Consider the following 231,808-nt stretch of genomic DNA (forward strand, 5'->3'; position numbering starts at 1 on the left):
ACAGAGAACAGACTGGCTGAACTGAGGGGACAGACACGTGGGCAAGGGTTTGGGGTAAGGGTTGACGGGCTCCGCAGCACTGAAAGAAAGGAGCAAGGAGTGAATCTGAGGAATATTTGGTCTGAGGTCATGCCCCTCCCTTGGGTCAGCCATACTCAAAGTCTGGTTGATTGAGCAGGGGCAGGGGCAGCAGAAAGGCCCACTCCCTTGGTCAAGGTGGGACATCTCTGATAGCTCCAGGGCTCCCTGGGGGATGACCAAGATCTTAAAACAGAGGTATAAATGCATAATTTCCCATTCTCATGGAGAGGAGGTTTGAAGCCAGGATCTGCCCAGGGTTCCAGAGACGTGTGGGTGGGTCGGTGGGTCCCTGGTCTTACCAATGCATGGGAGGATCTTGATTTTCCCTGGGCAGGGGTCCTGGCCCTCAAAACACATTCCTCTCCTCTCACATCCCTCTCATCTCCAGAATGGTGGTGAGCCACGGGGATGAGGGAACTCTTGACCTTGGAATGCTGGTTCAGGCTTTCCCACTTATCTGCTCTGTGACCTTGGCCAAATCCCTTTCCTTCTCTGGGTCCATTGCTTCATTGATAAGACAGGAAGTTGGAGTAATCAGTGACTCAGACTTTGAGGGTTTGTTGAAAGCTATGGTCATGATGCATGTGATTTCTGGCAGCTTCAGGGGTTCCTGAAGTCCTGGGGTGGGGCAAGGAGGGGACTTAATTGGACCGAAGTTAAGAATCCTTACATACACACACTACTATATATAAAACAATCAATAAGGACCTACTGTATAGCACAAAGACTTCTCCTCAATATTCTGTAACAACCTATATGGGGAAAGAATCTGAAAAAAAATAGATATATCAATAGTATAACTGAATCACCTTGCTGTTCACCTGAAACTAACACAACACTGTAAGTCAATTATACTCTAATATAAAATAAAACTTAAATTAAAAAAAGAATCCTTGCATGGAAGCAACCGAAGAGTCACAGGTGAAAGGATCAAGGTGTGGTACAGACTCACATACATGAACATCACTCAGTCACAAAGAAGAATCTTACCATTTGTGACAACATAGGTGAACATAAAGGTTATTATGTAAGAGAAATAAGGCAGAGAAAGGCAAATACCGTATGATTTTACTTACGTGCTGAATCTAAAAAACAAAGGAACAACACTAGAAACAGACTCATAGATAGAACAAGCTTGTGGTTGTGGGTGGGGGTGAGGGGGAGGGAGATTAAGAAGGACGAACTTCTAGCTATAAGATAAATAAGTAACAGGGCTGTAATGAACAGCACAGGGAATACAGTCAATAATACAGCTGATAATATTGTAATCACTTTGGTGGTGACAGATGGTAACTAGAGCTATCGTGGTGATCATTTCATAATGCATTGAGTCATTATGTTATACACCTGAAGCTAATGTAATACTGCAAGTCAATCATACTTCAATTAAAAAAAAAACAAGAGTTCTTGGTGAGACAGTAACAAGCTCCATTTCTGATGACCTGCTGGGAGGACCAGTTTAATACCCCATCCTGATCCTCCCCACAGTCTTTTAAGGCAAGCATTACTTTTTCAACCCAGAGATCAGAGGCAAAACTTAAGTGACTTGTCCAAGCTGGGAGGAACTGAACTAGGACCCCCCTCAAGCCAGGTCTTTCTGAAGCCAGAGACTGTTCTTCCCAGTACAATGAGCAGCATTGCTCCTTCTATCCCCACTCTGCACCAGACCCTCCCATAACACCACAAATTCTAGGTCTCAGAGCTGGGCCTTAGAGAATAAGCTCCAGTCTGGTCACCCGTAACAACTTGGTTCTTCTAGTTCTCCCTGCCTCTATTGAAGCCACCCCCAATTCTCAGGCCTGTCAACCTCATCCTTATTTTCCAAGGTCAGCTTAAATGTCTTCCCTGAAAATCTGAGACCCTTTCCACCCCACCCCACCCCACCCCATTCATTTTTCCTGCCGTGGCCTGGGGAGTGATGCCCACTTTGCCCAAACTCTGTGAAGGTAGGATGCTCCCCTAGGGCCCTACAGGGGAACCAAGGGTGCTAGCCACCCTGATGCTTGAGCTTCTAGTTTCTCCCCTCCTTGCCTCCCCGTTGGAGGGAACCCAGAGAGTGTCTAGTGGTTAACCTCCTTAAGCCTGAGAAGGCCCCTGGGTGTTTATGTCCCCAACCCCAGGGGCCCCCATCCTGGGCCAGGGTCTGTCTCCTCCGGGGAAGACAGATGATCTCATCGAGTGTCTGCATCTGCCGCGCCAACACCCCCTACCCCCGCCCCCCGCTCATCCCGCGCCCTCTGCTGCAGTTGGGGCTGAATACTGCTCAGGGTAGAGATGCTTTTGATGAATGAAATTCAAGTGGCTCGATCACTCCTAAAGGACAGGCAGAAAGTGCCCACACCGCGACTCCTCTCGTCCCTTTAAAAAGTAAAAGCACTCGGCAAGGATCGCCCTAAATCCAGCCCTGCTGCCTCCGTCCCCCAAGCTCCACCGCTGAGCCTTTCACACAAACACGCACCAAAGAACCAGACCCGGGGCGGAAGGCGCGGCGCCTTTAAGAGGCAGCGGGCAGTGCCGCCCCCTGGCGGCCGGCGCGCTCGCGCTTCCTCCGCCCCGGCGGGGTCCCGCGGGCCGGCCGGCCGGGTCAGCGCGGCGGTGGCGACGGCGGCGGGCCGCGCGCCGGGCCGAGGACCGGGACAGGCAGGAAGCGGCGGCGGGTGAGGACGGCGCGGGGCGCGGGCGGCCGCGAGCGCCCTGCCGGGGTCCGAGCGCGTCGGGAAGGGCGCGCGCCCGGCTCGGATCGGCCGAACGCGCCGCCGGGGGCTCGGAGGGGAGGGCCCCCCGCGATCGCCAGCCGGGAGGAGGGACTCGGGGGCGGCGCGCAGCCCGAGCGCGGGGCCGATCGCCGGCGGCCGCCGCTGGAGGGCGTGCGGCGCGGTTCCGAGCGCCGGGAGGGCGGCGCCGGCGGGGGCGGGCCTGCCTCCTCTCCTCCCCGGCCCGGCCCGGCGCTCGCGAACTGGCGCGCCCGGAGCCCCGCGGGCGGCGGGGGCGGGGGCGGCGGCGGCGGGGCGGCCCCCGGCGCGGCGGCAGCCAGTGGAAGGCCGCGCTGAGCGCCGCTCCCTCCGCCCGGGCGCCCGCCCCGCCCCGGCCCGCCCCTCCCGGCAGGACTGCGCGCCCGGAGCCGCGTTCCGCGTCCCCGCCGCCGGGAGGAGGTGCCCGCACGCTCGCGGCGCGCGCCGGGCCGCCAGACTCGGCCTGTGGGCGATTTCCTCCGGACCCGAGCTCCCCGCCCGAAGAGGAAGATGCAGACCTTTCTGAAAGGGAAGAGAGTTGGCTACTGGCTGAGCGAGAAGAAAATCAAGAAGCTGAATTTCCAGGCCTTCGCCGAGCTGTGCAGGTAAGGGGGGACGGGGCTCCGGCCCCCCCCACCCCCGGGGACCCCCGGCCTGAGCCCCCGGTTCAGCCTCGGGGGCCGGGGGGCTGTTTCCGGAGGTTCGAGCGAAACGGGAAGAAACGGTGCGCGGGGACACTGAGTCCGAGTAGCCAGGTGGCTGTGGTGGCCGCTGGCTGTGCTCGAGGGGAGCGGTGGGCAGTACGAGCGGCGAGGCACGGACCAGGGCTCCCCCGGGCGTGATGGGAGCGCTGCTGAAGGTGGCAGCGGGACCTGGGAAATGGGCGGAATCCACGCCGTCTGCCTGTGACTGGAGGTTACTTTTGGACTGGAGTGGTCCTCTTCCTTCGTCCCCCTTCTCTTCGTGGAGGAGGGCACCCATGTTTGTGTGTTTGCGGACCACCTACTAGGTGCCCCGCCGGCGCAGCTCTCTTTGCAAGAATCTGTCATTGCATGTCAGTGGATTAAGCCTCTTTGAAGCGAGTAGCAATACTTGGCGTGTAGGTGATTTGCTGTCTCATTAGAGCCTCGCACCAGCCTTGAGAATTGGCTGGGTTGGTGATCCTGGGCCACGTGTCTGAGAGGGGGGAATCCATCCGCAGAGAGGTGGGGTACCTGGCCCGGGGTCCCACAGCCAGGGAGTGGCTGGTGCAGAATGTAAACGTCTGTGTAGAATGGCCTTCTTCCCTCGAGGTCCCCACCCCCCACCCCATGCAGTTCCTTAGTGGTGGCGACTCCAGGTGTTTTAATAAGATGGGATAACATTCTTAGTCCATTACAGATGCATCCAATCTTGGGTCGGCTTTGCCTCACCTTGTTCCCCTATGGTGGCTTTGCCTCTGAGAAGCCCTTAGTTAAATCCGGTTCTGAGTGAAAGCCTAAGAGAATCTGGCTCCCCAAGCCTTTTGCAAACTCCAGGTGGAAAACCTTTTGTTATGCCGTGTCTCCACTTGGTAGATTTGATTCTCACAAATGGGCCCCCCTTGCATTTTTGTCCCTGTTGGGTCACCAAACATAATGATGTATTGAACAATTGAGTTTCCTTATCTCCTGACATGCGGAGCGAGTGGCTGGTCTGAGCTGGCCTGTGCAGGCTGGCACAGCACCTCTGTGCCCCTCTCATGCCAGTCCCCAGGGCCTGCTGCTCCTTGGCCTGTTCCAGCCCTGCAGGCGCTCTGCTCCCTGCAGCCAGAGGGGTGCACCTTGTCTAAAACAGCTCCTGGTTGCGCATCCCTCGGTCTGGGGATGGAGTTGGCTGCCTCCTCTCCTGCTGGCTTCCCTGGGAGAAAGCACACTTTTCATTTTCAGGAGGGCATGCCAAATGACCGGGGAATTCACAAGGAAACGGGGAGGAACTTGCAGCCAGAGCCTTGGAAGTGTGAGGACTTGTACAGCGTTAGAAAGGGGCGCTTGAACACACACATGTGGATGATGTGCCCTCGATACTGAAGACATGTGCAGAAACCCCTTTGACGTGCTCTTGAAACTGGTTCTGGTGCTGGGTGCCCGAGCTCCCCCTGCAGTCATCTGAGACTTGGGAAATCCCCACTGATACCTTGCACCCTTTTTCCTGAGGTCTTTCTCTATTTGTGTAGTCCTGTGCCTGCAGCTGAAGCACGAGGCTTGTCATCTGGTTGGTATGTTTTGCTTGGTAATTAGGAGGCTCTCGCAACACAGTTCCAACCGAGACTGAGACTCGTGGCTGGGTCCTCAGGCAGGACTTGCAGACTGCCTTTCCCTCCCCAGAGACCCTCCTGCCCTTAAACACTGGGGGGTTCAGGGCAAGCTGTGATGTCAGCCGTTCTGGGGAAGCTCCACCATGGAGTGTTCATTTCTCTGAAAGAGTGGTTGCGTTCAAAGTCTAGTTGCCTTCTTCTGGCCAAAATATTGACTTCAAAGAGAGGAAGGGAAATATCTGGGTCATTCTAGAACCTCAGGAAACCCACTTTGTGTTTTCATCAGGGGAGCTTTACCTATTTTGCCGCTTAAGCTTAGGAAGGAATGGAAAACACCGAAAAGAATTTTTCTGTTTCTTCTCTCCTTTATTATGGATACTTTCAGGGCAGCGCCCCCTGGTGGCCGCTTCTGTACTGGGTGCAAAGTACTCCCACCCTCTAGAGTGGCCAGAGTCCCTTGCCCGCTGGTGGGTGTGACGTGAATGCTGATGCAGTTTCAGTGGCTGAGAGGGGCTGTGGATGGACATTGTCACGTGGGGTTCCCATTTGGATGGGTGATGAATCATCCTCGAGTTCCATAGTGAAAAAGTCCAGAGATGTTTGAAAATAGCTTGAGGCCCTGCTGCGAATGTTTGGGGCAGTATCAGCGGAGGAGTGGATGACCTGAACGCAGCGGGATGAGTTGTTTAGCCAAATGTCAAACCTTGTAAAAAAAAAAAAAAAAAATCTTAGGACCGGAAGGGAGATCTTGTCTACCCAGCCCTTTTGTTTCACAGGCACGAGACAGGGCAGGCTCCATACTTCTGTTCTTTTTGTTCAGCTACTAGAATGGCTTCACCCCGGGCACCTCGAGACCCACACGGAAAGCAAGCCCTTTCTCTGTGGGCACCTCTAACAGTTGGGCGGACCCCCTTGTCATCGTCATGGGGGTGCTGACGTTTTGTCTCGGAGATTCTTCCTTGCAGTCCTGAGCTGTGGCCTCAGCAAGCGTCTTGTCTGCTCTCTGAGGAGCATTGCCCCCTGCAGGTGTCCGTGGACCGTGAACCTTAGCAGGCGGGAGGGCCGCCCCTTCACACCCTGGTCCTGCCCTGTTTGTTAAGTTTGTTGCATTAGGCCAGGGCTCTGGGAGGCTCCAGGAGGAGGGAGCTGAGTGTTTCTTGTTAACAGTAACTTGGCCTCTAGGGTGGCCCATACTTTCAGGGCCTACATTCCTTTATTTTAATTTTAAAAATTCTATACTTTTTGACTGCGCTGCAAGACATGTGGGATGTCAGTTGCCTGACCAGGGGATCGAACCTGCGCCCCCTGCAGTGGAAGCGCGGTCTTAAGGAACGTCCCTCTGGCTCCTTGACAGATGGGCCTTGACTTCACTTGTTTCTTGTGGGATTGTTCGTTCCCGACATTCACCGGTGAGTCTCCCCCTCTCCACAGGGATGGCTCTGCTTGTGTCCTCTCAGCCTGCCGCCTGCCTGCCCCTTCCCCTCACCCTGGAGCAGCCTCAAGGCTTTCTCACACGCAGAAGGGGCTTCAGAGGGGAAGCCGAGAAGTAAAGCTGTTAGTTGAAAACGTCGGGTGGTTTTGTTTTTGAATGCTCTCAGTTCTCCACGGTGGCCCGTGTGGATGTGATGGCTGACCCGGTTCGCTGTGTCCACAGTTTCTGTGTCAGCCTTCCAGCAACTCGCCTCCCCATTCCTCTTTCCTGTGGCTGAACTTGCGGTGCAGGCGGTGGTGGAAAGACACTCGACGTCGCACAGCATTTTGGTGTAAAATGTGTCCTCTGCCATCTTTCCCGTCACGTCAGCTGACCCGAATGCTTTCCCTCCTGGAACCTCATCTCACGTCATCCTCCCAGCGGCCCAGGGTGGCGGAATGGGGAAATTGAGGCTCAGGCAATATGAAGGACTTGGATTCGAGGGGAAGGGCTTCCCTGAGCCCAGTCCCCAGACCTTTACACCTGAGGATGTGGCTGCCTTGTTTATTAATAAGTTCTTTGCCCAGGTTAGGCTGGGGCTCTGGGAGGTTGCAGGAGGAGGGAGCTGGGAGTTTGCTGTTAACAAGAACCTGGCCTCTCAGGTGGCCCATACCCTCAGGGCCTACATACCTTTATTTTTATTTTTTTAATGTTTAAAATGTTTTGATTTCTGGCCATGCCGCGAGGCATGCGGGATGTTAGTTCCCTAACCAGGGATCGAACCTGTGCCCCCTGTGGTGGAAGCGCAGCGTCTTATCCATTGGACTGCCAGGGAAGTCCCCATTCCTTTCTTTAAATGAAGGACTCTAGGAGGTTTGGATGTTTTTGCTGGGAGGATCTAGCATGGTTCTCTACTGGGATTCTTTTGGGAGATTCATAGCGGGGAGGAAGGAGAATCATTTCCAGGGTTAAGTGATGCCAGTCTGTGAGTGGGTTGTTTTTTTTTTTCCCCTGTTGCTCTTAGTGTTTGGATCTGGCACCATTTTGGGGGCATGGGGGTGGGAGGAGGTACTGACTTAACCTTTGCAGCTGCACACTGGGAGTGTCCATACTCAGCCTTTCAAATAAACATGTTCCACCAGCCTCCGGTGGGGGTGAACTGGGCTTCCCGTGGGAGAGGATGGACCGTCAGGGCTGCTGCTGTCTGTTGATGAGCCTACCTGGGTGCCAGGCCTGCTTCGACAGTGGGCTACCTACGTGACCTCGGCCCGTGCCTTAGTGTCCTCACTTGTAAAGTGAGGCTGATGACAGTATTCGCTCAGGGTTTATGGGGGACCCGGACCGTGCCTGGAACTCTGTGGGTGGTGGTTGCTGCTGTTACTTTTTAGTTGATCCTTGGGGAGTGGGTGAGTGGGCGTCTGCCCGCAAATGTCTGTCTATTCCTGGATCTTGAGCATTTGCAGATTGAGTGTTCCTGGTTGGGGCAATTTTAGAGCAACCCTGAAGTCTGGGAGGGAGGCTGACTGCTCATCCTGTCTGGGTGTGGGTCTGGGGCAAGGCTGGGGGTGCGGGGTAGGGGGGCCTACCCTGCCTGCTGCCCTGCCAGCATCTCCCTACACTCCCAGCCCGTGGGGATCTTACAGCCTCTTGGAAGCTGGGGCTGCTGTCTTCACCTGTTTTATGGATGCGGAGCCTGAAGAAATTATGTTAACGCAAGATGATACTTTTGTTTTTTCAAGTTTGGAGATTCAAGAGGATTTTGTACTGGGTTTCCTGAAAATGCCAAGAGTCTACATGCCAATCATGCTACTGTTATTATTAGCTCACATTTATTGTTTTATCTTTTTGAATATTTAATACATGCCTATGGTAAGACCTAGAGGACTCAAAATACACAATGAAAAGTCAGTCCATCTCCTTCTTGTTCTTGAGTTCCGGTCACTCAGGGACACGCGCGGTCAGCAGCCTCTTTCTCTTGGGGTGTTGTTTTTTTTTTTTTAAACTTTAAAAAAATAATTGAATGGTTCTTGAAATTCTCTGGTGCTTTACAGTTTTCAAAAGTTTCACACATGTGATTTTGTACGTGTGTGACAGTCGCTAGGTCATGTCCGACTCTTGTGCCCCCATGGACTGTAGCCCTCCAGGCTCCTCTGTCCTTGGAGATTCTTCAGGCAAGAATACTGGAGTGGGTTGCCATGCCCTCCTCCAGGGGATCTTCCTAACCCAGGACTAGAACCTGGGTCTTCTGCATTGCAGGCAGATTCTTTACCATCTGAGCCACCAGGGAAGCTCCATATTGTATAATCATATAATAACCTTTAAAAAAAAATCCCCTATTCCTATATCCCCCTGCCCTGAGGGTTTTGTGCAAAACACAGGGCATGCATGTATGGCTCTCTTCCACATGTATTGTTCTGTCCTTGGCTCCTTTCATGAAACACTGTGTCTTAGAGAAACTGCCCGTCACTGCTTCTCTGGGGACACTTCTTCTATATCACTTACCTCCTTTCTTTAACGGCTGTGGGTTCCAGGTGTTAAAACAAAGGACCCTGTTTCTTGCCCTGTGCTTGGCGTCTGCTGGTGTAGATGGTAGGCAGGGCGTGCTCCACCCCCTGATCTGGGTGCTCATTGCTAGATGAATGAGCCCTGGGTCAAAGGGTACAGGCGTTTGAGTTTTTCGGGGCAGTTCTGAAACCACTCACCAGAACAGGGCGCTGCTCACCAGTGACAGCGAGCGGAAGGACCTGTCACCCACTCCCTCTCCGGCACAGTGCGGGGACATTTTTGATCTCGGCCACACACATGGTTGAGAAATGATGCTATTGGTTTCCATTTCTCTTATGATGGGAGGACTGAGTTCCTGTCAGCAGGGGTGGCCGTGCTTGCTCGGGCAGAGCTCAGCTCACTTGTGCATCAGGCTGGGGCCTCCTTCCCAACCCCTGGCCCTTCTGCCTCCACTCCACGGGTTATTTCTCCTCGAGGTTTAGCAGGCTTGGGGCATTCAGCAAAGGCCCACTTAGCGAAGTGCCGCATGAAAGCGGTTCCTGAACAGTTGGCTGTTAAAGAGGGTTTCTGTTCCTCGTTGTGTTTTGAGTTCAGTTGGTAAGCCGGTTTTTTGCGGGAATATTTTGGTACCTTCTTTTTAGAAAGCCAGATTCATTTAGAAAGCACATGGTCATCCAGGAGCTGAGCACCTACCTGCTCCTCGTCTGGCAGAGCCACTGTGTGGGTGTGGGAATCCGGTCCACGCGGCCGTTCCCTCCCTGCTGGCCAGCTTGGGTGTGTGCGGCCTTGCTGGGAGGGGAGCCCAGGCAGGGTGGGGTGGCTGGTCCCAGGTCACACTGTGGGATGTGGGGGGGCGGGGGTCGTCTCACTCCTAGACCAGAGCCCTCTCCCCACCGCCTGCCTTCAAACAGCGCTTCCTCCGGAGCTGTGAATGAGGCCATTCCCACTGGGCTGTTTGAATTCTGCCTGCTGCTTTGTCTTGCCGGCTCCCAGCCACCCTGAAAAGGCAGCTGCCCCTGCGGCCCAGGGCCTCTCCCTCCAGCCGGGCCCATCGTGGTGGCGGGGCAGAGGATCGTGACAGCCTGCCTTGCACCCCCACCCCCCATCTTGAGGGCTCGGGGGAGTGGATCTGATGCTGGCTGTGTGGATTTGAGAACCACTCCCATGAAGGATCCCCCAACTCCTGCCCCTTCCCTCCCAGGCCCGTGGGTGTGGGCTGCCCACCCTGTTAGCCGCCTGTGGTGGTCCCCACTGGCAGCGCCCACTGGGTCCACCCTGCACAGCCACCAGCCGCCCCGGGGGAACAGCGGGACACACGGGCCAAAGTCCTCCCAAGGATGACCTCTGAGAGATGCTTGGTTTTCTTTTCCCTTCACTGAGGATCTCGAGCCCTTAGTGCCTCCTGGCTGCCCTCGCTGTTTCTCTCCGCTCCTTGACTCTCTCTCGTTTGGCAGGCAGGTTCCGCACAGGTTGAGACTTGAGCAGTTCTGTTCCCTGGTGAAGCCCCCCAGTGCTTGTGCCAGCGCACACAGTAGGGACTCAGAGAGGGCATCGGTTAGTGGATGAAGGAACTGAGCGGCAGGTGTTGAAGCCTTTTCCAGTGACTCAGCCAGAGTTTCCAGTGACTCTGGAGTGCCCTGGGCCAGGAGGGAGACCCCAGGGCTCTGGGGGCTGGACAGGAGGACGGATGCTCCCCTCTGACCTGGTTCAACCCAGCATTTGTGTTCGGCAATGAGCTCTTCTGGGCCTTGAAGGTGGTGGGTCCCAGGTCAGGTCATCGGCTTTATTCCTTCATTTTTTTTTTTTCTTTCTTTTTTTTTTTTATTGAAGGATAATAGCTTTACAGAATTTTGTTTTCTGTCAAACCTCAACATGAATCAGTCATAGGTATACATATATCTCCGCCCTTTTGAACCTCCCTCCCATCCCCCGCCCCATCCCACCCTTCTAGGTTGATACAGAACCCCTGTTTGAGTTTCCTGAGCCATACAGCAAATTCCCGTTGGCTATTTTACATATGGTATTCCTTCATTAAAAAAAATAATAATTTTATTTATTTACTTGGCTGTGCTGGGTCTTCTTTGCGCCATGGGCTTTCCTCTAGTTGCAGCGAGCGGGGGCTACTGTCTATTGACGGGGTGCAGGAGGCCTCTTATTGCAGTGGCTTCTCCTGAGCATGGGCTCTAGCCCTCGAGGGCTTCAATACTTGCTGTACGTGGGCTCAGTAGTTCAGGCTTTAGAGCACAGGCTCAATAACTGTGGCACATGGGCTTAGTCGTTCTGTGGCATGTGGGATCTTCCTGGATCAGGGATCAAGTCCGTCTCTCACATTGGCAGGTGGATTCTTTACCACTGAGCCGCCAGGCACACCTTATTCCGTCATTCTTTCATTCACTCAGCAAGTCCTGAGCCTCCACCCTGGCCCGCCCTGTGCTAGTGCTGGTCCCTGCCCTCCTGTGCCTAGAGGCTTGGTAAGGAGATGAAGGGAAACCAGACACATTTAAAGTGCTGCAAGGTGGAGCTAGAGCCAGGAAGCCTGCAGATGGGAGAGCCACGGCAGGAGCAGCTGCAGCCACTTCAGCACTATGTGGCCAGAGAAGGCCTCTCTGAGGAGGTGACATTTAGTAAGAGCAAGTGCCCATTCCTCTGGGGGGTAAAGAGCTACAGGGCGGGTGGGGTCTGCTGCCTGGAGGTCACTTGCCTGGCCTGCCTCTGCTGTGGCTCTGGGTGCCCTGAGGACCAAGGGCAGCCATCTGGGTAAGGGCAGGTCAGTTTCCACATTGGACAGGTGGTGGTCAGAGGAGGCAGCGGTGTTTCCTCCAGTGGCCTTGTTCCCTGACAGAGTCAAAAGGGACCAGGTGGGTGGCCTTGGGACCTTCTTCTACCTGAGGCTGTGCTCTGGGGGCTGGACAGGAGGATGGATGTTCCCCTCTGGCCTGGTTCAGTCCAGCATTTGTGTTTGGGAATGAGCTCTTCTGGGCCTTGAGGGTGGGCTGGGGTGAGGGATCCTGGGGGACCCTTGGGGGACCCGGGTAAGCCCTAGGCCAGCTGAGCTTTCCTGAAAGTCTTCTTAGGCCTTGGGTCCCCAGGGAGCAGGGGTGGGGTGGGGTGGGGGAGGTGGGGAAGGATGCTTATTTTCTTTTACACTCATTTACCTTCCTCTAGGGGTTTCCCTGATGGCTCAGGGGGTAAAGAATCTCCCTGCAGTGCCGGAGACATAAGAGACACGGGTTCGATCCCACAGTCAGGAAGATCCCCTGGAGGAGGGCATGGCAACTCACTCCAGTGTTCTTGCCTGGAGAATTCCATGGACAGAGGAGCCCAGTGGGCTCCAGTCCATAGTGTTGCACGGAGTCGGACACAGGACTGAGTGACTGATCACAGCATCTCCCTCCAGGCCAGTGTTTGCTGACCTTGCCCAACAGAAGAAGCACTTTGGGCGCCAGTGAAGAACATATCCTTGAGTCCACCTGTCCCCCCCTTAAAAGCCTCCAGGGAAAGGTCTGGGAGCCTCCTCTTAACAAGTGCCCTGAAGATTCTTCTGGGAAACAGACACTGTCACTTCCCGAAGGGTGTTACTGGGCCTCACCCTAAAACCATCAGGCATGTTTGGCACTGAGTTGAACAGGCTAGAGCAGCCTCTTTGCTGTGGGGCTTCTCTGGGAAAGGGGCCTTCAAGAGGGTGTCTTGAATGTAAAGGTTCTTGGGCTGGTTTGTCCCCAGAACCCCTATGTGGGACTCGTGTTCCCTGGAGCCCACCTGAGTAGCTCTGGTGTGGCACCTGCCATCCACTGCCTTGTTTGATCCTCATCAGGTGGGAGGAGGGAGGGGTGGTGGCACCAGGTTGCCCGCCTGCTACCCTACCTGCTGGTTGCTACCTTGTGGGCAGTGCTCTCTCCCTCCTGATGCTGGGAAAGATTGAGGGCAGGAGGAGAAGGGGACGACAGAGGATGAGATGGCTGGATGGCATCGACTCAATGGACATGAGTTTGAGTGAGCTCCGGGAGTTGGTGATGGACAGGGAGGCCTGGCGTGCTGCAGTCCGTGGGGTCACAAAGAGTTGGACACAGTTTGAGCGACTGAACAACAACAACTCTCCCCTTTTAAAAATGTTTTGCCTCCGGTGCCTGTTTTGCACGGAAATTCCTTAGAGGCGGATCCCGGGCCTGGGGAGGAGCTGCTATGGTCTTTGCTCAGGAGACATTCCTGGGGACTGGCTCAGCCAGGTGCGCGCTGATTATCAGGCAGGGGGCTGGGAGCAGAGGCGGGGGGGGCGCAGCCCCTGGTCTGCAGAGCCCCTTGCTCTGCAGTGTTGTCTGCAAACCCACCGGCTCCCCGTCAGCCTTCTGCCTGCTCAGGTCTTGGAGCCTGAGACATGAAACCAGAACTGGCGGCTCATCCAGGAGGCCCCAATGCTGCAGGAGGGCTGTGTTCCATGCCCCCTCCTCCCTCCAGTGACTCAACCAATTTCCGAACAGAGGTGAAGCCTTCTACAGGCCGGGCACTATTGAAGATGGGGCATCTCCTCTCCACGACGGGTAGTGTGTCTCCATATGCTGGATGAGAACACAGAGGCATAGGGAGAGGCAAGATGGCCTGCTGGTTCACCCGGCTGTGAGTGGCAGGGCTCGGGGCCCACTGACTCCTGAAACCATGCTGTTTCCACCCTGCCAGTTGGCCTTCATCTCATCTGGGTACCACTGGCTTGAAACCCAGTTTCAGAAGAAAATCGAGGCGTTCTTTTCTGTGCATCCTCTGAGTGTAGTGGTTGGGCCCCGAGGCGTGGCGGTTGGTGGGATGACTGTCCCGTCGGAGCAACAAGACTCGCCCGGTTGGCTGTGGATGACTGGCAAGTCATTCCACCTCCCTGAGCCACTGTGCTTCCCTCTGTAAAGGGGGGCATTCGTACACCCACCTCCAGGGCTACTGAGCATGGAGCGCTTCCTATGTGCTGGGACTCGCCCTCCCCATGGGCCCCGCTACCCACCCAGGCCAGGGTCTGGGGCCTCTGACACATGTCTGGCCGGAGCCCCCAGCCCAGGGCAGACAAGGTAGCCCCCCTGCCCCCTCCTCCCTCCTTTTCTGGTGTGGGGGTCCTCCAGCACCCGTGACCAGAACACAGCCTCTCAGCTGTCTGCTTCCTGGGCGGGGCTGGGAGTGGTAGGTGGGTGCTGAGTGGAGGCCACAATGGGAGTTTCGCTTTCATTTCTACCTTGCACCCTTATCCATCCAACAGTCGAGGGCCGGGGTGTGGAAAACCCTCGGGCCCCTCCCTGGGGCACCTGTCCCAGTGCAGTTTCCTTGGTGCCCTCTTCCCAGAGGGTGAGTCTGGGTTGCCCCGGGCATATACTCTTTGCAGAGCACCCCATTCATTCCTTTGTGCAATCACATGGTATGTATTTATTGAGTGCCTGCTGAATGCTGGACACTCTTAGGTGCTAGGATCCATGCAGCAGTGAGCTCCCCAGGGCGGCCTGGGGCCATGGAAGGCTCTTCCTGGCTGGGTCTGCGGGAGGGAGGTGTGGTAGGGAGGGGTGTGCAGGTTGTGTGGGGCTTTCTTCCATTCTCCCAGAGGGGATTGGGGACCCTTGGAGAGAATGGGGGCATATTGGCATGTGTGGGGGTATTTGTGAGTCCCCAGGGGCTTTTGGATTGGCTCTCATCCTCCCAGGGCCCTGGGCATCTTTCTGAGGACTGTTCAGTGCTGTGGGCCTCTTGGGTTCTCTCTGCATGGAGTTTCCTCTTTGCACCCCAGCCCAGATTATGAAGGCCCAGAAAGATGCAGAGTGAGCCCTGAGTTTTAGACCCAGTAGATGGGGCAGCTTGAATTTGAACCTTGCCTTGCTGACACTAAAGCATATCTTCTTTAAGATTTTATCCTAAAAGTCCTAGCACTCAAGCCCTTTTCAAGGGCTCCTTGAACAGAAAAGGAATGCTGGCCATTTCATCAGAGATCTGTTCCTGCCTCTGCATGGGCAGGTCTGGGCAGGGACGCCAGGATCCTATCAGGAGAGAGTTCTGCTTCTTTCGAAATCAGCCCCCAAGCCCCCCACCCTCACCTTGACCTGTGTGCAGGCACGTTGCGGCCTGTGTTCACGGGGTTGTGGGTGCTCAGACCTTTGCCGCCTGACCCTCTGGGCCTCAGAGCCCCTGCTGGTGAGAAATGTACTTATTTTTCTTATTCCCTTGGTGTTGCTGCTGTGTCTGTCCTGCTGGGGAGGGGACAGTGGGTGCCTTTGCGTGAGGCCGTGGGCATCATGGCATTGTTTCCGGTGTTTTGAGAATAGCTAAACCCTGGGAATAACAGTAGCTCCCCATCCTGGAGCTCCAGTCACCAGCCTGATCCTGTGCTTCCACAATCTCAGAGAGAGTAACTGACCTCCCCAGCATTTCATAGCTAGTCCCTCCTAGGAGTGTGAGTTGAATAGCACTTCCTGTGAATCCAGAGCCCTGACTCTTGACCATTAGCGTTTCTTTGTAAGTAAAGGCAGAGGATGAGAGGATGGCTTTTCTTTTTTCTGAGCTCTTTCCTAATGACCTGTCCTTAGCACCCTCAGTTTTTAACTTTTCTCTTTTTCATTTTCAGTTTCATTTGGATGCCTGGCTTGCCTGGAATCAGGACATTTAGGTGCCGGGTCAGGTGATGTTCACTCAGGCTGGGCATCAGCTGAGATACCTTTCAGCAGCATTGTCATCTGTCTGTGGATGTTGAGTTTGGGTCTCCCAGTATGTGATTTGCTCTGTCCAGACAGCATCACTCAGATTCCCAGGATCCCCTCATTCCTGCCTCTCAGACTCCTTCCTTGAAATGCTCTGAGCCCATGTGGATGAGGCCCCATGGCCTTGTTATTGTTCAGTTGCTAAATCATGTCTGACTCTCTGTGACCCCATACAGCACGCGAGGCTTCTGTGTCCTTTACCATCTCTCACACTTACTCAAACTCATGTCCGTTGAGTCAAGGATGCCATCCAACCAACTCATCCTCTGTCACCCTCTTCTCTTCCTGCCCTCAATCTTTCCCAGCATCAGGGTCTTTTCCAGTGAGTTGACTCTTCTCATCAGGTGGCCAAAGTATTGGAGCTTCAGCTTCAGCATCAGTCCTTCCAATGAGTATTCAGCACTGATTTTCTTTAGGATGGACTGGTTTGATCTCCTTGCTGTCCAAGGGACTCTGCAGAGTCTTCTCCAACACCACAGTCTGAAAGCATCAGTTCTTAGGCGCTCAACCTTCTTAATGGTCCACCTCTCACATCTGTACATGACTACTGGAAAAACCATAGCTTTGACTAGACGGACCTTTGTCAGCAAAATGACTTATACTTCTGTTTAAGTTGCCATGTGTGTCCCTTTCTGGGGTCACCTTGGGGAACCTTGGTGCTTTTTTTTCACTGAAGCTCAAGGGTTTCAGAAGCACCTTGGAAAGATCCCCAAAGCCCTGGAAGGCTCTTGGGAACATTCTTGTTGGAGCCAATCCTTGGCTTCAGAAATGGGAAATTCTTGTGAAGGAGCTTCAAGAACTTGGAGGCAGAGGTGCTGTCTCTGTGACTTTGGGCCAAACCACTTAACCTCTCTGAGCCTTTCATTTCTATACCTGAAATGGGAATTTTAGTACCAGCCTGCAGCAGAATACTTTAACAGATTGGGTGAGCTGAGGCAGCTTGAGTCCTTTTTAGCACAGAGCCTGGCCCCTGGTGGGCAAATGGTAAATACTGTTATTCATATTAGAGTCAGTCGTTAAAGGTTGATGGACCTTATGTTTGAGCTTCTGTGTGAGCAGCCCTCATATCTGGGAAGAAGATGGGCAAGCCGAGTTCCAGAAGCCTTTTAGGTGGGGCTGTGCTAGATTGCTTATGATGTCCCAGGGACAGCGTGTGTCTTGGTCAGTGATGAAATGTGAATGCTGACACCGCCTTTTACTGCCTGGGTGGTCCCTCCTTGGTTTCTTAAAGGAAATCAACACTGACTATTCATTGGAAGAACAGATGCTGAAGCTGAAGCTGAAGCTCCAACACTTTCACCACCTGATGCGAAGAGCTGACTTGTTGGAAGAGACCCCGATGCTGTGAAAGATTGAGGGCAGAAGGAGAAGGGGGTGACAGGATGAGCTGGTTGGATAGCATCATTGACTCAAGGGACATGAGTTTGAGCAAACTCTGGAAGATAGTGGAGCACAGGTTAGCATGGCGCCCTGCAGTCCATGGGGTCGAAAAGAGTCGGACATGGCTTAGTGATTGAATAACAGCAACAACTGGGCCTTAATTTCCTCCTTGATAGGAGTCAGCCTGGTGCCTGTACACAGGAGGGGCTCAGCACACGAGCCTCTCCTTTCTTGTTTGGGCCAGAGACCATCCCTGACAGAAGCAGGGAGGGCTGCCTTTCACTCCCCTGACCTGTAGTCAGGCCGTCTGTGTCACCCGGTGATGGAGAGAAAGCCCTCCCTTGCTGCTGAGATGCAGAGGTTCACCATCGTAAAGCAGCAGTTTCCCCGCGCCTCAGATCCAGAAGGGGCCCTTGCAGGTGAGGATTTGCAGCTCAGAGCGCCAGGCCCTGCAGGTTCGAGCACACAGTGAGTCAGTCCAACGTGCTGGGCCCTCGTCCTGGAGTCCAAGAGCGAACTTCCTTTGGCCTCCAGGAAACTGCAGATCGAATGCGAGGCCAGAGTGTGTTCTCTTCTGTTCTGGGTCATGGTTGGTAGATTCTGCTTGACCAGGATGAATTCTTTGGTCCACAGGTCCAGGTGGTTGGCGTCCCTCTGCCACCATCCTGGTGGTCTTTCCTCCAGCCTTGCCAGGAATGCCAAAGGGGCAAGCTCTCTGAAGTGCTCCACTGGGAAGGGTGGGAGGGTGGCCGTGTGGGACACGGACAGTTCTGAGGGGAGGGGGAAGGATGGGGACTCCCCTGGGGGTGAGCCCAGAGGCCTGGTCAGGTACCTGCAAGTCTGTCTGCATCAGTGGAGGATATCACAGGGCGGCCGCATCCCCCAGGCTCTTCTTTCTCCATCAGCCGACAGACGTGGAGAGTTATTGGGGTGAAGTTAATGACCTGAGCGGAATAACAGCTCTCTGACCGATTCCTACGAGTCGCAGCAGTGTCTGGGTTTCAGTAGAAACCTCAGGCCCGACCAGGTTCAGTTGTAAAGCGGCTCCTGTAAGTGTTAACACCGTGCAGAGGCGGCTTCAGGTCCAGGTGGATCCAGGGGCTCTCATGGCATCTGCAGGGCCTGGTCTTTCTCCTCCCTGGTCTCCCTCGTGTGGTTTCATTCCGAGGCCCAAGTGATGCAAGATGAGTCTTCACAGCTGACCTTTATTCTGAGTGCCGAGGTCCTCGTGTGGTATCACCTTTGATCTACATTACACCCCTTGGGGGTGTGGGCTTGGAGTGCCCCTGTTTCCTAATAGAAGGAGTGGAGGCCCCGAGGGGTTAAGGAACTAGCTCAGGGTCACAGCTAGTGGGTGGTGGGGCTGGGGTGCAAACCCAGGCTGGGGGCTTTGGGGCCCCCCTCCACCTCGGAAGGATCAGCCTGGGCCACACCCTCGTCCCTGAACCAGTTGTGGGGGCCGGGGAGTGCCCGGTTTCTCACCCCATGGTCCGCGTGTGGGCAGGGTGGACCCCACATAGGAAGCTTGGGACTTCCCTGAAGACAGCGGGCTGGCCACTAGGCAGCCAGGGTAGGTGGGGGTGCTCCCCAGTTCTGGGCTCCAGGGCCGGCTAGTGAGAGGGTAGGGTCTTTCTGCCTGCCTGAGAGTTTGCACCCAGACTCCAGGGTCAGGGCGCCATTCCCAAGAGCGGGGTGACGAGTATCCCTGCAAGTGGGCCCCTGGCTTCCGCTTTCCCCTCAAATAAACCTGAGCCTGGTTTATCTCCACAGTCGGTCTGACCCAGGCAGATTCTGAGGGCACTGGGCCCAGGGTTACACCAGGGCGTCCTGGAGGAAGGGCTTATGTAACCCTTCCTTGAGGGATGGAGTTTGGGGTGTGGGGCAGAGCTGCCTGGAGTCCAGGGCGAGGGCTGGTGTCTTCCCTGTTCCGCCCATTGGGAGGAACTGTGGGGTTTTGACACTGAGTATTTGGGGTGAAACAGTCTTGTGTTATGTAAACACGCCATTGCCCTGTGGCTGTTTGGCCCTGTCCCACGCTCACCAGGGAGCGTTGAGGTGTCTTTCCCCCGGGGAGCCTGCTGGATTTTGCCTTTGTGAATTAGTGGGTGGGTGGGGGGTCAGTCCTCCTGCAGAGGGGCGCATCAGTGCAGGACGCGGGACCCCCCTGCCGGCCCCATCATGTCCCAGCAGGCCTGGCGGGAGGAGTTCCACCAGGAAGGAGAGGGGGTGACTGGTTGGTAGTCCCACACCCAGGCCCTTCAGTCCCGAGGGCCCCCAGGGAAGGGGCTGGGCTAGAGACCGGGAGACGGCTCAGGCTCTGGGGCAGGGGCTCTGGTTAGGGTCTGGTTTTGGCTCCACATGGTTCCTTTCTGGAAGGACCCTTGAGAAGCCAGCAGCCGCCCTGCTCAGAGCCCTTGTCCTGCCCCCGGGCCCTCTTCTGGGCTGTTGCGAATTCTCGTGGGTCGGTGGTTCTTTTTTCGGGGCGTAGCCTTTGGTGGCAGGCAGATAGCGGTGATGCGGGTGGGAAAACAGTGGAAAGAGGGCTGTCCCGGACCCTCCCCTTTGTCCTGGCCACAGTGGGCTGCAGGCCTGGCCTGACCTCTGTCAGCAGGTCTTTCCGAGACTGCGAGGAGGGAGCGGGGTCTGGAAGCTCATTCATTCTCACTGTGAGCTGTGCGGCCTTCACCAGAGTCCCCTTCTGCGGGCCCCCAGCTCAGAGGCCCCGGTGAGCGAATTTGTGGCCCGAAGTGTCCGGTTTAGCTGGCGGGACTACCGGCCCGAGCTGACAGCTCGGCAGGTTTGTTCCGTGAGGCGGCGAGGAGGGGTCATTTCAGTTTATCAGCTGATAAAGGCAGCGCTTGAAAACAAAGGGAGCTCGAGAAGGCCGGTCCTCTGCATGAGATGCTGCAGTCTCTCTTGGGCAGGTTTGCATTTGATTCGTGACTACCACTAAAACACTCTTATTACGAAGGAATAACGAACCTGATCAAAATTTAAACCACGCCAAAGAGCGTGCCGTGGAAAGCTGATCTCCCTTAGACTTCACCCCAAGCCCTCGAGGCAGCCATGTTGCCTTGTTCTCGCCTCTCCTGCGAGCCGTGTGTTGTGTGTCTATACACACACACACGCACAGCCCCCATTTTTGTTTCTGAAACAGAGATGATCCGTTATCCATGCTTTCCTAAGCTTAATGTGACTGGAGTGGGGAGGGGAGGAGAGAGCTGGTAGAGCTGAAGGGTCGTCAGCAGGAGGAGACGGAGGAGAAGCTGCAGTTTTGCTCACACCCGACGCTGATGGAGCACGTTTGCGTCTTTGAAGGTTTGCAACTTGAAAGTTCGTATGTCGGGACTTACTGTTCCCTCACGTTGGGGGTTAGGGCTTTGATGTGAATTTTGTGGGGAGCACAAACACTGAGCCAGTAGCACCCCTCCTGGGAGCGGTTGTACAGGGGTACATCCACCTGAGGCTGGGGTCCTGCCCCGTCTGCATATATGTGGCCCTTAGTGCAGATGCTGCGGGGGAAGGAAGCAGACAGGTGTGCTGGGCCAAGCCCACCAGCTGGCTTCTGAGCTCGGTCCCAGTGCCCAGGGCATGACTGACCTGGGCAGGTGACGGGCCTCCCTTTCCTCATCTGTAAAATGGGTGAGCGTCTAATTGGGCAGTTTGGAGGATCAGAGGTGGTGACAGATGAATTGATGGAGGTGGTCTTTGACACATAATGGGGGGTCTGATTATAAATAATTTCTTCTCTTCTCCAAATAATTTTTTTTTCCTGCTGGTAGATAAATAGCTGGAAATCATCTCTGACTTCAAAACTGGTCAAACAAAGGGATATCTGGTGTGGTCCCTTGAACTGGGAAGGACCTCTCTTGGGTGATAAACTCCCGGCCCAGCACTCTTGCTGGGGCACGTTGAGAGCAGGTGAGGGTCCTCTCGACAGCCCGGCCGAGTCTGGGTTTCCTCCTGTGCCTTTCCGCAGGGCCCTCCCCGTTCCCATCCCCAAGTGCTTCTGGGAAGGGCCCCCCACCAGCCAGCCCCTCAGTCATGCTGAGCCCCAGCTGAAGGAAATGCAAGCATGTCATCTCTTTTTTTGGAAGTTTTGGTCTCCTGTAAAGGCCATGTAACATCATGAAAGCAAAATTTGAAGAGACCAGTCATTACTCCTGACCCAGCCACCTCTTGTTCCTTTTTGTATCTAAAGTTGCAGAGTTGAAAACGCTGTATGGGTCGCATTTTGATTTTTGCTTTCTGCTCGCAGCCTTATAGCGTAAACAAATCCCATGTTGCTACAGTCTTCAGAGTGATCTTTTAAAAAAATTTGTGAACTTTTATTATGAACATTTCCAACATGTATAAAAGAATAATAAAATGACCCCCCCCAATAGCAAGTATTAACCTTAAGTTAAGACTTCTCTTGTTTTATTTATTATTATTTAGGAGAAAAATCTCAGGCATATTTCTTATGTAAATAATTCAGTATGATCTTTAAAAGTGAAGGACTTACATAATCCATATGATAATATATTTATAGTTTCATTTTCCTTTTCATACATCAAATATCTTAAAAGATGATAAAAATGTCAGGTTACCACCATCCACTCTACCCCACCCCTGCAAAAAAAAAAGATAGGGACTTAAAACATAATCCCGGTGATGCTATCACAGCTGAAAGTAAACTTCAATAGAGGGTGATCCTTTTTCATTGCTCCGTGATAGCTCTGTTGGGCGTCTGTGCTGTGATATATTGGGCCGTAATCTTATGACTGACTATTTAGGTTATTTCCAGTTTTCTTGCTGCTATGGATGTCATTGTGAATATAATTGCCTTCCTACTTCGTATGTGTAGTTAAGATTTTTATCAATTCCATTACGTGTAGGAGTCTTATCAGTTATCACTGAATAACAGAACGTCCCCGAGTAACCACTGTGAGCTCACTGCGTGGTGGGCTGGCGGTTTGGGCCAGGCTCCCTCGTGTGTCTGTGGTCAGCGGCCGGTCAGTCAGGGTCTCTGCTCCTGGGGCTTGGCCTCTGGTCAGCCAGGGCAGTGGGGATGACCTGGCCACGTGTGTCTGTTCCCCTAGCAGGCTGCCTGGTGTGCTCTGGGGGGCAGGGGTCCAAGACAGTGGGCGCTTCCTAGGCCCCTGGAGGCGTGGTCTCTCCACCAGAGTCTGTTGACCAAAACAAGGCTCAAGGCCCACCCAGGTTCAAGGGGTGAGAAAGTGAACTTCACCTCTTTCTTTTTTGATTGAGGCTGTCACATAAACCTGTTTCTGTGAAACAGTTGCTTCTTAACTTTTGCTGGCAGTTGTGCAGACCTTTGAGGTCCTGATGAAAGCTGTAGAGCCTGTTGTGAAGAAACAACTCTGCCCTATGCGCGAATATAGATCCACTGAAATTCAGAGAAGGCTGCAGGTTGTCCGAAGCAAAGGTCCTGTGGATCCCAGGTGAAAGCTCCTTGTTCCACACCTGTGGCCTGGGTTTTCAGGGGAGATGGCATGTAGGTATCCTTTAGAACATGGTTTCCACAAGCTAATCCTCCAGGGAGCAATTCCATGGTCACATGAATTTGGGAAGCAGTGAATACCTGGAGATTTAAAATACACAGAAACGTATGAAAAATCCTAAGACGTCTTGCCAGAAAGAAACCTTTTGTCTTCGTTTGACTTAGCACTTTGCCCTCGATTGACTTAGCACTTTGCCCTCGACATCAGAGACGACATTTGACATAGAGCTTAATGGTGTGACCCTTGGTTTTCTCATCTGTGAAATGGGGACAGTGATATGAATGCCAGTCCATTGGCCTGGTCAGAGCAGCAGAATCCTTGCAAAGGATGAGAGTACCGGGAGGGGTCGTGGACTGGGAACCTTTGTGTGGATGAGTGTATGATCTGGCCTTAGCATCAACCAGGCAGGTCATGGACCCTTCTTTAGGACCCAGGAGGTCCCAGCTGTGCTGTGCTAGGCTGGGTGAGGGGTGGCAGAGTCACGCCCTAGCTTGGGGGCCCTCAGGGTGCTCAGTCTGGAGTAGACTCTGAGGAATGAAAGTCTATCCTTCATCCAGCCTTTATGAGTGCCCAGCTCAAGCCAGGCATTCTGAGGCCTGGTCCTCTGGGAGCACAACGTCCGTATAAGGAGAGGAGACTGGTGTGACTGGCTGACCTGGGGAGCCCTACAGGCAGGACTGCAGGGTGTGGGTGGGGGCTTCTGGGCCCCTTTCGGAGACCTGGTGTTACCTGTGGCAGCCCCGCCCCCCACCTGATGAGCTTCTTTTCTCAGCTGGAAGAAAACAAGTTTTGAACCTTGTTCAAAGCAAGGTTCTTGAAGGTTCCACCCGGGAGCGCCCTCGGGATGTCCCAAGGGGAAACTGGAGTGAATCAGGCCTCAGGTCTTGCCACCCCACCCCTGCCCCGCGCTGTTGGGGGTCAATCATTTCCGGAGTGCTTCCAGGCCACTTTTCCTGTTGTCGGTCTGCTTCTGTGTATCTTCACCAGGACAGCTCCTGTGGTCCCCCCTGCCCCGCCCCCAAGTCACGTGTTTGTTCACAAACATCCCGGGCCTCGTGAGAGACCACGAGTGTGCGAATCTGTCTGTGGCCAGGGTGGACAGGACCCCGTCCTTTGAGCTCTGGTCTATGCGGGGAGGGCTGTGTGGGTAACAGACATATCAACCAATGAGTTAAAGGGGTCAGTCTGGGGGTGAACAGGAAATGAAGTGAGAGCAGTGATGCGAAGGGGTCCGGGGACTGTCCCCAGAGTGGTCAGAGAGGGCCTTTCTAAAAGAGAGACTCCTCCTATGACGTGACTGATCAGAGAGGAGTTATAATAACTGCAGAGAGGCCGGAGCATCTCAGGCTGGGGGAGAAGCAAGCACAAAGGCCCTGGGGTGCCCCAGGGCAGTGGGGAGGAGGGCTGGTCAGAGCTAGGTTTGTGACGTGTGAGGGAGGGAGCGATAGGGAGGGAGGTGGGGGCCACATTCCTCAGGGCTGCCCAGGCCATGCATGGGGTGCAGTTTGACTTTTATTTATGTGAGAGGGAAGGCACCCATCAAATCACCCCACAAAATAGTCCTTCAGTTCAGTTCAGTCGCTCAGTCGTGTCCGACTCTTTGCGACCCCATGAATCACAGCACCCCAGGCCTCCCTGTCCGTCACCAACTCCAGACCAAGGTGTTGAGACTGTCTAATGTCAGCTGCAAAGCATCGCTTGCAGCGGCCCTGGGGCTGTGCTCAGTCCTCAAGTGGGTGATGGCCAGCGTGTGTGACTGTGTCCTGGAGCAGGCTGTCCTCCTGGCTGGGTGGTCACAGGGACCCCTCAGTGTGCTTGGGGGCAGCCTGGGCTCCTCTCCCTCCAACTGTATAACAAAATATCCAGAGTCGGCTTTGGGAAGGAGGGACCTCAATTTCAAGCTGCTTCTCGTACTGTCCAGCTCCATGATTTGGGGCAAGTTGTTGAGCTTCTCCGAGCCTCAGTTTCTATATCTGTCGGATAAACAGAGCACTTTTTAACCTTCACGGTTGGTGTGTCAGTTGAAGTAATGGATGTAAAGCCCCGCCATTCACTGCCGGGCACATTTATTTATTTATAAATATCAGCAATACCCCATCACAGGTCCTTAACAAATGGGCAGTAGATGGTGTTATTATCGTGGGGGTGGGCTTAACAGGTCACAGGGGAGGGAGCACGCTGATTCTCCTCTCTCTGTGGCAGGTATGTATGGCAGTGCAGGGGTACAGGTTGGAGCCTGGAGGTGCCCCCTCACCCGCGGAGCCTGGCTGCCCCTCCAGGAGGTCACTGCACATCTCTGAGCTTCACTTGGGGTTGCTGAGAGCCCCCCACTTGCAGGCCAGTGGGGGGATGAGAGGTTCGTGGATGGTCCTTAGCACACGGCAGGCTCTTGATGATGAAACGGTGACTTTTAAATGGAGTCCTTGAAGCCGAGCCTGTCTGACAGCCTCTTGTTGGTTTAGGGGAGGGGTGGTGCGCGGGGTGGAGGGCCGTCCCTCTCAGCCTCCTGAGCTGATACAGCCCTGCTGCTTGTTTCCTTTCTTCCTTTTCTCAAGCGGCTGCAGGGCAGCTCCCTGCCTCTGTCTGCCTCAGTCCCTTGCCTGGCAGCCCCCCATCCCCGACCCCCACCCCACCAGGCAGTGGAGGGAGGAGGGACCCCGCCAGGCCCTCAGACCTGAAACAGGGAGGCCCTCGCCAAGGTTAAGTGACCTCTGCTCCAATGTGAGAGCTGGGTGACCCCCAGAGCCACCCCTGGGAGGGATGGAGCAAGGTCGTGGAGGCTGGAGGGGGCATCCTAGGAACCCAGTGCAGTCCAGTCCATCTGGACCTTGGAATTTGGGGGTGGGCTTGAGTTGAGACCAGGTGGCTCAGGACCCGATGAGCCCCCCTGTGGCAGTTTGGGCTTGTCCTGAAGACTGTCAGAGTCCTAGCAGGCGTGTGAGCTGGGCAGGTGGAGCCCAGCTCGCCTGGAGGACATGCAGGGAAGTGTCATTTTTTTTATCTTCAGAGAATATAAATGTACTGAAATAGACAGTATAGTCACAATTCAAATCAAGAGGCAAGCAAAAAGGTCGGTCCTAGCCGTGCCCTTTCAGCCCTATCTTCTCTCTTGGAATTGTTCTAGTTTTTGTTTCCAGGATATTTCAGCAAATGCAAGCAAACACGTATCCATACGTATATCCATATTTACATTTGTGTACTTGGACTGCAAGGAGATCAAACCAGTCAATCCTAAAGGAAATCAGCCCTGAGTATTCATCGGAAGGACTGATGCAGAAGCTGAATCTCCAGTATGTTGGCCACCTGATGTGAAGAGCCGACTCATTGGAAAAGACCCTGGGAGAGATTGAGGGCAAAAGGAGAAGAGGGTGGCAGAGGATGAGATGGTTGGATGGCTTCACTGACTCAATAGACAAGAGCTTGAGCAAACTGGGAGATAGCGGAGGACAGGAAAGCCTGGTGTGCTGCAGTCCAGGGGGTTGCAAAGAGTTGGATACGACTTAGCAACTGAAATTTGCTATACATATTTATTTATTTGAAAGTCTTGTTGTTTTGACCCAACCCATGTCTAGGCAGATCCAAATCCTTGTTCTCAGATTTCTAGAGCTCAGGGTTCCTCAGCCTTGGCCTGGTTAACATTTCGGGCCGGATCCTTCTGCTAGGGGCTTCCCTTCTGATCCCCTTCTGTTAGGGGCTGTCCAGTGTGTCATGGGTTGTAGTGATGTTCTTGACCTCCACCCACTGAGTGCTACCCCCTCCCCCATTGTGACAACCAAAGATGTCTCCAGGCATGGGCACATTTCCCCTGGGGGCAAAATCGCTTCCAGTGAGAAGCGCTGTTAGGCTGGCTTTCAGGCCACCCAGCCACCAGGTGTGGGTCTGGCCTGCCCTGGTGGCCCCTCTGGGGGCTCCCTGTCCTCACACACACAGTCGAGGCCCACGTGGCAGTGTGCTTGTGGGCACTTCACATGGCTGGTTCTCTGGCCTGGGGGTCATGGCTCTCTTGTTCTCCTGATGGCGACCCTGAACCTGTCCTTTTATGCTTCTGCAGACCTCGATTTTCTCGTCTTTGAAATGGGGCTGACGCAGCCTTTCCCTTCCTCGGGTGCCGGTGCAGACTGGGGAGGCCGGACTGTGACGCCCCTACCCCCCAGCACCGGGCTCATCCTGGGTGAGACCTCCGTGTGACCTCAAGTCCCTCTCAGTTCCGGGCCTAGGTTCTCGTGTATAAAATGGGAGGTCCCTCAGAGACAGAGGGCCCAGGGCTAGAAGGCACCCACTGAGGGGAGAGGGGAATAGTGGGGGGTCAGCCCTTCAGTCAGAGCCTGCGGTATTTTAAAACCCTGAGTCGCTGAGAGGGTCGGGGGCTGAGGATGGAGAGGGCCGGGCTGCAGGCTGAGACCACGGTGCACACAGGCCTGGCAACTGTGCCAGGAGGGGCACACTGAGAATCTCTGAGTGGCCCCTTCTCCTCCACAGCCTCCCAAGCCGGCTAAGCTACCCCAGGGGGCCAAGAGTGTGGAGTTCGGACCCAGGCCAGCTGGGTTTGCGTCCCTGCTCCTCTCCCACTAGCCGAAGGGCTCGTGTAGCCTTTCTGAGGTCAGGTTCCACGTCTGTAGAGCCAGCAGTGCTGTTCTGAGGCTTCATGGGAGGCAGATACCTGTTGACTGGCGGCCCGGTCGTCACTCAGTCTCCAGCACGCTGTGGGTTACACTCTTATCATCATGCCCGATGTACAGATGGGAAAACTGAGGCACGGAGCACAGCCCCTGGCTGTAGGAGGCATACAGAGACCGAAGCCGCCCTTGTTACTATGAACCGGCTCATCCTGGGATCTGAGTCTGAACTTCAAAGACTCTAAAGACAGAGAAAGACTAAAGATGTGCCTCTGGCTTTCTTGGGAAAGGCCCTGAGCCAGCTGTGGAGGGGAGCCAGGCTGGTTCTGGGCTGGGTTTCCTGGGCTGGTGCTTCCCCTGGGCAGCTGCAGGCCCTTCTCGGGTAGCTGCCTGGCCCTGGTGCCCTGGTTGGCTTCGTTATTTTTTGCCTGCAGGGGCCTGCATGATCTGTGCCAGCAATAAAACATTCCTCGGTTGACGCTGTAATCACACTGCAAGGGACACTTGAAATTACATTCGCATTTGGGAAGCTAATTTTAAAGAGCGTTTTTCCTTCATAATTATATGCAATCAGCCAGCCAGTGTTGATGGGGGTTCTCTTTTTCCCTCAGCCAAGAGACCATCTGCGTTTCTCTTCCTGCCCCTCCTTCTATCACGCAATCGCCTGCCTCCGTGGGAGGGGGAACCCCAGCCCTTGGCTGCCTGGAGACCCAAGTGAAACCTTTCTTTGGTGACTGATAGGAGAGAAGTGGAGGGTGCTGTGGGCTCTGGGTTGGGTAGCTGGATGGGTGGGAGTGTTTGCTTCCAAGATTGAGGCCCAGGTTGTCGGAGAAGGTGATAGAATATGATGCTTTGGTTTGGATGTTGTAGGAGTCAGGATTCTTGTGGATGCAAGTGACAGGAAAACCCAATTGCGATGAGCTTAAGCAAAGCGAAGATTTCTTGGACCAGGGAAACAAATGGCACAGAAGCAGGCCCTCAGGCCCCAGACATGCCTCTTGCCCTTCTCGCTGCTCACCGATGATCAGCCTCCATGATCTTTGCTGAGTTCTTTAGCTGCTCTAAATTCCTTCCTACCCCAGGACCTTTGCATATGCTATGCCTGCTGCCTCACAGGCTTCCTACCCCCACCGTCTGGCTGCTCCTCGGCCTTTTGACCTCGGCATAGTCCCCCTTCTCTGTCAGTCCCTCGAGCCTTCCTTTCAGAACATGTCATACCTTGTACTTAATTCTGTGGTTTGCTTGTTCACCTTCTCCTCTGTGCTGGAAGCTCCTTGAAGACAGGAGCCATTTCTGTTGTCCTCACTGTGATCTGTCCACCATGGTGGGCACACAGGCAGCCTTGGATGGAAAGGTGGTTCTTGAGAAAGCAAGCCATCGGGAGGAATTTAGTTTAAGAAAAATCTTGGCTAAGAAAAGGCTTCATCTCCCCACATCCTGCAGCTTGGACCCATTCTTCTCCATCTTGAGTTCTTACCCTGCAAATTAAGGTCATCCCTGGAGAATTGTCCAGCAGGTTAACATCCTGAGTCAGGGAAGTGGGGCCCCCCTACCCCAAGCCACCCTGCCAGGGTTGGAACAGGATGGGTTGTGCGCATGGCCCTTAGTTCTGGGGGCACCCAGGTCAGGAGAAGGCACTGTTTACCGGCCCTTCCAGTTAGACTTTGACTCCTCAGGCTCCTCAGCTGCCTTCCTCGTGGGCTGCCCTCGGAAAGGGGCTGTGTGAGGCAAGAGGCTTCCGCTGCTGTGGATGGTGGGCAAGGGGTGGGGTGTCTGCTCGAGGGGGCTGACAGCAAGGGCAGGTGGTGGGGAGGGCACAGAGCCAGCTGTGCTAGGAGCGGATGGGGTGGGCGAGGAGTGGGCACCTGCTGGGGGGCAGGGATGAGTCACAGCCTAGAAGTAGAGGGTCACAGGCCAGACCCCTGGGCGGTGGGCAGGGTCGGCGGGTCCGCGGCCGGGGGTCCTGGCGGCCCTCAGGACCGAGGCCTGTGTCTGGGGTGGGGAGGCTGCCCTTTGCCGACCCAGAAGCGTTCCTCCCCCCTGGCCGGATGGGGCTTCCTCCTTTTGGTGTTTCTCACTTCTGCCCGGGGCCCCGGCTCCCTTTAGCCTCGGGTTGGCCGCTGCCGTGACACTCTGCGTGGGGCTGACTGAGGGATTTCTCGGGCTGTTTGGGGCCTGTTGCTATGGCTGCCAGCTGCAACGCCTGGCTGGGTGGGAGGCCGGGCAGGAAGGAGGTGTGATGCGTGCCTGCCATCTGGGAGGAGGCTCTGGGGCTTCAGCTTTTGGTGCTGGGGTCCTCTAAGGCCCCAGGCTCGTCCTCTCCTCCCTGGGAGGCCCAGAGGACCGATTGCTTCTTCTCACTGAGGGTCAGAAACACTTAGAGATGGGGAAGACCTCCTGAGATGTTAGCCCGTCCCCTCCCGCATGTACCTGTCTCCCTTCCATGACCCTGGCATCCTGCCTCTGCTTGAATCCCTCCCACCCCTGGGCAGTCACCACCTACCTACCTGCCTGGAGGGCCTTCCTTGGGGGGCTGGCCGCCCCTTCTACAGCTGAGCCTAAACCGGCTCCCTGCAGCTTGGAAAATGTGGCTTTGGGCTGACCTTGTGGTCAGAAGGAGGCGTCAGCCCCTTGGAGAGGGGAAGGCAGGCCTCCCCTTGCTCCTGGAGCCTCGGGGGACCCAAGCGTGTTGGTCCCCACTGCGCAGAGGTCGCAGGGTTCCTGCTGCCAGCCATGGCTCCCCAGGAAGCCCCTTCTGGGCTCTTGACCTGCGGGCCTCTCAGGGGAGATGGCACCCCCTCCGCCAGCCTCTTGGGGGTCAGGGGTCTGAGGAGGGAGTGCCAGACTTGGGGCGGTGGCTGGGCAGTGGGTGGGGCGCAGGTGAGAGACAGGTCTGTCCAGAACAACTCCTCCCCCCACAAATCCCAGAAGCTTCAACCCTGACAGACCTGGCTGGACCCCACCCTCACAGGTCACTGGACGGGTATGGTCTTTGCTGACAGACCAGACTTGAGACTGTGCTTCCGCTGTGGCTGATTTGCTATGGGTCTTTGGGTGAGTTCCTTTTCTTTTTTCTTTCTTTCCTTTTAACACATAATGAATTTTTTTCATCTCTATTGAGGTATAGTTGACAAATAAAATTGTAATATATTTTTAAAAAGGCGATATGCCCTGAAAAAAAAAAAAACAAAAACCAGAGTAGAAATTGTGGTGTATTTAAAGTCTCTGGTGCGATGATTCAGCTGTGCGCACATCGTGGAAGGATTGATCGGGTCTGTTCCCTCACGTATTTATTTACTACCCCCTTCCTTTCCAGTTCCACTCTTAGCAGGTTTCAGCATATAGTACAGTGTTGTCAGCTGCCGTCACCATGTTATTCATTAGATCCTCAGACCGTTTTCTTTGAACTGATGATGCTTTGTCTCTTTTTCCAGCCTCGCCCCATTTGCCTCATCCCGCCAGCCCCTGGCGACCATCGTTCTCTTCTCTGTTTCCTTGAGTTTGACTTTTTTTTTCCCCAAGTTTCCACTTAGAAGTGATACTATGCAGTATTTGTCTCTCTCTCTGACTTTTTTCACTTAGCGTAATGTTTTGGGTGAGTTTCTTGACCTCTTTAAATGTCTGTGCTTGAAGAAACAGGACAGTCATAGCTCCTCGTGCAGCCTTTGAAAGTTAAGTTCAGTGGCCATTGTTGGGCATCTTTCAAGCCCCACCTGGCCCCCAGCTCTTCCCCTGCCTCTCCCCGCACCGCCGCTTTCCCCCTGAGTGGGGAGTGAGGGGCTCAGGAGTTACTCGTGTTGCCAGTCCTTTGTTTGAGTTGTGTCCAACCCCTTGGAGCCTTCCGTGAAATTTGAGGGTCTTGGAGGCCCCAGATGAAGCCCCTACCTGTTTCTAGGGTTGGGTGCTCAGGGCATCTGAGGGGGCCAAGGGGCAGGGCCTGGTATCCCCGGGGCCTGTAAATGGGCGCTGGGTCGGCCCCTGCTGGCCCCGGTGTGCCTAGGTGCTAGGCTCCGGTTTCAGCTTCTGTCTGCTGAGTCTTTTCTTGGCAGCTTGGAGCTGCGGCCTTCAGTGCAGCCAGGTGGCCTCAGAGTTGGGGGTAGGAAAGCCTCGGTGATTTGATCTCCTCTCTTAGGTCTAGAGTTGGACCCCAGGGTCAGGAATGTCATCCCTTCCCCCAGTTTGTACAGCGAAGACTTCCAGGCCTGGGGCTTCAGGTCTCTGACACCCAGGGCCTGGGCCTTCTTTCCCATCAGGAACCCCTGTGTCAGTGTTTGGTTATCCCAGTGCCCCCTTTAGAAGTCCCATGGGCAGCATAGGGGCTGAGCTCCACTTTCCCCCTTGATGACTGTCGAGGCCCTCAGTGAACCTCTAGACAAATCTCAATTTGCCACAGCCCACACATGGACACTTTGAGGGGGTGTCTGGGATGCAGGGGATGGCAGAGCTGCAAGAGCCTTGATGTTGGGATAGACAGAATAATGTCCGGCTACCCCCAGGTGTCCTTAGAACCTGTGAATATGGTCCCTTATATTGCAGAGGGACTTTGAGATGGGAGAGAATCCTGGATTATCTGGGAGGGCCCAGTGTAATCTCATGGGTCCTTATAAGAGGAGGGTCAGAGGGAGATGTGACAATGGAAGCAGAGGTCAGAATGATGTGGCCACAAGCCAAGGAATGCAGACAGCCTCTAGAACTGGAAACAGCAAAGGCGTGATTTCTCCCCAAGCCTCAGGAAGGAACATGGCTCAGCTGCTGACCCATTTTAGAGCCTGACCTCCAGAGCTGCAGGAGAACACACTTGGGTTGTTTTCAGCCCTACTTTGTTGTAATTTGTTACAACAGTAATGGGAAATGAATGCAGTGTTCCAATGCACTGCCTTTTCCAGAACCTTCTGCTGGGAGGGACTGGGTGAAGGTCAGAGCCAGGCTCTGACTCCTTACCCTTAGTCACAGACCCATGGATAAGGTTGGTATTTGACTCCCAGGGCCTGCATTCCCACTCCCCATCCTGCAAGTAGATAGGGGTTGGGAAAATATTTGATTCAGGTGCTGTGGTTTAAGTTTTCAGTGATTGGGGGTGGGGCCAACCTCACCTTTGCTTTGATGTGATAGCAGCCTTGGTGCTTGAGGCAGAGGGGCCCAGGGAACCCCAGTGCCCAGAGGCCCTGATGTTGCCCTAGCTGGTGCTTTGCAGCCGCCCTCCTGGCTGCGCCTGGAGCTCAGCTCAAGCGGCAGTCTTCAGAAACCTTCCCCTGTCATTGCCATCCCCCAGAGGCTTGCTCTGTTCAAGGGCCCTATGGCTCCCAGCATCTCTAGGCAGGGCTTGTGGCTTGCGGGGGGGCCTCTCTTCCCAGGCCAGCCCAGAGCTGGGTGGAGAAGGTCAGCAAATGTTTAATGACAGGGAACTCTGTGCTCCTGTGCTTGAAGGCTCAGGACAGCACAGGGCACAGATACCTCCCTGTCCTCCCCCCCACCCCTGGACCCCCTGCTCCAGCCACAGAAGGTGGCTCAAAGAACCCTTCTTTTGGTCTTGGACTCCAGCCCTCAGGCCTGGAGGGAGCTTTCAGTGGTAAGGGAATACTAGCAGCAGGATCTGGGTAGATGGAGATACTTAATCTGCTGTGGAATGCAGCCTTTAAGCGTGTCGGCATCCCAGAAGCAGGTCTGGCACAAGCTTGCGCAGTTATTTTGAGCGTGTGTGGTACCTTGAGGAGTTGCTGGAAACAATCCAGACCTTGGGCAGGCTTCTCCCTCCCCCAGTGGGTCCAAAGGACAGAAATGTGACGCAGGGATTCCTGCCTTCCTTCCTGCTGGAGCTTACCTTGATCATTGGGCTGATGTTAAAATGACTTTGCATTCTTGGAAATAAGAAACTGCTCAGAAGAGAATCGACTGAGTCATTATTAGCCCCAAGGCAAGTGACTGACGGCCCAGAGCTGGGGGTGGCGGAAGGCACTGGAACCAACCCTTCCTGATGCCCCTGTGGGTCTCCTGTTCCTGGTAACACCCTCCTGCCTGCAATTTAGGGCCCCTCCCTGATTATGAAAAGGAAAAATTATACCACCTGTGTGCAAAGGGGTAGTCAAAGATCTGAAAAGAATTTCAAGTAGAGGATTTTTATACTGAAAAGTGGAGGTGTGTCAAGCGCCATTAAGGGAATTTCAACATTTGTTTTCAGATGAAAAGTCAGGGCCGTTTCCCATCTGAAGCGATGATGGTTTGGAGGCAGCGGGGCACATTCTTGGGTCGTCTCCACCCCTGCCTCAATTTCCCCACCCTGTAAATTGAGGAGTAGGCTTTTAGAGCGTCTTGGCCCCATACTGTCGTGTGTCTCTGTAGCAAAGACCTTTGGGCCCGGGTGGTTCTGCTTTCTTCCTGGAAGTGAGGGAAATTGAGTCACTAAGCCTGCCTCTCGCCCACATCCTGGTTCATGAGGAAAAGCCACTTCTGGGGATCCCGTGGGCTTGTTCTAGGTCTGAAGGAGCATGCTGACTCATGCAAGGACCCTCTGGCCCGCCTGCCTTCTCCAGGTGGGGCACCTCGTATGGGGGACGGGCTTCAGTTACCAGAGTAGGTGACTGTCCAGTCTTGAGAAGGGTTTTACACTCCCCCTTACCACTCCCCGCCCCCTGCTCCACTGCCCCCCAAGTAAAAAGACGTATGCTAGCTTTCAGTTTATCTGGTTCTTTCTTGGAGCTGTCCAAACAATTCCAGTGTTTGTCCTGGCTGTAAAATTCTCTTCGTATGTTGCCTTTGTATTGGGCTGTATCAGTTTCTGGCGCTTCTGAGAGAAGGGAAATCCAAATTATGAAACCATCGGTGAGTGAACCAGGCTGCAGCTATGGAAGCAGACAGGCAGGGGTGCTCAGAGATGGAGTGGAGGCTGGTACCCTCATTTGGGAGGTGCTTGTGAGCACCTGCCGGGTGTGTGGGAGAGGGGTCAGTGGTGGGCAGGGGCAGCTGGAATAAAGAGCAGGCTCTCAGATCTCAGGGGCTCATGGCCCCAGACTGAGCACAGAGCGGCCTTGAGTATCCAAGGCCTTGTGGCCAAAGGCCATCATTTCTGCCCAGGGAAGGGGCCGGGAACAGCCTCTCAGCATGTATGATGTTTGAGCTGCCCCTGATGGACAAGCAGGAATTTGCCTGAGGAAGGGCGTTTCAGCAGTGGGACCAGCTTGTGCAGACTTGGAGTTAGGTCAGGCCTGGGTGTTTTTACAGCACAGGGTCTCTCTTGGGAGAGTTTGATGAAAGGAGGGGCTTGTGCTACTCCCCCAAGCCTTGTGTACGGCACCTCCAAATGCCTGTGCTAGGAATCTGGGGTGCAGATAGAGGACACAAGCCCTATTTCCTCAAGGAGTATTTGTCCGTCAGGATAGGCCTGGTTAGGCTGCAGTAACAAGCCTCCGGAGAGGTTGGTGACAGCAGGTTTATTTCTAACTCATTCAGAGTCCACTGTGGGCCCGGATGACTCTCCAGGGCTGGGGGCCTCCCTGGGGTGTGGCCTCCCTGGGGGTGCTCAGCGCTGGTCCTCTGCATCTCGGCATCTCTCATATTCTCAGCACCATGGCCAGATGGCTCTTTGTTTCAGGAACTGTTCTATACATTGTAGGACCTCTGCCTTCCACATGCCAGGCGCACTTGCCCCAGGTGTGACAATCAAAAATGCCTTCAAGTGTTGCTAAATGTCCCCTGGAGGGCAAAATTGCCCTGGTTGAGAACCACTCCTAAGCTGAAAGTCTTCTTAATAAAAAGCCTTCTTTTTTTTTTTTTTTTTCATGGTTCCCAGCCTCTCTTCACAGCCACCCAGCCAGGTTTCTCTCCAGGAGAGGATCTGGGATGGCTTCGGGGGCCATCTGTGCCCCATGCTCCCACAGTTTCTGAGCAATAGGAGGACAGGCTAGAGAGCCGACCACCAGCCATCGAATGGTCCTATTTGGGAGTGACATGGGTCACTTCGGTGCACATTTGCTTGGCCAAAGTAAGCCACGTGGCTGTGCCTAACCTGGTGAGTGTGTGTGTGTGTGTCCAAGGGAGGGAGTGCCCAGGAGGAGAACTGTCATATGGGTGGACACCATTCATGTCCACCTTACTAGCTCTTAGCCTAGTAGGGACCGGCGGCCCAGAGCCAGGCAGCCTCCATGCCCGTGCACCGTGCTGGGGAGTGGGGGCTCTGAGGAGGGTGGGAGCCCAGGAGGGACCCTCAGGAGCTGACCTGGGCTGTGGGTTAGATGGTGATGCTCGTGTGGCATTTGGGGCCGTGGGACCAGAGTGTCCCTCCGTGTGAGAGAGGAGGCCCAGCCGCCCATTCGGGGAGCCCTGAGACTTCAGGAGACATTTCGAGGACCCTGCCTTCTGCTGGCCGGGGAGAGATGGGGCTGTGGGGGGTTTGCCTGCCAGCCTCATAGTGCTAAATGGTGTGTTATTCGGGGCTGGTAATTACCGAGCTGGCTGGGATGCAAGCGATGCCTGGCTTCCTACTTACATAATTACACACTTCCGGTCTCCAAGTGGTTTTTAGCTCTGGGGCAGGTGCAGCTCCTTTCTCCATGCCCACTGGGGGTGGGGGGGAAGCCCCTGTTTCCGGGTCGACCCTCTGCTGTGAGATCGCTGCCAGGTGGCCTGGCCGGCCTCCCTCCACAGCGGGGTTCTCCAGCCTCCGCCATGCCTTGCAGGGAGGCCGGTGGCCGTGGCCACGCCCATTGTGAGAAAGCGTTTCTTGATGAACCCGAGGGGCCCCCTTTTTGGCAAACTTCGATCTTCGGCCGCTGCTTTGTTCTCTCGGAGCTTCTGGAATTCTCCCAGCTATCACAGGACTTTTCTTTCCTTGTTGGGCAGAGGGCACCTCTGATGGGGCATCATCCCCTCTCCCCTGCTGATTTTTCTCCCTTGCTTGTCGTTCTCTTGTCTGCAGCCCTGAGTCTCATACCTGCCCTGGAAAGGTCTGGAAGGATTTGAAATTCCCCAAGGGTATGCTCTTCTTGGATGGAGGTCCCTTTTGCAAAGTAGATTCTCCCTTCATTGGATAGCCAGCTTCTGGAAAAGCAAGCTTATGAGTGGTGAGGTAGGCCTCTGTCCAAAACTTATGAATCCAATATTTATCAAGGAAATGACAGTTTTAGAGCTGGGATTTTCTCGAAGTACAGATTTTAGGTAAAATTCTTTTATTGTTTAACTTTTATTGTTACTTTTTTCTACAACTTTAGAAGTATTCATAGTATCTATGCTCCTTGTTGAAAACTTAGAAACTACCAGAAAATAAAAAGAAGCGCATGTCACTTTACTGCTGTGTGTGTGCATGCTAAGTCGCTTTGGTTGTGTCTGACTTTTTGCGACCCTGTGGACTGTAGTCCGCCAGGCTTCTCTGTCTGTGGGATTCTCCAGACAAGAATACTGGAGTGGGTTCCCATGCCCCCCTCCAGGGGATCTTCCCCACCCAGGGATCGAACTCATGTTTCTTATATTTCCTGCTTTGGCAGGCTGGTTCTTTATAGCTAGTGCCCCCTTAACATTGCAGTTCCCTCCATATCTGTTTCTCAGATATCCAAGTAGTTAAGTGGGCTTAGACATCCAGTTAACTGGATGCTCTGATGCCTGACAGGCCCTGGAGAGGGTGACATGGCAGCTCCCCTTTGAGCAGCACTGGGAAGCTTTTCTAGATAAATCCTGAGCTCCTCTATTCCACTTCATCAACTGGGTGATTGACCCGTGTCTACATCAGGCATCTTTATGCCAGGCCTCGGAATGCTGGCAACTGTTTTGTTTTGTTTTTTAATTGAAAAAGTACAGTTCTCTCGTTTGGGGGCATGCCTTAGAGGCACATGGCACAAAAAAGAAATGCATGAGGCTGCACAGTGAGAAGAAGGTCTCCTTCCCCTTACCGCTCAGACACCTTTGTCCTTGCTGTTGACCAGAGGCCGGGCCACAGCTGTTTTCTGGTTGTTCTTTCAGATTCGTTCTGCATGGACACAAGCATGCCTTTTGATCCAGGATGTTGTTCTGAACCCAGGTAACCACGTGCAGCCCTCAGGGTTTGCATCTTACTTTCTGATAGCAGTATCTTGGAGAGAAGGCAGGTCTTATGGGGCCTGGAGCACTTCCTCGTTCTTTTAAACTGCTGCATAGTATTCCTTTGACCACATGCCATTGGTTAGTGTCCCATCTTGGGGGGTTTAGTGCTGCGGACTTTTGCTCTCTCGGGCAGTGTGGCAGTTAACATTTACAGCCCCAAATGCTTTGCTTGTCCAGGTGTGTCTGTGGGGCGGGGTCGTGGAGCTGGAGTTTTCAGGAGGAGCAGTTTACTCAGCTGATGGCACGTTTGCTTTGTCTTCCCCTCTCTCACTCCCATCTCCCTCCCTCCGTCGCCCCCTCCTCCCACTTCTCCTTTGGTGTCACAATTTAATTTCTGAACTTTCTGGTTAGGACCAGATTTCTGGAGCCTCCTGCTTGGGAAACTGGGCTTTTGACACCTTTGTTCTGCAGAAATTCCAGGTGCAGAAGTCTGAACCCCAGCAGGCTTAAACCTTGTTCTCCCGAGTGTGAGGCATCCCACCACTGTAGGGACATGGTTTTCCGCTCGCCTCCTTAGGCCCCCCACCCTGTTACACCGAGGCCCTGGGGCACGGAGACAAGACTTGCCCTCTTGGTGCCTCTGAACCAGCTGCGCCGTGACCGTGTGGTGTGGGGAGCCTGGCTGCTCTCTAGAGCTTGCTGGTCAGAGTAATGGGCGATCACTGTGGAAGGCGCTGTGATCGCTCAGTGGGCCTCCGCTTCTCACACCGTGAGCGTGTCTGGTGTACGTGTGGCTGGATGCGCATGGAAAGGGGAGCTGAGGCCCCTCTTTTCTGCCAGAAGCCCCATTTGTCCTGTTTCTGACGCTTTGAGCTGCAGAGAAATGGTGCCGGCTCCTGGGAGCTCAGCCCCACTTTGAGTTTTTCAGTCTGACCTCAAGACCTCTTGCTTTTGGTTGTTTGTTTCTTTTATTTTATGTGTTCCATCTGTTTTCAAAGTTGGAGTCCTGTTTGTTTCTTAGGATGGGGGAGGAGGGTGGGAACTGTCTGGGCTGTGTGATGTGGACGGATAGGAAGTGACCGCAGCAGCTGGCTTCCGAAGGACGTGCGAGCCGCATGCCGGGGTAATCTGGATGCGGAGAGAATTCTCTTGGAGGGAGAAGCCAGGCTGGGCCGGCGCCTGGCAGAAACCCTTTCCACCTGGCGCGGGTCACGTGCACAGGGGCCCTTCCCCTCCAGGCCGTCCGTCTGTCCGTCTGTCTGGAGTCGCGTCACCCGAGGCTTCTTTCTCCCTCAGCTGTTGGAGGTTTCCATCCAGGCTGGGGGCAGGGGCTGAGCCAGGCCCAGGAGACACGGAGCCTAACCTGGCCAGTTACAGTCCTGTGGCAAGTTACCGTTCCTGGTGCTTCTGGGGGGCCAGGACCGTCGGGGATGGAGGCAGGGGTGCTGGGGCTCAGAAGGGACCGGCGCGGGTAGCGAGCCGACGCCTGGAGACGGCGCAGGTTCTGAGTGACGCCGTCCGTCCCCCTCCCATGGGCCTGGTGGCCCAGGGTGGTGCTGCTGTGTCCTGCCTGACCCCTCGTGAAATCAGGGAGACAGATGGACTTCGGCTGCCGTTCCTTTCAGCACTGCAGGGCAGCTGACAGTGGGGACCCCGAAAGCATCAGCTGCTGTGGTTTTCAGCTGGGGTTCCTCAGGGCCCCGGGCCCTGGGAATTGTTGAGGGTGGAGGGGTGGGCGGCAGGCGTGTCCCGCCGTGTGACTCGGTCACCCCTCTGCTGCGTCTTACCGTCTCACATGGTGGCCTCCTTGTGTGTTTACGCTCGGTGCCTGGTGTTTGGAAGGTGCTGGGCAACGCTTGTGGGAGCCGTTAAATGACAGATACCAGGATCGGCAGGTGTCACCTCCGCTGTGCTGTGTGAGGCGATGGGTCTGCTCACCGTGGCCCAGAGGTATCCCCCGGGCTTTGTGCCTCCCTCAGGCAGTGAGCCCCTTGGCGACCCGAGCCATGGCTGTTTCATTTGTGTTGTCCCCTGCGGGCCAGGCCGGGCACAGGAACCGAGCTCATGGGTTGAAGTTCAGGGGACGTCTGGAGGCCGGGCAGGTGCAGTTAGTGAACTTGACCCTGACCCTGCTCCGAGGAGGCAGTGTGGGCGAGGGAACCCCAGATCCTGACCTTGCCTGGTCGCAGCCTCCTCTGAGCATCAGGGGGGTGTGGGGTGGGGGGCCCCCAGCCTCTCTTCTCAGGAAAGTGCACGCAGCCTGGCTGTGGTGGTGTCTGTGGTCCACGTGGGCTCTGCCCCCCAGGTGACAACCCGCTGCTGGTCCATAACCACGGACTGGGAAGGAAGGGCGCCCCAAGTTCACCCTGTGTGCATGGGTGGGGAGAGGGCGTCGTGAGCCAGGGAAGGCTTCTCGGGAGCATGTCTGTCGGAACTGAGTCCGAAGGGCTGGGTTGGAGAGTGAGGCCTGAGGCTTAGAGATGCCAGCTGATCCTGTGCGGCCCGAACCGCTTGCAGTAAGGTGTGCGGGTGGGCAAGTCAGCAGGGAGCCTTTGTGTGCTTCTGTGGGGATCCGGACCCCAACCCCGGCTCTATGGGGTGGGGTAAATCAGGGCACGCGGTCCTGGATTGTGGGGGAGATGTCAGGGGCAGGGGGACAAGGTCCAGGCCTGGGAGGATACAGGTGAGGACGGTTGTGGTTGAACCAGGGTCAGAGGGTGGGCGGGGTGTCAGGGGGGCTGAGATGGCCAGCGATGGGTTAGCAGCCGGGCAGGACTGGAGGGCCTGGAGGCCTGGTCCTTGGGGGAGGGTGGGTGGGCTGGAGTGGGACGGGCTGAGGCAGACCTGCGGGTGCCCGGGTGGGAGTGGGGGTGGGTGGTTGGCTTAAGGCCATCGGTGGGCGGGGGGTCTGGTTGGGGTAGTTCAGGCTGGAGCTGTGCCCATGAAGCCCGGGCCCCGGGATTGGAGTGGGGGGGGACAGCTGGCTGTGGGCCAGATGGGCAGATGCCAGCCAGCCTCCTCTGGGCACCCAGCCCTCTCTCTCAGCCAGGAGGTGGCTCCGAGGACTGGCTGGGGGTTCATAAGCGTCCCCCTCGAGAGTGAGGTCATCCCGGGGACCACGGCCTGGGAGGGGCAGCCACTGCCCTGCCTCCAGCTGGCTGTGGTGGAGGCGCTGGGAGAGTAACCTATGTTTTCTTTGTTTCTCTCCACAGGAAGCGAGGCATAGAAGTCGTGCAGGTGAGTACAGACCGTGCCCTCGCCGCTGTGCGGGTGGAAGAGCCTGCAGCACTTGCCTTTCCCGCTCTCGGAGGCGTCTGGGCGCTTGGCCTCTCTCCACCTGCTCTTGTTTGAACTTTTCTTTCTGTGGAATCGACGTGATCGCTGCCCAGGGTGGACAGGAGTTGGGGCTGGCAGTCTGGTGGGGTTGAGGAATTGCTGTGCTTTGTCGGTGAGGGAGCGGTGGGACCCTGGGTCTGAGTGGGCAGCGGGAGGGGGCATAGCCCCACATCCTGGTCCTGGGTGCTGTTGTGGCCCGTCTGTGCCATCCTCAGGGGAACTCCAGCCCCTGGGTGTCTGCCTCAGCTGTTAGCCCTCTGGGGACGAGCCTTCTCCTACCCGGGCCACTCTTGTATCACGACCCGAGTGGTGTCGTCTCCATAGACCTCTCTTCTCCCCGCCCCAGGGTGTGTCCTCTCCCCCTTATCAGCCCTTCTCTGCTCTCAGTGGCTGCATCTGATCTTCGAGATGTTCCCCTGGCCCCTGGGGCATGAGCTGAGTCAGCAGAGACTCCTGACCCGCTGTGTTGCTTCACTTTGGGTTGGACTTGGATCACGAGCTCACTGGGGCTTCCCTGATGGCTCTGCGGCAAAGAACCTGCCTGCAGCGCAGGATGCGCAGGAGAGGCCGGTTCGATTCTTGGGTCAGGAAGATCTTCTGGAGGAGGAAGTGGCAACCTACTCCAGTATTTTTGCCTGGAGAACCCCATGGACAGAGGAGCCTGGCGAGCTACAATCCCTGGCATTGCAAAGAGTTAGACATGACTGAGCACACACATACACACACGCAAGATGAGCTCATTAGCTGGAGAAGGAAGGGTAGTTGGAGAGAGCAGCTCTCCTGGGGTGTGGAGCTTGCCCTGTGAGCCCCAAATGGATGACAAGCTCAGACCGCAGCAGTGATGCCAGGAGGCTGGGTCTGTCTGAGAGTGGGGAGGGGTGGGGACACGCCAGGGGTGCCCACTGGTTAGCTCTGCTTGCCCTGGCAGTTATGACTTGTGGGGGGATGGGAAGGGGGCCATTTCTCTCTGCGGGGACGTAAAGATGCCCTCAGACCCTTCATGAGGGGCAGAACCAGAGGTTCTGCCTGGCACCTAACAAGTACTCGGTGAGTCCCGCGGGTATCCTGGTTGGGCTCCCTATCCCTGCCCAGGGTGAGTCTGCCTGCGTGTGCAGCTTGGCTGGCGGCCCTTCTTCCATCTGGGGCTGCCGAGAGGGGAACCCAGACTAGGGCTGCATCAGGGCTGACGGGAGCCTGCCCACCTGCTAGAATACCTGAGGAAGGCTTTTATACAGCCTGCTGAGATCGTCTCAGAATCCACCTCGTTAACTTCGGCCCCCAGCCCCCTCCCCACACCTGGCAGGGTCGGGGGTGGGGACGCACAGGGTGCGGTGGTGGGTGGGCTGGGGCCGGGCGCCTCTGTCTGGCTGCTGTGGTGGCCGGCTGCTGAATTCTTCCTCCTGGCCTCCCTCGTCATAGCTTGTGGGTTGAACTTATCACCCCGAGGCTGAGGTTTGTTTTAGAAGAGGAGGTAGTTTCTGGAAGCTTCTTAGCAGCTGTGTGTTTTTCATCCTGCCTTGTCTTGGCTCTGCTGTTCCATGATCTGCGCTGAACTCTTCCGTGGACCTCAGTTTATCCATCCATCGAAAGGGGGAGGTCCAAAGCATAGTCAAAAGTAATGCTTTCAGCGCCATTTTTGATTGATTAGTAGTGACTGCCGGAGGATTTTAAAGTCTGTGAATGGCTGAGGACAGAGGTGGATTGGTAATGCCTGCCTGGGGTCCGGCAGTGGGCAAAGCAGGTGCAGCTGTACTCATATCCTTCTGAAGCCTGGTGTCTCCTGCTCCTTGACACTTTGGCTTAATTTCATCTCTTAGTCGTCTTTGATGGTTTCCTTGGAAGCCCCCTGATCCTTTGTAGATGCTGCTGTACTCACCACCAAAGCCTAGACCCATAGTTTAAGCTATTGCTGGAGGTCACTGTGAAGGGCCAGGTTCTTCCTGGAGGTTAGCTACAGCCTCCATCGGGGTCAGTGGGGAAATTTCTCTTGGGAGCTGTTTTTAGAGGCAATGAATTCATGTGCTCATGAACAGTGGCTGCTTAAAAGGTGAAGAAGTAGGCTCTGTCCCCAGTACCTGATCCCTGTTCACACCAGATCCCAGACTATAACCCGGTCACCCCTCCCATGGGAGGGGACAGGCGGAGGGAGCCCCTGGAGCTTCAGGATGTGAGGGCCAACCCAGGGGTCAGTGTGTTCGCTTTGCATGGCTTCCCGGGAAGATCACGACCTTTAATCCACTTAGTCTCTGGGTGGAATGGGAAACTGGAGCCATTGTTTTAGAATGTACCAGGCAGAAGAAGAGTTGTGAAATCTTTCTTGATGGGTCTGCTGTTCATTTGGGCAATGACTTGGGGGAGGAAGTGGCAGCTGGGGACCAGCATGAAGGCAGGCTGGACGCTTTCCACGCCAAGCATCTAAAAATAAAACCCACCATGACGCCGCTCTGTTCACCTCCTCCTGGCATCCCTGTGTGTTTGGAGAACTTGAAATTTCAGGATATAGAGTAAAAACTCTTCGAAGAAATTGGAAACCAAGCCACTTGGCTTTTTTTTTTTTTCAAAATCAGCCAAGCCTCTGTGCACCAGACCCCAGGCCGGTGGGCCCCTGGATGCTGGCGATGGGCGTTTTCCAGTCACCGGGTGGCAATGATTGAAGAGGCAGGAGCAGAGTAAGCACGCCACAGCTGCCACTCAGCATTTCCTGGGTCAGGTGCTCCGAAGGGCACGGTCCCACTTTGTGCAGCCACTAGTGATGTGAATGGTGTTTTCATGTCCATTTAAGAGATTAGGAAACCGACAGAATTTTCCCCTCAAGGAACTGAATTGGTTAAGTTTGTGGAGTTGAATTTGAGTGCGGTTGGTTTGCCTGTAAAGCCCATGGTTCTTCTGATAACCGGGTCTTTCCTGCATGTTTATAGATTGCTCTGCTTACTACATGCTTTCATGCCTGTTGTTACCTGGGCTTTGGCTCCTGTTAATATTTTTTTAAACAAAGAAGGATGTTGGGACCTAGGTTCAGGAACCAAGACTCTAAAATGGTGGTGAGACCTGCATTGTGTGTCCTGGTCACAAGAGTTGTTCTTCCTGCTGTTGAACAGCAGTAGTAACACTGTGAGTGCTAACATTTATTGGGCACCACTGTCTACCAGGCAGTGATGCCATTTGCTGGAAGGAAGCGTTTGTGTGAGACCTCTCCAAGGCGGGGGTGGGGACACACTGATGAAAGTTAGCCTTGCAGACCCTCGGCCTCCTCATCTGTTCACTCCCACAGCTGATCTCATGGCTTTTGGTTCTTCCACCTTCCAGCCAACACTTTGTATCCTCTGTCTTTTCAATTTTAGACATTTCAGTACATGCACATCGGTATCACATTGTGATTTCCATTTTCATCTCCTTCAAAATTAATGACGCTCAGTACTTCTTCATGTCCTTCTTGTCCATCCGTGTATATCTTCTGTGAAGTGTCTATTCAAATCTTTTGCCCACTTCAAAGTTGGGTTTTTTTTTTTTAATTAAATTTTAGGAATTCTTTCTATGTTCTAGGTACAAGTCCTTAGATGCAGAAAAAACGTTTGACCAAATCCAGCGTCTACTCAGCATAAAATCCCAAGCAATCTAGTAGAAGGAAACTTCCCCAGTCTGAGAAAGGGCATTGTGCACAAATTCTACAGCTCATATCATATGTAATGGTGAAAAAATAAACTTTTTTCCCTGGGTCGGGAATGGTGAAAAAACATTTCCCCCCCTGGGTTGGGAAGATCCCCTGGAGAAGGAAATGGGATTCTTGCCTGGAGAATTCCATGGACAGAGGAGCCTGGCAGGCTCCATGGGATTCATGGGATCAGGGAGTCGGACACGACTGAGAGGCTGACACTTCCACTACTTCTATCCAGTATTGTGTTGGAGGTCCTAACTAGTGAAGTAAGGACAAGAAACAAATGGCATCCAGATTGGAAAAAAAAAAATTGAGTTTTGGTAATAAATTACTGTAATTCTTGCCATATAATTCTGAAGGAATTCACAAAATTTGCTATGGTAAATCTCTTTCCATCTTTCTATTTATCTGACTAGGTGGTTTCAGCACTATAAAATTTGAAAAATGGAGATAGAATTGATAATAAACTCTGCTTTATTCTGGCAGTAGGTAATAGTCATCTGTGGGTTTGTGAAATAATTTAAAAGCATTACCATTCATCTCTTCTAAGATTTATTTCTAATAAAGTTTAATTTTTATGATTATTACCTATATAGATTTATATTTCTGCTGTATTGATCAATTATGTGCTAATAGTAGCTGTAATAATAATTCAATCCCCGAAGAAAAATTTTGACACTTAGAGCTTTATGGTTACATGAAATTAAAAAATTGACATTTATATACATTTTTCTTTTTTGTCTCATAGTATGTTAGACTAATCAATGAAAAAGGCCTTCAAACATGAAATACACTGAAAGTAGAAATGTCTCATGGATGTAGATTGGAAATTGGAGTTTGAGGAGGCAGAAGAAGCCTTGCTATCTTTCCAAGTGTTTAAGAAGCGTCCAATTCTGTAATTTTAAGATGGATGACGGTGGATCTTGAATTGCTATGGTATTTAGAATTCCACTGGGTCCATTTGAAAGAGACACAGTAACAGTTTTATTTTGAAATGTTAATATTTACAATATGTTGGAAATTACATCCTCTACAAGTATTTAAACTTACGATGAGAAATTTAGATGTCAGCTTGAAAATGTACAAATAGATACAGAGTTTTAAACATTTATTTTGGGGGGTTTGGATTGAAGGCCCATGCTTTAGAGTGTTACCCCGTTTGCTTCCCAGAACCAGGCCTGTGGACACAGCCCCAGAGAGGGGGGTCAGCAGCCCGGCTCTCAGGTCATCAACGGTGCTGCCCCAAGAGGGCCACTCAGACCCTGGGGTCTGGGCCTCTGTGGAGACTCAGAAAGGCCTTGGCAGTGGGCTCGTCTGCAGGCTAACTGGCCTGCCCTGACGTGGGCCTATTAGGCCAAGAGATGCTTGATAATAATGAACACCTGCCGTTATCTGCTCAGGAAGCCTGAGAAGCCCCAGGTGAGCCCGAGTCCGGCAGGGCTGGGAGGACTGGGAGTCCTGCCCTGCGATCAGTGCTGGGACTCGGCTAGAGCATGGGTGGGAGGGTGGCACAAGAGGCCGGCCACCCCTGTGGCCTCAGGGGGTGCCTGTCGTGATGGTGATGGTCGCAGGTCCCTGTTTGTCTCAGTTTCCCCTCTGAACTGTTGTAATGAGGACGCTGGATACACAGTCCCTGTTGACTCCTCCATTTCAGGTGTTGACAGGTGGCCTCACTGAACCAATGAGCGTGAAGTAAAGTGAAAGTCGCTCAGTCGTGTCCGACTCTTTGCGACCCCTTGGACTATACAGTCCATGGAATTCTCCAGGCCAGAATACTGGAGTGGGTAGTCTTTCCCTTCTCCACGGGATCTTCCCAGCCCAGGGATTGAACCCAGGTCTCTTGCATTGCAGGCGAATTCTTTACCAGCTAAGCCGCAGGGGAAGCCCCAGTGAGCGCGAGGGTCCCTCATAGCCGACAAATGCTGGTTGGGAAGACCGCCCCTCTCCCCTGCCCCTTACAACAGGATTCAGCAAACATTTTCCTGCTGGGTCCCAGGCTCTAGGTGCTGGGGACTCGCATGGGCCCAGGCCACATCCCTTCAGCTCTCTGAAGCCTCCCGTTGGCATTCAGACCCAAAGAGGGTAGGGATCGTGGGCACAGATTGTGGGCATAGGCATGGAGGAGGGTCCTTACCCCACTTTTGTAAATCAGGAAGGCTTCCTTGAGGAAGGCAGGGTGAGCCTGGCTAGTGGCGATGAGCCTCGTCCACCTGACAGAGCCTGGCTGAGAGGTAGGGTTAAGCCCACAGCCCCTTCTGCTCCCGAAACGTCTAGGTGTTGAGTGACCTAGGGCTGAGCACAGCACGTTTTCATGGCCTTTCCACTCAGTGAAGCTTTGTCGGGAGAAAACGTGCCGCAACACTCAAGTCATCTGTGGCCTGGGGCTAAAACGTCAGCCTTGCAAGACGCCCTTCCAGGGAACATTTATCTCTCTGACCTGATCCACGGGGAAGGCTTGGGAGGGAAGCTGGTGAGTTTTCCGTCCCTGGACCCCATCTCCCTTTTTAAGGGCATCCCTGGAAGAAATTCTGGTGGGAATATCATGCCTATGTGGTCCCACCCGCCTTCAGCCTCAGCATCCTCAGGAAAATGTATTTTGCATCCCACCATCTGCCCCGCCAGGTTCCGAGGGCTGTCTTTCACCAGTTATTTTCAAAGTGCAGGGGGGAGCAGGAGATGGCTGTTAGCAGGAGAGGGGTTGGAGTCTTATTTTAAAATGCAAATGAGCAAGCTGTAAGTGTGAGAAGTACAGTTGCTGATTCTAGATTCATGGCCCTCCTTCCAAATTCCTTGAGAATTCAGACATTACGAAACCCCCCGTCTCTGGAACAGCCACTCTTTCTCAAGCAGGTTGAGGAAGTAAATATGTTTTCCCAGCTTGCGGGAGTGAAGGGCGGGCGGCAGGTTCTTCCTGGAGGTTTCTCCAGAGTTGTTGCTACTTGAGACGTTGGAGCTTTTCATCCGTTCATTTCCCTTTTTCTGCACAAACCATTCAGGGCAGGAGGTTGGGCAGCAGAAGCAGCAGCAGAAAGGAAAGACTAAGAAAGAGAGATCGATGCCAAGATCAGGCCATGTGCCCAGGGCACATGGAGGACTGGGTGCTGGGCATCTGGAGTTGAAGGGGTACCGTGACAGTGGCCCCAAGCTCACGGGCAAGCCTGGAGGGTGGGAGGACTTGTCTGTGCCTTCGTGGGGCCCTGCGAGGACATGGGGGCAGTGGGCATAGAAAGAGGGGAGTGGGCGGGGGTGGGGAAGGCCTTACGGGGAAGTTGAGGCTTCTGGATTCAGGATAAACCAGGCGCAGGGTGGGGAGGTGAGGTATTTGAGTGTCATTCCGGGCAGGGAGCACAGCCTGTACAAGGAGCCTGGGGCTGGGACAGGGGGTCATTTGTCTGCCGGTGGAGTGGTTTGAAAGCGCTGAGGCCTTGGCCACAAAGGAGTTGGCAAGCAGTTAGGTCAGAGAGGGTTGGTAGGGCCAGACCACAAGAGAGCCAGGTGAGCTGTTTGTGGGCCGCTGGGTCAGGGAGCATCAAAGGGCTTCTCCGTGGGAGAGGTGATGGGGGAGGGTCCCGCTGGGAGGACACATGGTGGAGGGGGGAGATTAGACATGGCCAGACTGGAGGGGGAAGAGCTGGGTCTTCTGGTCAGAAACTGAGGTCAGGGCTTATCAGGGGTGCTGGGGTCCGGCCAGAACGGACGTAGTAGTGGATGGCAGGGGAGACAGATTTCAGGGTGTGGTGCCTGGGTGTGTGTGTGTGGGGGTGCCGGAGAGTGAGGGGGTCAGTCCTTAGACTAGGGGTGGGTGTGGGCAGTGCAGGAGGTGGAGCCGTGGGGAGGGGTTGCTGGTTCAGACGTTTGTGCTCAATGCAGGCGGCTCAGGTCAGCAGCCCCTCTCCCACAGAGAACTAGGAGGGGTCACATGGCTGGGGGAGTGGTGCGCTTGCCTCCAAGGATTAGAGATGTGGAATTCTCCATTCAGCTTAAAAAAAAAAAAAGTATGTTATTTAGTTAATAGTTTCACATGATTTATGATTCACGTGATTCAAAAATTGTTTTAAAAAGCATGGAGTTAAAGGTGTCCAGTGATTAATCCCTGGCTGGGTTCCCTTCGCCACCCACACTCTCTCCAGGGTGGCCCAGCTGGTTGACCTTGGCGCCTCCTGGTTTTATTTCCAGGTAATTAGTGCCCAGGTAGGGTTGGACACCTGTGAACATCCTTCCTTCTACCTGCTCCCTCTGCTGGGTCCTCTGGAGCCTCATGTAAGGGGTGTGGGGAATATCGGTTGCCTTGTTGTTTTTTGGAGTCCTGACATCCTGGGGGAGCCCAGGGCACCCAGCTGGCCAGCTTCTCGTGGGCAGGGACTTCCTGAAGGCCACCTGAGTATGACCCCGACCTCTGACAGCAGACCCCAGCACCTCTGGGGAGAGTGGCCATGGGGCTAGGAAGCTGGTTCCGCACAGGATGTTTCCACATGGCCATTTGGGTCCATTGTTGGGATATACGTGGTGCCGGAGAAGACTCTTGAGAGTCCCTTGGGCAGCAAGGAGATGAAACCAGTCAGTCCTAAAGGTAATCAACCCTGAATATTCATTGGAAGGACTGATGATGAAGCTGAAGCTCCAGTCCTTTGGCCACCTGATGTGAAGAGCCAACTCATTGGAAAAGACCCTGATGCTGGGAAAGATTGAAGGTGGGAGAAAGGAATGACAGAGGATGAAATCGTTGGGTGGCATCACCGAGTCAATGGACATGAGTTTGAGTAAACTTTGGGAGCTGGTGAGGGACAGGGAGGTCTGGCGTGCCACAGTCCATGGGGTTGCAAAGAGCTGGACATGAGCTAGCAACTGAACAGACTGCAGTTGTTGTTGGCTGAGCGCAGCCTCCCGTGGAGCCAAGAGGTCTGGCTCTGAGTTGCCGTTAGTCTGTTTTCTGACCGTGTGTGATCTCACTTGCCTCATCTTTGGAATGGGGTAGGACCTAAGATGCCTAATAGAAGCTCAAGGCTTAGGGGCTTTTTTTCCCTCGTCCTTGAGGGAATGGTGTGGTTTGTGTGTGTGTGGTGGAGATACGGCTACTGGTGAAGCTGTGCTGCTTAGAAAAATACGTTGTCTTGTGCAAAAGCATGGGGTTTTTGTCCCCTCGCCTAAGTTAAGTTTTGGGTTTCTAACTATTGTGATTTTTAACTTAATTCCTTTTTAAAAGATAGATTTTATTGTTAAAAATTTGAGACACAGATATTTGTATCATTTTCAAAACACTGAAAATTATTTTTTTTTTCTCATTTTACTTAACATACATTTAATGAACGGAGTTAGACACATTTATCTGTAAGCATGATTATCAAAAGTGTTTTTTTTTTAATATATAATCATCATACATGGGGCTGGGGAAGCATGTGTTGGGGTCTGAACATGTCAGATGTTTTAAGTAGTCATGAAACAGACCACATTTTGGAGGGCAGCGTGGGAAAATGTTCACAAGTCGATGTAAGTGCTGTCAACGTCTGCTGAATGGTTTCAGTTCTGCCAGTTTTATTTTTATTCTTGAGCTTTTCAGGCTTGCTGTTACAAATAGAAACCATCTCCGGCATCAGAGCAGTCCTGTGTGGCTTCAGAGGGCTGTGAACCTCAGTTCTGGGGTGTTCTTTCCTGGCCTTTGACTTGCTGAGTCAACTTGCGTAAGTCCTTTAAATAGAAAGCACTCCAGTCAGGGAAGCTGGGCTCTGGGGGAGCCAGCCCCTCCACACTGCTCCACAAGTTGGGGTTCCGTCTCCTGGTCCCTCTGCCATTGGCTGGCTTTCTGATTTCTCTGGCCACTTTGGGGATGTAACAAGCACATAAAGGCAAAGAGACGCAAGGAGGAACGTGGGGAATAGGAAGGGGTTAAAAGGGTTAGAGAGAGCCAGAAGCTAAGATTCCGCTTTGAAAGTAGCCATCTGTTTCGAGGTTGTTTTGGAGTGAAGTTGTCTGTAGAGTGTTACTCAAAAGTGTGGTCCACCAGTCATTGGCCATTGCCGGGGATTGGGTTAGAGTGCCAGCCTGGAGCTGCTGAACCCGACTCTGCATCCCTCATTGAGCAGAATGCACATTACAGTTGCAGAAGCTCCAGGGCAAACAAGTGGCTCCCATTTGAGTTGGGGAGGAGGCGCCTCCTGGGGCTGAGAGTCTGTGAGATGTGAATTGACGTGAAGATCCCAGGCGCACAGCTGGCTGTGGGAAAGCAGGAGTGGAGACGGGCATTGTCTTCTGCTCAGTTTCACAGACCACAGAGCATCCTTGCATCTAAGAAGCTGGCATCTCCCTCTCCAGCCCCCTCCCCAATCTCATGTTTCTGTTTGTGGGGTTAGACCTGTTCAGATGTCACCTTGAGGGTGACCCCTTCCCTGCTCCCCCAACAGACCTCCTTCCCCCAAGCTGGAGCTGCCTGTGGACCTGTCTTCCTGGGCCAGACCCTGCCGTCTCTGAGAAGGGCAGCACCGGGCCCTATGTGTGTTCTGGGTTTGCTGAACTGAGCTGAGAACTTGCTGTTAGGGAAACTCACGTGACCTAGCAGAGTAGGGAGGGGGTGTAGGGCATCTCTGTGTACCTGTTGTTCAGCGTGGTGTCTATGATCTCCTGGCCAGTATCACTTCCTGGAGACCTTGTTCCCACTGGATGGTCTGAAGCCAGTCTCATCATTCTGTCAACTCATCCGTGAACGTGTCTCTGCAAAGTAAGGACCAGCCCTTTTTCTTAACCTCTGGGCGGGCCATTCAGGGCTGGGTTGGGGCGCTGCCAGGTGATGGGTCTGCTCCCTGCCCTGTGGCAGTTCCTTGGCCTCTGGGAGGCAAAGGAGGGGCAGCGCTATCTTCCTTCTGACCTCTGGGCCGAGGTTGACTGTTAGAAATCTGAGACATGGGTTTTCCCTGGTGGTCCAGTGGTTAAGATTTTGCCTTCTAATGCAGCGGGTGTGGGTTCAGTCCCTGGTTGGGGAGCTTAGATTCCACATGCCTCGTGGCCCGAAAAAAACAAAACATAAAACAGAAGGAGTATTTTAACACATTCAATAAAGACTTTAAAAATGATCCACATTAAAAAAAAAAAAGTCTGGGATGTGTGTGAATTGATTGAGTCCCAGGAATTGTTCAACTTGGTGCCTCCCTAGGATTGTTCATTATAAGGGAGTGAGAAAGTGAAAATCAAGTGAAAGTCGCTCAGACGTGACTCTTTGCAACCCTATGGGGACTGTAGGCCTCCAGGCTCCTCTGTCTGTGGAATTTCCCAGGCAAGAATGCTGGAGTGGATTGCCATTTCCTTCTCCAGGGCATTTTCCCAAATCAGGGATTGAACCCACGTCTCCTGCACTGCAGGCGGATTCTTTACTGTCTGAGCCACCAGGGTGGGGAGTTGTTCAAAGCAATGTGGACACAGCGTCACTGTGTTCCGGGAAGTTCTCTCGGCGCTTAACGTAGGTTAACTAATTTAATCCCTACAACAATCTGAGAAGGACTGTTATTAGCGCTATTATTAGCTTTATTTCAATGGATAAACTTTTTTTTTTTTTTTGGTTTGTGTTCTGTTTTTGGCTGTGACGTGCAGCTTGCAGGATCTTAGTTGCATGACAAGGGATTGAACCTGGGCCATGGCAGTGAAAGCGCAGAATCCTAACCACCGGACCACCAGGAAATTCCCAACGGATAAACTTTTATTCTCCATACTTTACAGCTGAGGAAACTGAGTCCAGAAGAGCTCGCCCCAGCCTCGCAGCTGGCACGAGGCCGAGCTGAGCCCAGCTTGCTGGCGCTCTGGTCCCTCTCTTAATCTCCACACCCCGCTGCTGGTTGTGTGTCTTTTCTGAAACCAGCACTCCCTTGCAGTTCCTTTGCCCCAGTGTCTTTCTCTCTTCCGCCCTGATGTGTCTGATGCCCACGTGCTCTTTCTCAGACAGGCCCCGTCTCATCACGGCGTGGCTGCAGTGCCCAGGCTACAGGGGAAGACCCTTCCTTGGAGGGGTCCATGAAGCACTTGGCGGTTGGTTCCTCCTCCAGGATTCCCACCTGGGCCACGCCCTCAGGTACACCCCAGCGCCCCTGTGCAGACCCTTAGGCTGCTCCTCTGTGTATCCGGTCCCGGCAGCCTGCCTTACCCCTCGTCCTGTTCGATCTCTTGCGGACACTGCTTCATCTGTGTGACCATGCTCACAGCTACTAGCTCCTCAGAGCCTTCATGGACCACCGCCCTAGGCCTCGAGAGCCTCTCCCTCATCTCTGCCTACCTTCGCCCTGTGGTCCCAACCTTGTGGGCACAGAAGCTCCCATTTCGTGGCGTAGTTCCATATCTGGCAGCTTTTCCTTTTCTCCAGAGGCTCCTTAATACCGTGGACCGTGTCTTCTGGGGGCTGTGCCAGCCTGGCATGCAGTCTGGTTTGCAGGCACTACTTATCAAGGAATCTTCGGAAGCCAGTGGAAAATAATTCAATAACATAGAAATACGTGAATTAGAAAAATTCCCTATTGTCTTATTCTCCAGAAATAAGCACTGCTAACGATTCCATTTATTTTTCTCCCTATGCATGCCTATACTAACTTGTTGTTGTCCAGTCTTCAAGTCGTGTCTGACTCTTTGGGACCCAGTGGATAGCAGCACACCAGGCCTCCCCGTCCCCCAGTATCTCCCGGAGCTTGCCCGCCTCCATTTTTTCTCTTTTTGTTCTCTAACGCCTAATTAAAAATCTTTTAATGTGCTTGAAATTGGGTTGTGAACATTTAATGTGCCTTTGAGTGGAGGAAGTAGTGTGATAACGTATTTCTACACCGTGGAGGGCTCTTCACCTGGGTTTGATGGTGTGTGAAGGCTGAGGCCAGGTGAGAGGTCTTGGTTTTCTTTTTTTTTTTTTCTTTTTCCAGTAACAGGCTGGTGTATCACAGAGCACCACTTTGAAAGGTCAGAAAATATACGTAAACCAGAGAATTCCCCCTTACACTCATGAAGTGCTAATCTGTTTTTAATAGTTTGCTATTTTAACTATTCCCAGAAAGAGGAAGCTGGGTCACTTTCATTACTTTCTTATTCCAGGGATGTTCCTGCCTTTTGGCGTTCTGTATGCGTCATACTCTGACTCTTTCCCTGAAGGACAGGTTAGTAAGACTGGATTAAATCAAGGCTGAGGAATGGAGGAGGATTAATGTTAACGGTCAGGCCTGCTGCTGTGAGGGTACACTAGGGTAGTTCAGAGGTTCCTGGTAGTGAGAGCAGGCAAGGAAATGAGATTAGCGGCCGAGGAGGAGGAGAACTCTGAGTCCCTGGGAGCGGGGATAGAAAACCGTGCAGAGAATTGACCCTTCCTTCCTAAAATGTTGAAGAACCTTGTCAGTATCACAAATAGGAAGTTTTTCTCTTGCCTTGGACAGAAAGGGGAATTAAAGAGAAGCAGGAGTTTGGCGGCCTGAGTACATCCTCCATGAGCCCCTGGTGCAGGGTCATTGTCCTTTTTGGGGGCCTCTCCTGGACCCCACTTCCCCACTCCCTCTGCCTGGCCAGTGCCCATTCTCCAGCCCCCTGTCCACCTGCAGCTTCTTTCTGGAGCCCTCAGGATTGGCATTCAGCTGCCAGTAGCAGGTTGAAAATAACAGTGGCTTAAAATATATTTATTTCAGTCTTTTTGGCACCAGGGGCCGGTTTCGTGGAAGACAATTTTTCCACAGACGGGGGGAGAGGAGGGGCGGATGGTTTGGGGGCGATTCCAGCACGTTCCATTTATTGTGCGTTCTCTTTCTAATCTGCTGCTGCTGCCGACCTGTCAGGAAGTACCGGTCCACGGCCCCGAGGTTGGGGACCCCGGGCTGAAATGAAGTATTGGATACAACCCTATGGAAAAATCCTAACAAACTCTTTCGGCCAACTCAATACCGTGTTTATTTCTCTCTGTGTCAAAGAAGCTGGATGTAGGAACCTAGGGCTGGTGTGGGGGCTCCATAAAGTTGCTGCTGCTGCTGCTGCTGCTGCTGAGTCACTTCAGTCGTGTCCGACTCTGTGTGACCCCATAGACAGAAGCCCACCAGGCTCCCCCGTCCCTGGGATTCTCCGGGCAAGAACACTGGAGTGGGTTGCCATTTCCTTCTCCAATGTGTGAAAGTGAAAAGTGAAAATGAAGTCGCTCAGTCGTGTCCGACCCTTAGCGACCCCATGGACTGCAGCCTACCAGGCTCCTCCACCCATGGGATTCTCCAGGCAAGAGCACTGGAGTGGCTTGCCATTGCCTTCTCCGCCATAAAGTTGCACAGAACCCTTTTCCCTCTGTGCCACACCATCCTCTGCTCTGACTTTCAGGCTCCAGATCACCTCCTTGCTGGAAACGGCTGCTGGGGCTTCTGCCATCTCGTTTACATTCCAAGCTGTAGGAAAGCGGTCGGGGAGTAGGGCACCCCGCCTCGTACCTGAGTCTGTTTTCCCTCGGTGACCTCCACAGAAGTCCCACGTTACACTGTTGCCTCTGTCGCCTGGGTCAGAAGTATTCTAACAGGCACTTGATCCTGGCGGCCTTTTTGCTGGGCATGCTGTCACCTCGCATGAACTCTTGAGAAGAGAGTGGGCCTGGATGTTGGGCTGCAGCTAGCTCTACCAGCATGCTCAGGCTCTGGAATTAGTTACCCTCAAACTGGACAAGTTACCCTCAAAGAGACATTGACAAAAAGGCAATACAGTAAGTCCCCTGCATACGAATGAGTTCCATTCCGAGAGAACCCAACACGGTTAACCTAGTACCCATCTGACGTAATCGGCTATGTAGTACTGTACTGGACAGGCTGGTCATTCTTTTTGCACAAATAATACATGAGAAAACAAAAGTAAAGAAAACACTGTTAATCTTACAGTACGCTAGTACAGTACAACAGCTGGCATCCAGGGGCTGGCAACAAGTGAACAGGCAAGAAGACGTACTGGTGGGAGGAGGGAGAGGCGGTGGGAGATGGTGGAGCTAAAGGATCGTCAACAGTAGGAGCTGAGGCCAGCTGCAGTTTCACCCACGTCTGACGTTGATGGAACGCACGCGCGTGTCTCTGAAAGTTCGCAACTTGAAGATTCATACGTAGGGGACTTCCTGTAGTACTGGAACCAGCCTCAGGGAGTTGGTGTGAGACTGAACTGGTGCCGCCAGGGAACAGCACAGAGCCTGGTACGCAGCCGTCCTCGGAAGCAGCTGTTTGTTATTATTTACTAGAACTGTCATCCTCGTCATCCTTGGGGCCTGTGGAAATTAATACAAGTCTGAATGTTGTGCAGGTGAGCGATTGGATTGGTAGATGAGCCAAAATAGAAGGATCTCTCGTGTTTGATTTGTTATCACAAGTAAAGAAAGAGACAAGCAGCCAGAAATACCTACGGTGTAAGTTCCATTCATCTGGTTTGCTTAGAACAGGGCTGACGGGGATGTTTTTCCTGCTGGGGTCCTGTGGGGTCTCTGCTCGGGCTGCTGTCCTGGACATGGCAGCCCAAGGTGTCTCCTTGGTGCTGGGATGGGGTGTCCTCTGAGGTTGGAGCTGAGTTTGCCCTGGCTGGGGGCAGACTGACTTATTTCCTCTCTCTAGATCTCCTTGCGTTCAGCCATCATCGGGTGAAGGCATCACCTCTGAGGCGTGCTGACTCCTGAACCCCCACCCCCACCCCCTGGCTTCCCCAACCCTGTGTGCTAGCTTCTCACTGGCTGGGGAAAGCCCCAGGAGGCACGCACACCGCTGAGATTTCATGGCTGTCCCAAAGTTTGTCAACCCAGAGCTACTGCTTGGCTCCCTTTCAGCCACCCCAACCTCGAGAAGGCCCCTGGGAACCCCCGAGGTCCCTGCGCCTCTCTCCCAAGGTCTTTGATGGTCCTGTATGAGTGACAGGCAGGGGCCACGCTTCCAGGGACCCCGTGGGTCTGGCTTCCCCGTCCCCCTTCCCTGCAGGCCGGTTTTCCAGACCGACGAGCCGCCCGAGTCTTGCTCTCTTTGAACGTTCTCAAGTGCCCTCAGAGCATACCCTATAAGGAGATTCCAGCTCACACTGTGGCCCGGGAACTTGGCGTGGAGCGGGGCTCACTCACCCCTTCCGCAGAAGCCCCTTGGGAGGCGCTCAGCGGTCCAGTGGGAGTGGGAGGGTGGTGGACTTCATCAGGTGTCCCGGGGGGATCATTTAGGGCCACCAGCCTGGGCGCTTGGGCAGCGATCAGCCAGGGAGATTGCTCTGGAGCTCTGAGATGCTCACAGAATGATTCCCACAGTGCCCCGATATCTCTGGGCTGGGCCTCCGTGAACCAGCCTGGGCTGCTGCAGCAATAGTCTGGGCCTTACCTGCGTTCCCACTTGCCTGGCGAGAGCACTGAGGTTCAAGCGTGCGGAGGGTCTTTACCCTGTGCTGCACAGAGGGTGGGCCGCAGAGGGGCCTGGATTCCAGGGAGCGCGGTGGCAAAGCCAGTGCCTGCTCTGTTCCTCCTTGCTTCCCCCTGGACTGAGGACTGACTGGGTCCCACCCCCTGTTCCGACCAGCTCCTCCCCTCTGTAGCTGTGCAGCCCTAGGCAAGTGGCAAAACCTCTCTGAGGCTCAGCTGCCAGATGATGAATACGATGAGACCAGAGTAGGTAGGAAGGCCTTGCTGCAGGAGAGCCGTGAGTACTCTGAGGCCAGGTCGGGCGCTGGTAAGGACCTTCCCACAGCTCACTGGTTTTCTTGCTCCTGAGATCACTTGAGGGGTCTTTTGAAGCCCATCCCTTTGTCCAGTGGGGCAGAAATTGGCCTGGACTCGGAGTCTCTCCCATTCCCGGTGGGTGGGTCTGCTGGGTCCCTGAGCGGGCAGGGTGTGGATTTCCTGGCATGGAAGTGGCCCTTGGCTCACTGTGTGCTCCCTGCCCGGGCAGTATTTTTGCTGCAGGCCCTGCCAAGTGGAAATACGTTATTTACAGTGTTTTGACAGGAGCCTAGAAGGCTGGATGAGAAAGGATGCCTTTGGGACTGAGCTAATGGCCTGGGAGTGTGGCCTGAGGGGAAGGGAGCCTGGCACACGAGGAGGGGGAGATACATAGTGGGGGTGAGGGCACCCATTCCTTGAACTTGATAAATGTGAGGTCCAGGCCTCCTCTAAGCCCAGGGCTTAATACAATTATGTTTGAGTGAATATCCCAGGCTGCCCATTCCCGGCTCCCACTGCAGTAAGAACAGGGGTGTCCCCAAGCCAGCTCTGGGCCTCTGCCTTCTTACTTTGCTGTCTGAGGCCTCAGTGCTGTCATTTGTCTGACAAGGACAAGGACCCCTGATAGGGAGAAGATGAAACACACCAAGGTGTGATGAGGCCATGCCGGTCTGTGCACAGCCTGGTCCAGGAACCTTCTATAACCAAGCTGTTCTGGACCTGTTTGCTGCCTCAAAGAACACGAGCCTGCTGTGGGACCCGGGCCAGCTGCCAGGGCGGCACCTCCATCCCACGTGACTCTCTGATCCTCCAGAAGCAGCTTGAAAATGTCTTTCAAAACGGTCTGAGGGGGGTAAAAAAAAAAAAAAAAGGTCCAGAAGAGCCTCCTTTGTGGCTGGTAGGAGCAAAATGTATTTACCCGTGGCCCAGAGATAACCAGCAGTCACCTTCCTGAACATCCTTTGAATTTCTTTTTTCTCCCCGTGTAGAAATGGAACGTGTTTATACACTTTAAACAAAATTATTTTCTGTTGACGTTTTCCCTTTTGTTAAACGTTCTGCTTAGGCTTGCTTTCTTAATGGCTGCATAATATTCTGTCTGTCAGCGAAGTTTCTGAATTCTCCTGGTGGATGTTGGCCACGGTTCTGGTTTGTCACTACTGTAAACAGTGCTGTGGTGAGCATCTGGTTCTCATAGTGCTGGGGCAAGTCGGTGATTATTTCTGTGGGCCATATGAATAATAAATCTTATTGTTGTTTTTTTTTTACAGCTTATGAAAAGTAGTGTGTACGCCTGGAGGAGGAAAAAAAAGCCAAACATCCTCGGGGATTGTGGAAAGGGACTTTGTGTTTGGAGTGTGTCCTTCTGGATTTTTGGTTGCACTTAGGTTCTGCTTCTCTCTCATGCTGTCTTCTCCCTCCCCTCCTTTGATTTCTCGCCCACCCATCCCTGGAGCAACCCCCCCTGCCCCCCGACCCCTGCCCTTCACAGCGGGAGGTTGGGGTGGGGCTGCAGCCCTGTTCACAGGCAGTTTGCCCCGTGCGTGTTCCTGATCCGGGGAAAGGCACAGAGAGCGGGGACCAGCGCAGAGGCGATGGTCTCTGGGTGGGTGCCCTCCAGCACCGCCGGGCTGCAGGCAGCTTCCCTAGGCCCGTCCGTCTACACCAGGGTCCTCCCGCCCGCCGCCGCCACCCCCTTGATCCTCTTTGCACGTGCCTGCAGTTCTCTAGCCGAGGGGAGGTTCAGACCACTTCTGAGAGCAGAGAGCTCCTGTCTCCCTAACCTCAGCCCGCTCAGAGGCGGCAAGCGTCCCGGTCAAGGGAGCAGCCTTATCCTCACATGTGCTGGTGGCCCCTTTAGCCGCAAGGCTGTGGGTGAGATATTTGGCCTCTGACTCCAGACTCCTCATGTGGAATGGGGTTTTCATGGCGCCTACCTCGGAGGTCGAGAAGATTCATTGAGCTGGAATCAGAGCATCTGCTGCACAGCCCCGCACTGAGGCTGTGTTTAGAAATCTGTGGCTGGTGGCCGTGTGTCAGGATTCACCCCTGTCCTTTGGCTGCCAGCTTGGTTTTGGGGAACTGAGGACTGGAAAGTTAGTTCCTGAACAAGAATATCAAACACCCACATGCATGTCAGGTTCCCTTCAGGGTGGGCGAGTTGAGTGCAGCCCTGAGTCAAACCCTGCAGTGCTTCCCTGGTGGAAGGGGTCCAGCCTGGACTTTTCCGGCGTGGATATGGGTCAGTGTCCTAGGGAATCCTGGCCACGTGACTTTGAACCAGTTCCTTCTCATTGCTGAGCCTGGGTCCCTGTCCTTCTTGGGCGTTTATACTTTTATCTTGGTAGTTCTGTGAGGTGGAATCTATTTATCCTTCTCCCCATTTTGCCGATGAGGAAACTGGAGGCTCAGTTATGTCACTTGCTTAAGGACATATCTAAGGTCACAGAGCTCACAAGTATCACCCACTGGGGTCTCTGGACCCAGATCGACCTGAACTTCATGGGCCTGGGCTGCTCTAGCCACACTCCCCATCCTCCCCAGTGCCCACTGGACCTCCCTGGTTTCCCTTTAAAAACCTGTTGTGCCCTTCATGAATTTTCCGAGGGTGCTACGAACCCAGCCCCAGTGTCTTGCAAGGGATTTTTCAGCAAAGCAGCCACCCCTGCTCCTGAGCCTGGGGTGTGCCCCATGCTGCTGCTCGCCAGTTCTAGCCTGTCACCCCTTCCTGCTAAGAAGGCCCGCGCCTGCCCGCCCTGCGTCGTGTTCTGAGCTCATCTCTCGCACCCACGTTTGTTCCCATGCTTCTAATCCTATAGTGTTCGGTGACTTGGAGAGTCTGACCAGGTGGCACCCACAGGCATCCCCGTGTCGTGTGATGCCTGAAGTCGGGGTGGCTGGCCCCAGAGGCCCCAGGCCTGGGCAGCAGGAACCCCGGGCCCATTCCCCCCAGGAGGCTGGGCTGGCTCAAATTCCTCCTCTGTGGAATGGGCTGCTGGCCCTGATGGGGTCTCACTCTCCCCCCTGTGAATCGCTGACTCTTCAGAAAGCAGAGGGTGGAAAACCTCACAGTCATCCTCTCCATCTGGCTCCTCACTTCTCAGCCTTTCATCTCGAAGTCAGCCTGCCGAGGCTGCCACGCGTGCCCTGCAGAGGCGGAGAGCTGAGCCCTCCTGGGCGGTGCACGGGGGTGCGAATGAGGATGTGTTGATCTGTTTGAAGCAGGCCCCTCTGATGCTCTTTAAATAGGGCAGCTTTCTTGAGAATTCAGCCAGCTCCCTACATCAGACCTCACTTGGGTGCAGCTGCTGTTGTGTGTAGCAAATGCACTTGCGGCTGCTGCTGTGTGCGCAGTGGTCTGGAGTCAGCGGCCCCAGGTTCCCGTCCTCTCTGACTGTGACCAGCTGGGTGACCTTGGGCAAGTCACTGTGGTCCAGGTTCTGTGCCGACAGCAAGGCTCATCATCGTGATGGTGTCAGTCAGACTCACTCCTTTGGGAAGATCAGGTGCTGTATAAACTGTAAATCGCCCTATGAGGTCAGTGGACGTGCGGATGCGCTTTTTCCAATAGCATCCAGCTTCGGAGGCTCAGGAAGCACTCCTGGCAAAGCCCGATTTTCACTCTTGTGGCATCATGCTCAAAAAATGCTCGCACACGGTTTATTCAACTTTAAGAGGGGGCACATTCTGAAATGGGTTGTTTATTGTCCAAGTTGAATTTTTAATTTCTCATAAACTCCCCACAAATTGCTGTAGTACATCTATATTTATTGAATCTGTCAGGGTTGTTTATGGCGCTGAGGCCTGGGCTCCTGTGTTTGTGGGCTGTTGCCCTGACGACGCCAGGGTCTGAGGCTCCGGAGGGGAGGCCCTGCCCTCTTGGTGGCGTGGAAGGTTCTGGAAGGGCGGGCGGTGTGAGGTGGAGCCGTGGCTGCTGCACTTGAGTCAGGCGAGGTGGTCAAGACTGCGGGTTCAGTGCCAACTTTACCTGCCCACTGCTGGCTACCCCTTCCCCTGGGGGGCGTGCTGCTCCAGCTCTTTAGCTGTGTCCCCTGACCTTGCTGCTCCGAGTGGGTCTGGGGACGGGCAGCGCCTGCCCTGTGGGGCACCTGAGGGGAACGAACGCACACGCGCCCCAGACCTGCCGGGTTGCCGCCTACAGGGCAGCAAGACAGCATGTGCCCTCTCACCTGTGCCCACCACAGTGTCATTGGGTGACCTCCTCGGGGCACCTCTGGGGCTCCAGTACTTAGGACAGAGCCCAGAGGCCTTAGCCTGGCAGTTCTTTGCCTCCACCACCACCCTACCCTGACATCTTTCCAACTCTGTCTCCCCCACTTCCCTGTGCCCTCCCCCTGTACCCACCCCAGCACCCCCATCCCTGGCTCTGCACACGCCCATCTCCACTTGCCATGCCTACCCAGCCTTCTCTCTCTGGGGAATTACAGGCATCTTGGAATTGACAGCTCCTGAGACATCGCCTCCTTGAAGCCCTCTATGCTTTCCCCAGACTGGGTCAGGTCCAGCTTCTCCGGACCCGTTGTAATCCAAAGGCCAGAGCTGCCCCAGCCTCAAGGGCTGCTTGACCCTCTTGCCCGGCTCTCTCCCCTCATTCTGGGTGCTCTGACTGCTCCTTCTCCTCCTGGGGGCTTGGCCTGCAGCCAGCACTCAGGAATGCCCTGCAGTCAGCCGGCCTTCCTTCACATGGCTGAGATGTGAGGCTGGACTTCTCCCAGGAGCCTGGATGCTCTGTCCTGAGGAAGGGCCATGGCATATCTTGAGTTTCTGAGGCTCTTGGCCTTTAGTCGAGGCCTGATTGACATCTGGGGCTGAGGACTGGGTGAGAATAGAAAAAGCAGGAGGAAAGACAGAGGGACAGCTGACAGATGTCCCGACACCCATGATGTGCAGGTGGGAACACAGGCGCTCAGAGGATGGCCTATGTGCGTTCATTTGAGTATCTGCTTTCATTGAGTATCACTCAGCAGTGAACAGTCCCTGCCCTCCTGGAGCGTCCATGTCCAGAGGGCTAAGAGACTGAAAACAGATAAAACGTATGAAATGAGTCAGATGGCGCAGGGCGATAGGGAGAGAGAGAAAGCAGGGTCAGGTGCTGGGGTTGGAGTGGGATTTTGGAGCATGGCTTGCTTAAAGCTAAGCATGTGCCTACCCTTTGACTCCCCCAGTTCCACCCCAGATATCTCCCCAGGAGAAAGGACCACTGTGCCCATCAAAGGACAGGCATAGGCTGTTCAAAGCAGCAGCAGTCATCACAGCCTCAAAGTGGAAGCAGCCCCAGTGTCCATGCAGTGGAGAGTGGGCGTCATAGTCACACAGTAGAATCCTGTGCAGTGATGACGAGGAACCAAAGGCCACTATGTGCCAAACACGGGGGTCCCGTGGATGTGCGGCTCGGACCCAGTAGAGCACTGCTGGTAAATTCCTGAACCGGCGATGCTACTGGGGGTGGGAGGGGACATGTGGTAGGCAGACTAGTGCTACCTCTAGGGACAGGGACCAGTTGGGGACCTGACGGGGCTGCTGGGGTCTTGCAAATGTTCTCTTCTTAGGCTTGACCTTGGTCATCCTTCTGTGAATATTCACCAGGCTGCTCGCTGTGATATGCTTTTTCCCTTATCATATATTATACTTTAGTAAAAGGCTTATAAAAGCTTATAAAATATAAAAGGCAGAAAACAAATGATGGGAGACAGAGGGTGTGCTCTTTTCTGTAATGTGCACCCTTGGGTTCTCTCTAGAACATCAGTGAAGGAGCAGGGACATGGGTGTCCCTCCAGGGGTTCCCTTGGGAGAAGGGGCTCCTCTCACCATGGGTATTTATCTTAAAGTATTTAAGGAAAAAAAAATTCACACTTATACTGATGAGGCAGCATTAATTAAATCAAGATCTCGGGTTGGGTCCTGTAAGTTTATGGTTCAGTTGCTCAGTTGTGTCCGACTCTTTGCAGCCTTGTGAACTGCAGCACGCCAGGCTTCTCTGTCCTCCAGTGTCTCCTGGAGGTGATTCTGAAAGGCAGCCAGGTTGAGGCTGGCTCTGAATCTCAAACTTGAGTGCCAGAATCCCCAGGAGAGTGTCTTCCGCATACGGCTGGCCACATTCCAGAGTCTCTGAACCAGCAGGACTGAGGGGCTGAGAACTTGCGTCTCTGATAAGCTTCCTGGTGATGCTGATGCTGCTGGTCTGAGAATCCCCATCTGGGAGCCGCTGGTTTTAAGCAGTGGTGGCAAAGGATGTGATGAGGCCTTAGAAGCTCTGAGTCCTCTGGGGGCATCTGTGCCCAAGGCCCATTCCTAGATTGCGTGTCTGCTGTCAGAGTGGGAGACTCTGAGCATTTGCTCTGTGCCTGAGCTCACGTGCTCCTGTCATCAGCCCCTTGGAGATCCTGGCTTTGGAAGAAATGTGGTGATGCAGGCAGGTATTATGTTGAGTGCGGGGTGGGCCAGGGGAAGGGGTGGGTTGCTTACAAGCCAGGAGGCTGGTTACTTCCAGCTGTCTGGACTACTTTCAGGCAAGCCCTGGGGGTTTCTTTTTGTACTTCCACCAGGATAAATGGGACCCCCACCCCAGAGTAAGGATACCCCAGATCAAGCCTCCCTGGGTGGGGGTGTCAGCCAGCATCTGACACCAAGGCATAGACTTTGTACAGAGTCCAGGATCCCAGGATCCTGGTGGGAGAAGCAAGCTGCCATAAATCTGCCTGGCATCTATAATAAAAGACCTTCAGGAGAAACTCAGTCTGCCCTTCTTGCCCTTCTAGAAGCCCAGCAATAAAATCAATGTAAATATAGCTAACATTTGGGAGTGGTTTATAAAGCACTTGAAAAAAATCCCTCATATAAACCCCAAATCAGTCTTACAAGCTGTGGAGGTGATTAATTACCCTGTCTGTCAGATGTGGAGACTTCAGACTCACAGAGCTGCTAATTGACAGAGCTGGGACCTGAACCCGCAGTGCTTTCTGCTCTCTCAGTCCTCCCCCATCTCCATGTGAACCCCCAGGCAGAGCGTAAGGCTCTCCCCCAGCAAGCTCCAGTGACCAAAAGGGTACCGAAGATACTAGTGCTCTCAGGAGAGGAGTGCGCTAGAATTTCTCCTAACAGGGTTATTCCTGACAGTCCTCACTTAAAAGGTACAAAAACCACCACCCCACATGTGCGACAATGGCAGACTGGCAGGCTACTCAGCTCTCAGTTGGAAATTTTCCGTTTCCCACACTGAGGAGTTGTGAGGCCCAGGGTGGTTTCCAAGCTCGTTGGATTAGGGCTGGCAAGCGGGGATACAGCCCAGCAGTTTGAGTAGAACCCTCAACTTTGAAGGAGTGCCTACTTTTTGAGGGCGGCGTTTCTGACCCCCACACTCAACAGGCTCCCTTCAGTCATAGATGCAACTCTTTTTATCTGTTTTTGATTTGAGGGGGATTTTCTTTCAAGCGAGATATCGCGGGTCAGGGAAGGTTTGAAGACTACGGGTACAGGGAGCAAGGTGGGGGAGTTTGGAGGTCGGGGTGCAGCAGAGCCAGGGTCGTGGAACTGGTAACCCCCTCCCCCAGGCCTCAGGCTTTTGTACTGTGTATGCAGAGTGCTGTTGAGCGGTGAGGTGACGGCACGGCCAGGGCAGTGAGGCCCAAGGCATGGAGTCTGGCCGTCGTTGGCTTGATCCATCCGGCAGGCATTCATTCATCTGTGCGCTGGGCCAGCCGGGCGCTGTGCCGAGCACTGGGATGTAGTTGACAGTCCCTGGGGAGCTTCCTGTCAGTGGGAAGACAGAACTGGCTTTGGGAGACCCTGAATCTCTTTCAGCACCTCTTGGCACCATTTTCCAAGAGCCGAGTGTTTTAATCTTCTGTGGAGGTACTTTTGCAGGTCTCATGTCTGCTGACGGGTCACCATCACTTAACTTCATCCAAGACCATGGTGACACCACCTACTGGACCCTGCTGGTCGTGGTGGCTCTGCAGCAGGGTCTGCTGTGGAGTCTGTCCCCACCTGACCCCATCTTCCAAGAATTACGCTTCCCAAACCTCTCCAGGACTTTGATTTGCCATCTTTCTGAGTGGGAGAGGGAATAAAAGGTGGAATTGTTATTCATACGAGGAGGGGCACGGGAGCCAAGTAGGACCTCACAGTGTGGATGGAGTGAAAGCTTTCAGAGGCCAGCTGCAGGAGATGCCCACCAGAGACCCCTGGCTCCTGGTGTTAGCCTTTGGTTCTCCTGTGGTGGACCTGGCTGCAGTGGCCACTTGGGAATCTTGGAGAACCGTCTGGAACGAGTGGTGCCTGTGAGCGCAGGGCTCCCTGTGCAGGACAGGGACCTGGTGGATTATAGGGCAAGCTTCCGTGGAAGGACCTGCCACCCCACTGCACGGACATGGCCCAGATAGAAGGGGCCATATCCTGCCCGCTCGAGACTTTTGGAAGACAAGGCTTTTACAAATGCCAGTTCAGTTTTGATTCTACATGCTGGCAGCAACGACGGGAAAACTAGCATAACCACTGGGCTTTCTTTAAAAATGTGCTTTGTGGGGGCCCCCGGTGCAGCCCAGCCCTCCTCTTACAAACTTGCATAAACTTGCAGATCAGCCAGAGCAGTTTGCTTCTATTTAAGGCAGTGAGAGACTCTCCTCCAGTTTGGCTGTTCCCCTGGCTTCTGCTTTGCCCCAGGAAGGCTGGTCCTCATGTGATCTTTTGCACCCAGGTGAAGCTGAGTGGGGGTGCACTTTTCTGCCCCTACCCCGAGCAGGCCTAGAATGTCTGGGGAGTATCTCTTTTTGGAGGTACCATGTGTTGTATCTCGACTCCCCACCATCCCTTCCAAACCTGCTTCCTCTCCTGTTTCCTTGGATCGTACGAAGGCGCTGCCTCCCGTCTCCCACCCAGGCAGCCAGCCCAGGTCCCTCTGTCCCTCCCTGTCCGACAGCTCGTCAGTTTTAGGCCCTGTTGATTTCTCCCTTTGCATGTTTTCTCGCCTATCCCCACCTCCATCCTTCACTCGCGGGTCCCCTGTCACCCCTCAGCCAGCACTGCCACACCTGACGGGCATCCCTGCCACTTGGCCGAGCCCTTATCTGTGGAGTCATCACTCATCAAGCCTTACCTGTGTCATACCCTGCTCTCCTTGTCTTCAGGTGAAAGTCTAGCCCTCAAGAACCGCTTACAATGCTCTTCCCAGCATTGCCTCTGCCACTCCCCAAGTCACATGCAGCAAACCCTTAACAGCCCCATCTCTGTGCCTGCACACACCTGTTGTGGCCTACCTTGGCACACCTGTTTCATCCTTCAGATGCAGGTCAGGTGTGACTTCTGTGCACCGCTCCCTGCAACACTAGGAGACTGCTCACTCCTGGAGATGGCTGCTGGCATGGCCCAGAATCCCTGCTCTCCCTCTGGACCCTTAGCCGTCTAAGGTTGACCAGCACCCCACCTCCATCCCCCACCGCCTTACCCCTGAGGTCCTCAAGGGCACTCATCTCAGTACTTAGTGAAGAACTTGGCATGTGTGGGCATGGGGAAAGGCTTGATGAATGATTCTATTTGCTGATTTTACCCTGAGGTCACGTAGAAGCCACAGAAGTGGTTTCTTAGGACTTGGGAGGGGCCTGTGGACCCCACTTTTCTTTGCATCTGGCGAGTTGCCTTCTTGGCACATCCTCACTCTCCAGCTTCCATGCAGGTGGCGTTGGTGATTGACCTAGGTCTGTCATGACGACATAGGTCCCTTAGCTCAAGACTTGCATCCCAAGCTTCCCTTACAGCTGCTGCTGCAGCTAAGTCACTTCAGTCGTGTCCCACCAGGCTCCTCCGTCCCTGGGATTCTCCAGGCAAGAACACTGGAGTGGGTTGCCATTTCCTTCTCCAATGTGTGAAAGTGAAAAGTGAAAGTGAAGTCACTCAGTCGTGTCCAACCCTTAGCGACCCCACGGACTGCAGCCTACCAGGCTCCTCCATCCATGGGATTTTCTAGGCAAGAGTACTGGAGTGGCTTGCCATTGCCTTCTCCATCCCTTGCAGCTAGAGGCTTGCAATTCTGACCAGTAAGATGTAAGGGGGAGGAGTATTTTCTGTCTTACAAAATGGTAGCTGTTTGACCTTTGTTTCCTTTTTCCTGCCTCCTAGATTTTCTCTGAGAACAGGATACCTAGAGCTATGGCAGCTATTTTGTGACCGCGAGGTAAAAGGCATGAGGACAGATATGTCTGTCATAAGAAGCATGGCAGAATAAAAACCTGAAAAGAGCTTGGGTTCTTGCTGACATCAAACTGTTGAAACCCTCTAGAGACCCACCTTCCTCTAAATTTTCTGTCTTTGGGATTCGAGCCATTTCAGTCAACATTTCTTAAAATCAAATGTATCTTCACTGTTTGTTCTGAACATGGCTGAACTGTATTTTGTTACCTAACATCAAGTGTACCTTTGGGATAAGGAATAGCCATTGTTGAAACAAAACTTTGGGGCTGGTGGCATGTGCCAAGGAGAAGGACACCAGTGCTGCTCGTGTTGAAAATTTGGATGCCTTGGGGGTTGACTGTTGGGACTTGTGTACATTTGCACATATGTTAAAAAAAAAAAACCCAAAATTGTCCTCTGTGTATGATAAAACTTAAAGGCTCTTTAGATTGTTAAGCAACAGATTTTCAACTTGAAAAGAGACTTAAGGAAATGTGAATGAATATCGGGTTGGCCAAAAAATTTGTGTTTTCTCATAACATCTTGCAAAAAAACCTGAACAAACTTTTTGACCAACCCAAAGGAGTTTATTAGCATGGATGTCTCAGAAAAATCCAGGTGTGAGGGGCGTTAGGCCATCAAGGACTCAAATTTATGTCATCAGAAGTGTTTCTTCACTTTTCAGGCTCTTTGTGTAGGTTCTTTCAAGGCAGGCTTTGCCAAGACGTGTGAAAAAGATTGCCAGCAACTCCATCCCCTAAGCTCAACAACCTCATAGGAAGCAAGTATGACTTTCCTTTTGCCCTGAGTTCTGGCAAAGCTCCCAGGGCTGGCTGCTGTTTGCTGGTTCTGATTAGTTTGACTTGAGTTACATACCTATTATGTTCCTTACCTGGGGCTAGTATAACAGATTAAAACAGAAATTTATTCTCAGTTCTGGAGACGAGGAGTTGGGAATCCAACTGTCGGCAGGGCCACACTCCCTCTGGCCCCTCCTTGCCTCTTCTGGCGGCCCTAGGGGTTCCCTGGCTGATGGCAGTATCCCTCCAATCTCTGACTCCATCTCCACGTGCCCTTCCTCCCCCCGTGGGCCTGCGCCTTCATATGGCACATTTCCTCCTCGTAGAAGAATGCCATCATATCGGATTGGGGCCCACCCTAATGACCTCATCTCAACCTGATTATGTCTATAAAGACCCTGTAACAAATGAGGCTGCATTCACAATATGGGGATTAGGACTCAGCCTGTTTTTTTAGGGGACACAGTTCAACCTGTCACACCTGTTCTTGAATCAGACTCTTGGGTCTGGATGAAGTGATGCTGTAATTGGCCAGGCCTGAGTCCCACGCCCATCCTGACAGTGAGTTGGGGTCAATCCCCGGGAATTAGGTGGCGTCAAAGTGGGAGAGAGAGATTCTCCTGGGACTGTGTGGAGGATGGCTCCCCAGCCACCTGCCTCTTCTGAGGAGCCAGACTTTTTCCTCGTGTCTTCTTGCCCATTTCAGTACCTGTCTCTGCCCTTCCGTTTTCTGACCTCAGGGAGCGGGTGGTTAGTTCAGCTGGGGGGAGGTTGGAGAGAGGAGGCAGAGGCCACAGTGATCTCTCTGCTCGCTGCTCACCCTGGACCGAGGCTCACGGTGGGCATCTCAGGCATCGGGTGGCTGGACATTGGGTGCTGTACCCTGCTTGCCTGTCCACGCTTTGAGCTTTGCCCTTGACAGGAGTTACTGATGTGGGGACCTGCCTACAGTCGGACTTTGATGGGAATGGACCATCCGTTTGCTGTTTTGTTTGCTAGAGGGTTTGTCAGCTCCCTTGAGAGGCCGAGTCATGGGGCAGAAGAAGGTGGTTGGGGTGTTCCATCCACAGAGAAATGGAAAAGTACTGAACCTCTAATTCTGCCCCTTGCTTTCCGGGTGACCACTCACTTAGAGCTACTTTGTTTTGTGCTCTTTCCCCTGCTTCCCCCAAGCCTGTCAGGCTTGTCCCTCCCAACCTGGCCCTTCCCCAAAGGTCCCAGAGCTGCAGAGCACCCAGGAGCCTCTGGGCACTAAATCGTGTCCAGCCGTTTCACCACTTCCTGTACGCTGGGCTTATCTCCTTTATGACAGGGACATGGTTCATGGTTTCCTTTTATCGAGGGCACCTGGTGGAGGACACGTAGGGGAGGAAATTTGAGCCAGGAGGACCCAGCGCGGGTCCTGGTGCCCCTGCCCTGGGGCCCTGGGTTAGCGCGATTCCCCCTCTACCAAATAGGAAAGAAACGAGCCGTGGTTTGGCTTGATGGCTGTGGCTTTCCTGTGAGCGACTTCCTGTGAGCAAGCCTGTGCATGTCTGGGACCCGGAGCAGAGCTCACAGAGTGGCGTTAGGTTGAGTTTATGGTCAGCCTGGGGGATGAGATCAAGATGACCTGAGAGTTAGGACTGTGAGTTGTGTTCAGACCACACACAGGCAGAAAGGAGCCTGGTGGGGAGTGAGGGTCAGAGAGGCTGTGTGTGTGCAGGCTGGGGCTTGGGGCCGGGTTCAAGGACCAGGAGGGGGTCCTGTCCAACCAGAGTCGGGAGCTGCTGTGGGAGGCAGTGAGGGGGAAGTGTGGACAGGAAGCTGGAGGCAGTGTGGCTCTTTGTTTAGGGACCCTGGGGAGCCGTGGAAGGTTTTGAATGGGCGAGGGGACCCTGGCAGTTCAGGCCCAAGGTGGATCGGGTTACCCCAGGCTAGAGACTGGACTCAGAATTTAGTTCCACAACAGTAAACAGTCTGAATTAGGGAGTTTAATGAACTGTAGTGAAAATATAATTTAATTTTAATTACAGGCTCTTGTTAATCAGTTCCCGGATTCGCCTGTAACCAGGGTCCCTAATTGGCCCTTAAGCGCTGTCATACGTTTTGAGAAGAGGCTCCGTCTCCCTTCCTCTGACCTTTCCCCCCATCATGGGGACTGGTTGAAGAGTCTTGGTTAGCAGGCAGCACAGCTTCTTCAAGCCTTGAGGTCTCTAGCGGTGCTCTTTGGAGTCATTACAGGAGTTTGAATTCAGAGGCTGCACTGAAATCCGCCCCCGCCTCCCCACCCCCAACACACATACCCTGTTTCTTGGCTGGCCCAGGCCCGTAAGGAGCTGTGGGAGGTGGATGCTGGCGGCAAGGACAGAGGAGCCTGAGGGTTTGCGCAGATGTGTACCAGGCCGCTCTGCTTACTTCTGAAAGGCGAGGCTTAGAGATCTGATCTGATCTTGAAACGCTGTGCGTGCCGAGACGAGAACCCAGTGCCTGGTGAATCATCGTCATCAGAGCTGGGACTTGAGATGCACTGTCGTCTAGGGCTGAAAGGCCAGGCGGCCAGAGCTGTGAACTCAGGGTTCTTTATAGGACAGCTTACGGGGATGGGAGCCTTAAATGTGCCTTCCTCCACCTGCTGGCCTCCATAGCTGGCCTGGTTCCAGCTATGGTTCCAGCCATGGTCCTCAGGGCTGGACCCAGCTGGCACAGTGTGAATCTTCTTCTTTCTTCCTCTTTCTTAAAAAACTACTTACTTAGTTTTTGGTCATGCTGGGTCTTTGCTGCTGTGCGGGCTTTCTCGAGTTACTGCCGTCGGGGCTCCTCTCTAGCTGCAGTGGGCAGGCTTCTCACTGCAGTGGCTTCTCGTTGCAGGGCATGGGCTCTCGGTGCCCGGGTGTCGATAGTCGCGGCATGCGCGCTCTAGCGCACAGACTCCATAGCTGTGGTGTGTGGGCGTAGTGTCCCGTGGCTTGTGGGATCTTCCCGAACCAGGGATCGAACCTGTGTCCCCGGCATTGCAGGTGGATTCTTAACCACTGAGCGAGTAGGGAAGCCCAGCCCACCCCCACCCGCCTCTTCCTTCTCAACCAGCCTGAGTGCCCGAGGCAGTCCTTCCAAATGGTGTGAGACCACACCTCTCTTCTCACCCCACAGTGCTGCCTCCCCCAACCCCTGCTTTTCTTCCAGAATCTGCGACCCCCCCATGGAGCGGGAGATGGGCAGCATCGATTCGCTGTCACATGTGATGGACCCCAGGCCCTGGGTGGCAGCTTTCAGTCCTTTACCTGGAGGCCCCTTGGATCACCGACACCCCAGAGTTTCCACCTGCTGCCAGCTTTATGCCGCAGCTCAGCAGGTGGGGGCAGGGTGCTTAATTAGCCCCAGCCCAGGCTTCAGGCTCAGTGTCCTCGGGAGTAATTAACTGCCTGGCCTTTGTCCTCTCTGTGGCCTCTCAGCAGAGGAGGGTGGGCTGGTGGACTTGGCCTGCAAGCGATACGCTTGGCCCACACAGGAATTTTTACGTTCTTCTCTTGGAATTTGTTGCCAGTATCCAAACCGCTTGCCCAACAGTCCCCACTGCTCCCTATTGCCCCATGCGACCGCCTGGTTGGTTGTTTACGTGTCCTCTGTGGGGCATTTCGTCTGCGCTCCTCCGTTTGCCCCCAGGCCTGTCCCCACGGGAGTTGCCCTGTGGTCACTGGCTCTGACCTTCCTGGGTGATGAGGCCAAAGAGGGTAGAGGCAGCAAGTCGTCCACAAGCCGGATTCCAGAATGACGGAAGCAGAGGGCCCTGGGGGAGGGGAGCAGGTTCTCCGTGGGCTCAGGACTCGGGGTGGGGATGGTGTCTGCACGCGAGGTTCTCAGTCCCCGACTGTCTCGGGGCAGAGTTGAGACCCCAGAGCTGTAGGAAGGTGTGTGTGGGCTCTCAGGGCTGGGGGCTGTGCAGGGGGTGCCCTGGGCAGCTCCCTGCAGGATCCTAGGCTGGTGCCAGGCCTGCCCCGCCAGGTCAAGAAGAGATTGTGGTTTGCACGTGGCCCCCTGGGCCTTGACATGCTCCAGGAAGAGGAACCTGATTATAGCACCCCTGGCCTTAGGGCTTAAAGATCTCGGACGTCCAGTCTGGTTTTAACCAGGGTACAGGTAAGAAGTGGCCTCTCCCAGCCCAGGACGCACGTTCCCCACTGGTGTGTCTTGTACTTTGCTCTTCCAGGTGGGTAGGGCCGGGCGGGTGGGGCTGCCGACTGGTGTGGACCCAGGATGGCTTTTCCCCCGCTTGACAGGGTTGTGGGCAATTACCTGGTGGTCGCAGCCCCAGAAGGGAGAGTGGTCAGTGGTGGGAGCCATGCACGTGTTCAGTGTTGCCTGCAGTGACCCCAGGAAGCACGTGGGCTTTTGTGACCTCCACCCCTACTTGTGCTTTCCCGTTGACCTTCCTTCCTTCCTAAGTCCACCTGGTCTGGGGACTTCCCTGGAGGTCCAGTGGCTAAGACTGCGTGCTCCCAATGCAGGGGACCTAGGTTCAATCCCTGGTCAGGCAACTAGATCCCACATGCCACAACTAAGATTCCACATGCTGTAGCTAAGACCTCAGTCTGTCAGTTCAGTCGCTGAGTAGTGTCCAACTCTTTGCGACCCCATGGACTGCAGCACGTCAGGCCTCCCTGTCCATCCAACTCCTGGAGTTTACTGAAACTCATGTCCATTGAGTCGGTGATGCCATCCAACCATCTCATCCTCTGTCATCCCCTTCTCCTCCTGCCTTCAATCTTTCCCAGCATCAGGGTCTTTTCCAATGAGTCAGTTCTTCACATCCAGTGGCCAAAGTATTGGAGTTTCAGCTTCAGCATCAGTCCTTCCAATGAATATTCAGGACTGATTTCCTTTAGGATGGACTGGTTGGATCTCCATCCTTTAGGATGGACTGGAGATCTCCTTCTCCAGCACCACAGTTCAAAAGCATCAGTTTTTGGGCACTCAGCTTTCTTTATAGTCCAACTCTCACATCCATACAAGGTGCAGTCAAATAAGTGAATATTAAGATAAATAAAATTAAGTCAGTTTAATCCCAAAAGTACAAATCATTTCCTGGACCTATGGGAGATGCGCTGGGCGTTTCTTGGGCAGTCGGAGGGGAGGTGCCTCTCAGCGTGGTTGAAGCAGGGGACACCAGTGTCTGCTCTCACCCCATCAGAGAGTGTTCAGCTCGGGGTCTGGGGAGCTGGCTGGAGAGGCGGTGGGTCTGCAGAGCAGGGCCCCCTCCAGAGAAGTTGCTGAGGGCAGAGGAGGTCCTGGAGGAGAAGTGAAAATGCCTCCTTTCCTTTTACCCCCCAGCTTTGTGGATGGCAGTGGGGCAGCCCATCCAGTGGTATTGAGGCCACCACCAGCCCGGGCACTGCTGACCTTTTGTTTTGGTGGTCCCCCCCAACAGGAGCTGCGTGCAAGAAGATGCCATAGCTGCCGATTGGGTTGGGTGCAGATCAGTGGTAGCCCAGGGAACTTACTGCAGAGCTTGGGGAACATCTTTTGGGGCTCAGTTCAGGGAAGAGTTGAGCAAGAAATAGGTCACAGGTACTAGGCATAATTGCCGAACTTCTTATTTTCTGGCAGGACCAAGAAATGAGGCTTTCCACTAATTCCATTTCTTAGGCAGTCATTTGGAGCTTTGTCTTCCAAAAAGTGGTTTTACAGGTTTAACCGTATATTCCACCAAAAGAGAATATATGGGATGCAGTTTAATCCTTTTTCTTAGGTTTATTGTTTTGTTGTTGTTTCGTCACTAAGTTCTATCTGTCTCTTTGCTCCCCTATGGACTGTAGACTGCCAGGCTCCTCTGTTCATGGAATTTTCCATGGAGTGGGTGGCTATTTCCTTCTCTAGGGGATCTTCCCGACCCAGGGATCATTATTGTACAATTAGAAACAACCAGATGTTCAGTGATAGGGAGTTGGTGAAGTAAATGATGCTTTATTGGTCTTTAAATGACGGTGACTTAGAAGAACAGGTAATGCCATTGGAAAGCGTTCATTACAGCATGCTTTATTAAAACTAGGATCCAAACCTGCTTATGTAGTATGATTCCAGTTTTGGGAAACTAGATCTAAAAATTGGAGAAATGTATACCAAAATAGAATCAGTTACCTCTGAAATCAAGGACGAATTTTCTGATGTGAATAAGTAACTTGGAACTTAAACATCTCTTACAACAAGCAGATATTAATTTGATCAGGAAGTTGCGTTTACAGCCACACCTGGTAACTTTCTAGCCTGTCTGCTTTTTTTCTGTCTTCATGGTGGAACACTCTAGAATCTGAGCTTTTGGCAGGCAGAGGCTCCGCATCCCATTTGAGCTCCATGGGGTGCCAAGTGGAGTTACTGTCTTGGACTTTCAGACCACGCCCTTCTGGAAGTTGTGTGTGTGTGTGTGTGTGTGTGGCCTTGCCACCTCTAGTTGCTGTTCTTGAGTCCCAGACCTGGCTCCCTTGAGTGAAGGGACCGAGCCCACGGGTGGCTGCAAAGTTTAGAGGTGTGTGTGCGTGTGCGTGCATGTGTATCTGTGTCTGTGTGTGTGCACGCGTGTGTGTGTGCGTGTGTGTGTGTGTGTGTGTTGCTACATTCTGGGGCTAGACAGAAGCCTGAGCTGGACTTTCACCTACAGCTGCCGTTTCGTTCCAGTATTGAGACCCAGCCTTTACATTTCTTGAAATACCTTAAAGAATCCTCACTAAATTTTGATTTGTTAAGAGTCGATATGAGTCTGACCCCCAGCCATGTCTGAAGTAAAGGCAGACGCCCCCTCCCTGCGCACGCAGGCAGGTGGGGTCTGTCCTTTGGGGTAAAGAAACGCTCTGCATTTGTTTCCCTGTCATTGTTGCCCCGCTGACCATGCAGGCGACACAGAGGTGGCGTTGTCCTGGAGCCAGGGGCTTGGCAGGGAGGTGTGCTGAGGTCAGGGGTGGCTTTGCGGCCCCCAGGGATTGGGACTGACTCAGCGGGACTCTGCCCCAGAGTAGGGAGCCGCCCGGGAGCCAGGACCCGACCTCGGGGCCAGCCTTGTCCAAGAACAGCCCTGACAAGTGGGGTCACTGCCCGGGAAAAGGAGTGTGGTTGGGTGGTGGAGGGCGGGGAGAGTGTCGGGTCATCAGTAGCCCGGGGTTTCCCACTCCCCAGCCATCCCCACTGTGGGCTGGGCCTCACCCCTGGCAGGCACAGCCTTGTTTTCTCTTTGCGGTCGCCTTGCTCCTGTAGCTGCCCATCTCTCCCAGCTCCCCTGGCTCTACTCCAGGGAGATTTTTCTTAGCATATCCCTGTTCTGAGAGCTGTCCTCCCCCTGCCCCTTGGTGCTGAGATGAGTGGGAGAGAAGGCAGCTCGTGTTTTTGGGCATGATCCCGGACCAGAGAGAATGGGGTCAGTGTTCTCAGGCACTGGGTCTGAACATGGGGGTGTTGGCGGGGGAGGGGGGTAGTACAGAACTGGACAGGGAGCCCTCCACCGCAGAGTTGGGGCTGAACCCGAGGGGTCACACCGCTCCCTCTCCAGGTGATGGGGGCTCAGCGACCTGTGGGGGAGGAGGGGGGCAGTGGTGAACAGAACAAGTTTGGAGGGTCAGATGGGCCTTGTGATGCCCCCCACCCTGCCCCTGCCCCACTGGGCATTATCTCCAAGGAAGTCAAGTTTATTAATTGTTGACAATGTCAGAAGAGCATGTAATCAGCTGCCTAAAGAGGAACCTGAGATCCATTTCTGTTCTCTCTGTGCCTCTGAGTTTATTTTAAACCTCAGCGAGACGTTTGCAGCTTTTCTCACTGGCCTTGACGACGCGCCCTTTGACCCAGAGTCCTGGGGCGGGGCTCGCATCAGGGTGGGGACTGTGTCCGTCTTGTGACCCGTCTGCTCCCTGCTGCCCGCCAGGTTGCTGATGGTGAGCTCCTTGGGGAGGGGGCAGATCTCACTGATTTTGTGATTGAGGCTTGGGGAAGGGGTGGCCTCGGTGATCTCCTCGTCACCCATCTCCATTCTCTCTTAGGAGACTCCTTGGGACCCAGAGAACCATGAACCAGTCATCAGATGCTTAGGTCAAGGCTGGGAAGGGACAGACACCTGGCACCAAAGGCCTGTTCCCCCCAGAGTTTGTCTGGGACACCCAGGCCCACGGTTCAACACCATGGGCTCCAGACCCATAGGGACCCCTGGCCGGGCCACGCTCTGGATCTTGGCGTTCAGGTCCCAGGCTGACCTGGGTGAACCCTGGCTCTTCTGTCTTCTAGTACCAAGGAGGGCGAGACAGGTGTGGTGGGGTGCTGAGGGTGCCAATTACTGCTCAGCCCGCAATTATTGCTGTCCTGGGTGGCCTCGGTGGTGCCTGGTAGACCGCTGCTTCCCACCCCTGGTGTCAAGGTCAGCTGTGCCGGTTTCTGCTTTATCCCCTTTTCTGACGACCCTGCTCTGCAAACCTTTTGTCCGAGGCAGCACCGCCTCAGCCAGCCACTGACCTCCCATTCCTCCTGGACTCAGGATGCAGGCTCTCCGTAGCCCTGTGGTCGGCACTGCTGGTTTGGGACTCCTTGAAACCCGTGTGCAGGTGTGCGCCCCCAGGTCTGCCTTCATGGCTCAGCTCACCAGCCACCTCCTCCAAGTGGACTTCCTGAGCGCCCCCTTGAGTGACCGCATCTTCCTTGGTGACCCTGCCACACTCTTGGTCAGTCTGGAAGACCTGCTGTTCTCGTCTGCCTCACGGCCCCCTGGCGACCACATCTGCCCCCGAGGACCCTCCCTGCTGCCCTGGTGTGGGCTCCGGGGCACACACGGCGAGTGCCCGGTTCCTGTGTGTTGATTGAACGATGGTGAAGTGGCCTGAGCAGGTCCCAGGGATCAGTGAGGGGATGAGACAGGGGATGATGCTCAGAGGCAAGCAGGGCATTGTCCTGGGAGACCTAAGGCCTAGGAGAGATGGACGTGTGCTCTCCCCGGACTGGCCTGTAGGCCGCGGTCCCTCAGAGAACCTGCGCCTCAGTTCTGCCTGGGCTGGGTGGGGAGGGAAAGGCTGGTGGAGGAGCTGCCGGGCCTGAGAAGTGAGGGGTTTGCAGGAGGGCGGGGATGTCCAGGCAGAAGGGTGAGGGCCCCGTGGTGAGGGCCCGCCGTGTTGTGTTGGAGCCGTTCAGCCTCCTCTGCTGCAGGTGTGACTTGTCCTCTATCCTGGGTAAGCTTGCTCCTAACGGCTGTCGCCTTACTTTTCTGACTTGACCTTGCTGAACAGGTTAGCGTGCATCCATTCAGGCAGCGCGGACACTCGCTAAGTACCCCCCCTCACACAGGTGACTGGGACACACCTGCTTTCTAAGGGGGAAGCAGAGTAGACAGATCCTTCCCACCCAGGACAGTTGGAGCTGTCGCAGAGCCCACCTTTCTGGAGTCCATTCCTGGTGAAAGGTTCTGGAAATGCACACAGATAAATGAGCAGAGGCACAGCCAGGCAGAGGGATCCGAGTCACCTTCTGAGGATGCTTGTCGGCTCCCCAGAGGGAAGGAGTTTTCTGGGGTCAGGATCAAGGAACTCAGGAGTCTCCTTGCCTTCCAGGATATCCTGCTGCTTTGCCGGTGGGTTTTCCAGAGTCTCCCCCTCCTGCAGCAAGGGAGGGTTGGTTGCCATAGGAACTGCTGGATCTCCCTCCTGCATCAGTCAGCCTCTGGGGCAGGATGCTGAGGGAAGGCAGTGTGACCAGGCGTTGGATCAGAGGCTCGGAGGGATCCGTGGGCAGAATATTAGATCATTTTGGGGGGCTCACACCTTGTTTGGGGGCCTGAGACCGTGACGTCAGAGCCCACTCTTGGCTTTGGAGAAAGTTTGGGCCTGGCACCCCCTACCCGCTTGCTTGATGGGAATCTGTCCTTTGTGCACGTCCCCACCCCATCCTCAATCCCTGGCCAGTAGGTCACGGTACAGTGCTGCTCCTTCCCTTCCTACCCCCATTACCGTCCTAGTTCTGTGCCTTTCTCAATACCCCTACGCTGCCCAGGAGCCCTGCTGTGCCCTGGTCTTACCCTGCTACACACACAGACACACACACACACAGACATACACACTCCCCCCACAGCCATTCCTTCCCATTACAAACCTTCCCTGGCTTCTGAGTACCTTGAACTGCAAGATCAAACCAGTCAATCCTAAAGGAAATCAACCTTGAATACTCATTGGAAGGGCTGATGCTGAAGCTTCAGTACTTTGGCCACCTGATGTAAAGCGCTGACTCATTGGAAAAGACTCTGATGCTGGGAAAGACTGAGGGCAGGAGGAGAAGGGGTGTCAGAGGATGAGGTGCTTAGACAGAGGAACTGATTCAGTGGACATGAGTTTGAGCAAACTCTGGGAGATAGTGAAGGATGGGGAAGCCTGGTGTGCTGCAGTCCATGGGATCGCAGAGTCGGATACAACTTAGCGACTGAACAACTGGCTCCTGAGGCCCCTGGGGATCTGTATGACCTCTTTCCAGATTCTTCTCTGTCCCCAGGCTCTCTGACCTGGGCCCCTCCACACACACTGGCCCAGTGCCCCCTGCTCAGGATGGCTTCTGATGTGACCTCTGCCCTGACAAAGCTCACTCTCTTTCGGGTTACACCTCCCCACCCCCACCTCTCCTGATCTGATCCCTTGCACAGCCCTGCCCTCCTGCCCTGTCCACCCCTGTGGTCACTGGGTACTGATTCCTGGTCCATTTTCTCTCTGTTCTCAGCTTTGGTCCTTATGCCACACCCAGCAAGGAACCAGGCCCAGAGGAGATGTTGGGAGATGTTTGATGGGCACAGTGGCCCCTGTGTGCTTGTGTGCGTGCTCAGTCATGTCAGACTCTTTGTGATCCCACGGACTGTAGCCTGCCAGACTCCTCTCTCCATGGGATTTCCCAGGGAAGAATAGTGGAAGAAGAGTGGGTTACCATTTCCTCCTCCAGGGGATCTTCCCAGCCTAGATCAAACTCACGTCTCCTGCATTGGCAGGTGGGTTCTTTACCTCTGTGCCACCTGGGAAGCCTAGGCTTCTATGTGGAACATTGACAAAGGCTCCTGCTAAGATGAGAAAAAGGAGCTGCGCGTTAGGTTTGGCAGCCCCGTGAGTAGATACGAGGCTGTTCCTTCCAGTTCCTGCGAGGTGCAGCTGTGCTAACTTTAGCCTGAGCTCGATGTCACCTCCTCTGGGACCTTCCTGAACCTGGTCGCCACACCCCCAAGTTTCGTGTGGGGGACCCTCGGGTTCCCCCCTCACCTCTAGGACTGCAGGAATCCTAGAGTCCACTTAGTCACCGACCTCTGAGCAGAAGTTGTTATAGTACGTTTGCATTTGCTGATTTAATCTGTAAACCCTGGGGAAAAGCCCACCGGGGATTTCATTCCTCCGCCCTGCCTCAGAGAGCAGCACCTTTCCGTGCTGGCGGGCTTTCCCACCTCCCTGCTTTGGCTCTGAGTCCCTGGGTGTCTCTCTGTCGAGGCCTCCCAAGTGCCTCTGAGCAGCTGGTACCACAGTAAGATGGAACTGCCAGGCCCTTTGTGGAAGGCCCGGGCCCAGGCCCACCCCCGCACAGGAGGGCTGGCTTCGCGTGAGCTGCCCTGTCACCCACCACTGTCACTCGTTGACCCGCGCTTAAAAACAGTGCTCAGAGCCATTGAGTAAGTGCATTGCAGTCTCCCCGTCAAGGGGACACTGCTCATCACAAGCGCATCAAGCTGCCCCTTCTGCGGCGCGTGGTGGTCCTTGGGGACTTCTTTCCATCACACACACGTGTTGGTTAGGATGTCCCATGGTGGTTTGGTCAAGTTTCTACATTTCTGTGACCTGGCATTATTCTCAGAGTTCTCCAAGCCAGTTCAGGAAGGGTTCCAGCGCCAACGTCTCCTTTGTCCCTCACCAGGGCACATGAGTGTTTTATGTTTACATGCATGTATGTATGTATGTATGTAGTTGCGCCTCGTCTTCGTTGCCGCATGCGGGGTCTAGTTCCCTGACCAGGGATCAAACCCTGGGCTCCTGCCTTGGGAGCGCAGTGTCTTAGCCACCAGACCAACAGGAAAGTCACCACATAAGCATTTAAAAATACCTGAGCCCTGCGCCAAAGACGCCAATTTGACTTGACACAACCCAGCTCCTTTTCAAGCAATTTGGAATACTGAACTTTTCTTTTTCATGGGATGTGTTTAATTTTTTTAAAAAACTCCTTCATTAACATTATATCAAATACCAGTTTGGAAACTGCCTCAAGGGATAGGAATGCTCTCTGGGCTGGAAATAAATGACTAGAAAGGGAACTGCTTCAGGGCTTGAAAAATAATCTTTGCAGGCTTTGTAGAAGTTTGACTCAAAGTTTTCCTTCCTTATTGTTAAGAAGGATGCACAAAGAAGATGTATTTTTGGCCTGGAGAATTCTTAGCCACTTGTGACGTGGCTTCCAGTTGTCATTCCGACCGTGGAGATAAAAGCAACATTGAGATGCGTTTTCTGTTGTCAGCAGGGAAAAAACCCTCCAGGGCCGGGAGCCAGGGCTGTGCAGGGAGGGAGGGAGCCTGGTTTGGGGATCCCAGCTGGGGGTGGGCAGCCAGTCTCATCCTACCAACTCTAGATGCCCACTTGGGGGTCTCATATTAAAGATGGCCCTGGAGCTTCCCTGGTGGTCCAGTGGTTAAGACTTCATCTTCCAATGCAGGAGGTGTGGGTTCAATCCTTGGTCTGGGAGTTAAGATCCCGCATGCCTCCTGGCCAAAAAACCAGAACTGAGAACAGAAGCAGCATTGTAACAAATTCAATAAAGACTTAAAAAATAGTCCACATTAAAAAAAGCAGTCTTTAAAATGATACAAGTGAACTTATTTACAAATCAGAAAGAAACAGAATGAACTGCTGGTTGCTGGGGGAAGGATGGAAGGAAGGGATAGTCAGGGAGCTTGGGGTGGCTGTACACACTGCAGCATTTAACCAACAAGGTCCTATTGTCTAGCACGTGAACTTTGCCCACTGTTATGCAGCAGCCTGGATGGGAGGGGAGTTTCGGGGACAGTGGATACATGAATATAATCGGCTGAGTCCCTTTGCTGATCACCAGAAACTCTCACAACACTGTTTGTTAATGGGCCATACCCCAATACAAAGTAAAAAGTTAAAAAAAAAAATCTTTAAAAAGTAAAGACAGGGCCCCCAGGTTACAGACAAGGAGAGTGATGGCCTGTGTCACCCGGCCAGTCAGCACCAGGCTCCTGAGCTGCCCTCTTCAGAGCATCCTGGTTTTGGAAGTTCTTTCTTAAGCCAGCTATTCAGTGAGGCCATAGAAATGACAACTGGGCATGTTAAGTGCTTACAGCATGTGTGAGGCGGGGCACTAGCGTCCAGAGTGGTATCTTCAGAGAGAGATCTGAGACCTGACTCCCTGCCCAGTGCCCTCCAGGGGCTTCCCCTCCCCTAGGGGACATCTTCCCAACTCCTTCCCGCCCTTGGAGGGAACAACCTGCCCCATGTCCTTGTCACCCTTCCCCGGGACCCAGTGAACACAGCCTGTGCTGGGGGCCCCACCTGGCTTTCCCCGTTCCTTCTCCATCATTCCTGGGTCCTTCTCCTTGGTCGGGTCTCAGCTCAGGTGGTGCGTCCTCAGACCTATCATGAGTTCCCTTGGCTGCCGAAATGAATTCAGGACTGTGCGGCTTACACAACAAGTGTATTGTCTCCCAGCTCTGAAGGCTGGAAATCGAGACCAGAGTATCAGTGGGGTTGTTCCTTCTGAGGCTGTGAGCAAGGGTCTGTCCCAGCCCTCTCTCCTCACTTCTGTGTGGCTGGTGATCTTCGGTGTCCTATGCTGGTAGGTGCATCACCCTGATCTCCACCTTCATCTTCACGTGACATTCTCCCTCGTGTGTCAGCACCCAGATTTCTCCTTTTTATAATGATGCCAGTCATGTGGGGTTAGGGGCCCACCTTACTCCTGTATGATGTCCACTTAATGAATTACATCTGCAATGAGCCAGTTCCCAAATAAGGTCACATTCTATGGTACTGAGGGTTAGGACTTCCATGTGACCTATTTGTGAAAGTGAAAGTTGCTCAGTTGTGTCTGACTGTTTGCGACCCCATGGACTATACAGTCCGTGGAATTCTCCAGGCCACAATAGTGGAGTGGGAAGCCTTTCCCTTCTCCAGGGGATCTTCCCAACCCAGGGACCAAACCCAGGTCTCCCGCATTGCAGGCAGATTCTTTACCAGCTGAGCCACAAGGGAAGCCCTGTAACCTATTTGAGGGGACAAAATTCAACTCATAATGGGCTTTCTCTGCTGAGTGCCCCCCCCCCCCGCATCATGCTCTCTGCACTGATTTCATTCATGTTGCGATGCTTTATTTGTTTATTGTCCATCTTCCCCCATGAGAGTGTGAGGTCTTGAGACAGGGACCTTGGCCATCTTGTCCACTGTTGTCTCTTCAGCGCTTGAGCAAAACCAGGCGCAGAGTGTCCGCTCACAGGAGCTGCTGAGTGAGTGTATGAGTGCTCGGCTGGATCCAGGGGTGGGTGGGTGAGAGAGGGGGAGTGAGTGGCTGAAAACACAGCCTACGAAGCAGGTACTCTCTCCCCACTCACCACCCCCGCATGCTGAGATACCGAGAAAACGAGACCAGAATAAAGAAGTCTTTTGTGTCGGGTTCGTGAAGCAGTGATGGTTTCTCTTCTATTTAAATCTTAAAAGAGCAGAAGCACAGATCGGTGTTACCACGTTCTAGATGTATTGAGGGTTTGTCAGATGAGACACGCCTCAGCCCATTTGCTTTCGCACCTCCTGCAGTCCTGCTCTGCTCCCTGCAGACGTTCACCCCTGTGGCCCATGGGGTGCCGTGCTCTCACACCTCCTTCACCTCGTTGGCCTCGCACATTGCGTGGAGAATGTGCACCACGCTTTGGGTAGCGACTTCAAGTTTACCATCTAGAAGGGAAGTTGGGGTCCAGGTCAGTTCACACTTGATCTAAAATTCTCGGTAGGAGGTGCAGGGAGGAAGCTGAGAGCCATCGTGTGTACAGGGTGGGTAAGGAAGGGTCTGGAAGAAGGGTGGCGGCATTTGAATTCAGCTGACTGGGAGCTCAGATGGAGCGCCTCACTTTGTCTCAGCCCAGGCTTTAGCTTTGGGAAGGTCAAGTGAAGTGAACAGGAGCCTCTGTTGGGGGGACTGTTGCCCTTGTACCTCTTTTCCTCATTTACCCTCTTGGATCGTTGAGGGTCAGTGTCTGGTGACCAGCTTCCCGGTGGTGCTAGGGTTAACCCACCTGCCAGTACAGGAGACATAAGAGACACAGGTTCGATCCCTGGGAAGATCTCCTGGAGAAGGGAATGGCCACCCACTGCAGTATTCTTGCCTGGAGAATCCCATGGACAGAGGAGCCTGGTGGGCTACAGTCCAGGGGGTCGCAAAGACTCAGACACGACTGAAGTGCCTTAGCAGGCACATGTCTGATGACTCATACTATATTCTACTTGGCTGTAGACAGACACCCTGAGGCAGGGGCCCTCTGGATGCTCATGGTCTGCTGGTGGGGGAGGGGCATGCAGGACTCAAGCCTAGGAAGCCATTGTGGGTGGCTGAGGGGCGGCTCCTTCTCTGCAGTTTTGTGTTATGGGTGGAGACCGGCCTCTCGAGACCCCCCTGCTAGCCTGGCTGAGAACACAGCTGCGGTAAGACCTCGGGCCTCCTGGGCTCCCTGTGGAGCCCGGGCCTCCCCTCTGGGGGGTGCATGTCCTAGTACTATGAACCACGTCACCCTGCTTGTCCCCTGGGCTTGTGTCCCTGTCTGCTCTGTGGCTCTTGAGTCACCCTTGACTTTTTCACCCTCCCCTGCAGGGTGTCTGCAGAGTGTTCCTGAGGTCACTTGGGACTTCAGCGGGGACTTCGATCGGGGCTTCCAGTGGGCCCTGTGGAACACTGCATCCCTGAATCCAATGTAGGCATAATATGCTTGGGGGCCTTAGGGGTCCCAGCCCCTGCCATGGGGGACAGATGCTAAAAACAGAACGAAGGTGGTGTCTGTGGGGAAAGGAGCATGTAAGTTTGGGGTCAGAAATCCCTTGGGCCTGTCCCCCACTGGCAGTGCCCTTGGGCAGCTCACCTTGCCCCCACACTGTCTCCATTTTCTCCATGCAGATTGGGGATAACATTGACTTGGAGGGGTGGATGTGTAAGTGCTCAATAAACCTCGTGTGAATGGGTGGGTAGGTGGACGGGTGGATGGTCTGAGTCTTTAGCCTCTGGGAAGAATTTCTACACAGGCTGGCTGGGCTCTGGAGCAGGATGCAGTCCCCGACCTCAGCGAGGGTGCACTGGCAGAGAACTCTCTTTTTGCAACTAACCAGGCAGGTAAGCGTCCTGCCTGGGACCCAGGAAAGAGCAACCTGAGCCTGAAGGGCAGTTACCTGTTGGTGTCAGAGGAAGAGGGTCCAGCCAGACCTGAGACCGATGGGGGTTTGTAGGCTCTGAGAGCGGAGAAGACTCCAGGAAGGGAGGGCTGACACCACTCCTCGGGACCATGACTGCCCGAGGGCCTGTGGTGTGCCTGGCATGGCGCCAAGGCTGTACCAATACCCTCGTCAAGTGTTGGAGGCAGTGACTTTTCTGGCTTTCTGAAACAAAGTTGACTTGCAAATTCCCAGAACTTTGGAGCTGCACACAAGCGACTTTCATCTTTGGGCTGTTGAATTGAGTGCACCTCTCATCTTCTGGGGGAGAAAGGTTATCCATGCTCTGCCTTAACCAGACGGTGATTTATTATGTTCATTACTGGAAACCAGCTACTGAGAATTTGGGGCATTGGGTCAGGGAGTTCTGGGGCAGAGGCCGCAGGGGTGACCCGTACCGTGCTTGACCCAGCCTGCGGTCTTTGGGGATCAGCCCCATGCGCCGTCTAGCTCCTGACCCCTCTGAGGGCCACTTGGAGCTCATTTGGGAGGGAGAGTCTCTCTTGCCAGGGAAGGACTGCTTGCCTGTCATGTTTTGGATCCAGTTCCACCAAGAAGTGCGAAACCGGGGCAGCATCCTCTAAGGCCGGGCGCCTTTTTGCAGCCTGTCCCCAAGGCACCAGCTCCGACTTGCCTTTCAGGAGAGTGCTGCTTCTGCCTGCTAAGGCCTTTCAGTGTTGGAGATGGCAGTTCTGTCCCATCTTCAGACTGTGAAGAGTCCAGAGAATAAATTGGATCTTCTGCCCACTTGCTTTTCATTGGGACCATTGAGTCAGGACCTCAGTTGAGACAAAACACTTTTCATCTAGTGACTTCCAGCTGAAAATATGCCATCCACATGGCGTGAACTGAGGGAGAAAAGGAATAGAAGAAAAGCCCCAGGTGCCTGGGACACTCTTTGGCTTAGCGGTCAATTGACTTCGGCAGGAGAGAGACCAGGTTCTCAGGCAGCTATGACGGGCTGACCCTGGACAGGCTACTTAACCTGGCTTGTGCCCTGGTGTCCTCACGTGCCCCTGCTGTGGTCACTGCTTGTTAGCTGGTGTGTGGCCCAAAGTCAGAACTCTGTGTTACTTACTGTCATTCACAGGGATGGTCCATTTTAACGTGGCAGCAAATGTGTTGAGAAGCCTAATATGAGCCAGGACAAGTGACCTAGCTTTGCAGAATGCAGATTCTGGTGTGTCTTGTTAGCAGTGCATGTGTGCTGTGCCAGGTTGCTTCAGTCGTGTCTGACTCTCTGCGACCCCATGGACTGTAGCCCGCCAGGCTCCTCTGTCCCTGGGATTCTCCAGGCAAGAATACTAGAGTGGGTTGCCATGCCCTCCTCCAGGAGATCTTCTCGACCCAGGGATCTAACCCAGGTCTTCCACATTGCAGGCAGAGTTTTTACGACTTGAGCCACCAGGGAAGCGCCTTGTTAACAGTACTCAGGGGAGAGTTCACTGGGCAGTAATAATATAAAGAGTAGGAATAGAGAAGCGGAATAGCTGAGCTTTTTGAGGGCACAATTATAGGAAAAGCTCACCTCCTGGGATTCTCCTTTACTCTCACACTTCTGCACACTCGCCACGTCTGATGGCAGTTGGCTGGGGGCTTCTCCCACACCATGCAAACCCACAGCACCAGGCTGGGGGTCCTACAGTTTAACTCAGTTTTGACACTGACCACCTGGAGGTGAGCATCAGCTCTGCATGTTAAAGACTCAGTCCCGCAAGGTCCCCGCTGCCCCCGCCCCATCAGACGCCAGGTGCAAGGTTAGACTGATGTCTGTGCGCATGAGCCATCAGCTTTCAATCACAGGCTCCCGCGATCCCCGGCTCTAGTTTGATTAATTTGGTGCATTGGCTTCTGGAACTTGGGAAAACAGTTTACTTAGTATTTACCAGCTTATTATAAAGGACTGTGGGAAAGGGTACAGTTGAACATCCAGGTGGAACAGGTGTATCGGGCAAGAGATTTGGGGAAGGGCTTCTGCACCCTCCGGGCGACCATCTCTCCCAGCTCCTCCTCGTGCTCACCAGCTAGGACGCTCCCTGAACCTGTCCTCTTGGGATTTCCTATGAAGGCTTCATCACAAAGGCATGATCTGTCACTAACTCATTTTCCAGCACCCTCCCCACTCAAGGATAGGGAGTGGGGCTGAAAGTTCCAAGCGTCTAATCATGCCTTGATCTTTCTGGTGACCCACCCCCATCTAGCCCACCAAGCTTTGCCTCATTCAAATAAAAGACATTCCTGTCACCCAGGAAGATCCCATTTGAGGACAGGCCTGTGTGGTCACCTTACTTTGGAACCTGTGTTTTCAGGCCAGCAGCCATGGTCTGGCATGGGTTGCACGGCTCTGGCATCCCCGCTCTGTGTCAGGCTCTGTCCTGAGTAATTATAAACATTAACTCAGTTCTCACAGCAGCCTGAGGTGGGGACCCGTGAGAGAGACACAGAGCCTAAATAACACGCCAGGCCTCACGGCTTCACAGCCACTCCTAGAGGACCCGGCCACCGCACCTGGTTGTGATAGTAACCACGCCTGCCTGACGTCCTCACCCGCTTCACCCGCAGCCTTTGCAGTAGAGAGGGCTGTTGCAGCCTGTCTGGCTGTTCAGAAAAGCATAGGTTTTTCTCAGCAGCCCAGGTCTCTGCTAGCACACCTTGCATGTTGCAGTCAGGGAGGATGAGTGGCCCCCAGCGTGGGGTAGGGGATGGGAGCCAGTTTTTCCGAGTCCCCAGCCTTCCGACGCACATGCTCTTTTCACACCTAGATCACGTTGTTGATCACATCAGGGGAGCGCGTGTGGGAGTTTGGGAGTGCTGGAAGTACAGCCCAAAAAACCCTCCTGAAAGCTGGAACCCTCTGCCTCTCATCTCATCTTGGCATCTCCCCACCCCGGCCCTTCCCCCATTCATGATCTCTCCTGTGGGGACTGCCTTTGGGTAGGCTCACAGACAGTCCCAAACTCTTAGTGGCTTAATGCACTCAAGATTTTCTCATTGTTTATACCACAGCTGAATCCTGGTCCCCTATTCATTGGAATCTTCTACTGGCTCCTCTGCTTCCAGCCCGCAGATGAAGCATGAGAAGGGGGGGTGGTGATGGGCCACCCCCCGCAAGGTGACGGTCAGCGGTCAGTGCTGGGGAGAAGCTCTTTCTGCAGAGGTGGTAGCTTAGGGCACCTGAGGCGTTTGGAACTGATAGATGAAGGAGAGGGTTTAATGCAGATGGTGCGTCCTGCATCTTTGCAGCTGCCCCTCTACTTGCGTTAAACCTTCCTTCTCCTGCCCATCTCTGGAGGTCCCATTCTTCCCTCTCCCTTCCGTGGCTTGGTCTGGATACCTCCTTCTCTAGGAGGCCATTTCAACCCCCTTCGCAGGAAAGAGTCACCCTGCTCCGTGGCAGGTCCCTTCTGGGTCTGCGTTGTTCACTCCATTCTTTGAAGCTGCCAGTGCACTTAGCAGACGTCTGCTGAGCTCTTAGGCTTCCTGGGTGGCACACTGGTAAAGAATCCACCTGCCAGCACAGGAGACCCGGGTTCAATCCCTGGGTTGGAAAGGGCCCCTGGAGGAGGAAATGGCAACCCACTCTTTTTTCTTGCCTGGGAAATCCCATGGACAGAGGAGCCTGGCGGGCTACAGTCCATGGAGTCTCAAAACTTGGACATAACTTTAGTGACTGAATAACAGCAACAGCCTAGTTCTTGCCTGGGGCCTGGTTCTAGGTCCTGGGGAGGCCAGGCTGCAACCCTGGTCGTTGGGGAATCTCAGGATCTTGTGGAAGAGACAGAAGGTTCAAGAAACTACTTCATGCCTGGAAGTTACAGTGCTATCTTGGAGGGATGTGCATAGCATTTTGGGGACACTGGTGAGATGAAGGAGCCATTAATGCTTCCTGTTTGGGAAATGAGGAGTTCAGAAGTCTGGAAAAGGATCGAACTTCTATGCTGGGACTTGGGAGACTAGTAAGAGCTTGTGTGTGGACAAGAGGCTACGGGTTGTGGGTGGGCACTCCAGGCAGAGGACTCATTGCAGCAGGGGAGCATTGCCCCGTGCAGGGTCTGGGGCAGCTGGGGCTGTGTCCAGTGTGAACAGAGATGCTCCTGCAGTCCCCCTGAGGCCCTGAGATGAGAGGGCAGCGGGCGTCTGTGCCTAGTGCACAGGAGGGGCCCAGAAGTTACTTGTCAAGTTAACGAGTGATCAAGCTAAAGCAGGAAGTTGTCTAGAGGGCTTCGGTGCCACATCTATAAACAGGATGTTCTAATTCACAGACCAGTCCTGGAAGGGGTAGTTCTAACATCCTTGTTTTATGAAAGGGAAAACTGAGGCACAGAGGCAGCTGAGCCAGGAGGGGTCTCCAGGTGCCCACCAGCACATCCTGTCCTCCTCAGCCAGCTGGTGGGCGGGAGGCAAGCGCCCAGCTCCCCGTGGATCACGACGAGATTGCTTGTTCCCAAGGTCAAAGGGGGCTGCTGGGCCTCTGGGGTCTGCAGGCCTCTGTCCCATCTCCTCCTGGGCCTCCCTCCCTCCGCCCTCGCCTGCCTTATCGCCTTCATCAACGAGGAGACAGTGGGCCCTTGTTTTCTCCGAATTCCGAGCACTCGCAGAGCACCATCCAGCGCCGGCCTCTCAGGGCAGTGTGACTTGGAAACGTGGCGGCTCCGGCCACCGCAGAGGGGCCCTTTCGTCCGGACACCCTGTGACTTCTGAAGGGGCCCAGTCAGACCCTCTCTGAGGAGGAGAACAGGTCCCCCGGGAGAGTTTCATTTTCTGTGAGCAGAGTGTGGTCAGAAAAACCCAATGACACACTTGAAGTGAGTTCACTTCTGTCCTGGCCCCCAGTCCCGTCCCATCTGGGAAACGAAGCTTCTGAGGTGCCTCCTCCACCCCCTGACCCCGCTGGTCCCAGGATTCCCTTCTCTGCAGCACCCCCCCAAGGGCCCTCCTTCTGGGACCCCCTCCCTCTGTGAGGGGTCCCCTCCTTTGGGGCACCCCCAGATCCCCTCTGGGGGGCCCCTCCTCTGCAGGGTCCTAGGTCCTCTCCTGCGTGTGCCCGGAGCCTGCTGACCGACAGAAGTTTTGGCTCCCCTGGACTCTGAGGGTGCAATCCCGGAAGACGACTTCCCCCTTCCAGCCAGTGGGGAGGGACGGCTGGCTTCTTGGGGTAGACCCCCTCAGGGCTGCCAAGGCTTGTCCGGTCCTCTGAAGAAGGCTGGTACAGGAGGGCCTTGTGGAGCCATGGACAGCTCTGCTCGGGCCCCAGCGAGGATGCGGAGCGGGGATTGGCCAGGCCTGACGTGTGTCCAGAGCCGCGGCTCTCGTGAAAGGGTTTCACTGGCACAAAAACGCTTGGAAAATACACAAAGGACGGTGGCCAGCTTCCAAAACTCAACTGTTTACCTTCAGCAGAGTGGCCGGGAACGTGGGGAGCTTATTTTGGAAACAGCCCACGGTTGTCAGGTCTACAGACCTTGGGTGATGCCGGGCGAGCACGAGCCTGGGGCCTCTCCTGCCCACCACCTTCCCCAGAGGCGTGGGGACCCCAGAGTCCTCTCAGGGGCTGGCTTCGGTCTCCTCTTGCTGCACAGGAAACATTCTCTCTGGGATGGGGTTTCTGAGGCCTGGGGCGCCCTGCCCAGCCTCCCACGTGACCCAGGCTCTTCCGCCCGTAGCCGTCTTGGTCTGAAAATGTTGGCCTCTTGCTTCGGTGCCTGTCACAGTGGAGCCGCTGGTTACAGGGCAGATGGGCACCTCTGAGAATGAGCTGTTCCTTGCCCGTGTTCCCACTTGCCACTGGCTGTTCTGCCTTCCTTCCAGTCCTATTTTTTTTTCCTTCCTGGGAAATGGCATTGGATGGAAATTAATAATGAATGTATGGACAGCACCGGAAAGATCCTTGGCATTTCCTGTTTTTATCAAAGGGGAAACTGAGGCCCTGGGATGCTGCTAGGCTTTTGCACAGGCCCTGAGACATGGGCAGCTTGGCTGCAGGCCAAGCCCATCTGTATTGCTGTTCATCCAGGTCCCACTGGGTCATTTCCCAACTATGAGGCTTCACCCAGTCATTTTTCCTGCTCGGCTCTTGGGGTCCCGGTCTGTGAAGGTGTAGCTGACACCTCTAGCTCCTGGCCCTCCTATGAGGACAAGTACCATTTCCCTTCCCCATCTAGGAGTCTTGGAAGATGAGCAGCTGCTCCACTGGTGTGATGCTTGCTGTTTTGTTTTGTACACAGGCTAGAACATCGAGGGATCAGTGTCCTTCAATATTTTCCTTTTGTGAAGTCCATGATTTTTTTTTTTTTAATAGGGAAAATCCCTTAACATCTTTCCTGGCAGACAATAAAAAAGAGGAGTTAAGGCTGTCAGCAGGAAAGACCTGCTGCATTCTGAAGGTTTAATGGAAAAAGAGTTCAAATCAGGAGGATGACATGGCATGGGTGGGGCCAAAGGAGTGGGCAGGAGGTGGTGAGGCACCCCCAAAGTGGTGGGGTGTCACCATCCCAGGCCCAAGGGGACGAGGGGAGGGGAAGAACCTAGAGACAGCGGTGGTCTTGGGAGAGGGGCCGCCCTGCTCAAGGGAGATGCTGGGGCCGTGAGGATGGTGGGGACAAACACCCAGACTCCTCTCCCATCTTCTGCTGGTGCCTCCAAAGGGCCGGACGTGGCCAGCAGCCAGAGGGCAAGACACCCAGGCGGTCGTGGCTCTGGGGCAGAGCGCGGGCACAGGACTCGGGATGGGGCTGAGTGACTGGCCCAGCTTTATTGCTGGCTCTACTTCCTTACTGTGAAGTCCTTGGCAGGTTCCAGAAGTCTGTGTTTTCCACTGTCATGCGTGGAATTGCCTCTCACTGTGTGGCTGGAAACTAAAAAGAAACAAACGGACATACGGTTTTAGCACCAAACCTCCCTAGAGCTGTCATCATGATCTCTTCCTTAATGACTTTGAAACAAACAGCCTGGAATCCCAGAGGGAGCCCCACTGGGGGAGTGGGGCGAAGGGCAGGGGTGGGGCTGGTGGCCTTCTCTGGCCTCCGTTGAGGCTACTCGGGGGTCAGCCAGGTAATCGGCTGGTGCTGCCGCCTCCGAGGGTGTGAGCCCTGCAGGTGGTGACGGCCGCGTGCCGGGTGGTAGACATCTGGGGCCAGGAAGCGTGGTGTCAGGTGGCCCGGCTGTTGGCAGGTGCTCCCATCTTGGGGGTCTGGGATGCCGGCTGTCAGTCAGCAGCTCTGGCTCCCCCGGGACCCGATCTTCCAAACCCCACGCTCTTGAAAAAATAAACACATTCCCCCAGTGGAGCAGGGCGAGCCGGGGACTCAGGGACTCCAGGTGGCCCTGCCTCCCTCGCTTTGTCATCAAAGGCCAGCCCTGATCTCAGTGTAAAGTGCCAGCGGCCAGCCTCACAGAGCGGTGGCTCTTAGATTCGGACAGATCACAGCTTTGCCGAGACCATTGGTAGTTTCACGGGGAGAGTGTCTGCTTGGATCTCCGTTCAGGTCTGGGCTTGTGACTTCAGTCACTGGACTTGACCTTGCTGAACCCTGGTGTCCCTACCCGAGAGGCCCCGGGTAGTGGGGCAGCTGCAGGGTGGCCAGTAAACGTTCTCACAGTGACTCTCGCTTGACCTGTAGGTCCTTGGTCACCCCGACTCTACCTGTGTGTCTTTTGTGTCCCGGGCAGCCTGGCACTCGGGGACAGAAGCACAGACACAGGGCCTGCCCTGGAGGAGTTCCAGGGCCTCAGTGGGTCCTCTCCTGTCCTGTCCCGCGAGTGCCAGCCCTCCTCATGCTCCATGCCCTGGGGACGTGCAGAGGGGATGGGATAGACGAGGCAGTGGGCTCACGGGCTCAAGTTCTTTCTTTCTCGTTGTCTCCCTCTTGCAGCTGAACCTGAGCCGGCCGATCGAGGAGCAGGGCCCCCTGGATGTTATCATCCACAAGCTGACAGATGTCATCCTTGAAGCCGACCAGAACGACAGCCAGTCCCTGGAGCTGGTACACAGGTTCCAGGTGCGTGGAGGTGCGAGTTGGGGTGCTGGTGGGGGCTGGGAGCGCTCTGTGCCACTCTGAAGCCGTGGAGCTGTCCTGCTGGGTTACCCGTAGACACTCCTCTGCTGCTGCCAAGACGTGGGCCTGTGGTCGGGCCCTTCCCTGCTGGGGTCTCTGTCTTTGGAGGTGAGATGGGCCCACTTGTCACCCTCCTCCGTCTGCTGTCTATCCTTAGAGATACGATTTACTGATCAGGGTGCTGCCCAGTCCAATCATGTCCTTGCCTCCTCTGAGCACACACGGCCACAGCCACAGGTGCTGTGTTGGCAGAGAGGTGGGAACCTTCTTGCCACCCTTGAAGAAAAGGACTCCCTGAGGGTGTTTGAGCTGCAATGGCCGCCCTTGGGCCCCTGAGTCCTGCCCGGGTGGAGAACACCCTCTGCGCGCTCATGGCTTTGAACCCACAGGCGCATCTCTGAGCTCTGACCAAGTCTCCCTGGCTCTTCCCTCCTCCCTTCCCCCTGTTCCCCAGGGTCTTGGGCCCTGACCCCACAGTGACCTGCTTGCTTCCTTGAGCGCCACTGCCTTCGCCCCCACTGACTCGCCCTGTGTTTTCTCTGTTGTGGACAAGAGCGTGATTCATTCCTCAGCAAAGCGGCTTGGGGTCATGAAAAACAAGGTCATGTTATCAGTGAAAAATGCACTTGAGATCCAGGGCCTTCCCCGTGGGAGGGATGCTCGAACCAGCACTTTTCAGAGCGTGATGACTGGAGGGGTGACATCCTGTCCTTCCTTATCAAGACAAAGGGGAATCTCATCACCACACAGCAGCCCTCCTACTGACAGCATTTTCTTTTGCCCTTGTGTCCAGGGTCGGTGACCTCAGCCACCCTCGCTCCCTCCTTGACGGGCCGTGTCAGACTCCCGTGAGCCCCAGTGGCCTGTCTGTGGCCCAGTGGGGGTCCCCTCCCCTCCCGCACTTGCAGAGGCGTGCTGTCCAGAGGTGGTGCCCTGCAGTGACTCTGGCCAGCAGCCTGACATGATCCACCCCCGCCCCACCCTTCTCCCAAAGGGCTGGGGGCCGTGGAGAAAGGCGTGTTTGGGCTCCTCCAAAGCCTCGGTGTTTTGTTTGTACGATGGTGTCAGTCCTGTGTGGGGAGGAGTAAGCAACACGATGCATGTGAACGTGCTTCACACAGTGCTCGGGGCCCAGTGAGTGCCTGGTTGGAAGGTCAAGGCCAGTGTGAGCACGTGACCCCCAGCCTTCATCCCTCTTCTGTGAAATGGGGTTGCTGCAAGTTCCTACTTCTTAGGATGCTGTGAGAAGGTTACTGTGAGCAGTAAGTGTCTGAGTACACAGACGGGTCTGATGTTTGCTGCGTTCTTCCGGCAGCTCCACCGCCGTCATTACTTTCTTAGATAAAGGACTGCAGCCCCCAGCCCACCCCATTGCCCTGGGGGCGGTTACAGAACGACCAACCCTGGGGGACCTCCCATCCCCTGCTCCCTGCAAGCAGACACACAGCCCACAGCCCAGGGCAGGTGGTGGTGAATGGTCAAGGGGAACTGGGTGCCCTGAGTTCCCGTTCTGGTGCGAAGAAGGTTAGCGACGACATCGTGGGGGACGTGGGGACGTGCAGCTTCAAGGGTTTCAGCCACCAGCTGTGTGTCCCGGGGGGGGTCCTCAGCTGGTCTCGGGAGTCTGTCTCCCCCAGGGCACACAGAACAGCTGCCCTCAGATGCCTGGGGTGACCTCAGGATAACCTTCCAGCCTGGGTATCTCTGGGATAAGTTTTCACTGCCATCTGTGCTTGAGCATGAAGCGGATATCTGATAAGGCTGGGATGTTTCCTCTTTTGTGAAGAGAACAATCCTTTGGGGAGAAGGGTGACAGGCCGCGCTTCGCGCAGGCCCCGAGAAGAGAGGAGACGGGCAGGGGCTGGTGGAGAGGAGGGCTGAGAGGTGCCAGGTGAGGCCGCTCAGCGCCACAGGGCCTGGTGCTATCGGCACTGCCCTGTTCATCCCACCCTGCATGAGATACGAGGTTCAAGTTCAGAGCCAGGCTGTAGACTGACAAACTTGACCTTGACCACGCCGTTGTTTTCAGATGCCTGTTTTAGTGTTTATTCTTGGGACATGAACGAGGAGGCATGTGGGGAGGGGCCCAGGGCCAGTAGAGGCAGAGTAATGTTTAGACTTCAGAGGCTGGGAAGCAGGGCCTTGGGGCTGGGGTTTGCAACACTGGCCTTTCTTTGTTTTGTCATAAGAAAACAGAGAAAGGTGATGTGGCTCAGAAGGGTCGCAGCTCAAAGGGCCTTCTCCAATGGCACAGCTCAGGTCCCTGGGGAAGTGGCCTGCGGCTGCATGGGTCAAAATAGATACGTTTCTGAGATGTTTCTGAACAACTCTAGAGCATTCTGCTCATGGGATGCTCCCACTAAACCTCCAGGGCCCAGGGATTGAAAGGAATTCTCAGAGCTGAGAGGTTATGCTTTTCTTTCTGGCTGCCCTTGAGGACAGGTTGGGGACTGGGGGTCTGGGGTTTATACAGATCACTGAAGCTGGTTGCCATAGAAACCAGCTCCCAAGCTGCCGCCTGCCCCCTCACCATCCCCCTCCTTTAAAAAAAAAAATACTGGCCTCAAGAGGGCTTGGCTTGGAGAATCATGGGGATGATTCAGTTATTTTTCTGTGCCAAGGTTCTCGTGGAGCCGGCAACCTGGTGCCGCTGAGGCCCTGCCTCGAAATTCAGTTATCAGTGAACCGACCTGGGCAGAGGTCGGTCCCTCGGAGGCCGCGTCCACATGGACGAGTGGGGTTAGGGTGGTGCGAAGGTCCTGGTCCCAGCGCTCAGGGGTCTCCTGGCATCCAGAGTGGCTGCCTCAGGGGAGCAGCGAGAACCGACTCACCGCAGCATCCAGGGCGGGCTGTCAGGTGTCGCCTGGGGCATGGTTCTGCTACTGCCATCCTAGAACGCATGGAAGAATTATGGCACGCGATCATCTTCTTGGGGCAGGCGACTCCGGCCAGGTAGAGCTTCCTGGGGTTTTCCCTGAATGAGCTTGTGGGGAAGAGGTTTGAGTTTGAACTGTCACCTTTTCTACTCATCTCCGTTAGCTGGGAGGACGTTAAGTCCTTCTAATGGCCCCCAGACCCCCAGTGTGGACTCAAGGATCGCTTTCTCCACAGCGGCATGCTACTACTTGCTGAGCCCACCCACACTCCCACCCTGCCCTCCCAGCCCGGAGGAGAGGTCTGGGCAAGTCAGGAACTGCCTTTGCAGCCCCCCGAGTAATGAGCTAGGAGACACCCCAACCTGGTCCCTGAGGGCCGTGGCTAGAAACTGTCTCACTGCGGTGATGATAATAAAGACTGTAGGCTCTGTCGTGGCCCGTGGGGCCTGCAGTCTGGCCATGGCCTCCCTCCCTCCGTCCCCAGCCTCATCTTGTCCCCGCCCCATCCCTTCCTTGCCCAAGCTCTGAGCTCTTTTCCACCTCAGTGCCTCTGCTCAGGCTGTTCCCTGGAGTAGAATTCATTCCCATCCCCAGGCCTCTGCTCAGGTGCCCCTTCCTGAGCAGTTAGTGTCTCCGATTAGCCGACTGCAGACACACTCCCTGTCTGAGGCCCTCAAAACTCTGCACTTTTCCTTCCGTCTGTTTGGAGGTTTGTGGGTTGTTCTGGCCAGTCTCTCCATTTGGGGATCTGCTTCAAGCTCCCCTGATCTCCCCTTTGCTGCACTCCTGCCCGCGTGTCTATGAAGTTGAAGAGCATCGTGGGTGTGGGCAGCGCAGGGCACCCTCGCGGGTCCCTGGAGGGAGAAAGCGGCTCCAGGGTGGCAGCTGGGAGCAGACCCGAGGAGGGAGGGGGCTTGGGCCGGCTCACCGGGCTCTGTTGGCTGCATGGGCGTGCCCTTGGACCTGGGGACCTGCACGGTGGCGAGAAGAGTGGAGAGAGCGCATTTCACACCAGGCTGCAGGGCTTAGACTTCATCCTGCAGGCTGGGGGTGGGAGTGATAAAATCAGATTTAAGTGGAAAGAGAGGCCCTGCTTGGGAGGGGAAATTGCCAGCACAGGATGAGCTCGGGACAGTAAGGACCCTGCAGTCATCAGAACCTGGCGTTTTCTGAGACAGAGAGGAGCTCATACCATCTGAGGCTTAGCAGTGCCCCCTCCTCACCCTGGGGACCCCACCGTCCTCGGCGTGCCTCGCTCAGCCACGACCGGCCGGCCTCTGAGCAGCCTGGGCCACCGCAGCCCACATGTCCCCAGCCATAGACAGCCACCAGTTTCTGTCTCTGTGTTTGCCTGTCCAGCCCCCTTCCTCCTCACGCCCACTCCCAGCTGACCCCCAGAGCCCCTTTCTCCCTCCAGGGTTCCCTGCACCCACCCACACCCGCGATGCTCTCTTTCCCTGTTCTGGACTTTGATATCCATGGAATCATGTAAGACACCATCTTTGGGAGCTTCCTGGTGGCCCAGTGGTTAGGACTGCGCATTTTTCACTGCCTAGAACACCTCAGAGAGATTCGTCTTGGCTCTTAGTCTCTGCCCCAAAGTGACAGGTGCCCGGGGACTCTTGACAATTCGGTGGCCACTCGGATCCTCCAGGCCCGTGAGTGCCTGCTGGGATCAGAGGAGTAAGAGCTGCCTGCAGGCCCGGGAGGCAGATGCGGTGAGCAGCAATACCCGGGGTGCTGAAACACCTTCACAGGCATGATGCCCTCAAGACGGGTGCCGACCGTGAGCGTGTGGAAGCGTTCACCACCCTTACTGTTAGCACCTGGTGTGTGAGAGCAGGTGCAAGGCCATCTGCCCAGGTGGAGCCTTTAGTGACCCGAGTCACATTGGCTTATTATTATTGCATTACTATTCCTTTTAAAAAATTTATATAATTTATTTCTTTTAAAGGTATTTTTAAAATACATCTTTTAAGTTTTATTTTATTTTCTTTAATGTGGCCCATTAAAGTCTGTATTGAATTTGTTGCAATACTGCTTCTGTTTTATGTTTGGGTTTTTTGGCCGAGAGGCATGTGGTATCTTAGCTCCCCAACCAGGGATCGAACCCGCAACCCCTTCATGGAAGGCGAAGTCTTAACCACTGGACTGCCAGGGACGTCCCTGTTATTATTATTATTATTCCATGGCAGTAGTACTGCTCTAGCAGCCTTATCTGTGACTGTCGGTCCCAGCCAGCTTGAGAGCTCTTAACTGTAATTGGAGTCAATGAGACCATGATTACGAAAGTGTCCCCAAATGGAAGCTGAGCTCTGACAGCAGAGCGGAAGAGTGGACTGACTATAGCCTTAGAGGCAGGCCTGGGTGGGCTTCAGGGGGACTCTGGGTACTGTGCTAGGCTCCACTTTTCACCAGCTGACCCACTGGGGCCTCGGTTGCCCCCCAGCTGCACCGGGAAGATGCCAGAACAGAAGATTACCGCACCGGGAAGATGTGACCTGAGAACAGTGGTACCCAAGCCAAAAGGCCGTTGCTATGGACAGCAGTGATCACCTCTAAGACCCCAGCTCTGTTTTCCTCTGGCCCCTGCAGCTCTGAAATGATTCACAGCTGTGTTGACTCAAAGCCTGTCACCCTCAGATGTGCACCGAGCCGCCACCAGCACGGAACTGTGTACTGTGTGCGGTGGGCACCCAGTGGAAGTAGCAGAAGCAAGAGATTTTACTGTTGGAGGCCTTCTAGTCTGATGAAGAAGATAACATCTGAACCGATCAAAGGTTAAGTGAGTTTCTGTCCATTCTGGGGGCAGCACCTGGTAACCTGTGGACCATCAGGAGGGGGCTCAGAATAGGAACCCTGAGCACCGGTGAAAAGTTTAGGTGGTCACCATGGAGCCACGGGAGAGACCACAGTTTCTTGAGCACATCCCAAGCAGCCATGGGCATTGCACATCTCATATCTCTTTTGGGACTTACATCAATCCGTGGAAAAATGAATTACTTTCCCATTTTTCATGTGACAAGGCTGAGGCCCAAGGAAGTTATTAAATCACTTGCTTGCAGTCACTGAGGAAGAAGTAGCCTGCGTTCTTTTCAGAGGTGCCTCAGAGGGGCCTTGGCTGCCCACTGACAGACCCCTGGGGGCTGAGGGCCAATGATGCCAGGTCACTGTCTGGCCGTGCCAGACTCTGACCCTGCTGGTGCCACCCGATGATGAAATAAATGTTGGCTGGACGGAGGCCAGGGAGGCAGAGCTGGGCGGATCTGGTGGCCCTGGCCCCAGGACTGGATTCCTGGGGTGGCTGTGAGGTCAGCCTCCCCGTGACAGCTGCCCTGGGTCAGGAGGCCCCTCCTCCAGCAGCGGAGGTGGCCACACAATCTGGCCATTGTGCGCCCCAGCCAGGCTGCCGGGCGGTGGCTGTGAATCGCTCTTTCTGCCCCAGGGAGCATGGTGCCCTTTGGGGCCGTTAACTGTCTGCGGGGCCTTTCTCTGTGTAGAGGGAGGCCGGCCCCCTCGGAAGAAGCTCGACTTTATGACCCTGTTACCTGCCAGAGCAGAGCTGGACTTTGTACGGCAGGGGAAGGGATGCCGCCCCAGGGCCTGAGCTCACTCTGGGAGCTGGCCGCCTTCCCTCTGTGTGTGTAGACAGTTTTTCAAAGCAGAGGGTTGGCGGTATGCTGGCTTTTAGAATGTTTGCTAATAGTACATTTTCCCCAGAAGGTAGGGAAAACTTGTGTATAAGTTTTGTGATGTGTACAAGTGTGTACATGTTTTGTGTTTGCGTACATGTGATGTGATGTACACATCATTTCAGTGTTCCTTAGCTTGGTCCTGTGGATATGTTGGGCTCCTGGGTTTTGGGTTTTGGAAATCGAGAACTCCAGCCAAGAAGTTTGTAGTCTGGTGGGTTCGTCGTTTCAGGAACATCTATGGCAGGAAGTTCTCTTCCATGCTCCTCCTGGCCTGTTTGGGGCCATGACCTACTGACTTGCTTCTGTGCAACCCGTGTGGTCTGTGTGCCCACGATAAAGGCCTGTGTGGTTTCTTTCAACTTGGTGTAATAAATCACAAAGCCTCTCACCAGCCAAGAGTAAGGCTGCTCTGGTGGCCATGTGCTGGGCCTCTGCCGCCCTCTGTCCTCTGGGGACGGACAGAGTGGGGCAGAGGGACCTTCCCATGCTGGCTTGGGTCCAGGCCCCTGCCTCAGGCCTCGCACACCCACTGGCTTCTAGTCCCTGTCCTGGCCTGTATCTCTGTCTCTCCACTGATCTGTGAGATCATTTGTCAAATAACCATTTTGTCATTTATTCCACGAGCCTCAATTAAGCACTTACTGTGTGCCAGGAATTTTAGAAGACATCACAGATACAAAAAATAAGACAGATCAGGTGGACACAGCCGCTATCCGCACAGATTTGTATTTGGTGTGTGTGTGGCGGAGCTTCCCAGGTGCCAAAGAACCCCCCTGCCAACGCAGGAGACATACGAGATATTGGCTTGATCCCTGGATTGGAAGATTCCCTGAAGAAGGGCATGGCACTCTGGTATTCTTGCCTGGAGAATCCCATGGACAGAGGAGCTTGGTGGGCTATAGTCCATGACTGAAGCGACTTAGCTCGCACATACACGTGTGTGTGTGTGTTTATTGCTATAGGTGAGGCAAGGGTTCATACTAACAAAACATAAGTACATCTAGGAAAGTACTATAGTCTCCAGTCATGATGAAGTTCTGTGCTGCGTGTGTGCTCAGTTGCTCTGTTGTGTCTGACTCTTCGTGACTGTGTGGACCGTAGCCTGCCGTGCTCATCTGTCCACGGGATTCTCCAGGCAGGAATACTGGAGTGGATTGCCATGTCCTCCTCCAGCAAATCTTCCTGACTCAGGGATTGAACCTGTGTCTCTTGCATCTCCTGAATTGGCAGGTGGATTCTTTACCACTGTGCCACCCGGGGAAACCTGTGGCAAGTTCTCGGAAGAAGAAAAATCAAGGCCTGTCATAACCTGGAGATTCTTATCACTTCTCTGAGGAGGTGACACTTGAGCCGAGGCCTAAAAGCCCAGTAAGCAGGGAGAGGTTGTGGAGCAGACCGAGGGGCTATGTCGCAGGATGGCACAGAGGCCTGTGGACCTGGAATAGGCTGGTGCAGCCCAGCACAGCGGTGGATGAGAGTTTGCAGCCCGGGCCTGCGATGGCCACCGCTCAGGAGAGGGCAGAGATGTGCGGCCGGAAGTGAGACAGTGGTGTGCAGCACCCGGGGTCACTGTCACTGCCAGGGTCGCGGCTGGCAGCCATAGCTGTCTGTTCTCCTGCAGCCAGAGGCTGGGAAGGCGGGGTGGCTGAGTGCAGGGGTGAGGGGCCCCGGCCTCCCCGGCCTGAGTGGCCCCGGGTCCCAGAGATCAACGGCATCTTGCAGACTCTGCTGTGATTCCGGGCAACTCCTCTTGTCTCCCCAATGACAGCGGCATGGGCACCCCGAGTCCTGGCTGTAACCTGGCACAGTCAGCGGAGCAGGCCAGAGACCCCGCAGGCCTCGGGGAGCCGAGAGTCCCAATTCTGGCTGGAAGCTGTAGCCTTGGGTGGGGCGGGCGGAGCCAGCCTGTGGCCTGGTTCCTAGGATATGGCTCAAGGGCAGGGGCTACTTCACTGGCTCACCTGAACAGGTGGGTGAAGAAGGCGCACGGGGTTAGAACAGGTGCTTACGGAGTGAGGGGGCTGCTGCTGAGCTGGGGTGACACCGAGCTCCTGGGACCAGGCAGCCCCTCTCTGGCGCTCACTGTGCTCAGCTGTGAGGCCGCTGGGACCCCCTCCAGTCCCACCAGTGGCCCCTGAGTGGAAATGCCAGCCTGTCCCGGTTGAGAGTCAGCCCCTGGGGAGGTGCCTTCTCCCGGCCGCACCCATCCCTACACATCCCCCACTGGTCCCAAAGCTGGTGTGTGGCCGCAGTCTCTGTTTGCTTGAGGGCCTGAGCAGTGCGCTGGCACTGTGACAGGGCATGTGATGTTGGTCAGGTGCACAGCCTGGCCAGGCACCTTGCCAGCCTCCCACAGACGGGAGGTGGAGGACGCCTACAGATTTGGTGCTGAGGTCCAGGGGCAGAAAGAGGGGTATTGTTCTCGTCTGGGGCCTGGGAAGGAGGGGAGAGGGCGTTTGTTGTCTCGGATATTCAAGTGTTCCGTTTCCCCCCCGCCCTCTCTTCCTCAGCGGTCAGGGGTTATCCGTTGGTGGGATCGCTTTTCTTCGTGGACTTCCCATCAGTTCTATGATGTCCCCACCATGGGGACCATGGTTTTCTCTCTGATGGCTGAGTGAGGCGCGTGGCACTGCAGACCATCTGGGAAGACGACCCGGGGGATGGATGGTTGTGGGTGGCATCCGGCTTTGGGATGGGATGAGGGCCTGTGACCTGGGGGCCACTGGTGGGCACTCGGCACACCCAAGATGTTCAGGCCCATCTCGCCCCGTCAGGCAGTCTTCCCCTAGCCCCCCACCCGCCTCCCCTCTCCCCATCCAGAAGGGGTTTCCCTCCGCTCTATCCGTGGCATGGGTCACGCACAGTTCAACCCTGGATTCCTCCAGTGGCTTGGCCTTTCTAAAACCCTTGTTCTGGGGCTCGTTCCCCAGCAGGGACAGGTGGGGGTTATGGCTGGCGTTCTGTTGCCAGGAAGCTTCCTGAACACGCCAGTGTTTCTCCCAGCTTCTGCCCCGGGACAGTGAGTGCTCCCAGTCTATTCATGCCCTGTGGCTCTGGACGGTTCCTTGCGTGTGGCTTTCCCTGTGTCCTCTCTGTCTGGCTCTTCACCATCTGCCGTGGCTAGCTTGTGCACATGCAGCAGATCTAAGGAGTTTTTTCCTCCCCTGCTCCCCAGCCATACAGCCTCCGTCTGGGGGGGGGGCAGCAACCCGGAGCCTTTTCAGGGAGTTCTGTGTTGGAGAGCAAAGGTGGTCGTCCCATCCCCACACAAAGCCATTGTTTTGTGTGGTCTGTTTTGGAACTGATTCCATAGCAGTCCTTCCTTCAGGCTGCCTTATTCTTTTTAATGGCTGCATAGTATTCCATCAAATGGCCTTAAATCCTTTTCTTAACCCATCCTCTACTGCTGGACACTTAGAACATTTCCCATCATATTTTGGAAATGCTGCAGAGAGTAAATATCCTTGAACATACATCTTTGTGTGCCCACGTGGGGAATTATATAGGGAAAATACCTAGAAATAGAAATGCTGAGTTTATGTCTTCTTAATTCTGGCCTTTGCCCAGTGTCTCTCCATAGAAGTTGTGCCAGCAGCACTCCCACCAAGCAAGTCCTGGCCCCTGTTCCACCCCTTTGGGAGGTGTTTCTAATCAGTTTCATTTGGCACCAAGTCACAGAGAATCCAGGCATGCCGGGACCTAGTTTGCACCTCCTCATCCTGTTGTTTTGTTCCCACTGGGCACTCAGGGTCCTGGGAAGGGCAGTGTGTGAGCCAGGCTCATTCAGCCTGCCAGTCCTTGAACCTGGTCACCTTGCTCCTGTCTAGCGCTCCTGCACACCTGGCCTTTCTCCTCTGTACTCCCTGTGCGGGAAGGGCCTGGCCACCTGGCTTGAGCTCCCGGCTTTAAATAACGGGTCTGAAGAGCAAAATAGTCTGAGGGGTAAATTGCACCGTCTTTTTCCTTTCAGCACCTCTGCCAGGTCAGACACAATATTGTACCAAAGGTCAGGCAGCATCTCGGTTCTTCCTGCCTGGCGAAGCCTGACGCACGTGCCCCCAAGGCCAGCGCTTCGCCTGACACGCTGCCCAGGACGCGTCCCTTCCAAGCTCAGCCGCTTAGCCTTGCACACTGCTGGACTGGTCACCGCCAAGCTCAGGGCTGGCTCGTCACTCCCCGGCCCAGAAACTGTTGCTTTAGGATCAAGTCCAAACCCCATGGCTGGTTCGTCTCCAGCTGTCTCTCCCCAGTGTCTTCACGTAACCTCTCCTTTGAGAGCTCTGTCCACCCAAGCACGTGGGCGGCCTCACCCCATGCCTCTGTTTTTGCTGTCTCCTCTGCTTGGAATGTCTTTTCGTGTGTCCCGTGCCTGTGACCCTTTGTGGCTTGGCGTCACTGGCTTCCAGAAACCCTCTCTCCTCCCCTCTTCCCCTCTCCCCTGTAGCTGGATTACTCCCCCTACCCGCACCCCAACATGGCAACACGGCCCTACTCTATTATCACCAGTCACCCAACGTCTATGTCCACTTTTGAGCCCCGGGGGCGGGGTGGGATGTGGCTGCCCTGTGGCTAAAGACACCACACACACGGGCATACACACACACACACACGGGCATACACACACATACACACGGGCTGTCACAAACACATGGGCATACACACACACACACACATGGGCTGTCACACCCACATGGGCATACACACATACACACACACACACACGGGCTGTCACTCTCCCTGGTCTCGTGCTGTCTGGGAGGCTTCAGGCTGGGCGCTCAGACACTTGAGAGCTCTCTGGAATACAAACGAGGTTTCATTAAGACCAAGGCGCCTGCTGGTGGGAAGCCTCACTCTCCCCCGGAGCCATTCGGGAAGAGTTAGAGGCAGCAGTGGTGCAGGGTGTCGTCTAGATGCCCGGCAGGTTTGAGGGGGGATGGAGAGGCATGTAGTGATGGCAGAGAAAAGTCTCGGGCTGCCTGTGGACTTAGTTGAGCTGGCGGGTGGGCGTCTGTCTCTGACCGGGAGCCATCATCTGTCTGTCGGTCTTGTGCCGTCCTTCTAGCTCTCTTCCCTCTGCTCTGTCCCACCGCCCCGGCGAGGTTGTCCTGTGCGGTCATTGTGCTGTGCACGCGCTCAAGGGCAGCAGGCCCGGGGCCCCTGTGTACCGGTCTGGCTCCATTCAGTACCTGAAGAGCTATCTTCTTTGTTTATCACATCGTGGAACCAACGAATCCTAGAACTTAGAGTCAGAACGGATGTTTTAAATGTTATTCTGACTCTTTGGTTTATAGATGAGAACAAATAGCTTGTGACCTTCAGAAGCACACGTAAAGTTAATGATGATTCTAGGACCTGAACCCAAATTCTAGACTCTGCCTGTACCTTAACTTTCACAGTGTCTCAGAGTCCTGGTGCTGAGATCAGGACTATCCCAGTGCTGTGGCTGGCCTGACAGAAGTGGTCTGCCAGTGATCAGAAAGTATAAACTGTGGCCGACTGTCAGGGCCAGTCGCACAGGTTGTGTCCTGCACGCATAGGTCAGTAGACTGCAAATGACACTCTGTGTGACAGGACTTGACAGTCCATTGTGTATTCTGGTATACATGAATATATGTATTCTGGTATGTTCTGGATGCTGCCACAACCTTCTCTTGGCTCCTGAGAGCCCACTCTCAAGGCTTGCTGCAGGAGTCAGACCCAGCCTTGTTCCAGATCCCACTGCCTCTTTGCTGCTGCTACTGCTGCTGCTAAGTTGCTTCAATCATGTCCGACTCTTTGAGACCCCATAGACGGCAGCCCACCAGGCTCCCCTGTCCCTGGGATTCTCCAGACAAGAACACTGGAATGGGTTGTCATTTCCTTCTCCAATGCATGAAAGTGAAAAGCCTCAGCATATGATTGTTGAGCAGCTTCGCATGCTAGGGTTTAGCTAGGGCCATGGCTGCCTGGCACGTTGTGTGACATCACAGCACTGGGGCCTAGCGTGGATTCTTCAGGAGTATGTTTGATTCGTGGTTTTCTGTAAGCTGTAATGAACAGGCAGGTATTCGGAGTGGTGTCAGAAGGCTTTGCCTGGGGGCCCTCGGGTTCTGGCCTCGGTTGATGACAGGTGTCAGTGGTTTGCCCAGAGGATTGATTGGTGGTTCTCCCAGAAAGCTCTGCTCAGCCCGGCTCGTGATCTCATCGTCACCTGGAGCCGCCCTCCCCGTGACAGTTCTCACTCTCTGCAGAAGCGCTGTGTGCCTCTGAAGGGAGCGTTGCTGCTGACGCTGCTGCAGTCTTAGACCTCCCTCTGGGGGCCACCCTGCAGCGCCCACGGCCTCCCGCCTGTGCACCCAGCACGAGTCCTTCCCTCGGTGCCGCGCAGCTCCTCCTCACAGAGGCCGCTGTGGACTCCGGCGTCTGGCCACGTCATTTGCCTGCTCTCCCAGGAAGTGGCTGTCTTCAGTTGTATCAGTTTGTCTGGACCCAGGGGTGGGGACAGACGCAGACTGCCCCAGGTCCCTGGGGGCCTTTGGAAGCAGGGCGAACCAGGGTGCAGTCCCTGGGGAGGTAGGAGGAGCAGGTGAGCCCACAGCCTTTTCTCTTTTTTTTAGCGTTTCCCTGAGCTGACCCCATGTGCAGATGCCTGGCCTCACGGCAGAACCACCAGGCTAAAGGCCTCAGCTTGACTTGGCAGAACATGAGAAAGGCTTATTGCTTTTTTCCTTTTAAAATAAATTCTAAAAGAAAGTTTTCAGATTTAAGAAAATGTAATATTTTTTTTGCAAGTCACAGAATTAGATCATGACACCAAGAGTCAAAGACCCTGGGGCCCTCGATTCCCAGTATAGTTTTCTTTGCACTAAACCATCATGACTTGATGCTTAAGGAGAGGTTCCACCTCACCTCCTGGTTATCCGTGGGCCCATGTTAAGAGTGCCCAGTCTTTTCTGTTTTATGTAAATAAATAAATAACGGAAAATTCTAAAAAATGAATGAACCTGAGTGACCCGGGCTTGCAGCTACAACTGAGATGCTGCTTTTTGTTTACCCAGGTTTGCCACTGTTTCACTGACTGGAGGGCTCTGGAGCCAAAGTGCATGGATTCAGATCCTAGCTTGGCTACTTCCTAGCTGGGAGAGCCTGGGCAAAGTACTGAGGGTCTCTGAGCCTCAGTTTCTCTGTCCAGTGGGGCTGCTCATAGGACCTACTGCATAGGGTTGTTGTGACCAGTAAAAGGTCAGTTCCTGCAAGGTGTCGGACATTGTCCTGCACTTGCTGAGTGTTTAGGAAAAGTCAGCTGCTCTCATGATGACTGTTGTAACTGTCAGTAATAGTAACACATCCTAGCATCCTGCCAGGACCCCCATCATGATATCAAGACCAGAGGAACCAGAAGCTTCCTGGCTTTCACCCACCACTCGGTGTGGAAGGAGCCTGCTAAACGGCCAGGCTTTGTGGCATCAGCTCAACCATCCGGGCTCGGGTCATGCTCTCAGGAAGAGCCAGAAGGAGTGAGATTATGCTGAGTAAGCCCAAGGTCACCTCCGTTCCCGTAAAAACCCCCGCAAGTAATTTTTAACAGCCACAGGGAAGTAATTTCAGTTCTTCCTTAGTGTCCGTTTGCTGGCTGTTAACTGAAACGCAGACCTTGACTCCTGGGAGTCTGCCTGGAGAGTGTGTTCTGTGCGTGGCATGTGGAGTCTATCTGATGCTGATGCTTATTTGCTTCTGGAACCACGTTATGACCTGGATTCTGAAATCCCCCTGGGGTCAGCACAGAAGGTTGTTGTCACTCCCAAGGGATCACTGCCACTATCGGTTGATGGCTGCCAGGGCCATGCGGTGGGGGGGTGGGCGCACGGTGGCATTGGGTCCCATTTTCCCTTTGTGATCCACTTCACGTGGGAAGTGGAGTCCTAGACAGGGTGAGCACCAGGCAGGCCACAGGGCAGAGCAGGAACTGCAACCAGAGCCTTGCTGTTTAGTCCAATGCTTGCTTCCCGCCTCCCCCGCACCCCTTAGAAACTGAACAATACCATACACAGAGAAGAGCGTGCATGCTGTGAGCAGCTTGATGACTTTTTGCCACAGAGATAGGCCATGTACCTAGCACCCCATCAAGCAGAAGAGCAGTGCCACTCCCCTGAGCCTGGTCCAGCCCAGCCCTGCCCGGCCCTGCCCTGCCCCTTTCTGTCCTCAGCCTTGGGCAATGAGCTCCCTTCCTATTCACGGTGCAGAGCTCCTGTCCTCCCACATGACATCCTCTTCCCAAGGTGGGGGACAGGGCCGCTGGAGGGAAGGAGACTGATTACCAGACCAAGAGATGGACTTTCTTCAGCCAACTGGGTGCTGTCAAATCCCTTGTTTCAGGAATGACTTGCAACCTGGTTCCCTTCCCACCCCCGAGCCGACCACTTTTCCTGGCCAGCAGGAATTTTTCTGAAATTCTTCTACAAAGCTCCTCTGTGTCTCCCTCCAGGCTGCAGGTTAACGTGCAGAGAGCTTGGTGGGGGAGCGGGCACTTAGCTCACCCAGCCCTGCACGTGCTCCCCTGTTAGCATCCACGTGCTGTCCTCTGTCCAGCCTCCGTGGAGGTTGAGAGGCCCCGAGGACAGGGCCTCTGGCTCCTCCCGCTGTGGGGCTTGCCTCAGTGTCTGCTGGATGTGACTGCCCAGGAAACCATCTTTCAAACAGCCGGCCACCTGGAGACCCAGTAGGAGACCGCTTGTTCATGGGAGGTCTGGGCAACTCCCAGCCTCCCCATGCTCCTCCCCCTCTCTGGCCCCAGGCTTCGGTCTGTTTGCTCTTCTAGACCTGCCCAACTCAGCTGTGCACAGATGAGGCTTACAGAAGCCCAGCCTCACAAGGGGGGAAGGCAGGATTGTACCGAGTCTGGCAGCTTCAGCTCTCTTAACACATGTAACCTCTTCCCAGCAGTGACCTTTGCTTGACAGAGAAGGAAGCTGAGGCCCAGGGAAGAGCCGGGATGCCCAGCTTGCTGTGCAGTGGCCCTTCCTCCATCCCAGCTACCCCAACCCTCAGAGGCGTAGATTTCCACCTGTCCATCACGTTTGAATCCCCAGTCCTCCTGTTGGGGTTAGAGGACACAGCCCAGTGGGCAGGCTTCCCCTTCCTGGGCCCTGAGCGTGATACGGTGAGGCCGTGCCCGGGCCCTCCCTCAATCCAGAGAACCAGGGCCAAGGCAGGTGGCATCCTGGACACAGAAGCTCCTGGTGCAGATGATGGCCAGGTTAGTTTTTGTGTTTATTTTTTCCTGTACTTTTCGTATCGTATCTCGGAAACCATTATCTGATCCAAGGTCTCAAAGACTTACACAGATGTGTTCTTCAAAGAGATTTATAGTTTCAGCTCTTACTTCACAGGATTTTTATGTAAAGAAATGGTATTTGTGAACCACTGTATGCAGTGGCCTGCATGTAGCCAGTCCTGGGCAAAGAGGAGCTGCTAATATTTCAAATTACGATCAGTTATTGTATTGATTATCATCTTTACCCTGTCCTCTCTCATTGTGTTTCCCATCTAGGGGGCTGCCTCCTGCTCCTTCCTGAAAGTTCGTGTTGCTGTTTGAACTCATTTCTGGCACAGTTGGGGGGATGGGGAGTTGAAGATGGAGGATTTCATTACTTCCCCCACTCCCCCCATTTCCCCCCAAACTTTTTTTTTGCCTTTTTTTCAAGTTGGTTTATTTTTAATTGGAGGATAATTGCTTTACAGGATCGTGCTGGTTTCTGCCATACCTCAACGTCAATCAGCCATGTGTCCCCTCCCCCTTGAGCCTCCCTCCCACCTCCCTCCCCACCCCTAAACATTTTGTTTTGGAAAATTTAGAAACGCTTGAGAGGCTGTGGCTTCACTGGCCTCACCGGCCAGCAGCTTGTGGGCGCTCCGCTCTCACCCATGTCTCACCTACTTCCCTCCCCCGCCCCCTGCGCCTGATCGTCGTGAAGCAAGTCCCAGACATTGTGTTTACTCTGTAAATTGTGGCAGTACACATCTCTAAAATATGAGTCACCACTTTCTCTTCTTTTCATTGAACTAGAGTTGATTTACAGTGTGTTGATTTCTGCTCTGTAGCACAAAGTAGAGGATGCGTGTCTGATGTTATACATATATATATATATATTCTTTTTAAATATTTTTTTCCATTATGGCTTATCACAGGATATTGAATATAGTTCTCTGTGCCCCTGTTGCTAAGTCGCTTCAATCGTGTCTGATTCTTTGCATCCCCATGGACTCTAGCCCGCCAGGCTCCTCTGTCCATGGGATTCTCGAAGCAAGAATACTGGAGTGAGTTGCCATTCCCTTCTCCAGGGGATCTTCCTGATCCAAGTATCAAACCTGGGTCTCCTGCATTGCAGGCAGATTCTTTACCATCTGAGCCTCCAGGGAAGCCCCAGTTCCCTGTGCTACCACTCTCTAAAGAGACCTGTGGCGTTTGGGAGAAGTGGGCCAGAGCCCTGTTATCTCCTGAGGATCCAGGGGGCGGGTCCTGGGTGCCTCACCTGCTGCCCTGTGAGGAGCAGGCAGCTGGGCTCCGTCAGGACCCGAGTTGCCTGTGGAGGGTGGCTGCCTGCAGCCTGGGCTGCTGTGGGCGGGGGATTGTGTTGTGCCCCAAATGTCCGCGGGGTCAGCCTGGGGCAGAGCAGCCCAGTTGCTGACCCCCAAGTGCAGAGCCGGCCTGGCCCCTCAGTCTGCTGGTCGGGGCAGGGCGCAGCAGTCTCAGAGGCCTCCAGTCAGGTTGGGCCCTAAGAGTCCCTATGCCACAGAGTCATGAGCATCCTTTTTGTTTTATATCTACCAACTCTTTTTTTTTTTTTTGAATTTTTATTTATTTTGGTTGCACTGTGTAGCTTGCAGGATCTCAGTTCCCCCACCAGGGACTGAATCTGGGCCATGGCAGTGAAAGCACCACCTCCTAACGATTAGACCCCAGGGAACTCCCCCTACCCTTTTCATATCTGTCATCTTGTTGTCCACACAGTTTCCTGGGAGAGGTTTTATTCAGAAGGTACATTTACCCACAGGAAATGGAATATCAGAGATGTAATTCCAGGTTCTTCTTCACAGATATAAAGTGACAGAGGCAGGATTTGAACTCAGGACTCCCACCTGCATTTGTCTTCAGAGGAGAGCAGATCCACGAGTTGCACTCCTGTTCCTTTCCAGGCTGTAAATGTGGAGGAAACAGGATCTCCTGTGTTCATCTCAGTCCTCTCATTTGGCTCAGATTCTCTGTGGGGAAACCTCGACCCCAACCTGCCTCCTCCCCAGCCCGGCAGAGGGCCAGGTGCCCCTCTCAGCTTCACAAACCCTTGGGCCTTGGGGAGCATCTGGCTGATCTGTGCCCCTTTGTCGGTATTATCTAAACCTCCTCCTGGCCCTGCTGACCCCAGGCTGTGTATTTCTGCATTTCTTTTGCCTTGGCTTCTCAAAGCCAGGCTCCCCTAGTAAACTTCCAGAATCCCTTTCTAGGTGTTCGAGACAGGCCTTCTAACAGAAATGTGTTTACCATTTGCCATGGAGATGGTTTGGGCCTTTATTCCTCCAAGTGGTGATAAAATGATACTGAGCGCTCACCCTTCCAGCAGTTTGTTTGGTAATTTTAAGAGACTTGTGAAAAATGCATGAGGCCCGCGATACAATAGATAAGCTGAAAGGCTTGGAAGAAAATCCGCTTGTGGATAGTGGGGTGATTGGAAAAAAATCCTTCTTTGTCCTAAAAGAGATCGTGTTCAGGAATAATTCTTCTGTTAATCCTGATGCTTTCAACCCGGGTCCAAAGCTTGTTGGCGCCTGCTTGTCAGATCTTTCCCACTTTGGTTTCTTCTAGCATCTTTGGCTTCCGTTCACGTCTTAATGAGCCTGAGTTCTCTCTATAGAGGCCACTGCCCTAAATGAACAGAAATGGGACCAGAACAAGCTTTGTGTTATCTGCCAACTCTGCGGACAGACTTCTCGGTACTGCAGTGGGGACATTTGAGGAGAGAGGGGGTCATGGTTTACTGGACCTTGGTGGATGGAGGGAGAAGTGGGCCAGCCTGGCGGAAGCAACGTCTCCAATGCTGCCTCCCCTTTGAAGGAAGGCAGGGAGCGTGTGTGTCCCTGCCGTTACCTGCAGTGTCTCTGCCATGTGGCTGCCCGTCTTGTTGCAGAACAGCGTCATGCGTGGCCTTGAAGCATGCCGCATAAACACTGCTCCTAGGCTTCTCCAGCTTACACTCGCAAGTCACAGATGAGGAAATTGAGACAAGAGATGCCAAGTGGCCCATCCAGGGTGACAGTGGGAGATGACTGCAACCGGGGGCCGGGGTTTCTTGGTCCCTCGCTCTTCCCTCTGTGCCAGGCTGCTCCCTGCGGGTTCGGGGATAGGGAGGTGGGCAGCGGTGGTGAGGGCATCACGAACTTTTAGTTCATAACTCAGAACGTGAATATATCAGCCAGATCGAGTGGGGAAACCCTCGAAGTCTGTCATTTCTCCATTGTTTGCGCCCTATACATGATGCACTGTGGGTGATGCGAAGTTTGTTGAGTGGATAACCTTTTCTTTTTCTTTAATCCTTAGTGTAGAGTTTAATCTGCTTTAATTGAATCATAAAGCTCGTGTGTGTGCCTGTTAAGTCGCTTCAGTCATGTCTGACACTTTGTGACCCTAGGGAACGTAGGCCTCCAGGCTCCTCTGTCTATGGGATTCTCCAGACAAGAACACTGGAGTGGGTTGCCATGCCCTCCTCTAGGGGATCTTCCCGACCCAGGGATTGAACCAGCGTCTCTTATGTCTCCTTGCGTTGGCAGGCAGGTTCTTTACCACTAGCGCCACCTGGGAAGCCCTGATCATAAAGTTCATCATAATCTAATTCCAAGTAATCTCTCAAAGTTTACCTACGTTATTCTCTTAGATTCACCCTTCAAACTGTATTTTTTAAAAAATATTTCAGCATTTCATTTTTATTTATTTTTATAATTAATTTGCATTGGAGTATATGTAGTTGCTTTACTTGAGTGGACGACGTTTTAACATGAGGACATTGGTCTGATTGCTATCATACATGTCAGTCTTGGTATCTCATTAGTGACAGGCCCTGGTGTCAGTAGAGGCCTCCTTCCGAGGAACACGCTCTGGGGAAGGAACCGTGCCGACAGGGAGAGTTGTCTCTGGGGATCCGGCAGCAGAGAGGTACAGGCGCACAGTGAGGCTGCAGCTGTAGGAGAGAGAACGGCTTCTTGGCTTGAGGAAAGCCCTGGATAGACCTTCCTGAACGACACCTCAGAGCTCGTCCCCACGTCCCCTCTGGGTCCAGATGTGGGCTCTGCCTTACCAGCCGCTGGCCCATCTGTGTGAGCCAGGCAGCAGCCCAGGCTCTCAGGAAGAAGAGGCATGAAGGCACCTTCTCTTCTGCACTTGGGTCTGCAGACGCGTGCTGGAGAGGACCTTCTGGGGGCGAGAGCGTGTAGGCCCCATGGACCTCACAGGTGTGAGGACGGGAAGACGGCCTCCTCAGATGTGTGTACTGGCCACCCCTCGGGAGCAGAGACATTTAAAAAAAAAAAATTCAAAGACACCAATGAGCCCATCACCAGATACTCTGGTATGGAACACCAGGCGGGAGCAGATTTCAGAGAGGGAGATATGAATCTCTGGCTTTTGTGTTGAGAGCTCTTAAAAATGATTCCTAGGAACCAAAATAGGTTCACTGAAAAAAAAAAAAAGAATAATCCAAATGGCGCACTCTTTTTGCTGATAAGGTTTGCTAGAAAAGAAGCATTATGGCTTTTCCCCCCCGGCCTCTGCTGACCTCACAGACGGAGCTTTTGGAGTCGCAGGGGAGGGTGAATTAAGCTGGTGTGTTTATTCCCTGGGGCTCCCACAACAAAGTACCACAGACCGAGTGGCCTAAAACAATAGAAGGTCATTCTCTCAGTTAAGGAGGCTGGAAGTCTGAAGTCAAGGTGTCTGTGGGGTTGGTTCCTTCTGAAGGTCCTGAGGGAGAGGGTCATGGTGGCTGTGGCCATCCTTGCCTTGCAGCTGACCTCTCACGGTCTCCATCTTCACACAGCCCTCTCCCTGTGTGTCTCTGTGTCCCCATTTTCCTTGTCTTGAAGATACCAGTCGATGGATGAGGGTCCATCTGAATCCAACATGACCTCATGTTAACTTGATTCCCTTGTGGCTCAGCTGATAAAGAAGCCACCCACAATGCAGGGTACCTGGGTTCGATCCCTGGGTTGGGAAGACCCCCTGGAGAAGGGAAAGGCTACCTAGTCTGTGGGGTCGCAGAGTCGAACATGACTGAGCGACTTTCACTTTCACTAACTTGATTCCATCTCTGAAGACATTCTTTCCAAACATGGTCACGTTCACAGGGACCAGGGGTTAGGACTTGAACAGATTTCGGGGTGGGCGTGCACAGTTCAACCCACAGTAACAACAACAGCTGGTGAATGGCCTTCCTTACACCCAGCCTCCTCTCTGAACCCATTTCCTGTTAGGCCAGCATCCCCCACATTCGTCCTTAGCATCATAAGAGTTTTAGGGCCAGAGGGATGGTCTCTTTTACTTTGTCTGCCTGACAAACTGCTCTTGCCCACTGACTTGGGGCTCCTGGAGTCATAGAGGTGCCACATGGCAGGGCCACGATCCCTGTGTGTGTTTTTTTTTCCTGGAAACATCTTCCTGTGTCTTTTGTTGAATTCCTGTTACAGATAATGGTTTCTTGTTCCTTATGTGCCTTAATGTTATTTCCCCAAGAAGACTGTTAAGACTAATAAAGACTGTGAAGACTAATCTTATCACAGTTCTGCTTGCCTGTCCACAATCTACTGTGTAACTAGTGGGTGTTAATAAGCAGTTGTTGGAGTGGGCACCCTAGGGTCAGGAGGCTGGTCCATGCCACCTATCTCATCACCTTCTCACAGATCTACAGAATCCTGGCATCCCACTCTCCCCAGCCCTGCCTCAGAAGCCTTATCAGGGCAGGGTCCTGGCCACTCTCACTGAGCGTAACCCACCCCAGGAGCAGGGCTGGTTTCTGGTGAGGCTCGATCCAGGAGTTGAACCAGCTGATCAGAACCCAGTGGTTCTTTTCTAAGCTCTGCTTTCTCAGTTTGGGCTCTGTTTTGAGCTTGGCTGCACCAGGCCTGTCTCCTTCAGATCTTAGGATGACTGCTCCCAGCTGCCCAGTCTCCCAGCTTCCTCTTGTCCTCCAGGAGGGAGAGTGTCCCAGCATTCCCAGCAAGTGCTGAGCCTGCCTCTGGTTGGACGGACTCTGGTCTCATGTCTTCTCCTGAGCCAGCAGCCCCAGGAGGTGGAAGGCACTGATTGGTCTAATCAAAGTCATGTGATCCCAGTGGGGCTAAGTGGATGGATCCTGTGTCCTGAGACCAGGTGATGGCTCAGCCAGAAGTCAGGGCTGGTGGGAGGATGGGGAACAGAGGGATGGATGTGGGGAGGGCACATGGGATGAAATCTTGCTTGTCATCCCCGTTTCAGCATCAGTCTCCCTTCTCTAACCAGAAGAAGTGTGTTTTCCTTCCAGGAATACATCGATGCCCACCCGGAGACTATTGTCCTGGACCCTCTTCCTGCCATCAGGACCCTGCTTGACCGGTCCAAGTCCTATGAGCTCATCCGAAAGATTGAGGCCTACATGAAAGGTACGGACTCGAGTGGCTCGGCCCCGATGGCAGTCGGCCCACCTCATGGACATAAGGCGGTCCTTGCATGGGTGAGAGATGGGGTCTGGTCGTTTTAAGCACATTAACACAGGAAGCAGCTGTACATTCTGGGGAGGGCCTTTCCTTCTCCCTCCGTGACCGGCAGAGTTAGGCAGTGAAAGCCCCAGGGTGCTTTTTGGGAGAGTAGCTCCAGCCACTTCAAGACAGATTTGTTTTGTTGTCTTAAACCCATGCGTGTGATGAAATATCCAGATAACACAGTGGTTAGAGAGCAGAAGTGTGTGAACAGCTCAGTGGCAGGCGGGCGAGGGGAGTTATGTAACCAGGCAAAAGAGACAAACAGAGAAATTAGAGGCCTTTAATCAAACGCATGGAGATTTGTCATGTGGCGGCTGGACCTCATGGGGGTACGTGTCGTTCTCGCAGGCCAGAACCTCCCTCTTAGCTGCGGGAGTGTCTCCTGCCAGCTGCCGGCTCCTGCCCCAGAGGACTCACACTCCCTGTGTTCCCGGGCAGGGCAGCACCAGAGATGTCAGACCGCCTTCCGAAGGTGTCTGTTTATGCGAGAAGGGCGTTTCAGAAAGATTCATGCTCAGTAAGCTCTTAATTCTCCGCCTGGTCCACACAGTCCCTGCATAGAGTTCTTTTAAAAAAACAAAAATTTTTTTTAAAGTGCTTTTCCTGGGCCCTGGGGCTGGGTGAGGGTTCATCTCTGAGGCGGGAGAGGCAGCCCCTGTTCCTGCTATCCAGGTCGTGTGTGTGTGGCTTCAAGGGGCTGCCTTGAACCCCGACCAGGGTGGTGACTTGGCCCCAGGTGTGTGTTGTTCGTGTGATGCTGGGCGCCTTGGCTCACAGGACCAGCATGGGAGTTAGGAGCAGCGTTTACTGGATATGTGCTGAGTGCCCAGCACTGGACTTAGCCTTCCTCTTACCTTCTTCCTGCTGGTGCTTATCAGGGTGAGCCAGGTCATCCTCCCCGGGTGGCAGAGGAGGTCCCGAGAGGTTTGCTAATGTACCAGCATCACACAGCCTGGAAACCGCCCAGTCAGAATCTAGCCAGGCCTCTCCTCCTGAGGCTCCCCATCTCCTAACACCTAAGCTTGACTTCCATGTCTGTAGTCAGAGGGCCCTGGGTCTAGCAAGCCCCTGGCATGGATGCAGTCATGGACCCTGGCCAGGGGAGTCAATGCCCACTTGGTTCTCTGCTCTGCGCAGGCGCTGGGTACTGGACCTGGCCATCCTGGAAGAGGTCTTAAGGCCCCTTGCTCTGGTGGCTGGCCTTTACCAGGAAGCACAGAGCACGGGCATGAGCTTGGGCAAACTCCGGGAGGTGGTGAGGGACAGGGCGACCTGGCGTTGCTGCAGTCCATGGGGTCATGAAGAGTCGGACATGGCTAGGGGACTGAACAACAACAACGAGCCTGGACGTGACTTCCTGGAAGGCCCCAAAGCAGGCAGGCTTCTTCAGCATGCCAGCAGCCTTCCCCCCTTGGGTCTGGAGTGACGAGTGACCGTGTCAACTTCTGTTCTCTTTGCATTCCTTCTCTGGGTCCAACTGGAGGAGAAAGATCCATAGTGATGTTTTGGCCGAACGATGCTTCTAGAAAGGAAATCTGCCTCTTCCTAGGAAGAGTGTGCGTTGAATGCCAGCTATTTGTGAAGGGACGGGAGATGACCGTAAAAGATGAGAAGGCCCAGTTAATGGGCAGAGTTGCAGGTCAGCAGAGGCAACACGTCATTAGAAAAGCTTTCTGATGGGATTAGGGAGGGTACCGCTGAGCAGGCTTTTTTAGAGCAAAATGCTCAGACTTTGAGGAGGAGACAGACTAAGGTTGGTTCCAAATCTTGCTGCCTTGTGGTCTTGGCCAGTTCACTTGACCTGACCTTGCCTGTTTTCTGTAAGATGGATAAAAAGTGGTTTATCCACAGGGCCCAGGGTCAGGGTACCTGGGATGATGTCTGAAGTGCTCTTAGCTCGGGCCTTAGCCCATGGCGTCACCCAGCAATGGGGTCCACTCTTCCTGCTCCTGTTACACTGGAAAGGGCTGAGCTGTCCAGATTGGCTCTTAAGAGTCTGTCTCTGTGTTTATGAGCAGAGAAACAGAGCTGGGGGTCAAAGGTGAACCCAGATCTAGTGCGTGAGTGCTTGAGTTTGGGGGCGAGACTGCAGGGCGCACGGGAAGCAGGGCTAACTCTCGGGAGGGCAAGTATTGAGGGGGTACAGCCTGGGCCTCCCAGACAGGGCAGAGGTATGAGCAAAGCAGGGAGGGAGCTGAAGTGGGTACTTGTGTCAACTTGTGGACCACCGGTCAGGGGTGTGGGGACTTGGAACACCTCGGGCAGTGGGGGACCCCATTCATGAGCAGCCTTTGAATGTGTGTGAGCTGGTGAGTGAGACGAGAAGGCATGTTAGACAGGCAGTGCAGACACGGCCTAGGGATGGATCTTGATGGCCGTCACCTGTATCCTGTTGTGAAGGGTGACCCCCACAGGTGTGAGGGGCGGGTGACCGGCCCCCAGTGGGGACACAGGACAGACCCCACTCAGCTCAAACACAAGAGAGGTCATCACGGGGGTGTCCCGCTAGAGGGCCCAGCGAGAACTTGTTGACCCAGGTCTCAAGACAGGCTTGGTCCTGAGCCAGCAGGAATTGTGTGGGTGGGCCGTGACTGCTGCGCCCGGGGTTTTTCCTTATCGTGCGCACCGAGCCGGGCTGGTGTTCTTCCAGGAGGGTAGGCAGCGGCTGGGGCTTCCTGGAGCCTTTTCCTGCCCACCCGGGGCAGTTCACTGCTGGCTCCCACGGCCCGTCCTCCGAGGCGGGGCCCTGCATCTGTGAGATGCAGAGCACCTTCTCTGGGAAGCGCATCGCCGGCCGCCCCCCCCCCGCTCCTGCTGTTCCTAGAGGCCCTGCAGTAAAGGGCCGTAATTACCCTCTTAAGTTCCTCAGTTACAGCCGTCCAAGCGACACCACTTTTGTGTTGGGAGAAGGGGCTTGGCAGAGGCTCCTGGGAGTTGTCACCCGTCCCACCCCCGTGCCAAGGTGGCCTTCCCTGTCCTCAGAGAGCCCGGATGGCTGCACAGAAGACGGCAGTATGGAGGAGGCGCTGCAGGGAGGGACCAAGGCCCCCTGCTCTGCAGTGGGGGTGGCCTGGTGGGCTGTGACATGTGGGGAGGGTCCCCCGGGGATAGCAGGCAGAGCCCTTGGACTGCGGCGGGCCATCCGTCTCCATGCAGAGCATCAGCTCCCAGCCTCACCTGTCTGAGGACCTCGGTGTGGTTGGCACCATCTCAGTTCCATGCTCCCAGAGTTCATAGTTTCGAATTCAGAGCTTGCCAGGGGAGGCCGGCCCCTTCCTGCCTCAGACCTGTCCGTCCCAAACCAACAGACAATTGCTGCCACAGTAAAGACCTGCGGGAGGGTGGATTAAATGAGAGGGGCTTCGTTCTCTCTCACGGAGAAGCCCAAGTTTCCCCAACTCGTTATTCTTCAGGTGTGGCCCCTCCTGGTCCAGGGTGGTGCTGAAACTCCACCTGCCACACCCACAATCTAGACGTTAGGATACAGAGGGACTAAGAACGAGGAAGCAAAGGGAAACAGCCCAGGCTATCTTTTAAGGAGAAGTTCCAGAAGCTACAGTGATACCCTGTTCACATCTCAGTGGCCAGAACTGAGTTACCTACTGAAGTGCAAGGGAACTGGGGACTGTGGTCTTTATTCTGGGCAACCGTGTGCCCAGCTAACATACAGCATGAGGTCGGTAGGCTTACAGAGGGACCCACCCCAAGGTGCCTGGGCCACAGGTTTCCCACATGGATGATTTCTTCTGGGCGTGGCTGCACCCACACCCTTTACCAGAGGCACAGATGGCCCTGAACTTGGATCCAATTCAAGCCCAGGATAAGAGCTTCCTGGAGCTTGAACATTGCCTGCTGCAGGCCTAAGGGCAGGTGGGGAGGCTGCGTCACCAGCTAAGATTGCTAGACACACATCTGCAGGCCTCGTCTCTCATGGGCACCTGCTTTGCTGCCCAGGGCTGGGGTTTTGAGGTGGAAGTCCAGAACCCAAGGCCTGACCCCGCCGCCCCACGCAATCCCAGACGAGGCTCTCGCTGGCTCCTAAACTGGCTGGAGCGACGGCTGATAAAGCTGGGTTGTGACTGGATGATGTGGGTGTGTGTCCTTGGCCCCGGGGGCAGCAGGTGGTAGACAGTCTCAGACCACCGAGTGGAGGGCACAGAGGCCCTTCCGAGACGGCTGTGGACACAAGGAAGCTCCCCCGGCACCTCCCACACACGCATACTCTGGGAGGTGACAGATGGCCATCGGATGCTGGGCCTCCCTGGGGAAGGGGGGTGCCCTCTGCAGATCGAGCATCTCTGCCTGTGGGTTTTGTGGGAATTTAATCAGGACTCATCTTGGAGGCCATTTGGGGGCTGGGTTAAATTGTAATAATCTAGACACCAAGCTGGAGAAGGCAATGGCAACCCACTCCAGTACTCTTGCCAGGAAAATCCCATGGACGGAGGAGCCTGGTAGGCTGCAGTCCATGGGGTCGCGAAGAGTCGGACATGACTGAGCGACCTCACTTTCACTTTTCACTTTCATGCATTGGAGAAGGACATGGCAACCCACTCCAGTGTTCTTGCCTGGAGAATCCCAGGGATGGGGGAGCCTGGTGGGCTGCTGTCTATGGGGTTGGACACGACTGAAGCGACTTAGCAGCAGTAGCAGTAGCAGACACCAAGCAAAGAGAAAATAACTTGCCGAAGAGCCTGGGAAAAATGATCCCCACAGAGCATCTGCCTCAGGTGGGTGTGTGTGGTCGAGCCGGGGGGCTCTCACTCAGGGATGGGGCTGGCTGGCCGCCCTTGGAGAGCTGCACAGGGCTGTTGGTGGGAGAGGAGACAGCAAGAGAGGCCTTGGAGTTGAGGCCCATGCCCCGGGTCTGCTTGCAACCCCTGTGTTGTGCGGCTTGCAGGTCCCTGTTCCTCTGGGGCCGGTTTGTCAGCGCTCAGGTGGCTGACTCTGGGGGCACTGGCTGCATGCCAGGCACTGTATTAGCTAATCTAATCCTCACAATGGCACTGTGGTTACCCCCTAGAGCGGTGAGGTTACTGATGTCCCTTGAGTCTAATTGGCTAAGGCCACAGAGCTACTGCGTGCAGAGCTGGAATCCGAACCCACGCCCTTGGCCAGCGGTTCCTGAATCCGGCTTCTGGCCCCAGCATGGACTGCCTCTCTTCACCTGCACTTGGGTTGTGGACGCGCTCGGGGCTCTGGCCCTGCTCCTGGGCGCCCCCTGGTGTCCAGGCAATGGCATTGTCCAGACAGGGTCCCTGCTTCCGTCATGGAGTCTCAGCCTCCTACAGTTTATTGAGGAAACGAAAGTCCTGTCCTTTTTGAGGTTAGTGACACGTGGTAGTGGAAAAGAACAGGGTTTGGCACTGACAAGCCTGGGCTCAAATCTCAGCCCTGCTGGTGTGGCCTGGGCAGTCACTGGGCCTCTCCTGAGTCGTCTGCTCATCTGTGATGCGGGGGTTGCCTTCCCTTCAAGTTGGGGGGTGGCAGCGGAGGGTGTGGGGAAGGCCTGGCCCTGCGCGCTGCAGTGGGCATGGCCCACAGCTGGCACCCAGGTGCTCTCAGCTCCTCTCCTTGGTCCCACAGGGCGCCCGGGGCTTGGGTGGGAGGCACGCGGCAAAGCTGGTGGTTAGTAGGAGGGCCTGGAGTCTTGGAGGACGAAGAGGAGAATGATGTAGCCCCCAAGGACCATTGCTCCTGAGTCAAGGTCAGCTTCCAGCCCTGCTCTTGTGCAGGAGGCTGGAGTTTTGGATGAACCTGCCAGGAAAATGCTTCACACACCTCGCGAGTGAGCTTGTGAGGAGCTGACCCCTGAGACAGCTACCTGCCCGGCCCCCCAGGTGTCGGCCTGCCCATCCTGCAGGACCGGGGTCTGGTGCGAGGGAACCTCCAGCTCAGTCCAGGGCTCTTGCTGGAGAAGCCATACCTCCAATGTTTAGCCCTTTCCTCCTGGGTTATGGGTCCCCCTTCTTGTTTTTGTCATGCTTCTGAGAAGAAGCCTGCTCCACCCAGCACACCCCAGGAATTGCTAGACTGGAAGGCCGCTCTCCCCGAGGCCTGCACAGTAACTGGTCCTGAGTCCCCTCTGTCAGCATGCAGGACTCTGATTGTCGGTGACTCTCACACCTGTTGATCCCCCTCCTTTCTTCCCAGAGACCGCCCGTCTTTAAGTATGGAATCCATCCTTCCAGGCCCTTCTCATACATGTGCAAATACGTGTGTGCTTACAAAAAAAAAAAAAAAGAAACAGCATCCTATTACTTGTGTTCTCATATAACTTGCTTTTTCTCCACTGAATATATGTCTTGGCTTCTTTCCATGTCAGCCCGCAAAGATGAAGAGGAGTAGGTCTGATCTGCCCTTTTTGATGGCAACATCATATTTCAGCACGTGCTTGGGAAAAAAATCATAGTTTATTCAATTATATTGACCTCATTGAGTCATTCCAGTTTGATTTGGATTTTTTCTTCTAACCAACTGAGCTGCAGTCAACACAGGTCTCTGCAGAGTTCTGTAAAGTTAATCCCTAGAAGTGGAATTTCCCAAAGACTACTGTAAACATCTCTCACCTTGTGGATATTGCTGGATTGTTCTTCAAAACGTTTGAACAAATTTTCTGCCCCATTGTAAATGGCTGCTGGAGAAATGATAACTTTGTCTGGCTTTCATTTACACTTCTGTTATTGACCAGATTGCACATTTCTTCATGTGTCTGTTGGCCCTTTGCGTTTCTTCTGTGTATGAATCTTTTCATGTTAGTTGCCCATTTTTCTCTTGGGTTGGGGGTCTTTTTCTTATTCATTGGTTAGAGCCACTTTTGGGATTAAAGATATTGTCTCATTTTTTCTTTAAGATTTTTTTTTATGTGGACCATATATAAAGTCTTTATTGAACTTGTTACAATGTTGCTTCTGTGTTGTGTTATGGTTTTTTGGCCAGGAGGTATGTGAGATCTTAACTCCCCAACCAAGGATCGAACCTGCACCTCCTGCATTGGGAGGCAAAGCCTTAACTAGTGGACCACCGGGGAAGTCCCATGTGTCATTGTTTTAAAATATGGACTGTTTCGTTGCTGGCAGCTTCATCTTTGCACTGGGCCAAGCTGACATTTTCTATTCTGCTTTTAGAATGTGTATGGCCAGAGAGAGCACTTCAAATATTTTTTAAAACGTTTTGAAAATGAAAAAGGCTGCTGCGTTTTGGGAGTCAGAGCTGAGTGGGGCAGCAAGCCTTTGGGTCCAGAAGGGGCCATAAATCAGTGCAAACAGCTGCCACAGAGTTAATCCGCGTTTCCAGCAGCCGTTTCCATAAGCTGGAACGGGACTCAGGAATGTCCCTGTCTCCGCCAGCCTGTGTCTGGCTTCCTCAATCCTGGCCTCGAGCATGCCCGGAGCAAGTAGCACTGTGTCCCCTCAAGATGAAACAAGTCATTTGCTGAGTCAGACGGGAGGGAGACTGCTTGTCCGGCTGACCAGGACCATGTCAGACAGGGCCTGTCAGACCTGTGGCCTTTGTTCCCCTCTGTCTGTGCCCAGAAGCCACCCCCTCCAATAATTTCAAGCTGCTTCCCCAAGCAAGCCTGTAGCTGGCGAGCCAAGGATCAGGCTGCTAGCAGGGAGGTGGCAGCTGCAGCTGGGCCTAAGCGAGGCCCTTCAGAAGCCTCCAGGGAGCAGGGTAGGGACTGTAGCCACTACTGAAATGCACCCACCCCACTACCTAGTGTCTCCAAATAGCACAATGAAGGTCCCTCCTTGAAAACGCTTAGTAACCAAGCCTGTGAGTTTCCTATTGCTGCAGGACAGGTCACTACAAGCTGAGTGACTTTCGGTAGCTTCACCCCCGCCTCCCCCCGGCCTGCTGCTTGTTATCTCACAGTTTGGTAGGTGAGAATTCTACCTGACCTGGTTGGTCTCTGGTTTCAGGATGTCACAGATGGGAATCAAGGTGTCAGCAGGGCTGAGTTCTCATCCGAACGCCCTGAGGAAGAACCCGTGCCCGGGCTTCCGCTTGTTGGCAGTGAGCACCCAGTTCCTGCGGCTGTAGGACTGAGGTGCAGTGTCCCTGCGGGCTGTCAGCAGGGGGCGCTCTCTGAGAGAATACAGGCCCCCGTATGCATCCTAATGGTTCCCTCCACTTTCAAGCAGTCTCGTCGTGTCCAGCCCTCCTGGTGCCCCAGGTAGCCCCGCACAGCACTCCTGCCAGGCCCCCTCTCATCCCCTCACCCCCTGCCCTATGTAAGTGGCAGGGAGACAGCGTGAGCCTGTCTACACCTGGGACGTGCCACCTCTCTCTGCTTCCCCTCAGAGGGCTCTGGGGAGGGGCACCGTCGGAGCTGATTCCAGGCCCTGAGGCGCCCCCAGGTCACTGCCTGGTCTGCGTGACCAGGGGCCTGAGTGGACGGAGCCCAGACCTTTCCTCACATGCGGTGTCCTCACTTGACCTTCCGAGGTATCAGGCCCTTCTTCCCCTCAGACACGCCAGGTGAACTGGACAGTGAGCAGTGCCCAGTCGTGCCTGGGGAAGGCTCGCCCCAGGCTGCCTCGGGACCCAGCTCCCTTGCAGGGCTGGCCGTGAGCCTCGCTCACCCTCCGGCTCTGTGTGAGCCCCTCTGGGCCCGAGCAGTGGACAGGGCCTCTCTCCTCCCTTTTACCAGAGGGGGTACCACAAGCAGCACCTGAGACAGCCCTCGCTCCAGAGGGGCCCTCGACCCCATCGTGGGTTCAGAAGGGACGCCCAGGCTGGACCTCAGTGCCCAAGGAGGAGGGGCCCAACGCCGACTCATGGCAGTCAAGCCTTTCGTGGCGCTTCTCCCTGCACGGCCGTTCACGGTGACTCCGCTGGTCCTCACGTCTTCACCAGCAGCCTGGGGAGTAGGTACCAATGTTATTCAAACCACCCCCCACCCAGTTCTTGGAGATATAGAAACAGAGGCACAAAGAGGCGGCCAGCCCAGGGAGAGAGAGTAGACCTAGCATCAGGACCCTGCCCACCACTGCGTATACCCGTGACCTGCGAGGGGCTCTAAGAATGAGGGTGGGCCTCTCCTGGGATCCAGCCCAAAGCCCTGGCAGATTTCCATGAGGTTCCGGTGAGTCAGGCTCCCCAGTCCCCGCATCCCCAGGGCATGCGGCTGGAACTTTACCGTCTTAAAACGTATTATTTCAATCTCATCTCACCTGGGGCTATGGATGGGTCTGAAGAGGCTTGATGATGTCACCATTGTCCAGGCATTTCCAGCCTTTTGAAGCCTGACACAAATCCCCATGCAGATCCAGGCCCCTGCGCCTCCAGGGGCCCTCGGGCTGCAGGCAGAGCTGAGTCACCTTCGGTAAAGGGAATGCTGAGTGAACTGGAACTAGGTGCTAGGGGACGTGCTGGGTCAGAGCAGGGAATAGTTCCTGAGTGTCGCTGGAGAGGATCAGCGTAGATTGGTTTACTGGGGGGTGGGAGGGGGGTCATGGGGGTCATCCCAGGAAGCACGCCTCCTGAAGCGAGCAAGGTGAGGATGGAGCCCCGCCTGGGGGAGGCATGTGGGGTGCAGTGACTGGATACTGAAGCCCTTCCTGGCCAGGCCAGTGGACGGGACATTATAAGTGGACAGCGGGAGCAGGAGAATCAAGGTCAGGACAGGCAGTGCCCTCTTGATGCCCAGACCTGGCTTCACATCAGAGAGACCAGTTCTCACTTCTGTCTCCTCTCGTCCATGGGCCTATCATCCTTTCCTGACCGCCTCCTCCTGGCCCGGGCCTGCGGTGCTTTCCCACCTCCCACCTGACTGTCCTGAATTACTGGGTGGCTGCCATCGCCACAGGCAAAAAAAACCATCCAGTTTTTTCAGAGCTGCTGTCAGGCTGAAACTTGGTTCCCCCAGAATGTACAGAGAGCGTCTTTCCCCATCTGGGATTCGAGAGCACGGGGCTCCTGCCCTCTAACAGCATAATGGCAGGGGGAAGGCGACTTTGGACTGTCTGGCACCAGATGAGCCATGAACACTGGAGTCTGCAGGTTGGCAGGCAAGGTCCAGCCCGCAGGTCCTGTGGCCACCGTCACCAGGGCTGTGCCAGAACGACAGCGCCACATGGTGGTCAGCTGAGGAGTTGCAGGCCACCGCCGCCTTTCCTACCCTGTGCTGTCAGCTGTGCTCCTCCGTGCTCCCCTTCTCCTTTCGTTTCCAGGCTCGGCTCACTTTTATTCCATCTTCCTTCAGTTCATCTCACACATGTGCACAGAGAGTTCTTTCTGAGGGCTGCCTCCTCTGCGCAGCACTGGGCTAGGGGTCAGGCCAGGTCCCGACCCCAAGGAATGTACCATCCGGTTGCAGAGTCGGAACCCAAACACGTGGGTGTTTAGTAGGGTACCAGAGATGAGCAACTGAACAAGGTAGCGATGCAGGCGAGAGATGATGGTGGAACAGGCAGGACTGTGGGTAGGAGATGCTGGGGGAGTCTGTTAGGGGGCGTCATTGTGATGAGACAGCTTGTTCTCAAGGGGCTGGGCGATGCTGGCTGGGTAGGTTGTTGCCGACTGGTGGGGGACAGAGGAGTCCCAGGGGTTGTGCCGGGGGATGACAGGGAGACCACTCTTCTTGGCGCCGAGGTTTGGCTGGGAGTGAACTTGGTTCTGCCTTCTGAGAGGAGGTGGGAAGTGTAATTGCCGGGGCTACTTCAACAGAGCACCACGGACTGGGTGGCTTGAATTAGAGAAGTTAATTTTCTCACAGTTCTGGAGGCTGGAGTCCAGGATCAAGGTGCTGGCAGGGCTGGTTTCCTCTGAGGCCTCTCTCCTTGACTTGTAGGCGCCTGTCTCCTCCCTTGTCTTCTCATAGTCTTCCATCTGTGTCCTGTCTTCTCTTCTCAAGGACGTTAGTCACCTGTATGACCTCGTTTTCATTTAATCACCTCTTGGAAGGTCCTGTCTGCAAATAAGAGGCACGTCCTGAGATCCTGAGAGTCAGGCCTTCAGCATGTGAATTAACTGGGACACGGTGCAGCCCATGGGCTTCCCAGGTGGCTCAGTGGGAAAGAATCCGCGTGCAGCACAGGAAATGCGAGTTTGATCCCTGGGTCCGGAAGATCCCCTGGGGGAGGGCATGGCAACCCACTCCAGTATTCTTGCCTGGAAAATCCCATGGACAGAGGAGCCTGGGGTCTCCAGTCCCTGGGGTCACAAAGAGTCAGACAGACTGAAGTGAGTGAGCATGCACACACGCAGTGCAGCCTGTAACAGGAACAGGCTGCCGGGAAAGGCTTCGAACCTTCACTCACATCTGACTTGGATGATTATTGAACTGAGGGCTGCCTCAGTATATAGGTGGAAACTTTAAGAAGACAATCCAGGATCCAGCCACTGTGCGCAGTGTGGGCTCAATGGCGGGCTCAATAGACAAGGTGGGCAGAACACCAGGAATCCAGTGGTGTGTGGTTAGAACAGCCGCAGTGGGGAGAAGATGGTTCAGGGGGGAGGGTGTCGAGAAGGGGGCTCCTTGGTTAACAAACTCCAGTAGCTAGGAAGAAACCCCGGTGCTGGGCCACCGATTTTCTTCTGTCTGTCCCAGGGGATCATCCAGCTTTGATCCTGGGATGGGTTATGTTGGGCGATACAGCTGAGGCTGATACAGCTACCCAGACCCTTGGGGTGGGAGTGCTTCTCCCAGAGGAAACTGTGTTAATGAACTATTTCATCATTTAAAAATCTGTTGTTGTTTAGTTACTAAGTCATGTCCGACTCTTGCAACCCCATGAACTGTAGCCCGCCAGGCTCCTCTGTCCATGGGATTTCCCAGGCGAGAGTGCTGGAGAGGGTTGCCATTTTCTTCTCCATGGGATTCTTCCCAACCCAGGGATCGAAACCACATCTTCTGCATTGAAAACATATTCTTTACCCCTGAGTCACCAGTAGATACTATTGCTCTTGTTCTCTTTCCAGTGAGGAAGCTGAGGCAGAAGTAGAGTTACTTGGCTGGGGTCACACAGCTGATGCGAGTTGGAACCAAGATTCAAACCCCAGGCACACAGGGGCCTGATGAGCCCACTGCGGGGCAGAGGGAAGCGCTCCTACCAGGTGTGGGGAAGGTGATGCTTAGAGGAGGGAGGTGGCCTGACCCAAGGCTTGGAGGACAGGCTGGGGCTTCTCATGCCGAGAAGGGGCTAGAAGGTGCTTGCAGGGCTGAGGACCCGGTGTGTGCAGAGGCTCCAGGGCCTGTGCAGTGTGTTAGGCTTAGTTAGTTGCCCCTCAGGGATGTGGAATCTTCCCAGACCAGGGATCGAACCTGTGTCCCCTGCATTGGCAGGCGGATTCTTAATCACTGGACCACCAGGAAAGTGCAGGAGCTGGCTTCTTTAGTGGGTACAGATTCCACAGCGCGTTCTCCTCTTCCTTGCAACTCCAGGAAGTAGACAGGAGTGATTAATCATGACCGTCAGTCTACTACTGATCAGGAACCCAAAACCCGAAAGGCTGGGTCTTGCCCAGGCTCAGGGGAGAGCTGCTGGAACTTGCATGCAGGTCTCCGGGCCCCCGTCCCAGGCTTTTGCTCCCTGGGTCGTGCACAGGCCTTGCCCGGGGCTCCCCCCACCAGCCTGGGTCTCTGTGCCTTGCTCCCTCTGCCACAGGGCCTGCAGGCCCCAGAGTGACCTGTGTGGGGGTCATTATGTCACCGGTCATACTCCCTCATGAAAGGACTGCCCAGGTTTCTGAAAATGGAACTCCCCAGGGCTGGAAAAGCATGGTCAAGACCCCTCATTGCTGGTTCCCCAGGAAACTCTCCCATGGTCCCTCTGGGGAACAACATGACTCTGTGGCAAAAACCATAGAAATGCTGATTCCAGGGGGCCCCAGACCCCCAGCTCCTGGGCATGTGACTGCGGAAAATGATTTATCACAAGCCCCAAGCCTTATCATGCGTTGAGAGGTGTTCAGCCCTGTCTACGGTGGAGGAAAATTGGCACAAACGTAAATGTCCAACCTGAGGGGAAATGTCGGCAGTTGGGTGACCAGGAAATGCAGAATCATGGGAAAATACTGGTGGCAGCAGCGTTCAGTGGAAAACAGTTAAAAAGGAAAGTCCAGTCACGGCTATAGCAAGGCAGATAAACAAGGTGCTTCTGCAGGGGAAAGTCCTCCAGAGAAGCCAGTGGCCAGACTGAGAGGGGTCAACTGTGAGGGGTCAACTGTTGTGTTTTCAGATGGAACAAACTGGGGGTGGGGTGGGGTGGGGCAAGCCTCTGGGGAGCAGAGCGTGAGGACCCGGCAATGACCAGAGGGCCTGATGGCCGGCAGGCTGGTCTGGATTGTGGGTCAGTGGCGCCCAGGCGCACTGACCACGGACTCTGCATCCGACCAGATGTGGCCGAGATGTCCGAGGAGCCGGCCTTGTGCACAGGGTGCCTTCGAAGGTCAGTCCATTCACTCAGCAAACCTCTGTTGAGCGCCTACTAGTGTGCCTGAAGTGTTCTAGACCCTGGGCCCACAGTGGTGAAAAAAACGCACTGGTTTCTGCCCTCGCGGAACCAGCGTTCTAGAGAGAGGGAGACAGAGCCCTCGAGTGTAGTGACTTCTCTCCCGACACGAGCCAGGTGTGTCCTCCCTGCTGCCCAGGACCACACAGCCAGCTCTGGGCCCCGCGGGCTCTTGCCCTGGCCTGTCTTCAGCTCCTCTCGCCTCAGCACAGCCCTCACTCGTGGGTGTCGTTCTCTGGGGTCCCACCCTTCACGGAAGCATCAGAGGATTCCAGCCTTTGTGTGTCCTTGGGTTTTGTTTCTGTCGGGTATCATCTGGAAGAAATGAACTGAGGCAGAGTCCCGTCACAGCTGTCCCTCGGCCCTTGCTCTGCCCTGCCAGAGCCCCGCCAAGGCTTCCTTCACAGCCTGGTGCCAGCACCATGCTGGACACAGCCAGGAAGCCACGGAGGGGGAGACCCAGCACTGTCATCCTCAGAAACCGGACGTGGGCTGCTAGCTACAATTTAGAATCTACGTGCTCTCTTGTCAGCCGCCCAGCTGGCCTCGCTCAGTGTAGTAAGAGAAGTCACCACTGCTGTTATGTGCCAGGCCTCCTAACAACCCTCTCAGGAGGCCTTGTTCCCATTTTACAGATGAGGAGAGCGAGGCCCAGCATTGTTCAGCCATTCGCCAAAAGTTACAGCTAGTTTACCCCAGGTTCACAGTCAGGCTTCAGAGCTGCACCTTCAGAGTGCCGTCTCCACCTCCCCCAGTTGCCCGCTTGTGGCACCAGTTCGTCATTGTCTTTGCTTCTCTTGCTAGTTCGGTAGCATCTGTCCCCAGTGGCCTGGGAGCGTGGCCACCTGGCACCATGGACAAGGCGGGGGTGTGACTCGGACACCTGGGTTCTCACCCTGGGCCTGCCCATGACTTGTGCGTGACCTTGAACTCTTCTCTTCCCCTTTCTGGACGTGATAGGACTTGCCGTCTCCCAGGACCTCTGACTTCACACTCTCTGATGAGGGCGGCAGACAGGGAAGAGGGGGGTGTTTCAGGTTCCCAGGGGCTGCTGTTTCAGCTCTTAACAGAACGCAACCCACCACCTAACTAAAAAAAGCTTCCTTTCCAACTCCCATCCAGAAATACGATGACAGATAAATAAGTAGCCTTTTTTGGGGGACCAGAAATAGCCTCCTGGGCTCCCAGTGCTGACTGATAGGAAGAGTCTTTATGCTATTTGGGGGAGAAGAGCTGCTGGCACTGTTGGGATTTTCCTGGGGGGTAGGGGGACAGCTGCAGGGACCACTGCTGGCACCGACCCTCACATGGGACGGGGCCAACGTGTCCCATGCCACCAAGACGCTGGCTCGACCGCTGCAGGGCTTGGCTCCTTCCTCAGCCCTCCCACTCAGGTGACCTCTGAGCCCACAGGCTAGACCGATGTCACCATCCTCCTCTCCAAGGCTGGGTGGCACCGTGTCCTCAAGCAGGGCCTTTGCAGTGGCCGTTCTGTCTGCCGGGAGTACGCGTGCCCCAGATGCCCGGCCTGCCTGCTCGTCTTCCCGTGTCTTGGCTCCACAAGGCACTTTCTGGGCACGCCCCACCTCCACTGGCACCCCCTTGCAGTCCCCAGGTCACCCGCCAGCTCCGTTGGGCTGTCCGTTTTACTCCTCTGTCTGGCTGTGGCCTGGTCCCTGCACCTGGAGCACGGGCTCCACGAAGCAGCATGGCTCGTGTTCCTTTACTGCTGGATCTCGGGCTCCTAGGATGCGACACATTTTTGTTGTTGTTTCATTCCTGACTGGTGGTTGAAAACCAAAGTAGGAACAGTTGTAGTTTCTAATTTACTGCGATCTCACAGGCGTTGCGGGATGGTTTTAGCTACAAGCCACCAGAAATTGGGTCAAGCTACAGTCATCATGGTCTACAGTCCATGAGTCTAGAGTTGGGACAAGCCCCGGGCGTGGAGCAGCCAGCAGCCCAGTTAGGGACACGAGTCCCTTCCAGCCTCTGCCCCGTGGGGCTCAGGACTGCCTTCCCTCAAGCCTGGCCCATCAGGGGGTGACCAAGCTTGAAATGTTGTGGGCCTTTCGGGCAGCGTGACCTGGGTGGTCTCCAGTCCTGGGCCCACCCTGGAGAGGGCGTGGGGTCAGCAGCTGGTCCTGCCTGCTGCTCAGGGTGTGGTCAGCCGGCCTCAAGTTAGGATAAAGGAAGAAGAAGGCGACTCTGTGCATGGCCCTCCTTTCCTGATGCACTCGCTCCTTTGTCGTCTCTGCTGGGTCCTGCTTCCACTTCGGACACCAGAGCCTGAGATTCCAGAAAGGTGGGGGTGTCTGGTCTGATGCTCGCTGTGGCCTGTTCATTAGGAATGTCTCGTCTCTGCATTTCATCTGGACCCCAGACATCTCTGGGGGAATGCTGCCCTCGTCCTTCTCTGATTCACCTGGGACTCAACGGGGTCGGTGGTGGGGGACAGGACTCTGCAGGTTTGCTGGAGAACTGAAAGAGAAGCCGTACCTAAAGCATTTCTTTAGCCCAGTTTCCTGCACAGGTCAAGTGTTTGCGCCCAGTGGATCTCAGCTGCTGCTGCTGGGGTTTTTTTCCTTTTTTTTTTTTTCAATTGGTATAACTCACGTACCATAAAATCCACCTTTTTAAAGTGTAGATACAGTTCAGTAGTTTTGAATATATTCAGAAAGTTGTGCAACCATCACAACTATCTAATCCCAGAACATTTTCATCACTCCAAAAAGAAATGGACCCGCCTGCAGTCACTCCCCATTCCACCTGCCCCCCAGGCCTCGGCAGCCACCCATTTCCTTTCCGTCCCAATGGAGCTGCGTGTTCTGGACATCTCAGATAAATGAAGTCATATACTCTGTGGCTTTTCTAACTGGCTTCCTTCAACTCAGCGTGATGTTTTCAAGGTTCATCTGTGTTGCAGCATGCATGAGAACTCCATTCCTTTTTATGCTTGAATAATACTCCATCGTGCGGCTGTGTCACCTCTTGTTTGCCAGCTCATCAGCTGACGGACATTTGGGTTGCTGCCACTTTCTGGCTGTTATGAATAACACTGCTGTGAACATTCCTGGACAGGCTTTTGTGTGGACGTATGTTTCCGTCCTCTTGGAAACACCTAGGTGTGGACTGCTGGAACTATGTTTAGCTGTGTGAAGACCTGCCAGAGCGTTTCTCAGAGCAGCTGGACCGTTTCACGTCCCCACCAGCAGGCGTCAGGACACTTGTTGCTGTCTGTCTGATTTGGTTGTAGCCAGCCTCACACGTGTGGTTTTAATCTTCATTTCTCTGATGCCTCATGATGTCAAGCATTCCTCCCTGTGTTTACTGGCCATTTGTGTGTCTTTATTTTGAGAACTGTCCATTTTGGGCCCTTGGCCCATTTTTAACTTGGGTTACTGGTCTTTTTTATTGTTTGGTTGTTAATAGTTCTTATGTATTTTGGCTACTAGACTCTTGCCAGATATATGATTTGCAAATATTTTCCCCCATTCTTTGGGTTGTCTTTTTCTCGATAGTGTCCTTCGAAGCACAGAAGTTTTAAAGTTTGACGATGTCAAATGTCTGTTTTTACTTCGTTTGCTTGTGCTTCTGGTGTCTAAGAAACCATGTCTAATCCAGGGTCATAAAGACCTACACCTGTGTGTTCTGCCAAGCGTTTCATAGTTTTAGCTGAAATGCTCTTGCTACATCTACTGATAGGATTGTGTGAGTTTTGTCCTTTTATTTTGTTAATAGGAGCAGGCACTTTTCTGCTGGGGAGGCTGTGGTCAGTGGCCTGAACTTGGGATCCAGCTGCCTGGGGATGAGCCCTTCAACCGCACCCCTTAGTCACGGTGTGACCCTAGACGGGGAACTTCACCTATCTGTGCCTCGTTTCCCGTTTCTGTAAAATGGGGGTGACAGCGCCTCCTTATGGGGCTCTCACGGAGGGAAATGGTTGTTTTGCAGACTACGTGGACCAGTGTTTGGCACGTTAACAAGTGGGGTTTCTTGACTGTTGGCCGTTAGCCGTGACATTAGGTGGAAAGCTTTGATGGCCTGGGGTGGGGAGGGCATTGAAGGCAAATCTATAATAAAAGCTTAGACAGCTTACTAAAAAGCAGAGACATCACTTTGCTGACAAAGGTCCATCTAGTCAAAGCTTTGATTTTTCCAGTAGTCATGTATGAATGTGAGATTTGGACCATAAAGGAGGCTGAGCACCGAAGAATTGATGCTTTTGAACTGTGGTGCTGGAGAAGACTCTTGAGAGCCCCTTGGACAGTAAGGAGATCAAACCAGTCCATCCTAAAAGAAGTCAACCCTGACTGTTCATTGGAAGGACTGATGCTGAAGCTCCAATACTTTGGCCACCTGATGCAACGAGCCGATTCATTGGAAAAGATCCGCATGCTGGAAAAGATTGAGGGCAAGAGAAGGGGGTGAGAGAGGATGAGATGGTTAGAGGGCATCCCTGACTCAATGGACATGAGTTTGAGCAAGCTCCGGGAGATGGTGATGGACAGGAAAGCCTGGCGTGCTGTAGTCCATGGGGTCGCAAAGAGTTATACATGACTTAGTCACTAAACAACAAATGATAAAAGATTCACCTGCTCCAAAAAATCTGGAAGCTCTTAACAGGAGGCCATCTGTTTGCCTCCAGGGAGCTCTGAGTCTTCCCGTGGGAGGGCTGGGGCCAGACCAGGTGGGTGCTGCCGCAAGCCCGCCTGCTGCCACACCCTTTAGTTTGTTTGGCCTGGAGTCTTACACCCCATCAGGGCCTGGCTGGAGGGTGTACAGCAGGGAGCCTTTGCACAGACCACTGCCTCCCTCCATGGCCTGCCAGCCCCTCACCAGTGTTTCCACCCTGGCTCTGACTCTGGGCAGTGGGTGCAGAAACGGGGCCCCATTTAGATAATGGCTTACAGCTGAGAGCCAGGACACGCCACCCACTCCCTTCCCTGGTGCTCTGATTTTCCTGGCTTCTCTCTTCCTGACCTGCCTGTGAGCCTGTCCAGTGACCTTGGGCAAGGACTGCCTCTGTTTCAGCCTCCGTCTGTGAGAAATGTGAGTGCTCCAAGCAGAGGAGGGCCTGCCTCGCCATCCGCGAGGGCTCCTCCCTCCCTGGGTCCCCGAGAAACTATGCCCACCCCAGAATCTGCCATCACTCTGCGCCTGTTTGGACTTTGGACTTTGCTGGTCGGGGGCGAGGAGGGAAATGAAAGCACTTTTAATATACCCTGTGTAATTCTTGGCACTTGCTTTTTATGAGATATGTGAAGCTGGATCTTACCTTGGTTTTAATGTTTTAATGTACTGACCTCCCAGCCAGCCAAGTAGCTAGAAGCTGTTGGAGACAAGCTGCTTTATTGTTTTCTTTTGGTTTGGTTTCCAAGTTTGTGGGTGTATGTGTGGGGGGGTCACCCCCATCCTACTAACGCTCAGCCTTTCCCGGCCCCTGTGCCCAGAAGTACAGGGTGGTCTTACCTCCTGAGGAGTCGGTGCCCTGATTGGGGACGGAGGTAGACAAAATAGTAATAACAAGCCAGTGGTGCCATGTAGCAATCTGCACAGAGATTCAGAATGCACTTTGTTTCCCCACGAAAGATTTTTTTCTGCCTTCACTTGGTGCCTGGCTCCAAGATCGTCCTGACAAACAGAGCACACCCAGCTTCCAGAGCTTTTCAGAAAACCGAATACGCCAGGAACCCACTGAGTGGGTGTGCAGAGAAGGCAGGCAGCCCCCTGAGACTGGGGACTTAGGAAAGCAGAAGCAGGGGATCTGGGTGTGGGCTGGGTGGGGCTGGAGTCTGGCAGCCAGAGGAGGTCAGGAGTTTGTGCTTGTCTGTGGCCCATCCATGTGACGGCGGTGGCAGAAGCCCCTCTGTCAGGCACGAGAGGCTCCAGGAGAGGGGTCCCTGTGTGACAGCGAGCCCCTTTAATCCCTACCCCGCCTCAGCGTCTCCTCCACCCCCCCTACCCCACCCCCATAGGATTATCTGCAGACTTCAGCGTGATGTATGCAAAGCCTTCAGCAGTACAGGCCTCAGGCTAGGAGCTGAAGGGCTGGCGTCATCCTCCAATGATCATTAAGCCAGGATGGTGTATGGAGGGGCGTCTTAACTGCCCACAGAAAGTGTTCATAGTTGATGGAGTGCAAATTCGAGTCACAAAACAGCATCCCGTTGTCAAGCACTGTGTGAGTGTGCGCTCACAAGCCCAAGTGCGGGCTGAGAAGGTGGGATCAAGTCAGTCTGGTTTTCACTTTTCTTTGATCTTCAGGCTTTGCTGTTATCACGTGTCGGTCCGTCGTTACGGGAATGCTATTGACAGTAGTTAATGATGGTGCCCTCGTTCCCAGGGCACGTGTGTGCGTGTGTGTCTGCACGCCCACGGGTGACTTCGGGGTGTGGGCTGCTGGATGGGGCGGGCAGGGGTGCTGAGGGGCCCCACGGAGCAGGCAGTGCTGACGCGGGCTTCTCCTCCGTCCCCAGACGACAGGATCTGCTCGCCACCCTTCATGGAGCTCACGAGCCTCTGTGGGGATGACACCATGCGACTCCTGGAGGAGAACGGCCTGGCCTTCCCGTTCAGTGAGCACCTGAACTCCTGGGGGTGGAGGGAGGCCTCGGCCGCCCGGGGAGGGCACGGCCCCGGTCCCTGGGTCCTGGGGTGGTAAGGGCCTGGCCTGATGGTGACCGTCTAGTGCCCCTGAGGGCAGGTGCTGGCCCTGGTGGAGTCAGCCTGTCTCCCCAGCTCCCCACGACCCCCGTCCCCACCCCAGGGGCCGCAGGAGGTTTTGAGAGTTTCTCTCCGTATCTGCCCGACTGGGCTTTGTAAGTGAGTAACCTTGCTAACTCCTGTTTTTCTCTCCCCCACCCACAGTTTGCAAAACCAGAGTGGCTCATGGCACCAACTCTCACGAGGTGAGTGGAGGCGTTGATGACTTGACAGCCCCGTCCCCCTCCAGCCACCCGGCTTCCCTGCCCCTGCCTCCCCCGCCGCACCCCATCCTGTCATCCCTCAGGGTCTCTCTGGGAGCCTGACAGCCCTGCTGCTGGATCCCACCGCACCTTCTGGTGGCTCAGCAGCCCCTCTCCACCTGCGCCTTGGGCCTCTCCTGTCCCCAAGGCTGGGATGGGCGTGCCTGCCCATGCGAGCCACACCGCCATCTGACCTTCCTCTGGCCTGTCAGTGTCGGTCACTTCCTTCTCTGGGCCAGGCACAGGCCTGCCTCCCTGACCCCCGAAAAGATCCCGTCACTGCCCACAAGTCTGCAGGTCCTGCTGAACCGGGGAAGGGGGTGTGAGGAGGAACAGGCACCCGACCCGCTGTGCACGTGGCCCCCACCCTCACGTTCATTCTTGTGCTCAGCCAGTGGCCATTCGCCTTGCGTGCTGAGGGAAGGGTGCCGGAGATGAGAGTCCTGCCCCAGTGGGGAAGACGGGGTCCCAGAGGCAGGGAGCGCCAGCGGGTGTGGTGTGGGAGGCCGGGAGGAGGAGGCCTTCTCGGGGCAAGAAGAGCCAGCGGCCAAGCAGGGGCTCGGCTGGGTCTGTCACCGTCTTGGGGAATCGCGTCTGGGACGTTGCCTCCAGGGGCACAGCCCAGCCTGGGGACCCCCTTGTGAGGCACGTGGGAGGACACCCTGAGCCGTAAAGGTCTGACCCTCCTGGAAGGCCCTGTGGGAGAGCCTGTCCTGGGCAGCCCCACCATCAGAAATGTTCCTCCACGACCTTATGACCAAACGCGGACAAACCTGGCAGCGGCGCCCTGTAGCTTTAGCTAGTGTCTTTGTCCCTGGCGTGTATCTATGGAGAAACATGTCTAAACAGAAGATGTGTCCGCATGGTGTGGTATATGCTGTGACGAAGCCGAGGGGTCCCTTTGCTTGTGGGCAGGAAGGTGGGGGCAGGAAATGCCGGCCTCGGCTGAGGTCAGCTGTCTCCTGAGGTCTGGAGCCCTTGTGGAGCCTCCCCGTCTGGGCCTGCCTGGGCTCTGTGCCTGGGACATGCTCCTGGGCCAGACCAGGGGGTGGGGGACAGGAAGGCTTCAGAGCAGGCAGACCATGGCCCTGGAACCCCCAGTCCCCTCGCCAGCACCGGACCCCCAACCTTCCACCTGACCCATTACACCACCAAACAGTGCCTCCGTTGGTCAGTGCCTTGGGATTTCTCGGGAGAGAAGGGCAACTGCAGTCATTAGTGAGAGTAGACCATTCAAATGCAGAGCAGGTCGGCCTGCTGGGAGGGAACTGCTTCTGCTGTTGACACGGCAGCTTTAGAGTCACTCCCAGCTGGGACCGGGTCTGGCTGTGTGCACTGCCAGCTATGTGACTTTGGGCAGATTACCCAGCCTCGCTGAGTTTCTGTCCTGCACCTGTAACTGGTGACATGATGGCTGATGTGAAGGGTAAGGGAGGTGCCCGGACTGCTGTGAGTCCATGGGCTCTGGGCCAGGGAATATTTGATATGTTGTAGTGGCTTCCCAGGTGGCTCAGTAGTAAAGAATCTGCCTGCCATGCAGGAGACACGAGTTCGATTCCTGCTTAGGGAAGATCTCCTGGAGGAGGAGATGGCAGCCCACTCCAGTATCCCTGCCTGAAAAATCCCATGGGCAGAGGAGCCTGGCAGGCTACAGTCCAAAAGAGTCACACATGACTGAAGCGACTAAAGAGGTTGCCCTGCAGCCTGCTAGGTCACTGCAGAAGGGGCAGGGGTTCTGGGTTGAGGTGACTTACATCCTCCAGGAGAGTCTGACTCCATGGGGTCAGCTTGACTTAAGGTGTTTCACCCCTCAGTCCAGCTCTCTGGGTCTGGCTCGTAGATGTGCACATGTGTGCCATGGCCCCTTCTCTCCTCTCCCCATTCCTGGGGCTCCCCAATCCATTGTGTGCTATTTCTAGGGGAGGGGTTCCTCTGCTGGGTGGGCATCAAGAACAGAGCTCCAAGATTGGGGTCTGGAGTGTTGCAGGTTCCCAGGGGTCTTCTGTGCTCCAGGCCACCTGCCTCCTGGGAGGCTGGTAGCATCAGAGGACTGCCCCCTCTGGTGGGGCGCCCTCCATGGCATGAGCCCGGGGGGGCCAGGCTCCATCCCACCTCAGGGGTGCCCGGGGATGTTGAGTGCAGTGAGGACAGAGGACACCTCTGTACACACGGTTAGCTTTACACAGGAAAGGGGGCTTTCCGATTGGGGTCCTCACCCGGACCCCGGCCTGCCGAGCCCTGCTTGGTAGTCAACCAAGATTAGGACTTTACGTTTTTATTTTATATTCATGATTTGATTTCTTTTTCTGGTGTAAGCACTTGAGTTTGTTCCACAGTGAAATACCACTCCTCCTTAAAAAAAATATTGAGCCAAAAGCTCAGAGGACCCCCAAAGCTACCCCATGGTGGCTCCTGATGCTATCTTACAGGGGATGAAAATGGAGCTTAAACAGGGCTTATGCAGCAAGTGCCAGGTATGGGACTTGAACTCATGTCTGGCTCTCTTAGTTTCACTGGCAGGCTAAGGAGCTATTCACTGTGGTGCGCACACACACACTTGTTTCACTGTGGTATATACAAGCACACATTTGTTTCCCCATGTGGCCTGGATCTGCACCAGGCATGTTGGGGTGGTGCTCTGTGGCGGTTCGTTGAGAGGCGACAGCTCGTGTGGGCAGCCAGCTGTTCAGCCCTGTTATCCCCTCCCTGGGCAGCAGCCCTGGGCAGCTGGTGGCTCCTTGCTGTGGCCCCGAGGACTGGATGAAGCTTTCATCATGGCCCCAGCACTGGCTGCTGGCTCTGGTGGGCCCTGGGCAGACCCAGCCTCAGCCCAACACAGGGAAGTTTTGTCCAGTTGCCCCCCCCGAACCCTGCCCACCGTGACCTCTGTCCCCTTCCAGGTCCTTCTGGTGGAGGCCTTTGTCCCCAGAGGAGTCAGGACCCAGGAGTGGAATGTTCCCATTCCTTAAGCACTCGTGTGTAACCCTTGTGGGGCTGGGGGCTGCTGGTTCAGGGCTCTATCACTTGCCAGCAGCCTCTAAGTGCCTCAGGGCCTCAGTTTCCTCATCTGTAAAAGGGGCATAATGTCCGTGCCCACCTCGGGGCAGGATGTGAGGGTGACACCAGGTGACTCAGGTAAAGTGATCATACGCGGGCCAGGCGTGTCATGAGTTCTCCAGAGGCAGCCGTTGTCATTGTACAGGCTTTGAACCCAAGGCCTCCCAACCCCTGATCCCCTGTCCTCCGCTTCTGGCCCCCACCCGCTCGGTGCCCCGCCAAAGTCTTTGTAGAGGAACCTCTACAAAGAGGTCCTAAGGGGTGAGTAGTACACAACCCAGGGGGGCCGGTTCCATGGATACAGTGTGAGTAGTGGGATTGTGCAGTGCACAGCCAGCTCAACCGTACATGGCAGGCCTGACGGTGCAGGATTTCCAAACCCCCACAGCAGGAGTGGATGGATGCCCAGGTGTTCTGATCGAGGCCCACCCCACTCATTCTGGCTTGAGACTCTTCCTGGGGAGGCCTCGTGCCACCGGGCCAGGGATGGCCCTTGGCAGCAATGCTCTGGACAGTGATAAGGCCAAGGAGGTGGTAGACTCTGACCAAACCCTTGGCCCCCTGTCTCCCCAGATGGCCATCGTGTTCAACCAGGAGGGCCTGAGCGCCATCCAGCCGCCCTGCGTGGTCCAGAATTTCATCAACCACAATGCTGTCCTGTACAAGGTGTTTGTGGTTGGCGAGTCCTACACCGTGGTCCAGAGGCCCTCGCTGAAGAACTTCTCTGCGGGCACGTCAGGTAAGCGGGCCTCACACTGTCCGGGATGCCCGTGCTCAGGGACACGGCTAGGACACGGCACCAGCCACCTGTCCTTCAGTACTGACCCTGGTCTCCCCAGGTTATTTCTGGAGGGAGGAGAGGTGATCTGAAGGTTGGCAGAGTTGTGTCCAGTAGGTGAAGAGGTCTTGGAGCATGAGTGGGAAACCCCTGTCCCAACCAGGTCTGTCGAAGGGGCTCCGTGCGCCTCAGCTACCATAAACTCCAGGAAGAACTTGAAAGCTTTCTGCACCCAGGCCGCTTCGCGGGGCCCCTCGTGATAAGGAGGCTCACCAAGAACACGCTGGACTGGGTGATGGGCTCTTCAGGGCAGCCAGGAAGGGAGGGGCCCCTGGTATTTTGAGGGCCAGAGTACTGGCTGCTTTATCGTGTCTCCTTTTCCCAACTGGGAAACCTGCTGCCTCTGCAGCCCCTGAGGTGGACGTGAGCTGTTAGGAGTTATGCTGGGGTCACAGGACTTGCCAGCTGTGGGGCCCCAGGCGGGTCAGGAGTGGACACAGGGGTGAGGACCATATTGGTGAGCATATTCTGGACCAGTGAATGATGGCCCTAAGTGTCCCTCAGCTGTCACACAGTGGTGGCATTTGCGGGGAGCTGCCCCATCTAAGGTATCCTCTCAGGAGGCCAGGGGGCTCCAGGCCCTCAGCTTTTCTTCAGCTGCTTCCCAGCTCCAGGTGATCCTTGGCTATCGCAAAAACTGACACATAAGACAAGAATTGGTGGTATTGAGGCTGCTCAAAAGACTGCTCTAATGGTTCTGGAGACTTCTTCAAGGCCAGTTCCAGGAACCTCTGGAACAGGGGCCGCGTCTCTGGAATAAGCACGGTGACCCCTCGGACGGGGGACGTGTGTCACCCCGGCCTGGTTTGCTCTTACTCGCTGTGCGCTTCTCTCCGCACGGGAAACCCGCCGTCAGCAGACGCAGCGCCGGGCTGCTGAGCAGACAGATGTGTCTGTCTAAAACCCCTCTGCCCGGGACTGCCTGTCACCGTCCGCTCCTCGTGGCTGCAAGCCACTCCTCTTGGACCAAGTCCAGCTGTTCCCGTCCTCTCTCGGCCATTCTTCCCGTTAACACAGCCCAGAGAGCAGGCACTTTGGAAACGTGTGTCTCTCTCCCCTGACCTTCTGAGTGCAGGCGGCTCTCCCTGCCTGGTGGGGCTTTAAAGGTGTCCACATACCAGTCCCTGCTTCCACCCACTGGGGTGATGGAGTGACTGGGGGTGGGGGACCAATGTCGGGAAGGGTCTTTTTGTATGTGACTGTATATTAGCAAGAAACATTCTTAGCAGTTGTGGGCAGGATAAGGCCAATATTTTTTAATCCTCTTTATATTGTTTCCTGGTTTTTAAGAATATGTTTAAATCTACAGCAAATGTATTAAGGGAAGAATAAGTTTGCCTTATGCAATTGTTTTCCTTTTTTCTTATTTTACCCTAAATCACTCCATCTCTTAAAGAAACATACCACCTGGTTTCCTTCCTTTCCACACAGCAATTGTACCCCCCCTTTCCCCTGGTTGCTAAGGGCTGGCTAGTTTCCATCTGAGTCCTGTCTCAGGATAAGGGCTCCACATCTGTGTCTTCTCGTGGCCCTTTTGGGTTGCCAATTTACCATAATATGCAGGCTGCCTGCTCAGTCGTGTGTGACTCTTTGCGACCCTATGGACTGTAGCCAGGCTTCTCCACCCATGAGATTTCCCAGGCAAGAATACTGTAGTGGGTTGCCATTTCCCTCTCCAGGGGATCTTCCTGACCCAGGGATCGAACCTGCATCCCCTGTGACTTGTGTATTGTAGGCTGGTTCTTTACCGCTGAGCCCTCAGGAAAGCCCAGATGTGTTGACCAGGACCTGTGTCTCTCTCAGTGGAGAGACACAGGGCTAACAGAGGAGTGTTTATTATACTCAGGGTAGCTGAGTGACTTTCTGTGTGTCCATCCCTCCATCCCCAAAGCTGACTCCGCGGCCGCCATCTGCAGGGCCTCAGGCCATCCAGCTGGCCTGGGTTTTGTCCTTTTCACACGTGTGTTCTCCTAACAGATGAAAAGCACAGCGTGACAGTGGCCCTTTAAGCTGGGCCAGCTGAGCAGGGGGCTTTGAGCCTCTGGCTGTTTGCAACCCCCTCCCGTCTCTCTGGTCACTGCTGTCCTGCGTGGCAGGCCCTCCAGGCTCCCCGTCGACACAGGGAGGTGGGGGCTCCTTGAGTGGGATTCTTTGGGCCTGCGGTGACTATGAGGACACCACCTCTCCCTCTGCAGCTGCTGTGTTCTGGTTTTCATGTGTCCTTTTGGTTTGCATCTGTAGCACCTCTGAAGTCAGGCGCGTCTTAACAGCCAACGTCTCACAGTTGCCTTGGCTGGAACCGAAGTTACGTTTTTACGGAGTGGGTTGAGGCTGGCCTGTGCCAAACCCTTGCCATGTTTCTCTGTGCCACCTACCCCCCCCCCATACAGTGGGAGAAATATTTCCATTTCTTTTCCGCTGCAGACACAGCGCCTTTGTTGTCTCTGCATCCTGGGCCTTTTTTCCCTTAGGGGTATGCACATAAAGGGATGATACCAATGACCGCATAGGGCAGGGGTCACCAGGCTTTTTTGCTGGAAAAGTCCAGAATAAGTATTTCTAGCTCTGTCATAATGAATGTTGCCTAAGAGCCCCTGTAGCCAGCATGTAAGTGAATGGGCGGGGCCGCGTTCCAATAAACCTCTATTTACAGTCGCAGATGGCGGGCCCGATCTGGTGATCTTGCATCATCGAGAGCCCTGCAGGTGTAACAGAGGCCGTATTTCCTCGAACCTGCCACGTGGCCAGCCCTGCGCCGGGGCTCGGATCCAGCAGGGGACTGGATAGTCCGCCGGGTGTCTTGCCCTCGTGTGCTCAGGTTCTAGTGGGACAAACTGCACAGGAAAGAAGTCGTGAAAGGATGAACTGTGCGCAGATGAGGGGCCCCGGAGGAAGCGGGGGGTCCTGGGACACTGCTGGATGAGGGGGCCACTCGAGCAGGGCAGCCGGGGCCGGAGGTCTGGGAGGAGACCTGGACCACTGTCTGTAGCGCCGTGATGTGCTGCCCGCCCCCTCCCCCAAGGAGACATGTGACGATGAAGCGGATGAAGCTAAGAAGGTGTGGCCGCAGTTCACAGCTGCGCTACAGAGTCGCGGGGATATCTGGGGGCTAAACGTGTGCCCTACTCTTCCTCTTTCGAACCTTTTTTCCTCATCTGTAAACTGGGCACAGGCACACCCACATTCCTCTTATTGTCTCCCCTTTCCTGTGGGCATTCATGGTGGTTCTTCACTGGGCTCCATGTGTCGCGGGACTAGCCCGGGAACAGAGAAAGGACGATCTACCCCCATCCAGGGTGCTCCTGTGATCAAGGTGCAAGGGCCCAGCCAGGTTTATCAGCAGGGGATCTTGAAGCTGCCCAAGAAGCTGGCACCAGGGGATCCTCCAATCCTGCCTGACCTGTCTCAGCTTCCACAGTCTTCCTGGATCACCAAATGGCTGGAAGCTGCTCCCTCTCCATCTGGGCCTGCTCAAGCTGCACGTGGGGAGGGTTCTGAGCGAAGGGCAGCTCCCATCACCCTGCTGAACAGTCCTCTGGCTGGAGCCCCCAGGTCAGAGTTAGCCAGGAGAAACAAGGCCCCTTTGAAATGGTCCACGCTTTGGATCTTGCCCCAAGAAGCTGTCAGGTGACGTGATCTGTCCAGTTCAATTGGCGCTGGGTACACCCCTCTGAGGACCCAATTCTTTCCCTTCCTTGCATACTGAGCATCCACGTTGTTCTCTGCACCTCCTCCCTGAACTAGCTGTGTCCACTTGCTCTGGGTGGCCTCTCCCCATGCCTACTTTGCCACCCTGGCCATTGCCCTTGGGTCCCACTGGGTGGGTGGGAGGCGCCCTGCGCTCAGCGGGGCCAGGCTGGGCTAATGGCTGAGAAGGTGGGCAGTGCCTGCAGAGTCTGGAAGGCCCACCCCAACTGCTCAAGCCCTGCTCTGACCTCTGGCCCACAGGGATTGCTACCCCCGAAGGCTCGGTCTTCTTGCTTGTCGGCGCCCAAGAGTAGAGGTCAGTGGGGCTGCTTGGCACAAGTCCCGCAGGGTGTTTATTTTCCCCAGGCTCCTCCCCAGGACCGTCTCTCGTGCCCCCACTCTGGACTGGCTCTGGTCGGAGCAGTAGGAGGACTGTCGGGCACACCGGGGCGGCAAGGGGCCTGCGTGCCCCGCTAGCGGGAAAGATGCCAGGTACATCTCAGCGCCTGCCTGCTTGGCCTCCGCCCGAATCACTTCCTCATGCATGATTATTGCGGCGCTGTAACCCTGGAGCTGGTGGGGGGGCATTGGCAGCCAGAGCAGGTGTCCCCGCAGTTCAGCCCCCCCGGCACACAGCAGCGCCCAGCGGGGCCGTTCCTGTCCTGGGTCTCAGGGCTGAGCAATGTGTCCTGGGGGAATGGGAGCCACAACGCCTCACCCAGAAGGACCAAAGCAGAGGCTGCCGGGGCCATGTAGGGGCTCGTGGCCTGTGTCCTTCTCGGGGTGAGGGGTGGGGTCCTAGTGTGATGATGGTCTTTACCAGATTTCTCAACCCTGAGGCTCCTGGTTTTGTGATCCGTGCATTTGCACACTTCCAAGTGCTGGAGAGCATGTTTCTGACCAACTGACGTGCCTTTCCTCTGCAGGGCATGAATGAACAAACCGACTGCTCATCACTCTAATAATCTTGGGATTGAGATTATTAATCTGCCTCTCCATGGGACTGAGGGGGCCCCGGGGACAGTGGGAGCCAGGAGAGATGGTGCAGGAAGATGTGGAGGGTACTTCAGGCGGCTGTGCCCGTTTCCAAATCCAGACAAATTATTCTCTCTGCTTTCTTGGATGGATCCTACAAAAGCCCATGTTCTGATTTCCTATTTTTTCCCCTAAATAACTGGGAAACAGAAGAACCCTTTGTGTTTTAAGCATTCACGTGCCACATGGCAGCTAAATGTGCCTGAAAAGGCATTCCATGGGCAGAACCGGGAGGGGCTGGGGTTGCTGGATTAAGTGGCATCAGTTCACCTCTTTACTCTGGGCCTTTGATGTTCCCATATGCAGCATTTCCCCTTTCTCACTCAACCCCCCTTTCTGGTGCCATGTCCATAAGATACACTGGACACACTCTGGGGAGGGGGCCTAGATATCGGGGAAAACCAGGTATGATACTGTAAGATGAGAGTGGAGGGGAGGTGGACTCATTAAGCCATTCATGTTTATATGGGAAGAAAAACTGAAACAGGAGCCCTGACTCAGCCTGTGTCCCTCCATGATGTCCTGTCTCTTTGGGGTGGGAGGGGGCCCGGGTGGCTGCTGCTGGATCCTGAGCCCTAAGGCACCACGGCCTGTGGCCGGGGTGGTGCTGCCCCCTGGTGTCAGGTGGTGGAATCACTGTCGCTGCCTCGAGCTTTTAACTCTGGCTCCTTCCCGTCTTTGCTTTTCAGACCGCGAGTCCATCTTCTTCAACAGCCACAATGTGTCGAAGCCAGAGTCGTCGTCGGTCCTGACCGCGGTATGTCCCTCCCGCCGAGCCTGGGGGTGGGGTGACGTTGGCTCTCCAGCGGGGCAGGGGGGCGGGACCTTCCCCGCCAGGCCGGGGACCCTGGGGGGTTCCAGAGACCCCCTCTTCCTTGCCTGCTTTGCGCCTCCGAGGCAACAGCCATCACAGCCATGCCCTCTCACCACTGAGTTACTCAGGTGGACGGGTGTCTAACTTCTCCCTCGTGAGGAAATCCACCAATTGTGAGGAATTTGAAGCCCTACTTTCTAAGCTGCCTTTTCCTGATGTACTTTAAAAATAAAAGAGGCAAGAGGCAGCACCACCTCAGGTTTCCTTTTTTTTTTCCTTGTCCATATGAGTCCAGTAAGCGCTTGTTAAACTCCTGCTGTGTATTTCTGCAGCTGCTGGGGTGGCTCACGGTGGGGAGTGGGCTCAGGGCTGCTGTTCAGTCAATGGAGCTGGGCATCAGGCTCCATCCTCTGGCCTGAAACAGCCTTGCAGGGGTGGACAGACGTCCCTGCTTTCCCGAGGGGAGAGCTACGCTCAACCAGGTTAAATAACTTGTCTAAATCCACAGGGCTCCTCATGCAGGGACAGAGATGAGAGCTGACCCCAAATTAGTCTGATTTCAAAGCTGGGTCTTGCAGGCATTCAGGGTTTCTTACCTCTCTGGCACTCGCCGAGCAGTTAAAAATCAACACTGCGCCATGCCCTGCTGTTCCTCTGTGTCCCAAGAGCCAGTGTCCTCTGCCGCCACTGCCTCTGAACTGAGCCCTCTGCCAGGTCTCCAGCTCCTGTACGTCACAGCCCTCCTGGCTGTTCTGGGAGGGTTTGCCCATGTCCCCTCTGCAGCGGATCCCCGTCTCCGGGCCTCATTCTCCTCCATTCCAGGCTAGGGCCTGTGCTTGCCCACGACCCACTGTCCCCCGACCCAGGTCGCCGGTCCCATTTCTCATTTGTTCCTGGTTCCTTTGAGGAGCCGGCCATGTGCCAGGGGTTCTTCAGAGCAGAGGCATGGCCAGGACCTGGAGTGAGCACCAGCCTCCCTCGGGATGTTGATAGACGTAACCCAGGAGCAAGTTCTGTGGTCAGGGACGCTTGGAGAACAACCAGATTCTAAAGAGAACACCTCGGTGCCTGGCCGTGCACATTGTAAGATTGAGATAGGTGTTTTGTGCGAGAGAATGTTCTGGTCTCAGGAAAGCTCAGAAACCTCAGGGCATCCTCCCTGCGAGGCTCCCAGACCTTATTCGGCCAGTGACTCTCGGAGGGGGTCAGCATTCCACAGCCTTATGGAGAAGCTGTCCCTGCCAGCCCCCTGGCACCGTGCAGCCCTCGTCACCACTGGGCTGTTAACAGAGGCCAGGGGGTCACCGTGAGGGCTGGAAGCAAAGTCGCCTTCCCGGTTTATCACCCGCCTGTGACTCAGCCATGTCTCCATCTGCTATGTGGGAAGGGTCAGCCTGGAGACACCGCAAGGCCTTCTCTCTGCCTCCCAGCCCTGCTGTCATCTCTCCCTTCCCCTCAGCGCATGACTGCTGTGTGGGGTTCCCCCAGGGCTGGTAACACATAGTGAGGAAAGGGAAAGGCAGTCGGCCTTCCCCTTTCATTCAGGATGTCGGGGCCTCCTGCACAGACACGTCCGTTCCCAGGTACGGGTGTCCAGACGAGCCTTAACATCCTGGGGTCCCTCCAGTCCCCTTCGTGGCCTCGTGCAGGCACAGGGAGCCCTGCCTCCCTCCCTGGCCGGACGCCCCCAAGGGTGGACGCCACTCCCACCTGACTGGCAGGCCCCCACACCAGTACCGGCTATTAGCTGAGTGTGATACCAAATGAGACGGCCTGGAGTCGGGAGCCCCACAACCTTCCAGCAGTGTGGCGAGTCGAGTCGTCGCTCTGAGCCTCAGTTTCCCCACCCTGCCCCGAGAATGGTCCTGGGACTCAGGGAGTCCCTGGATGAAAGCCCCCCCCCCACCGTGTCAGGCGCTCAGTAGGTGATCAGCCAGTGTTGGTGACAGGGGGATCCAGGGGTTCACCTCAGCACCTCCATCGCCTCCTCACTGCAGACAGGCAGAGGGCTGCAGAAGGATGTCTGAGGTCCCTTCGCTGAGCTGAGAACATGCTTTTATAAACAGCGGGTCACGAGGCTTTTGTGACGGAGCAGCGGCCATGGGTCCCCTTGCCGCCGGGCCTGTGCTGCGGGCCTGACTCGGGAGCTTTGTGGATCCTCACCACAGTCCCTTGGCGGCAGTGTTTTTAGTATTCCATTTACCAAGGCAAGAACGCAGGGCCCATCACAGCTCAGGGCACGCAGCAGAGACTGGGCAGTGCCAGGTATCTCCCCGGGCTGTGGGACCAGTGCCCGAGCTGCTGAGTATGAGTGGGAGGCGGGCACGGGGCGGGCTCAGCAGATGCCAGGCGGGCAAGTGCCCGTCACAGCCAGGCTGATGCTGCCCCCTAGAACGTGGCTCCCCAGGGTGGGACCCCGAGGCAGCAGGGCCATGGGCAGGGGGGCCCTGCCTGCAGAGCCGGGGCAGATGGCTCTCAGGGTAGAGCATCATGGTGCCCAGGGGTGGACTCCCTGCTCTGCGCATGTCTGGAAGCTCCCCACTGGCCACTCGGCTTCCTGTGCCAGGGGTGAGGGCCACGTGTCCTGTGGGTGCTGCCCAGGCTCTGCCCCAGCCCGGCTGACCCAGCCTCACTTCTTTTTTTAAATCCAGATGAAAATCACATAACATACAATTGTTTATGGGTTGTTTTTTAAAATATTTATCTACTTGGCCGCATCAGATCTTCACTGCAGCATGTAGGATCTAGTTCCCTGACAAGGGATCGAACCTGGGCCCCCTGAAATTGGGATCATGGAGTCTTAACCACTGGACCACCAGGAAAGTTCTCTCTGATTAGTTATTTTAGCATGAACAATTCAGCGGTATTAAGTACATTCACAGTGTTGTACGACCACCACCTCTGTCTGGTTCCAGAGACCATTTTCATTTCAGGCATTTTCATCACCCGAAAGAGAATCCCGTACCCACTGAGCATCCCTCCTCATTCCTCCTGGCCCCCGACAACCACTAATCTGTTTTTCGTCTCTATGGATTTACCTCTTCTGGACTTTTCATTTTAAGGGGATCATGCAGTAGGTGACCTGTTGCGTCTGGCTTTTTTCACCTGGCCTAATATTTTCAGGGTCCCTCCACACTGTAGCGAAGAGTGGCCGGACAGTCTGAGTCACCCACTCTGTTCATCTAGTCATCTGTTGATGGACATTCGGGTTGCTGCTGCCTTTTGCCTGTTGTGAATAACGCAGCTGTGAACATCGGCGTACAAGTTACACATCTGGGGTGGAACTGCTGGGCCACGTGATAATTCTCCATTTAACTTGTTGGCCCAGCTTCTTTTTTTTTTATTTCTGGTGGATCGGCCCCTGTGCTTCCCCTTTGACCCCATCCCAGCAGCCTTAGGACTCTGGTATCTACTGAGTACCACGTACGAGCCCTATTCTGGCTGACTTAGGGGTGACACGCTGCCATCCGTGCCCTAAATGCAGGTGTGGCAGCTCCTGCAGCCAGACCTGTGCTGTCCCCACCGCTTAAATGACCTTGTGACTCCTCCCAGCTGTCTGGGGTGGAGGCCTCGATGGCCCTGATTGGCAGATGGGCAGACTGAGGTGCAGAGAGGCCCGGTACTTCTCTCTGAGACCACAGAGCTAGGAAGTCATGGTCCGGATTCAAATCCAGAGCCGTCTGCCTCAGTTCTCCCCAGGGTGACGTGCTGCTTCCTTCCAGGGGCCAGGCTTGAGCCCATGAAGACTTGCCTGTCCCAGGCCAGCTGTGATTAGAGCAGAACATGAGCGGTGTCACGGTGGGGTCCCAGGGCCAGCCCCCCAGCCCTGTGTCGCCAAAAGCTGAGCTCAGACCCAGGAGCTGAGCAGGAGTGGCCGAATAGACTCTGGGGAATCGTGCTGAGCATGAGGAGTTAGGGTGGAAACACCAAGGTTAGCAACTTGTCTGGAAGGGGAGAATCACGAGTCCCACCCAGGAGCCCTGTGTCCAAACCTCCCCCGACCCAGTACCAGCCAGTAAATGAAGCCTGGTCCATGGAACCCACCGCCTCACAGACCTGAGGCTCTGCCAACGATGGGCCAGTGCAGTGATGCTAACAAAAAGTCCGCCCACTGCCCGCGTCCTTCCCTACTTTTCCAGCCTCTCCCAGCCCTCTTCCATGGATGATTGCCTCGTACCTTTGCTTCCCCTGTGCTCTCCCTGGGTCCCTTGGCCCAGCCACCCCCGTCTGCCCCCTTCAAGGTGCAGCTTTTAGGTGCCCTGAACCACAGTCTTCCTGGGGTCACAGTAGACTCTCCCTCTCCTTCCTTCCTGCTAAGAACCTTGTCTTTTACAGGCTCAATGTGTGTGTGCTAAGTCACTTCAGGCATGTCTGACTCTTGTGACCCCATGGACCGTAGCCCGCCAGGCTCCTCTGTCCATGGGATTCTCCAGGCAAGAATACTGGAGTTGGTTGCCATGCCCTCCTCCAGGGGATCTTCCAGACCCAGGGAGTGAACACGTATCTCTCATGTCTGCTGCATTGGCAGGCAGGTTCTTTACTGCTAGTGCCACCTGGGAAGCCCATGGCTTTTACAGGCTAAATACCTGGATCCAAATGCAACCCTAAGCTGTGTGGCCGTGAGTCAGCCCTGACCCTGAGCGTCAGCTCCTCTATGTGTAAAATGCTGGTAATGATGCTCGCCTCCCCGGTGGGCATGAGGACTAGGGGTCACAGATGCCATACCTGCCCCAGTGCCTGCCCAGCCCGTGGCAGGACTTGGAAATGACCATCCTTGGGCTGATTCTAGTGGGTCTGTCCTGCCTCTTCCCTGGAAATAAGACCCAGCCTCGTGGCATCGCAGTGGGGATCTCTATGGTGTAGTATCGCGTCTCCCTGCCTGAGGTCTGACTCCCGTGTGTGTGTATGGTGTATGTGTGTTGGCAGCTGGACAAGATCGAGGGCGTGTTTGAGCGGCCGAGCGACGAGGTCATCCGGGAGCTGTCCCGGGCCCTACGGCAGGCGCTGGGCGTGTCTCTCTTCGGGATCGACATCATCATCAACAACCAGACAGGGCAGCATGCCGTCATCGACATCAATGCCTTCCCCGGTGAGTGGCGGGGCCGGGGGCTGCCTTCGCTCACCTGGAGACTGGTGGCCGTGGGTGGGTAGGTGGCAGGAGAGCTGGCCTGACCAACTCCATCCCTCACTGGCTGGTGCCTGGGGTCAGAGCAGCGCCTGCTAGGCCTTCACCCACCTGCCAGTGGATTTACAGCACTCACAGTGGCCACTCCTAAAAGTGTGTCCTTTACCCCGCTTCTCCTGACCCGAAGAGTCGGACATGACTGAGCAACCGAACTCTCCTGACCCTGTGCCATCAGCCATAGCCTTTCTTGGCCAAATCTCAGCTGACCTCTCGGGCCCTTGTAGATTTACCTAAAGAGCTGAGAGGATTCTGGAGGGAATACAAAGCCCAGTTTCCACGAAGGGAGGGCGGGAGAGATTGTCCCAGGTCACACTGCAGGGTGGTGGCAAGGCCTTGCTCCTTCCCCGCCCTGAGCCACAGTGTGGGGGACACGCTCAGATCTGGCCGGCTGGGGGGCCTGCTCCACGCTGTCTGCTGCAGCCCTGAGGCGGGAAGCACATGCCAGGCCCTCTGGGCCTGCTGGCATGACCAGGCTTTGCCCAGCACCCCTCAGATCCCCACTCAGCCAATGGCTCTGTAGGAGACATCACAGAGACCCCTCAGCGGGACCGTTAGCCACAGTGATGACGGTGGACCGGGGGGCGGTCCTGGGCTGGGCGACTCCCTGTCCTCACAGCAGGTCAGGGACAGAGTGACACTTGGCACCTCCCAGCCGGAGCAGCCTGGGCAGTTACTTCTCAGTGGTTGTCCCTGTCTCGAGGCCTCAGCTCTCACCTCTGTCAAGCACCCGCCCTGAAGGTAGAGCAGCAGCCCTGCTCAGTGGACAAGAAGGCAGGAAGCCATTCCTGAGTGTGAAAACCTGGCTTGCTGGAGGGGACTGCTCCCCTGGGGTTTGCAGGGGCCAAGGGCCCCCATGCATGGGGAGCGCTCACGGGCCACCAGACTGGCTGCTTGACGTGTGTCCCCTGCACGGAGGGCATGCGGGCTGGGCCCAGCCAGCACCACAGTTCACAGCCAGAGAGCCCTGGGCTCCGAGGAGGCCCTGGCTCCCCCAGCCACGTGGTTTATCCGAGGCTTGCTGCACGTCCCAGCTGCTGCAGACACTGGGGCAGCATGCGCACAGCAGCTGGGGTCCTGCCCTCGGAGGACAGGGGCTCCTCTGGGAAGCAGGCGTGGGGGCAGGGCTTGGCAGGGAGGGAGGGAGCCACGCAAGGGCCTGCGGAGGGGCCCTGTAGCCCGAGGCTTCCTGTGCAGCAGGGAGGTCAGAGGTCAGAGGGGAGCCCAGCACATGGCCATTCACTCCAAGCAAGATGGGGCGGCCATCTGAGGGCTGTGTTTGTGAATAGAAGTTGAGACCCTGTGGGACAGTGGCCTGTTTTTCTCTAGTCACCCTAGGTGCAGCCTGGGTGGAGAGGTAGGTTTTTGATGAATGCGGGTGACGGAATGAGAGCGCGCAAGGGAATTGCGGCTGTGTCAGGGGAACAGTTATAACCAATCAGAGGATCCAGATCAGGGAGGAGATGGAGGGGATGAAGGCAAAGAGGTCGCCGGGTGAGCGGACTCGGGGGGCAGGGCGGGGCAGCACTGGGCTGTGGGGGCGGAGGTTCTAGAAGGAGGGAGAGAGAACTCACAGATCACTGAGCCGTGGGTCTGTGCCGAGTCCTGAGTCTGCCCACCCCGCCAGGACCTGTGTGACTCGGGCCGGGTGTTCAGAGGAGGGACGGGGACTGAACCAGCGTGGACAGAGGAAGCCGTGAGCACGCGCCCCCCCACCTGCAGGCCAGGCCTGAGTGACAAGGCTGAGCCCCCCAGAGACTATGTAAGGGCGCCTGGCCCACACGGAGGAAGGCTCCGGGGAGGGCGTGCAGCCCAGGGCCCCAGGGGAGGCGGAGTCCAGGAGACGGCCGCCTGGGGCCCGGCTCTCTCCCTGCTCGATTTGTGAGCCTGGATCCGGGGTGCCCGTGGGTCCTGGTTGGTTCACCCTGTGCCTCAGACTGTGGGTGCCCGGCAGCACCCCACCAGCCAGCCCGCAGGCTGGACAGTCGTGTCCACCTTTGGTGCCCAGCCTGCCTGGGGACCTCTGTCCCCAGCGCCTCATCTCATCCTCACAGCCACACAACGTGCAGAGGACTGTTGGGATCTTCATTTACTGACGTGCATGGAGCCAGGGGGCTGGGCGACACGTCCAAGGTCATGTCCCAGTAGCAGGACTGGGTCTGGGGGCCTGACCTGAGGCTTCGTGCTTCTCCGCTTGAGTTGTGGGTTCAAATCCTGGCTCTGCCCCCTGACAAGACGAGCCTCCTGCCCGGGCAGCCTCAGTGTTCACTCGTGTGCGGTGGGAAGAACACTCTTCTCCTCGCAGGGGAGATGATGTGTGCACAGCACTCATCCCCACAGAGCTCTGCACGCCTCAGCCCACCTCCCCAGGCTGCGTGGGGCCATGGGCCAGGCCTCATCTGGGGACGGCAGAGCCGTTGCTGTGGGAACAGCTGATGTTCCCTGGCGGCCTGTCAGCAGGTCTCAGCTCTCCTCCCTGCTTGCATCCTGACCCTGGAAACCCAGCAGCAAGTCTGCTGATGGCCCCCGAGGGGCTCCGGGCTGCCCTGCTGTTCACCCCCACCCCAGGGCCGAGGACACCCCCAGTGCTAGGGTGGGGCCCCCAACACCATGTGTGTTCAAGGCACAGATGGCCCCAAAGGGCCTGTCAGACCCCAGTGCTGCGTGTTGTCTCTTGTTCTTGCTTAGTCGCTCAGTCGTGTCTGACTCTTTGCAACCCCATGGACTGCAGCACCCCAGGCTTCCCTATCACTGACTCCCGGAGCTTGCTCAAACTCACATCCATCAAGTCGGTGATGCCATCCAACCACCTCATCCTCTGTCACCCCCTTCTCCTCCTGCCTTCAATCTTTCCCAGCATCAGGGTCTTTTCCAATGAGTTGGCTCTTCGCATCAGGTGGCAAAGTACTGGAGCTTCAGCTTCAGCATCAGTCCCTCCGATCAATATCCCCACGTGTAGAATGGGGCCAACCCTCAGGCCTTGCTCCCCGGGACATACCCTTCCCAGGATGCCACGAGGAAGGATTGTGAAGCGCGTAGCCAGGGACAGCACTTAGCCTGGATGGACCCCAGCCGTGGACACTGTCCCCCCACGCACCCTCCAGTGGACACGTATCCACCTGCTGATGGCTCTTGGGTGTTTGGGGCTGGTCACTTAACTCTGTGCCTCCATTTCCTCATCTGTAAAATGGGGACAGAGGGTTGTGATGATTAAGTGAGAACATGTCGAGCAGGGCAAGTATGGTGCATGCCAGCTATCTTGCCCATTCTTGTTTTTACTCTGGGCACCTCTGCTTGTCCCTCTCAGCCTCAGGCTCCCTCAAAACCACAGCATTGTTTGCTGAATACAAAAGAGCATGGACAATGAGGTAGCCCCATCTGACCGGCTCCTGGGCAGCCTTTTCTGTACGCAGTAGTACACCTGCCCATGTCTGAATCTTCATCCCCCCTGCTGCTTATACCGACGGCCATGCGAGGGAGGGGTCAGTCCCTCTCAGCACCAGGCCTAGTGTCAGTGATGGGGTCACATCCAGGGGGTGGTCCCTGCGGCCCCTCCCGATGCAGGCACACTGTCCCTTTTGGGGACATGCTTCCCGTCCCGATCATTATTCTTGCAGCTGTGTGCCTGGTTCTCATCCCTGTGAATTGATTTGGGCAGGCGGGGCGTGGGGCACCCACCCATCATTAAATTTCTTTTGAAGCTGTTTTCAAAAGTCAGCAAAATCCTCGCCCTAAATCTGAAACTTGCTTGGTGGGAGGCTTCGAGGAGTGTTTGCTGACAATCACGATCGAGTGAAATGCAGGCCCCTGGCAGTTTCTATTCAGGAGACCCAGGCCCGCTTGTGAGGGAAGCGGCGTCCGTGCGATGGGCTTGTCTGGACTGCCCAGTCTCTAACCCCCGGCTTTGCAGGTCAGGACGCAGCACTGGGGGCCTCCTTGCAGGTGCTTGGGGGAGGGGAGGTGGAACAGATCAGTTCCAAGATCAGCTGCTGTCGATCAGGTCTCACTCACGTTCCAGCCCCTTCTGACCCTGCCCACAGGAGCTCCCGAACCCGAATCCTCAGTTGACACATGAGGAAGCTGGGGCCAGGCCACATGGAGACGAGGGGTGTTTATGATTCAGACCTGGAGGAGTGGGCCTTCAGTCCTGCCCCCTGCAGCCACGCCACATCCCCACACAAGGGCATCAAACCACGTGGCTCCGTCACTCAGTCGTGTCTGACTCTCTGCGACCCCATGGACTGTAGTCCACCAGACTCCTCTGTCCATGGGATTTCCCAGGCAACAATACTGGAACGGGTTGCCATTTCCTTCTCCAGGGGATCTTCCCAACCCCAGGGGTCGAACTCACGTGTCTTGTGTCTCCGGCTTTGGCACTTGGATTCTTGACCATGTGTGCCATCTGGGAAGCCCACAGAACCATGTAGGGAGGGTAATCAAATGAGACCCTGAAAGCTGTGCCCGAGAAGGACAAGGGCGCAGGGCACCTTCTCATCAGCCTCCTCTCTATAGATGCTCATACCCTGGGGGTGCAGCCAGAATTCCAGGATTGGCCCTTGGGGCCACACACACTTGGGGTCCAGGCTGTGTGTGCTTCACCAGCTCCCCCAAACCCCACCCCGGGTCCCAGGAGCCCCTGAGCGCACCTCCCACCCCTACCCACCTGTCTAAGCCTGCCATCTGTCTGTCCCATCCGCAGGCTACGAAGGTGTGAGCGAGTTCTTCACCGACCTCCTGAACCACATCGCCAGTGTGCTGCAGGGCCAGAGCGCGGGCGTGGCGGGCGCGGGGGACGTGGCCCCGCTGAGGCACAGCAGGCTCCTGGCGGAGCAGGCGGGCGGCCTGGCGGCCGAGCGGACGTGCAGCGCCAGCCCCGGCTGCTGCAGCAGCATGATGGGCCAGGAGCCTCCCTGGACGCCCGAGACCAACGTGGGCAGCGTGGGCGCCAGCAGCACCGCCAAGCTGCCGCACCAGAGACTCGGCTGTACCGCCGGCGTGTCACCCAGCTTCCAGCAGCACTGCGTGGCCTCGCTGGCCACTAAGGCCTCCTCCCAGTAGCCTCGGAGCCCGGGACCCAGAGAGACGGCGCGGGCCGCAGAGCGCGGCCGCTGGGCGAGCAGCTCCCGACGACGGTGATGCTACTACTAAGGATTCCCAACGATCTGATTCTTCTTCTACTTCTTTTTTTCTTAATTTTTAACCTGATTTTCTGATGTCCTGATCTAAATGAGGGGTGGGGGTGGGGATGGAAAGGAACCCCAAGTGGTCCAGCCTCGTGGCAAAGGGACGATCCCGCCTGGTTCCTGCTGTGCAGATGTCTTCACCGAGTTTACACACGCTGTGTTTTCAACACTAGGTCTGAATGTGAGGTGGGGCGTGCATGTGTGTGGTTGTGTGTGTGTATGTGTGTGTGAGTGCCTGGGTACGCCCACGTCTGTCCTTCTCAATGGCTGCTGTGGACCGGGCCTCGGGGACCCTGGAGCAGGCCATCCCGGGTCAGGTCGTCGGTGGCTGAGCAGAGCGAGTAAACGGTTCCCCGTCTCTTCCCTCCCGGCCCAGCCTGTTTCTCTTACCGATGCCCTCAAACCCACCAGGTATGCAGCTGCCCCTCCCAAAAGCGCTACCACGAGGAAGCCGGAGGCCTCAGCTTCCCTTTCCTTGGGGAAGGCCATGCAGTGGGTCTGAGCTGTGATCCACCTGCTGCCGCTCGTGAAAGGCAAGAAGGAGGATGCTTCTCCAGGAAGGCCACAGCCCCAGGCTGGCCGCCTCTCTCCACGTCCTGCTCCCCAGAGTCCACTAGGCCCGTCAACACGTGTCCTGTGCCGCCATGCAAAGGGTCCACCCTTCCCTGACCAGGGGCTGCCGCTCCCCAGACCTGGAAGGAGGCTGCCCGGCCAAGAGCCTCTGGGCTGATCCTGCCTGTGCCAAGGATTTGTGCTGTGACTTTGGGCAAATCATTCCAAGAGTCGCTGGGCACTCACGACCAGAGAACTCAAGGACAGGCTTAACGCCCTACCCCTGCGACGCAGCCTGTCCCTCTGTGAAGTCCACCCAGATGAGCCTCCCCTTGGTATCCAGGCAACTGGGGGGGCCCTTTTCCCAGGCCAGACGAGGCTGCCGGTTGCTCCATGCCTGCCCAGAAGGCCTGATCCACACCCCTCCCATGTTCACTTCTCACCCCAAGCACTGAGCCAGCCAGGTGCGAGCAGGCTGCAGCCCCAGAGGTGAGAAAACATTACCTGCTTCTCCTGTCCAGGTCCCTCAGCCCCTGATGGCAGCAGACCGACCAACCACCGGCTGATCAGTCCTGTTCCACAGTCCAGGCAGGCGGGCAGCCCCCTTGGCAGAGAAGGGGACCAGTGAGGGACTTGGTCAGTGCTCTGTCAGTGTGACTGCCTGGTGGGAAATAGCAGACCCCCTGAAGCATGAGCGTGTGTCTTCAGATATCAGGCACTCGGAGGGAGGGGAACAGGCCTCTGGGTCATCCTGCGAGGTCCAGGGAAGGTGCCACGAAAGAAGCTGCTGAGCTGAGCATTCGGAGGCACCTTCAGGCCTGGTCAGCGGGGACATGGGGGTCGCCTGCCTCTAGGAGAGGAAGGGCTGGGGTGAGGGGCACTGCCCTCAGAACTGGCCGGCTTGTCCTAGAAACCAAGGGCCCACCGACAACCGTGTTTACACGACTTGAGTGTTGAACCCTGATTATAATGTCTGTACGTCGCCTTTCCTCGCCTGACCCCCGAGCTCCGGGGGAAGCAGGAAAGCGTGGCCGGCCTCTTGCACTGCTTTGTCTCCAAAATAAACTACTGAAATCAAACTGCATTTCACGTCTTCACAAAACGTTGCTGAACGTTTCTGTCCTCCTGCCATCTTTTAATAAAACAACTTTACCTTTTCTAATAAAATTCCAGTCCCGATCGCCGTAGTACAGGTCAGGAGTGCAGGGCGACCCCCGTGCCTGGTGGGGCCCCTGGTCGTGTCATGTCCAGATTAACTGATGCCTACCCCACAGAGTCTCACATGTTAGCATCCAGGGCCCAGATATCGAGGAACTTTTCCAGTGACGTGGCGCTTTCCACCAGCCTCAATGCGGGTGGCCAGCAGGGTGACTGCCTTTCCCAGGAGTGGAAACCAAGAATGGGGGTCGGCTTCATAAAGCCGCACAGCAGTGGGGAAGGGACCGGTGCACTCGAGAGTGTATGCAGGCCTCTCCCCGGCTGGTGAGCCCCATCCAGCAAAGAGTAGCTGACTCTGCAGGGGTGAAGGGAGCTGCGTCAGGGAGTGTAGATGAGGAGAGGGGCTGTGGGCAGCAATGAGGCCTCACCCAGCGGCCCCCCTTCAGTGTCACTGGGTACATACTGATTGGGCCCCAGGACCATGAAGTTGGTCTCCCCCGAGGCCTCAGTGTCCCCGGCCTTGGGGCTCCCTGTCAGGGGAAGACAGAGCCGCCTAGAATGCTTTCTGCTTTTGCAGCCTCTTCGCCAGGGCTTGGTGATGCCGCCTCTGATCAGTCTCAGAACCTTCGAGGGCCCGTGGGGAGGGACCGCTGTGGTGCGCACACACGCCTGCTGGTAGACTGGGGGTGGGGGGCAGGGGTGTGGGGACTCTCCTTCCCCAGCTTCTGTTTGCTACTTGGTGGGCTTGTTGGGGCCTTGGCCTTGTGGCATCTCTCTGGGTGTGGTCTGTGGCCAGGGCTGCTGAAGGCCCTTTTGACTCAAAGGGCTCCAGGAGCAAGTGCAGGACCACGTTTTGCCTGAGGCCTCGGGTAGGTTCAGAGGGTCGCTTGCAAGGTCTCTGCCCTGGGCAGCCTGGAGCAGTGGCCACAGGGCGAGTTCTACTTGGAGGTTATAGCGTAACGTGGTTTGACACGCACTCAAGCCCCGACTGAGTGTCGGTGCTGGATGTCTGTCCTCCCCAAGAATGTCTGTCTTCCCCAAGAGAGCCTGGGGGCAGGAGTTGCCATTGGCATGAATGTGTCTGAGTTTGTGGAAGGAGGCGGGGTGGGGGGGGGGTGAGTAGGGTTGGGCGAGAGGTCCCCCAGCATCACCTGCTGGAGGCAGACACAGCTGGAGTTCCCGAGGGGTTTGTTGTTCAGTCACTCAGTCGTGTCCAGCTCTTTGCGATCCCATGGGCTGCAGCATGTCAGGCTTCCCTGTTCTTCACCATCTCCCGGAGCTTGCTCAAACTCTCATGTCCATCGAATCAGTGATGCCATCCAACCATCTCATCCTCTGGTGTCCCCGTCTCCTCCTGCCTTCAATCTTTCCCAGCATCAGGGTCTTTTCCAAGGAGTTAGTTCTTCGTGTCAGGTGGCCAAAATATTGGAGCTTTAGCTTCAGCATCAGTCCTTCCAATGAATATTCAGGACTGATTTCCCTTAGGATGGACTGGTTTGATCTTGCAGTCCAAGGGACTCTCAAGAGTCTTCCCCAACACCACAGCTCAAAGCATCAATTCTTTGGTGCTCAGCCTTCTTTATGGTCCAACTCTCACATCCATACATGACTACTGGAAAAACCAGTAGTCTTTGACTATACAGATCTCTGTTGGCAAAGTAACGTCTCTTCTTTTTAATATGTGGTCTAGGCTGGTCTCCCGAGGAGTTACGTGGGGGCATTGTTTAAGTTAATCCCATCAGTGAGGGAGAAAACAACCATGAGAAAGGATTCTTCTCTGTCCAGAGGACTGCCAAATGTGGTTTATGGCAGACTGAAGGGTCCTGGCAGGAAGCTGTAGTTTTCAAGCCAGCTGGGAAGAGCAGCTGTTGTCTACCAGGCGGCCCCTCTGAGACCAAGTGAGACTGTATGCATTGTCCTTGTTGGGGGGACTGGGCCTTGGCTCAGGGAATCACATTGTCCACAGAGAACCCACTGAATGACTTCTCTGATGTCCCTGGGGTTTGCATCTGCCCTCTCGTCTCCCCCTAGGAACTGACCCTTCACCCAGTGGGACCCCCGATAGTTCCTCTCCCATCCTGGGCCATGGCTCAAGGGCCTCCACGCTCCAGAGACCCTGAGCAGAGTGTCCTGAAGGAACGCACCCCCCTGCACGTTGCTTACCACGAGGCAGAGGAGTGCATCCAGCCTGAAGGTTCTGGGCTTCTGACTCCTCGGGGAGCCGGGCCACGCCCTCGGGGAGCCTGGCCACGCCCTGTGCTGCAGGCATAGTCCTACCCACACCAGAGCCTGAGTCTGAGATGCTGCAACAGAGGCCTCCAGACAGGTGGTTCTCCCATCAGTCATACCTTCCACGACACAGCTCGGTGCCCCTGCCTCGGAATGGCCGTCCCCCGCCACGCTGTTCACTGGAGAGCTGCCTGTTGGCGTGGAAGCACCAGGCCCTCTTCCTCCTGGTTCCCACCACCCGGTCCCATCCAGGCCACCTGGGGCCTTTTCCGGAAATGGTCCCGTTTTCGCTCTACATCCAGCTGTCCACAACCTGGTGACTTGGAAGGGACTGTCTCCTTCCCACAGCTGAACCCACCTAGGCTTCTGGGGTGGATCCCCATTCTCTGCAGTGGGCTTTCTCTTTGGGATAGTTCCTCCCAAGACACTGGCAGCTCCAGTTCAGTGCTAACACCTGTGCTTTGTGACAAATGCTACTTGTTTTGATCCCGTTCACGAGCCATGCTCGTCAGAACCCCAGGCTGGCTTGTACTTCATTTCTGTACATATGTATGTATACAATGTTTATATGAATTGATACATACTGTCTATAAAATCATCGCTTCTGTAAAAACCAAGAACCACTGGCTCTTGATTCAGTTGTCTGTTTGCCCCATGTGATGATAGCACAGGCGCCCCGTCTCCGGGAAGGGGTATTTCAGGGACAAGGTGTCCCGTGTTCTCTTTATTTGTTAACTGTTCCTGGAGGTGGGTGTTCTGACAGTTCACTACTGGAATAGTTAGTGTCATGTTTGTTATTTCGATAACTGTCAGGGTTGTGGGGGGGTTATAAACCTGTCTCACTGAAATGTGAATAAACACCTCATGGCACCAGCTCGTTGGAGAGTCCCTCTGTGCTTCACGGACGGGCGTCAACAGCAGTGGGCCCGCTCGCCAGATTAGGAGAGGCCCAGACTTGCCAAGACCCCTCAAACAACTTGTGTCATCACTGCAATGGTTTTCTGGTCCAGGCTGTCTACACCCCTTGAATCCTCACTGTGATCTGGTAAGAAGCTAAAAAGTATTATCCCCATTTTATAGATGAGGAAACTGAGGCTTCAAGAGCACCAGAAATGCTCATCCAAGCTCTCTAGCTAAGCTGGGGATTCCAACTGCAGTCTGACATCAAAACCCACGTTCTGCAGGGCAGTGGGTTTCTTGAAGTCAGGGCATGTCCAGGTCATTTCTGTGTGCCCAGGCCTGCCAGGCTCAAGGCAGAGGCTCACAAGGATTTGATGAATGACTGAACGATTGGCCCTGATATTCAGCTGGTCCACTCCGGTCCAGCAGAATAGCCTGTTATGATTCACAATCCTACAGCCCCTGTGTTTACATGTCTGGGGCATCACTCTTGCCTGAGACTTGGATGAGTCAACTCACCCTCTGAGCCTCAGTTTCCTTGTTCTCAAAGCTGAGACGAAGACTGCCGTGCTATAGTGAACCGTTAAGTTCAAGAACTTCAGACGCCCCAAGCCCGTGTGTGTTTCAGGTCAGAGGAGATGACAGATCTGTGCCGAGGGGGGCCCTGCAGCTCAGAGGCCTGAGTCAGAAAGTCCAGCGCTGGCTGGGCCTGTGGCCTTGGTGGCAGGTACTATCCTGGGGCTGCCAGGATCTACCCACCACAGAGCAGAGGCTGTTTCCCAAACCTGCCCCGTCCCTGCCTGGCCTGGCTTGTGTATGGCTGGGAGATGGGGGAGGTGTTCTTTAATCCCACACGTGCTCTGGGGCAGGAGTCAGCACCCCCCACTTCACATGAGGAAACTGATGCCCGAGCAGCAGTGTCACTTGCTCCCCAATCCCTGGGCTGGAAAGTGGCCCAGAGTCACCCCAGGGGGACTGAACCTCCCCTTGTCCTTCTGCCTGAATCCATCCATCCCACCCCACTTGGAGTCAAGATGGGGGAAGTTCAGAGAAACAGGAAAGAGCCCAGAGCAGATTTATTTTCCTTAGATAAATTTCATACACAATATAGTCAGGAGTCCTCAGCTTTCACCTAAAGGTCGGTACTTATTGCAGTTAGGCCCAGTGGCTCTAATGGTGGAAGGAAAACTTTGAGAAGGCTGCTGTGTTCAGACACAGGATAATCGTTGAAAGGCAAGGGGTCTGCCCTGTAGAGGGCGCCCTGGGGCAGGGGGCAGGAGCAGAGAAAAAAGCGTGGAGGCAATGGGGTGGGTTGGGCTTGGGCAGGCTGCGGGCGGCCTCCCTCCCAGAAGCAGAGCCCAGGGCCATCTGGCCAGGACCTGCAGGGGGGACAACAGAGCCGGGACCATGGGGTGTCCTGGGGCCCTGGCTGGTGGGGCCAGTCGGCACCTCAGCCCCGCCGCAGCTCCTGCAGCTGGTAGGCCACCTTCTCCAGCTCTGCCTTGATGGCTGACAAGCTCTCCAGCTCCTGGTCCTAGGAGAGAACACCCAGAGTCACCCGGGCGCTGGAGCATGGAGGGCATAGTCAGCCCGGTGGCTTCGGCTTAGCTGTGTGACCTTGGATGGGTGGCTTTGCCTCTCTGAGCCTCCTCTATTTCATGGGGACAGTGAAGCCGCCCTGCTGCACTGCTCTGAGAAGCCGGCATGCAGGAGTGTGTGCCCTAACCCTATACCTTCCCTGGTGGACTCTTATTCAGGCCCACCTCCTACTCAACGGCTCTGGGCAGGCATGTGGGAAACCAAGCCTCTGGTGCCTTTCAGAGCTGCTTTGAGTCCCCCAGCCCCAGGCTAAGGCTGTGACAGTGGCTTCCAGGGTGAGGCTGTGCCTGGGTGTCCAGTCTGCTGCAGGCCTCCCTACCCAAGGGGCAGGGGACCAAGACACAGGCTTGAGGACGTGAGCATTGCCTGGTCACTGGGCCCCCAAGCTCTAGCTGCCAGGGTGGTCCAGGGCAGCTGGGGACCCTCTGGGACTGAGGCCCACAAGAGCAAGCCCTCAGATTCACAGCAGGAGTCAGCCATACCCCAGCTTTGACTGAGAGGGGTGGTTTTCCAGGAATCCCTGCCTGGGGCCCAGTGAGAAAAGACGGACAATGGTTGCCAATGAAATGGGGACCCTAGGGGCTCCCATCTTGGAGTAACCCCCCAGGCAGGAGTTCTGTGATTCTGGGGTCATTTTTTCTAAGACCTTTGGGCTGAGTCGGGGGGCCCTGCCCTGTCCAGTCCTCAGGATTTGGGTCCCCATTTCTCCTGCCTGTAGTCCAAGGGCCCCTCTGCCCGTGGAGAAGGGAAGCCAGTCAGTCCCTCAGGGCCCCTGGCTCTCCCTAGCTTCTGTGGGTGGGGAAGGCAGTGATGAAAGGTGCCCAGCCTTGGGGAGGGCTGGGAGGCAAGCGGCTGCTTCCTGTAGCCCTGTTCCCTCAGTCCCTGGAGACACAGGCAGATGAACTCTCAGCGCCAGCTGCCAAGGAGTCTTCTCCCTCTCAGACTGCCGGGACCCGGTCCCAGGCCCAGAGAATGGGTTGGGGACCCAAGGAAAGGGCCGTATTGTCTTCTGGGTGGGCAGAGAAGAGCACTGGGGCCAGGGTTTCGGACACGTCCCAGCCCCCATAAGTTCCTGATGCCCTCCTGAGCATTAAAGCCTGAACCGTGGACACCCCCCCAAGGTCTCCCCCAGCTCCAAGGTGGTGTTGCCGGCCTGCCCCAAAGTCCCATCCCATCCCCTCCCATGTGTCTCCACACCCCTCTGAGCTTCCCAAGTAGCCTGGTCATGGCTAGGGTTTCAAAGCTCACGTGCGTTCTGATCATGATAACAAGGTGGGCAGAGAGGCCTTATTGCCCCCATTTCACAAATGAGGGAACCGACGAGGCTCAGAGAAGGGGAGTGACCTGCCCAAGGTCACCAGCCAGGAGGAGGCAGACCCCGGGTCTTCTGGCACATGCCCATGCCCCCCTCCCCCACCCGTCACCACCAGAAACCTCCCCACTTTGCCAGCAGGGCGGGAGGCAGAGCCTGAACCTGGGAGGAGGGTGCGGTTGGACTGCCAGGAGGTCAGGAGAGGACACGACTGGGCCAATGGTAGGGCCTCCCCAGACACCACCTGTCCCTTCGTGTCCCCTCCTGTCCTGCCTTCCCAGCTCGCAAGGCCAGTGGTGCCCCGAGCCTGGATTTCCCCAGGCAGCAAGTGGCCCTCCCAGGCCAGTCCCTGCCAGGTCCTTTAGTTTCCAAACTCTCTCTACTCAAAACTCCAAGCGCCATCCATCCATTCTTGTCCTGCTTCCAAACCTGCAGAGGCTCCCTACTGCCTTTCAGACAAAGGTTCCTCCCAGCACCTCTGGGATCCGCTTTACTCACGAGCTCTTCTGCTTCTGTTTGCTGATCTGAATGTTTCTGTCTCCTGTGTGCCTGTCCGCCAGTTTTCCTGGGTGCCCCGCACCCCCCACGCCCTTTATCCTGCGCCTTCCCAGTCTACTGAGCACCCCTGTCCAGGCACCTCTCCAGTCCCGACTCCAAGGGACAGTGTCCCCTCGGTGATGTGGGGCAGCATGTCCGGGTGCAGCTGCCCCCCAGCGGGGCCCGGGGCCGGCTCCCACCTCGTACCAACCTCTGGTCTGCGGTTGGCGCTGCCCTCCTCCTCCTTCTTCTCCTCCGGGTAGCCGCGCACCTGGAGGGGCAGGCCGGCCTCCACGCTGTCCTCCTGGGAGGTCGGCCTCCAGCCTCGCCGCAGCTGCAGCCCGGGACCCCTGAAGCCGTAGCCCCGGGCCTGGAAGGAGAGCCTCATAGAGCGGTCGGGGTCCTCCTCCTCCTCCTCCTCCCCCTCCAGCCGCTTCTCAGCCGTCAGCTCCTTGGCCAGCTGGTCCATCTTGCTCCATCGCTTGGCGTCCTCCCACTCCTTGGAGAGCTGCTCCTCCTGCTCGGGCTCCCCGCTCTTCCCGCCATGGAAAAGGCCTTGAGGGGCCCCTGCCATCTCCTCTTCCTCCTGCTGGGAGTGTGCCCGCTCCCCCTTCCCCTCGCGGGGCTTGGCCTTCTCAGCCCCCATCTTCCCGGCTCCATCCATGGCCAGAGCCTCGGGCCAACCTGGAGCAGCTGGTAGACAAGAGCGGGAGAATCAGGGAGTGGCTGCCACCTTTCTGGGTCCCTGCCGCTCCCTTAGGTCTCTCTGTGGCCATGGTTGCAACCACAGACCCTGTACACTGGATCCAGCTCAGCCTCTCACAACAGACTCCCCTTGGAGGGAAAGGCCACCTCGACACCAGGCTTTACAAGACCCTCTAAAGCTCCAAGTCACCTCTTCCTTTAGCCCTCTCATCCCAGAAGACCCAACCCAGGGATCGCCTGGCTGGGGAGGAAGGAAAGACCCTGATCAGGCCCTCAAGAGGAGCCAGGACCTTTTCCTAAGCCCTGCTTGAAGCAAGCAGTGTCCCCAGACTAGCCTGTTCCCTCCCATCATGCTGTCCCTCGGTTCCCAAATCCCACCCGCTCACCCTGCAAAGCCCCTCTCCCCTTCTGGGGGTGGAGAGGGGCTATGTGGACTAGTGGGAGATGCAGGGCTTTGGAACCAGACAAACCAGGGATGGAATCTCCGCATTTACTACAAATCAGCTATGTGACCACGGGCAAATTACTTAACCTCTCTGAGCCTTGGTTTCCTTCTGCCAGATGGGAATAATACCTACCTTTCAGGGTCGCTGAGAAGGTGGAATGAGATGATGGATCAGGGCACCCCCCGCCCACCCATCCCCTCCCCCCAACACGTCTGCTGACGTCCCAGACATCATACACAGTCTCACCCCTCTGTGTCTCCTTGCCGCCGAGGCTCGGGCGGGGTTTAAATGCTGCGGTGGGGGGGCTTTCTTCCTCCGGGACAGCCTTCTCTCCAGCCTCGGCCTCCTCCCCCTTCTGCTCCTCCTCTTCTTTCTCTGCCTGCCTCCCTTGCTCTGCACTCAGGCCCTTCTCCCTGCCGGCTGGACCCTGGGAGGGGCCCTCGCTGTCCTCCTTGGCCTGTGGGCCTGGGTGTTTCGGGCTGGGGAGGCTGGCCAGGGGGTGGGCATTGAAGGGGGCCTCCTCCTCCTCCTCCCCGGGGGCCTGGCTGTCCTCCTCAACCTTGGACCCCAGCCCGAGCTCTGGGGAGGCCTGAGGTCTGTCTCCATCTGAGTCTTCGTCACTCTTCTCCACCTCTTTAGAATCGTCTCTTTTTTCTGCAGCATCCTTGGAGGATACCTCTTCTGTCCCCTCTACAGAAACAACAGAGCAAAGTCAGGCCCTGAGGACCAGGTTGCACATCGGATCTCCCCCGGGCCCAATTTCAGATCTTAGTCACTGTATCTCTAGGCTTCCAGCAAGCCCAACCTAAGACACACATGAGACAATTAGGGTTGCCCTCTCCACATCTGGGTTTGACCTCAGCAAGACGGGATTGGGTTTCTTTCTTTGTAATTCTACCTCTCGAAGAATGATGTGATGACCCCTTGAATATGACCCCAGAAGATAGAGCCCTGAATTTAAAATGAAGACAGCAGCTGAACTGCTGTGTGATCTTGGGCAAGTTCCTTAACCTTTCTGTGTAATGGGCAGCATTACTGCGACTTCCTGCTCCCTTCTGCAAGCATTCTATCTTGAGCGTCCTGTGAAAGTATTCAATTCCTCAGTATTTGTCAGCTTTCATTAAAAGGTAGTTACTTGTACCTGCTTTGAAGACACCTTTTCATCTAGTAAAAATCCCTCCCATTGCTGGAAATGATTACTGTCAAACAAGTCACAACCAAGTACATTCCACCATTCGACTCCAGGACGCCAGGTGGAAGTGCTCCCATGCCCACTTTATAGAAACTCAAACCAGTCCTTAGAAAGGGAAGGTGACCTGTCTGTCACAGATGGCAGAGCTGAGCCTTGAACCCAAACCTCCGAATGCCAAGTACAGGGTGCCCTTTGCACCGACATGTGGCTGTCTCCCCATGAACGCCACACTATTCCCCCTCCAACAGCCCATGGCAGACCACCAGAGTCAGCCAGACACTCGTTTCCATGGAACCAAAACGGGTGAGTCCCTGCCGTGCCTCAAGCAGCCACTAGGGTGACAGCCCTGGCCCACGTGAGGGCACACTGGCAGGTTTCCCCTCTCAGCCCCAACGGATGACCACTGAGGTCCCTGCTTCTAGGAACTGGCCCTGTTCACTCCCCTTCCACGTGCAAAGAGCAGGGCTGCGAGGACAAGCGGGTGACTGTTTCTAGGTAGAAAGTTGAGTTTAACAGAGCATCCCTCTGACCTAAGCCGTGATCTCTGTGACCCCTAGAAGCTCTCTGTTTTCAAGAAGGACGATCCAGGACTTTCCTGGTGGTCCAGTGGTTAAGAAACCGACTGCCAGTGCAGGGAACACGGGTTCAATCCCTGGTCCAAGAAGGTCCCACGTGCTGTGCTGCAACTGAGTCCATGTACTAAAACTACTGTGCGCCGCAACTTGAGAGTAGCCTCCATTCACCCCAACTAGAGAAAGCCCACACGCAGCAACAAAGACCCAAAGCAGTCAAAAATTAAAGAATTACAAAAAAAAAAAGATGATCCAGATTCATTTAGTATTCCAAAGCTACTCCTCTGGGATCTTGCTGCCCCAAGGCTATGCCAGGGCACCACTAAATTCCCAGGAGGACAGGCACTGGGGGCGGGGGCCCTGCCTCGGTGGCCACTGGGAAGAGTTGAAGCTGCCTACCTGCCAGGCCTCCTGCCCGAGAGTGCCCGCACCTGGGGTGGACAGATGGGACCCTCCAAGGGCTACGGAGTGAGATGTTCCATCTCCAGTTATGCCTTGGAAAGGTGCTTCAACCTCCCTGGGTCTCAGTTTCCCCATTTGGAAAGAGAAGGAAATAAGAGCTTCCTTACAGGACCCAAAGGAGGAGCTTCTGACTCCTCGGGACCCTCGGTCTATTGTAACTACTGCTCTCTTCATTCTCCTTCCCCTGGTCTCTGGCCAGACGGGTCAGCACTGACCTTTCGGCTCGGCCTGGTCGTTCGGCTTCTCAAGTACCTCTGAGAGTTCATCCTCGTAACTGCTGTGCTTCTTCTGCTGATGTGTCCGCTCCTTGGCTCCTGGATAAGAAAACAAGAAAAGCGTCCCATTTGATGCTTGGCTGTGACAATGGAGGCCTCTGTTTCCTCATCCGTAAAATGGGCATGTCCTGTTCTGGGCCTGCCCAGTGAGAGAATGAGGGGCAGGGGCAGGTGGGGGTGGCGGGGAGGGCTGGCTGCCCCCTCCCAGCTAGGGCCCATCACACGGCCCCATCACCTCTCCAGACCTGCGAGATAAGAACACGTCCTGCAGGTGGGGGTGGCGGGGAGGGCTGGCTGCCCCCTCCCAGCTAGGGCCCATCACACGGCCCCATCACCTCTCCAGACCTGCGAGATAAGAACATGTCCTGCAGGTGGGGGTGGCGGGGAGGGCTGGCTGCCCCCTCCCAGCTAGGGCCCATCACACGGCCCCATCACCTCTCCAGACCTGCGAGATAAGAACACGCCCTGCCTGCTGCCTCACGGGGTAGTGAAGACTCAGAGTCGAGGGCTCCAGGAGCAGGAGCAGGGAGTGGGGGACCCTTAGGACCTGGTTGGTAGCTAGGTCAGTGGTCCCCAACCTTTTTGGCACCAAGGACTGATTTCATGGAAGACAATGTTTCCATAGATCGGGTCGATGGGAGGATGGTTTGGGGATGATTCAAGCTCAGTAGGGTTCCAAGCTCAGTAGGGTTCGAGCTTTAAAGAGAATCAAATGCCACCACTGATCTGACAGGAGGCGGAGCTTGGACAGTAACATGAGTGATGGGGAGCAGCTGTAAATACAGATGAAGCTTCACTCGCTTGCCCGCTGCTCACTTTCTGCTGTATGGCCCAGAGATTGGGGACCTCTGTGGCAGGTGGTAATAGTGACTGCTTGTCCCCTAGTGGGGGCTCTTGATTCAGGCAACACCTGTCCCCATGGACCCCCATAATCCCAGGCAGAACACCTGTCTGCATCAACCCAGGCTGTGCTGCCTCCTCTGACTGTCTCCACCCACCCCTGGTTCTTGATGGTGGCCCCAGCCAGGCCAACTCTGCAGCCAATGCTGGTTTTCCTACGATGGGAATTTCTGGGGTGGCCAGAGGTGCCTGACATGGTTACTGTGGACCAGGGATTATGCCCAGATCTGGCCCCTGGCCAAACAAGCTTCACACCTCCTGGTTAATCCTTTGCTCTGTGACCTGGGAAATCCAAGACTTGGGTGCTCATCTGTAAAACAGGGTGGCTGCAGCGTAAATGCTAGGAGAAGTCATTATGAGAATACAGAAGAGGGAGTGGGTGGATAGGTGGATGGATGGATGGATGGACAGACACGTAGACTGATCTCATCCTCTTTTAACAGAGAACAGTAATGTACCTGTATATTGGGCACTGTTTATATTGAATACACACACGTGTGTGTATGTGTGTAAACAGATGTCTCAGGACACAGCTTCCTATCATAGTCTTCATTGACATGACATTTAATTATTTAAATATAACACCAGTCATTCAATAATAATTTTAAAATTACCATATTATATCCTAGCAACCATGTGCCCTGTGTGTCTGTCTTCCAGGACAAGCGAGCGAGAGGAACGACGGTGTGCTAACTTGGGGAGGGCCTCGGGAGCCTTCTAGCTGTGCCACTTGCCCCAAATTGTTCTTCATTCATACATGTGGCCCAGTCTGCCCCAAAGGCCTCAGAGTAGGGGCCTTCCCTGAGCCTGGGCAGCCTTTGTGCCCTCTACCCCAGCCCAACCCACCCAAGCCAAGCCCTAAAGATGAGCCTTTACTTTCTCTGCAGGGAGATACGAGACTCCTGCTCGAGGGCCCACTCTCACAGAGAGGCACGAGGATGCCCATGCCCCCATCCCCAGGTAAACAGCCCCTTCCTACAGGGAGGTGCAGGGCCAGGACCCATTTCTTCCAATTTTCCAGGGAGGCCTTCTGTGCCTCACAGGAACCCAAGAAGGAGCCTGGGGCTGGGCAGAGTAGCTAACTCCGTGGGATGACATCAGCCTAACCCTCCATTACCAGTATCTTATCTGGGCTCTGCTTGAATATCCTCAGTGACAAGGAGCTCACTACCTCACAAAAATCACTCCATTCCCAAGAGCATCAGCGGATTTTTGTTAACCTTTTGGAGAAAGGCACACCTCACTCTGAAAGCACACTGGAAGTCTGTGCTGTGTTTTGGGGCAAGCAAGATCCTGCTTCTCCCATCTCCCCTTTGAGTGGAAGCTCACAAGGGCAAAGGGGCCCCTCCCCTCTCCTGGAGGCCAATTTTTTTCCCATTAAACAGAGAAAAGAAGTCCTCTCTGTAACCTAGTCTTGAAAGTGCCCCCTCTAACAAGGCTGAACTCCAGAGACCACAGGGTTTTGGAAGAGCTGCATCTGGTCTTGGGATGTCCTTAACTTATTGTGTGATCTTGGAGAGGTTACTCAACCTCTCTGGGCCTTGATCTCTTTAAGTGCATGAATGATAGACTGGGCCAAGTGACACAGAGGACCCCACCTTACCACCCTGTAACGAAAAGGTGGTCAGTGAGGATCAGAAACAAGACCTTGCTCAACCTTCCACCATGATTCTTCTGACTCTCAGTTACTGGAATTCACCCAGATTCATGTGCAGTGGTTGGAAAATACCTTGGAGAGCGAGGTCTTGGAGCTCTTTCAGCAAATTCTGATGTCGCAGGATTGAGAGGATCCGTTCATCTGCAATGAAGGGGAGTCATTACGGGTGGTTTCCAGAAGACAGCCGAGAAAGAGATTGCCATCAATATTTTCAGCTGAGCACAAGGAATTATATTCTGGAAACTCAAAACCCTGGTGGTAGCAGCAAGATTGGGTCTGGAGATAACACTTCTGAAATGACTTCCTTTCCAAGTTTGCTATCGTATCAGGAAGGTCAGCCACTGTCCCTGCACCTAGACTTCTGCCAAGAGATGGCATCTCCTACAGTGATACAGGAGTGACTCTAAACACAACCTGTTTTCCCATCTCCATGCCTTTGCTTGAGCTGTCTACTTCACCTGGAGCACCCTCTTTTTCATTTTTCTACCTATTGATTTCCCACTTTTCTCTTAAATCCCAATCCTAATGCTACTGTTGGATCCAGCCAACACTGACTGCCTCTTTGCAATGCTCTGCCCTTCTCATGCTCACCCACCCTTGGTATTCACACATCCACAGGGTGACCACCAGGTGCCAGTGGCTGTCCTCAACACTGGGGATTTAGCACACAAAATCTTCATCCACCGGGAGCTCACCTTCTGGGGGCCTGCTGTTCCCAGCCCTGGTTTCATTCTGCCCAGAATTCTAGTTAACTGTATTCAAATCACTCCCCTCTGCTAGACTCTAAGCTCCAGGCACACAGGGCTGTTAGCTCTTCATCTCTCAGTACCACTCAGAGCTCAGCACAGACCTGGCTGAGGTAGGCACTTGGTCAGTGACTACTGAATTAAATTGCTGATTTCCATCAAAAGCCACACACCCATGTCCTTGCCTCCCAGCCCAGCAGGCAGCAGCCCCTCATCCCGAGCCTGGCCCATACCTCCTCGGAGTGTCTCAAGACACTCCTTGCTGACTGGCATGGGGCTGGGCTTGGAGAGTGTGTCAGAGATGACCTCGACGATGCACTTCATCACCTGGGAACAGAATGGGGCCAGTTGGGGCTGGTTTGGGTGTGGGACTCAGCCCCTGGAAGCTCCAGGGCAAATTTCTAAGGAGGACATAATGATGCTCACTTTTGTTTTCAGGAGTCCATGGATGCCTAGCTCAGGGGCACAGCTGTGCTTCCTAAGCTGGCCCATAATAGCAGTAACACTAAAAATCCACATACAAGTGCTTACCAGGTGCCAGGCACTCCAACCACCTGGCCAGCAGGAGCCCCTCTAAGGTGGGGGTGGGTACTCTGCACCCTCTCATCCCAAGTGTTTCTCTGCAGATGGGGAAGCTGCTCCTGGGCATTAGAGGTGTAGTTCTGCAAAAGTACTTTAGTCTTGCAGATGCCCCAAAGGTCAACTATCTCCAGGAAGCCTTTCTGGACCACTCAGAGGAGAACAAAGACCTTTCCTGGCTCTTTCCTACCTGGAAACAAGACTTGGAAAACTGTCTCTAAATATCTATGGGGTTGTCACAGGCAGGGAGTGACAGCCTCACAGCCTGGCTCCATATTCATCAGGTGAATTCCCTGGCTGGATGTGGGCATACATCTACTACATCCGGGTGCCCATCTCAGGCCAACAGCAGCCATTTCTCTGGAAGTCTTGTCCAGTGCCCAGCAAGGTGCTGTGGATAATCAGACATCTGATAAATGGATGATATTTGAAGATGGTGACAACTGTAGTGTGATATCCCAGCTGTGTGATCTTGGGCAAGCGACTTGACCTCTTTGAGCCTCAATTTCCTCCTCTACAAAACATGAGTGAGAAGACCTTCTGACTCCCTTCCCAGGGTGATGGGGCACAGATGGGAAAATACTCTGTAAACGCATGGAGTGCCACACATACTCAGGGATGGATTTGTAATTTCCAGCCTGCTTCAGCAGCCTAGAGCTGGGCAGAGGAGCAGGAAGTGTCAGACAAGCATCAGGCAACACAGAGAGCAGTGAGGGGGTGGAAGGTTGTGTCTATGGGATGCCAAGGCAACCCATTCAAGGACCCAGGATAGCAAACTGGCAGACAGGCTCGACAGTAGTCATGGCATCCCAGATAGAACATGCAAGTCTTCACCAGCTGCTCTAGTGTCTCTGACCCAGGCTGCTGAAAACAATACGATGGCCAAAGTGTCTCCCACGTGGAATCTGGCAAGGAATGGTTTATAGCCTGCACCCTTCCTGCAACCACAAACCTTGCACTGGGAATATCAGATAACCACAAGTCCATGAGGACAGATTCTGAGAGAGATGAATTAGGTATGGATCCCAAGAATGATGGGGAGGTCAGGAAAGGAAGCTCTAGGCTAGAAATAAAAATATTTATTTACTGAGGACCAACTATGTGTCAGCAATTCGCGGGAGTCCTATCCCTTACCAGGGCTTCCCTGGTGGCTCAGCTGGTAAAGAATCTGCCTGCAATGCAGGAGACCTGGGTTTGATCCCTGGGTTGGGAAGATCCCCTGGAGAAGGGAAAGGCTACCCACTCCAGTATTCTGGCCTGGAGAATTCCATGGATGGTATAGTCCATGGGGTCGCAAAGAGTCAGACACGACTGAGTGACTTTCCTTCTTTCTTTTTATCATTCCTTACAACTTCCCTCAAAGGAATTATCATTATAGCGAGAAAAGGGAAAGCTCAGAGAATTCAAGGGATTTTTCCCAAGATGACACAGTTACAAGATGAGTGGCAGCTGTCTGTAACTAGTGAATAGGAAATTTTAAATGAGCACATTGAGGTTGAAATCTCTTTGATGCTTTGGGTTTCAACTATAGTCTCTCTAAAGAAAATAGTTCCTGAAAAGGCAGGGAGTAGAACTTCTAGAGAAATTCACAAGTGGAGATATCTGTGAACATTAGAAGCTGGAAAAACAGGCTCAACTCAGACTTGAATCAATTTTGGGTATATGCCCAACACAGAGTGTCTCTTGCTGGCCACAGAAGCCCCCATCAATGTCTTCCAAGTCCTTTCCTGGGTGACCTCCACCAGAAGCCCCAACTGGCCTGGGTGCAGGAGCCATGATCAAGAATGTTTTCGTTGTGGTCCTTTGAGAGAGCCAGGGCTTTAGCAACTGCAGGATGGGGTGAGTGTATTGCTGGCCAAGCCTTGGGGAAGAGCAAAGGGGAGGCCAGAGCCAGGCAGATGAACAACCACAACCTCAGAGAAGTCACCCCCACCAACCCACGGTGGGCCTACAAGATCTGAAGTGTTCAAGACAGTGGGCCTGGCCCCTGGGCCCAGTGGGTAAGACACAGGTCCTACCAGGTTGCACACCCAACTCAGAGGAGGCCGGGGACGGCCCCACAGCAGGCAAGCAGGTAAATCTAGCAGACTTTGATATCTTCTTTTGCAAGCTGTCCCCAGGTTCAGCAGCCGCAGTGCTGGCTCCTGGCTTGATGCCAGACTCCTGCAGCTGCCCAAGAACTGGCTGTGAGGGGTCCACTGGGGTCTTCTGCCCCCCCATCCCAGGGCATCCCCACACCCCTTCCTACCTCAGTGTCCCCTTTATTCATGGGGCTGTTCACAGGCAGGGCAACGACTAGGAAGAAAAAGAGAGTAAGGGTCACTCTTCTGCTCTGAGGGGGGGCCCGTTCACCCCAGTGCTCCTCCTTAAGACCACCCCCACTCAAATGAGATGCGGAGCTGATTTGATTTCCCTTCTCAACTGCTACCCTCATGGGGGTGGCTCCCACAGGCTGCACTGAGAGCCTTAACCCTTCCCTTTGTGAAAGCTATGCTCTGGAGGGGGTGTGGGAGCAGAAGCCAAGGGCTATGAAAACAGGCCAGTGGCTGGGTGGGACTGAGGTGGGGGGAGGATGAGGGAGAGGCAGAGAGACCCCAGAGGTGATGGAAAAAGAGGGTGAGGTGAGCGGAAGAGATGGAGGAAGAGGATTGGGAGAGGTAGAAGTCAAGGGCAGACAGACGGTGGGGAGCAGGAGGAAGAAGGGAGAGAGAGGGGAGCCAACAGCGGTCCTCCCATCTCCCCAGATGACCTTGGCCAGCCACAGCGCAGAGCCGGCTCTGGCCCCGAAGCAGCCCAGACGTGGGGTGGGGGCGACAGGGAGCCCTGTCCCGCGGGATCGAGAGTCGGAGTCAGAGTCAGGTCTGCGGGTTCTGCGCCGAGGCCACTCTGCGGGGTCAGGTGGGAGGCGGGGCGCTGTCCGTGGCGCTGAAAACTCGCCGCGCCGGAGGGAAGGCACGGAGGGGCACGCGGCGCCTGGACCTCAGGGCCGTCAGGGGCGTCCAGGACCCTTTCCCCCAAGGGCCCGCGCTCGCTCACCTTGCCCCGCGCAGAGCAGAAGCGCCAGGACCGCGGCGGAGCGCATGGCGAAGCCGGGGCGCCGAGCAGCTGGCGGTCTGGGGCCGGCCACGGCGCGCGCTCGGGCGAGGGGTGGCTGCACGGCTCGCTCCGGGCGGGCTGCGGCGGCACCGGCGCGGGGATGGGGTTTGGTGGTGCAAGGTCTCCGTGTGCGTCTGTCTGTCGAGCGGCCCTCCGCACTGGGCTTGGGCACTGCAGCAGTGGGGCATGCTCGCGCCCCGCTTATATACCCCGGACCCCGGAAATGACGTCATCGGACCCGCCCCACCCCTTTCCCCATCCCTCCGGGGGTCTGGCAGCAGCTCGCCCCGCCCCCCCAGCCTCACCCACCCCCACCCCCACCCCTGTCCCCGTTGCGGGCGGCCCCGTAGCACACAGTTCTTGGGTGAGGCAGCCAGGCGGACATGTGACCTCAGGAAGTGGCACAGGGGACTCAGCTGATCATCCAACTCTCGACGGCTCCGCCGACCTGCTGTGTGTCCGTGGGCAAGTCACTTCCAGTCTCTGGACCTCCTGTTCCTCCAAAGTGCGCTGAGGTCCCCGCCAATTCTAACACGTCACTCCTTGCTTCTGAGGGCCTTTGCAGGGGGCTCCCTTCCTCCAGCTCACTGGAGGCGTGCTCACCATTCTAGGCTCCCTCAAAAGTCTAGGAGGTCTCCTAGAGGTTCCTGACCCTTTGTCTGAATTAGATCTCTCTCTGGCAACCCAGTTCTGTGCTTTCACAGTTGCTAGTTGTATATGTATTTATTTATTTGAATAATGCTTAGTCTTCATTGCTTTCAAAGTCCCTAGCAGGACCCTTGACACAGAGTAAATCCACTTAATTGATAACTGTTGAACACACTGATTAAAAGTTCAACCCACGAACAAGTGAAGCCTGGACTCTGGCCATTGGTGGGCAGCACTCATGGAGGGTGGCAAGGGAGGAGAAGGGAATAGTTCTTGACACCAAACCAAAAGAGGAGCCCTTGTAACCTCTACTCAGGAGACCTAGTGCAGCCCCTTAGGGTCACCTCCTTGTGGCTGGTTACCCATTTGTGTGTTCAAGAACAGCTCTTACCTTCTCGTGTGTGTATGTATGTGTACACGATCAGTCATGCCCGACTCTTTGAGACCCCCACGGACTACAGCCCACCAGGTTCCTCTGTCCATGGTATTCCTCAGGCAAGAATACTGGAGTGGGTTGCCGTTTCCTCCTCCAGGGGGTCTTCCCGACCCAGGGATTGAACCCCAGTCTCCTGTGTCTCCTACATTGCAGGCAGATGCTTTACCTCTGAGCCACCGAGGAAGCCTCTGCCTTTTCTTGAGTGTTCTCAAAACCTGGGTGCTTTGTGTGTAAGGCTGGTTTCCTGGTTTATTTCTCTCTGCCCTGGGGCCCCTATATTCTGGTCACAAACATTGCTCTCAACCTAGGGGCCACATTGAGAGCCCTTTGCCACCTGCCCCCTCAACATAGAGAAGCTGGTATCTGGCCTTCGGTGTGATGTCATTTAAGAGCCCCTCCTTCTTCCTGTAACCATCCCCTCCCATCTGCTGCTGCTGCTACTTCCTACCACCTGCCCCACGCCTGTGCCCACTCCCACCCCAAAGGAGAACCTGGCAGAATCCAGAAGAAACTGAAATGGTCCTGTTCACGCATTTAGTCATCCATTTAACTACTACTTGTTAGTCACCTACTACACGCTTAGAGCCTGGCGAGCTACAGTCCGTGGGGTTGCAAAGACTGAGCGTCCACACACAGAGAATAGCACACACGTGCTTAGAACACCTTAGAGCAGGGCTCAGCTGTTGTAGGTATGCAGAGTACGTCAGGTGGTAACAAATGCTGTGGATAGAAATGAAGCAAGGAAGTGAGGACTCTGAGCTGAGGGAGGAGTTGGCTTATATTTTAAAGAAGGTAGAGGCCTCTTCGGAGAAGGCAATGGCAAGCCACTCCAGTACTCTTGCCTAGAAAATCCCATGGATGGAGGAGCCTGGTAGGCTGCAGTTCGTGGGGTCGCTAAGGGTCGGACACGACTGAGCGACTTCACTTTCACTTTTCACTTTCACACATTGGAGAAGGAAATGGCAAGCCACTCCAGTGTTCTTGCCTGGAGAATCCCAGGGACGGGGGAGCCTGGTGGGCTTCCGTCTATGGGGTCACACAGAGTCGGACACGACTGAAGTGACTTAGCAGCAGCAGCAGCAGCAGCAGAGGCCTCTTAGATCTACCTTATTTAAAATATAAGCCAACTCCTCCCTCAGCTCACAGTCCCCACTTTCCTGCTTCATTTCTATCTACAGCATTTGTTACCACCTGACGTACTCTGCACACCTACAACAGCTGAGTCAAGGCTATGGTTTTTCCCGTGGTCATGTACGGATGTGAGAGCTGGACTGTGAAGAAAGTTGATCGCCGAAGAATTGATGCTTTTGAACTGTGGTGCTAGAGAAAACTCTTGAGAGTCCTTTGGACTGCAAGGAGATCCAACCAGTCCATTCTAAAGGAGATCAATCCTGGGTGTTCATTGGAAGGACTGATGCTAAAGCTGAAACTACAATACTTTGGCCACCTCATGCGACGAGTTGACTCACTGGAAAAGACTCTGATGCTGGAAGGGATTGGGGGCGGGAGGAGAAGGGGACGACAGAGAATGAGATGGCTGGATGGCATCACCAACTCGATGGACATGAGTTTGACTGAACTCCGGGAGTTGGTGATAGACAGGGAGGCCTGGTGTGCTGTGATTCATGGGGTCGCGGAGAGTCGGACACGACTGAGCGACTGAACTGAACTGAACTGAACTGAAGGAGGCCTCACCAAAGAAGTGACATTTCAGCAAAGCCCTGAAGTTGGTGGGGGAGGGGTTGTGTGTTCCAGGGGCAGAGGGCTCCAGGTAGAAGGACCGCAAGTCCAAATGCCCAGAGGAGGAATCAGGGGGAGACAGAGGGGAAACGGCCTGGAAACTCGAGCTGAACAGTAACATGGAGTCTGTCTCAAAAACTTGGAAATGCACAGAAATACAGAACATCACCCGTGCTCCCACGACCCAGACAGTATTGATCACTTTAGAGTATATGTTCTCTACACTAAATAAGTGTTAGTCACTCAATTGTGTCCACCTCTTTGTGATCCCATGGACTATAGCCTGCCAGGCTCCTCTGTCTATGGAATTCTCTAGGCAAGAATACTGGAGTGGGTTGCCATTCCCTTCTCCAGGGTTCTATACACTACTGTGTATAAAATAGATAACCAATAAGAACCTACTGTATAGCACAGGGACTTCTACTCAATGCTCTGTGATGACCTAAATGGGAGGGAAACCTAAAAAAAGGGGATATATGCATATGTATGACTGATTCACTTTCTTGAAACTAACGCAAACTAGTGCAGCAGAAACTAATGCAACATTGTAAAGCAACTATACTCCCATAAAAATAAATTTTAACAAACTTTTGACCTATGACTGCTGGTGGGAATGTTAACTGGTGCAGCCACTATGGAGAGTTCTTCACAAAACTAAACCATAGATTTGCCATATGATCCAGCAACCTGACTCCTAGGCACGTACCCAGGAAAATTATATAATTTGAAAAGATACATACATCCCTGTGTTCACAGCAGCACTATTTAAAATAGCCGAGACATGGAAATAAATGTCCACTGACAGACGATTGGATAAAGAAGATGTGGTATGCTTACATAATGGAAAGCTGCTCAGTCATTAAAAACAATAAAATAATGCCAAAAAATAAACAAAGTGTATGTTCTATAGTCTCTGTTTAGGCTGCTCTGTTGGTGAAGGATGGTTCCCAGTGGAAAACTTCAGCTGAACACACTAAAAGCCTCAGGCCCTTCGGATGTAGGTCATCCTGAACATGGTGCAGAGGTTTGCAGCATGCAACCTTGTGCACGAACCTCTGTAGCATTTGCAGTTCTTTTGTATCATTTCATGTAACAGAGGCTGAACTTCTTGGTCAAAGAAAATGGACATTTTAGGACACTTGATGTGCATTGTGCAAAAGCCATGAAGAAAGTTGAACCACTCTCCAAGCTAAGTGGGTTTTTCTCCTGGGAAGTTTCAGAGCCCCTGCTTCCTCGGAGCACTAGTTCTCCCAGAGCCTATTTGCCTCCCTGAAGCTGAGCATAACCAACCTGCAAAAATGTCCCAAACTAGGCTTTACAAGTGACGATGCCAGTAATTAGCATTTGCACCATTCTTTATAAGCTCTTCAAAATGTTCCATCATTGAGCCCTTGCAGTACCCCTAAACCTAAATTAGAGCAGGATTTGTTTATTCTACTTTTCAGATATGGAAACTGACCCAGGATATCAGCATGAGCTTCCAGGGTGCTCTGTGGCCAGTGAATGATAAAGTTGGACCTGGAGCTTGTTTTGCTCAAATGTCCATGTTTCGCCGCACCACCACCATCTCTCATGATTTCTCACACGCTGTTACCACTCCCTGGAATGCCTCCCATTACCATCCCACTCCCTCCCCTATAGCCTGGCAAATGCTTCCATCCTTTTTAGGACCTGAGATAATTGCTCCCTCCTCTCTGCCTCCACAACACTTGTGTGAGCATTTATCACAGAAGGCTGGCATTTTTTTGCCTCTCGATCCTTCTATCTCATTACACGTTGAGTTCCTTGGGATGTGGTCTGCATCCTGCTCATCTTTTGATTTCAGTTTCTGGCACAGTGCTGGGCACATGGTCAACACAATGGATAATTGAAAGAAGATAAAAACCCTCATCCGTTGACCCCATATTTGTCTTTGGGCTGGTCGGTTAAGTGAGGAGAAGTGACTGGAAGGAAAAACCCTTAAATACTGTGAAATAAGATGGGGTCTTATTTATCCCTCCCACAACAGCCCCAAAGTGAACAGTTAGGATTTGTAGAGTGCCTCTGTTATCCTCAACATACATTTTGATATCAAGGCAGCTGTTCCCGTTGCCATTATTTCTCAACCGTCTCAAAGCAGGCAAAGGGTAGATGGAGGCCAAGCAGCTTCTTTGTAAGGTTCTGATGCAGACCTTCCTTGCCTGTATCACTTCTCACAACCCATTGGCTAGGACTTGGGCACATGGACACACCTAGTTTTCGGGGAGACTGGGCAGCCACAGGTTCTGATTACTAAAGGAAGCTGGGATGCTGGAGGACAATTTGCATTCTCTACCAACCAACCCACGGGGGTGATGCCAACAACGAACCGTTGCTGAAAACTTAGAACCAGGCACTGTTCTAAGAGTTTTACACAGTAGCCCTATGGAGTAGGCGCTGTTATTACACTTGCTTACAGTTGGAGTTTTAACAAGAGAATGGAGCCCAAATACCCTAAGGTATTCCTCATGAATTAGTGTCTCTTGCATGTATCTAGAATGATGTGAATTCTGCACTTTCATTGGGAGGATTGAGAAAATAACCACTCAAATAATTTCTGGACTGTGGTTCTTAGGAGGAACCCTGTATGGTGCTGGTGATAGGTCTCTTTTAAGGAGCCAGGCACTGGGTTTGATGCTCATTTTTGTTTGGGTTTCCCCAAATGCAGACCCTAAGACCACAATCTGAGAATGCACCATTGGAAATGATTTCATCAATAAGGGAGAAAGAAAGTGAGACAAGGAAAAAGAAAAAAAAAAAAAACGACAATGAAATGGGTATTGATAAGCAAGTTACCACTGAGTGCAGTAGAGACTCAGTCTAGCTGGGATTTCTTGAGAAACTGTGTAGGGCATACCCCAGGATTTTTCCACTGGGGCGAGGATGCTGGGATATTACCTGTTGATTCCTTTCCCTCGCCGAGGGCCTCTTCTGGAGATGCTGACTTCCTATCTGCTCTAAGAAAGGGCCAAGCAAACCAGCACTGCCAAAGAATACCTTCAGGCAGAGAAACACTGGAAGCTGTTGGCATGTATGGGAACTGTCTACAGGTAACCTCCAAAGTGGCTCAGAGGTGGGACACTGACAGCTGCTGTAGGGTTTTATGCATGTTGTTTTATTTCATCTTTACAATAAACCTGTGGCTAAGATATCAACATCTCTGCTTCTCATATGCAGAAGCTGATGCTCAGAGAGATAAAGGAACTCTTCCAAGGTCACACAGCTAGGAAATGGTGGAGTGTGGGGACCAGCCGTCTGTCGTGTGCCACCCACCCTCTCTTTGCCATGCCTTATGCCCTCTAGCAGCCTTATATTTAACTGGTCTTTACCAGCAACCCCCACCCCAAACTACTGCCTCCAGGCTTTCCAAGGCTTCTCATATTTGAGAGAGATGATTGATGTTTTTCCAGCTCTAGGTGGATGAAGCGTGGAGGAAGGTTCTTTTTATTGCTCCAAGTCTATACATGCGATCTCCATAAAAAGCAGGTTGTGGCTTTATATATAAATCTTCGAATAAGTCCTCTAGCCAGCAATCTGATTTCTAGTCAGATCGCTGCTCCTGAGCACCTCTTGTCTTGATAGTCTGGAGCTGCTTCTGGTTAAAGCAAATACCTCTCATCTGATGCCCATGGTCAAGTCTTCGTCTTTTCCCCCAAACAAATCTTCTCTCTGTGAATCACTCCAGCTGAAATGCAAAGACCTGGGACAGAAAGCCAAGATGTGGTTAACTCTCCAACAGTTATGCAGTAAGAGGGAATTAGAGAGGAGGAGGATCTGCTCTGAAGGTGGGCTTAGCAGCCCGTCTTAGGCTCATGTTGGAGCACAAGGGAACCAGTATTTCTCAACCTACCCACTGCTTGTGGCTCCCCATGACAGTTTCCCAGATTTGCTGCCAAATTTTGATCCACGCACAGAATGTGTTATGATTATAGCTAAGTATATATACTGCCTTGGTTTTGTATGTTAGATGAAGCAGTGAGCTGAGTGCGTGGCAGGAGCTGTAGTACGGCTCACTGATAGCAAGAGGCAGGGGGCAAAGTCAGGAACTCTTTACCTTGTGAGCATATGGAGAGCACTGTGGATTAGACTGTTCAACTTCCATTCCAACCCTCTCAGTAGGGGTTCGGGGGTAGAGGTAGGAAAACTAAAAACTACATTGCCCAGATCCCCTTGCAGCCAAGGACCTAGATGTGACTTGTTCAGTTGTTAAGTCGCATCCGACTGGACTGGTTGCAACCCCATGGAGCATGCCAGGCTCCTCTGTCCTGCACTATCTCCTGGAGTTTGCTCAAACTCATATCCACTGAGTTGGTGATGCTATATAACCATCTTTTCCTCTGCCATTCCCTTCTCCTTTTGCCTTCAATCTTTCCCAGCATCAGGGTCTTCTCCAATGAGTCAGTTCTTCACATCAGGTGGCCAAAGTACTAGAGCTTCAGCTTTAGCATCAGTCCTTCCAATGAATATTCAGGGTTGATTTCCTTTAGAATTGCCTAGTTTGATCTCTTTGCTGGCCAAGAGACTCTCAGAAGTCTTCTCCAGCACACAGTTTGAAAGCATCAGTTCTTTGGCATTCAGCCTTCTTTATGGTCTGATTCTCACATTCATATGTGACTCCTGGAATAAACCATAGCTTTGACTATATGGACTTTTGTTGGCAAGTGATGTCTCTGCTTTTAATACAGTGTCTAGGTTTGTCATAGCTTTTTCTTCCAAGGATCAAGCATCTTTTAATTTCATGACTGTGGTCACTGTCTGCAGTGATTTTGGAGTCCAAGAAAATAAAATCTGTCACCACTTACATTTCCCCCCCTACCGTTTGCAGTGAAGTGATGGGATTGGATGTCATGATCTTAGTTCCTTGAATGTTGAGTTTTAAACCAACTTTTTCACTCTCCTCCTTCACCGTCATCAAGAGGCTCTTTAGTCCCTCTTTGCTTTCTGCCATTAGAATGGTATCATCTGCTTATCTGAGGCTGTTGATATTTCTCCCGGCAATCTTGATTCTGACTTGGGATTCATCTAGCCCAGAATTTTGCATGATGTACTCTGTATATAAGTTAAATAAGCAGGGTGACAATATACAGCCTTGTTGTACTCCTTTTCCACTTTGGAACCAATCAGTTCTTCCATGTCTGGTTCTAACTATTGCTTCTTGACCCGCATACATATTTCTCAGGCAATAGGTAAAGTGGTCTGGTACTCCCATCTCTTTAAGAATTTTCCATAGTTTGTTGTGATCCACACAGTCAAAGGTTATAGTGTAGTCAATGAATCAGAAACAGATGCTTTTCTAAAACTCTCTTGCTTTCTCCATGATCCATGAATGATGGCAGTTTGATTTCTGGTTCCTCTGCCTTTTATAAACCCAGCTTGTACATCTGGAAATTCTCGGTTCAAGTACTACTGAAGCCTAGCTTGAAGGATTTTGAGCATTACCTTGCTAGCATGTGAAATGAACATGATTGTACAGTAGTTTGAGCATTCTTTGGCATTGCTCTTCTTTGGGATTGGAATGAAAACTGACCTTTTCCTGTCCTGTGGCCACTGCTGAGTTTTCTAAATTTGCTGGCATATTGAGTGCAGCACTTTCACAGCATCATCTCTTAGGGTTTTAAATAGCTCAGCTGGAATTCTATCACCTCCGCTAGCTTTATTTGTAGTAATGCTTCCTAAAGTCCACTTGACTTTACACTCCAGGATGTTTGGCTTTAGGTAAGTGACCACCATGGTTATCTGGGTCATTAAGACCTTTTTTGTAGAGTTCTTCTGTGTATTCTTGCCACCTCTTCATAATCTCTTCTGCTTCTGTTAGGTCCTTACTGTTTCTGTCCTTTACTGTGCCCATCCTTGCAAGAAATGTTCCCTTGATATCTCCAGTTTTCTTAAAGATATCTCTAGTGTTTCCCATTCTATATAAAATAGATAAACAGCAAGGAACTACTGTGTAGCACTAGGAGTTATATACAATATCTTGTGATAGCTTATAATGGAAAATAATCTAAAAATAAACAGATATAGATCGATGAATAATTGAATCACTTTGCTGTACACCTGAACTAACCCAGCATTGTAAATCAACCATGCTTCAATTTTTAAAAATGGTTAAAAAACAATAAAACATAAATAAGCACATTATATAGTAGGTTAGAAAGTAGTGATACTAGGGAAAATGAAGAAGCAGAGCAGAGTAAGGGGCTTGGGAAAAGTAGGGTGGGAGGGTGTGGCCTCATCAAATGGGTGGTCAGGGTAGGCCCCATTGAGATGGTAACTTGAGTGAGGACTTCAAGGGACAGAGCCTTGTGGATATCTGGGAGAACATTCTAGGCAGAATGACTAGCCAGTGCAAAGGCCCTGGGGAAGGAGTACACCTGGTAGGTTTGAGGCAGATCAAAGAGGCCGAGGTGGCTGGAAAAGAACGAGTGAGGCAGAGAATAGCTGAGAACGAGACGAGAGTGTTCAGCCAGATCATGCAGGGCCTAGGGGGCCCTGGTGAGGATTTTGACTTTTACTTGGGAGAAAGTGGGAGTCCCTGGGAGAAGATGGGAGTCACCCAGAGGCTACAAGGCATTGTGCAGATGTGCCTACCACCCTTGCAGGCTCCCAGCAGCCCTAACCCTCCACTTCATCCCAAGGTGCATATAGAGATGCTTCTGAACCAGGCGTCAGGGAAAGAAGAGAAAGCTACTATGTGCCCCAGGTGCTCCAAAATGTCCCCTTCATTAAACACCAGATCTCAGGGAGTGACCGACTGCTACTCTGGCTGGGGCTCAGGACATGTGCACCTGGAAGTCCCTGCTAGGAGGTCCTTAGGAGCAGCTTCCTGCCTGCACCCCAGGGAAAGTGGCAGCTGCTCATCTGATGGGGGGGTGCAGGGCATCGGGCAGAGTCAACATACCCTGGGCCCTGCTTACAAAATCATATTTTCCAAACACACAGCTCATCCAAGCCCCTTATCGGGCCTCCAGGTAGCAAAGCTCCGTTGCCGGGCAATGGTGTTTTATCTGTGAGGTCTGCACAGAGGCCGGTACAAGGTGATTTCATTAGATCCTCTCCCATCTGTCTCTGCAAACAACCCCAGTGGCCTCTAATTAAGGTTTTGCTTTTCTTCTGTGGCAGATGTTTGTTTTGATCTAATAAAGTGGTTTACAGGCCTCATGGGTGAACGAGGGGTTTGGTGGGCTCGAGCCCAAGAGGGTGGTGGGCAAGGCAGGGGGAGGATGCCCTGGGGGCCAAGCCCTGGGGGCTCAGGGCACACAGAGGAAGTTGAAAAGAAGGACCTGGCCTGGGCCAAACTGCGACCCTGGAGGGTTTCCCCGTAACTCACCTCCTTTCTGCAGCCACGCTGCCACAGGGAGCCACTGTGTCACCTGACTCCGAGCAGGATGCTTTTTTAGGGTGATGCCTCGAGATCAGAGATGCCCAACTTCTCAGTTCTATGGGCCCCCAAAAGGTGGACCTCTAGGGCTTCTCAGGAAAGAGTCTTCAGGTGATTTGGGGGTGATCTTGGTCCCCAGAGCTCCTGACCAACTTCCAGAAGTTGCTTAGGATGGTTGAAAGGACTTCAGAGTCCTGCCTGGGCTTGAATCCTGGCTCTGTCAGGTTCTCCGGTGTCACCTTGCAAAAGTCACTTAACCTTGCTGAGCTCTTGTTCCTATTCTACAAAATGGCCAAAATAATTCTGGGCACGATTTCTCTGAAACGAACTGAGAGAATTCAGCCACCAACATCTGTCAGTGCTACCTGGGCCTGGAGTGTCTTGGGGGTGCTGATAACAAGAGGGAAAGCCCCAGCACAGTTCCTGGGGGCCCCAGGTGGCTGTCACAGCTCTTGGCCTCAGGCTCTATCCTCTGGGGGAGCACTTGGTTCGTGTGGTTCCATTTTGTATTGGATTGACTAAATGAACCACATCCTTCAAGCTTTGGCATCAGCAGAGCTGGGCAGCTCAATGTCTGGAGTGCCTCCGTCTTCTCATCTGTAAAATGGGTGCGTTGATGATCATTCCTACCTCCTGGGGCTCTTGCAAGGCTCACAGAGTTGCTGTGTGCTGGGTGTTTTGACACAGGGTCTGCCCACATTGCATGCCAAGTCACTCAGCCTGTCATTGTTGTAATTTTGGGAAGTTTTCTATCAGGTGACCAAGTTTCTCAATATCCCTACAGCTGCATCTAGAGCTCTACAAAGTGGGGGCCCGGAAAAGGAGTGTTGGAAGTGGGGGCACTGGAGACATGAGTGGTGCTGATTCTGCCCTCCAGAGACAGGCAGGTGGTGAGCGGATGCCCCAGCCTCAGGTCCTGCCACTCCCCAGGCAGCCCAGCTGGGGACCGGGGGCTCCGGCAGAGGGGCTCCTGGGAGCACCAGCCTGGATGGATGCACAGGGAGCATCTAGCTGGCTGGGGCCTGCAGGCCACTCGAGCCACTTCTCTGCTGCCCAATGCTTTTCCAGATCCAATTAGCAGAGGCTGTTCACTCCCCCAGGCCCCCAGGCTAAGAGACCACAAGCCATCAACACTTCTCCAGTCCTTCTCCAACTGGATTCCACTTCTGTGCTTTTCCCCCTGCACTCAAAGCTCTGCTCCCCGACCTTCACTCCCCAAGAGAAGGTGCCAAAGACTCGGCTCTGGCAGCTGAGTGTACTCTACAGTATGGGGGACGCATGGAAGGGGGTGATGGGACACCCCCAGGGGAGTGACGATGTATCACTCAAGGAAGAGAGGAACTAAGAATATGACGGTATGCTGAAGTTTCACCTTCCAGAAAAGGAAGGAAGTCGCACCCTCAGAAAGTTCCCCTCATATTTCTTTGGCTTCTCTTTTACTATTCCGCTCCCACTCCCATCTGCCACACTGCCCTAATGCTGCCCTGACACCTCTCCACCTTCCCTGTGTCACGTGTATTGTCACACACTCTTGCCTCCATACCCGTTTCACGTGCTCCTGCCAAGAATGCCTGCTGCTTTTGCTTGTTTTTCGCAGACTTTCAGACTCAGATTGCCTCCTCTCAACACCTTCCACTCCAGGAAGATCTTTTAGCCCTTACTGTAGGCACAACTATTTTGACCGTTACCAGCTACCACATTAGCCAGAGAATTAACTTCATAGGCAAATATATCTCTGCTCAACTGGATTTCAAGCCTTCGGAAGAGAAAGATATTGCTTCAAATCACCCTCACTCAACCTTACAGTCATAGGAACATGACCTGTGTGTGTGCTTATGGAGATGAAAAATAGTTTAACTCAAATACTAGGATGATGGTGGAATTTCTCACAAGGTGGGATATTGGTTGGGGAGAGATGTCTGGGTGGCCTGGGAGCTTTAAGAACCGCATAGATGCCTGGAGTACCTCCGTCTTCTCATCTGTAAAATGGGTGTGTTGATGATCGTTCCTACCTCCTGGGGCTCTTGCAAGTATGCCACCCTGTGAGTATGCTTGTCCCGACTCTTCATGTAGAGGCAATTGAATTCAAATGATGCTCCACAAACTCTCTGATTTGTGCTGCTGCTGTGGATGAAAGGTAGAGTTTTCTTCGAGGACTACATGTAACAAGGGCAGCTTCCTGGCCGCTGTCTATGGTCCTGAAAAGTAACCTCCCTCCAGGGAACCCAGGACACTGGTTAAGGATTTTTGTTTGACGCGCCCCAGGGGGTCATACTTTTTAAACTTTTTCCCCCCAAGCTTGTTCAAACTTTTGAAATTTGTAGATAACCATGGAATAATTAGAATTTCTGTTTTCTTTCTTAATTGATGTAGTTGGCTTATCTCATGGAGTCTTATTTCTGAATAGTCAGACATTTTCCAGCTCCGAGAAGTTGGATGGTAGGGGAGTCATGTGCATACTCCATCAAGTCCCTGGCAATTATATTTTTGTGTCTAAGGGCCCTCCTTACTTCAAGGGACTAGTGCACTCCCACATCTTGCCTCATTTTAACAGACATAGTCCAAGCTCTTCCTCATAATGACTGGATGAGGAAGGTCCATCCACCTGTCTGGGCTTCCATCTTTCCCTCTACGAATGGTTAAAATGATGGAGAGAGGGCTTTGGACTTGATTTTCTGAGCAGTCTCTTTCTTTGCTGAAATGGTGGCTCCTGAGTCACTGGCTGTGTCTTCCATATCTCCATGAATCCTTCCCCCCGAGCTCTTTAAAATAACCAAGAAAATCTAGGACAGTTCCCACATGAAACTCAAGACAGTTTTTTTGTGGGTGGCCTCACTTCCGATTGCTAAGAAGAATGGGCGGGTTCAGTCTGTGATACCCACTGTATCATATTTTAAAAATTTACTTATTTTTAATTGGGGGATACTTGTTTTACAATATTGTGTTGGTTTCTGCCATATATCAACATGGATCAGTCATAGGTATACACATGTCCCTCCTTCTTGAAGCTCCCTCCCACCTCCCACCTCCCACCCCATCCACCCCCCTATGTTGTCACAGAGCCCCAGTCTGAGCTCCCTGAGTCATATAGCAAGTCCTCCCAGCTGTCTAATGTGACACAGGGTGATGTGTATGTTTCCATGCTACTCTCTCAGTCCATCCCACCCTTCCCTTCCCCCTCTGTGTCCACAAGTGTCCCACTTCATCTTAGAAGGACATTTGAAGTCTCCCACTCTTCCACTCTTATTTCCAGGTGACTTTAACATCTCAGCTTTCTTTCAAGTGGAATGCCCTTGCTGAGAAGCATTTGGGCCGAAATGTAAACAATGAATTTTGTTCCACACACTCCAGCTCTTCTGGAGAAGATCTGTACCTGGACAGGTTTCAGGGGCAAAAGACTACTGACTTGGCCTCAAACCAGCGAGCTTCCCCACTTGGAGAGGGTCAGAGGCCTTCAGCTGCTGTCATACCCATGACGAGGGTGCTCTGAAGAAGCCACAAGCCCACCCCAAACCCAGACCTCTTGGCTCCAGGCCAGGTGGTTCAAGCTACTCCACCACCTCAACCTGGAATCCCAGCAAGAGATCTTATTCCTGAGGCAATGAATGCCAATAAATAATAAATGTCCAACTGGACACAGGGCAATGATACTGAGAGGCCAGAGAACTTTCATCAAAGATGAGAGCTTGGCCTCAAATGCATTTTTCCGGAATCCCAAGGTACTTGGGAGGTCACCTAACGTCCCCCACAGCCTCTCCACTAGCAGAAGGGAAGAATGAAGGATGGAAATGGACAACTCCCAGGGTCTCCACGCCATGCCTCACCTTCTAACTAAGAAGGAGAACTTGGCCTTGGGCAGGGGGCCTGGGAACCCGGGTGTTTCTCTGGGAGCAGCACTGCAATAACATACCACCACACGCCTTCTGGAACACCTAAAATTAAAAAGACTGCTTGCGCCAAGTGTTTGTGAAGACGTGGAAGAACTTGAACTCATACACTGCTGTTGGGAATGTAAAATGGTACGACGGCTTTGGAAAACAATTTGTCATTTCTTGAAAAATTAAACAAACATCTACCATATGACTAGCCATTCCACTCCTAGGTATTTACCCAAGAGGAACGAAAGCATCCAACACTCATACATGAATATTCATAGCAGCTCTATTTGTAATCGCCCCAAACTGGAAACAACTCAAGTATCTATCAACAGATAAGTGAACAAAAGCGTCGTAGCAGATCCATTAATGGGGTATGACTTAGCAATAAAAAGAAATGAACTGTTGAAATACACAATATGGATGAATCTCAAAATAGAAGCCAGACCAAAAAAAGTACATAGTGTATAATTCGTTTCTATAAAATTCTAGGACATGCAAATGAATCTCTAGTGATAAGAGGCAGATGAGTGGTGGGTTGCCTGGGATGCGGGGGTGGGGAGGGGAAGGAGGGGTCACAAAGGGCTGCAAGGAGATGCGGGGAGGGATTGGACGTGTTCATTATCTGGCTGCAGTGATGGCTTCCCGGGGGCACACGCATGTCAAAACTTACCAAATCGTACAGTTTAAATATGCACGTCAGTAAAGCTGTTTTAAAGAAAGAAGCTGCCACAAGAATCCAGAACACACTGAGAATACATGGAAGACATGATGTCTTCCAGTTCCAAGACGGCTTGATTATCATGCAGGAAAGAGTTATTGTCCCCATCTGACCCATGGAAAACCTAGAACCCAGAGAGGTTAAATGCTGTGCTTGAAGTCACACAGCGAAGCCTAGGGCAGAACCCATGGCACGGTCCACACTGCCTCCTCTGGATCCAGCCCTTCTTTGGCAGGGCCCTGGCCGTGCTCCCAGGAGTCACCCAGGGCCTGTCAGCACGTCCTGAGCCGAGGGACAGGGTGTCCCTGCCACCCGAAGATGCCATCTGCCCTCCCTGACAGTGCTCCCTCGGCTTGTACTTGCAGCCTGGAGGCTGGCTTAATTGGCAGAGAGGCCATGGTTACAGCACCTCCCCAGGGAAGTCATAAAGAGTGAGAGGGAGATAAGAGCCAAATGCGATTACCTAATGTTGCTGTTATCTGTGGCCGAGAAGACACAGGCAAAGCCGTGATTCCCGCCCCTGTCCCAGTGTCCTGGAGAGGCTGACAGGAACACCGGCCCAGGAGGGCACCCCAGGGCAAGAGGTCATAGTTGGGGAGTGGAAGGAGCAGGGGATGAGTCAGGGTGGGGGTGGGGAGGGGGTACCAGGCTGGGCCAAGCGCCCACTTGGTTTCTGTCCGAGTGTTCTCCTCCAGGCCCAGGGGGACCTGTGCTGCCTTTGGAGGCAGAACCAAAGAGGGATCCTGGTTGAGCTGAACGAGCACCGGCTTTGAGCATGAATGGGCCTGGATGTGAAGCCTGGTACCAGCAGGGCCTCCGTGACCCCACCTGTGAAATGGGGGTCACGATAACGATAACGACCTCCGCGGTAAGGGGGGGTCACCCTGCTCCCACTTCCCTTGCTGTCCTTCTGGTGTGTTCTCTCTGCACACTGTGCAAACTAAAACTGGACCAGCTGAGGCCGGAGGACTCACTGCCCCCCTAAGACCAGGTGGGAGAGGGAGAGGTTGTGGAGAACTGGGCGGGGGTAGCCAGCCACATTTGCTGGGTGCTGCTGTGCCCCAGGACCAAGCGCTTCACAGGCTTGTCCCAACCCCAGCCCCATCAAGTACTCGCTGTCACACCACCTCATCAACAAGGGAAGGGCACTGGGCCTTGTGAGGTGAACTCACTGCCAGGGTCAGAGATCACAGAGAGAGGCAGAGGCAGGCCTTGAACCCAGGCTGTCTGGCTCCTGAGTTTGTGGCCTTGCAGATGGAGCTCCCCCTGGGGTTCTGGGTTTTTCCTTTGCTGAGCCCTGTCCCCATTGGCTGGGAAGCTTGCTTCAGCCGGGCTTCAGCCTCGGGTTCTTTCTGCTACTCCAGCCACCCTTACGATCCTCACGTGTCCACCACACTCTGCAAAGAATTCTGCCATCACACACACCATAAGTGGTTCCATAGTGTCATCACCCCCACCCCTGGCAGAGATGGTCATAGGAGTATGAGAATACTAGGTCTGCTTTGCCAAAAATCAACTTGCTAAGAATCATTTTGCCAAATAGCCTATTGGGCAAATTGACCAATTCACTCAAAGTTTGCTTCTTTTAACCACTTATACTACTGACATAATTTGTATTGAATAAAACAATTTTAAAGGGGAGGAAAAAAAGATACGATTCCCTTCCCAAGGGGACCAATGGCTTTGCAAGCATCCCTGAGAAGCAAGTATCTTCAAGCCTAGTTTATAGATGGTGAAACTGAGTCCCAGAGAAATTAAATAACTTGCTTAGGTTTTACAAAGCTGGGGCATGGCCGAGACAGTATTTCCTCCTAGATTTGATGGACTCCAAAGTCCAAGCTCTTCACCAATTTGGAATTGAACTGAAACACAGCCTACCCCAATTTCAGTAACTGGAATCATTCTAACATCTAATCGAACACAATTCAAGGGGTAATAATTAACCCCTACCTTTCCCAGCCCCTTCCAGGGCCAGGCTCTGAAGTTCTTTGTTCAAGGTTTAGTCCTGTCATTTTCTGAGTTAATCAGGCAACATTCATTCATTCATTTAACACAAATTCATAAGCATGTACTGTGTTCCAGCAGCCATGCCAGCACTTGATTTTGGAGTGCCCACAAGTTGTGGTCCTTGCCGTGGAAGAGTTTACTGTTTGGCAAGGAGAGAGATGAGCAAGGTGGGTAAGGAATCTGCCCCTTTTGTGGGTTGCAAAGTGCAGAAGCCACACATGTACTTTGGTGTATTCAGTACAGAGGAAAACCCTCTATTCTGAGCCTCACTATTCAGCAGTTTCCATGGACACCAGATCATAATAAGTAATCAGACCAAATCAGTGTCTATTTCAATCTTTGATGTCATTTGCTGCTAACATTTTATCCACTTACATTTATTTCAATCATTCATCCAACACAAACAAATACCTATAAGTCTCTGGACTTGAATGAATGTGTTATTAATCATCATGCTGCTGCTGCTGCTGCTGAGTTGCTTCAGTCGTGTCCGACTCTGTGTGACCCCATAGATGGCAGCCACCAGGCTCCGCCGTCCCTAGAATTCTCCAGGCAAGAACAATGGCACCCCACTCCAGTACTCTTGCCTGGAAAGTCCCATGGATGGAGGAGCCAGGTAGGCTGCAGTCCATGGGGTCGCTAAGAGTTGGACATGACTGAGTGACTTTCACTTTTCACTTTCATGCATTGGAGAAGGAAATGGCAACCCACTACAGTCATCATCATAACAACCATCAAAAAACAACTAACATCCATGGAGAATTTATTACATGCCAAACGCTGTTCTAAGCATGTCACTTGTATTTGTCCATTCATCCCACAACAGCCTTTTGAGGAAGGTACCGCCATTATTCTCTGTGCATGATGAGGAAAGGAGGCAGAGGAAGGATGAGGATTTTGTGTGCCAGGGGTCGTATTGGACAGCTGTGAGTCATCCCTGGATCTCTGGCTCATCCAAATATTACCTGATCTGAGAGTTAAGACCCTTCCCCAGGGAAGATCACCTCTTCCTTTCCCTGGTCCCCGACTCCAGCATCAGTCCTTCACAACTTTATGCCTTTTGTATAAGGCTCCACAAAAACATTGCCTGGTGGCTCAGCTGGTGAAGAATCTGCCTGCAATGCAGGAGACTTGGGTTCAATCCCTGGGTTGGGAAGATCCCCTAGAGAAGGAACTGGAAACCCACTCCAGTACTCTTGCCTGGAAAATCCCATGGACAGAGGAGCCTAGTGGACTACAATCCATAGGACTGTACAGAGTTGGACACGACTGAAGTGACTAAGCAACATCAATAGCAGCCACAAAAACAAGCCTGGGTCCAGAGACCTGAGGCCTGCTGGCTGGCTCCAAAGCATAGGATTACATGCTCAGGGTTGAGGTATGTGGGTTTGGGGGACCCACCCAGCAGCCCCAGGACAGGTGGAGGTCTCTGAGAAACATTCAGGGTGGACCTGTGGCTCCTTTCTCTGCCAGCCTTGTCCCTGCGCACAGCACGCCCCTTCCCTCCTACACAGTTACATGGAAGGTAGGCACTGAGCTGGGTGAGAGGGTCGTAGGATGTGAGCAGGATGGCGTGCCAGGAAAGCCCACTTCTTGAAACCCAGATGTGGTGGAAGTGAGAGGACAGATCTGGCGGGTTCGCGCTGTTGAAATGGGCCTGGGCTCTTTCCATTTCCTCTAGTTTCTCTGGAGCCCTGGGCACAAAGATGTCTTCCCTCCCCCTACTCATCAAATCCAAAGGTCAACTCCCCTTGGAACCTCCCCTGAATCTCCTGCCCTACTGACCTCAGACCTTGTTAACAATAAGATGATGGACTCCCATGGGCCCCAAAGACCACCTTGATGGGAAAACCAAGACCAGCCCAAGAACAAGACTTCTTGTGCCCTCCGTGGCCCTGACCTTCACTCCCTGGCTCTTTCTGAGACCCGTCAAGTCTTCTGCACTTTTCTAGGAACACGGCCTGGTCATGTGATCACCATGCCTGCCTAACCTTATCCTGGAGTCATGTCGCCAGTGCAGGGGTCTTCCTGTGAGGTCCCCACCTGGAGAGCTGCCTTTGAGCTTGTTCCAGAACCAGGGGATCAGAGGAACTTTGGATTCAGAGGGACCCAGGGACGCCTGCTCTGAAGGACAAGACCTGGAACTTGCCTCTGATCTCAGGTGCCTCCCCTGTAGAGTGGAGACTGAGCCTTGCTCTGGCAAGGATCAATGGCAACTCCCATTGTTGCTCTCAACTGTGTGCTTCACACACAAGCTTCTGATCTGTCCATCCGTCTTGGCGAGTGTGTGGTTAATGGTGGTCTCAAGACTTGAACCTAGAGCATCTGCTCCCAAGGCTGGAATTCTTCTGCCTGGACCACATGGACTCTCACCATAGAAGGCTCTCGAAGAAGCTGGAGGCTTCAAACACAGGGGTGGTGTCTTCTGACTCCCAGACATGCTGACCACGGGAGGGGCCCTAATAGACCTGTTTCTGGGCCTTTGTGTGTCCTATTCACATCTTCCTGACTTCTGGACAGGCTGTGTCCAAGCCAGCCTGAAACCTAGCCCAGGGCACCTGTGGCTGCCTGCCGTCTTGTCCCCGTGCCCGAGCCAGTTGGCACCACCGTGCTGCTGTTTCTCCTGGTTGTTTTCATGTGGAGGAGTTACCTCCTTCCAAATTGGGAAAGGAGGTTAGAAGAAAATATCTCAGCAGCTGGCCCGAGCTGTGCTCTCCCTCATTGTTTGGCCAATGCAAGGCTGTTTGTGTTGGGTTTCCATATGGCTTCGTGATAGGCATGGCTTTTCCATCAGCATCTATAGTGGCTGCTATTGGTGCCCTGAACCTTGTGACTGCAGCTCCAGTCGGACCTCAGCAGCAGCGCTGTCCCCAGTGAATTGAGGGTTCACTCCCCCAGAAACAGCCCTCCCTCTGTTGGGGGGAATGGTGGTCAGTAGGACCAAGCCCCAGCCTCCTCCAACTCAGGACAGTTCCGAGGTGCACTTTACACAGGTCCTCAGAGATGGCGGTCCTCAGGGATGGAGCCCACGCCAATGACTGGCTATTGCATGCACGTGTGTTGGCATCCTTCCTGCCTTGTCTTGCTCTTTCTCACTCCCTCACCGTAGCCTCCCAGGCTCACTTCTCAAGTAAATTTCCTCTTCCCAAATCCTTGTCTCAGGCTCTGCTTTAGGGAGAAGCCAAACTGAGACCAAAATGTGAGCCAGGCTGGCAGAGAGCATGACTAGGGAGAAAGGTGAAGCCCTGGCTTAGGAGCCAGGAGACCTGAGTTCCAACCTTGTATCGCTGTTTCTCCAGCACTTTGCACAATAAAAATCAGTGGACTCTACACATAGATGTACGAATGAGTGAAGGAATGATGGTAGATATTATTTTGCCTATTTTGCTGATCTGGAAACAATGGTTGGCAGGTTTAGGGCTCACCAACCATTTCTGGATGTACACTATCATCCTCCTATGATCCCAGTCTCCCTTCTTGAATTGTGTGACCATGTGACTTTCCTTGGCCATTGCAATGTGAGCAGAAGTGATAAATTTTACTTCTGAATGAAAGCAGTTCAGGGCCAGTTTCCCTATTTTCTTCCCTGCCCCCACCAACCCTGTAGTCGAGTATTGAGAAGGAAGTGCCCGAAGATTAAAGCAACTTGATTGCTAAGTCACTTCACAGGGGACAGTGATCCCAGAGTTTCCCAGACTGGCAGTGGATTTTTGTGTATTAGAGAAAAATAAACTTTTGATGTTTTGAGCAGAGATTTGGGGGATGCTTGTTACTGCAGCATAACCTGGCTCATCCTGACAGATACACAAACCAAACCCAAAGTGAATTGGTCTGGGAGCCTGAAACCCAGGCACTTCTTCTCATCCAGGTAAGTCTTGTCCCTGATAGAGGCCTCTGCTCACTTCCCTATGCTTAGAAGCAGGGCAGAGTGGCCAAAAGGGAAGCCATTCCCATCCTATTCCTTGGGGCCAATCTCAAGTGAGCTCCTTAAAGGTTCTGCCCCTAGTCCACCATCCGGCCTCGAGTTATCCATTTCTCCAAAGAAGAGTTTGGACGAGCTCAGTGGTTCTGAAACTGCACTCTGTTGAGGCCCTGGCTGCACAGAAGTGTCGTTGGTCAGGGTTGGTGGACAGTGGCCATGCTTTGAACAAAGCAGCTCCTCTGGTTTCTGTTTTGCATTTGGAGGCTTTCACATTAGAGAGGATCCACTGATAGCAGTTTGATAAATGCAGGCTGGAGGATCTGTGACTTCAAGATGAGGGCATTTGACCTGCAGATACCTGAATTTAGCTATTCGACCCAACTCTGTCCAAGCATGAAAGTCAGGGGTCAGCCCACACCCCTGACTCCCAGTCACCCTCAGATCCCCAGTGAGAGCAGTACAATAAGGACACTTCCTGTGGACATGACCTGTGTGTCCAGGGTGTGTGAGCCACCAGATACCTGCGTGGCTCCTACTATGTCAGCCAAACACAGAGCCTCCACTTCACCTGTTAGCTTTACCCCCTCTCTGAGGGCAGGGTGAAGCGCATGGAACTGGGGGTGGCCTGGAGATCTGGTCTCTAATCCCAGCTCCATCACTGTCTCACTGTGCAGCTCAGCTTCCTTTACTGTAAAAGAATAATAACAAAGAGTCAGCACCATGCTAAGCAGGTGACAGGCTGTGGTCAAGAGGAGTGAAAAAGGAAAGGCTGAGGGCTTTTACCTGCAGGAGAAGTCAGAGAGGGGGTGAGAGCAGGCTTCAAAGCTCCTTGAGACTTTAAGAGGAAGTTGAGTCAGACATTATTTTTCATCACAGAAATTATCAGCACCAAACAATGTTTTCTATTTGTTTATCTAGACTGTCACCTCCGTGAGGACAGGTGGGGACCTCATGTGTCTTGCTCGCTGTCATGTCAAGAACAGAGGTGGTACACAGTAAGTGCTCACTAAATATTTATTGAATGACTAAATTTGTCCTGTGTGGCTTCCAAGGAAGTTCACTGATTTCTTTCTGCCTCTCCCGCTGCCAATAACTCTGTGTCCCTTCTTCCTCTGCCCTGCACCCCCTTGAGTCAGCCAATTCTTCTCAGCTGGAGTCCAAGCCAGACTTCCTGTTGCTTGGACTGGCTTAGATGAATCTAATCAGGGCTGATGAAAAGTGCAGGGTTAATTAGCTGAGGAGGCTAAAGGTGGCTGGTTGTTGAGCTAAGCAGAGAAACAGAAGGAAATTATCCCCAGAAAGGGAAGAGTACACCCCACCCCATGTCACACTCTTCACTCAACACCAGGAGCTGTGAACTGTTGGCCATGACAATGCTTATGTTGCACCAGCTGGAGGTCGGGAAGGGGAGGGCAAGATAAATTGGGACTTCACGTTGCAACTACAAGATAAATTCAAAGTATGATATAGAGACTAGGTTCTGGATGGGGGAAGATGTCCTGTTTTGACCTAGAGGTAAGTGGGATTGAATTGACTCGACAACTGGGAAGAGGAAACTTCCAAGTCAAGACCATCTTGGGTTGTATTACTAGAAACCTATCACCAAACACAGGGGAGGGGATATTTCACAGTGGGCCAGGCTGATTAAACTCTCACTTTTCTCCCCTCCTGAGAAACCCAGGACCCTTCAGCTGGGTCTACACAGACTTAGTGTGTCAGAGTTGAAAGCTTTTAGAGTTCAACAGACGTGGAGTTTGGATTCTGTCTCCACTAAGTCAAAAGTTTTCTGAGGTTCACTTTCTAAATGTAAATAATGTGCGTAATAATACTCACCTCCTATTGCAGAGATTAAAGGAGGTAATGTAAACACTGTAGCCCAGTGCCTGGCACAGGCAGGTACCCCACAAATATCAGTTCTGTTCCCTACCCCTCCACTCTGGGCCAGGCTTAATCTCCGCCCAACACTCTGCCTGCACCCCTCTCCCTCTCTGTTGCCTAAAGTGGGTAATGCCATCTTTTTCCATCACCAGGGCTTCCCCTGGCTGCCAGCCCCACTCTGTCCCTGCCCAGGCTGTCCTACAGCTGCTGAGTAGTGGGGCTAACATCCCATTTCTGACTCAGGACACTGTGTTCATAACCACTCTACAAACCAGCCTGTGGTAGGTTCAGCAACAGGACCTGGGAGGGAATGATGAGCTCCAGGGCATCCAGGAGGACTTCTTGGAGGAGGGGACTCCAGAGCAGAGATCTAAAGAATAAAGAGGGGTGCCGTTGACAAATGAGAGTGGGGAATTAAATTTCAGGTGGAGGGACTTCCTTGGTGGTCCAGTGACTAAGACTCCAAATTCTCAATTCAGGTTCGATCCCTGGTCAGGGAACTAGATCCCACATGCTGCCACCAAGAGTCTGAAGGCCGCAATTAAGACCCGATGCAGCCAAATAGATAAAAAGTATTTTAAAAATAAATAGAGGCTTCCCCAGTGGCTCAATGGTAAAGAATCTGCCTGCCAATGCAGGAGTGTGCTAAGCTGCTTCAATCATGTCTGACTCTTTGTGATCCAATGGACTGTAGCCCACCAGGCTCCTATGTCCATGGGATTCTCCAGGCAAGAATACTGGAGTGGGTTGCCATTCCCTTCTCCAGGGGATCTTCCTGACCCAGGGATCGAACCCGCATCTTCTGTGTCTCCTGCATTGGCAGGCGGGTTCTTTACCACTAGTACCACCTGGGAAGCCCTGCCAACGCAGGAGACACGGGTTCAATCCCTGATCTGGGAGGATCCCACATGCCGTGGAGCAACTAAGCCCATGCATGCCACAACTATTTAAGCCTGTGCTCTCGAGCCCAGAAGTCACAACTACTGAAGCCTGAGTTCCCTAGAACCCATGCTCTACAAGAAGAAAAGCTGCCGCAGTGAGAAGCTCAAACATCACAACCAGAGAGTAGTAGCCTCTGCTTGGGGCAACTAGAGAAAAGCCCATGCAGCAATGAAGACCCAGCACAGCCAAAAATAAATACATCAATTTCATGTGGGGGACATAGCTCCGGCCAAGTGATGCAGGTAGAAGTAGGAGGTGGCAGAGTGTTGTGTGGCAGGGAGAGGGGAGAGGCAGGGAGGTAAGACTGGCAGCGGGGAGACCAGTTGGGAGACGATTACAGTAAGCTGGGAGAGAAGGAGTGATGGCTTGGAGCAGGATGGAGGCAGTGGGACAGAGTGTGGCCAGATCTGGGTGGGGTGGGGATGGAGGGAGAGCGAGGAGGTGGGGGAGAAGTGAGGATTCAGGCTCAGACGGCCAGGTGGATGGTGCTGCCTGTTGCTGCAATCCAGAAAGCCTGGGGAAAATGAGGGCAGTGTTGGCCGTGGCAAGGGTAAGGGCCCTGGGCTGGGTGGGGATGTCCAGAGGTGCTGGACCCAGGAGGTACTGATGCTAAGGGGGAGAGGTGGAGTGAGCCCGGGAGGATGGAGAGCGGGAGCTGGGAACACGGAGACTTAAGGAACAGGTGGGGACAGCTCACAGGTATGTTGGAGCCCTCCGCTGCCCTGACCTTAGAAAGGCACCTCTGACACCAGCGTGCCGTCCTTTTCAGAGTCCAGAAGATGCTGACTGGAGATTCTGGTTCCCTGACTGTCGGCCCAGTCTCCACTCACGCCCTTGCACTTGCGGGAGCCTGGACATGTGTAAACCCAAATCCCACCATGCCCACGGCTAACTCTACTCCGTTCTTCCAAGTCACACCATCTAATGATAAGTCCTCAATTACATTTTCTATTTGCATAAACTCATTAGTTAATTTTCTATATTAAAAAAAATTTATGTATGTGACTGTGTTGGGTCTTAGTAGCAGCATGTGGAATCTTGTGGGATCTAGTTCCCTGGCCAGGGATTGAACCCAGGCCCCCTGCATTGGGAACACAGAATCTTACCCACTGAACCACCAGGGAAGTCCCAAGTTTCTGTCTTTTGTAACAGAAAGAATTCTCACTAATACATCTACCAAGGTTAGTGTTTCTTGGGTGCCATTCCTGAATTCTGATGTAAAAACTTTGTTTTAAAGATTTTTCCAGGATCACCCAGACACTTACAGTCCCTGGACTACAGCAGTTTCCCTAAGGAATTATGTTAGTGTTTTTGTTGTTCAGTCACGAAGTCGTGTCCAACTCTTTGCAACCCTATGGACTGTGGCACGCCAGGCTCCTCTGTCTTCCACCATCTCCTGGAGTTTGCTGAAGTTCATGTCCATTGAGTCGGTGACACTCTAACCATCTCATCCTCTGTTGCCCCCATCTCCCGTTGCCTTCTATCTTTCCCAGCATCAGGGTATTTTCCAATGAGTCAGTTCTTTGCATCAGGTGACCAAAGTTTTGGAGATTCAGCTTCAGCATTAGTCCTTCCAAAGAATATTCAGGGTTTGTTTTCTTTAGGATTGACTGATTTGTTAGTCATTTATTATTGTGTAACTAATTAGCTCAACATGTAGTGGCCTCAAAAAATAATAAACATTTATTATCTCACAGTGTCTAAGGGTTAGGAATCCCAGAATAGTTCTGGCCCAGGGTCTCTCTTGAGGTTGCAGACAAAATGGCAACCAGGTCAGAAGACTTATCCGAAGACTCAACAGGAGCTGCAGGATCTGCTTCCAAGGTGGTTCCTTCACACAAATGGAAAATTGATGCTAGCTGTTGGTAGGAGGAGCTTCCCAGGTGGCGCTAGTGGTAAAGAACCCACTTGCCAAAGTAGGAGACACAAGAGATGTGGGTTCAATCCCTGGGTTGGGGAGATGCCCTGGAGGAGGGCACAGCAACCCACTCCAGTATTCTTGCCTGGAAAATCCCCATGGACAGAGGGAGGATCTATGGACCGCTGGGCCACGGTCCATAGAGTTGCAAAGGGTTGGACATGACTGAAGCGACTTACCACACATGCATGCATGTTGGTGGGAGGCCTCAGTTCCTCTCTCCACAGGCTTCTCACAGAGCTGCTTGAATGTCCTCCTGACATGCAGCTGGCTTCTAATTTTGACCTGGCCTCAGAAGCCATTCACTGTACCATTTGCAATGTCCTATGGTTCATACCGTTTGGCTTATTCAACCTAGGGAGGTCTGCACATGTGGGTGAGAATTATTGGGGGCCATTTTGAGGGTTATGTACTTCCCTGATAGCTCAGTTGGTAAAGAATCTGCCTGCAATGCAGGAGACCTGGGTTCGATCCCTAGGTCAAGAAGTACCCTGGAGAAGGAAATGGCAACCCACTCCAGTACTCTTGCTGGGAGAATTCCATGGACAGAGGAGCCTGGCAAGCTACAGTCCATGGGATCACTAAGAGTTGAACACAACTATGCGACTAACTTTTTCTTGAGGGGTACAGAACCAGGCCACCTGGGGGCTGTGACTAGGGCATCTTTCTAGCACCCCTGCCATTCTGGATAGAAAGACCGGCCCCACCTCACCCTGCGAGAGTGAATCTCATCCAGAAGGACATAGCACCATCTCACTCCACCCCCTCCCCCAGAGCCACAGCCAGGAGGACCCTGATAATAGCTTCAGGTTCAAGGTTAGCACCATGGCAACAGGAGGGAAAGGTGGGGAAGGGACCGTGGCTGGAGCTGAGGGCTCCAGGCAGTGGGGGTGGTGGGTGGTGGTTTAGTCACTAAGTCATATCCAACTTCTGCAACTCTATGGACTATAGCGCACCAGGCTCCTCTGTCCATGGGATTTTCCAGGCAAGAATGCTGGAGAGGGTAGTCTTTTCCTTCTCCAGAAGATCTTCCCAACTCAGAGATCAAACCCATGTCTCTGGAGTCTCCTGCATTAACAGGTGGATTCTTTACCACTGAGTCACTAAGGATTATCTGGGCAGTGTGAGAGGGGGCTTATTTATTACCTAGAATCACAGCCTGAGAGCCTCTGGGTCCCCGGGGGTGGGGGTGGAGGTGAACATTTGCTCTGGCCTCCTCTCTGAGGCCCTTTCTCACAGGTTGCCTGGCAACCATTGTTCATTTAATCCCCACCAACTTTGAAAATCAAAATCAATTTCCTTCATGACCTGAGTCAGAGAGGCCATATTAACCCCCAAGTTTGAACAGTCCCGTTTTATTGCTCAAAGCTTTATGAACAAGGATGTACACAGAGCTTTATTTATACGGGAAAAGTGTATTGGGAGTGACCCTAAATATCTATCAGAGGGGATGAGATTCAATCAAGGCCCTTTCTCAACACGTAATATTCTTCCCTTGAGAAAAAATGCTGCTAGAGATCTAGGTGTGCTGACTAGTTTCACGATGTAACTGAAAAATAACAAGCAGTTCACAGAACAGAGTGCATGGTGTGCCGCTGTTATTGTTTCACACACACAAAAAAAGGTGTGTGTGGGCGTCCACACAGGCTTGTCAATGAAAACATCCTGGAAGGATGCACAGCAAGATGGTAACTGACTTTCCGGGGAATAGGACTGTAAAGAATTTAAATTTCCTTTCTGTCTTTCTGGATTATCTGATTTAAAAAGTAAAACAAACACTTTTTGACTTTTTCAAACTGTAAATAAAAAATGAATTTCATTTCTTTTTGAAAGTAGAGAATTCCAACTCTGGGGCTCAGGAACCCTCAAAGGCCCCAGGGGGTTGAGAGGCCTTGGTTAGCAAGGGCAGGGCCTGGTCAGGGCAGGCCAGCAGGAGGGGGAGGGAGGTGGATGCACCCCACCAGGGTGATGAGACCTTTCTTGGTAGTGAGTCCCCTCTCTGGTCTCCCGCTGGTCCAGGCTGAAGCTGGATGCTGGGGGATGGTGGGGAGGGTCTCTACAGTGATGGAGGCTAAAGCAGATGCTTCTTGGGTTCCAGGAAGAGGGGAAGGTTGAACCGATTCACCGAGAAGGAGGGAGAGGCACGATGTGGACCCCAGGCTGAGACCAGTGGGACCGGGGCTGGGGGCAGCAGAGGACCCACCTCCTTTGACCACTCGTCCACCTCATTCTCTCTGCAGGCTGGGATCCCCTCGGGTCCCTCTTAGCTTTGCAGTCGATGCCCTTCTGGATGGTCTCATTCACACCTGTGCCTTCAACCCCCTCCTGGCCAGGGACCATGTCATCTTCTCCACAACTGAGCCCACCCTCCAGGCTGCCCCCTCTCCTGAAAGCTATGTTTTATCATGTCATTCCCTTGCTCAAGGTCTTTCATGGGCTTCCTTTTGTCTGCCAAGAAGGGATGCTGCTGCTGCTGTTGCTAAGTCGCTTCAGTCATGTCCGATTCTGTGTGAACCCATAGATGGAAACCCACCAGGCTCCCCTCTCCCTGGGATTCTCCAGGCAAGAACATTGGAGTGGGTTGCCATTTCCTTCCTTTTCATTTCACTATGAAAGTGAAAAGTGAAAGTGAAGTCGCTCAGTCATGTCCGAATCTTAGCGACCCCGTGGACTGCAGCCCACCAGGCTCCTCCGTCCATGGGTTTTTCCAGGCAAGAGTACTGGAGTGGGGTGCCATTGCCTTCTCCGAAGAAGGGATGCAAGGGCCTTCAAATCTGGCTCCAATCCAAGCCCTCCCCACTTCTATGCCTAGGGATCCTCTCTGTGTGTCTACAAAGCTTCCTTTCCTTTGTCTACATGACAAACTCCTATCTTTTGTTTAAGACCCAGCCCAAAGGTCAACAACCTCCACTGTGACGCCTTCTAAATACTCCAGGGATTCCAAATATTTTGCTTCTAGAATCCTCTGTAACTTTCTCTCCTTTGTCATATGTTGTTTTCTCCCTCCATTAGAATATTAGCTCCATTAGGGTAGAGGTTGGGAATTTTTGTTCCCTGCTGCATCTTTCATGCCTAGAACAGGGCACAGTGCATGGTAGTTTCCTTATAAGTGGGTATGAATGAATAAATGATTATATGAATCTTTGCCATTGATGTTGTTCAGTTGCTAAGTCATGTTTGACTCTTTGTAACCCCATGAACTGCAGCACAGCAGGCTTCCCTGTCCATCACCAACTCCCAGAGTTTGCTCAAACTCATGTCCATTGAGTCAGTGATGCCACCCGACCAACTCATCCTCAGTTGTCTCCTCCTCTTGCCTTCAATCTTGCCATGCACTTCCCTTTGTTTTCTGAATGAGGAAGCCAAAGCACAGAGAGGCTAATTAACAATCTTGGCCACCTGACTAGAATATACATTCTAAATACCAGGTGTGACTATTCTGAGCCTCAGTGTTTCCATCTGTCAAATGGGGAAGATAATAATACAGCTGCCCTGAAGTTGCTATGGGTTGCTTGAGGCTCATATGAAATAATGTTTGTGAGTGAGCGTTCGTTTAAACTGTGTTGACTATTATTATTTCTCCTCTTCTCTTAAGAATGAATGTCACAAGGGAAAGAACTAAAGTGAAGACCTCAGAGATCAACTAGTCTAACCCATTATTTTCCAGGGAGAAAAGTTCAGGACTCCTGGTCACTTCTAGGCACATGTTGAATGACTCTGGACAAAAGAATTAGGGACTGGCCTCTTAGACTGGCACCTCCCTGTGAGGACCAGTCTGCAGGCATCCATCCATCTTCAGTTCTTTTCTCCTTCCACCATCCTTTCATTCTTCCCTCCATCCTTTCATTCTTCTTCCTTCCGTCCATCCTTCCAACCAACCATCATGTATCCTTCTGTCCATCTACCACCCATCCCTTCCCTCTCCACCTATTCACCCTTTCTTCTTGCCATCTGTCAAATCCATTAATCTTCCCACTCAACTGGTTATCCTCCATCCCGTCATTCGTCCATCTATCCACCCGAAGTGAAAAAAGTGAAAGTGTTGGTTGTTCAGTCATGTCCGACTCTTTGCAATCCCAGGGACTATAGCCCACCAGGTTCCCCTGTCCATAGAATTCTCCAGACAAGAATACTGGAGTGGCTAGCCATTCCCTTCTCCAGGGGATCTTCCCAACCCAAGGAGAGAATCTGAGCCTCCTGCATTGAAGGTGGATTCTTTACCTTCTTAAGCACCAGGGAAGCCATGAACCCAACCATCTCCTCAACTATTCCTTCTTTCCTACAGTCATCGTTTTACACAGATCATTTCCTGAGGCTCTGCTTTTGCACTAACACTGGATGGAGATCAACAGACCATCTACCTTTGGAGTATCTGGTAGCCTTGAGAAAGGAGAAGCGTAATATGAGAGTGTGGGAAGGCACGCAGCAAGGCTCTTGGTGCGTGTATGTGCTTAGAACTTGGAGCTCTCCCTGTGATTAAGTCACTTGCTGGAGGTCCCACACTAGTAAGTGGGGGAACGGGCTCCAGAGCTCAATCGTAGGTATTCTTCTTACCCTACCTTGCTGCCTCTCTCCTGAAAGACTTCCTTGAATACTGTCAGCTCTGGGGAGAACATGCTAACTGAGGAGCCGGGACTTCACACAATGAGAACACCATACTGGCCACCCTCGTGGTGATCTATGACACCAGAGACCTCTGTCCAGGGGACCGGCTAAGGGTAGGCAAACGGGCTGGGTGCCAGCAGGCAGGAGGCTGCAGGGAGAGGAACAGTTAATTCATTAGTCATGCAGGCAAGCGGAGCTTTGCACATTAAGCCCCTTCATCTCCGAGCAATTGCATCCATCAAGGCAAGAGAAAGCAATTTGGTTAAGTGGTGAATTTAATCACACTGCAGCCGTTCAGAAACCACTTAATGCCTTTGACAGCAATCGCGCTCTTCTTACCTGGAAAGCACACTTCTTTAAACACATGGCTTTTGTACTCTCAGCTCTTGGTTTGTCAGATTATAAAAACTACAGAATGTCGGAGCTGAAAGGCAGCTCCAGGAATGTCTTTCTGGTTCTGCCCTTTCAGTTTGAAAGGATGAGAGAGCAGAAACGTGATGAATCCTATATTTCTCAGCTATTCCTCCCAACAATCCTCATGGCCCGGGTACACCTTCCACTCACAGATGCTGAAACTGTCGCCCAGAGAGGTGAACCTCCCCGCCTGAGTGCAAATCCAAGAATGCTTTATTCCCAAGCCTTCACTTCCTGTTCATTGGAGTCATTTCTGCAAAACTGCATCTTCACGTACTATTTTTGCAATTGCAATTTTTTCCATTATACTGCTCAAGCTACTGAGCCTCTTCCATTTTATCTCCTAATCACTCTCTGTAATTTTCTCCCTTCTCCTCCCCCCAGCCACCAAGTTCAGGCCCACATAACTTTGTGCCAAAATCATTGCCACGCCCACTCGCCCCTATGATCTCTCTGTCCCCAGTCTTGATATCCTCTACGCTTCTGCTGCACTGCTCAGCTTTCAGCGTAGCACACCACCCTCATCCTGCCTCTCCCTGGCTCAGAATTTTTCCTTGGCTCCCACTACCTACAAGATAAGATCTAAGGATACTGGTATAGGACGCTGACCTGTCTTCCCTCCCACCCACTCACCATTTCTCAAACAAATCTCATTTTCAAGCCTCAGATTTAGCAAGCCTCTTCCTACCTCAGGGCCTTTGCACATGCTAGTCCTTTCCCCCTCCCCCAATTCAGTCTTTCTCGTCCCAACCCTCTCTGCTTTCTTTCCCTAACTGGCTGTGAGGCAGGAGATAGATGAGTTCCAGGTTACAAATTGGCCTCCTGTTTGCGTTTCATTGGGCACAAAGAAGTGGGCTTCAGGCTGAATACTTATGACTGCTAACATTTCCTGAGAGAAGAGATAGGCAGGCTCCAGTTAAGGCATTTACAATCAGCCTCCTGTTTGCCTTCCGAAATGGATGTAACAACAGAAACAGGGTAGGTAGCCAGTGTTTCGGAGAAGGCAATGGCAAGCCACTCCAGTACTCTTGCCTAGAAAATCCCATGGGTGGAGGAGCCTCGTAGACTGCAGTCCGTGGGGTCGCTAAGGGTCGGACACGACTGAGCGACTTCACTTTCACTTTCACTCATTGGAGAAGGAAATGGCAACCCACTCCAGTGTTCTTGCCTGGAGAATCCCAGGGACGGGGGAGCCTGGTGGGCTTCCGTCTATGGGGTCGCAAGAGTCGGACACGACTGAAGTGACTTAGCAGCAGCAGCAGCCAGTGTTTGTCTCTTGTAAACACCTTAAGGTAATAGTCATGGCAAGGATAAAGAGGGGAAAACCTTGTTTGAGTAAAAGATCAAGAGATCTCTGCTCCCCCTTCTTTTGGGACAAGGGAGACACAACACATGTGCAGAAAGGCTCCTTGTGGGTCAAAAGTCAAGGAGTAACGCCGGACCATAATGTTGCTGGCCAAAATCTTGGCATTTTCTGCTCACCAAAGCAGAATAGAAAAATATAGAGACAAGAGTTTGGAGGAAATAGAAAGGTGGCTTTAATCCTCAGCCCATGGTGGGTAGAGGATTGTGCCTCAAGAACTGTTCCCCACTTCCATGAGGGGTCTAGGGGCTTATATGAGGGCTTGCAGCCAGGGCTCAGTGAGGAGGAACAAAGGGTCTTGCATTCTTTCTTCTGCTTGCATTGTTTCAAAAACAGTCAAAGGCTGGCGTCAGGTAGCCCAGTAGTTGAGTCTGGCAGTTTGGTAGCTCTGGGGTCTTCTTTCTATAAAGCAAAAAGAGAAAAACTACAAGGGGTGGTTTGCAAAGAGAGCACATTAAAGGTGAGCACCAGATACAGTCTGTAATTAACAGAGAGTCAAAGGATAATAGGTGCAAAATGCAGTTTGTGCATAGTCAGCCGGCAGAAAGGCGAATCTAGATACAAACTACAGATTAGGGACAGTTAAAATAAAAACTAGGAATGATCAGGCCTGCTCACTGTTCTCTTTGCTTTCTCTGTTCTCAGGAAAGGGACAAAAAAAAAAAAAATTTATTCCTCTTTTTTCCTTTTCACCGCAACAATAATGAGTCTTGCTCCTCCCAGAAGCCTTCACTTCAAGATCCATCTTAGCTGAGGGTCCCAAGGTAGGTCAGGTGTGGGAAAAGAAATCGACCTACCTTTAGGCCTAAAAGAAAATGGGCCTAAAAGTAAACAGAGACTTGGAAGAACTGACATGTAAATGACATGACCACCCCTCTACTGAGCTCCTCCTCACTGGGGGACACCCACACCCTGTCTCTCCAGGTGTGTGTCTCTGCCTTGCTTCTATCTTGCCTAAGAAACCATTTCTCTGTGTGCTCTCCCACTTGTTGTTACGCTGTGTCTCTAATAATAAACTTTGTACCTGCGTTTATAGTTTCTGCCTCCATGATAAATGCATTTTTCACTGGGGGCAAAGATCCAGGGAAAAATCGCTTCTAGCCTCTAGCCCTTGTTGATCTGGTGGCTAGGATTCCTGGTTTGATTCCTGGGCATGGAATTAAGATCTTGATTCATGCCACCACTCACTGCTGTCTCTCTGGGATCAGCTGTTTCTTACACCTTATGTCTCAGCTTCAGAATCATCTGCTCACAGAGGCTGTCAGAGGTCAGGTTCACAGAGAACAAGCCCTGAGATGGGAAGGCATGGGTGAGCGATTAACTAAGCAATGCTGGAGTGGGGAAAGGAGTCTGAATGGAGCTGGGGATACAGGCCGGGCAAAGGGGAGACACTGAGCAAGTGTGTGATCTCAGGCCTGACCCCACGGGGGCCCCTGGAGAGTAAATTGCAGCGTGGAGTTTTCCTTGACTCCAGGCAAGGGGTCTGGCTTTGTACGCCTACAGTCTGAGGCCGAGTCCCCTGGGGAAAGGACATAAACCCCAGGCCCTTTCCACTCCAATAACCCAAGGGCACTTCCTTAAAGAAAACTTGTGGAAGCCGTGAGAAGCAGCGTCCATGTACAGGAATGGGCCACAGACCAGCCGATGGAATCTCAGGGTATCTGGGCACAGTGTCAGCCCAAGAGGTTATCCTCAACTCCCATCCAGAAGCAGGTCTTCCCCTATTCGCAGTCTCAGCCCCTTCTTTACTTCTTTCTTTCTTTTTTCCTTTCTCTCTCTCTTTCTTTTTAATAACCACTTGCATTTCTTTCTTCTTTTTTTGCCCTCACTATGTGGGTTATAGGATCTTAGTCCCCCAGCCAGAGATGGAACCCAGACCCCTTGCAGTGGAAGCACAGAGTCCTAACCACTACACCGCCAGGGAACTGCCTTCACTTGCATTTTCTTGTCTTGTTTCTTTGCCTGTTTGTGGTCTCTCACCCCCTGAAGGCTGTGAGGGCCTTGAGGGCAGAGGTTCTGTTTATTTTGTCCATCATTCTATCTCCAGCACTCAGCATGTGCATGCGTGCATGTGTGAAGTCACTTCAGTCGTGTTCAACTCTTTGCAACCCCATGGACCGTAGCCCGCCAGGTTCATCTGTCCATGGGATTCTCCAGGCAAGAATACTGGAGTGGGTTGCCATGCCCTCCTCCAGGGATCTCACTGACCCAGGGGTTGAACCTGCCTCTCTTAGGGCTCCTGCATTGGCAGGCGGGTTCTTTACCATTAGTGCCAACTGGGAAGCCCCATTAGTGTTAAAAGGCGGTAAAGGGATGAGTGCAGGAATAAATGAACAAACACAGGTAATCAGTGGTGAAGCTTGTACCCAAATTCAGGACTCCACTCGAGAGAAAGAAAACCTGAGTGGACTAGTGGAGAGGAAAGAAACTGGTGAGTTACTGTTTTTTAAAAATGCTTTCATTGCAGATGCTCTTATGGATGAACTCTTCCAAACTGTCAAAGAACAAAATCCCAAAGAATATATACACTTGCTGGAAACACAAAAAAATAGTGACCCAATTTATTTTACAAGGCCAACATAACCCTGGGTGCCATCTGAAGTAGAAAAAGAAAAATCTATCGACTGGTCAAGAATATAGAGAAATGTATTCACTTTTCCTCCCCTCTTTATAGTAGATTTTTTAGCTGATCATATTGATGTCTGGGGGGTTTCCCTGGTGCTCAGTGGTAAAGAGTCCACCTGCCATGCAGGAAAGCGAGTTTGATCCCTCAGTTGGGAAGATCCCCTGGAGGAGGAAATGGCAACCCACTCCAGTATTCTTGCCTGGGAAATCCCCTGGACAGGGAGTCTAGTGGACCACAGTCCCTGGGGTCACAAAATAGTCTGACACAACTTAGCGACTAAACAACATTGATGTCTGGAATAAATGTTTACATTTCTCAGTAGTTAGGATTCAGTTATACATTAAAAGAATATTATGACATAACCAAGTAGGATTTAGCTCAAGAATTGAAATCTATAAATAAAGTATATCAGTATTAAATACATACAAAAAAAGCATACTGTACAATAAATTAGTAGATACTCCAAGAGCATTCAATAAAAATTAGTCTTTATTTTAGAAACTAAAAATTAAAAGTATAAGGAGATTGTCTTAACACAATAAAGAATAAGCAGTTTAACTTACATGCTTGTATCACATTTTATGGTGATACACTAGAGTAATTCTCATTAAAATCAAGATTAAAATGAGGTGGTCTCTATCCCTGTATCAAGTATTATTCTTGTGAATTAACAAAGACCTGAAAAATAATGTCTTATATAAGAAAATAATTCTTCTGTCAGGTAAAAGAAGCCTGGAGGCAGGAAATCCAGGGCAACTCCCTTGGGATTAGGTAACAAAATTTCTGCTATATTTTCCAGGATCTTGGTGCTTGCCTTCCAGCCTTAGGTCTGCACGAGTCTCTTATTGCTGCTTTAACAAATTGCCACAAACTCAAAGGCTTAAATAAGCACAAATTTATGACCTTGTAGTTCTGGAGGTTGAAAGTCCTAGCAGGTCTCACTGGGCACAAATCAGTGTGTAAGCAGGGCTACATTCCCTCTGAATTCTTTATGTGAGAACCCATTTCCTTGCCTCTTCCAGCTTCTAGAGGCATTTGGATCGTAGTTGCATCATTCCAACTTGTCGTCTTCACACTGCTCTTTCTCATTCTGACTCTCCTGCCTTCCTCTTGTCTTCATAAGGACCCTGGTGATTATGATTAAATCCATCTTGATAAGCCAGAATAATCTTCCCATCTCAAGATCTTTAACTTAATCATACCAGCATAACTCTTTCTGCCATGTTGAACTAACAAATTCACAAGTTCTAAGGATTAGGACATGGACATCTTTAAGGGTCATTATTCTGTCTGCCAAGTGGTCCAAGAAGGCAGCCAGAGTCCCAGCCATCACATCAACATTTCCAGTCAACAGCAGATAGAAAGGAGCAGAAGACATGGACTGTGAAGAAGTTACACACAGCACTTATGCTGGCATCTCATTGATCAGAATTTGGACACACAGTCCCATGTAGCTGCAAAGAATGCTGAGAAGCAATGTATTCCGCTAAAAGTTAGGATTCTATAATCAAATAGGAAGGAGAGAATGGAGGTTGGGGTAAGTGATTCAACAGGGCCTACTGTAGTCACCGTTATTATTTGATAGTGTTTTGGAGGTTCCAACCAATGCAAAAAAAAATAAACAGTAATAACAGGTATAATTCCCAGAAAGGAATAGACACAGTAGCATTATCTGAAGAACATACAGTTAAATTACTTAGAAAACCTAAGTTCAGTGAATCTCTGTGGGGATGGGAACTCCTTAGAAGGTTATTGCAGAATCTGTGGAGAATAAATGTCATTTAAGAATACTGAATGAGGGAAATTATTTTTAAAATGGGAGTACTGAATGAATTGAATGAAATACCGTAAAAAGTTCTGTGTCTTTAAATTTTGGCATAATTATTTAAAGTTAACAAGGGAAAATAAATGTAAAAATGCGGTTTAAAAGTTGAAAAGAAAAATGAGTCTTACCTAGTATGAAAATATAAAAGGACAAGAATTAAGACAATGTTGTTCTAGTGCGTGGGACTAAGCAGATCAGTGGCCTGTACAGACATTACTGTAGTAACTCTAATGGATGGTCTGTAGCCATAAGGGACCCAAGGGAGACATTTAAACAGGGTAAAGCAGAAGGGAGTGCAGATTTGGCTTTAAAGGGCCATTAAACTTGGAGTCCTCTTGACCTGGGTTGAAATCCTATCACACTCTAACTGAGGAAACTGGGATGTTATGCAATTTATCACAGACTTGATTTCCTCATCTGTATAAATGAGCTAATCATATATTATCATTGAAAGATGACAAAAGTACTTTAAATGTTGAAAAGAAAAAAATGGTTCGTGACAAACAACAAGTATCTTGGAGTCAGGGTCTGAGTCTGTGAGGTTAAGAGGAATCTGAGTTCTTGTTATCAGCAGGCAGTGGATTTTTCTGAAATGCAGTCCTTACCTTTTAAACAGCAATTTAGTTCATTTACATTTATTGAGACTAGTGACGGTTTAGATTTATATATAATCCTTTATTTCCAATGTTCTATTTACCTGGCTATTTCATCTTTTTTCTTTCCTTTGTGTCTTTCATTGGATTGGTCAAATTTTCTTTTTCCCCTTTGTTCTTCTACCAGTACAAAGTTATATATCCTATTCTCCTTCCCCAGTGGTTACTCTTAAAGTTTTAACCCACTTGATTTAACAAAATCTAAGGTTAGTCAGAATTTATCTTTTATTCCAAATAATAAAAAGACCTTCAAGTGTTTTCCCTCCAATTCTGCCCTACGTGTTGTGTTGTCTTAAGCGTCTTCATTGATCAATATCTCTATTTTTTAGCTTCCTCAAATTAGTCATTTTTGTGATTGTTGTTTCTTACAGCGAATATTTGTTTAAATGTATCCCGGTTTCTCAACTGATTTGATCAAGATTCCTTCTTATAGCTTTCTCAATCTCTGTATCTCTCTCATTCTTAAACTGATCCTTATATTTCCCCCAGCACTTCAAACTATTGTGAAAATAGCATTTCATTATCTTCTAGATTCCGTTGCTATGGTTAACAGTCTGTTGTTCCTTTGTAAGCAGTTTGTCTTTTCTCTTTGAGCTTCTAAGCTCTTTTCTTTTACTTTAGGGTACTAAAGTTCCTCTGCAGTGTTTCCAGTTGCAGGATCATTTATTTTAACCCTGCTCAAGACTCCTGGTGCTTCCTCAACTTAAGGATTTAGAGCTTTCCTCTGTGATGGAAAATTCTCAGCCACTATCTCTTCCACTGGAAGGAAGAAGGGAGGATGACCTCTCCTCCATTGTCATCTTTTTCTAAAGGAGAAGATATTCATGTTGTATAAAGATGAGCATCCTTCCTAACCACCTTCCCCAGCTACCCGCCTCAAGCAGGGTGAGGTCTCTCCAAGAACAGCCCCAACTGGTTGGTCAGCACTACCTGAGAAGCCGAAATCCTGCAGACAGGCTGCTCTGGGTTTTTCAGGAGACTCCAGAAGCTGGAGTTAAGACCCTTTCTTCCAAGCTGCCTCAAACCTCGCCTATGGGGTGGGCTCAGAAGGTCCCAGCCCCAACAGAGGCTGGGAGAAGGGTTCCTCTGGAGGCATGACAAGGGCCTCCTGAGCCCCATTCCTGCTAAGCTAATGAAAACATCAGAACCCCCTAGCCGTGACCCGGGATGAAGCATAGGTCCTGCCACATAGACCCGTTCCTCTCACTTTATTCAAGTCTGGGCTGGGCTCTCAGGCCTGTTTGTTGTCACTTCTGTTACCCCAGCTCGTGGCCTCCTTCCCACCTGCAGGAGCCCATGAAGACCCTGCCTCCAGCAGAACGTCAGCACCACCTCCAAGGGGCCCGTTAGGTCTGCATCACCTCAGGAGGAAGAGGTCGCTTTACAGGAAAATACAGCTTCAACCCACAGTAAAACTACACCCCCAACCATGAAGGTTCACAGGTTGTAAGCACGAATAGACTAGCGTTTCCCAGACACTCAGACCTGAGAGGGAAAACAGTATCAGCCCGTTTTCATCTTTATAAATTATAAAGCTGTGGAGCATTTTCTATACATCGGACTCTGTGCTCAAGGCGTTACCTTATTTAATCTTGTGATGTAGGGATCTGCTATCTCCCTTACAGTACTCCTGGGGTGGCTCAGATGGTGAAGAATCTGCCTGCAATACAGGAGACCTGGGTTCAATCCCTGGGTCGGGAAGATGCCCTGGAAGAGGGCATGGCAACCCACTCCGGTACTCTTGCCTGGAGAATCCCATGGACAGAAGAGCCTGGTGGGCTACATTCCATGGGGTTGCAAGAGTTTTACACGACTGAGCGACTAATACACAGTATTCACGAGGAAAGCTCAGAGAGGCCGGGCCACTTGCCCAAGTTCACACAGGGGCTAAGTGGCAGTCAGGATGTAGGACCGTTGGAGGACGAAAGGGAGGTCTTCCACACAGTGACAGAAGCAGGATTTGAACTTATCCCGCCTCCTATCTGTGTTCTGTGGGTACCAAGTCTCTGCCTCACGTAACTCAGCTTCACAGTGATCCCCCTGCACTGCAGCGTTTGTTGAATAGCATCTCCCTCTAGTGCACTGAAGAATGACTGAGTTGATTATTAAAGGGGGATGGGAGCAGGTTGGGATTAATTTATGCATGCTATTAAATATAAAATAGCAGCTAGATAGCTAATAAGAACTTACTGTACAGCACAGGGACCTCTACTCAATACTCTGTAATGGCCTATATGGGAAAAGAATGTAAAACAAGGTATGAAAAGTGAATTCACTTAGTCGTGTCCGACTCTTTGCGACCCCATGGACTGTAGCCTACCAGGCTCTTCCGTCCGTGGGATTCTCCAGGCAAGAGTACTGGAGTGGGTTGCCATTTCCTTCTCCAGGGATCTTCCCAACTCAGGGATCAAACCCGGGTCTCCCGCATTGGAGGCAGACACTTTAACCTCTGAGCCACCAAACAAGGTATACATGTGTATAACTGATTCACTTCGCTGTACAGCAGACTCTAGCACGTTGTAAATCAACTGTACTCCAATAAAAATTAATTTTTTAAAAGAGGAGAGAGAAAAACCGAATAAGAAGAAGGTGGGAAGCAAGGAGGAAGGAGAAAAGAAAATGAAAGGGAAGAAACCTTTGGAACCCTCTGGAACTGTTTTTAGCCTGTGACTTGGGCATGAGAAGCCCCTCTGGTGCCCTCTTTGGGTTAGCTAAGGAAGGAGCAATACTCAGGGTCTTGGGAATAAATGTTCCAGTAAACATTACCAAGAGGCAGGTGGCTCTAAACACCACTGGGACATCTGCAAAGAGGCAGGCTTCCCAGCCGCCACTCCTGGGCACCGTGTTCAGAGTGTGACAGCGGCTGCACAGGGAGCTGGGATCACCTCGTACCATGTGAATCAGCTGCCTTCAGGTCTCAGGCTGGAGGAGCCAGGGTCAAGCTCATCACTGCCAATCAGAGATGCACCCTGAAGGCTTTCTTACCCAAATGATTCCAGAAAGTCTGCACCAGGGAGGAGCAGTGAGGCCAGAGGGGAACCTGTCCCACCCCAAACGGCTTGCCCCCGGTGGGGTCTTCACCCCACCATCCCAACATCTTTAGTCATTTCTAATGCTTTCCAAACCCTCTTTAAGAGAAATTCACATTGACCAAGAAAGGCACCTGAGAGACAGTCTTTCTTTGGAGTGTTAAAAAAAAACAAAACCCTCTAAGTATCAATTTTCTGGTAATATAGGGGAGAGAGGAATGTTCAATGATACTATTAAATGTAATCAGAAAAATCCAAAATGCAAAATCTCAGCAGAACAAATGACCTAGTTTCTTCCACAAACAAATGTAGGGGGAAAAACGAGGAAGGGATAACAGAGAGACTTCTAAGAGATATATCAACGAAATAGAGACATGTATGTATAAGCTTCTTTTGGGTCCTGAATTGAAAAATGTAAGCTTCTTTTGGGTCCTGAATTGAAAAATGTAAGCTTCTTTTGGGTCCTGATTTGAACAAACCAACTGTAGAAAAATAAAATTTGTCACTGACTTGATATAGTCAAGGCATTAAGAAGTCATTGTTATTTTTTAAGTATGATATGATATTAGGATGATGTTGAAAACAAAAGGGCCTTATCTTATGCAGACAAAAACTGAACTGTTCACAGAGGAAATTATATGACGTCTTGAACTCAATTGTGTCCTAATCCAGGAGGCGGCTATGGGTGAGACCAGAGATGATGACAGTGGCCTGGAGATTTATTATCCTGTTTCCTTAAACTTTTATGTGTTTAAAACTTCCCTTATTAAAAAAATCACTACAAGAAAGAAGGGGGACAATGCGATTCAGATCATGAATACTGAAGTTTATTTTTCTTATTTATTTTTTATGACTCTTCAAAAGAGAGATAACTGATTTAATAAAATCTGTATATAAAGTTGGGCTTCCCAGGTGGCACTAGTGATAAAGAACCCACCTGCCAATGCAGGAGACATAAGAAACTAGGATTCAATCCCTGGGTTGGGAAGATCCCCTGGAGGAGGGCATGGCTACTCAGTCCAGTATTCTTGCCTGGAGAATCCCATGGACAGGGGAGCCTGGCGGGCTCATGGGGTAACAAAGAGTCTGACACAACTGAGCAACTTAGCACAGCACACATACCACACATATACAGAGTAACATTTGTAAGTGATAAGGTACCCTGGAGAGGTGCTGGCACTGGCGGTGGTGCCCTGGCTGATGTCTCAGAGTCCATGAACCTTGGCATTCACGCTCTTCCCAGAAGAGGAAAGGGCTCAGCTGGGTTAAGGGCTTGTCCATCTTAGGTAGGGGCAGCCCGTGCTGGTCAGGGTCCAGTCCCTGCCTCACGCCCTGGGGGGGCTTTCCACTGCACACAGTTCTTCCTCCCAGGACAAAGAGCAGCCTGGGTTTCCAGGAACCATTGATCAATAGCAACCCTGGGGGCTGATGAGGCTTAGCAGGTGGCCTCTCGGAAACAGAGTCCAGCCTGGCGGAGGGTCAGATCCCACAGGAAATGTCAAACCCAAACAGGAATCACATTCGTCCTCCCCAGAGTTTAGAAGGATGGATGGAGTGTCCTCGCTCCAATCAGACAACTGCACTATTTCAAAACCCTGGCCAAAGGCTAATCCTGGGATAGGGCACTGGGAGGAGCCAGAGGTGGCAGGTCTACCCTTTCTCCAGGCCAGGTGCTGCTTGATGAAAGATCATGTCTGATTCCTAAAGCATTCATATAAATCCATGAGAGAGAAAGGACATCCCTAGGCGTAGAGACGCCACCAGGCAGTGCACGAAAGGAAAAGGACAAAAGAACAACTCACATCAGAAGGAGTGTACAGCATCACCAGAAATCAAATTCGTGAAAACTACAGCAGGAGACTAGTTGGACCTGTCATGTTGGCAGAAGTATTAAAAATGTATAATGTGTGCTTCCCTGGTGGTCCAGCGGTTGCCTGTCAGTGTGGGGGACATGGGCTTGATCCCTGGTCTGGGAAGATCCACTATGCCTTGGGGCAACTAAGCCCGTGAGCCACAACACTGAGCCCACACTCTAGAGCCTGTGCTCTACAATAAGAGAAGCCACCTCAGTGAGAAGCCCTTGCACCACAACAAAAAGTAGCCCCTGCTTACAGCAACCAAAAAAATTATATATGTAAAAGAATGAATTGACTGATTTTTTTTTTTAAACGAATAGTGTTCCAGATAACAGGTGACCAGAGATGTGACAACTAAACCCAATGTATAATCAATCCTGCATTTGGATCGATCCTGGATGGGAGGGATATTATTAGAATAATTGGTAAATTTTGAATATGGATTATGGATTAGAAATGGCTCAGATGGTAAAGAATCTGCCTGCAATGTGGGAAACCTGGGTTCTGTCTTTGGGTTGGGGAGATTCCTTGGAGGAGGGCATGGCAACCCACAGCAGTGTTCTTGCCTGGAGAATCCTCATGGACAGAGGAACCTGGCAGACTATAGTCCACGGGGTCACAAAGAGTCGAACACGACTGAGCAGATAAACACAGCACCGCACTGAATCAAGGGTAAATTACTGATTTTTATCATTGTCCAGTGGTTATGTAAGGGAAACACACAGTGAAATATATGGGGGTAAATGGTCATGATACCTGCAACCTACTCTCAAATTGTTCAGAAAAAAGGGAGAAGATGAACAAATGGGGTAAATCTGGGTAAGGGGGAATTTCTTCTCACCATTCTTTCAGTCTTTCTGTAAATTTAAAATTACATCAAAAAGTGGAAAAAAAAAAAAAAACTCAGAGTACTTGACAGTGCTCAGTGCTGCAGGAGGACATTTGTCCTACCAAAAGAGGGGAAGGCAGTTGTGTGCTCTGGAGGAGACTTAGGTAATAAATAATGACATGACTTTTGCCCCGGCTAGTCCTCTTCTATATAGTTAGCCTAAAGAAAGAACCATGGCTGCACACAAAGATGCGGTGATCAGGTTTTCACTGAAGCACTAGATATTCAACAATAGATGGGTTAAATTAATGATGGCAACATTCGCAGAATGGAACACTGTGTAGCCATTTAGATGATTCTGTGAAACTATATTTAATCACGTGGGGAAGTATTGGTAATTTTCGTAATACATTAAGTTGGGGGGAAAAGGTCCCAAGACATCCTGTTCTTGATGATCATTATGTTGAAAACTAGTCAAAGCCAAACCAAACTGAGTGTGTGTGTGCATGTCTGTGTGTTGTGTGTGTCTTCATTGAAATCTCCTTGAGGTCAGGGACCAAAGATTATCTAACTTTTAAAAATTTCTTTTCCCAACTTATTTTGAGCTGCACTGGCTCTTTGTTGCTGAGATGGGCTTTCTCTAGTCAGGGCAAGCGGGGGCTACTCTCTAGTCGCGGTGTTTCAGGGAGGAAGCCAATTCAGACTCCAGTTGGAAACTTTCTTTGACTTGCTTTTATTATTATAAGCATACTCAGTGGCTTGCTTGGGGGACCCTGCCCCTCTGCTTGACTGTAAGCTGAAGTGCCTTTGTTCAGCTCAGAGAGCATTTGTCCCTGCCCACCTGTGAACAGAAGAGTCACACACCCCTCCTGAAGGCTGGACATTCCCTTGGAGATGTTTCACCAGACTGAAGACCCTTTCACTTTATTCCCCACCGCGTCTCCCTCTCTATTCTGCCTTTTGACTTTAGTTCCCCATTGCTTCTCTCTCTCTGCTCTATAAAAGAACCAGCAATCGCACTCCTGGGCATACACACCGAGGAAACCAGAATTGAAAGAGACACATGTACTCCGATGTTCATCGCAGCACTGTTTATAATAGCCAGGACATGGAAGCAACCTAGATGTCCATCTGCAGACGAATGGATAAGAAAGTTTTGGTACATATACACAATGGAGTATTACTCAGCCATTAAAAAGAATGCATTTGAACCAGTTCTAATGAGGTGGATGAAACTGGAGCCTATTATACAGAGTGAAGTAAGCCAGAAAGAAAAACACCAATACAGTATACTAATGCATATATATGGAATTTAGAAAGATGCAAATGATAACCCTGTATATGAGATAGCAAAAGAGACACAGATATATAGAACAGTCTTTGGGACTCTGTGGGAGAGCGTGAGGGTGGGATGATTTGGGAGAATGACACTGAAACATGTATGTTGTAATATGTGAAATGAATCGCCAGTTCAGGGTCGATGCATGTTACAGGATGCTCGGGGCTGGTATGCGGGGATGACCCAGAGGGAGGATAAAGGGAGGAGGGAAGTGGGAGGATGGTTCGGGAGGGGGAACTCATGTACACCCGGGGCAGATTCATGTCAATGTATGGCAAAACCAACCAATATAATATTGTAAAATAATTAGCCTCCAAAAAAAAAAAAAAGAACCTGGCCTCCAGACCCCAATAAGACGGTTGTTTGGAGGCACGAGCCTGCCATCTTCTCGGTCTGCCGGCTCCGGATTAAAGTCTCTTCCTTGGCGTGGCACCTTGTCTCTCGGGTTCACTGGCCTGTCGTGAGGCGGGCAGAGTGAGCTCGTGCTTGGCAACAGTGATGCCAGGGCTTCTGTTCTCCGTGGCTTCCCTTGCTGCAGAGCACGGGCTGTAGGCTCGAGGGCCTCAGTACTTGTGGCTCGCGGGCTTAGTTGCCCCCAAGGCATGAGGGATCCTCCCAGACCAGGGAATGAACCTCACGTCCCCCAGATTGGCAGGCAGATTCTTAACCACTAGACCGCCAGGGAAGTCCCCAAGTTTTGTTATACTGTGTTCCCAGAGCCTAGGACACTACCTGACAACCAGGACGTGGTAATAAGAGTTTATTTAATGAGTCAATAAAGAGCCAAATGACGTAAAGGAACATAAAAGGTGTCCTTCACAATGTACAGAGCACAATTTCTGGGTGATGTGACTCGAGGTAATTTTCTTCTCTCCTGTGTATCTGTATAGTCTAAATGTTCCTCCCAGAACATTGATTCGTTTGCTTGTAAATTATTTACAATAATAAACGCAATTACTTAAACAACGGTAAATTATTTAAAAACAATAAACACAGAGCAGGAAAAAAATAGCAGCCTTCATTTCAGGGCCGTTGGGTACAGAATCTTTCTGGAAGAAGGTTCAAGGTGACCTTAAACCTCTGGAAATCACTCCAGCCAATCCTCAGAGTGCATCAGTGCTCCCATGCCCAGTCTCACCGAATCAAGAGGGAGTTGTGCCCTGAAGCAGAGCGTTAGCCCTCTCTGTGGCCCCTGCCTTCTCCCCTGTGGAGCAGGGGAAGGATGTGTGTAGCATCCAGCACAGGCCTGGACCCCTCCAAGCACCCTACAGACCGTGGGAGATTTGTCAGGGGTGAGAGCAAAAGAAGGTTATTGTCCCATTTGCAGATGAGGTGTTGGAGGTCTGGAGGCTGGAATTGGAACCTCAGTGAGGGCAGTGGTATGTTCATGGTCTCTGTCCCTCTACCCTTGGGCCCGATATCCGGGAACATCCCCCACCCCGCCAGCTCAGCTCTGACATTGTCTGAGCGCTGACCTCCCCAGGACGGGTGATGCTCGCAAGTGTCCCCCATCCCTTGAGTGTCCCTGGAGATAGCAGCGTCCCGCCAGGATGACAAATGTCTGCTCTCAAGGCCAGGCTGAGACTGGTTGCCTCTCTGACCCAAGGAGTGATTCATTGCTGACCCTGCTCTCCTGGCACGAGCCTGTCCAGACCCACTGGGAAGACAGCCTGCGAGACGGCTGTTGACAAAATCCAGGCTAAAGCAAAGTGAGGATTTTTTTTTTTAATGAATAGTCTGTTTTTTTTTTTTTTAAGAGCAATGTTCAGTTTATAGAAAAATTGAGCAGAAAGTACAGAGAGTTCCTGTTAAGCCCCCGACTCCAGACCCCACAGTCTCCCCTACACACCCCTTGACTTCGTGTGACACGTGAGTTAAAATCGGTGAGTTACTATTCCTAAAGTCCAGAGTTTGCAGGGTTTTTTAGTTGTGGTAAAAGACACAAAACATAGAATTTACTGTTCCTTTTTTAAAAAGTCTTTAGTTCAGCCGCACTTCACAGATGCAGGATTGCAGTTTCCTGACCAGGAATCGAACCTGTGCTCACTGCAGCCTCAGAGGCCTAACCATTGGACCACCGGGGAAGTCCTGGCCACTCTAACCATTGTCAAGTGCACAGTTCCACGACATAAAATACTTCCACGTTATTGTGCAACCATCCCTACTGTCCATCTCCCAAACTGAAACTCTTGTACCTGTTCAGCAGCACCTCCCCGCAGAGCTGACTTGTGCTGCACATTCTGGGGTTTTGGACAAATGTATAATGACGTGCAGCCACCATCACAGGGTTATACAGAATAGTTTCACTACCCTAAACATAGCCCATGCCCCTCTTCTAGTCCTTCTCCCCCACCTTCCTAACCCCTGGCAGCTGCTTATTATTTTTTTTTACTGTCTCCATCATTTTTTGCCCTTTCCAGAATGTCGTGTAGTTGGAATCATGCAAGTAAAAAAGTTGTGACCTTTTCAGACTGGCTCCTTTCACTCAGCATCTGACTTTCAGACTCCTTGTCATCTGAGGGGCTAGTGGGGCGTCTCTTATTAGTGAGGAATAACATTCCATCATCTGAAAGCAGTGCAGTTTGTTTATCCACAAATGGGGAGTCAGTCATGATAAAAACTTGTATACCAACTTTTGGAAACTGAGGGATGCCAAGAGAAAAGGAAGAAAAACATTCCCCTGTTACCCCTTATAGGCATTATGCTGTGAGCCTTCTGCTGTCATTTGCCATGTTTGTGCGTATGTGTGTGTGTGTGCGTGACTGTGGGTGTGCAAGCGTGCTCAGTCACCCAGTCGTGTCCGACTCTGCAACCTTATGGGTTGTAGCCCGCCAGGCTCCTCTGTCCATGGGATTTTCCAGGCAAGAATACTGAAGTGGGTTGCTATTTCCTCCTCCAGGGGATCTTCCTGATCCAGGGATCAAACCTGTGTCTCTCGCATTGACAGGCAGATTCTTTCCCACTGCACCACCATCACTTTTGGTTTGACATAGCATGGCACATAACATTTTGATTCCTCTTTTTTAAATTAGTTGTGACTTTGCTTTGTTCATGTTCATAAGCATTTTTGCTTGTGCATTGTTTTAAAAGTCTGCAGTAATTTTCCATTGATTGGGAATGTCACCATTCCTTGACTATGCCTTCATTTCTCACGTTGGAGTTGTTTTCAATTTTATGCTAATATAAATATAACCTTCCTTGAACTGTTGACCCTTTAATTATTGTATAGGTTCTCCTCCCACTTGCTAAGAAACGGAGCAGCTAAGTTAGAGAGGGATGTGTGTGTTCAGCTGCTCAATCATGTCCGACTATTTGCGACCCCATAGATTATAGATCTCCAGGCTTCTCTGTCCATGGGATTCTCCAGGGAAGAATGCTGGAGTGGGTTGCCATTCCCTTCTCCAGGGGATCTTCCTGACTCAGGGATTGAACCTGCATCTCTTTTGTCTTCTGCATTGGCAGGCAGACACTTTCCCACTAGCACCACCTGGGAAGGCTTAATTTAGACAGAGTGAATGTTTTAAAGACATCCCAGACACTTCTCTCTTTCTTTTTTAATGCATTAAAAAGTTTTTTCAAAACTAACTTTTTATTGAAGTATAGTTGACTTACAATGTTGTGTTAGTTTCAAGTGTATGTTAATATAATTTTATTGTGGTAAAAAACATGTAAATTTTATCATCTTAACTGTTTTTAAATGTACAATTCAGTAGTATTAAGCATATTTATATTGTTATGAAACAGATCTCCAGAACTTATTCATCCTGCAAATCTAAATCTGTATCCACTGAACATCAACTCACCATTCCTCTCTCATCTCCCTCCTCCCCCAGCCCTTGGCAACCACCAATTCTACTTTCTGTTTTTAAGAATTTGATTATTTAAGATACCATATGTAAGTAGAATCATACAGTATTTATCTTTTGTGACTGGCTTGTTTCATTTAAATATTCATCCAAGCTGTGGCACGTGTCAGAGTTTCTTTTTTAAGGCTGAATAATATTACCTGTATTTTTATACCGCATTTTGCTTATCCATTCATGCACTGATGGAAATCTAGGTTGCTTCCATTTCTTAGCTGTTGTGAATAATACGCTGGGAACATACAGCAGTGAACATACAAGCAACATCTGAGTCCCTGCTTTCAATTCTTTTCAATATACACCTGAAGTGGGGTTGTTGGATCATACGGTCATCTATTTTAGTAGCAACAGGACCATTTTGAATCCTACCAACAGTGCACAAAAGGTTCTGACTTCTCTACATCCTTGCCAACGCTTGGTGTTTTCCTGCGTTGTTTTATGCTTTGTGGGGTTTTTTGTTTTGTTTTGTTTTTGCGATTTCTTTTTAAGAGCTGGAATCTGGTCAGTGGTTCCCAAATTTCATGTCTTTCGTTTGAACTCATGCTTCAGGAGATGCTTGTCTATCTAGTACATTTTAGCAAGAACTCGCTATTTTCCTGTCTCTATTTTTTGGTGCTTTCATGTGTGCAGTCACAGTCCGGAAATCACTGTGGGTAGTGACTGCAACCATGAAATTAAGAGACACTTGCTCCTTGGAAGAAACGTTGTGGCAAACCTAGACAGTGTGTTAAAAAGCAGAGATGTCACTTTGCTGACAAAGGTCTGTATAGTCAAAGCTATGGTTTCTCCAGTAGTCATGTATGGATGTGAGAGCTGGAGCATAAGGAAAGCTGAACATCAAAGAATTGATGCTTTCAAACTGTGGTGCTGGAGAAGACTCTTGAGAGTCTCTGGGATAACAAACCTGTCAATCCTAAGGGAAATCAACCCTGAATATTCATTGAAATGACTGATGCTGATCAAAGCCCAAAGATCCAGTGCTTTGGCTACCTGATGTGAATAGCCAACTCATTAGAAAAGACCTTGATGCTGGGAAAGTTGAAGGCAGGAGGAGAAGGTAGCAACAGAGGATGAGCTGGATGGATGACATCCTTGACTCAATGGACATGAGTTTGAGCAAACTCTGGGAGATAGTGAAGGACATGGAAGCCTTGTGTCTGCAGTCCGTGGGGTGACAAAGAGTTGGATACAACTTAGCGATTGAACAACAACCAATCTTGTGATCCCCATGCTCAGGTCTGGGGATTTCCCTTGGGGTCGATTGCGGGCTGTCTGCCCAGTCCTGTGCCCCTTCTTCTGGGCATGCTTCCAGCTTGACACGGTTCCCAGCAGCCAGCTGTGGCTGTGTCACTATGTCCTTACCTGTGGAATGGGCACAGAAGTGACCCACACGACTGTTTAAAGGGCTGGGTTACCTGGGGTTTCTCTCTCTCCTTCTGGCAAAGAGAGTACAGGACAGTGGCCCAAAGGATAGTGGGCCATCCTGTCCTTCTAGCCAAGGTCTCTGTGTCACTTGGCCTGCAGGGACCCCCACAGAAAGACTACGATAGTCATTGTCCCTTCGATGTTGTTCACTGGGGTGTTGTCAGAGCAGAGGACCAGAAACAGCCTAAATGTCCACTAGGAGGAAATAGTTAAAAAATGGATGAGTTGGTTGGATGGCATCATTGACTCAACGGACATGAGTTTGAGTAAACTCTGGGAGATAGTGAAAGACATGGAAGCCTTGTGTGCTGCAGTCCATGGGGTCACAAAGAGTTGGATACAACTTAGCGATTGAACAACAACCAGTCCTTTGACACAGCATGCCCAGTAGAATTCCATGCAGCTTTTTTTTTTAATGCAGTTAAAAAAAAATGTAATAGATATATTTTAGAGCAGTTTTAGGTTTACAGCAAAACGGAGCCAAAGGGACAGATATTTCCCATAGTCCACAGTCTCCTCCACCATCAATACCCACACAGAGCGGTATGTTTATTAAGCTGATGAACTTGCACTGATACATCATCATTAACCCGAGTCTATAGTTGACATTAGGGCTTTCCTCTGTAGGTAATTCCATGCAGTTTGGCCCGTTTTTCCCTGGTTGGAAGATCCTAGACGAATAGTAACATCAGTATTCTTAGCCTGGAGAATCCCATGGACAGAGAAGCCTGGTAGGCTACAGTCCACGGGGTCGCAAAGAGTCGGACACGACTGAGCGACAGAACGGAACGAACGGATAGTTGACATTAGGGTTCACTCTTGTATATTCCATGGTTTGGACGTGTTTCTAGTGACACCTATCCACCATTATAATGTCACACAGAGCAGTTTCACTGCCCTGGGGAAAAGTTTTAGTGCTAAAAAAAAAAGCAAGAATCAAAACAATATATTTATATGTTAAGGTTTTTTAAGTGGGAAGAGGGTACATATTTGGATTCGCTTATATATGCAAAGCTACACAATGGAAAAGAAATCCTAGAATCAGTAGAGACCAGTGTCACCCTTGGGTGTGGATGGGTGGAAACTGAGCAGATGGGGCCAGGGGGAAGAAGGTTTCTACAGCTGGTCTTTTCATATATTTTAATGTTGTGACTGTATTATCTATTTGCTGCTGCTGCTGCTAAGTCACTTCAGTCGTGTCCGACTCTGTGTGACCCCACAGACGGAGGCCCACCAGGCTCCCCCGTCCCTGGGATTCTCCAGGCAAGAACACTGGAGTGGGTTGCCATTTCCTTCTCCAATGTGTGAAAGTGAAAAGTAAAAGTGAAGTCGCTCAGTCATGTCCGACCCATAGCGACCCCATGGACTGCAGCCTACCAGGCTCCTCCATCCATGGGATTTTCTAGGCAAGAGTACTGGAGTGGCTTGCCATTGCCTTCTCCGGGTATTATCTATTTAGAATGTAAATAAATGCAATGTAAATTTTAAATATTGTATAATTTTTTCCACTTTATTGTAACTCGAAATTCAAAGTTCGTATACACCCCCTCTAGCTTCTACTATTGATAACCTGAGCTGAAAGCTGCCAGCTGAAGGCAGAACTGCTCAGAGTTTGAGCTGTCCTTGCGGCCTCCACGCACGGAGAGCAGCTTGGCCACAGCCTTTCCCAGGACTCCTGCCCCTGTCCGGCCCATTTCTGGCCTGCTATGCCCAGGCGAGGCCCATGCCTCCATCTGCCGCCCCAGACAGACAAGCTGCTCACCCCCTTCCTGCCAACTGAACATTCTCTAATTACACGATAAATACTAATTGCCCATGACTAGGATCTTCCACAGTCATAGACATTAACCAAAGTCACGCCTGACGAGCCTCACCGTTAATTATCTGTGCTCACTGCTCCAGGATTTAATTAAGCCTTGGCAGGAAATAGCAGTCCACATAGACTGGATGAGGAAGCAGAGCTTGCGAAGGTGCCCTCTTTTCACCAGGTGGCCTGGAAAACTGCTCCCAGCCTTCCGATCTCCAAGCCCTGGGGTTTTCCCAGTGAACAGGAGACACTGGAGGATACCCACGGCCTGCTGTACGCCACGCAGAATCAGAGCCAGTTGCCTACACCATCTCATCTAATCTTGCAGTCACTGCAGGGGCTGGGTCTCCATTTTACAGATGAGAAGACAGAGGCTCAGAGAGTCCTAGTGACCCGCCGAGCAAGTGGCAGAGCCAGGTGTGCCTGAGCTGCAGGTCCATAATTCCCACTACTTGTTGCTGGAGGAATGGTCTGAACAATATTAATTTTTACTGTAACCTTGAACTTGTGTTTTTTCTTTCTCCAACACATTTCCAAGTACCGTTTTGTCTTAGTCTTGTATTCATTTATTAAGAGAACAGAAGGCTGACGTATCTGAAGCTCAGAAAGATCATGATGGGCACAAAGCCACACACCCAGGCCTTATAACCCCAGGGTCACGGCTAGGAAGATAATGGGGTGGGGATGCGGGGCGTTAAATGACCGGCCCTGGCATACGACTGTCAGGTTCTCATCCTGGCACATCTTTCTGAGGTTCGTTGAACTTCTTGAATCTAAGGCTTGATTTCTGTGTTAGTTAGAATAAGTAATGCTAGCTTCCCTGGTGGCTCAGTCAGTAAAGAATCTGCTTGTGATGCAGGAGACCTGGGCTTGATCCCTGGGTGGGGAAGATTCCCCGGAGAAGGAAATGGCAACCCATGCCAGTATTCTTGCCTGGAGAATCCCATGGAGAGACGAGCCTGGCAGGCTACAGTCCATGGTGTCGCAAAGATCGGACACAAGTTAGTGACTAAACCACCACCAGAACAAGCAACGCTAACTGCTGTAACAGACAACTTCCAAATCTCAGTGGGCCAGTAGGAAAAGAATTCACTTATTGTTCACTCAAAGAAAATGGATGGTCATCAGGTGGCCTTCTTAGCAGGGGCCCAGGGATCTGGGATCCTTCCATCCATGCGGAGGTTGTTAACCTCTGTTGGACCCTTGAGAGGCCTATGCATAGAATTCAGGGGACCTGTGAACTTCAATGGGGAAAGTTACATCATTATTTATTTTTGAATTAAATTTAGCCTTTTCCTTTAATTATGAAAATAGACAACAAACCACAAATTTATACCTGTGAATTTGTTTCCAGAAAAAGTCACAGATATTTTGATATCATATTAATTGCTGCAGATACCTTGAATTATTGTTTACACTCATTCACTACTTTGCCACAGTGGTGGGTTGTTTTGGGTTTTTTTGCTATACAGTAAGTCCTTGTTGGTTACCCATTTAAAATACAGTAATGTATACATGTTGATTCCAAACTCCCTAACTATCCTTTCCCCCAATCCTCCCCCTACCCAGCAACTGTAAGTTCATTCTCCAAGTCTGCAAGTCTGTTTCTATTTTGTAAGCAAGTTCATTTATATAATTTCTTTTTAGGTTTCACGTTTAAGGGATATTGTATGATATTTCTCCTTCTCTGTCTGACTTATTTCACCTAGTATGACACAAAGTCCATCCATGTCGCTGCAAATGGCATTATTTCATTCTTATTAATAGCTGAGTAATACTCCCTTGTAAATATGGACCACATCTTCTTTATCGATTCCTCTGTTGATAGACATTTAGGTTGCTTCCATGTCTTGGCTGTTGTAAACAGTGCTGCAATGAACGCTGGAAGGCGTGTATCCTTCGGATCATGTTTCTCTCTCGATATATGCCCGGGAGTGGGATTGCAGGGTCATATGATAGCTCTAGTTTTAGTTTTTAAAGAACCTCCATACTGCTTTCCATAGTGGCTGTACCAATTCACACTCCCACCAACAGTGTAGGAGGGTTCCCTTCTCTCCGTGCCCTCTCCAGCGTTTATTGTTCGCGGATATTTTTTGGATGATAGCCATTCTGGCTGGTGTGAGGCGATATCTCGTTGTAGTTTTGATTTGGATTTCTGTAATAATTAGCAATGTTGAACATCTTTTCATGTGCCTATTGGCCATATGTACATCTTCTTTGGAGAAATGTTTATTTGGGTCTTCTGCTCGTTTTTTGAGTGGGTTGTCTGTTTTGATGCTGCTAAATGTCATGAGCTGTTTGTAAGTTTTAGAGACTAATCCACTGTCAGTCACATCATTTGCAAATGTTTTTTCCCAATCTGTGGGCTGTCTTTTCATTTTGTTTATTGTTTTCTTTGATGTGCAAAAGCTTTTGAGTTTAAGTAGGTTCCATTTATTTTTCTTTTTATTTCCATTATTCTGGGAGATTGACCGAAAAAAGATACTGCTGTGATTTATGCCAGAGGGTGTTCTGCCTATGTTTTCATCTAGGAGTTTTATAGTATCCGGTCTCACATTTAGGTCTTTAATCCACATTTTAAAAGAATGTTTGACTGCACTGCATAGCATGCAGGATATTAGTTCCCCGACCCAGATTCAAACCCATGCCCCTTGCTGTGGAATCACAGAGTCTTAACCACTAGACCACTACAGAAGTTCTGAAACAATGGTGGCATTAAAGGCGCACTATGTTGCATGTGATCAAAGCCTTTCTGTCTATAGAGGCTCAGTTGGAAGCAGCTGGCCTATTGCTGGATGACTTTTGTTGTTCAGTCGCTCAGTCGTGTCCAACTCTTTGCGACCCCATGAACTGCAGCACATCAGGCTTCCCTGTCCTTTATCATCTCCCAGAGCTTGCTCAAACTCATATCCATTGAGTTGGCGATGCCACCCAACCATCTTGTCATGTTGTCCCCTTCTCCTCCTGCCTTCAATTTTTCCCAGCATCAGGGTCTTTTCTAATGAGTCAGTTCTTCCTATTAAAATGGCCTGATTTTATACAACACATTCAAATAATAAACATGAAAAACATCCTACTGTATTATATTCAGCCTAACCAGTAAACAAATGAATAGAAAACCAATGAGATACCACGCTCTGCATCAGATCTAAAGAACTGCTCTCTCTTTTTTAGATTTTGTAAAGTCTTTATTGAATTTGGTAAGATGTTTTATGTTTTGGTTTTTTGACTGAGAGGCATGTGGGACCTTAGCTCCCCAACCAGGGGTTGAACCTGCACCCCCTGCATTGGAAGGGGAAGTTCTAACCACTGGACCACCGGGGAAGTCCCCCTCTTTCCTACTCTAACACTTGCTGCAGGTGAGAGAGCACCGAGAATCTGATCCACTGCTGGAGGGCGGCAGGCTGGCCACTGTCTCTCTGGAGGGCACTTGGGTGATTTGCAAAGCGAGTCTGAGAAGTGCCTCTCCCTCTAACCCAGTGACTCCTCTCTGGGGTATGTCCTCAGTTCAAAAAACCTATTTGTGTCCAAGCTGTTTCATCACAGTGTTATTTTGAATATTGAAAGATTTTTTCTCTTCAAAGTACCCAGTATTAATGGAATAGTTAAATGGTAATACAACCAGTTACTGGAAATATTATATGGTTGTTGTTGCTCAGTCAATAAGTTATGTCTGAGTCTTTGCAACCCCATGGACTGCAGTACCCCAGGTTTCCCTGTCCTTCACCATGTCCCAGAGCTTGCTCAAACTCAGGTCCATTGAGTTGGTGATGCCATGCAATCATCTCATCTTCTGTCGTCCCCTTCTCCTCCTGTCTTCCATCTTTCCCAGCATCAGAGTCTTTCCCAGTGAGTCAGCTCTTCACATCAGGTGGCCAAAGCACTGGAGCTTCAGCTTCAGCATCAGTTCTTCCAAAGAATATTCAGAATTGATTTCCTTTAGGATTGACTAGTTTAATCTTCTTGCAGTCTGAGGGACTTTCGAAGAGTCTTCAGCACCGCTATTTGAAAACACTGAATTGGTGTTCAGCCTTCTTTATGGTCCAGCTCTCACATCCATACATGACTATTGGAAAAACCATAGCTTTGAGTATATGGACCTTTGTCAGTAAAGTAATGTCTCTGCTTTTTAATATGCTGTCTAGGTTTGTCATAGCTGTTCTTCCAAGGAGCAAACATCTTTTAATTTCATGGCTGCAGTCACTATCCGCAGTGACTTTGGAGCCCATGAAAATAAAGTTTGTCATTCTTTTCACTTTTTCCCTATTTGCCATAAAGTGATGGGACCAGATGCCATGATCTTAGCTCTTTGAATGTTGAGGTTTAAGCCAGCCTTTTCACCCTCATCAAGAGCCTCTTTAGTTCCTCTTTGCTTCCTGCCATTAGGGTTAGCAACTTGAAAAATTGTCTCAGAGGTCTTAATGTTGAGGTCTTGGTTTCTATCATTCTCCTCAAAAAAGAATGCTTTTTTGCAGAAATGACTGATTCCAGGTCAAGGGCAGGAAGTGTTCCGTGTTAGACTGGAACATCGTGGAATGCTGGAAAGCAGAGATGTGCTCCAGGATGGAGGGGGCAGGTGGAAAGGACACGGGAATTGGCTTGGAGGGGCTCCCACTGGCCAAACCTGGGGCAGTTTAAATATCAACAAGAATGACAACAGTGGATTTTAACACTTTTTTAGAAAAAGGAATTCATAAGTATACAGTAATAGTATTTTTTTAAAATGTGGGAAAGAAAAAGATCAGCACTCAGTGGTATGAAAAATGGTGATAGATTAATCAAAATCACCATTTTGTACCCACTAATGTAATAATTCAGGTATGGATTGCCAGTGCATTCTTTTTTGCTTTGTCTTTTCTTTCTGCCAGTGCATTCTAAAACTACTGAAAGTTTGTTGTGGATTAAGATCTTTGCATGGTCTAACGTATCACTCCACCAAATACCTATTAACAACAACAAAAAAGGCAAAATATGCTTTTATGATGGAGAGACCTGTCAGGAAACATTTTAACTAAGTGATCAAACTTAGCATCCCTGACATTTGGTGTCTCCTGAACTGATATATGCTAAAGCTGAAACTCCAATACTTTGGCCACCTCATGTGAAGAGTTGACTCACTGGAAAAGACTCTGATGCTGGGAGGGATTGGGGGCAGGAGGAGAAGGGGACGACAGAGAATGAGATGGCTGGATGGCGTCACCGACTTGATGGACTTGAGTCTGAGTGAACTCCGGGAGTTGGTGATGGACAGGGAGGCCTGGTGTGCTGTGATTCATGGGGTCACAAAGAGTCGGACATGACTGAGCGACTGAACTGAACTGAACTGATATATTGAGCTGACATCATCTGGTTAAGAATTCCTCCCTGAAATGTTAAACCTGAATCCAACTGGGAAGAAACATACATCTATGTTGTAGGTCCTTCAACAAGAAAACCATGCCACACTCTTCAAGATATCAATGCAAGAAGGACTAAAGGAAAGGACAGGACAGCGGGGCTGTTCTAGATGAAAGGGATTGTGGGGCTGGGGTAATTCTGTGCAATATTGGATTGGATCTTGGATCCTGAATCAGGAAAAAATTTTAAACAGCTTACAAAGAACATGTTTCAGACTATTATAAACGTGTGTATATGGGCTGGATATTAAATAATATCCTTGTGCAGTGCTAAATTTACTGGCTGTGTTAATGGTGGTGGTGGTGTAGTCCCTATGTCTGACTCTTTGGGACCCCATGGACTACAGCACGCCAGGCTCCTCTGTCCTTCACTATCTCCCAGAGTTTGCTCAAATTCATGTCCATTGTGTTGGTGATGCCATCAAATCATCTCATCCTCTGCTGCCCAATTCTCCTTTTGCCTTCAATCTTTCCCAGCAACATGGTCTTTTCCAGGGAGTTGGCTCTTGGCATCAAGTGGGTGAACCTTTAGATTTTCCTTTTACCAATTTGAACTGGTACCTGTTGCTTGCAACCAAGGAGTCCTAGCCCTACGCTCTGGAAATGCATAGATTAGGTGTATTTCTTTCCTATCACTGTGTAACAAATTACCACAATTCTAGCACCTTCAGACAACGTGCATTTATTATTCCCAAATGTCTGTGGGTCAGGAGTCTGGGTACAGTTAGTTGGGCTCTGTTCTGGGTCTTGCAAGGCTATAATCAGGATGTTGGCCAGGCTAATTGGGAGGCTTGACTGGGGAGGAATCTGCTTCCAAGTCTGTTTAAGCTGTGAGCAGGATTCATTTCCTTACAGTTGTATTACCAAGGACCTGGCTTTTTCCTGAATGTTAGCTGGGAGGCTGCCATCAGGTCCCAAAGGTTATGTGTGTTACACACCTTCCGTTAACACATGGGCTTCCTCAATACAGACACTCACTTCTTCAAGCCAACAAGGAGAATCCAGTCTGCTAAAATGGAATCTTATATAATGTAATGTAATCATGAGGCTGACACATCCAACCATCTTTGCCTTATCATGTAACCAAATCAAGGAATGGACATCCTGTTACATTTGCCATATTCTATTTGTTAGAAGCAGGTCATGGATCCCATCTGTACTCAAGAGGAGGGAATTACACAAAGGCATGGGCACCTTATGGTCTGTCTGCCACAAAAGGAATGAGAAGAATCCATTCTAAAACTGCCACACTGGGACTTCCCTGGCGGTCCGGTGGTTGAGACTCTGTGCTTCCCACATAGCAGGCATGGGTTTAATCCCTCACAGAGAAACTTAAGATTCTGCATGCCACATGGTGTGGCCAAAGTAAAATAAAATAAATAAATACAAGTGCCACACCTACACTTGCTGCTGCTGCTAAGTCACTTCAGTCGTGTCCGACTCTGTGTGACCCCATAGATGGCAGACCACCAGGCTCCCCC

General features: G+C 53.0%; 2 protein-coding genes and 1 long non-coding RNA gene across 3 annotated transcripts; 2 read left to right on the top strand and 1 right to left on the bottom strand.

The window, feature by feature from the left end:
• Positions 1 to 2,619: 2,619 nt before the first annotated feature.
• ITPK1 (inositol-tetrakisphosphate 1-kinase) lies at positions 2,620 to 156,533 on the top strand. The gene is made up of 11 exons (XM_055418412.2): positions 2,620 to 2,738; positions 3,187 to 3,418; positions 40,444 to 40,468; positions 92,164 to 92,289; positions 114,460 to 114,577; positions 134,613 to 134,711; positions 135,004 to 135,044; positions 138,732 to 138,897; positions 144,408 to 144,475; positions 149,459 to 149,621; positions 154,414 to 156,533. The coding sequence occupies exons 2-11, from the start codon at positions 3,324 to 3,326 to the stop codon at positions 154,770 to 154,772; spliced, it is 1,260 nt and encodes a 419-aa protein (XP_055274387.2). The 5' UTR covers positions 2,620 to 2,738; positions 3,187 to 3,323; the 3' UTR covers positions 154,773 to 156,533.
• LOC148774496 (uncharacterized) lies at positions 48,189 to 53,825 on the top strand. The gene is made up of 4 exons (XR_016035745.1): positions 48,189 to 49,900; positions 50,846 to 50,934; positions 52,146 to 52,275; positions 52,564 to 53,825. It is a non-coding gene; the product is annotated as an uncharacterized LOC148774496 (long non-coding RNA).
• Positions 156,534 to 161,035: 4,502 nt separating the features above from the next.
• On the bottom strand, positions 161,036 to 174,002 carry CHGA (chromogranin A). The gene is made up of 8 exons (XM_055418411.2): positions 173,755 to 174,002; positions 172,967 to 173,013; positions 170,373 to 170,466; positions 169,466 to 169,534; positions 166,777 to 166,875; positions 164,582 to 165,025; positions 163,396 to 163,877; positions 161,036 to 161,270 (listed from the first exon to the last, which is right to left on the bottom strand). Exons 1-8 carry the CDS (start codon positions 173,798 to 173,800, stop codon positions 161,187 to 161,189), a joined length of 1,365 nt encoding a protein of 454 aa, XP_055274386.2. The 5' UTR covers positions 173,801 to 174,002; the 3' UTR covers positions 161,036 to 161,186.
• Positions 174,003 to 231,808: the final 57,806 nt, after the last annotated feature.

The sequence above is a fragment of the Moschus berezovskii genome, chromosome 21, assembly GCF_049115385.1.
Source record: "Moschus berezovskii isolate FMDL1 chromosome 21, NW_MosBer_1.0, whole genome shotgun sequence".
NCBI classification, from domain to species: Eukaryota; Metazoa; Chordata; class Mammalia; order Artiodactyla; family Moschidae; genus Moschus; species Moschus berezovskii.

What these genes read in the sequence shown, in the direction of transcription:
- ITPK1 (XM_055418412.2), top strand. Translation starts at nt 3,324, where the DNA reads ATGCAGACCTTTCTGAAAGGGAAGAGAGTTGGCTACTGGCTGAGCGAG. An exon ending in GAGGCATAGAAGTCGTGCAG is followed by an intron (nt 40,469 to 92,163) that starts GTGAGTACAGAC and finishes TCCCTCTTGCAG; the next exon opens with CTGAACCTGAGCCGGCCGAT. An exon ending in ATGGCACCAACTCTCACGAG is followed by an intron (nt 135,045 to 138,731) that starts GTGAGTGGAGGC and finishes CTGTCTCCCCAG; the next exon opens with ATGGCCATCGTGTTCAACCA.
- CHGA (XM_055418411.2), bottom strand. Translation starts at nt 173,800, where the DNA reads ATGCGCTCCGCCGCGGTCCTGGCGCTTCTGCTCTGCGCGGGGCAAG. An exon ending in CGACCAGGCCGAGCCGAAAG is followed by an intron (nt 165,026 to 166,776) that starts GTCAGTGCTGAC and finishes TTGTTTCTGTAG; the next exon opens with AGGGGACAGAAGAGGTATCC. An exon ending in CGGCAAGGAGACACAGAGGG is followed by an intron (nt 163,878 to 164,581) that starts GTGAGACTGTGT and finishes CTTGTCTACCAG; the next exon opens with CTGCTCCAGGTTGGCCCGAG.